Source organism: Oreochromis niloticus, linkage group LG6 (genome assembly GCF_001858045.2).
Source record: "Oreochromis niloticus isolate F11D_XX linkage group LG6, O_niloticus_UMD_NMBU, whole genome shotgun sequence".
NCBI classification, from domain to species: Eukaryota; Metazoa; Chordata; class Actinopteri; order Cichliformes; family Cichlidae; genus Oreochromis; species Oreochromis niloticus.
In genome coordinates this window covers 13,355,889-13,639,306 of record NC_031971.2, presented here as the reverse complement: position 1 = coordinate 13,639,306, position 283,418 = coordinate 13,355,889, and the positions used below count along the sequence as shown (strand labels likewise).

At 42.3% G+C, this 283,418-nt stretch overlaps 15 protein-coding genes, 3 long non-coding RNA genes and 5 other non-coding genes across 40 annotated transcripts; 13 read left to right on the top strand and 10 right to left on the bottom strand.

Annotated features, from left to right (window-relative positions):
* Positions 1-9,274: 9,274 nt before the first annotated feature.
* Positions 9,275-22,127, bottom strand: LOC100703750 (E3 ubiquitin-protein ligase RBBP6). Of its 2 annotated transcripts, none has more exons than XM_005460746.4 (20): positions 20,935-22,127; positions 20,400-20,499; positions 20,217-20,256; positions 17,725-17,766; positions 17,518-17,606; positions 17,312-17,408; positions 17,019-17,161; positions 16,728-16,900; positions 16,524-16,627; positions 16,037-16,431; positions 15,890-15,953; positions 15,678-15,735; positions 15,496-15,583; positions 15,084-15,410; positions 14,813-14,908; positions 13,056-14,676; positions 12,298-12,965; positions 12,110-12,180; positions 11,907-11,994; positions 9,275-11,306 (listed from the first exon to the last, which is right to left on the bottom strand). In XM_005460746.4, exons 1-20 carry the CDS (start codon positions 21,098-21,100, stop codon positions 10,328-10,330), a joined length of 5,409 nt encoding a protein of 1,802 aa, XP_005460803.2. In that variant the 5' UTR covers positions 21,101-22,127; the 3' UTR covers positions 9,275-10,327. The 2 variants fall into 2 exon arrangements, with proteins under 2 accessions (XP_005460803.2, XP_013120019.1); XM_013264565.3 differs by having other exon boundaries at positions 17,019-17,155.
* Positions 22,128-25,133: 3,006 nt separating this feature from the next.
* Positions 25,134-31,518, bottom strand: cacng3a (calcium channel, voltage-dependent, gamma subunit 3a). The gene is made up of 4 exons (XM_003455979.5): positions 30,069-31,518; positions 27,526-27,609; positions 27,285-27,425; positions 25,134-26,630 (listed from the first exon to the last, which is right to left on the bottom strand). Exons 1-4 carry the CDS (start codon positions 30,277-30,279, stop codon positions 26,071-26,073), a joined length of 996 nt encoding a protein of 331 aa, XP_003456027.1. The 5' UTR covers positions 30,280-31,518; the 3' UTR covers positions 25,134-26,070.
* A 4,394-nt stretch (positions 31,519-35,912) lies between these two features.
* LOC100703205 (protein kinase C beta type) lies at positions 35,913-72,724 on the bottom strand. 2 transcript variants are annotated; one of them, XM_005460745.4, is made up of 17 exons: positions 72,021-72,724; positions 71,498-71,529; positions 54,009-54,091; positions 52,868-52,979; positions 49,666-49,794; positions 49,134-49,290; positions 48,684-48,818; positions 48,445-48,541; positions 48,194-48,337; positions 47,922-48,095; positions 47,632-47,723; positions 46,078-46,140; positions 45,836-45,974; positions 45,663-45,743; positions 45,450-45,557; positions 44,842-44,982; positions 35,913-37,556 (listed from the first exon to the last, which is right to left on the bottom strand). In XM_005460745.4, exons 1-17 carry the CDS (start codon positions 72,707-72,709, stop codon positions 37,404-37,406), a joined length of 2,529 nt encoding a protein of 842 aa, XP_005460802.3. In that variant the 5' UTR covers positions 72,710-72,724; the 3' UTR covers positions 35,913-37,403. The 2 variants fall into 2 exon arrangements, with proteins under 2 accessions (XP_005460802.3, XP_005460801.3); XM_005460744.4 differs by lacking the exon at positions 35,913-37,556 and adding an exon at positions 41,136-44,393.
* Positions 72,725-79,666: 6,942 nt separating this feature from the next.
* On the top strand, positions 79,667-92,960 carry LOC100702935 (suppressor of cytokine signaling 1). 6 transcript variants are annotated; one of them, XM_025908193.1, is made up of 7 exons: positions 79,667-79,795; positions 79,870-79,940; positions 86,565-86,657; positions 86,768-86,914; positions 89,265-89,584; positions 91,490-91,677; positions 91,829-92,960. In XM_025908193.1, exons 5-7 carry the CDS (start codon positions 89,393-89,395, stop codon positions 92,151-92,153), a joined length of 705 nt encoding a protein of 234 aa, XP_025763978.1. In that variant the 5' UTR covers positions 79,667-79,795; positions 79,870-79,940; positions 86,565-86,657; positions 86,768-86,914; positions 89,265-89,392; the 3' UTR covers positions 92,154-92,960. The 6 variants fall into 6 exon arrangements, with proteins under 6 accessions (XP_025763978.1, XP_025763974.1, XP_025763975.1 ...); XM_025908189.1 differs by having other exon boundaries at positions 86,768-87,929; XM_025908190.1 differs by having other exon boundaries at positions 79,870-79,972; positions 86,768-87,929.
* Positions 92,961-96,223: 3,263 nt separating this feature from the next.
* On the top strand, positions 96,224-142,244 carry si:dkeyp-9d4.3 (caskin-1). Of its 4 annotated transcripts, none has more exons than XM_025907898.1 (21): positions 96,224-96,946; positions 113,131-113,182; positions 114,857-114,954; positions 118,786-118,931; positions 119,129-119,224; positions 120,483-120,604; positions 123,388-123,496; positions 123,938-124,046; positions 124,392-124,486; positions 125,559-125,673; positions 126,210-126,491; positions 128,552-128,650; positions 128,757-128,941; positions 131,550-131,631; positions 133,912-133,979; positions 136,106-136,210; positions 136,740-136,841; positions 136,969-137,107; positions 138,993-139,795; positions 139,871-140,527; positions 142,016-142,244. In XM_025907898.1, the coding sequence occupies exons 1-21, from the start codon at positions 96,853-96,855 to the stop codon at positions 142,091-142,093; spliced, it is 3,636 nt and encodes a 1,211-aa protein (XP_025763683.1). In that variant the 5' UTR covers positions 96,224-96,852; the 3' UTR covers positions 142,094-142,244. The 4 variants fall into 4 exon arrangements, with proteins under 4 accessions (XP_025763683.1, XP_025763682.1, XP_025763684.1 ...); XM_025907897.1 differs by having other exon boundaries at positions 96,225-96,946; positions 136,103-136,210; XM_025907899.1 differs by lacking the exon at positions 136,106-136,210 and having other exon boundaries at positions 96,225-96,946.
* trnap-cgg (transfer RNA proline (anticodon CGG)) lies at positions 134,878-134,949 on the top strand. Its single transcript has one exon. It is a non-coding gene; the product is annotated as a tRNA-Pro (tRNA).
* Positions 142,245-149,059: 6,815 nt separating the features above from the next.
* LOC102082391 (uncharacterized) lies at positions 149,060-151,784 on the top strand. Its single transcript, XR_267313.4, has 5 exons — positions 149,060-149,238; positions 150,809-150,946; positions 151,165-151,245; positions 151,450-151,489; positions 151,631-151,784. It is a non-coding gene; the product is annotated as an uncharacterized LOC102082391 (long non-coding RNA).
* On the top strand, positions 150,996-151,084 carry LOC112847242 (small nucleolar RNA SNORD60). Its single transcript, XR_003220676.1, has one exon. It is a non-coding gene; the product is annotated as a small nucleolar RNA SNORD60 (small nucleolar RNA).
* Positions 151,284-151,372, top strand: LOC112847241 (small nucleolar RNA SNORD60). Its single transcript, XR_003220675.1, has one exon. It is a non-coding gene; the product is annotated as a small nucleolar RNA SNORD60 (small nucleolar RNA).
* A 583-nt stretch (positions 151,785-152,367) lies between the features above and the next one.
* On the top strand, positions 152,368-155,099 carry gng13a (guanine nucleotide binding protein (G protein), gamma 13a). 2 transcript variants are annotated; one of them, XM_025907896.1, is made up of 3 exons: positions 152,368-152,694; positions 154,494-154,595; positions 154,701-155,099. In XM_025907896.1, exons 2-3 carry the CDS (start codon positions 154,498-154,500, stop codon positions 154,804-154,806), a joined length of 204 nt encoding a protein of 67 aa, XP_025763681.1. In that variant the 5' UTR covers positions 152,368-152,694; positions 154,494-154,497; the 3' UTR covers positions 154,807-155,099. The 2 variants fall into 2 exon arrangements, with proteins under 2 accessions (XP_025763681.1, XP_005460795.1); XM_005460738.4 differs by having other exon boundaries at positions 152,390-152,694; positions 154,491-154,595.
* chtf18 (CTF18, chromosome transmission fidelity factor 18 homolog (S. cerevisiae)) lies at positions 155,026-169,243 on the bottom strand. 2 transcript variants are annotated; one of them, XM_019360116.2, is made up of 23 exons: positions 169,006-169,243; positions 166,536-166,625; positions 166,308-166,458; positions 165,496-165,685; positions 165,277-165,369; positions 164,462-164,514; positions 163,277-163,418; positions 162,949-163,173; positions 162,764-162,861; positions 162,552-162,675; positions 162,333-162,469; positions 162,121-162,214; positions 161,944-162,042; positions 161,723-161,853; positions 160,984-161,098; positions 160,379-160,603; positions 160,114-160,263; positions 159,690-159,820; positions 158,133-158,277; positions 157,951-158,046; positions 157,002-157,071; positions 155,239-155,366; positions 155,026-155,182 (listed from the first exon to the last, which is right to left on the bottom strand). In XM_019360116.2, the coding sequence occupies exons 1-22, from the start codon at positions 169,091-169,093 to the stop codon at positions 155,245-155,247; spliced, it is 2,769 nt and encodes a 922-aa protein (XP_019215661.1). In that variant the 5' UTR covers positions 169,094-169,243; the 3' UTR covers positions 155,026-155,182; positions 155,239-155,244. The 2 variants fall into 2 exon arrangements, with proteins under 2 accessions (XP_019215661.1, XP_025763680.1); XM_025907895.1 differs by having other exon boundaries at positions 155,026-155,366.
* Positions 169,244-172,678: 3,435 nt separating this feature from the next.
* slc5a10 (solute carrier family 5 member 10) lies at positions 172,679-195,066 on the top strand. Its single transcript, XM_003455975.5, has 15 exons — positions 172,679-173,067; positions 173,155-173,226; positions 173,832-173,936; positions 174,403-174,462; positions 175,525-175,629; positions 175,745-175,850; positions 176,001-176,081; positions 176,169-176,374; positions 179,534-179,669; positions 189,643-189,750; positions 189,841-189,991; positions 190,073-190,241; positions 193,194-193,409; positions 193,917-194,010; positions 194,138-195,066. The coding sequence occupies exons 1-15, from the start codon at positions 172,960-172,962 to the stop codon at positions 194,332-194,334; spliced, it is 1,914 nt and encodes a 637-aa protein (XP_003456023.1). The 5' UTR covers positions 172,679-172,959; the 3' UTR covers positions 194,335-195,066.
* Positions 178,053-187,805, bottom strand: fam83gb (family with sequence similarity 83 member Gb). Its single transcript, XM_005460736.3, has 5 exons — positions 186,355-187,805; positions 184,685-184,852; positions 183,650-183,774; positions 181,027-182,413; positions 178,053-178,942 (listed from the first exon to the last, which is right to left on the bottom strand). The coding sequence occupies exons 1-5, from the start codon at positions 186,844-186,846 to the stop codon at positions 178,571-178,573; spliced, it is 2,544 nt and encodes an 847-aa protein (XP_005460793.1). The 5' UTR covers positions 186,847-187,805; the 3' UTR covers positions 178,053-178,570.
* Positions 183,094-183,643, bottom strand: LOC112847116 (uncharacterized). Its single transcript, XR_003220461.1, has 2 exons — positions 183,338-183,643; positions 183,094-183,291 (listed from the first exon to the last, which is right to left on the bottom strand). It is a non-coding gene; the product is annotated as an uncharacterized LOC112847116 (long non-coding RNA).
* Positions 190,662-194,233, bottom strand: LOC112847115 (uncharacterized). Its single transcript, XR_003220460.1, has 2 exons — positions 194,109-194,233; positions 190,662-191,007 (listed from the first exon to the last, which is right to left on the bottom strand). It is a non-coding gene; the product is annotated as an uncharacterized LOC112847115 (long non-coding RNA).
* LOC100696217 (GRB2-related adapter protein) lies at positions 194,765-201,479 on the bottom strand. The gene is made up of 5 exons (XM_005460737.4): positions 201,146-201,479; positions 200,964-201,061; positions 200,557-200,676; positions 196,545-196,854; positions 194,765-196,435 (listed from the first exon to the last, which is right to left on the bottom strand). The coding sequence occupies exons 1-5, from the start codon at positions 201,221-201,223 to the stop codon at positions 196,256-196,258; spliced, it is 786 nt and encodes a 261-aa protein (XP_005460794.1). The 5' UTR covers positions 201,224-201,479; the 3' UTR covers positions 194,765-196,255.
* Positions 201,480-202,538: 1,059 nt separating this feature from the next.
* On the bottom strand, positions 202,539-209,964 carry brat1 (BRCA1-associated ATM activator 1). Its single transcript, XM_005460735.4, has 12 exons — positions 209,579-209,964; positions 208,758-208,906; positions 208,515-208,662; positions 207,829-208,285; positions 207,399-207,506; positions 207,164-207,255; positions 206,974-207,077; positions 206,406-206,592; positions 206,096-206,169; positions 205,297-205,381; positions 204,922-205,208; positions 202,539-203,670 (listed from the first exon to the last, which is right to left on the bottom strand). Exons 1-12 carry the CDS (start codon positions 209,703-209,705, stop codon positions 202,750-202,752), a joined length of 2,739 nt encoding a protein of 912 aa, XP_005460792.1. The 5' UTR covers positions 209,706-209,964; the 3' UTR covers positions 202,539-202,749.
* A 243-nt stretch (positions 209,965-210,207) lies between these two features.
* Positions 210,208-216,469, top strand: eif3ba (eukaryotic translation initiation factor 3, subunit Ba). Its single transcript, XM_003455974.5, has 19 exons — positions 210,208-210,346; positions 211,354-211,546; positions 211,672-211,791; positions 211,882-211,939; positions 212,120-212,248; positions 212,364-212,521; positions 212,777-212,908; positions 213,010-213,076; positions 213,171-213,217; positions 213,296-213,506; positions 213,596-213,668; positions 213,771-213,893; positions 213,986-214,064; positions 214,263-214,401; positions 214,515-214,640; positions 214,894-214,971; positions 215,300-215,408; positions 215,495-215,607; positions 215,899-216,469. Exons 1-18 carry the CDS (start codon positions 210,247-210,249, stop codon positions 215,593-215,595), a joined length of 2,043 nt encoding a protein of 680 aa, XP_003456022.2. The 5' UTR covers positions 210,208-210,246; the 3' UTR covers positions 215,596-215,607; positions 215,899-216,469.
* Positions 214,111-214,192, top strand: LOC112847240 (small nucleolar RNA SNORD60). Its single transcript, XR_003220674.1, has one exon. It is a non-coding gene; the product is annotated as a small nucleolar RNA SNORD60 (small nucleolar RNA).
* LOC112847239 (small nucleolar RNA SNORD60) lies at positions 214,694-214,778 on the top strand. The gene has a single exon (XR_003220673.1). It is a non-coding gene; the product is annotated as a small nucleolar RNA SNORD60 (small nucleolar RNA).
* A 5,014-nt stretch (positions 216,470-221,483) lies between the features above and the next one.
* Positions 221,484-232,902, top strand: LOC100701585 (carbohydrate sulfotransferase 12). 3 transcript variants are annotated; one of them, XM_019360118.2, is made up of 6 exons: positions 221,484-221,604; positions 223,363-224,001; positions 224,211-224,353; positions 227,353-227,481; positions 227,583-227,775; positions 232,265-232,902. In XM_019360118.2, exons 2-6 carry the CDS (start codon positions 223,474-223,476, stop codon positions 232,535-232,537), a joined length of 1,266 nt encoding a protein of 421 aa, XP_019215663.1. In that variant the 5' UTR covers positions 221,484-221,604; positions 223,363-223,473; the 3' UTR covers positions 232,538-232,902. The 3 variants fall into 3 exon arrangements, with proteins under 3 accessions (XP_019215663.1, XP_019215664.1, XP_013119997.1); XM_019360119.2 differs by having other exon boundaries at positions 221,499-221,983; positions 223,380-224,001; XM_013264543.3 differs by having other exon boundaries at positions 221,499-221,983.
* Positions 232,903-234,774: 1,872 nt separating this feature from the next.
* ern2 (endoplasmic reticulum to nucleus signaling 2) lies at positions 234,775-249,969 on the top strand. Of its 3 annotated transcripts, none has more exons than XM_005460734.4 (24): positions 234,775-235,131; positions 235,965-236,082; positions 236,179-236,212; positions 236,747-236,819; positions 236,909-236,981; positions 237,087-237,209; positions 237,294-237,395; positions 237,604-237,663; positions 237,784-238,000; positions 238,538-238,616; positions 238,777-238,927; positions 239,885-240,036; positions 240,142-240,330; positions 245,198-245,339; positions 245,516-245,608; positions 245,801-245,891; positions 246,635-246,824; positions 246,917-247,013; positions 247,160-247,359; positions 247,484-247,631; positions 247,896-248,023; positions 248,269-248,392; positions 248,506-248,573; positions 248,676-249,969. In XM_005460734.4, the coding sequence occupies exons 1-24, from the start codon at positions 235,042-235,044 to the stop codon at positions 248,856-248,858; spliced, it is 2,925 nt and encodes a 974-aa protein (XP_005460791.1). In that variant the 5' UTR covers positions 234,775-235,041; the 3' UTR covers positions 248,859-249,969. The 3 variants fall into 3 exon arrangements, with proteins under 3 accessions (XP_005460791.1, XP_013120022.1, XP_013120024.1); XM_013264568.3 differs by having other exon boundaries at positions 245,516-245,635; XM_013264570.3 differs by lacking the exons at positions 234,775-235,131; positions 235,965-236,082; positions 236,179-236,212; positions 236,747-236,819 and having other exon boundaries at positions 236,963-236,981; positions 237,294-237,414; positions 245,516-245,635.
* Positions 249,970-254,185: 4,216 nt separating this feature from the next.
* gna12a (guanine nucleotide binding protein (G protein) alpha 12a) lies at positions 254,186-282,750 on the bottom strand. 2 transcript variants are annotated; one of them, XM_003455953.5, is made up of 6 exons: positions 281,946-282,749; positions 276,203-276,421; positions 260,928-260,978; positions 260,645-260,845; positions 260,122-260,328; positions 254,186-257,293 (listed from the first exon to the last, which is right to left on the bottom strand). In XM_003455953.5, the coding sequence occupies exons 1-6, from the start codon at positions 282,261-282,263 to the stop codon at positions 257,132-257,134; spliced, it is 1,158 nt and encodes a 385-aa protein (XP_003456001.1). In that variant the 5' UTR covers positions 282,264-282,749; the 3' UTR covers positions 254,186-257,131. The 2 variants fall into 2 exon arrangements, with proteins under 2 accessions (XP_003456001.1, XP_005460790.1); XM_005460733.4 differs by lacking the exon at positions 276,203-276,421 and having other exon boundaries at positions 281,946-282,750.
* Positions 282,751-283,418: the final 668 nt, after the last annotated feature.

The following is a 283,418-nucleotide window of genomic DNA, read 5'->3' as shown; positions in this document are numbered from 1 at the left end:
CATCTCTGATTCTTTCAAATGAGCTGATCACCTTTCTGCTTCCAAATAGGGAGACCGACTCCTTGTCACCAGTCGGCTGGTAACTTCTCTCAAACCCAGATGCTGTTGATTATGTTTTTCTGTTTTCCTTCTCTATTATTCTATTTTTCTTAAAGAACGCTCTGGTGTCAAGATGTCAGTTTTGATGACGACAGCTCTGTAAACGAAGGCGTGCCTAAAGCTAGCGATGAGCTGATCTTTTGATTTTGATTTTGATTTGCTTTAGAATGTTTTCATGAAGTGAATGAATGAGGAGAATCATAACAAATGCAGACGCTTTCACAGATTTCCATCAGAGTCATCCAGACACAAGTGGAGGAAATGTCTCGAAGGAGGGCTCATCGAAACCAGTTCCTCAGTCTGAAAATCAAAGGTATCTAGTGGCTTGGTGTTTTCTCTTTAATTTGTAACCTGCTTCATGTCATAAGTTGAAGTGAAAATCGTTATCTGTTGAGGGGTGGGGGGTAGTGGGGCCACTTGACATGAAGAAACCGTAAGAAATGAGTCATCATTCGGGGTTGCGCGGGTCTACACCAAAATGCTGAGATATTTTGCTCAGGACTTAAATACAGAAGCAGATGATTTACCTCTGGGAATACAAACTAAGATTAGGTTTTCACTCAGCGCAGGAAAACACTGCGCGGTACACAATCTTCACTCACAGCAGTCAGACTCTACAGAGCTATTGTAACTCTTACACCTACATCATACATCAAAGATTTAGTGCATCTCAACAACACGGTTTAAGATATCTAGGACACGTTGAACCGCGCAAACACTCACGCCGACCTCTGCAGCTAATATCCTACTCTCCCGGAGGAACAGACTGATGAGCATTGTTTGAAGCCGCTGCGTGAGTGTTTGTGCGTGCGCGCGCTGGTTGTAATCCGCTGTTATTGGGTCTCCCTGGCTGTGTGTTCCCACTCCCACTCCCATTCGTTTTCCCTCTCCTGCAGCTCATCTCATCTCTCTCACACTTACTGTCTTGTGTAACTCATGCAAGACTTTCTGCTCCACAGAATCATTTCATGCATTTTTTACTCCAGCCTTGTCATCGTGGTGTGTTCAAATGCTGGTTTACATTATTACTGAAATGCACACACACACACACACACACACACACACACACACACACACACATATAGAAATACATTCCCTCTGTTATCAGTTGAGGATGGGTATCTAGGCCAAACATTATTATCAGTGTGTGGTAGGCGCCCCTTGGGTGTGTTTCCATGGTGACCATCACATAACATTATATATGGGGACATGCTTTATTTCATGCCATTGTCACAGATACGCACACACACTCAAAAACACACACACACACATACACACTGTGGGAATTCGATTACAGATCAATGATCCCGATCAATCGTTGAAATAGTCATGACAACCCCCCGAGGGAACATCCTCACACAAAGAACACACAGACACACACACTCACACACGTACTGTGAATGCACATTCGTGAACAGTGTGAGACTAAATGTTCCCACTCCTTTACCTGATCTGTGTATGAAGACACACACACACACACACACACACACACACACATACACACACACAGCACGGTCAGCTGTCTCAGTGTCAGCTTGTTAAAGTTCAGAGCAGGAGGACAAAGGAAGCAACAGTAATTAATTGGCTTTTATGCCTCTGAGTCTTTTCCTTCACGTCTGTTTAAACCATCTGAGGCAATTCTGACAGACAACACACTCCTCAGAAAAACCAAGAGCTGTGTGTAAACTCATTAATTAATTAACGTCAACATGAAACAGGTAGAGAGCAAATTCTAATGCGAGAAATATAAAGATTGCAGAGGAATACAAGGTCGCACTGTGGGAGAAACTGAGTGACATCCTGAGGAAGTTATGAAATATTTCTAGCACGTTAAGTCTAAAAGGGTATAATAGAAAATTATAGTTCACTGTAAAAAGCTTTTTTTATTTGGTTATGATAAAATTACATAATAATACCAGAGGGGGAAAAGCCTAGAAAGTGCATATTGTGACAGTGTTTATGTCATATAGAGTGCTACAGCAGCTATACGTAGCACTCCCAGAAACTGGAGGAACATTTTTGATTTTAGATGTCGTTATAAATCCAGCCCTCAGACTGCTGTTACATCATTTTGCATTGATGAATTACACAGTGATAAATCGAGCAGTACTTATAGAGCTTTCCTGGTCTAACTAAGACTTGAGCACGCTTCTTTAAAGCGACACACACATTAATGCTGCTCTTTATTTTATGCCTTAAACACTTTCTAGCTGTCACACACACACGCTGACCGATGCCTCAGGAGCATATCTTGCCCAAAGACACTGTGGCACATGACCGTTTTTTAACATGTAATTACACTGTAAAAAACATCAAGATCAATTAAAGTGTTCCAGCGGTTAAAAGAGCCATTGTGAGCAATTTTTACTAAACAAAAACAAACAAAAAACTCTGTAAGGAAACAAAACACATTTTTAGTGAAGGTGACACAGCCTGCATAATATAAATAAGATACAAATAAGCATATTAATATTACTAAGAGGTAATTCTCATTTTTAACCAAGTATGACTACTATGCAGCAGGCTACTTATGATTGTTTGGTGTTGTAACTTTTCATAACTTATTTTCCCATCCAGTTTCTACTACTCATCCAAATCAGGATCATTGGGGGGGTTAACCCATGCATGTCTGTGGACAGCAGGAGGACCCAGAGAGGCTCCACGCAGGCACAGACACATGCAGAAAAGCCCAACCCTGGATATAAAACCCAGGCTCTCCACCACATCGTCTGCATTTAAGATCTTATAAAACAATTCAAATACAATTTGTTTACTTTTTTCCTATGTTCAATTACAGCTACTAGTGGTAACTAGTTATTTTCAAATTTGGTATATAAGTTTAACATTTTTATAATTGGAGAATCAAAGTATCACTAACACCACTGATAAATAAAAATTAAAATATAAAAAACAATGATAAAAATGAGGTTTATTTATATTCATGTATTTTGTTTTATATTCATGTATTATGTACATGTTATTAATAATATGTTTGATTTCTAGGCACCTTCAAGCAATTAAATATCAAAATCACAGTATGGATAAAGGTCGGCTTTGAAGAAAGGGAGAGAATCGATGCTGTGAATGTAGTGAGCCGAGATGGTTAACGTGAGCCTAAAGCCTGGACTTGAAGACCTACAAGCACTGCAGTAGTCTTGTTAAAAAGGCCTTGCAGCTCCTGCTTTATTAGGTGCATCTGTTGAAAACTAACGTGGCTCAACAAAGCAGTCACTGAATGCACCGACCTGATGTTGAAAACGCTCAACTGTTGCTTAAACCATCATGAAGAAGTGCTGATTAATTTTGCTCTGAAGGCTGAAAATTGCGCTTTTTGAATTGCACAACTTTACGTGTAAGTCTTTGTAATCTTTACTCAGCCCTCGCTGACATCGTTCCTAATAATATATCCCAACTGTTTGTCTTCTTTCTCACATTCGTCCCCAACGTACAGCACCGCGCGCGTTTCAATTGCACTGCAATTTCTGGGTTGTAATGTAAACCATCACCTCGCACGCATGCAGCTTAATGAAGGCGTTTTATTTGGAGTCACACATCAAAGTTTTGGGTGTCTGTGTCTCCATAATAACAACTTGAGCCCCGATGTTTTGCTGCGTTACAGCTGGATTTATCCCATCAGGCGGGAACATTACTGACTCATCCTTTTTATTAGTTCAGGGAAACATATCTATCAGAAAATACATTCCCCCTCCCTCTCTTTCTCTCCCTCTCTCTGTCTCTCTCTTGCCTTTTTTCCTGCGCTCTGTTGGTAAGCATAAATGCACACTCGTCCACACAAACGCACGGCCGATCATGCACACATAAGCAGCATCTTTCCCTTAGACGTTATATTTATGACGGAAGATAAGACGAGACTTAAGGCTGTAAGCCCGGCACTGGAGAAGCATCTTTTCCGACAATCAGCTGAAGTGAAGTTGCTTAGCAACCTTTGGCCTTGATGACAGGAAATGATGTCAGGCTTACAAGACAAAACATAAGCAGACACACACATACACACACACAAATGCAGAGGCAGATAACAGGTGCACACATGTGGAGTTACCCTGCAGTGATGGCAGAGGAGAGGAATAATGAGTTGTGATGATAATCTGTGCACAAGTTAAAACAATATATTAATCTTCTCTAATGCTCTCACTGAGCTCCGAGTCCATTAAGGATGACCTTATATATACATTTATGCACATACACACACACACACACACACACACAGATAATCCGCAGACTAATTGAGAACGTCCTTTCATGCGCTGCTGTTTGAGGGAAAATACATCTGCTGCTCTCTTGTTTCTCGGTGTTCCTTCAACCTGTCTGTGAACCCATCTCCAGCCTCCAGCCTGTTCTCTCTGTGATCCTGCGGTCACGCCATCACTGAGACCGGGCGCACGCACCACAGCGAAACCTGCTGTGTGCCGTGTGCTCCAGGAGGGAGGGAAGGGTGGGAACATGCGGGGTTGTATTTTTGAAGCTGAGGCAGCATGTGAGAAGATTTTTCATTGTTAATTTGTTTCCCTCCCAAATTTGTAAAAGTTACAGGACTTAGAGCACCACACAGTGTTCGCTGCATCTCACTGCAACTTCTTTCTGGGACGTTTCACTTTAATTATTCATGTTTGCAAAAAAAAAAAAGGGATGAGCTGCCAAAGCCAAAGACTCACTGCTGAATCCAGAAGACTGCTTTCGAGGATACAAACCACCATCTAATATTCATTCAAATATACAGCAGTACTCCACAAAGTGTTTGTACTGCATGTGCGTCCCATGTAAAACAAAAGCAAGGATAAAGTTCAGATTCAACTTTGGGATTTGGCTTGAATTTTAAATGTTAAAGTGGTCGTGTGTGAGTGAATATACTTGTATAAGTTCAAAGTCACTTTTGAAGTTTCATCTTAATTGTTGGGAATATACAGTTTTTAAATGGTGCACGTTCAATTTTTCATGCTCTGTTAACTGTTGGCATTGCAGAGAAACATAATTCATGCACACATTAAGGTAGTGCATGATCTGCATATAAATGGCAGTCCAAGAAATTCATTTTACACGAAGAATCCAAACATAAATGTTTTAAACAGTCTGACACTCACCGGCCATTTCATTAGGTACACCCATTTAATTGCTCATTGACGCAAATGTCAAACTGTCTTTAAACATTGGTGCTAGGCGGGCTGATCTGAGTATTTTCCCACAAACCATTTCTTGGGTTTACAGAGAATGATCCAAAAAGGAGAAAATATCCAGTCAGCGGCATTTCTCTCTTGTTTATGTCAAAGGTCAGAGGAGAACGGCCAGCTGACAAGCTGGCAGGAAGGCAGCAGTAACTCAGATAACCACTTACAACCAAGGTGTGCAAAAGAGCATCTCTTGAAGCAGATGGGCTAGTGGTAGGGTCAAAAGGTGGTGTAAATAACATGAAAAGAACGATTTCATTCTGCCCTGTATGAATGGTTCAGGCAGGTGCTGATGTGAATGTGTGAGAGATATGTTCTTGGCACACTTTGGCCCCCTTGATACTAACTGAGCATCACTGAAACGCCTACATGAGCATTATTGCTAACCATGTCCATCCCTTTATGGTCAGAGTGGACACAGTGTAGTTGATTGATGGCAAACACACTCTTAAAGAGTGAATTACCATAAAATCTGACAGACATTCATGTTACTTATATGATGAATCGATATCACTGCTGTGCTCTTATTACTGGTTTAAGATCATCTATCAGAAAAAATACACTGTACCCTTTGTGTAAACTGAATGTAAAGTTACACTCAGCCACAGTAAGTATGTAATACCTCTGTGTGTTAACTTGTGTTTACACAGCTGATTGATCTTTTCTTGACATGTTTCCTCACTAAAGTCTTCACCAGCTCACACGTCAATAGCTGCAGGAAATTACTATTTTGAAACACAGCCACAGTTTTTGTCATTTTAGCTGTTCGTAAAAATGCCCCGTTTACAATTAAATGATAAAAACGAGCTCCAAGTGGAAACTGACTTTTAATTTGAAAGACTGAAAGAGAAGCACTGCCCCCACTGTCAAAGAGTGACATTTTTATACACCGTCTCCCGTTTTTAAAGACTCAGAAGTAATTCAACAAATTAATTTAATCACGAATGAAATGATCATTTTTAATGCTTAGTAGAGAAACATTTGCAGGCAGTGACTATCTAGAGTCTAGAACCCATGGACATCGTTAAACAGTGGGTTTACTTCTTTAGGATTTTTTGGCTGGGCCTTTACTGCAGCTTGACTTATGTACACAGTGTACACTGACCACTTTGTTAGGTACACCTGGGCACACTCTGGGTCATTTAAAAACCACCATCTACACACTGCTCCCTGGGCGGTGGATTGGTAGCTACCCACTGCTTCACTGAGTGAATGGGTTAAATGCAGAGGACTAAGCAATTAATAAAGTACACATTATTATCTTAAACAAGTTCACTGTACTCAAATCACACATCCACAGTCACCAGATCTCAGTCCAATAGAGCACCTTTGGGATCTGGTGCAACAGGAGATTTACATCATGGATATCCAGCTGACAAATTTGCAGCATCTGATTGATGCTGTGCCATGGAGAATTAAGGTAGCTCTGAAAGAAAAAGCAGAACCAACCCGACATTAATGGGGTGTGCCTAATCAAATGGCCTCTGTTTTTCTCCAGAACAAAAGGCTCAAATGCATAACCTTCTTACTGTGAGCCAACAGTGCTAACCACTGCACCACCCTGCAGAAATTCTAGAAATGATCTCTATGGACTTTTAAACTAGTGCGTACTTTTTAAACTGAATGTTGCACTTAAAACTTGCGTATAACCCTCATTTGTGAAGTTGTGTGTGGCGCAAGATGACTAAAAAACAAAAAAAGAGGTGGCACACCACTGCTGAAAGCCCACTCACCACAACAAGTGTGGGTCATGGGGTGGGTATCTTAGGCCCATGAATGGGAACGTAGGACAAGGCATACTTGACAAACAAGACAAACTCAGAAAAATTATGCTAACACAATATATGCATTTTAAAAAAAATTTTATTTCGTACTATTTTTAAGAATAGACAACAGCAATAAAACAAAAAGTACAACTTAAAATTCGATTACATCATTAACATTGTATATAAGCATTGTTAATTTCTAATATTGAAATGGACTTTTTGTCATTTACATTCTTAAACATTCATATACAATTATAATAAAAATGCATGCACTGTAAACAGATTGTGACTGCTGGAGAAAGGGTTACACCAATGAAAACCTATCTTACTTAGCCATATTCAAGTCTCCAATAGACTCATAAAAAATCTCCAGTCATACCCTTTATTAACTGTACAGACATAAGCCATGTTTTCATAGATTATTTAGAAGCCTTCTAATTAAATTACTCAGTTTGCATTGTCAAAGAAAACACGAGATCAAGATAATAAGAGAAACTACATGAACTGATGTTGCTGGTAGTATGTGCATGCCAGAGCAGGGTATTCTATAAAGATGCTAAGTAAACTAAGTTACTAATGTTGGTGGGAAAAAAGTCAAGAGTGCTGCAGCCCACTTGTATGTGTGATCTTGTTCTTTCAGTCACTACCCAAAGCTCGTGACCATAGGTGAGGGTAGGGACGTAGATCAACCCGGAAATCAAGAGCATCACTTTTTCACTCAGCTTTCCCTTCATCATGACGGACTGGTACAGCATCCGCATCACTCAACCTGCAGCACGAATCCATAAGTCGATCTCCTGCTCCATCCTCCTCTCACTGATGAGCAAGACCCCAAGATACTTAAACTCCTCCACTTGGGGCAGGAACTCATCCCTGACCTGAAGTGGGTACTCCATCCTTTTCCGGCTGAGGACCATGGCCTCAGACTTTGAGGTGCTGATTCTCATTCCTGCCGCTTCACAGAGAGCTTTCAGGAACAGGGTGAACCCCATCCACCCCAGGGGCCCTGCCACTGTTTAACTGCCTCAGTGACCTCACCCCTGGTGATGGTGGAGTCGTACCCCTCGTCCCCAGTATCTGCTTCCTCTACAGAAGACACATCAGTGGGATTAAGGAAGTCCTCAAAGTATTCCTTCCACCGCCAGACAATATCGTCAGTCAAAATCAGCAGCATTCCACCTGTACTATACACACTGCAGGTAGAGCTCTTTGTCTGGTCCCTCATCCAGGACCAATTTCCCATGGGAGACGATAACAGGGGGCAAAAACTCCCCAACGACATAGCCCCTATTGCTGGGACACACAAACCTCTCCGCCATGATAAGGAGCGATTCACAGATGGGAACCACCTCCTATTAACAATTTTATGTAACTTTTGTTACATATACATATATATATATATATATGTATATATATGTAAATATACATACTTGTAATTTCAAACAGTAATAACTGTGGCCCACCTTCAGTACCTTTGTAATCCACACTTCAGAAATTAATGCATTAGTTATTTTTGAAAACAAGCTCGCATGTTTTAATATATGGTTACTACAGCCAGTGCTGCAAAGTATGACTATGGTGTGTAGATGACAGCTCACTCGACTATAACCTATTAACACAAATTCAAGCACAGTGTAACAATTTAATTAAAAAACAAACTTGTGTTATTTAATAGAAATATTAAAGAGCTGCTAGCTAACATTTAGTGCTTTGTAGACAGATTTTATGTAACATCTTTGCTGCCTAATGATACCATCCATTAGTTTAGGAAACAGTCTTAACTTTGTGAAACGGAAAAACTGCAACTATCCATCAGGGCCCTGGTGATGGTCAGTACAGTTTACTGAACAGGTTTCAAACAATCACAATTTTGGAGTTGGTGCCTTCTCTCACTGCGAGTGGGCCTACTCAGCTGTCAATCATGACATTGCTACCCAATTAAAAACATGACTCTTTCAACCCAAATAAGCTATAAGAACTACGAATATTGACAGAAAGCATTCTTGGGCAAAGTTATCTGAGGAGCACTTCCTTTATAGGAAGTTAGTCCCATCAACTAACATGGAGAGGGCAGTATTAATGAAACTATACTGCAGCCAGACAGCACGTAGCGATAGAGACGCTTTGGCTTCATTTTTCTGGAGCCGTCAGGTCGTCCATGTTTTCTACAGTCATTAGAAGCGCATAAAGCAACTGAGATTTCAAACGCCAAGAAACAAACCAAAACACAACTTGGGCATTTTAATGAGGTCAAAACATTTTAATAAAAAAAAATCATTTGTAAGAAGAAGTCTTGTCCTCTAATTTGTTCAACTTCCATCACATTTCACTTTCGCAACAGCGCACACACATTCGCTCACTGACAATGTGCTAGCTACTAAACCTTTGGAACAGAAACATGCTGACTGATCTGTCAGTTTTATAAACATCTTATACAATCCAGTGTAACACGAATGCATAAAAGTCTGCTTCAACTTCAAGGACCACATTAGTCATTTCTCATTTTAGCCCATTAATCACAAATTTCCAGAGTTTCATAATTTACCACGTAGCGATCAAATTTTATGTCACGTTCAATAAGAAAAATCAACCGGTATAACGTTAACCTTACTTGGTATGCCTGTTCAGAAATTTTTCGTTGCCTTTGTTATAAGTTATTCATCACAAAAAAAGAAGAAAAAAAATATACTGGCATGAATTGAACCAACAGTTGCAAAAGGAAAAAAAAAAAAAATGATAATAGCGTATACGATTTCATGGTTAATGAGCTAAAATGTGCTGGCAGCGTTCTTCAGAAAGACAGCCCTCAAAGCAGTGAAGAGTTTCACATTTAAGTCCTGAACAGCACACAGGGATGTGAGCAAAACAAACTGAGGAGAATTTATTACATAAAGCAAGAGTTAATCTATATTTACAAATGAATCAGAGGCAGAATCTGCAGTTCCTCCTCTGCCAAAAAGAAATCACATCCCTGAGCAGTTTGTGTTATTCATAGCATAGCAGTTCTTGTCACCGAGTCCTGCAGCTCTAGTTTGACCACAACAGCACAGCGTCGCTGCCCAGTTGTTCCACAGCCCAGAGTCTGCAAAGACGTTCACATTGAATATTGAAGAGACCTCAGCAGCAGTTTTTCTGCAATACAGGAACAAAGGTACCATGTGTGTTTGGAGAGCTGCAGCGACAGGAAGCATCAGAACAGCTGACATTTATCAGTTTCCTTGTAGCAGGATGCCAGCGTTAGCAGTTATTTTTAAGTCCTAATCTCCTTGCAGCTTTGAGTTACGCCTCCGTTAATGCAGAGCCTTTCTCTCTGCCCTCTTCATCATCCTCCCCATCTTTGTCTTTGTTCTTTTTGCGTTTCTTTTTCTTGTGCTTGTGCTTTTTGTGTTCTGCCTCTTTGTCCTGGCTGCTGTGTTTCTTGTGCTTTTTGTGCCTTTTAAGTTTCTTGTGTTTCTTCTTCTTCTTGTCCGTCGTGGTGGTGGCTGAGCCGCTGTGGTTACTTGGGGTGGGGCTGTGGGAGCGCTGGCTGAGGGACGCACTGGCGCTGCCGCTTCGCCCTCTCTCCGGCTCCGAACCTTCGCCTTCGCTGTAGTCGGGGACGAAAGCTGCCTCGTCCGTCTCACGGCCGAGGTCTGAACACAAACGCTGTCTCCTGGGCTCTGGGGCGCGACTTTCCTCTCGCCCTCCTCCACCTCTGACTTCTGCTGCTCTCTCCTCCTTCCCTGGAGCTACTCGCCCTTCCTCTCTTCCTCCACCTCGCCGCTCCTCTTCTCTTGCAGCAGCTCTTCCTTCGTCTCTCACTCCTCTCCCCTCTTCCCTCACGATTTTTATTTTGGTTGATTTTTCCAAGTTTGTCTGGCCCGTCCTACCACCTTTACCCTCTTCCCTTGTGGCTCTTCCCTTCTTCTCCTCCTTCACTGCTCCTTTCCTCTCTTCTCTTGTAGCATCCCGGGTTTCAGTCCTAATAGGCTTAGGTGCTTCCTGCTGCAGCTCTCTGCCTCGAGGCCTCTGCAGCACCGGGGAGGGCTCCTTGGTTACACTAAGCTCATTTTCCTGGCCTTCTTCGTCATCTTCCCTCTCCCACTTGGAGCGGGGAGGAGGCTGAATGAGCGGTTCCTCCCTGGCCGGGCTGAGCACCGGGCTCAAGCTTGGGCTGCGTGCACGGGTTTTTACGGGGCTCGGTGGAGGCTGTTCTGCAGGTTTTGAAGGCAAGCTCTTCTGGTCTTTCTCAGAGTCCTGCTTTGTTTCATGAGACGACCTTTTGTGAGGAAAAACAGGTTTTTAGAAAAGCTTGAACATTTCAACACGAGCAGATACGACACCAGTTTAGACAATAGTACCATTTTCTTTGGGAAACACTTTTCTATCAAACTTGAGCTGCAACAACGTTTATAGTTGCTTCACCTTAACCAATTTATTTTTATGTCCACAAAATTTAAAAAAAAATATTGAAAAACTATCAATAATTAGGCACAAATCCTAAGATACTTTGTGTCTAATGTATTTTTACAAAGAACAAAAATTACACAAGTACACAAGTCATTTAATTCACTGTGCCACTGAACTCATTATTTTGCTTTGGCAACACTAAAAATAATGAGTTTTCCTAGCCATCCCAAATAAACAGCTTTAGACTGATTACGTTTTTCAAACTCATCTTCTTTTGCTAATGAAGCGCTGACAGAAACAGCTAGAAACAATTTAAATTCTCGTGCCATCCTAACGGAAACACTGCTTAAAGCAAGATCCAAATATCAGACGCATAAAATCCAGAGTGGAATATAAAGTAAATAAACTACATACCATTTTGAAGTGAAAATTAAAAGCTGTATAAGGAGAAAAAAGAAAAGGCACTCACTTAGTGGAGCTTGTAATGTGGCCTGTCAGAGCCTTTCGGCTGATCCTGGGTTTGCTCTTCACAGCAGCCTCCTGACCATCTTTGACCGCTTCCACGGAGGTGGGAGGAAAGAGAAAAGGTTCAATGAATGTGTAATTAGATAGCAAGACACAAAATCAAAGTTATCATTTCCTGCCATACACTCGACTCGTGCTTCAAATTACCTTCTCTGCGAGCAGCAGCTGGTTTCTCTCCAGAGGGAACGCTCCTCTCTGTTCTGTCCTTGGACGCACTCCTGGGTAATTAGAGAATATAATTACAACTATTAACAACTGTGTTTACAGACAGAACAACTGTATCATCCCGTCTTTCAGTCACGGATAAGGAGAAGCAGAAAAGCAAATGTAGTGACCTGTCAGGTTTAGCGGCTCTTTCTGAGCCCTCGCCCTTCTCCTTAGAGGATGCTCTTGGTTTCTCCTGATGATCTGTCTGTCTCCTCGTGATGGCAGACTTCTCTCCGATCGTCATTTTATCCAGACTGACAGATCTTCCTCCCCCGCTCGCGCCGCCTGAGTTTTTTCGTTCTGCCTTCGACGCCCTCTCACCCTCCGTGTCTCTCTCCGCTGTGACTGCAACCTTTTGCGAGCCCGACCCCGAAACTCTGTCCTTGTCTCGGTCTCTGTCAGACCCCTGACCTCTGTCTCTGTCTAAACCAGACCTCTCTCGCTCTCTGTCCGAACCAGACCTCTCTCGCTCTCTGTCCGAACCAGACCTCTCTCGCTCTCTGTCCACTCCAGAGCTTCTGTCCTGCTCTCTGTCTGAGATGTGCTGCCCCTCTCCGCCACTGCCAGGTCTCTCTCTGGAGACTCCCCTCTCCGCAGATGCAGAGCGCTCTTTTCTTCTAGCTCCTTCTGCTGCACTACTGTGCCGGTCTGCTTCGGAAATGCTTGTGCCAGCTGATCGCTCCGAGATGGAGGCATTCTTTTCGTGACCAGACGAAGTTTCGTCCAAGGCTGCTGCCTCAGTGCTGCCTCTTCTCCCCATTTCTCTGTTCAACTTGATTATTCTTACTGGCTTAACCTGCAGATGCAAAAACAAAATGTTCAAATAGAGTTAAATTAGGGGAAATCAGTAAGAAAAATAAGTTTAACAAAGTTTCTGAGGACCTACCTGAAGGTCCATTAGAGGTCTGATGGCTGCTCGATCGGTTTCACACCGGCCAAGCTCACGGCTCCCTGGATGTGGAAGGATACCAGGCCTGTCAGAGGAAGGTGGGAGTCTGTGGAGTGGGGGCTGATGAGGCAAATGCGAGTGGGACATGACATCCCCTCCACCTCCTAGGCCATCTAGTCTCCTCAGCTTTCCCGGAGGAGGTCCAAGTAAAGAGCGACCCTCCTCTCCCATCCTCCTCCGGCTGTCCACTGGGGACGAAGGTCGGGGGAGGAGTGGGAGTCCATGTTGATGGGGGTGAGGAAGGAGACCACTGCCCTGTGGAAGATTTTTTCTTCCCCGCATGTCATGGCTGGATCGGGGGCCGTCATGAAGCGGGGGATGAGGCAGAGGTTGGTTATGGGAGGACAGTGGAGGGGTCTTCACAAGTGAAGGCCTCACAACGGAGCTCTTACCCTTTTCTTTTTTAGAGGTAGTCGAGTTGTGGGTGTCTTCTGGTTTGGCTTTAACACTCTTTAAAGGTTTAGCAGCTGAGGAGGAAGAGGAAGATGATGAGGGGTCTTTCTTTTTTGCCAAAACTCCTTCTCCGGTCTTTTTCTTCACTTTGTCCGGCTTCACCTTTACCGCCTCCGTCTTTACTTTGGGCTTTACTTTCTGAACTTTGTCTTTCTTCGTTTTTTCAGACGGAGTCTTTGATGCCGACTTGGTTGAAGATTTAACAGATGAAGCAGTGCTCTTCGAGGGTGGGGCTTTAGAGGATGCAGCATTAACTGCAGGCCTTGAAGAGATGGGAGGTGTTTTTGTGTGTGACGGTACATCGTCCATGGGTTCGTCTCTGACGGGAGTGGCATCTCCTCTGTCCACCGGCTGCTGCGACGCCTCTGGTTCTTCTCCAGCTTTCTTCTTTTTTATCTTCTTTGTTTTCAGGACTTTAGTGCTGGACTTGGTCCCTGACGAGGAAGAGGATGGGGGATGGTGAGGTGGACCAGCTCTCTCCTCTCTCCCTCTTCTCCCTCTCCCCTGGGGTGAGTAATCTCTGGATAAAGGGGACAATCTGTCCCTCTCTCTGTCTCTGCTGCCATGACCTCTGTGATGCAGTGAAGGGTGTTGGCTATCGTATTCTTTGTAGTATTTGTTGTACCAGTCTACATACTCCTTTTCCCACTGGCGTCTTTCCCTTTCAAAGCGCTCGGGACCTGCGGGACTCGGACCCTTCAGTTCATATGGTGGTAGCTCGCGTGGAGGTAGCTTTCGTCCGCCAGGGCTGCGGCTCCGGTATGCCCCAGGGGAGCGAGATCGTGACCTAGACCTGTAAGGCCCTTCTGGCCCCTCCCAGCCTCCTCCCCGGTAGGAGGGAGGAGATCGCGGTGAGCCAGAGCGACGGTACCCATAAGACCTCGAACGAGATCGGGACCTTGACCGTGAGCGTCCATAACTGCGTCCGTTACGTCTAGAATAAGGCGAGCGGGGATAGGACCGGCCATGGGATCGTGAACGGGAGCGGGAGCGGCTCGGTGAATAAGAGTAAGACCTGGATCTGGATCTGGATCTAGATCTCGATCTGGACCGAGAGCGTGAGTAAGGAGAGCGGCTAAATGGAGATCGACTGTATGACCGGGACCTGGAAGAAGAAAGAGTTGGGAAGAAAAATAAGGAATGAACAGAGTGAATTAAGGGTTGAAAGAAACATTATGCAAAAATGCAACAAGGCCTTTAAAAGCTTTGTACACAAACAAGTTTTGTTATGTAATAAATACCTGGAATAAGATCGCCTTCTTCTCTTTGGTGCATTTCGATATTTCATAAGCTCTTTGTGGAAGTCTTTAGTAAACTCATCCAGTTTGGAGGTAACCCTGTGTAAACAAAAATAAACATACAGAAACATTTGAAGTCGTCTCTAATGGAGAAACTCCAAAATAAAATAACTGTTCACAACTGCAACCGCGAGTTGTGCCTGGTTCTATGTGGTTTTCACATGTGCCACCACAGTCTGTCGTTAGAACCCTAGAACAAAAAGAACCCACTCACTTGTCCTGTCTGTGATGCCTTGGCCTGTAGAAGTCTTCCTTACAGAGGGGTGGCTGTGGGAGGGTGGGTGGAAGAGGGACTAGAGGGGGCTGGGTACCAGGGGGAACCCAGGGGGGGTTGAGAACTGTTGGTCCAGGGGGATAAACAGCCTGGGGCTGGTAACTCATAGCAGGAGGAGGAATAAGGCCAGGACCAGCACTGTATGGAGGAGGGTACGCCTGTGGTGGAGGTGGATACAGGGCTGGAGATGGGTACACCTGAGGAGTAGGTGCAGGAGGTGGAGCTGTCTGCAGGCGACTGGAGGGGTGCTCTCCTCTACTTCTGTACCTGTAAAGATGTACACAAAAGACTTTACAGAACTGATGTTACATCACAAACACTTCACAGTTCATAGTACATAAGCAAGCTTTACCAGTGTCTGCCACCTCCTCCTGCTGCTGCTGCTGCTGGTGGTGCTACTGCTCCTACTCTGTGAGAGTGGTTTGTCCGGGAATGGTGACCTAAAAGAGCAGAGAGCAGGCAGGCTGTTAGTTGCCAAATGTCTTCCCTTTAAGCTCATTAGAGCTGCTTAAATGAATAAATTGATCTTCTGACCTGACTGATGAGATGGTCTTATAGGTGGCAGTTGGCCAATCACTGGTAAACTGTAGCTCTGTGGGAGAAATTGTGGTTTAAAAAAAAAAAAAAAAAAGAGAGAGAGAAAGAGAGAGAGAGAAAAAGAAAAGGTTAACATCATGAAAAACCTATGTTTTGGTGCTCTAACTAACATAACCTCACCAACAAGTCACTATTCAGGAAGGACCCACCTGTGAGCCACTTTCTGAGGGTCCTGATGAATCAGTTGTCCCTTTAGGCTCCGGACGAGTTTCCCTGAAACACAAATGGAGACAGTGTCTGGTAAGCAAGGCTACTTTGAACTGAAATTTTCATGGAATATCTCAGCGTGAACTTACCCTGGTGGGGGTGGTTCACCCTGGTTGGTGGAGTTGGTCGAGTGCATAGGAGAACGGCGATCAACAGCCGGTGCAGGGACTGGCGAAGCTTCTTTTTCCTCGACAATAGAAGCAGCAGCAGGGGAAGGAGAAGCAGGGGGTGGAGTAGACGCAGCAGGTGGTGCAGGAGAAGAAACAGAAGGAGCAGGTGCAGTAGGTGGGGCCTGTGTTTGAGGGGCCGTGGTGGTTGGTACACTTGTAGGAGGTGGTTGAGTGACATTGGCAAGCAGCGGGTCCTGCTGTCTTGAGTGCAGAGGCCTGACCAGCTGTGGCCGCGGTGGAGGTGGAGCTGTGTGTTGGGCCTGCTTGCGCCCGTGTTTGGTGTATCCTGTCTCATTCTTAAAGTTGTTTACAGCCTACATAAAAAGGCAAACACATAATCCAGCACTTACAAAACAGTCAAATTAAGCTAATACCACATCAGACTGCAAACGTTTGAAAGCACTACCTGTCGAAGAAACTTGTTGGCAATGAGATTATCAGGTGACACATCTGACTGTTTGCACGTGTAGCAGATGTGCTCCTCTGAGTCCAACAGGGCAGTCCTAATACCTGAAAACAGATGGATCTTATTTAGACAAAAGCTCTCTCACACACACACACACACCCCCTTAAAACTTCTTTTTTTATCGTCTACATTTTGAGAACTCACAGTCATCGCAGTAGCTGTTTCCACAGCAAGGTATGACTACGGCATCTGTCATCAGGTCATTGCAGATCGGACACAGGAGCTCGTCAGGGATTGGATCGTTGTCATCCTCAGATGACGATTGTTCTTGTGGAACAAATGGAGGGCGCTCCTTCTTTCCCAGTGCGTATGCTTCCCTGTTAACAAAACAAATGCACGAGCAATATGGATAATTACCAACTAAGACATCAAAACTTTATGTGCTATAAAGTGTATATGAAACGGCATAGGTGTATGTCAGTGATTGACACGTACGCATCTATAGCAGGTATGGCGTATTCTCCTGTGCTGGTTAACATGGCTCCCTTGGCACCTGGCTCTGCTTTCACCATAAAGCTCTGTGGTATTCCCTTACTAATTCGTACTGGCTTGGGACCGTCCACGCTTTTATCCTGAACCTCAAAATGTAAAAAGGCAAAAAAAGAAAACCCAAAACAACAACAAAAATTAACATTAACCAAAACATGACTGTTACTTTTTTAGAAGTTGCACAACAATGTTGTAAAATATAGCAACACGGACAAAGACCAAACAATACTGTTACTTACCATTAGCATGGGGCACTGCCGAATGTAGTGACCGGCCTTTCCACAACGAAAGCAGGTGTAGTGAGCAGGTGGAGGTCCGACTGCCTTCTTGGAGTAACTGGAGACACAAGTTACAGAGTTAAACACACGCTCAGCTAGACAATGAATTGAAATACACATTACATGCTTCAATGTGACTTTAATCAGATGCTTGAGTGTATACTAACTGTATTGGATCATATTCATGATTCGACTGAGTTATCATGGCTTTAATCTTGTCCTCCTCGGATGCATTTGCGTCAACCAGGTTGGCAGTCTAAAACATTGATTTAGAAAAGAAATAAGAATCAGAGAACAATGTCAACCCCTCAAGAAACCCCCCCCCATCTTTTTAGCTTTTTTGGCGTTACAGCAAGCATAGACAGAAACAGTACCTTTGCAAGTTGGGCGAACGACAACGAAGGAGAAGAGTCCGTCTGCAGGAGAATCAGAGTACATATATTAAAAGGTATTAACATAATAGATTTTAGACACACTGGAAGACAAGAGCCCCGACAGTTCCCCACCACATCTGTGACCAGTCCCTTAGAGCCTCCGTTTGTTTCTTCAAACAAAATTAGCACCTCTGTTTAGCGTTCAAAGTGCCTGACATAATGGAAGGTAATACAAGAGTAGCAATTAACAAAAGAAATAGAAAATCAACACGTGGATTACAAGTGGTGCATGCCGTTTTAACTCCGACTCCTCTAAGAATTCAGCAAATCTAGAAGAAAAAACACAAACTAATACTGTGAAAGCCTCTTCTAAGCTTGTGTCTTTTCAGAGCTTTTTACATGGATGAGATCTTTGGGGGAAGAGAGTAAAATACCCAAATACCCAAAAACAGAGCGATGTGATGCAAACTCCATTCTGAATGTATTATCTACTGCCTTTGCAAAGCAACAAAAGTATTACAGTGCCAACAAAAAATGAGATTGTGCGTTTTAGTCGCATGTTTAAGAACTCATGACAAGTCCGAAAATTATAAAAACATCTACTTTTGCTGTTCTTTAGCATATGCAAGTCTTCCGAGCCTTTAACTATGGTAATGTCCAAGAGCTTCTGCTTAAACACATCACGCCTCCTTAAGTATTTGGGGCTTATCAGCAAATACTACCAAGACATCCCTCTAAATCCTATATCCCAAAGCTTCCTCTGCAGTGGGTAGCAGAGGGCAATTTTCTCAAAGGAATACTTGACATTTAATTTAAGTATGCAGTTTCCCCTCACTAGGGCACAGCGATTTAAGTTTTTGCACCAGCTTGTCAAACGAAGTTGTCACGAATGTTCAAAACTCATCAAAAAGTTCAAGAATGCTTTCTGTAAACTAATGAGCTAGCAAGGAGCAGAACCAACCTATTTAAAAAAAAAAAAAAAAAAAAAAAAATGCAGACACAGGAAGCTGTCAAGTATGTAGAGCTGATAAGACACAAGTGTAGAGATCTTTCTTTTTAGGGGGAGGGTGAGGAAAAAGTGCCTGGTGGAAAGAAAATGAAGTAACCACTGCTGTCACTTATTCTCTTAACCTGTTCCCTTTAACAGCCCTACAACACCACCAACGTCAAGACAGAAAGCGGAGGAGGGATGGTTCTGTCAAGAGTGGACAAAGTGTCACATTTTACACCCACATAAAAAAAAATTGATCTCTCTCTTCTTTTTTTGTAAGTAATAAAGACTAAATGTTAGTAAACAAAAAAAGCCAGCAGGGTGGGATATCCATCATGATAAGCAGGCTCAGAGGAAACACTGGGTATTGCAGAAAGCTGTGGAGGGAACACACAGGGATCTGGTGCAAGCGGTTCTGACACTGAACCACTCAACAACTTTATTGACAGGGTCTGCAGCTTACAGCTTACAGGACACACTACACCAGCATACTTTGCACTGCAGCAACCATGGAAGGATATTTACTAATACTGTGTCTTAGCACTTTGTGGTCTAGCTTCGTAATGATCCCCCCCAAAAACCACAGTTTTGTAAAAAGCAAACAAAAACAAAAAAACAAAAACACACTTTGAACTGGTTTCCTTGCACAAGAGGCACTGAGGAATCTGGCTAGATTCAGTGTATCTCAGCACAGCAATGTAAATGCGAGCCTTCAGAGTTTAAGGGTTATGTGCAGTCCATATTCAGTGCAGAACAGAACATCTTCATGATGAAATTGTACAAGACAAAATAAATGACAGAAGTTTTGACTTAACAAAATATCTGAGATGTGTACGTTTAGCAGGTTAAGCTCATAAAATAAGAGTCAGTGGCAAATCTATTCCACTCATTATGTAAGATAAGTTAATATAAATTAATCACACTTTACTTCTTTGGGTTTATAAACCACAGAAAATATTTTCACAGAAAATAAATGACAATTATGAATACAAAAATACCATACTTCCTTTTACAGACCCCTTCAAAACATTTGCCTGGCATAAATCAGGCTACATAACCATTTCAGTATGAAATACAGTCATTAACAGTTTAAATTGCTTGCCATGTTAATTATCAACAGTTTCAGTTCAGAGCATTACATGAACATGGTAGCTAGTCTGTTGTTTCTCTTAGCGGCCTCATCTCATTCACACAGTGTACTTTTAATTTGTTCATTTCAAAATAAAAAAGGCAGACAACCCGGGTTTTTAGAGAGAAACAACAAACTACTTTAACCTTAGTGTCTCCAGGAAACCCTCCTCAAAAAAAGACATCAAATAACACATAGAGGTCGAGAGCTCAACACAAATGTAGCCAACACACAGTGAACAGAAGATACAACTCGATCATTGTTGACAGGATGTTCTTGAGAAAGGTGACTAAAGCCAGAAAGAAGGGGGCGAGAGAGAGACAGAGGGGTGAGGAAGGAGAGTGTGTTGTTTTTGGGTTTTGTATTACATACGGGTCTAGAAGGTCCCACCACAGCTGTGTCAGAACGATCTCTGCGGAAAACGGAAAAAAGTAGTGAGCTACTGACACAAAAGGAACAAACATAACCTAGAGATTTCTCTATCATTTAAAACCCACTGGTGACTATACTGTAATCATGACTCAGGCTGCAACGGTAGATTTTATGTATACATACACAATGAACGTCCTGCCAGCAGGTTTTACTCCACCAATCGGGGTGCGGCGGACGATCACAGATGAGTGTTTTGGGATGTGGGCTTCATCGTCTGTGTATTCTGTGAAACACCACACAGAACAGAAATCCAGTAAGTATACAAAATATTTATGAAATACAGAAAATTCCCATTATTTACAGCTCATTTACAGGGCTTCAACTACGGCTGAATAGCTGTGATAGTAAAAATAAACACTAAATAAAGATAAAGCCTTTTTAATAATGCACATCTAAAAGCTCATTCTCAAATATTAGATTGGAGGTCCATTATGTTCATTTAGGACTGTACATGAAACTGCTTGGGACAGATCAAGTAAATCCTAGAATGTCAAATTGTTTTAAATAAATTATTAAATTCCAATGGATTTGTACATATTCTAGCCCTATTTGTGTTTTCCCAGCAAAAGCCTCACACGTAGAGATCATGCGCTGCCTCTTCCCAAAATATCTGATTATGCTTCTCTCCCACAATATAAAGAGTCAGCTCATGGCGTACCTTCTCGAGTCTGCGCATTGGTGATCTGCAGGTCGCAGTCTGTGGCCTTGAGCCGTTCCCGGGCCATAATCTGCCTTTTAAGCTCGCTGAGAGTGATATGCAGCCCATCGAAAGTGACTGTATTATAGTCCAGTTTGGAAGAAAACTTATAGTGAACACACGACATTTTTTTTGTTTTGATTTTTTTCCTCCTTTTTTTTTTTTTTTTTAAACAAGTCTAAGCACTTATCAAGTTAAGAACAAAGAAAAAAACCACAGGCCTGATATAACAAAATGAAAGCGTCAACACTGAACACAGGAGGCTAAATCTGGTGACTTTAATTGGTAAACCTTCTGTATATTGGCTGAAACACTGGACAAAGAAAGGACTAATATGGGGGAAAGGTTGAGCTCGCAGATGACGACACAGTCATTATTACTGGAAATGAAAAATAATCGAGTAGTGAGGCCAAAGCGCCATGGAGCGGCGCCGTGTGCCTCTTCAGTTCTTTAAAGTCCAAGAAAATACAACAAGGTGCCACCAAATCCAAGAGAGTCCATGCAGCACAGTGTAAATATGTTACATGGGTAAATGAGGTTAAGTCCGTCGTGAATTGTCCTTGATGGAAAACCCGGTCCGCCGCACTGCAGCTAGCAGCGGGCCTGGGGCTTCCTCAGTCCTCGCGGTAGTGTTTTGCCTTATCGGTACAGTTTGTAATTTATCGAAACAAAACACCACCGAGCTCCACAAAAAGTCCACAAAATTGCGTGAAATGCTCCACGGCCAGTCCACAGGAGTCACACTACTGTTTAGACCCCTCCGAAAAGGTTAATTTTATATCGAAATGTTCCGTGTAAATGTTAAGCTAATGTCAAGGCTAACATGCGACACCTCGAGATTAGCTAACACAACATGAAAGCAGGCCTAACAAAAGCTAATGGCTAACGCTGCTATTGCTGACAATGGTGTCACAGCTGAACTTTGGGGCAAAAATCCACCGTCTGCAGCCAGGACGAAAAGGTTCCTCTTCACTCCACCGTTATGTCCCACCACAGAAAATGAAGTTTTGAATCCGGATGATTCTTCAGTGTAAATCCATTAAATCCATGTCGCTGATCCCAGACGATCGTCTCCTCGCTGTTTCATCAAAATGGCGCTGGACGGAACCGGATGTTGCCAGTGTCTACTGCTTCTTTGAGGCAACGAAAAGTGGCAGCTGCGGCGTTGCATTTTACTGCCACCCTCAGCTTTTATTGCTCAAAAAAGTTAACTGAGTGAAACTCCACAATATCTGTGGACTGATAATTTAATTTTCTTAATATTGCGCTATATCACAACAGCCTGTCGCCTCAAGACACTTTATATTTTAAGGTAAAGACACCATAAATAATATATAAAACCCCAACACAACAACAATCACACTACCCACTATGAGCAAGCACTTGGCGACAGTGGAAAGGAAAAAGTCCATTTAACAGGAAGAAACCTCTGGCCGAATCAGCCATCTGAGTTAGGAGTGAGGGGAGGAAGACGGGACAATAAAGATGTTTAAGTTGACTGGATTGTTAGTTGATGTCAATTATACATTAGTGCACTAAAGTTTTATTGATAATTAATATACATTTTGGTTAAATTACATGTATTTCAATTAATTTTAAAGCAATGTCCTTTAAAATGAAATATCTATTTGTCTATGGAAACCTTTTTCAGTCACTGAAAAAAAGTTACATCCTTAAAGTGTACAATTAATTAATTAGAAAAAATATTAAATAATATAATGTAGACTTGAAAATCACTTTCAGCACAAATGTGTGATCCCATTTACCATCCATCCTCTTGAGAATCAGTTGTTTTTGTCTTTATTGTATAAAACTGCAAAGTATTGTTTTATACAATACATTCTATGCAGCAAGGAGACGTTTCAGAGATTTCTTTTTTTAATTTTGTACCTCTAATTTTAAGATACCTAGCTTGACATTTTGCAAAAATAACCTTTTAATTTTGATTTACCTCTGCCTGGGATTTTTTTTTTTTAAATTTATTCATTGTATTTGTTTTGTTTCTTCAGTGGTGGAAAAATATCTTATCAGATCCTGATGACTTTAAGCAGTACGTTTATTTTGCTGATTCATCTCCATTTCCTGTAAAACACAGTAGAGATGTTTTCTTCATAAATAACCAATGATGTCCGGCTACGAATGCTAGTGTTAAAGAGGAAAGGCAAGTGGTGACATTTTTGAGATGTTGCTGTAAAGTCTGAAAGAAACTGAAACATATTACACATACCTTACAGCAAGTCGTGATCTTAATATAGTAGTGACTGGAAGCTCCCATTTCAATGAGAGAAAAGCAGCGGCTTCACAAAGCTTGCTGCTCTATTTATAACCCATTCTTTAATTAAGAGCCTCAACTGTGCCTCCTCGGAGAAAAGCCATCATGGAATAGGTGGGGGTCAGAATTGGGCCTCCATGCGGGTCTCCATACAGACAATCAAAACTCTGAATAACTGAGTAGTAAAATAAAAGGTTGGCTCATTAGTGCTTTTGATATGCCAAACTTTTTACTGTCTTTTAGCTCACTCTTTTGGTTTTACAGATTGTGATCAAACTTCTTGTTACATTTAACTTTGATTTAATCAGCAGACAAAACCAACCAATCCAGCTACAATGTTAAGCCTACTCAGTTCTCATTTCCACAGTTATATATAAATTTATCCACTAGGAGTCTTTATCTGAGATTGATTTGCTCTATTTCAGGTGAACTCATAAAGATGCTGGATTAGGTCTCATCAGGGACCTGTTTTTCACGCCACCACTGCCAGGAGGCTGTCAAAAAAATTGGTCTGCTGAAATTTTCAATAGATTCTTGTTCATTCTGACTTTTTTACCATGTGTGAAAGTTTTCTGTAGAGTATTGCACAAGAAATGTAAATCCTGATGTTAGCTGGCCTGATCTGTCTCTTTGGCTTCACCATTCTCCTTTCACACACAGCAGGCTGGTCTCTGCTGGTAATTTATTCATTAACTTAACTTTTGTTTGCTTAGTAACTAAATCATATTGAAGCTTTCTGATTAGAGGCTCCAGTCTGTTTGAGGCATTAGTTTGAATCCTTTGTCTGCAAATATTTTTTTTTTCCTTTTAGTAAAAATATTTGAAATACTACTTAAATACTTCCATGTGGATCCTTGGACAGTAGACTCTGTGCACTATAGTAGCGATAAATAGCTTGTGGAGCTGAAACAGTAGCCAAAGTAGTCAGTTGTGCTTTCAGGTAATTTCTTGTGTGAGCGTATTCATAACCTACCTTGAATCCCGTTGCTGCCATGGTAACACCTGAGGTTTCTCAGCCTGTTTGGGCGTCCGCTGATGTGTGTCTGTTTGTGCTGCCCTGCCATCAGATGTAACAGAGCTAATTCATGCATGTTCAGGCATAATAAAGCCCTGATATTACTCAGCACAGGAGAGGTCACTTCTTTTTGATAAACTGTTTTTGTTTATCAGTATTGTTCAAACCTTTGCTTCTGTGCTGGGTTGTGTTTGAATATTCTCTTTCTTAGTTTCTCTTGCAAATAGAGATGCCAGAAACTGAGATGTCCTGTACAATTAAAAAAAAGCAACAAGGCTCAGCCTTGAACCAGCTCATTTCTCTTTGAAACACCTTTTGTGATGTGAACTTCGAAGCTTTCTTTAAGGCATACAGAAAGTGGCATAACCATGAGGGCAGACCCTTTCAGTGCGCTTATGCACGCTCACACGCTACAAAAACTCACTCAGCCACACAATTAGACACATGGAGAGACAGAGAGAGTTCGAATGCACTTAATGGGGCTTCGATTTTCTGCAATAGGTCCACAAAAAATGAGGCTACAGAAACAGGACATAGTCATTCATTCTCAGTTGCTTTCATGCTTTTTGTATTTTCTGTAAATGTTTCTATTTCCTCACGGGCACCTCTCCCTTTCTCTCTCTCTCTCTGACCGACTATTACTACACACACACTCACAAAAACTGAGACAAATCTATTTTTTAAAAATTCAGTTTTTGTTTGCTTTGATTTTTCCTCCGAGTGTCAAAGATACAGATTAGCTGGTTGCTTGAACTGAAACGACAAGCGAATTTACTGCACAACAGTCTGCAACTATTTAAATAATCGATTGACCATTTTTAAAAATTGTTCCAGTAAAAAACAACAAGCTCTCTCTGATTTTAACATCTCAAACAGCTTTATTTTCTTGCATTGTTTCATCAGGAGATGCAATCATTAAGTTCTGCGGTGCCAGTTTGTGAACCATAACCTGATTTAAATGTGACACATCTTCCCTATTAGGGCATGTCTTTGGGCAGTGCTGCAAGCTTACAGCTCATCAGCTCCTATTTTAAACCCTTCCCTGCATGCCCTGTTCTGACCACTCCAACCTTTCTTTCAACAGTGCATGTTGGATCTCCTCCACCATGTCAAAATGCTGACCCCTTAGCTTATATATAATTATGTGAAAGATGAAAAAGTTGCAGCTAGTTGCAGATTGAAGACTCGAAGCAACCAGTTCAGGTTGATTCCACCAGATATACTCTATTCGACGCTTCAGGTTTTACAGTAGAGCTTCGCAGTGAAGTTCTCATCCCGGATTTCATTCTGAATTAGTGCAAGGCCCTGCAAATGACTTAAGAAATAACTATCATCATAACCTGATGCATTGCCTTCATGCTTGGACACAGTGAGTCACAGGGACAACATGCAAACTCCACAGAGAAAGGCCCCAGCCAGTGGTTTCAAACCCAGGATCTTTTTCTGTGCAAACCTCTGAACCACCGCCCATTCAATTCCAGAGCTGCAGAAGGAGCAGACTTTGAAGGGGAGATTGGCCAAATTTAAACCAGAAATGGTTTCTGGTTTTAATGGTTGGAGTAACTGGACTTTCTGATTGTACCCCAAGTTATATCCTGGTGTTGGACTGTTGGACGGACTCTGGGAGATTGTAATGGCAGTTTTTCACTATTTCTTGACATATGAGTGACTGAAGAGTTCATAGAAAAAAATATTTGGCAGGCTAATGCAGCCCTGCACTTGTCTACAATGCCTTTCTTCTGTCCATAGCAAGAATGTGAGAAAGCTTACTCTCCTCCCACTAAAGTTCAACCTTACAGGGACTATCTTCTTAGACAGGTGTGGTCCTCCTGTTGGAAGCGCAGTTCCCAGGCAGCATCTCTGTGTTGTTGTGAGCAGCTGTTAAATGATCCACAGCCATGTCTATCTTACTGTTTTTGAGAGGTGAGGTTAAAGCGTAGAGCATGAACTCTGAGCCCACTGACACTGGTGTTGGCAAACCTGCCATGGTGGTGACTTTAGATTCAGCGGAGATGGACGGCTCCCGGTCACGGCTGAGCGATGCTCGGAAGGAGTGCGGGTCCCCTGCGCTGTGGTTGCTCCTGTAACTGTATCGGCGGCTGCGGTTCTGGTAGTAACGGTTGCGGTAATACGATGAGCTTCGAGAGATGGGCGGCTTCATGAGCGAAGGCCGGCCTTTGGTGCGCAGCTGTCTGTGTTTTTCTATGAACACATGCACTGCCAGGACGCCCACCATCTCAGCCAGCACAAAGGACAGAGCTCCGAAATAAAAGGACCAGCCGTAGGAGTAGCTCTTCTTGTTGTCGCTCTGGCTGGGGTCACCTGAGTTGGCTGATATGTACACAATGATGCCAATGATGTTACTGAGACCTGCAGTAGTGTTAACAGAGATGAAGAGGGTCACTCAGATGTTTATTTGTGGAGGAATTTTTGCAGTTGACTGACATGCTACAAACTGTGGAGGACTAAAAGTGCGAAAACATAAATTTAATAAGTTAAATTGAAAAAATTAAAAACATCAGTTAAATGCACCAGAAATAACAACAATGGTTAAAAAAATGCTGAATGAATACAATAATTAATTAAATATGATATCAATTCTTGTTCCTATTTGATTTTCTTATTATTTTTTATATTTTTGTTACCTTTAAATGAATTTTCAGTTATTTCCATTATTTTATTTTATTGTTTTTTTTTTTTTATTTGTTTTATTTCCTTTTGGTGTTAATGTTACTTTTGATGAATTTAATTATAGAATTAATGAGTTATTCAATTGTTATTTATTTTCGGCCCTTTTGATCCTCCATACAATGAGAAAGTACAACCATTAAAACACCTGAAGAAAAGAAATTAAAAAAGACTAATGTAGAAAAACATAATAAATACCAGTCTTTAAAAAGGGGGTATACATAAAATCTAACATCACCGACCAAAGCTTTTAATTCTGTGTTTCAGAATTAATAAGGGACTGAATGAAGAGTCACAATAATAATCATGCTGCTGAAACGACTCTGTGTGTCTGACCTGCAGAGACAAAGAGTATACCCGCAGTGAGAATGACATTATAGCGTGACTTGTAGAACTCGCTGGCAGCTACGCAGACACCCCCAAGAAATAATAATCCCACACTGAGGATGGGGAAGAGGCTGGAGGCTCGTACCGCTCCTGTGCAGAGGACAGGAGAACGAGGGTATCAAGACACCACGCAAATACCTCAAACTGTCATCACAGCTGTTAAGAGTTCATGCAATTATTTGATACCCACGCAGTAAGTATTCAGCAGCGTCCTGCTCGTAGTCTGCATCGTCAGGAAAGTGATCAATGTCCTTGCAAACACCCCGAAATGTCCCTGAAAACAGAAAATCAGACAATTACATCATTCTGTAACAAAAGTGGCACTGCTTTGTCATTTTCCCCTGTCTCCCTCTTCTTCTGTACTTGATGCAAATGTAAAAGAAGCACAGGTATCTTCTCAGGTTGGTTTTTACTCATCCTGTCCACCTTCTAACTGTTTAACATGAATCAGTGCCCTCTTGTGGCCTTTTACTGTGTTTTTATTGTTGCTGTGAGTTATGAGCATGCCCAAAGAGTCACTTTAGGTCTTCACTTGTTCAGCCTATCAGATTTTAAACCTGGAAGAGACAGTGTTGCAGTAGCTGTCCACACTCTTCCTCCCACCTCATGTCATGTGATCACATCATGTCATGTGATCACTCATATATAATGAGCTTGTCTCATTATATATCATTACCGTGTGTTTTTCTGCTTTTGTGTTTCTTCATACCTGCAGAGGGATCACAGATGTAAAGTCTTGCATGTCAGCATTGTTATATTACATTTTTAGACTGATGTACAATAGATTTTTGTATTAATGTCATCTTAACGCTAACAAGCATTATTTTGCACAAAACTGTCTCCACAGAAAAAAAAGAAGGGGGCATTTTTAATGACACTGCTGCCTCAGGAAAAGCATAAACCTTAAAATGACCTGGGGTCTGAATTAGCTGCTGATCCAAGCTTCTTCTGTGCTTTTCTTGAACAGTAAGGGCCTCAAGTTGTGCTCATATTTATATCAAATCATCTCTCTCATATTTCTACGCTGGCTGTTTTCACTGGATGTAGGTGTCATACGCTCAAGTGAAAAGACAAATATTCCACTATCACTCAACGCTACTGTATATGGCACAGAAAGATAATAACCCTCGTAAGCCGTGAAGGCTCTGATGCATTATAATGATGTCTGGAAATACAAACATCAGCCTTTGTAACCTTTGGCCGTGCGGTGCCTTTTAGTATTTGCGCACACAGGATCATATTGACAAATGTGTCCCTGTGGGCCCGCCCTGATTGACCAGTATTGATGATGTGGCTCAGTCCCCATGGTTACCAAAACAAAACTCATTCATTAACAACAGCTCAGCTGCAGCAAACAGGGCTGAGAGAAAAGATGTGAGGTGTAAAGTTATTCAAATTATTGTCACATTAGAAACAAGAGATCAGATCATCTGTCCCCATCTGGCTCAACAACAAATTTGCCTCCGAGCGCTTCTTTCGTGCATCACGATTATCTTCATCTATCTCCCCGTTTATGGCTTTTTTTTTGCAATGCAGGCTAACTGACCAACATGCAATCACACCAGACTGTTAAAGCACTGATGACCTCTGCATGCTCTGTTTCCTCTCCATTAAACCTTTTTGGGTTGGCTTGGTTTTACAGGCGGCAGGGGCAGCAGCAGAGGGAGGGAATGAAAGGGAAGTGAGGAGGAAATCGAAAAGCCAAGCATTTTCTCTTCATCAGAAACTTAGCAAAGCAAAACAGAACCAAGGATATGGGGTAATAGAAGTATTGGTGGTGCTATTAAAGAGAAGTTAATAATTGAAAATGTCATTTCTATCCATCATATAGCCAGGGCTAAACCTTCTCTATAGTCTTCTTTAAGATGTGTCCTCATGACTCCAGCAAACAATCAAAATCTAATCACAGAGGCATCAAAGTGCAAATATGAGATGTCTGTAACAACAAGCCCTTTTCCTCTGAATGATTTCTGTGTTTGAGAGTTTAATAAAGCTATAAAAAGGAGAGATGGCCTCAGGTGTATTTTAAATGGCTTATTTTGTCTGCAAAGAGTTCTTAATGAAATCTTGGTGAAGTCTAGTCAAGATCAAATATTTTAAAAAGCCTGAAACAATATTTGTTATCACGTATGAGGAAATCTAACATTTTTACTTTCTTATTTACCAACTAACTACAAATTAAAATTTATGTACCAAACATTTGCTTCATGTATAGTGGTATCATCTGCACAGTGCAAGTAAAAAATATTTTTCAAATAATAGTCACATATTTATAGTTGCAATCACTATAACAGGGTATTTTTATGTCGGATTTCTACTTTTCCTGATACAGAATATAAATACTCCACTGAACTGTTGAGTGCAGAACATTTTCAGGTCTGTAATACTATTACTATGTTGTAATACTTTGTAATACTATTACTATGTAGCTGCTGTTGTATGATTTATCGATGTAGCAATTATCACCCGATAGAGAAACATGATGCACATCTTTGTTTATATAATCAGCCCATTATAGGCCTGCTTGTAAGAACCGACAGTGTTATTGCTACTTAATATCGAGTTGCCCATTTATATCCCATTTAACTTATTAGATTAACAAGTCATAGTCACATAAACACACCATAGTGCATATTTACTATGTTTAGATTGACCATTTTTGTTGTGTTTCACTCTGGGCTGTTTTATAAGCTTCTAATGTGAAACCACATGCAGATGTAGTGTGACTCCCACCCTCCGTGCAGCAGGTCCTCCACAGACCAGAGTGGGTCAGGACTTCTTCGTTCTTGCGGACCGTCTCGTTGTCGCTCAGGGTCTTGGAGCGGCACACCCCTCGGGAGTACAGCCAATAGTCCGTTCCCACGGCGATGGTCATGAGGCTGAAGGCACAGAAAGCCCCTGCTGTGGTCAGAAGCATCATCACACCCCGGTTAAACACCCTCATGTCTCCTCCTCCTCCTCCCTCTGAGGACCGAGTCTGGCAGAGTTTAGAGGCTGTTCAAAACTTTCCCTCTGTGTCTGATCTTTGAGTTGATCCAGGAAGGAAACTCAGGTTCCGAGCACATCTTCTGCCGCCCCATTTTCCTCTAAACTATTAAACTTTGCTCACAAAGTTGAGATGTTTCCATGTTAAAGGCACAGAAGCTTGATGTGAGCTTGTTGGCTGTGCAGAACAAGTGAAGAAACGGCGCTGAAAGTTGGAGGAAATGGTAGAGGAAAGTGGTCTGGAGAAAATGGCATCAGCGGCACGTTTCTCGACTCGTTCTAGTTTGTTGTAGCCCCACTCTGCACGGCTCAGTCTGCAGAATGACCCCGCCTGTCTGATTGTATGTGTGTGTGCGTTTGTCTGTGTGTGTGTGTGTGTGTGTGTGTGTGTGTGTGTGTGTGTGTGTCCCCGTCACTAAGAATAGCACAGGCCTCATGCAAACCAGTTCATAGTCCACCAGTTCAGCACCATGGAGAGCAGCAAGAGAGCAGAAAGTAGTGCGCATTATTTTCTGGTGAAGACACAATAAAACCTTTAGCTCAGCCTAAAGACATTTCATTAAGAGCTGCAGGTGTTTATTACCAAAAAGACAGCTTTACATTTTAAATTCAGTCTTAAAGTGGTGATTAGTGCCCGTGAACACTACAGCAGAGCTTCTTTGGTCTCTCTCCTCTTTAGCCTATAGGATGCAGCATCCATGTTTTGGAAAAAGTACAAAAGTTAACAAATCAATTTTTGATTAATCTCACCAGAGAACGGTTTTCCACTTTGCTTCAGTGCATTTTAAATGAGTATTGGTCCAGAAAAGATGGAGACCTTTCTGGATCATGTTCACATGTGGCTTCTTCTTTGTATGATAGAGCTTTAAGCAGCATTACTGGATTATAAAATGAACTGTGTTCACAGATGTCGCTTTCAGGAAGTGTTCCTGAGCCCATGCAGTGATTTTAATGTCATTCCTGTTTTGATTTCAGTGCTGCTTGAGGGCTCAAAGATCACAGGCATCCAATATCGATTTTCTGCCTTGTCTCCTGCACACAGCAAGATTTCCTCCAGATTCTCGGATGATATTTTGATGACAATGAGAGGAGTCACCTCCTCCTTTCAAATTTAGAACCTAAATTCACCTCTTATATAAAGTCTTGGTCATTATTACAGTCGTGGTAAAAAGAAGAGCACAAACTGTCAATTCTCACGTTTTACATGAGAAGGAAAAGAATATAAAAATATTTAATACAACCTCAAACAAACAAGAATACATGACATATATATATATATATATATATATATATATATATATATATATATATACACACATATATATACATACAAAAAAAACAACAACAAAAAAACACCCAGCACGCCCCTGTGGGCGGTTTATCCTTCAAGCTCGGGTCCTCTACCAGAGGCCTGGGAGCTTGAGGGTCCTGCGCAGTATCTTAGCTGTTCCCAGGACTGCGCTCTTCTGGACAGAGATGTCCGATGTTGTTCCCGGGATCTGCTGGAGCCACTCGCCTAGCTTGGGAGTCACCGCACCTAGTGCTCTGATTACCACGGGGACCACCGTTACCTTCACCCTCCACATCCTCTCGAGCTCTTCTCTGAGCCCTTGGTATTTCTCCAGCTTCTCGTGTTCCTTCTTCCTGATATTGCTGTCATTCGGAACCGCTACATCGATCACTATGGCCGTCTTCTTCTGTTTGTCCACCACCACTATGTCCGGTTGGTTAGCCACCACCATTTTGTCCGTCTGTATCTGGAAGTCCCACAGGATCTTAGCTCGGTCATTCTCCACCACCCTTGGGGGCATCTCCCATTTTGACCTCGGGACTTCCAGGTTATACTCGGCACAGATGTTCCTGTACACTATGCCGGCCACTTGGTTATGGCGTTCCATGTATGCCTTGCCTGCTAGCATCTTGCACCCTGCTGTTGTGTGCTGGATTGTCTCTGGGGCATCTTTACACAGCCTGCACCTGGGGTCTTGCCTGGTGTGATAGACCCCAGCCTCTATGGATCTTGTACTCAGAGCTTGTTCTTGTGCTACCATGATTAGTGCCTCTGTGCTGTCTTTCAGTCCAGCTTTGTCCAGCCACTGGTAGGATTTCTGGATATCAGCCACCTCCTCTATCTGCCGGTGGTACATACCGTGCAGGGGCCTGTCCTTCCATGATGGTTCCTCGTCTCCCTCCTCTTTCTTGGGTTTCTGCTGCCTGAGGTATTCACTGAGCACTCGGTCAGTTGGGGCCATCTTCCCAATGTATTCTTGGATGTTCGTTGTCTCATCCTGGACTGTGGTGCTGACACTCACCAGTCCCCGGCCTCCTTCCTTCCGCTTAGCGTACAGCCTCAGGGTGCTGGACTTGGGGTGAAACCCTCCATGCGCATATATATATATATATATGTATGTATGTGTATATATATATATCCAAATTGCCACTAGGTGTAAATGTGTGAGTGAATGTGAGTGCGAATGGTTGTCTGTCCCTGTGTGTTAGCCCTGCGACAGACTGGCGACCTGTCCAGGGCGTACCCTGCCTCTCGCCCTATGACAGCTGGGATAGGCTCCAGCGCCCCCCGCGACCCTGAAAAGGATAAGCGGAAGCGAATGGATGGATGGATGGATATATATATATATATGAAAGCTCCTGACCATGCATGGAGGGTTTCACCCCAAGTCCAGCACCCTGAGGCTGTACGCTAAGCGGAAGGAAGGGGGCCGGGGACTGGTGAGTGTCAGCACCACAGTCCAGGATGGGACAACGAACATCCAAGAATACATTGGGAAGATGGCCCCAACTGACCGAGTGCTCAGTGAATACCTCAGGCAGCAGAAACCCAAGAAAGAGGAGGGAGACGAGGAACCATCATGGAAGGACAGGCCACTGCACGGTATGTACCACCGGCAGATAGAGGAGGTGGCTGATATCCAGAAATCCTACCAGTGGCTGGACAAAGCTGGACTGAAAGACAGCACAGAGGCACTAATCATGGCAGCACAGGAACAAGCTCTGAGTACAAGATCCATAGAGGCTGGGGTCTATCACACCAGGCAAGACCCCAGGTGCAGGCTGTGTAAAGATGCCCCAGAGACAATCCAGCACATAACAGCAGGGTGCAAGATGCTAGCAGGCAGGGCATACATGGAACGCCATAACCAAGTGGCCGGCATAGTGTACAGGAACATCTGTGCCGAGTATAACCTGGAAGTCCCGAGGTCAAAATGGGAGATGCCCCCAAGGGTGATGGAGAATGACCGAGCTAAGATCCTGTGGGACTTCCAGATACAGACGGACAAAATGGTGGTGGCTAACCAACCGGACATAGTGGTGGTGGACAAACAGGAGAAGACGGCCATAGTGATCGATGTAGCGGTTCCGAATGACAGCAATATCAGGAAGAAGGAACACGAGAAGCTGGAGAAATACCAAGGGCTCAGAGAAGAGCTCGAGAGGATGTGGAGGGTGAAGGTAACGGTGGTCCCCGTGGTAATCAGAGCACTAGGTGCGGTGACTCCCAAGCTAGGCGAGTGGCTCCAGCAGATCCCGGGAACAACATCGGACATCTCTGTCCAGAAGAGCGCAGTCCTGGGAACAGCTAAGATACTGCGCAGGACCCTCAAGCTCCCAGGCCTCTGGTAGAGGACCCGAGCTTGAAGGATAAACCGCCCGTAGGGGCGTGCTGGGTGTTTTTTTTTTTATATATATATATACACATATACACATATACACATATATATACACATATACACATATATATATATACACATATATATGTATATAGCACTCTGTGGGAAGAAAACTTATTAGAGTAAGGAGCGACCAAGTGCTGCTAATCAAATGCACTTGATTAAACGATCATCAACAAGTGCGAACACTTCTACCAAAGCAGACGTTTGGCAGTCTGCTGCTCTGGAGCATTCAGGTATGTGTTCACAGATTGCAGAGGAAGAAAGACATCAGCAATGATGTTAGACAAGCATCTGTGGCTGTCTATCAATCTGGGAAGGGTCATAAGGAAGAGGTTAGCAAAGAAAAAGTTGGATAATCAGGGAGATGAAGAAAGTACACAGGAGTTCTGGGAAGAGAGAGGTGACAAAGGCAAAGGAAAAGGCTTGTAGTGAGTTGTGAGGCTGGACACTAAGGAAGGGAGAGGCAGAGAAAGGATGTGATAGAGATGGAAATGTACTAAGAAGTGAAGAGAGTGTGTTGAGAAGGTGGAAGGTGTGCGTTGAGGGTTTCATGAATAAAGTAAAAGATAGAGAAGGATAAATGTAGGATAGCGAAAAGTGCAGGCAAAATGGAGAGGAGTGTCAGGGGAGTATTCTGACAGAAGGATAAAGAGTAAAAGGGAAGTTCAGGTTGAGCTGTTTGGAGACAAAGTTAAAGAGGGAAGATTGGACCTGTGAAGAGGAGGGATGGTGGATGTAGTGTATAAAGAATGTTTAATATGGATGTTTAAGAATCAGGATGGATGTAACGAAGGAGGACGGGCAGAGGATTGGTGTGACAGAGGACCCCTAAAGGGAACAACTGAAAGATGTAGCAGCCACATTTGGTGAAAACCAATCAGCACAAACACCTCATATCACCTGTCAAGCACGGTGGTGGAGGAGTGAGGATTCGGGCTTGTTTTGCAGCATCAGGACCCAGGCACCTTTCTAGTTATTGAATCGACCATGAACTCCTCCGTGTACTAAACTATTCTAGACTCAAATGCGAGGCTATCTGTCTGATAGCTAAAGCTCGACTGAAATCAACCCTGCAACAGGACAATGATCCAATGAAAATGAAAAAGTATACTTTCTTTGTGCCATGACTGTATGTATGCTGTATATATAACCAATAATGCATAATCAGGTAGAAAGGAAAACAGTCTGAACATTTTGAAAACACTTTTATATACACAGAACTCTCATGGGGCTTTTTCTTTGGCCAGGTTTACTCATTACATGTCCTTTAATATTAATATTGCCATCAGTATTCACTCCACAAGCATATCACACAAGCGATTAAAAGAATAAATGAGGATGTGAATATTTAAGGCTTTGCAAAGTGAGTGGCCATGTGTGTGAAGAAGCAAAAGCAATCAACCCCAACCAACGAGCTTCCTCACGGTAAAATGTTTTGTTATGATCAATCGTCACCGTTTCAGCTTCTCGACTAAACTGCACATTATTATATATGTGTGTCATTGGTGAACTTGCACAGCAGGCCTTTGAACACAGTGTTTCTGTTGAGAAGTTAAATGTGCACATTGTGATCCCTTTAATAAGCGTTAATAATAGTTTCCAAGGAGCTGTAAGCAGAATCGGGCTGCAGATTCATCAGTCCAAGCGACTTATTTCATGTTCTCACAGAGCCGCTTGATACTTACTATCACTACAACTATAAAACTGCTCATTATAGCTGCTTTAATTTCAAGAATTTTTCAATCTGTATTGCTTTCAAGAACAATCCCTCCTCTCCATCGCAGACATAATATACATCTCGGTAAGAAATGAAGCACGATCGCTAGATTGTCTTTGATATTTTTTGTGTAAAATGGAGTTAAAAGAGGCAAAAAAGGAGAAAAACACAAGAGAGCCAGAGTTTCTGGAATGTTTTATGATAATTCATTTTAATGCATCTTTCTGCAGGTGTCTCTCACGCGCAGGTAAAGACAGCGCATGCAACACATGTACACTGTCCATTTACACAATTCCTTGGTTGCTTAATAAAAGTTGCCCACTTCCTCCTCCTCCTGCCTTTTTGCATAGTTAACACATTACTCCCCCCATCTTTCGCCCTCCCTCTGTCTTTCTCGTCTTATCTCATTTCCTTAAAATGATATGAACGTTAGCTGGGGGGAGGGAACGGGGGGGAAGAAAAGAGGGAGAACGGAGATCAAAAGAAGATTTAAGGGGAGGAGGAGGAGGAGGAGGGAAGAGAGAAAATGGGAAAAACAAATTTGGAAAAGTGGCAGCTGAGTGGGGGGGTGGGGAATAGTAGAGAAGTGCACGATAACATGAAAAACACTTCTAGCTCTACATCCCATTCCTATTTACACATACACACAAACACAGGTCATACAGCACCGTTACATCGATACGTTCATTTACAGACAGCCAGACAGTCTTTGCTCCGTGCTTTGTAAAGCAAACTGTAGCCACGCATATTCAAAACACTATTAAGAGATACAGCATTCAGAGTGGGAACTAAAACTTTGATTTTGGATATTTCAAAACGGACTCTGGACACCTGTCGAGGTTTTTTTTTTTCCTCCCCCCCCTCTGTCGTCCGAGAGGTCGAAAGCAAGTCTTTAAACTACTGGACCAACAAACATGGCATGCATAGAGGAGCTGCACCACAAAGACTGTATAGGCCTACAGCACTAACCCACCGCATACGTACACAGTGCCATAGAGAAAGAGATTAAGCTAGAGAAAGACGTTTTTAAATATCTCTGCCGAAACAGGCATTTGGGGTGGGGGGGTCTTTTTTTTTTTTCCTTTTTTCTTTTTTCTTTTTGCATCAATTTGGAAGACGAAACGTGCTTAAGACTAAGTTCAGGACTAACTTAGACATGAGGTTATAAATCAGAGCTTTTTGAATTCAAAACCAACCTTCCTCCGAACCGCAGCCTGCACGGACACACGTGTGTGTTTGCGAGCGTGCATGTACATATTGATCATTGTAGGCTCATGATGCAACTTCCACAGGCTGAAGAGAAGAAAATCAAGTAAACAAACACTCTTGTCGGTGATCAATAGAGCACATACACACTATTAGCACATTCATTGTGACTCTTGATCACCGCTCTTCGTACTGACCGGCTCACTGTGAGGTACTGGGAATGCTAACCACCTGGAGTTTTCTGGAAACTGGCCACCAGCGGGCTTTGTTTCACACTGCTGTCTGTGTTTGTGGAGCTAATGTGACGGTTTATGATTGCCCAGTTTAGATGCTGGTGTGGGTCGAGACTGAAGACGGCGCGGCTCTGAGTCCTGATCGGATGCTGGATGGGTCTTTGATGAAATGTGGCTGGGCTGTACAAGCTGGAGTAAAGTCTGGCCCAGGCTGCCTCTAACCAGCCGGAAGTCCTCAGACTTGTATGATGAATTCTGGGTTGGTGTAGGAGAAGCCTTGAAACTCGTTCTGGTCAAGGTTCATGATGAAGAGCTTGTCTGTTGGCGTCAGCTCCACCACCATCTTTGTAAACTCCTTGTCGAAGTTGCAGACGTCTCTGCGTGTTTTCTGACACACACACAAAAACAACAGAAAGAAGGAAGAAAGGGAATAAAGTTAGAGCGTATTTGTAAAAGAGGTTTTTTTTTTAAAAGGCGGTTCAGACAGAGGGTTGACAACAAGCAATTAGAACATCTATGTCAGAAAAAGCACAAAGATGAAGCTTAGAGGAGGAGGCAAATACTTGTGACACAAGCAAAGACACAGTTTGATCAGTTGCAGAGGTGGGACAAAGTCAGTGTCTAGTGCCTGAACTTCCAAAATCATGCGATAAATTCAAAATCAGTCCATAAAACATTAAAATATCCTGAAAACCTGCTTCAATGAGCTAGTGATGAGTGCTGCGGTCTTGTGTTTTTGGCTTAAAGTTTACAGGCCTCAGCTCCACTTGCTACTCTTTTTCTGCAGTGTAAATGACCAATGATGGACTGATTATGCATGTCCACAGTCATGACACTTTAATTGATTAATGCTCAATTATCCAGGTAAGTAAATCCCAAAGATTGATTCTGTTCATCTGGATGAGGATGTACACATCCTGGACAGGGAGGAACGCTGGTTTGAGCACGAAGTCAAGAAGGCCATTTACATGAAAAGGGAGAGACCATCCCTGAATCAAGGAGGGGGCCTAAGGGTACATCTTTCGTCATCTTAAAATGCTGTGATTGCAGCCATTCCCCAACTCTCTGTAAATGGTACTCATGGTCTTTGATCAATGGGTTTTAATCAGTAGCCGTTGATCAGTGGTCATGACAATTTGCGTATTAATGATCAAGGAACTGACCTCACAGCCCATTGTTCCTTCACTGGGCTGGTTTCAGTCATTATGCAAATGTACTGTTTATAAGGTTGGGGAAACCTGCAGTCAGCTGAGACTGAAGAAGTCAATTGGATGAGTGACTCCCGCTGAAAACGCTACGTCCAGATGAACAGAATCAACCTTTTGGGATTTAACTGATCCAGTTTTTCATGCTTTCGAGTTTGTCGTCAGCAGCATGTAACAGCAAAGCTTTTAAATCCAAACTGATGACCTGAAATCTGCAAAAACGCTTCGTAGAGCTGAGGGCAAATGAAGAATCTCGACCCCTTGAGTTTGTCTTAATAGGGAAAATCTATGAAATGGTCATAATGTGATTATATTGATCAGGTCAGCTTTAGTCTTTGGCTTGAGGTGATATAAAGTCATTTCAGGTCAAAGGACTTAAAGTTGGTCCTAAAACAATAATCTAACATTTATATGAACACTCAAACTGATTTGGTATCCTGATATCCTCACTTTTTCTTACTGGTCTGTTTCAGTGTCCATATGAGCATCTGGCTATTTTTTTATGAATCAGTCGTGTGGGCTGCATGTGCGTTTTGATGTCAGAGTCCAGTGTAGTCCACACCTCTGATCACTAGTAAAAGGTGGCACCACCAAAACTGTTAGACTGAGCACAACAGATTAGATTCCAAATAGACTGAGAAAGCAAGTCGACAACAAACAAAACACACCCTGCGGACGAACCCAGAAACACAGTCAAAGAGACCACCCTGAACAACTTCAACAGCACAGATGCAGAAAGATCCAAGACAAACTTCCAGAGCCAGAGAGAGAGAGGAAATGTTCCAGTACAGAGCAGACGAGGATCGATAAAACAGACCTGCTGAGGACCAAACCACAACCGGAAAGGATTTCACACAGGGAGGTGAAGCAGTGAGCCCAAGACACACGAGTCACTCACACACACACACACACACACACACACACACAGAGTTTTAGTTTCCTACCTCCTCGTTTCATCACAGGGCTTCCAGCTGAAATGACTTTCCCCATCTCTACCACTGGTCCACGTGTTCACCATTAGTGCATGAAGCAAGTGTATGTTTGTGGCTTCAGAGTGTTTCATTGATTCATAGATTAAAACTTTGAGTAACAATAATCACACAGTATATTTGGATTTATGTTTTTGATAACCCTAAGGTCTTCAAATTATAAATCGGACTGATGGTTTACATGTCACAAGCTTTAAAGACGGTAATAAATCAGTTTTAACCTGTGACTGATTAAATTTTGTAGGTGCACAGTTAAACCATTCAAGTTTTATACATTTTTATTAAATTTTTCATATTTACATGACACCATTAGAATTATTTTGGCCGTGCGGTGGGTTCAATCTTCATAAAGCTGGTGCAGGTGTTTTCACAAAATAGTCGAGCATGCAGATGTAAGAAGACTCCGTCAAATACAGGAGTAGTAATTTTACTATTGACCAAGTATCACAGCAGAGCTATTTTAAATGATTTAATGCGTCAACAAATATAAAATCTGCAGCTAGAACACTGCTCGGCAGTCCAACCTCAACTCAGACGACAGTAACAGCGATGTGACGCAAACGAAATCCAGATACAAAAATTTCCTACACTGACCTTTTAAAGTGCTCACTAGTGTCCTACTACGTCTCGACCACAGAGTGTAAAACAAGGATGTAGCTTAAAACTGTGCCGTAAATCCGCGTTCTTTTTAACAGCCAGCAGGGGGCGATAGCTGGAATTGAAAAAAAGGACTTCCAGTCCTCTAGAAATTTAAGGGCAAAGAGCCTGACTTTACCTCTGTAAACATTTTCCTGCTCCAGTTTATCTGCTCAGTCACACCTTTCATATCATACTGAATTAAAAAGATGATAACTTTTTAAAATGTTGGTCCGCGGTTCATCGTGATTGATTAGTCGTTAGCCAATGAGCATGTAGTTTCATAGTCTTTTTCTTTTTTCCTAAAATGTAGTTTCAATCATTTAGGCATCCAAATTCTTTTAGTTTTTGTCGACTAAATAAAAGATTATCACAGACTAAAACCAAAGTTGATTCATTCGACTAAATTATAAAGTGTAAATGTTGTGGGGGGGGGGTTTAACGGGTGAGAGCTGCTCCACATGGTTTACAAAGCGTCTTATTTCCCTTGACATCAACTGTGAAATGTTTCCATATGTTTGCTTTTTCCTTCATCTCAAGTGTTAAAATCTTTTCACGTTTTCATGAGAAACCAGAAGCATGGGAGATTACTTCTGATTGGCTCACTTCCAAACTCGTCCTGCCTTTCTACACAGCCTAATTAGTTTGGATCTGAACATTTTCATCTTGTTTTTATTCACTAACAAAAGTGCCAAAGTGGCATTTTGATTGTAGTTTTTTGTCCTCTGCTTTTGTTTTTATTTAGTTATCTCGTTTGTCAGAAAAAAGGGGTTTATTGTTGGTGTTGGAAGCTCTGAACTGGGGGATTCAAAACAGGACTTCATTAACTAGTGCATGTCATCACTGTAGCTACATCCATCCGTCTCTGGTCTTTGGGAAAGCTTTAAAAATTGTGCTAAAGCTTTCATAACTATTGTGAATGAGGGCAGCCTAGCAGATATTAGCTGTTGGCACAACAATTCTGCACCACATGTGTGTTAAATGACAGTATTTCCAAACCAAGTCTGAATTTATGTGATGAGTTAGGGGATTGTTCACAGACCACCGAGAATTTGTGGTCCCTATGCTCGGATGGGGGTATGCGATGCACTGTGATTGGGTGCAACAACATTAACAAAGCAGACACAGCAGAAGTAGTCTGGTAGGCATCAGTGAGTATATTATCAGTTTCCAGTCATACAGGACAATTACACAATCCACTGAAGCATCTCTCTCATCCAGAAACAATGTATCCAAATACAGTCTCTGATATATATAACTCAATATATATATATATATATGTATAATTTTCTCTGCACTCTCTCTTGTTATTTCAACATGTATTCCTCACCATTGCCATCATCACAATAAGCGCTTTTTCACCTGGAAGAATAGTTTTTCAAGAAGCATCGTTGTAAAACAAACCCTTTGATATCGCCTTCCTGTCTCTTTTTTTTTTTTTTTTCTTTTTGATACGAGCTCAAAGAACATTATTTGACACACTGTTACTACCCTGCATCGTTACACAGTTACAAAAGTTTAATACAACTCAGACAGTTCATTTGATATATGAAAATTATGGGGTATTGTATTACTTGTGAACAAAAACTATAATGCATATCATAATTATACATGTACTGCAAAATGGCACAAAATGGCTGCCTTCATCACAGTTGTTGAGTTGTTTCACATCCTTGTGAATTCTGGACTTTATTTTGGCACTTTTGGACATCCTGTTTCTGTAAGCTAACAGACTACCGACTTCACAAAACTCTAAACACCTTCATCATATGTGAAATTCTCCAAAGATGGTTGTACACAAGCAAAGAGATATGATCTCGTTCATTAAAAACAGTAACTGTGGAGATTGTTTTCGGAAATTGATCATGAGAAGAGCTTTAAAAAAAAAGAAAGAAAACAAAAAAAAACAAACAAACAATGAAATTTAAAAAAAAAAAAAAAAAAATCACTAAGTTGACGCAGATTTTTGCTGAGTGCATGTATAAAGATTTCTATCCTCTGAGTGGTTAAAATTTAAAATCAGCAAAAATTGCAGATAGGCTCACCACAACACTGACATAACAGAAATTATTTGGTCCTATAGACAAAAGTAAAGTAAACATTCGGAAAAATGATTAGTAGTCAAACAATCATAGCAAAGCAATTGGTCAGTTTTCACTTACACTGCATGAATTACCAACATGTGATCATAGTACACTCATCAATATCACCGATAGGTTGTCATACTCAATATGCAATTACAAAGGAGGGCAACATAGAGATGGAGCAGGCTAAAGTCGGCCCTGAGGTCTGACTCCGACATCAGCCTGCCGGTGTGAGCAGCCGTGTGGCATTTAGGAGCGAGCAACATGTCTGTACTAAAGATAAAAATACAGCCGGTAGAGCTGCTACAAGAGCAGCAGTGTAATGTGACGCGCTAAACTACAATAAACTCAGAACAGTGTCGCTGCTGCAAACAAGACTAGCCGCCTACTGGCACCTTGACACTTGATTATTTTAGTCGCATTTCAGTGGAGCACCTGTCTGCATTTCATGTGTGAACATTATTTAGGAAATACAAGAAATACATCTGATTCAATTTTTTTCTGAAAGTCAGATGAGATGATAAATATCACCCGTGTTTATGCAGAGGTGTTAGCCTGGCTTACTGTGAAAAATGGAAGCGGGGGACAAGCTAGCCTGGTTCTCCTCACTAATGTGGCAACAATAACTACCATTAACTACACAAAAATCTTTTATTTAATCTTTTAATCTTTGAAGCAAATGTGGCAACCTGCAAGGCAAAGGTTATTCAACTGAGAGGGTTAGCAGAGCTAGATTAATGAGCTAGTGGCTAATTGCTAACCAAGTCTTTCATTTTTTTCTTTGCGCAAAGTGCATTTAAAAAAACCTGGCAGCTAGACTACTGGTTGACTACTGTTTTACTGTTTGACGCTAACAATCTTCAAAATATAAATTGTTACTCAATGTTTAGCATTGTTAACCGTTTGTGCTCGCTAGCAGTTTAATTGTGCAAATTAATGCTAATTTGCACAAAAAGTATGACACACTGGAATATTTATTTTTAATATTAACATATTAACTAAAAAGACATCACCCTGCTTTGTAATATTTAAAAGTTAGTAATCAAGTTGTTTAGGAGTTATACTTTTTAATGGGTCGCTGTTTATGTGCTACCTATCAAACTTTACAGCAGTGCCAGAAGGTAAACCAACCAGGTTGCTCAAGAACAGCTAAATGCTACCTTTCAGTGTCATCGTCTGTCAAGTGGCTCTTTCCTTACAGGCCACTGATGTACTTTAAGCATCTTAGGGAGGTTTTATATAGTGTAACACTATTTTACCAACCAGGATATCTGTGCTAATGCGCTTGCTAGCTTCCCCATAAAGCGAGACAGTTGTACTGCTTTGTTTAGGAGTTTAAGCCACAACTCACAGCTTTGTTGTATTGCATATCTGTAAAACCACAGAGACATGTTAATCTGCTTTACTTCTGGTTATCTTATTGTTGAGATTAGAAAGAGCCAGGCTAGCTGTTTCTAGGTGCTTCCAAACTTAATGCTAACTGCTGGTCAGCAACCCCTGGTAACCACCTGTTGCTAGGGAAAAGCGTGTAATCTGTGACCAGTTGGTAAGAGGTTGCTGGCTGTTGCTAGGTGAAATTGGTCACAAAGAGGGCTGTGGGCTGAAAACCTCCATGCAGTTAGCTTATATGGAACACGCAGATTTGTCTGAAAAGACTCACAGTACTTGCAAAATGTTCGCCTTCAAAGTAAAAGTTGTGCCTTACTGTTGCAACCAAAATATTTCAAAAAGCACGACTTTTACTAAAAGTTTGACTAGAATTTGGAGAGTAACTATAGAAAATATTTGGCATCTTCCATGCAGAAATGGCATGCAGGTTTTGGGTGCAACAACCTCTGCAACGCTTTTACCTAGCAAAAGCCAGCAACCAGTCTCCAACCAGTCAGAGAACACACATTTTACATTGCCAGGGGGTTGTGAAGTGTGTGACTGAAGCTTAATCCCTACCTAGCTACAACGCCACGTACATGAACACTAGAGTGATATTATTTAACTCATCACAATTTGATAGCAAAAGGAAAAGACACATTTCCCAAAATGTTGAGTGATTTCTTTCACCCTGCCAAATACAGCCCAGATATGAAATTGTGATTATTATTGTTTTTGTACAGTATGTGTGGTGCAAGATACTAATGCAGACCAGTAATCTGCGGCATGGTCAGTGATCTGTGTAAGAGTACTCAGGGTTAACAAATGAGAAGCCTTGGAATTCTTGCTGGTCCAGGTTGACTATAACGTCCTGATCTGGGGGGGTCAGCTCTGGGGGATGGCGTGTGAAAAAGCGGTCAAAGTTCTCCGCATCACGCCCACACTGCCATGGAGAGGAGAGGAGAGAGATGGGGGGATGCAGTGAGTTTGATGAAGGATGACAGGAAAAAAAGGACAACAAACAACAAAGAGAAAAAAGAGAAATACAACTAAAATATGGCATCAACCAATCAAATCATTCACAGCCGAAACTGTGGATGTCCATTGGTCCATACGTGAGCCAGGTGACATCTTGCCTTCATCATTGGTGACTACACTCACAAAAAATAAATAAATAAATAAATAAATAAATCAGCTCTGCATTGGTGAGTGTAGTGACCAACAGCAGGTGATGGTTGGGTTTGAGAGATGAGCAAACTTATCCTGATAACTTACCTTAAAGGTTTGAGCAAACTGTGGCATTTTCTTCACTACTGTGCAAGATTTCTAAGGCATTTAGTGAAGGCTGACAAAATGAACAGCTGAAGTGAGTCAGCGTGTCATATACTCACAGCTTTCGGTTTGAAAGGCGGCTGGACTTCCTTATTCTCCAGTTTTTCCCAGTCTATGTAGCGGAAGAAGGCGTGCTCCTTGATGTCTCTCTCACCTTCTGGGCCGCAGCCCAGACGCTTAGCCGGGTGTTTGGTCATCAGCTACAGATTACACACAGACATACAATGCAAGATGAGTCGTATTGGTTTAGTCTTTTTAAAATGGACCCATAATCAACCCGTAACATGTATGTATTACATAAAGGCAGTATTTTTAAATTAAAACACAGCAATGCAGAGTCATTATGTCATGCAAAATATTATTAATGAGATGAAAAACAGTGATCTTTATTAATGTGTACTGTAACTATTTAACGCATTAGTAAACAAATAAAAAGATATCACAGATGAGGAGGTGTGGAGGGCAAATAAACAAGTACAATCATCGTTTCCTGCCACGAGCTGTTAAGAGGCAGTTCAGCCTCACTGCTGGAGGGTGCGCACTAACACACAGCAGCCCTTATAATATGACGAACCCTCCAGTGCTCAGAGTGAAAAACAAGCAGAGGTTTCAGGGTCCACATTAGGAGTTATCCTGTATGTACGCGCATACAAGCATGTTTTCTTACCCCCTTGCAGATAGCAACTGCTTCTTTGGACATGGATTTAGGGTATGAGACATGATGCTCCATGATGGACTGGAAAAGCTCATCTTCATCTTCACCATCGAAAGGCGGCTAGAGAGGCACAAATGCAGACCCTTTTTTTAGTTGTTGTTTTGGTAAAAAAATAATAATAATAATAATAATAATTAATAGGGTAAGCAGTAGATGAATACAAACCTGTCCAGCAAGCATTTCATAAAGCAGGACTCCAAAAGCCCACCAGTCCACAGACTTCCCATAAGGCTGATAGGCTATGATCTGCAGGAGAAAGAATAGGGTTGCAATCAATGTCTGAAAGTAAACCAATAAACCAATCACCAGTTAGCCAGTGGCTAACCCGTAAAACACACCTCTGGAGCAATGTAGTCTGGCGTCCCACAAAAAGTCTTTGTGGTAACGCCATCAAGCATGTTTTCTTTACACATTCCAAAGTCTGCGATCTTTATATGGCCCTCAGAGTCCAGCATCACATTGTCCAGCTTCAGATCCCTGCAAAAACACATCCAAACGCACAGATGTTACTCACATCTGTAAACTAAAAGTGACCGGGAACTACACGCGAGGAGCCGAGCTGATTCAAAAACCGTCTCACCGATACACAATGCCCTTGGAGTGAAGGAAGAACAGGCCGATGGCAATCTCAGCAGCATAGAACCTAAAACAGAGGCAAACATCTGTCTTTAACTGTAAGGTACGTTTGGTGATGCTCTGATCTCTCCTATTGAAGCCCTTCAGAGAGGTTAAAGTGTGCCTCGTGCATTTTCATTTTTTAAGCACCACGAATGACAAAAACATCAACATTTGTAAGTAGTCACTAGGATATTTAATAATGTAGAAAATGCATAAAAAGTTCATTTTATAACATTTTATAACAAATTTTCTGAGCTGCAGGGCTTTTACTGAGAAGCAACTCGTCTCTCTTCATACACGGATCTGCGCAAGTGTTAAACCAGGAAGTACTTGTTAATCTGTCATCAGGTAAAGGTTTATCTAGACCTTAAGTTTGCACAGTCTTCAACAAAGATGTCAGCATTATGTGAAGACCAGCTGCTAAGTGCATGAATGTAAATACAGACAGTGAAGGATTATGTGACAACAGTGGCAGAAAAAGGTAGGTGCTGCTTCATCCCTGCAGCTAACACCGGAGCTATGTTAGCAAAGCTTTGAGGTGGAATACACAGTTTAACTCGCCATCTGTTGAAACATTTCCTATTAAGGGCATGTTTTGATTGTGCTTGTGTAAACACCATGTGTGTAGATACAGGTTGAGAAATAGCTCTGTTAACTTGCATTATGTAATGTCATGCTAATTAGCCACGTGCACATGTTGCTTATGTTAATGAGCCAAGTGGAGCGGCGGTAGTTTGTCCCTAAGATTCCCTGAGCTGTTATGTTTATTGGGCACATATTACACTTTTATTTTTTTCCTGTCATGCAGTACGGGAAATAAAATGAAACTACCATAAAAATAGAGACTGTTCATTTCTTTTATAAGTGAACAAGGGGGGGTGAAGTTTCTTTTTTCTCCAGCTATATATGAAGATAAAATGGCAATTTTTATCTCACTCAATGTAAGTCAAAAGCTCTTCTTTCAGACTAAACATTGAGTCAATGAGAACAGATATGAGGTCATCACAGGAACACAGCTGTTCAAACCTTCTGTTTGCAAGATGGAGCCAATCAAAAAGTGGCCGACTTAATGGAAGGAAGAGGAGAGCTAAAACTGCTCGTTTGAGACTGTGGATTAACTGACGAGCTGCACCGAGATCCAGTATTATATTAAAAAGGATTATTGGAACTGTGAATATGCAAAGTTATCTTTAGTCCTGAAGTGCGATTTGGAGATCTGGAGTATAGTTGCATCGCTAATAAGTAAGAAAGCAAGAACAGACGAGGAGAAGCAAAAACAAGAAAATAATGGTGGCACATGAACTTTGATGTAAAACTAAACTTATTAGTTAAGGAAAGGCAATGTCTGGATGCCAAATTCTGTTTTGTTAATCACCATTGAGTTGCTTAAGTGGGAGATTGTTTACGCGCATGAAAATGCTTGATTCTCGCCCAGATTTGATCAAACTCACTGTGTGTGTGTGTGTGTGTGTGTGTGTGTGTGCGCGCGCGCGCACGTGCATGTGTGTGCACTCACACAGCATGAGGCTCCTTAAACTTGCCGACCTGTTGGATATGGTACATAAGGTCTCCTCCATTAATATACTCCATGACAAAATACAATCGGTCCTAGGAGCAATAAAGAAGAAGCAGGAGAACAGAAGAGGAGGAATAAATTATTCAGAATCACAGTTTACCGATAGGCTGATAATTACACAGTTCAAATTTACACAGTAATCTCAGACCAAAGCAAACAAGTCATGAAAAGCGCTCTGATAACAATATAAAAGATAAGTAAGAAGCTGGTCTCGCTTCAAGCTGTCTCACCATGGTTTGGAAGCATGAGTGCAGCTGAGTGAGGAAAGGTGGTTTTCCTGACAGGGCGAGGACTCTCTTCTCCACCATGGTGCACTCCACGTCATCGTCTTGGATCACCACGTCTTTTTTCAGGATTTTGATGGCGTACAACTCATCTGTACCTTTCCTCTCAGCCAGCATCACCTTTGAGGGAGTCAACCAAAGGAAATCAGTGAGTTTTAAAGAGATTTAAATCTGCCCATCGGCTGTCATGTTTACTTAAAAAATGACGCGTGCCCCACCTTGCCGAAGCTGCCTTTGCCCAAAACCATGATGAAGTTGAAATCTGAGAGCTTGACGCGGTCCTGATTGCCGTTGCTGTCGTACTTGCACACCGAGGAGGAAGAAGAGGAGTCAGTGGGCTTCCCTGGACCCACTTTCGCTCTCTGGAGAGAGAATTAAAATGGGGAAGGGGGAAGAAGTAGTTTATGAGAGAACAAGAAATAGGCAAATTAAACCAGTCGTCATTCTCCTCGATTTCTGTGTGTCTTACCTCAAACCTTTGCCGTAGCTCCTCATTACCGTCCTCTCCATCTGGCTGGACGGGAACATTAAAGTATTCTCCTTCCTCCTGGGACAGCAGCTTAAACCTAAACCCCAGAATGAAAGCAGAGCATTGCCAGACAAAATCCAGGATTATCACCAGACTATGACAACAAAGCCTCCTAAACATTCACACCCCTGCACCTCCTGCCTGTGTCATTTCTAGTTACACCTGTGTAATTTTCTCACCATCCATCTATCCCTTGTTTCTGTAGCTCTGAGATCCCGAAGGACAGTGATCCCATGAAGTCATTCCTGCTGGTCAAATCCCAGTCCCAGACCTCTACTGACAGACGGCGGTCCTTGTCAGCTTCTTTGAGGTTGCTAAAAGGAAAAAAATGGAGGACAGTCAAACGGAAGATAAAGCGTGTTCCTAATATAGCAAAAAATGAAAACCTGAGATCACAGTCCTCTCATCTCTCTCTGTACACACGTGAAAACAATGCAGCAAATCACACTTTTTCATACCTTTCCTACCCGAGAATAGCTCGAAAAACAACGAGCACAAACAGGAGAAGGAGAGAGGACTGGGTCACTTGCACGAGCTCCAGTTAGCTTTGCACGTATGAGACTGAAAACGAGGCCAAGTGAGCAACTTTAATCAAAAGGAAAGTTATGTTCGACAAAAAGGTGTCTCACAAGGTGAAGGTCTCGTTCCACGTGGGGTTGAGGGAGCATTTGATGGTCTTTGTCTTCTGCTTGCTCTCACTCTTGGGATCGGGAATCAGCTTGAGCTTGACGTAGGGGTCTGACAGGCCATTGGGATCCATGGGCACCAGGTTCTTAGCCTCTTTGACTGTTTGGGGGGGGGGGTTAAGGACATGAATACAAATAAGTGCCAGAAGAAGATCCCAAGATAAAACACACTTTTAGACTGTCCGCAATTTGTCCTTTCCCAAAGTGTTAGCGCAACCCATCCATGTCTAAAGCTTCGGCCTGCCCTAAATAACTCTGGCCACATTAGACAACACTTAACAACAGTTTAGTTTCTGTTCCATAATCAATCCACAGCTGTCTGAAAGGGAGCGCTGGCACGTGGCTGCATGTCCAAGTGGCAATGTGGGTCAATCGTTGGATCATTGATCGACTAATGGACTTTCCGGTTTTAGTCTTAGGCTGGCAGAGAGCTTTGAGAGGCACTCAGTGCGCTCGTGTGTGTGGGAGCACTCACTGGTGACGGTGAGAGTGTCGTCAGTGATCTGCGCAGAGATTTGGATGCGTCCTCGCCTTTCCGTGTGATCCGTCCCGCACAGACTCGGGACGTTGGCGACACATCGCTTGTGGATGTTCATCATACAGTCTGAGCAGAGAGAGAGAGGAAAATTGCGCAGGTTGGTTGATTTTATGAATCACAATCATCACAATCTGTCTAACATGTGACAGTCTGTGTCTCTAAACCCCCCAAAGTAATTACCGGAAGGCTTTCAGTGCCTTATTGCCAGATTAAAAGAGATTTAGGGCTGCACCCTAACAGACACGGGGGGCTTAAAAAATTAATCAAAAAACAAAGAGGTAAATTTGGAGACAGTTAGATAATAAGTAAAAACATGCCGGGTACTTAATATAATGAAAACTATTGAACTCTCAGATCCCGGACCTCAGACCAAATATCACCCATACTCGTTAAGTCAGAGCAACCAGAGATGTGACCTCACCCACTCCCAAAGCCATCCTATAGTCCCTGACATGTAAATAAAAACAGATCCATCCATCAAATCCATAAACCCGTACTTTATTCATAGCAGAACACAGAAAAAACATCAAATGTACCATTTTAAGAAAAATATACTGGCTCATCATGAATTTGATAGGAGCAACACTTCTCAATACAGGGTCTACCACTGTAGCATCACCTCTTGTTTTAACAGCAGTCTGCAAACATCTGAGATCCGAGGATGCTCCAAATCCTCTCAGTTGGTGAACTGAACTGCAGGGAGGCCAGTTCAGCACCTGGGCTCTTCTGCTATGGAGCCAATGATGTTGTAATAGCTGTAACATGAGGTTTAGCATTGTCTTAGTGAAATATGCAGGGCCTCCCCTATAGAAGATGTCATATGATGTTGCCTTTCCAGTTGTGCAAACTGCCAAATTCCATAAACACTAATGCACTCCCATGCAATTAGAGATGCAGGCTTTTTGAACTGAGCACTCATGACAAGCCGGATGGTCTGCAGGATGTGGCATCCACGTTTTCCAAAATAAATTTCAGACTTCGATTCGTCTGACCACAGAACAGGTTTCCACTTTGCCTCAGTCCATTTTAAATGAACCTTGGCCAAGAGAAAATGCATGAGGGCCAAAGAGCACCAACACTAAAGTCATGTGTTGTATAAACAGGTTGGTCAGAACAGTTTAAACATTAAATCTGGACAGTGTGAGTAGAATACAGTTTAAACAAGACTCATATTATTTTCCAGACTAGTAAGTGGGAAACGATTTGATCAATGCAAGGATTCAGACAAGTCTAATAACCCTTGGTCATTGCTCAGTACATCCACTAGATGGCAGACATTTCTGATGTACCACATTTTGCTCCACTCTGTTGAATCAGTGGGTGGTGTTGAGGTTCTGAAGGTGGAGAGTGAGAAGTTAATCTCTTGCTCTCTGTAGGTTTTCTTTTCCAGTAACAATAATGTTTCTGTGACCGTGAATTTCAATGTATATCTCCAACAGGCACTAAACACACCCATGAGAACCATTAATCCATTAAAGACTATAAACCTTGAAGACTACTTGTGCTTGTCTGCCAACATTTACAGAAATAAGTCTTATCTTCTGTGTGATAATTATACATTTACAATTTATCGAACAACTCGAGTGTTTCTATGGATTAATAAATAACCAAACCTGCTTGTAAATTATGTTAAATAAGGTACTCTAGTATTTTCATGATGCAAAGTCAAAGCACAATGAGGAAACATCTGCCCACTAAATAATGCTGGCCTGGGTATAGCATTGCAGAGAGGTAACCTACTTCCTCTTCGTGCCAACACAAACGGTTTGTGACACAGCTAAAGAAATGGAGGGGGGAAAATATTATGAGCAGCTTGATTATTGTGAAGTATGCATGCAAACTGCAGTCAGTGTTCAACAGTGGAAGCTTTAACTTTACTTTAGCTGGAGCGGAAGCAATGTGTGTGTCATTAATACTGTAAAGGAATAATGACAGAGTGAAGCTTCTGTAGTAGAAAAACTGATCAGGACAGGAAAAGAAGTCATAAATGGGCTGATTTGGTTAAATCTGATATCAGATCAGATATAATCTAACGAACGTCAGTTTCAGCATAAACCTTTATTGTCAAATGAAAAGCTTCTAGGTGACAGAAATGCTGACCTTTGCCTGAGTATCCTGTGCTGCACTGTATGCTGCAACAGTTTTTTCGCCTGAACTGGTCCACATTGTGAAAAACTGAACACACTGAATTTGCCATTTTTTTACCGCAGAAGTGAAGAAATCTTAAAAACCTGAAACTTGTGGCCAATTCCTCAAGTCTTCCTCTTTCTTTTTTTACACCATCTTGTAAATGTGAGAAACAACCAGATTTCATTTTCTAAACGTAGTCTACTTCCATACAAGTATCGAATCACCCAATCACATGGCAGCAACTCAGTGCAGACATGGTCTACACGGTCTGCTTAAGTTCAAGCCAAGAATGAGGAAGAAATGAAATTTAAATGTTTCTCAATGAGGCAGGGTTGTTGGTGCAAAACTGACTGGTGTGAGTATTTTAGAAACTGCTGATATGCTGGGATTTTCCCACATAACCATCTGAAAGGTTTACAGAAAACAGTCCAAAAAAAAAAAAAAAAAAAAAATAGAAAAAATATCCAGTAAGTGGGAGTTGTCTGGTGAAAACGGCTTGTTGAGCTCAGAGGAGAATGGCCACACTGCTTTGAGCAGAGAGGAAGGCAACAGTTACTCAAATCCCCACTTGTTACATTCAAGGTATACAGAAGAGCATCTCTGCAGAAGAGCCTTACATTGAAGCAGACTGGCTGCAGCAGCAGAAGACCACACCAGAGGACATTTCTTTTAGTTAAGTACAGGAAACCAAGGCTATAGTTAAGACGGGTTCACCAAAATAAGACAAGAGAAAATCAGAAAATAAATGTTGCCTGTTCAGATGAGTCCTGATTTCTGCTGCGTTATTCAGATGCTCGGTAGATGAGCATCAATACTCTCATGTCATTATTGACCAGCATCTCTGAGGAATGTTTCCAGCACCTGTGCCACAAAGAATTAAGGCACCTATAAAGGGAAATGGGGGTCCATCTCAATACTAGCAAGGTTTAAATCTGGTGAGCGTAAAATGCAAGCTTCTAAAGCACAAGGCTTCCTTTCTGAAACACAGAGCAGATATTCGTGTACTTACGGTCACATTTCATTCCCTGGTGTATCAGCCCGTACAGGAGGGAGCCACAGTGGTCACAGAAGGTGGGGCTTGAGTAAGTGTGGACCCTAAACTTGTGTTTACTACGAGGATCCTGTAAAGAGGAGACAGAAGATGCTTGAGTACAATTATATTCAAGTAACTCAGACTGTTTCAGGTTGTTAAAAGAGTTAAAGCTGCAAGGTTAGGAGTTCTCAGCTGTCCTGTTAGTCGGCATTTAAAGCGTGTTTAATTTGAAAACGCACACGGATGCAAAAATAAAGTATATGGACAGCAGAACATTTCAGTCAGTGACTGATGATGAATCATTTTAAACCATGCGATATATCACCGCGCCAAAAATCATATGATGTCCACCCCCCATGGCAGGGATTAGCCATAAGTAGATGACTTACAGTACTGATTTTCTCCAGAGTAAAGCCTTTAAATGTTTAAATATTTTAACAAAAAAAACTAATGTGAGCATGAGAGAGCAAGAGATAGAGATGGAAAACTGAGTGACTTTGGAGGATGCACAAAAATAGGTAACAACAGCACTGGTGATATAACAAAAACAAAGAGCGGAGTTTGTGATTAATAAACATCAGTGACATGAATTTAAAATTAATTCAAACCCACAAATGGTGTGTGTGTGCGTGAGTGAAAGAGAGTGAGAGATTGGGTCATTAACCTGATGCAGCCAGCCAGCACATTCTCCTTTACTGACGTGTCTGAATGTGATTTGTGGCTGACATGTCAGCAGGAGTAAGGCTAGGAGGTTAGGCCTGTGTGTGTGTGTGTGTGTGTGTGTGTGTGTGTGTGTGTGTGTGTGTGTGTGTGTGTGTGTGTGTTCAACAAACAGCACATTAGCAAAACAAAACCCAATGCTGACCATGCTCATTTTATTAATAACCATTATTCAACAGCAGAACAGCTTCATGCATTAAAAAATATTTAACCTGAACACACACACACACACACACACACACACACATACACACCTGTGCACGAACAAACAGAGGTGTGTGTGTGTGATCTTTACTTTCAGGTCTGACTAAAAATGAGGAGTAAAGGCTCGAATAATCAAGCTGTGTGGATGTTTTATGCGTGTACAAGTGTGGGTGTTTACTTTCTTTATACTTACATCGGAGGCAGGTCCTTTGTCGGCCCCCGGACAGGAGAAGGTGACAAATTCATGACAGCGCTTATGGACCACAAAACAGCACACTGGGGAGAGGGAGGGGAAAAAAGTGAAAATCAGCCTGGGCTTCTTTGCGGTGCCAAATAAGGCGACACAATAACAACACTGAGATAAATCAATATGTCAATTATGTGGCATTAGTCACTGCAAAATAAGCTCCTCGTATTTCAGCAGTTCACATGCATTTCTTCCTTGCTCCCAACATCTATATTTAGTTTTTACTTCAGTTTAGATGATTTTAAATTTAACCACAGCATGGTGGGAAGTCTAATAATCACGCCCAGGAACATTAAAGCTGCCACAGGAAACTTCCCACGTTAGAAGCTTCAAATGGCAGCAGGCAGTATACCTGGTGATTCGACTGCTTGTTCCTGCTTGCTGCTTGAAATTATTCAGTGTAGCGACTGAAATAAACAGTTCATACTTGCATCCTTATACAGCACATGGCAGCTAGTAGGAAATAAATCCTGTTAGAAGGAAACTAGAAAGACAAAAACTGCTCAAGATCTTCTGATCTTCACTCATTGTCGGGTAAAGCAATAAAAAATTAGTGTCTTATTTAAAAATAATCATACAACAAAATGTGAATTTGTAACAAAGCTGGTTATTTTCTCAGTCATTAAAATATCAGAAAGTACCCATCACAAACTTATAGTCAAACAAACAGTCCAACCCGACGAGGTTTAGTTCATCATTTGAATCTTGTTGGCGGGAAAAGCAGAAATACTTTGTTACTGTACAGTACGCTCATTTAAATGAACACACCAACATAATACTATTTAAGACTGTGGCTCAGTTGAACACCCTATTAGTCTTATATAGACCCAAAAAAAGAGAGCTATCAATTAAATCCAGAAGCTGGTTGCGTTGGGAGCAAATGAGGAGAAACGAAGACAAAAACGTAATTTTAAACATCGGTTTACAAGAACAAATCTCTCCTTCAGTTTATGTTATAAAATTATGGATAGGGATGTCACCAGAACTGGGACTGATGGTAGCTTTTGATATCAAAGCACTGAAAGCATTTTAAAATTAAAGCTGGTGTATGCACCGAGTAGGATTGTCCACAAAATCTGCACTTACATCTTATAATAGAAATTACCATCAGATTAAATATTCACTTGCAGCAGAATTGATACCAAGAGTACTGTCATCACCTCAGCCAGCTGACACACAAACCTCACACAGCCCCTCCCCTCACTAGCAGCTGAACGTGTGAACAGCAGCAAACTTGCTGAAGCATCTTCAGACATCCGAGTCTGTGAGGAAATCTGTGAGGTCAATAAAGCTAAAGTATTAAACAGCTATTAATATTAACTGCTAGTATTAATAGCTGCATTAGCCGTCTGTTATCATTTTGTTACAGATAACACAATTATTTGTGTCCAAAGTGAGTTGCATTTCTTTTAAGGTACCAGACTGAAGCAACAAGAAGTCTGTCAGCAGCTAGACAGAAACGGTGGCAGCCTAACTTAATAAATCTATCTGATCAGCAACGAAATATGGTGTCAAGTTACCAGAAGCACAGGAAATAAACAGGGCTGGAAGTCAATACATTTAATCCAACTAATATTGTTTTATCTTTATTTATCCTTTGCCATTCTTTCCATGTGTTATGGTATCTGTAAAATGGTATTGAGTTTGAAATTCTAGCATTGTGACGACCTTCATTATTATTCATTCTTCATCCTGCTTGTCTTGGTGGTTGGAGTGGGATGGGAATTTTTGTTGGGTGGATTTGGAAGTGGAGGTGAGTAATTTTGAGCTATCTGAATATTTACTTTTCTGACCGCTTTTGACTTTAACACAAATATCTCTGCTTTCCACTACTTGGACTTTCAAAATAAGATTGTTCATTTATAATGTGTTTGTGGGAAGTTTTTTCATGTCACTGCACATCTTCCCTAAAGCAGGCCAATTTGAACCTAAAGGTAAGGAATAATAGCACAATGTGCTTATTGCTGACGTAAAAGTCGTCAAGTTGAAGAGGCAAAAAAAAACCCAACAGAGTAAAGAAGCTAAAGCTAAAGGACTAGCTAGAAAAAATATCCCTAAAAGAGCTGCTTTTCATTTTTATACTTTAAGTTTTTTAAGTTCGTTTCAGCACCTGTGCCTTTTCACTTTTATTCAGTTAAAGAAGTTCAGTCAGTACTTAAAACTCTATCAATATCTTTTTAAATAAGTATTAGTATATCTACTCGGGAGAAAAATGTCTGCCAATTTGCCAACTCTGTAGCGCTGGATATATCTACATTTGCTCTGGACCTAGCTGCTCAAATTTGTTTCGTTTTGTTTTTTCAGTTTGAATTTAGTTATTTGCTTATTAAAAAAAATTATTCTCAATTTTTGTGTTTTGATATTTGGCATCCCTGTTGGTACAATATCGCCACAAATATCAGTGACAGTCAACACACGCTCATATCCATTCAGTTCAGTTCTATGTTGTTTCGTTTACTTCGTCACTTGACAGCAGAAGCTAGCAGCAGAGCTAACGAAACGGAGGAGGCTATAAGGAGAGGGAGGTACTGCACGTTGCCACATCAGTAGCTCGTGTTAGTGCACTTGTGCTCAAAGTCATTCTAAAGATTTCTCTCCGTTTTTGACTTGCGCTCGCTCTCAAAATGTTCAGGGAGAGAAACATTACATAAGAGAGAAGCTAGAAAGACGTTGGTTAGGTTCAACGCTTGCTGTTGGGAAGCTTTTATTATACTTATTTTAACATAATATGTCGTCCTCCGCTCGATTCAATTTCATTTCACACGTCACTTCAGATCATTGTCAACTTTACACACGCGATGCGTGTTAGGAGGAAAAGGGAGAAAGAAAAACTTCTCTATCTGTATTTCAGGCTGTGACTTGAATTAAACTAGTCCAAATAAAATGACGAGTAACATTAGTACGCTTCAATTGCACACTAATACCAACAACTGGGTGTTCATATTTATCCATTCACCTCTTACATTTTCATTTACAAAGTTAGAAAAGTTGTTTACATAAAGCCTGATGTTGCCTTATGTATAAAAGAAAGATTCCCAGTCTCTTCCTCACAGTGGAGATTGTTTGTTTATTATATACTCTAATGAGATCAGCACTGGCAGATACCCACAGTTAAGGTATGGGTACTGGATTGCAACTGGGAAAAAAACAAAACAAAACAAAACAAAAAAAACTATATTGGTGCATCCCTAACAGAAACCCGACACTGTAAGTCTCCCTGGGTCTCACAAATTTCCATCTCCATGACCAAAAACTGGGTAAGCTAGCTGCACGTTGACTGCAAATTTAGAACATAGTGTTTGTTTAAAAGCACAAAAAACAAACAAACAAACACAACAAACGTGCTGATAATTTGACTACAAAAATAAAAGAAGATTCTACATTGTTATTTATGGTAATGGTGAACGCAAAAAAGTCACCATAGAGAGCTTAGAGAGTAGATCGCTAATTCAAGTCCGCTTTGAAGAAAAAAAAAGAACTCTTATCTTACATTTATCATAATTTACTTGATAGATTCTGGGTTTTTAAGTTGTATTAGGACAGAAATAGCAATTGACAGGTGTCAAGTGGCAAACCACACATACACAGGTGCTGGGTGTAGGTCTGTGTGGACCAGAAGGTTTTTGAATGCCAGCACAGATCTAATTAATCTCAGGTCAGTAGGCTTTTTAATCAAGCACTGATTCAAAAAAGATTAAAAAAAAATCAAAAAAAAAATCAGTAGAGCCAGACTAAAGCTCACAAAAGAAACATCCACGTTTTTGTCTCATTCTCAGACGCAAGTAAAGAGCAATCACTTTCCACGGATGAAGTAAACAACCGACAGAGAGAGTGGAACAGTTTAGTCTCATCATCAGCAGGGTATTTTAAACAAAAACAAAAAATCTTGCACATTGCTGATTCAAACCACTTCCACTCTGAAATGGCTTGCAGTGTTATCTAAAAACAGAAATCGGGCATGACAATGGCTCTAACGATCATGACTATGAAAATATTACCTCACTGCAACAAGAGCCAGTTCCTAAAACAGACACACACACAGACACACAAATGCAGTGTGACATTACGCTGTGCTTTAATCTTAATTATTCACCTTCTCATTACATTTGAATGAGGCACAGCGGCAACTGGAGGCACTTTCCACGGGTTTCTAGCAGTTAAGCAACAGAGCGCTCAAGGCCGTGTGTCCGTGTGAGCGTTTCATTAGAGCAGGAGTGAGGCTGGGTCACATCAGTCCGATTTTAAATCAAACAGACACCACAGACACAACAGCAATAGGGATGGGATGAAGACGGCCCTTCTGTTGCCCTGCACAATGCAAATGAGACCACGAGAGGGGAAAAAATAGAAGGCGGCGAGACAGGATAGACAAAAAAAAAAGAAAAACGAGTGAAAAAGCGGAAGATGTGGGGTTGTACGTCTGTCTCTGTGAGGACCAATTTGAGTTGTAGATCTCTGGAGTGAGGACACTTTTTCGGAAACCTAGCCCACTCTGATCGAACAGCTGTTTGACAGTTTAGAGGTCGTTTCAGGGTCCGCGTTAAAATTAGGTTTACCTTTGGGGTTTGAGAGCCGGGGTTAGGCATTCGGCTGTGACAGTTGGGGTTAGAGTAAAGGGGTCGGGGAATGCGTTATGCCAACGAGGGTCCTCGCAACGATAGGAGCACAAATGTGTGCGTGTGGGCAGGAAGGGATGGGGGCACAGCTGGGTTTGAGGCAATGTGAGGGGGTGGAAATTCATTTGTGTGTTTGCAGCATGTCAGAAAGACAGAAACAGAGAACTAGAGCGGCAGAAAACAGCGAAGAATGCAGCTGCACTTTAGAGCCTTTTGTTCATAAATCTGCACCGTCACTCACACACATCTGCACACACACACACAAAAAAGGTACACACTACTGAAAGACAGGCTTAGTGACCTGGCGAAGAGGTCTTTGCTCTGTTGCTTAGCAACCAGGCTGAGCCCTAGAGTCGAGTCTACACACGCCGCCCCATTTTATCTGACTGACGGCATCGGCAGCGAACCAGAGCCGATCCAAAAAAGATTCCTGCGAAGGACTGCCAGTTTGACAGCGGGCCGGCAGTTTCTCATCAACAGGAGGAGCGCCGGGAAATTCCTCCATCTTGGATGATTACCAGTACACAAAGCACAGACGGAGACACTCATAATCATCGTTCAGGCCTCAACTTGCATGAATAAAATGAAGCATAAAGATAATGCTGTGCTCCTCGATGGCTCTCTAAAGACTCGGGCTGAAGCTGCGTCCAGAAATAAAGTTGTGATCTCCTTAATTTGTGGTCGGGACTTGGAAATATTTGGATTTTTTATTTGCGTGTGGGGCCATGACTTAATACCATTTCACCTGTTCCACTAATATCCGTCTACACATACTTCATTGATTAGAGTAGGATAAAATCATTCATCGGTGTATATGAATGAGATTAACTGTGCTCCACCTGTTCCATTAGCGCCACACAATTTTCATTATTGTGGGTTTAAGGCGCCAACTTTTATGGAGTTTAATCCATGTATGAGACTGATGACGCCGATGACCTGTCCAGGGTGTATCCAGCCTCTTGATCACCGTTAGCTGGGACAGGCTACACTCCTCCCCCATCGCCCTGAATTGGATAAGCAGTAAAGAGCATGGGAGGATGGATGATTACATGACACGCCATCTTTCTGTTTCAGTTCAGTGTTATACATCACATCGTACCCCCGACTCTCACCCCATCTGTCCTGTCTTCATAGGTAACCTTGCAGTAAAGATCAAAATGCCAGTATGATTTGCATGTGGTGTTATTTTCTAGTAGATAGCAGCAGTCATCAAAGTTATGGGTCCACTGGGTTCTAAGAAACTGAGAGCGACCCTGCACAGAGACACTCTGGTCCAAACACTTCTCGGTTTAATCAGGTCGGGCAGTGTCTTGTTTTACAGCCGCAGCACTAAGGTTATCTCAGACATCGCAGGAACTGCAGGAGATAATGGCGTATTTTGAGGTGAGAACAAAAAAGAAGAAAAAAAATTAGGTGTTTCTTTTGTGGACAAGTTGAAGAAGTAAGAGGAAACTGAGTGCAAGCTGTTATGATGCTCTCTGTTAGGCCCTGCTCAGGTCGGACATATTTTGCATGAGAGTAAGTACTCTGGTTTATTTGGGTCATTACCGAGTCCGCTTGCATCACCTTGGGATCAGCACAGGACCGTTTGTTTTCACAGCCACAGTATCACCAATGCAGCTTTCAATCAGCGTCTTAAGACTAGCAGGGCTGCGTCGTTTGTCCACGATAATACCGGTATACATTTTCACATTAAAAATAAATACATAAACTGTCATCTTTATAGTTTAAAGTTTCATTTCATATTATGATATCATTGCTATAGCAACATTTATGTTGTGTACCACAACAAGACAAGCCCAGACACTTCTGACAGCCAGACCCGCACCCGCCTCCGATGATCATTTTCCAGTAAAAGTGACAACAAGTAACTTGTTTCACTACTTAAAGCAGGAAACAAAACCGCACAATGAAGTACAACCAGGCTACAATGGAGGAGACACTAGCAGCTGGAGATATACAGCCCAAAAGTAAACAAATGATTCAAATGAACTCGTTATACTCCGCATGATGGGAAGAGCAAACAGTAGATGGAAATTATGGACTGGTTGACCAAGGATATGATGCCAGTTCAGTGGATTTCTGTGGAAAAGGATCCCCTTAGGCAGCTCGTTAAACAGCTCGACTCAATTTACAGCTTCCCAGGTAGAAAATATTTTTCCCTTTCATTTTTATTATGTGACCTATTGTGCAGCTACAGAAGACTTGCAAGGTTAAGTTGGCTTAGTTCTTGCCAAACTGCTTTTACCTGCTCTTGCTTTCACTAGTTTTCCCTGATTATGTAACAACTTTTACTTAGAATTTCCACTACCTACCACTTCCTTTGCTACCTTTGTGCTTCATGCTGTGTCACTGCTACTGCACTGTGCTCCTGCTGCTGCTGGCACCTTGTTTTAATAGATTCATACTCTGAATCAGGGAGTCTGTTATCAATTAATTTAATTAATTTGTAATTTTTTGTGAATATAAGTCTTTCATTTTGAACCATTAAGACAATGGAGGATGTCGGTGAAGTTCAGAGGACCTCCTCACCTTCAACATTACTTTAGAATTTATTTTAAACTGCTTAAACTGTTTAATAATTAGTAAAACAATTGTCTAGACTGAAATAAAACCCTTTACACTTAAATTTATTCCCTAAAAAAACCCGCCAACTCAAATTTCAAAGGCAGAAAACATCACATATTGCTCATTAGTTTCTTTACATCCTAAACTCCTCACCTACCACTAAACACTGACCAATAATAATCTTCAAACTGAAGGACACTCTGTGAACTTTCTTTAGTCAAGCCATTTATAGAAATCAATTCCTCAATCAGTTTCAAAAGTTAACTGTGTCCCAGTCGCTGGCAGTGATTCAACTACAGGCACGTACAGCAGCCCAAAACAAGGCGATGCCTATCAAACTCCGATAAGGAGACCGGTACCCGATATAATCTTCTTTTCAAAGTGCAGAGGCCAGCGGCGCGTGAAGTGACCAGATCAGTGAAAATCACAGCCCTCCTTAAAAGATAAAACTGTTTACTTTTTGGTGGAGCAAACAGCACTAACGCTCCATCTGCACACGGACCATACAAGCACCCCACACAGTGCAGTTCATGGTGTGCATGTTTGAACGTGAATTGGGATTTAAGAGGAATTAAGAGACGTACTTCCGTGCCAGCCACATCACGTACATCATCACTTACATGCAGATTCGTTTACCCGAGCTACAAACAAATCAGGCCCTCCCGGAGTCTAGGAGGAGGTGATAATCGTGCTGAAGAGGTTTTTCACGAGGAAAATAACTGCTGCACTTTCCTCTGTTTAGATATACACACACAACAAGGTCTAATGTGTCTAAGATGCATTTGTGCCATCATATTGCGGCAGGGTTCAGCTCAAAATCGGCAACAGGGAGTAACCTGCAGCCTTCTGATGCACTGCATATAGTTTTTGTAAACGACGTGCATCAGAAATGCCTGACCAAAAGCTTTTGGAAATTGGACATACTGTAACATAAATACAGAATAAATATACATTTTTAAATTACAGAAATAAATATTCATAGAAAATAATAACGCAGGATATGTGCAAATTAAAGGTGCAGCAGGCAAATGCAATAAAAAAAGAATATATCTAAAAGCCTTCTGCAGTTCTTCCCTGCCATCAGAGGAGAACAAGCATGTGTACGTGCCTCAAATGCCTAAAAATATCAGTGTCAGCGCTGACATGTGGCTTCAAATCCTGCTCTCCCAGGAGGAAGTCCTCCACTGAGCCCATTGCGCCACTGTGTCTTACTTCCTACATTGACTTTTTCACTTTTTCACAGTATACTGTTCACTTCATCTGGCCCAAGGAAACCTGCGACAGCCGCCAATCACTGACTAGATTCTCTTAAGCCTGAATATGGAGCCTGGAGGAAGTATGAAGGCTAGCCCTTTCACATCAGTTGTGTCACAATATGCTGAATGGATTACACTTGATATGATTTGTTTGTTTTATTTTCTTTTTTGGCAACAACCTTATTAGTTCCTGGGACCGACGACATACAAGAACCTACTCATGTTCATGTCATTATTATTTCACAGACAAGTTTGAATGTATTAAATCAGAACAAGGACAGGCATCAACAACACTGCAGCCCCGTTGTCGGCAAATACGTTACTGCATTCTTCAAAATCAGTCATGCAGACAAATACAAAAACATGAAGGAAAGAAATATCTTATTGAAGTAAGAAAACTTGTTTGTGTATTTGCTGTGTGAGTACTTTAAAGTGTGATTACTCTAGCATTAACTTTGGTAGGGTTTTCCGGATGAGACCTCAAGGCTAACTTCCATGACAAAATGGCATCACTTTAATGGGGAAGCTACCAGTAGACCTCACAGCAGGCCTGCTTTCATTAAGAGCTCAGTCACACAGCACTAGACTGCCTCGTAACCACAGGTTGGTATTCTACTACTTCCTGTAAAAATGTCTGCCATGAGATTAATCTGAAAGTGAACTAATGTCACTGTCTACAGAGGATAAAGTATTAAAAATATTAATTTAAAAAGTATAAGTCTATAATTGGTTATTTATGACAAATTTCAAATTCAGCAAGTTGTGTTTATTTGAATTGGGGACAATCTTCCTCTGCTACATATACAGTTGTTAAGTGATGACATATGAACCCTGCTTCCGGGTCTAAACTATTCTGCGTTTATTAAGGCTGTTGTGTTTTTAACATGTTTTAATGCTTTGTACCTTGTTCATTTTACTCTGAAAAGGCCCCTAAAGAGGTCAGTGATGACTGTCAGCCTCTCTTGGTTTTTATTACCACTGTTCATTTTAAAGCTGAGTTTTTAAAACCTTACATGTAACTGCAGCCCGGCCCATGCAGCAGTAGATTAATGACTAACCTCGTATTGTGGATGGATTATCTCAATTGTTCTCCTGACTGATGTTTGGTCCGTTTACAGCATCCTGCCATGCGATTGCATTTGTCCCTAACTATCGGGAGCCCTCATGTTAACTTTTATCGAGTGGAAAAAAGTTAGCATTCATCCTCCAGCTTCACTGTGTTTATATTATGCTAACCATATATTATGCTAGCTCTGTCGCTAGCCACCACGTAGCACATCATTATATACCAGCTAGGCCAACTTTAGTAACACGACAAACGTCACTGCTGTTTAGTTTTCTGTCTTCATGTTGGAAGTGATGGCAGAGCTGTAAGTTTTAATTTTTCAGAAATCCCTCAGTCACAACATGTGATATCATCTGGATGTTAAACTTATTTGTTACACCTGGTAGAGCAGCCACACTGATCATTTTATTAAAGATGAAAGAATTTAGACAGTTTTTAACTCTCAGTGATGCCGTCTTTGGGACCTGCAGCGGAGTTTGGACCCGGAAACGGGTAATGACGTCAGACTTAAAGACCGGATACTGTATCTACATGAGGAGTGCAACATGGTAGCCAGGCTGACTCATTGTTGTGATGAACAGCAACAGTTCAGCTAGCGTAAGTTAACGGCTATCCAAATGTAACATAATTATGAACCGCTACGACTAGATTTTTAGATATTTTTTAAAATAGTTCCCTGTATTATACCCATTGTTTAAATATCAATAAAATGTCTATTTTTACGTTACTTCCATACATGCTCTTCTTTAAAAAACACAGATCTGCTTTTACTTCTAAAGACATCTCTGCATTTGCAAAAAAAAAAAAAAAAAAAGCAACATGTAGCAATACAACCATAACTGTATGGAAATGTTAGGCAACTGGAGCCCTGCAAACACAAACATAGCGTGCAGTCTGACGCAAAAAAAAAAAAAAAAAAAAAAAAAGTAGAGGAGAGCCATCGCAAACTGCCAACACTTGATATTTGCTGTTTCCAAAGTCATACAAAAAAAACAGCCAACTCAACATTTGAGCAAAAGGCTACAAATAAATGTCCTAAAATTGTTGTCAGGCATTCTTTTTATTTATTGATTTATTTAAAAATCTCTCCACAAACTCTGAAATTATGTGGAATAACTCACAAGCTTTTGGACCTATGCCCTTTGGGTGTTATGCAGATGCTGTTTAAACAGAATTTTAATATTTTTTCCCTCTTTATTCTACAAACTGTCAAAATAGACTAACAGGCCACTTTGTTAAGTACACCTGTTCAACTGCTTATTAATGCCAACATCAGTTCTCAATCTTGTCAGAACAGGAAACTGAGGCTGCAACATGCCAAGACTCATTAAACTGTGTAATACATTGGAAAATAGCTGCCTGGTCTGATGAGGCTCAACTTTTGCTGCAACATTTAGATGGCAGGGTCAGAAGTTGGCATAAACATCACAAAGCAACAGATCCATGCTGCTCTGTAGCAACGGAGAAGGCTGCTGAAGGAGGTGTAATTGTGGGGGGTAGGTACTTATTGGCACACTTTGCCACGTTATTTAAAATGCCACAGCCCACCCAAATATTGTTGCTGACCATGTCAATACCTTTATGACCACGGTGTATCTTCTTATGGCTGCTTCCAGCAGGATAACACGTCATGTCACAAAGCTCTAATCATCTCAAACTGGTTTCTTGAACATGACAGTGAGCTCATGACGGCCTCCACAGTCAGCATGTTGCTGAATCAATAAGGTGAAGAATTAACACAGCTCTGAAGGAAAAAGCTGGGTCCAAGCTGGCACTAGGAAGGTGTACCTAATGAGATGGCCAGTGAGTGCAAGCCTGATTGTTTCTGGTAATGATTCGATTATTTGCTTAGCACCCAAACGTCAACATGCAGGAAGGAAAGTTGCAAGTCTAAATAAACACCTTCCATGGAAATTGCTTCAGGGCTGCATCTCAGAAGTAAAACCACTTAAAGGGAACCAGCCTGTCACTTGAGACAATTTGACCTGCCACAGCAAGAAAGAATAGGTATAAATAATGACACGAGTGATCATGTCATAGATCGTACCACTATCTGGCCCACCATCTCCTGCCAGGGCTTGCTGGGAATGCTTCGACAGATACTAGGAGCCATTAAAATTGCGATTTAAAAGAGGCCTTTTATCATTAAACCAACTACTTGCTTCTCCCTTACCATCTCAGCGACTCATAAATCCCAGCCATAATTTATAACCACTTTGCGGCATTTTTAAATTTGTCTAATGTGGTTTTCACTTGTGAAACGTTCCCTCAAATCATGACACGTTAGCTGAACTGAAAACTGTCCTTAACACAGCCGGTCCAACCTCATTTCAGACACCTGCATCTGACTGCAGCAGGAAACAACAACAGTAACTTCCTCTTTTTTGCCCTCGGTGCACTCAGGTGTGCACACATATACAAACGAGGACCAGTAAAAGAAAAATGAAAAGCTGGGAAAAGAAAGAAAGAATAGGGATCTTTGAATACCTGCAGAACAGGAATCCAACACGCCCACAATGGACACAAGATACCTATATCACATGTACGAAACATAGTGTGTCTCCTGGTGGACACCCCCCTCCCCCCCACACTCACACGCACATACAATCCACCCTGCACGTCAGAACAAGTCCTTACTACATGTATGAAATTCCTTCGAACCAAGACGACTACAGTGTTGTTGACTTGCTGCTGTGTGTGTGTGTGTGTGTGTGTGTGTGGGGGGGGGGGGGGGGGTTTGTGCACCTCCCATTCGCAATAACCTAATCTACACCCTTCTTCTTTCTCTCTCAGGACTCTTAAAGCACCAGCGTTCACTCTTAATGTCAGTCTGACACTTTTCTCTCACCTCAGGTAAAACAAAGCAGAGGAAAAAGCCCTTTTCTTTTACACAACTTATATGTAGATTATCTGACTTAATGCCATAACATTCAAATATGATTAAAATTGCTATTTTTACTTTGAAGTGGGTCCCTTTTAAAGTTTCTTTTTTTTTTTTTTTTAAACACTTTTATACATTTTAAGTTATTTAACCTATAAATTCAACGCAGCTACTAAAGGGCATAACGGTGTAACCATTTTGTCAGTGGCTGTTTCCAAAGTCATGAATAAGGTTCAGCTGATTATTTACAGAAGTTATAGGACCAATCCTCAAAAAAGCAGAAGCTTGTGGTGAGAAATCTTTACAAAACTTTATTTAGAAATTTCTCCACCAGCTCTCACATCTGGTTAAATTCACAGAAAAAACTTGCAAACTTTTTTTCCCTTCTTAATGGCAGGAAATCGTTTTAACACCTTTAATTTTTTTCCTTTGCCCTCCATTCATTTTCTAAAGCCCCATTCACTCATACCTTGACACCGGTGGATGATCCCCCTAGGGAAAAATGTGCATTCCCCAACAGGATGGCAAGTGGTTCCTAGCAGCTGCTAGGTTTAACTGGCTGCAAAGAGGTCTACAGTACAGTGCACTTGCAATTACTTTGGTTGTTAGCAGGTTGCTACGGTCGCATTCAGTTAGCGTGGATAAAAGCGATTTGTCTGGAAACACTCGACAACCGCTTGCCCAGAGGCAGTGAAACTGTGAAAAGTGCAACGCAAACTAGAAACAGATAGTCACCTTCAAAAGTAAAAGCTGCTCCTTTTGAAATACACAGCTTTTACTTTGAAGGTGAATGGTCTCCAAACAACAGGAGGCCACGGCAATCTGCTGATGACCAAAGCAATCACAGGGAGGTTTTTAATGCAAATAATTTTACAGTAGGCCAGCAACTATTCACCAACCAGTCGAGTAATACGCATTTTCACCAGTGCCGGAGGTTCCTAAGAGATTTCCAGGCATGTTTAACTAAGCCCATAACAGCTTATCCAACTAAGAGTGGTGACAGTTAGTCAGTCTATCACAGAGCAAAGGATAACCACACACTCTCACATCCACATCTATAGCCAATTTACACGTATCGGTTACACCTCACAGCAGGTAGGTTCCTGGGTTCAAACCTCTGGGTCTGCTGTGATATGCTTAAAGTTTCCTTGTGCCTACAGGGGTTTCCTCCCACAGCCCAAAGACACGCACCTTAGATTAGGTTGTTCAGTGTAGTTACTTAAATATGAAGAAGGGTTGCAACTGATTACTGTATCAGTTATTTTACTCATGAATCATTCAGTTGGATTAGATGAATTTGTTTAGTGAAATATCAAAGCATGACTGAGTGACTGACTGAGGGACTGGTGCGTCACACCAACCATCAAAACACAGCGTAAAAACTTAATCACAACATTATTAATGGATAAACACAACTTCAAGTAGCATTTCAGTTTCTAACAAACTGTGCACTGAAAATCAGGAGGAAGACTCTCTTTTTCTTTGTATATGAACTGCAAACAAAGCTTTAGCTGCTGAACTGTGCATCTGATTAATATAAAAGCAATACAAAGTTGTAGTACGGCACAGTTTCCAGCAACGAAGCATCAACTATGATTGCATCTCACATCATACAAGCTTGCTTCACATCTTTCAGGCTATCGCATTAGAATCTAAACTCGTGCTCACTTCTCAAACTAATTTAGCAACGTTAAGTTATCTTTTAACCAGTAAATAAGCAACCCAGCACTTCCTGAGAATTCAAGATAATTGTTTGCTTGTTTCTAAAACTGTCAAACTCTAGAAAGCACCAGCAAAGTGTATATGCAGGCCTAGACACTTGAAACAAGAACAGGATGCCAACTAGCGTTCAGCGTTCACTGGATACTCGAGGTGAATATTTGTTTGATCCACATTTAAATTTTATTTACATACTCCATATTTATAGAAGTTTCAGTGTGCGGAACAAGCGCAGGTCGACTTTTGACCGTGCTTGTTCTTCTGCGTTGTAATTCATACCAACATTTTGATCTGTTCACGTGATCACTTTTACCGAGAACCACCCTTAAAAGGAAGAACAGGGTCCCCAAAGACCACGCGGCGGGGCTGAAGATGTGCTGCTGCTCTGCATGGCAGCGGGCTTTCTGAGCACGAGTAAAATTAAAGATGGGAGGGGCTGATACACAAGCTGCTCTTCAGCCTTTTTGAATGGCAACAGTGTATTTGGCTAGATAAGGATCACATGATATTGACAGGATGCGTTCTTTCTGTGGTGTTTGAGCTTACTTTAACCTTTTCGGTTACGTTTAAGATCACTGTCATATCACACGGGCTAATTCATTCAGAAACACCGTCTCATACTGCTGTGCTCCTCAGACACATGCAGCATTATATTTATTAGATTACAGCTGATTATATGCTGCACAGACACATTTGTCATGTTCGTGCACCGCAGGACACCTCAGGCATTTGAAAGCTGTCCTTCCTTCCCGTCATCTTTATCAAACAGCTCTTATGCCTGAGCTGAATTCCTGAGACTAACAGTGCTCTGATATGATGTCTTTTTATCCCAATAATGCAGTGGTTACATAAAATTGAAAATTACTTATAAGTTTTATAAATTAGAAACTAACCACATCCATTTTTAGTCCATAATTAATTTGGCTATGACCAAGGTGATTTTAGCAAAAGTGGGTCTTAACCTGTTGAGCTGAAGGCAGCTGGACTTGATTTTAGGTTCATGAATACCCTTCAGCTTTCATCCAAGACCCTTCTTTGATTCTGAAGGCCATTACGAACCTAAAAAGAAGTCCAGCTGGCTTCAACTCAAGCGCTTAAGACTACCCTGACCTGGATTAATGAGAACCTGCAAAGTCAAATTTATCAAATGACTTCTTTTTCTTTCACTCATAAATAAAGACATCTCGGTATGTGTGTTAATGTGTCTGCTCTTTACCTCCCTCTAGAAATGAACTTTTTAAACCATCATGCACACACTCACACTCCAATGGATGCATCAGATGAAACTTTGGGGGTTCAGTACCTTAAATAGCATCCGCAGAACCACCGACCTTTTAATTGGTGGATGCTCTACCTTCTGAGGCACAGCTACTTCCAAACTTACAACACCTAGTCCTGTCCAAATATCAACCGAGCTCAACCCCCACTTAGCTTCTGAGATCAGACACGATCCATTCGGTACTCATTGGTTGTATTTCTGAGGTCAGCGCATTGTCAAATTTGAGCTCATCTCAGTGAGAATGCGTCACATTTTGGCTAAAATCTGATGAGCTGGGATGACCACATGAATGTTTACATTGTCATTTCTGTGAGTAGATTTATTGCCGTAATGCATCGCCATTACCGGCCTAAACCTTATTCTAACCTCACCGCTAAACCAATCCTCTGACGATGAGTTAAAAGGTGTAAACAGACCTCTAAAACCTCCTCACTAGAGTAGTCTGAATTAAATTCAAACAAAACAGTAATGCAGTACTTGGTTATGGTTTATGTTTATTGTGCTCTTCCGGTTTCTTGGAGGGCGCCGGGTTAAGCGACGCCAAATTCAGTCACTCTCTTGTTGTGTGGCAACCCACAAATGACACGTTCAGCGAGCGCATTCTTACATCTGTCCTCGTTTCAAAGAGCATCACTCTGTGCACGTCTTCGTGTGAGGACATCTGACAGCTGCAGTTAGAGAAATAACCCGGACCTCATTCTTTGTAACCCAGCGGGGTTTTCTCGTTTTATTTATGAACACCAGTAAAAGCTGTTTGGTTTGACATTAGAGAAGCTGGACAGATCAACTGTCCTGATTTTTTGTTTGTTTTTTTAAGTAGTTTAAGTACATTTTATTTTACAGCCCAAGTAACAGCTGAGGAATAAATAACACTTACTCGAGTTATTGCTGTTAAATCTGGCATTAACTTACAGAGCACAGCTCTGGTCTGCATGCACACGAGTGCTGACTGGATAGTTTGTTTGACTGGTTAGCTACTTTTCATATCTTTGATGTTTACTTTCCTCTCAGTCAGAGGCATAAAAGGCTTTCTATATGATTAAGAGTGCTCTGTTTTTTTACTAAGCTGATTGAAACTTGCAATAAAACCTCATCTGACAGCAGCTCTACCTGAGCAAGGCAGCAGACAGTCTGTGCTCTCCACATTTTGTGTGTTATCAGCTCAGGCTAATTAACTGCACACTAGTCCGCAGTCCAGGCGGCCGTGTGCGCTCACTCACCCACGTAAAGCGTTAATTTTTTCTACCTCCAGTGCATTTCCTGTATCAGCAGCAGAGCGGTTGAGGAGGGGACTTCAACTTTTTCACTGCTAATGCAATTACACAAGAGGTTAACGTGGAAACTTTGGCTGCCTTCGTCCTGAGCCGCACATGGATGATCACATGACTGAGGCTAAATGACTTGAGGTGGATGTCTGAGAAGGATGGTGAAGAAGAGGAAGTGATACAGAGCGACAACAATCGCCACAGCTGAGCAGCATGCATGTGATTGAGGGGTGTCACTGTGCTGCTGCAAGGGCCCGTTTGTGAAACTGCTTTGTGCAGAGGTCCATGTCTAGACACCCACCCACCCGCACCTTGAGTGGCCGCCCACCCGCAGCCAAACATCACCATCCACCCCCACACGCACAGACACACGCCCACCACCATTTTACAGCTCCAATCAGATGTAAACAGCATGATAAATCTAACTTCCTGGTCTGTCTCCTTGCCATCTCTCCTCGGTCAAAACCAGACATCTCAGCTTTCAGCGCTCCGCCGACTCTTCTACTCTTACATCTCACACTGTCTCCTCAGCTCGAGCCTCTTCGGGGAGCGTTCCCACTCTCATTTATCACTGCTGGCAAGCACCTGCTTTGACACCTGCCTGCCAACACCAACCCGCCATCAACAAAAGAGCCAACAGGTCACCGTTAACAGTGTGCAGACCTGAGGCCCCTGAATATAAGAAACAAACACACACAGCAACACTCCTTCAGACAGTGAACATCCGTCCACACACCCACAGCCATATGCAGCAGAGGGATTTGTGAATGAGCCGCTGCTCTTACCTTGGCACTGGAATCCCTGCTTCCCAAAGCCCCTGTGGACAGAAAGACAGGGCTGTGAGATTTGGGGAATTCACAAGATATGCATTGGCAGTGACGCGCACACACATATCCAATCACACATGATCTCACACGCACGCACACACACATCAGCGGGGCCCTGTGTCTTCAGCAGCATTCCTCCAGTGTCAGAGATGGGTATCCGGGTCGATGCGGTAAAAACACCGAGCAGCAGCGACTGCTCTGCGGCTGCCGACACGCCATCTCTCCCCGACAGGCCCGCGGTGTTGTCGCATTGTGGAGAACTGAGAAGGTGGAGGGGGTTGGATGGAGAGGGGGGGTGAGGGGTGTATGGCGCACCGCGGTGTTTTTCATGACAATGACAATGACAATGAATGAAACACTGCGGTGTCAGTGTGGACGAAGGCCGATTGAGCCGCAGCAGCAAGTGAATCACCTGTGTCCTTTCCCCTCACACACACACACACACACACACACACACACACACGCCCGCGCGCACACTCACCAGATGAAGTCCGTGCAGTGGCTGCAGAAGGTTGGCTGCTTGAAGAAGCGCGCGATGAACTTGTGGTTCTTCACCTCGTGCACATTCTTCTGACGGAGGGCTCCCTGACGGGCAAAGCCGCGCGCGCTCTCCGGCACCTCTCCTTCGCTGTTGGGGTCAGCCATCTTAACGAGGAAGCGGCGGCGGTCCGAGAGGAGGAACGAGGGGTGAGGAGAGCGGAGAGAGAGACGCGACGGAGGCGGCGGGGAGGACGAGTCGCGGTACAGGTGCCGCCTCCTTCTCCTCTTCGCCCCGCTGGCCGCCGCGGTGTCGCTCGTGCTGCCGGTGTTTTTGTCGGTCTGCGTCCAGCTCGCGCTCAAGCTGCTGCAGCTGCTTCTTCCGGCGGTCCCCGTGCCGCGCGCCTGCTTCCCTCTTCTCACCGATGTGCCGCTGCTTACAACTCTCTCTCTCTCTTCCTCTCTCTCTGTATTTGTGTGTGTGCGTGTTGACGTGTTGTTTGTGTGGCACACCTCTGAAGCAATCTCTCTCCGTCTATAGCGGCACGAGCCCTGCGTTCTTTCACTGTGATGTGACTTCTGGAGACACATACATCCAAACCAGTCTGAGACACCAATTAACACAAACCAGTGATTGCCCACAAGCCCGTGAGTCAGAGGCCCCTGAAGCTCCGGTTTCAGAGAGTCCCTCATTATTAGCCAATCTGGTGACCCCGTCTCCTAAAAAAATCTACCTTTAGTCATAGACTCTTATTTTAGTATAAACATATAGAGAGCATCAGAATTTTGAGTTGAACTTGTGCCTCTGTGTCTGAATGAAAACTTACATTTTTTAATATTTTATTGATTATATACTTCTGACTTATTCTGTAAAGTGTAATTCGATGTGTCCATTGTCATCAGTGTTTTCAGCATTATTGATGTAGCTTTTTTAGAGTCAGTGTGGACTTTGATAATCAGCACCTATTTGTCAATATATATTTAGAGAGAGAGTATGGATTCTGGAAGTGAAAAATGTGCTGTAAGGACTGAAAATGAACATAGTGACCAGCTGGTGCTGGTCAGCTGTTCCTTTAATCATGTAAAGACTCCTACAGGGCAAAGTGGAAACCAGGCTGAGGTACAGTGCAGACAGGTAGAAGGTAGAAGCATGAACATTACAAATTGAGTACACAGGACTTGGTGCATTTCTGTGGAGACACTAAGTAAATCAGCAGCTTGTAGAACCACCCCTAGCCTTTACCGTGTTGCTTCAGATCACTGAGGATTTGCAGGAATTTGTTTATGCACAGCTCTCTTTACCACAAAATTTCAATTAGGTTGAGGTCTGGACTTTGACTGGACCGTTACAACACCTTCATTCTTTTCTTTTTCAGCCATTCTGGTGTAGATTTGCTGTTCTGCTTTGGGTCATTGCCCTGTTCAGTGATCCAGTGTGGACCAAGCCTTAGCTGATAAACAGAGCTGTTGGTCTCACATTTGACTCTAGAGGAGTTCATGGCCACCTTAATGACTTCAAGCTGCCCAGGTCCTGTGGTTGCAAAACAAACCCAAATCATCACCACTCCTCCACTGTGCTCGACAGTTATGATATCAGCCTGTGCTGATATGCCGTGTTTTGCTTTTACCAAACATGGCTTTGTGCATTATGGTCAACATCTCCACTTTAGTCTCATATGCTCAAAGGACATTGTTCCACAAGTCTTGTAGTTTGCTCAAGTACAAATTTCCAACCCTACACCACGCTGCCATGTTCTTTTTAGAGAGAAGAGGCTTTCTCCTGGCAACCCTTTCAAACAAGTCATACCTGTTTAGTGTAAATTTAAATGTGCTGTCATGAACTTCATCATTTAACACACTAACTGAGGCCTGAGTTTGATATGTAGCTCTTTGTGCAACGTTCAGTGAAACTGCAAAAACTCAATTTGAACTCTGAGATTGTTGCATCTTGATAACACACACCCAAATGCTCTGGACCAGCAAACTTCCAAAATGTGTGCTTGTAGAGATGCTCACACTTTCAAATCAGATTTTTTTTCATAACTGTAGTTAATATGTATATAAACTACTTTAGTTTATATATATCTGGCAACAACTCTAAAGTCTTATAGAGGAAGCCAGTGAAAATTTATTTTTCAGACATTTTTAGTTTGTGTTTTGTTTGTTTTTAGTTAGTGAAGCTTTAACAAAATTGTCAATTTACATTTTTTATATGGCTCTACTATTAATAACAATAATAATGTTGTTATTAAATTTGCTATTGTTGTTAATTATAATTATTATTAATTACAACCCATTTGATTATCAAGAAGGAAACAATGCAAACCATCGCATCTGTAAAACTGCTGTTGATTGTTTCAGTATTTTTACATTCAAAATACCTTAAAAGAATTAATCAGTTGTTATAATTATAACATATTAGTTTTCTGTCAAATAATAATTTCATTGTTAGAGTGCTCATTGGTTCCTCAAGAAATGAACACACTGGCAAGTACAGAGGAGGTCAAGTATGTATAGTATATATTTAATCTGACGTTTCAGCAGGTTGAACCAGCCAAGGCAAACACAGCATGTTGTTTCAGTCATCTGTTTTTAAAACTGACAGGCTGTGATAAAGTCTTGCTTAAGCTTCCTGTGCAGGCTACTGATATGAGTTTGGGATCACGAAAGAAGATAAGTGTATTAATACACCCAAATCCTTTTTTAGTACGTTAATCTCACAAGACTGCATGTTTTTCTGTCCCTGGGAGTTTGCAAGTCAGTTATTTTTGTTAGAGACTTTTAATTGCTTGAATTGAACATCAGCTAAGACACGTCAGCTTAGCTCTACAATAATGTCGTCCTGTTATGTTTTTAAAAATGGCAGTAGGGAGGTGATAGTGTAAAACCAGGATAATTCAGAGCTGTATTGGGAGGATTGACCAAAAAAGTTTTGTTTTTCCTCATTGTCTTGTTAAACACTAATCAAACCTCTTCAAACCTTTATCGGATCGGGCTTTCCGGTTATCTGACCAAATACAGAAGTGTCGCCTTCGTGTCTGAATGAGCACCTTGATCACTTTTACGGTAAAGCTACCATGGGTGGGGCCTTTGCAATATTTGAATATAACTTTCCACTTAGAACAAGTCAGGATGCATTCCATCAGGTTAATAAAAACTAACACATGAAATTACAGCATGCAGACCTGCCTCTTGTAAATCTTGAGTCACTAAAAGACTGTTTGGGAGAACAGCCTCACTGGGGTTAATCAAAAACTGACTGTTACACTGTGATCTCAGACACAGTTATATATGTTAAACAAGCTTTTTTTCTGCACACACAACGACCTGAATATGACTAAACATCATAGGAACAGTTGGTTGCTGGAGGTGCACATAGCACTCTCCACCATTCATATTTTCCTTTGTTCACTTTATAATAATAATAATAATAATAATAATACATTTTATTTATAGGCGCCTTTCAGACCCTCAAGGTCACCTTAGAATAACACGAGAACAATAGCAGCAATAAAATATAATAAACATGGCAAAATAAAATTTAGACATGAGGTAAAATTTAAAAAAAACTAAAAAAACTTTGACTTCTAATTTTACTTCTATTCAAGACATAAAATGTTACTAGAATACAATGTTTTGTGTTGAAGACAGAGCCTTTAATAGATCAGATTAATAACGCTCGTCAGCAATGCTCATAATATTAGTAGTGATAACTGTATGTTAAAATGACCCAAAGTTATTTAGTTGCTTCCAGCTGATCATAGAAGTCTTTCTTCTGGGATTATTACATATCTACAGCACCAGAATCCATACACTAACATTTCCAAAGAGACAGAGATGATCTTGCTTCAAATGTGGCTCCTGCAACATAAACATTTAAAAATAAATAAAAAGAAACTGTCCTCAACACAAAAGCAGGATCAATCAGGCTCTAAAAGCCAGATCATGTTCTATACTTCACTCTGTGCAGCTGTTAGAGTGACAAAGGTTATCTGATCGGTTCATTAAAATGTACTAAAATGTGTATGGGTGTTCTTCTATATAACTACAAATGGCCACTTCATTAGGTACATCTGTTCATCTGCTCATTAACACAAATATCTAGTCAGCCAATCACGTGGTTGCAAATGTGCTTTTAAGTATGTATACATGGTGAAGATGACCTGCTTGAAATACAAACTGAGCATCTGATTGGGGAACAAAGGGGATTTAAGTGACTTTGAATGCGGCGTGGTTGTTGGTGCCAGACAGGCTGGTCTGAATATTTCAGAAAGCGTTGATCTACTGAGTTTTTCAGCCACATAACCATCTCTAGGGTTTACAGATAATGGTCTGAAAAAGAGAAAATATCCAGTGAGCTGCAGCTCTCTGGGTGAAAATGCCTTGTGGCAATCAGAGGTCAGAAGAGAATTCCAGACTGCTGAAAGGTGACAGGAAGGCAACAGTAACTGTTATAGCCAAGGTATGCATAAGAGCACCACTGAATGTACAACATGCCCATCCCTGACGCAGATGGGCTATAGCAGCAGAAGACCACACTGGGTCCCACTTTGCCCTCATCAGTCTTGATTTCTGCTGCAACACTGAGATGATAGCATAAACAACACAAAAGCATGGATGCGTCCTGCCTTGCATCAGTGTTTCAGGTGGTGTGAGGGATACTTAATTGGTACACTCAGTACCAACTGAGCATTATTTAACACCACAGCCCACCTGAGTGTTGTTACTGACCATGTTGATGCCTTCACGATCATAACATAACCTTCTTATACACCATGTCACAAAACTCAAATCATCTCAAACTGGCTTCTTGAACATGACAATGAGTTCATTGTACTCCAAAGTCAGCCAATCGAGCACCTTTGGAATGTGGTCTAATGAATTATGAATGTACATCCGACAAATCTGCAGCAACTGAGTGATGCTATCATGTCAATATGGATCAAAATCTCTAAGGAATGTTTCCAGCAACCGCTGAGGTAGATCAGAAGGCAAAAAGGGGGCCAACCCAGTGCTAGCATGTGTAACTAATAAAGTGGTCAGTGAGTGTACATCTAAAAGACAGAAAGCTATTGCCACAATGAGAAAATCAACAATGTTGCATTACTGAAAGGTGTTTTTATAGTGATTAAAGTCACACACTGAATTAATATTCTGATATTTGCTACTCAATTGCACAATCCACATGTGATCCATAAAACAAAGTCTACAAGTCTATTTAAAGTGTAGGTGGTGGGGAGTTCCCTTTGATTCCCATTTATATTAAACGCTGTTCCTTCAGTCTCTCTGGAATGGCAGCGTTATGTGTAGGAGGTTATGTGTGAATGACGGAAACCTCTGCCTTTTCTGAATATTTGAACCTGTCATGTTACAGGTTTCATGTGAGAAAATGGGCTAAAAGGTGTTAATCTGTCACCTTCCCACAACTCCGAGCAGCCATTCCAGCAATCAGTTTTAGCTGCACTGATGGCTTTAACGACTGAATGAAAATAAGAGTCTCAGTTGGCATGACTAAGATGATTGTGTAGGAATTCACATGCAAAACATTTTTGATAGCACACTAAAAAAAGATCAAAAGATCAAGTCACACTTATCAGTGGCAGATAACCTCGCTGGCTGCCTTTCACCTATATACTCCCCGTCTGCATGTAGTGTGTCTCGCTGTTAAAGAAAACAGAAACACAGTAAAACTGCTTTTTATTTAACCATGCCTTTTTTAGGGTCAACGTAATCTAGAGATCTAATTTTAATTACATTTTACTTTTAAAAAAAAACTTTTAGAAATGTTTGTGTGTGGAAAATATGTGAATGTTATGTTTCTAGAGAGAAGTCTGATGGGAAAAAAATCATAAAAGTAGGCAAGAACAAAGCTCGCTGACAAGTTACAGCAGTGTTTACCTTCAAATGCATCATACACAAAAGATCACACTAACCACTGATAAACAGTGAATTTAACAAGAATATGCTTGTGTAAAAGCCGGCATATCTGGAAAAACAGGTGTGTTGCTGGAGCTTGTAGAACCCTTTGAGGCAAATTTCTTTTTTTGGGGGGGGGGCTTTAGGGAAAATGGATCTGGTAAGTCGCACAGGTAGTATTGGAACTGCTGTCCTGTACAAACTTGTTCAAGCTCTGAACTTGATCCAAATTTCACTCACACTCCCATTTTTCCTTTGAACACCACTTCTGCCAAAACAGAGGTGACAGAGCAGTCAGCAGTTCAGCACTGAACATGGTCGACGGTGGCAGAAGTACAAACAGAAACTGAGATGCACCTGGCGCGTTGCCTGTTTTCATGCCCGTGCACAAATAATTGAACTCTTTGGAAAGTGGGTGTGAGAGTTTGGGAAACTCAGCCAGGTAGTGAAGTACTTTCACACCATTCAAAACTGAACAACTTGGCAGAAGAGTTCCTCTGCTTTTAAATGATTTTTAAAGAACGGAGTGCTGTTTATCTTCACTGATTTTGCTTTTGTGTTTGTTTTGATCATTCCTAAATCAATAAATTGTGTCAAATTAAAGCCTTGCTTTGTTTCAAAGGTTGATTCATTTCCTGCCAACTCTAGAAATGTTCCAGGAATTTTGCTCACTCTCTACAGAGTGAGAGGCAGATCTCACTGGACACTTTCACCATTTCACATAAAATATACACTCACACGCCATTTCATTAGGCGCACCTGTTCAAGTGCCCATTAATACAAATATCTAATCAGTCAATCACATGGGAGCAACTCTCTGCATTTAGAGATGTAGAGACAGTCAAGACAAGCTTGGAGTTCAAACTGAGTATCGAGGTATGCAAAAGAGCACGTCAATGCACTCACCAGTTGAACTCAACTGATTTGATGGGCTACAGCAGCAGAGGACAATACTGGATGCTACAGCTTTCAGCTAAGAGCAGGAAACTGAGATTAAAGCCAGGGTGAGGTTAGATTTAGGCATAAACAGCATGAAAGCAATTATCCATCCGGTCTAGTATCAACACGTCATCCTGCTGGTGTTGGTGTAAGGATGACGGCACACTTTGGGCCTCTTACCATCAACTGAGCATCATTTCAGCACCGCAGCATTGCTGTTAACCATGTCCACACCATGACCACACTGTACCAATCAAAGTTTACAGTAAGATAATGCACCACGTAACAAGGTCCAGATCATCTTAATCTGGTTTCTTGAATGTGACAATGGGTTCGCTGTACTCAAATGAGCTCCAGAGTTTCTCAGTTCAACAGAGCCCCTTTGGGATGTGATGGAACACGAGATTCACATTATAAATGTGTAGTTTGATGCTGTCGTGTCTGTATATACCAAAATAAGTAAAGCCCACTTGTTTTGCCTGATATTCTCTCTTTTTTATCAGAATACGATTATTTGATCTCGGTTAAACTGCAGATTATAGTTTGGTCTATAATATATTAGTAAATAGAGAGATTTTATAGGCAAATAATAGGGTGGCATTTCCAGCATAAAGGTTCATTTAAAAATAACTTAAATAAATAAATAAAAATAATATTTTATAGCTTCATTGGCTGGGCATGTCTGCAGGACCACATAAACTGTAGTCTCCCGCCCTCTAGTGGCTCAGTCAAAGAAAAGCAAATTCCACCGTTTTTTGTTTGCGTAACTGTTGCCGAGCTCCTCCCACCAGGCCACAAGCTATTGGTTAATGCTCTAAGCAAAACCACGTGGTTGGTCAGCGGGTGCTGTCCGTTAAACCTGTGCGGAACAGTTTCCACACGCCCGATCATTGTGTAAGCGTCTCTCCCACCCTTGAACCTGCGGTAAGTATCACCAAGATGAAGCACAGGCTGTAGTGAAAGTGTGAAGAGGAAAAATAACTTTGTGATTTCCTCAGTCATGCCGACGTCACCTGTTAAAACGAGGATCCCCCTCACCAGCTTTGGACACTTGGTAACAGAGGTGAAGGTAGGAAGGGGAATGGATCCGGGGATTTCCAGGTGAAATGAAACGGTGCATGTGGTGGAGGGAGATTTAGCTGATACAGAATGGATATGAAAGGGTTTAAAAGACAAACAGGGGGGTCTATAATAAACATTAAGGGGGATCTTAATGTTTAGGTTATCATTTATGTGTCATAGTGTCATCAATAAGCAGCAATACCAGTTACCTTTGTCCTGCTTTGTCTTCTCTGATGGATCTGCCCAGTGAATGAAGGAATTTCCACAAGCAGCACAACGTCTTTATTACTTTTGACTTTATTATGTAAGATTGTATTTGGCTGCTATTCTGTACAAGTGAAATTCAACTGAAAGAGGCAGGAAACAGACCAGCAATTAAAAGAATATACGGAGGGCAACAAAAAAGACGGATCCTTAAAACTTGGGCTAAAAACAGTCTGTGGAAACTAAAATCATCCAAAAATCCCACTAAAACCTACATCATACATGCCTGTAACTGACAGACAGAGTAAACAATGGAGTTCTGGGGAATTTCCTTAAAGATCAGGATCTGCACCAGGAGGACCCGGGGCCCCCCTGTCCAAGTGTTAGGTCTGGAATCGGGTTTGAAGATTTCATCCTGGAACCTAAAAGCAGTCAGGGCACCGCCGGCTAACACGTGGAGGTCTTCTCAGACACACTGCTAAAAAACGGTCATGCAGGAAGATGTTGCATAATGCGGCTGCATCTGCAGGCTCTTTCACATCTGTCGTATGTGCTCAGTGAGTAAAGAGAATGCGGCACCAGAGGCGCACCTGCCAGCTGTAAAACAAGTGCTAGGTGAGCTGCACAGAGCAGGTCCCACCGAGTCACGATGGTTTGTGCTTCCTGACTGGACTGATCGATATGCCTGAAGTGTTGCTGTGATGATGGATCAGCGGTCCCCAACCTTTTTTGCCTCACGGACCGGTTTATGCCCGACAATATTTTCACGGACAGGCCTTTAAGGTGTCGCGGATAAATACAACAAAATAAAACTAGTACCGGTACCGAAAAAAAGAAGATTTATTCATAACACACGTGAAAAGACCCAGGAAAACCGAGTTAACGATAAAAACGATAACAAAATAAGGCTGAAAACCGATAAAAACCCTGAAAACCATACATTTCACACCTGAGCCTCAACTCTCGCGGCCTGGTACCAAACGACTCACGGACCGGTACCGGTCCGAGGCCCGGGGTTGGGGTTCGCTGGACTAGAGCGTTTTTTTTGGGGGGGGGGGGTTAAATTATAAAATAAAGACCTGTTTATTAGCCTCTTAATTATCAAATCAAATTGTTTATTTATTTATTTGTTTGGTCACGTTTATAATTTCTTAGTATCTTCTAGATGCTTTAAACATCTTTTAAATAACAAGGTGCCATTTCCAGCATAGATGTGTATCTAAAAATAAAATATAAATAGACTAATATATTAAAAATGGTTGCTTTATTTGACTCAGCATGTATGCAGGATGGGATGTAAATGACAAACATATTATTTAGATGCTAAAATGTTAACTATAAACTTATTTATTCCTTCATTCATTTGATCAATATTTGCAATCCTTTTGTTTGACCACTTGGGGGCAGCAGTCAATCTGATCTGAACACTTGTGGATCTGCTTTTTAGTCCTACACGTATGCATGAAATACTCTTTGTCACAAGGGAGCAGCCACCCGTATATTTTTATTATATACATGAAGTACACAAGTAAGAATAATATATGCCTTTAACTGTTGGTTTGTGCTGGTGAAAAGTATCAGTGAGATTGGGTTAAGGCAGGGATGTCCAACTCCAGGCCTCAAGGGCCGGTGTCCTGCAGGTTTTAGATCTCACGCTGGGTCAACACACTTGAATCAAATGATAAGTTCATTACCAGGCCTCTGGAGGACTTCAAGATATGTGAAGAGGTAATTTATCCATTTCAATCAACTGTGTTGGATCAAGGACACATCTAAAACCTGCAGGACACCGGCCCTTGAGGCCTGGAGTTGGACACCCCAGGGTTAAGGCTTGCTTCTGCACTGGAGCTGTAATGTGCTCAGTGCTGCCCCCTGCGCTGTCAGTGGAGAAGACACCATTGTGAGGTGGCCGGGCTACTTTTAAACTGTGTAAAAGGGAACCACAGATTCCCGTTATCATATGATGCGTTATTATTAGTAATAGTAAAACATAAAATGCTGACTGTAAGCAGTTTTAAAGTTACTAAGCGATTGATTCAAGAGAAAATAAACAGAAGAGAGGATGTTATTCATTTCAGTCTCAGTGATATTGTAGTTCATTCCTTTATGAAAGAACTACAATTTAAAAACAATATAGACAAGGAAGTGTTTGAGTTAGTTTTTTTTAACTTGTTTGTATATAGATCTAGCTATATATTCTCTCTTATTGTATGCCATCTGTAATGTTTGACTCCAATACCCCACAGAACTGGACATCATAGTGAGCTCCCTGTGTCAAGCTGTCACCCTTAACCTATGAAGTTCACGAACTGTGGGACATGATGTTTGTTTAATTGTCATGTAAATGTTAGGCAAGACTCATATGCTGTTACATTTTTTTATTTTTCATTAATAGTAGTACTATATTTGTACATATCAACAGGAGTTTGACTTCAGTTTTCATAGACCGGCTCCTTCCAGCTGTAGAGCTGCTGTTGGTTTCAGCTGTTGTTGTTTCAGCCTCAGTTTGTCTGCTTGAAGGGGAAGGTGGATATAAGACTGCTGTTGTAACCACAAGAAGAAGAAAAACAAAACAAAACAAGCTCACCGCTGATTTTCAAAAATTATTTCAGTTGCACTTTTTCAGCTTTTATTGACGTGGTTTCACGTATAAGGTTTCAGGGGGAACAAGCGTTTCCTCTCTGCTACGTTAATAATATCAACCGTAGCGGCAGGAGGAATCAGCAAGATGAAGAGGAGCACTGTGTCCCTCCTCGACCCTGGCTCACTTTATCTAATGTTCGTAATGGGAAACTATTTCCCTCTTCACAAGAATTCTTTCATTTCCTCGTAGTTTACTGTAAACCTGATATTCTAGATGAATGGTTCCCTTCATGGAAATCAGTGCATGTGACAAACGCGTAATTGTTGTCCAAGTCTGTGTAATCAGACAGACAACAATAACCATTCTGACATTCATCAGGCAAAGGATTAGTTTGGATATAAATGACAATTGCGTAAAGCTCACGGGCTTAAAGTGCTAGTAAAGTGTATATATATGTTTTTTTTGTTTTGTTTTTTCCTCTCATGCTAGCTGAGTATGAAACACAAACCATGAGATAAAGTAAGCTTTGTTTAGCACAAAGTGCTGCCTGGCTGAAGTCCACTCACCGCCGGCTGTAAAACCACAGCTTAGTCGGTTTCACACCTTGGTTTTTGTATGCATGATGCAAATGAGATGTGGTATGGCAGTTTGCGAGTTTTACAAATGCTGGTTCTCACATTTGTTAGCTTTTTACAGAGCCAAGCTAGCAGTTTCCCTCTGTTTGCGCTAGGCTAGCTAACAGCGGCCTGTCTGTAGCTTAGCATTTGGTGTTTATATGAGTTGTTTATATGGATTCTAATTAATCGTTTTAGGCATAAAAGTGATCGATAAAATATACTTCTTAAATTCTTTAATTTTTTTTGAGTCTGTTGACTCCAAAGGTTTAATATTTAATAACTATTGCTTTTAATGTTTTTGCGTTGAATTGGTGTAACGAAATCTAACTGTTCAGGCCCTACAGGTGTTGGAGTGGTGTTCAGGTTGGGCCAGTTGACTGCAAAGTGAAAATAAGGCACTTTAGGGTCATTTTGGTTTGACAACCGAGTAACAACTCCATTAAACCATTCAAGTATGTGGGAGTTTCCATCCTCTCCTCTGCCTACTGATTGTAGTTTTTTGGCCCCTCTCTTGCAGACATCCTTTCTGTCTCCTCTCTGAGCCTCTTCAATCCTCTCTGTTCCTTTGTTTTCACACTCATCTTCTTCTTTCAGCTGCTCCCTTCAGGGGTTGCCACAGTGGATAATCTGCCTTCTGCTCTGTCTGTAGCATCGTCCTCTGTCACACCAAGGCTCTGCATGTCCTCCTTCACTACATCCATGAACCTCCTCTGTGGTCTTTCGTTTTTTCCTCCTGCCTGACAGCTTCATATTCAACATTCTTTGTCCATTACATATATATATATATATGTGTATATATATATATATATATATATATATATATATATATATATATATATATATATATATATATATGTATGTCCAGGGGCATGTCTAGAACAGAGGCATGGGGTGGCACCAGCCCCCCTGAAATATGAATAGTTTGCTCCTTTGCTGTTAAATCTTAAAATCCCCAACACCATTGGATGGGGCCAGTAGGAGTACTTTTTACTGAAATACTTGTAAAAATACTTGTACTAGTACTATGTTGCTTTCCTTTTTTTTTCTTTTTTCTCTATTCTGAATGTGATTGTTGCACTTTGTACAATACAATTTATTTTAAAGCTTTCTTTACTTAATATTTTTGCAGATTACTTAAATTATAATTGATCAAAGTACAATATTTAAGCAATTAAAATCTTCAACGGCTTTAACAATAAAGAGATATATACACATCAAAAAATCAATAATTATAATCCAGTAACATCATGTATATGACTCAAGTGTCATTACATATGTGGATGATTATAACTTTTACTTAAGTAAAACGTCTAATTACTTTTTTACCCTCAAAATTTATGTTTAAATTGTTATTCAGGTCTGCTTTTCACATAATAACTCTGCATTAGGACTCAGGGTTGCATATGAGCATGGACTTGCCCCCCTCCCCCATTTGCCATCCAATTTTTAAAAATCATTTAAACACCCCTGATATCTTCTTTGCTTCCTCTGCAAATGTCTAAACCATCTCAACCTTGCCTCTCTAGCTTTGTCTCCAAACCGCTCGACCTGAGCTGTCCCTCTGATATGCTGATTTATAAGGTCCAATGTCCATATAATGTCTATATAATGTCCATTCTTGTTGATCCCAGTGAAAATCTTATCGTCAGCTTGGCTTCCTGTTTTTTTGTGGGTGTTACCGTCTCCAAACCATAGTTCGCAGTAGATCTCACATCCCGTCTTGTAAACCTTCCTTTCCCTTTCTTGCTTTCCCTTTCACTCTTGCCATTGTTTTCAACCTGCTGTGTGAAACGAATGTTTTAACTTTACCTCACTTCTACATCTATCTCGTCTTCATCAGCATGCCTCTTTCACCCTCTTCTTTTCATTTCTTATTTAGTGAGCCTGAGCTCCTGTGTATTTGTGCCCACTAGCATACACAGACACAATTAGTCAAAAAAAACACAGTAGGGAAAAAAAGGCATGTGAAACATGAGGCAATCAAATATATTAACAATATAAACCATTTTAATAAAAGGAATAATCAGAATAACTTTCAAAAATCAGTTCAAATGGTGTCCCACTTTAACTGAAATGAATGACCCATTTTATCTAACACATTACGGTAAACTGGGCCAAGAGCTAAAGAGACTTTTCTTCATTTTACAAAATTTTATCTGAGAGAGGTCATCATAACAAGGATTATGAATTTGTAGATGTCTCTTTGCTTGTTATTGATTTATTAACCTTATTATTAACAAGTGAGATTTCATATGTTCAGTCGCTTGTCATCTGACAGTTTCAAAACGAGGTGTTCCCCTTAGCAACCTCAGACCAAATAAGATCAAATGCTAAATATCAGGTAATGTTTTAGCACCTGTTTGAAATGCCTTGCAGTCAGTCACCAGCTGTTAACCTTTAAAGAGATGAGATGCTAAGATCCTAAAATAACCCACTTTACCTACAGGCCCAATTTTCACCCAGAGCAACCACCTTTTTTTTTTTCCACTGCTCAGCAGACAAAAAAATAGCAGTTAAAAAAAAAGACTGACTATGATCCTTTAATGTGAAATTAGACTTGAGTAATGTTACTAGCTTGTTTATTAAAGGAAAACGCTTAGGATGTTGCTACAGAGTTTAATGCTAATGTCTGTGGAAGCTGAGCTAGGGTCACATAGTACAGGTTCACGACCAAATCAGCTTAATCAAATTCAGACGGTATGCTGGATGTGATCTCAATTACTGGTAACAAGTATGCAGTCCCACTGTTGCTTTATCACGCTACTCACAGAAAAACATGCCTCTACTTGCAAAGGTATGCACGTTCCAGACCATCTATTTCTAAAATAAATTGCTTAATTTCTTCATAAAGTTTTCATATTGCAGCATTTATTAGATTCCATGAAAAAAGACAATAATAATTCCTTAATTAAAAAACGCAGAGTGCGCTTAATCAAGCTTTGTTATTGTTTTTTTTTCCTTTTGTTCATTTTCTGTAAGTCTTCTCATCATTTAATGTGGTGCTTTCACATTCATTCTGACTGGGTTTGCGTAAGCCTGAGGGCATTCATCATGTGCCTCTATTGTATGTGTTTGTTTGCTGGCTTTTATTTTCTGTTTTCTTCATCTTTTATCTTATATCTTTCAATGCACTTTTTTTTTAACGTCTTGAACATGTGTCAAAAAAAATATCACAGATCTGATATCAGCGCTTCCTCTTACTGTTTCTGTGTGCTCTGTGTTTTAGAGACAGCTGTTTGGCATTGAGGCCCCTTCTTCTGTGGAACTGACGGGCTGGAGGAAATACTTTAATAGCTACACTCTGCAGGGTCGCAGAAATGTACTTAACCAGCACGCACTTTTATACACACGCGCACGTCTTTATAGAGATATTACACACAGGCGTGCGGACTCCTCACAATCCTAAATGTTTCCTTCTCTTCTCTGCAGTGTGTCTTGGCTACTTATGGGATCTTGGCAGTAACGGCAGCTGCCTACTTGATGCTTAGACAAAAGAAAAAAGAAAACCAGACATCCACCTCCACGGCCTGAGAGGCTGACATCTTGCAGTCATGCGTTTTCTCTGTGATGTGAGGGGTACTGCACCTTCAAATGTCTCATCTAAAAGTTACAGAATGTTAATAAATTCTTTGTCCGTGCTTGTCTGATCAGTATTCATTGATATAATGAACAATCCGTCTGCTGCTGCAGAAACTGCAACAAAATCCGCAATTTTCTTATCCGTTTATTACCCTTAAAGCAGCGTGTGTTTTCTCTATAAGAAATATAAAATAATAAGAATGGCATTTTTTACGGTTTGATTCATGAATGCATTCACGTTCATGACTTTTCTTGTAATCCTTTTTGAATTCTTGGCCGCAGGTTGATTGACGAGGTAGTCGGTTAATATGCGGTCTATTGCCATGCTTGACATGACATGGAAATAATTGCAGCCCTTTGACTATGCGCTTATGCAATAATTGTTACGCTAAGCTGACAGAACAAAAAGGAAACAAGATTCTTACCTGAGATCTCACACGCAGGCACCTGTGCTGCTGCTGCTGCTGCTGCATCACTGAGGTTTACACTTACTTTACACCACTGGGCTTTGTATAGCATGATGTGTGAGCCTTTCTTTCATTTTGTTATAAATATAAACTAAACTTGTATATAAACTGAAATATATCCACAAAAAACTATTTTGAAAACAAACAGCGCTGTAGTAGTAAAACCATCAACCCATCCGTGATGCGGATGTATGTTTTATAGTCTGTATTTGTGTATTTTTCATGCAGCTGTAACATTTTTAAATAAATATAGTTAACTGCATTCAAACCAATCTAAAATTCATTGTGCGTACTCGCTACACACACACACACACACACACACACACACGCTCTGCTGTGAGATCACATGATTTCAAGGAATCTGCAAGCTGAAGTGAAAGCGAAAGTGCGGTCGCGAACACCTGAATCAACGGTTTAAAGTGCGCATGCGCGTTTGAGCGAAAGAAGGAGCGCGTACGGTCTCTGAAAACGAAAGCATCTTTTTTATCAAACGAGCTGCGACTTTCTGGGGGCGAGAAGCCGACTGTAGCTCACTGCTGCGACACGTAAGTAGGCTTAATTATTCCTTTAGCTCACATTGTCGCTGAAGCTTGAAGCGGACTGCTGTTGAAGGAATCCAAGAAAGCTGAAAAAGAAAAGTGTCATTTTCTCATTAAGTGTGGGAACTTGTGACAAGCTTTTCCAATTTCTTTAAAACACATCAGCTCCAGCGTCACGGCGATAGCTGAACTCCACCTTCAAAAATCCCCCCACCTTAAGTAAATCTGTTGTATAGCACAGAATTTTGCAGATGAATCTGTGGAGGATGTTTGGCCACATTTGAGCTTTTTCTAAACACTTTTGCAGCTCTTTGCAGTTTTAATTCGTCCTGCTGGTTTTACTGTTATTTCCGAGCTCCAGCACTCTCCGTTTGAAATTCCACAGTGTCTCTGATTTAAGGTGTGGGTCATAAATGCTCCCCCCTTGGCCTAAAGTAACGCTGTGTCATTGCCCTGCTGCACTGCTCAATATCTGTGGGTGTGTGAACCTCTGAAACAAATCTTAAAAATCGTTGTCGCTGGTTCTTTTAAATATATATATAATCTGTCTGTGTGTGTGTGTGAGTGTGTGTGAGAGATAATAACAGAAGTTTACGTCATTGTGAGACAAAACTGTTATATTAGCTGATAAAATGCAGCTGTAAGCTCATTGCGAACAGTGAAATTAGAAAAAATGAAGTTATTATAACTCAGTGTAATATTTATAAACATTGACAATAAAAAAGGGAAAATAAAAATTAATTTGAACTGTTAAAATATATAAATTCTCTACTCACTGCTTGGTACACACTGTACTCCTTATAAAGTATTGATCGGCATCAAGTATTTGCATTTTATTCTTTATTGTAATGTAATTTTTTTATTTGCTGATTTTAAATTTGAAACAAAAAAATCTGTACAGGGCGGCTAAAATGTTTTCGTTGCTTTTGTTTTAAATGAAAAGCAGAAAATGGCCACGCTAACTGGAATCTGCTTACCTCACACTTCAGAGGAAATTAAGTCTTTTTATACACCTTTTTAGTCTCGCTTGATTGAGAAAGTGAAAGCGCTCTTCTGTCATCAGTTGTGTAGTAGCCGCCCTTACTGGTGGTTTGTAACACACAAACATGTGGTTTACTGTCAGCCGCACGCCCTTTAAGTCTGGATTGGGCACCCATGCAGTGAGCGTGTGCCATGACAGTGTGTGTTACGCTATATAAAGCCAGGGACGTGTTTCAAACATCAGCTGTGCGCTCATAAGGAGGCATAAAACATGTAAACCAGAAATGTCAATGTGATTAATGCGATGTTAAGTGTTTGTGAAACGCTGAGGATTAAAGTTACAATATAAACTCTCTGCAGCATGGCGTCTCAAAGTGGACTGAGCAACAGATGACCAGCCGGGAAGGAGTGAATGATGGAGGATCTGCCAGTGAAAAACGGAGTAACTGGTGCAACAGGTGGTCAAGAGGAGGATTGTTCTTTGTAGGATGGTCAGAGACAATTGCAATAAAGTGGTAGTACAAAGCCCAAAACAGAGCCACGCAGCCGAACCACAGAGCCCGAGCGAGCCCTCTGAAGAACACCGGGAACAGAGCCCAAGCAGAGCGGAGTCGAGAGAGCGGCGGCTGGATTTACTGCACTGGGTCAAAAACAACTATGAGGAAGACGCTGAGCTCTGGGTTAGTGTTCACGATCACTCACTGCTGATTTTACTCATGTTGTTTTTGGTGATAGATTGTTTAAATATTAAAAGCACTCAGCAGGCAGAAGACCACATTTTATGTCTTTATTGATTAATCGATCATAATCATATGTGCACTAATGCATGGGCACAACTTTAATGTTGCAGCTTTTTAACTACTTTACATACTGCTGGGAACTGTACTAAATGTCCATCACAGCTCATTTATCAATTATACATTTATATAGATCATAACTAGCAGCTACTGTTATCAAACAGATACAGTGGTGGAAAATATTCAGCAGTTTCCCTCAAAGTGAGTAAAATTGAATGCATTTATAAAGACGTTCAGATGTACAGAACAAGTACTTGAGCAATGTACTTTCAGGCACTGTCGTCTAAAAATATATTTTTAAATCAATTTCTTTTTCATTTAAGTTTGGCTAAAAGTGAAACTAAATAATAATGCGATTGAAAAATTCAACGATGCTTGTTTTACATTATCAAACAGTATGATGGATACTAATATAATATGACAACATTTGTAAAAGTGAAACTACAAGTGACCCACAAATGTTTTTTTTAAAAACTGCTGTCAAAATAAAACCTGATTAATTTATTGAGGAAAATAAACCTTGTGGCTGGAGCGTGGCGGTAATAAACTGGGACACTCAGACTAGCTCGGTAAACAAAGTGACACTCACCAACAGAAAATCATTGTTGTTACAAGGAAAGTATTTGGAAGCCTGCCTGGCTTTGTTATTGGACTTTGAACCTGAGCATGCTTCCCCCTTATGCCAAGGATTTACAGCTCCATTATGGTGTTGGTAGTGGTCTTACAATGTTATCGCCCACAGAGTACATCTTGTGTCAGAGCAAAACGTTACAAGTGGCGCTCATGGAAATTAACACGTGAAGTGAACTAATAAAGTTTCTAGTAAATGACCCAAGTATCGAGTTCACGCTGAGAAAGTGAAAGAACCCTTTGTGGTATGGCGGTTTCAGCCATTCGGAAAGTTTCCAGCAACATTCCTTACTGTACATTTTTTGTTTATTACATAAGACGCAGAGTCACAAGTTCACGTGATGAGCAAGCTTAACGAAAAAGAAAAAAAGCACTCTAATTTTAAAAAAGACGTTTTTCCTCTAAGTGGCTGTATAGTTCCGCCACAAACCTTACAAATCTAATTTTTGTAAGTTTCTGTTTCTTTGTGATACCTTGTTTGTGACCGATGTGCAATAATTTGTTCTAAAAATACTTTATAGCCGTCATTTAAGTTTGATTTAAAGAGATTTAAAGTAAACTATTAGGCTTATTTTATTTTTATTCATTTTATTATGCTTATTTTCAATGTTTTATTTTATTAGTGGACTATAGTGTTTTTTCCTTTTTTCACAGTTAAGCCTTTCGGTTCATCACTGATCTGAAACAAGCTGCTGTGACTCCTCCCCCTTTAAGGCCACCCCCTCTTTAAGCCAGCTTTCTTCTAATTGGCTGCTCCTCACAAACAAAAGAGTAGTGGGTGGGTGGGGCTTGATGTCGTCAGGCAAAAGCAAGAATCAAACAAACTGTGAGAGCGAGTGTTTGTAGCAGCGTGAAGCCTGATCTTCTGGCTAGTGGGGAGTGCTTGTGCATACACTGACCTCAACACTTAAAACTTTGCCTCAGGTTTTTAAAGAAGAGCAACACAGGCAACATATATTTAGCCTTAGAGGCAAAGCCGAGGGCAAGAAAAAGCACAGCCTTCATTTTTGTTTAATCAGATTAGGAGCTGTTTGCTGTAGGCAGTGAAATTTCTGGTGTACCATCAGCAGTAAAGAGCCTGCAGCCACCAAAGAACACTTTGATTTATGTGCGTTTTTCATCATATTGACTGGACACGTCTGATCTTCTCCACTGTAGGAAGTGACTGGAGCTGATTCCGATGGCTTGCCCACACACCTCCGTCCGTTCACCAGCGAAGAGGAGTATAGACTAGTAAAAAGTACTTACCAGCAGCTTCTGCAGAGTGATTACTACTGGGGACCCCTGACCATGGAAGAAGCCCACGGAAAACTCAAAAATGCTCCTGCTGGAACTTTCCTCATCAGGTAGTCAGCGCTGTTTCGCTTTATTTCTCTCTTTAACTGTTGTGTTTTTTTTCCTGCTTTTTTTTCTTCATGCCATTAAAGCTAAACCAATGCAGTCCATCTCATTTACCAAGCTCATGTGTAGTGACTGTACGCCGCTGTGCTGTTGTAGGGACAGCGGGCAGCCGGATGTTTTCTTCACTCTGAGTTACCAAAGCGACGATGGCCCGACGAGTGTTCGCATCCAGCTGAACAAGCTGCACTTCAGTCTGTTCGGCAGCCAGAGGACTTTTCCTTCACTCTTTGCTCTGCTGACTTACTACACCAGCTCCTGCTGTAAACTGACGGTGCCCTTTCGCATTCACCGCCCAGAGGGCCTGAAACAGATGTGCAGGAGGGCCTTTGTAGGCGTGTTTGGAGCAGATAGGATAAGCACATTACCTGGTCTCAACAAGCAAGTGAGAAGCTACCTTTGGGCATACCCTCACCCTATATAGACGCATGTGCTCCAAGTTTCTGTGTCAGGATGTTGTGCTATCACAAGGATAAAGAATGTTATTTCTTACTTTTTAAAGAAGTTATCCTTTGTATTATAAATGAGAGATAATAGAAGATCACTGCAGGTGACTGCTATGAATGATATTATTGGAGACACAAGCGAGTAGAAGGACATAACCATCAGAGGTAGAAATGGCTACATGAGGTAATTCAGGCGACCTGCGGCACAGATGGACAACCTGAAGGTTTCTGGTTGTTGAGAGGTTATTTGCACACCTTCTGAAAATGTATTGTTTTACAGATTTGACAAACGTGTTATCGTTGTTTTGGGGTTTTTTGTTTGTTTTTTTTTGTTTGTTTTATATGCACTGTCAGAAGTCAACAATTATTATTTATATAACTAAAGTTTCTAGCAATTTTCCCTGTAAAGGCTGCACCACTGCCTGTATGATGACATTTCAGTTTGTCGTGCATATGAAAAATGTCATAACTGCTGCTGTTTAAAGCTGCACTAACTGATATCTGAACTCATGAACGCATGAGCAAGCAGCCATGTCAACAGCTCATGAACGTGAGGGTAAATCAGCTGTAAAAATCCACTTGGAGTGATGGTTTCTGGCTCGTTCCTTCTTCTCTTTCTCTTTCTTTTTTGTGTTGCTTGTTTGGTAACATTAGGGTAATTATCTCAATATCTTGGTACAAGGGTTCATTTGCTCTGGATGATGGGGGGGAAACAGAGTAACGGATTCTAACTGCTACATTGATGTTTATAATTCACAGAATTTGCAGTTAATACGATTCCGATATCGGATAACTTTGCCGCGGTTCTTTATGAAGTTGCAGATGTAATCTTCCCATTATGGGAGGAATCCTCTTTTTCTCTTATCTCACAGAAAGAGGATTCCTCCAGCTGTAGCTGACCTTAGATTCTGTAGTTTTGCTCTCACCTGTATTAAAAAAAAGCATCGACTTTGTGTTTTTTGTCTTTCTGTTGGTGTTTCGTGTTGGCCTTCTCCTGCCTGGCTGTCAAGGGGGTCGGCTAGAGCAGCTAAACTGAGCAGCAGAGTTGACTGAATGTTTGTTTTCGTCACTTATAGGCATTCCATGTAGATTCCAGAATAATTCTTTTTTGTATGTAAAAGTATTGATTATTGCAGCTGATCAACACTTGAAATGATTCTAGTTACTGTCTTTGGTCTTCTGGTACAATATGCATGTAATATTGTCTTGTTCATATTGAATAAATAATTTTTTATACTAAATAAAATATATGTAAATCTAAGACTTGATTACTGTCCACTCAAAGACAGGAAGAGGAATACAAATCACTTCCTTTTTAGTAAGTATGTAAACTTTGAAGATAAACATGACAAAAACCTAGAGATTTTTTTTTTAAAAAGAGTAAACAAACACAAGTCTAAATATATTAATTTTAGCTGTTTTTTGGCTTTTATTTTGGGGTTTTTTTTAGCCATTGAGGGTTTTGGTCCTGTCAGTTCACCAACATCTCAACAGCTACACTGTGCAGAGCTTTACGAGACAGTAATGTAAAAAAAATCACACTTTGCTTGCTGTGCTCTGCTCAACTTTATGACAGTGGGACATGACTCTATTTTTAGTAGTTGTTAATAACAAGGAAACAGATACTTCTCAAGAGCAGCAGTCATCAGGGGTGTACAGTAAGGGTCATAATCAAAATGCGATTGAGGTGCAGGTTTTAATAACTTTTCATGCATTTTCAGAGGCTCATTAGTAATCGGACAGCTGACTGACGAGCACTTTCTTTATTGCACGTCACACAGCTATGACCTTTAGAACCTTTTAAAGTTAGCTGACGTTTGTTTTTTTTTATCTAAACAATTAATCAAAACAAACATAATTAGCAAGTGAAAGCAAAACTTAAAAAAAACAAGTCTTACACGCCAGTCTCCTGGCAAAAGTCCCGCCACCTACCTTACTTTATCTGTAAACTTGACCTTCTTTTTGCAGTTTTAAAGTGAAAGTGACACATATTTCAGAAACAATAGTTTCAGATTGTTAAAGGATCAGTGCGATGGTTTCAGTGGAAGCCTGGTTTGCGTTCCTTCTCTGAAGTGTTTTGTATGAATCAGCCACAAAGATCACCTCTGTGAGCATGACTAACTACATGTCCGCGATTTCATTTTAACCAGACTGACTCTGTGTGGGTGGGTGAATTAAGGCCCACGGCTTATTTGGGCTCTGTGCGGCGTTTAGCGGTGTTAGTCCGGCCTGGCATAAAGCTGACGCTCAGCTGAAAAGCCTTTTGATCGTTCGTTCAGATAAGCGGTATGCACACAATGCAGTGCAAAAGTGTGCACATACGCACATTATAGATTTTTTGAGGTTTTCCGTCATCTGTTCCACTTCCTGTCCTAAATCTGACTGGCAGTGTCCCCTTTAGTCTAAATTAGCCCTGCACCAGGGACACACACACACACATACACATATCCACACTTTTCTGATCCTCAAATTATCCTTGTCTCATTAACCTTAAACAGACTGATGTAAAAAAAAAAAACCCCACTACTGCTGTGACACACATAAAGGCAAGGAGAGCTTATTTGTTGAACCCCTTCCAACAACAATGCAAAGGTAAAGAGCTTTTTATAAAAGGGTCGTTAAGCATAAACAGCTCATATCAGTAGCATTAAAATGGACATGCTCAAAGGTCTGTATAGATTTTAAAAGTGCTATAACTGTGAGTTACATCAGTGTAACTGGTTTAAAATAGACCCATCTGTCTATATTGCTTATATATAGATACCATATTGGAGATATGCCCATGTCTGTGGGCAGGCACATCATCAGCCTGGGCTTTCACGGCTGGAGCCTCGGGATCTTATTAATGAATAATATTAATCAATAATATGGTAAAGACATAATCATCACATCAAAACTTTGATATTTGGATCATTGAATTGGCACGTGATGATTGCATTGCTTTTACAACCAGTACACGAGAGGGAACAGGAGGAATATGCAGAGGAGAAGAAGAGTGCAGCAGGTTGATGACACAGTAAAAGAGCAGGAAAGGTGATGAAGAGGTGAGCACAGAAAAGACCAGACAGAGGCAGCACGGTTTCGAGGGGCTCAATATGACACAACAGAAGCAGAAACAACAAGAAAAACTGAACTAACATTATCAATGTGTCAACATACAGCCTTATACATGAGTGCTTCATCAGCGTCGTGGTTTTACTACTGATGCTCAAAGTCAGCCTAAAGCAGGGATTACACTTTCTGCTAGGGGTTAGATGGCTAGCGCGGGGGACCACGTGGACGTCCACATGCCTGCCTGATTTACATTACAGTACACCAGCCGTGCATCATAATGTGGTGTTCTTATAGAGAGTCAACGAGTCCATGTCAGTGTCCACAAAGGAGTATAATCTAGGTTTAGCACCCCTGACTTTAACCATTAGGTCTGATATTTGATAATAATTTTACTTTATGATCTAACTTCAAAAAGGTGCTGTTGCTGAGCAAAAATCCAAAAAGATTTCAGGGATGGGTCGAGGCGCCACTGTTTTAAGGTCTTGGCAACGCTCCTGTTTGTGGCCCACAAAGCTGGGAGAGACCACTTCCCTCTTCTTGGTGTCCTACTTCCCCTGTCCTCAGTATTCAGGGGTGGGCTCATGTTTGAGCAGGACCTTCAGTTTGATCCCAGCTGGACACCTGAAATCTCTGTATAAGGAAGACATGGTACATAGCTTAGTCATAGTTTCTGCTATTAGGTGTTTTCCAGGTCACATTTTACTGTGATGACACACACACACACACGCACACACACACACACACACACACACAGTAGAGTTGTAAATAGAGTCAAGCAATGAAAGGAATTGTGTTAATGAATGAATGAAACAGTTTCCGAATTGTGACTGATACTGGGTTTAGTTATTATTATTATTAAAAAACTGCTGGGTCTGGGTTAATTTAGTGTCCCCTGTGGTCGCGCGAGCCCGGTCATAGCTGTGAGCACGCCTCTTGCACGCGACTGCGGGGCTTTCATGTTTATATGACCTTTCTAACCGGTGACCCTCAGGAGGGGACCTTATCGCTCAGGGGTTACAACAACTGGAGTGGCACGCGTGCGTGTGTAGTGCTTGTTTATGTAATGCCATATGTAACTGTGACCGCTCGCGTGTGCGCGCGCGCGCTGGATCTGGCGCGAGCTGGTCCAGCACCGCGGCGGCGACAGCGGTCGCACGTTAAACATCAGCCACCCGTGCGTGTTATTCTGCGGACTGGGGACTCGTGAGATTTCAGCTGTGCGGGCTTGACCCGACAGACGGGAGGGCGCTCGAGCTCCACCGTTTTCACGCACGGCACGCACGTCGACCCGGTGAAATCGTCACGCTGATAGAATCTGTGGAATCTGTCGCGAGTGTTCCTGCGCGCGCGGTCGGAGAGCATCCCGACAGAGAGCGAGGTCCGGTCGGTCGGTCTGTAGTCGGTGTGGGTCCACGGAAGGCTTTGGCGTGCAGGGGAGCTGCAGAGGGACTTGCGCTGGACTCCTTGGCCGAATCGGAGCATCCCATTCCCGGCAGCATCCATCCCTCCGCGCCTCAGCTCCAGCGGGAGGCCGGGAGCGGCGGCAGGATGTAGCAGCGGATTAACGGAGGAGAGAGGGGCGCTCAGAGGAAGAGAGCGGGACCGAGGCGGGACGGAGGGGACATGGGGAAGGACCAGGAGCTGCTCCAGGCCGTGAAGACCGAGGACCTGCTGACAGCTCAGCGGCTTCTACAGAGACCACGGCCAGGGAAAGCCAGTCAGTATCCATCCATCCTCCTATCTCTGTGTCACACACACACACACACACACACACACTGCCCGTCATTATCAGGTCAGGACAGTGCAGGCTAAATCTGATGTGATGCCATTTAGCCTAAATGGTGCACTGTGCGTGTTTGTGTGTTGGCGTGCGTTTCTCTTGCACGCATGTGTGTGTGTGTGTGTGTGTGTGTGCTATGACGTTGAGTTTGTGATAGTGATGACGTTGCACATGTGTGAGAACAGTCATCAGGATGTAATCTGAAATTAGGAGCGCTTGTCATCCCATTCCCCACAACTGATCTTTTCTGTGTGTGTGCGTGTGTGTGTGTGTGTGTATATACGTGCGTGCGCGTGTCAGACAGAAAGGTGGAAAGTGGGTACGCACATAGGCCGTGCACCGCTCTCGGGACAGGGGGATTATTGGTGTGTGAAGACGCCAGATGTTAGTGGTAATAATGTGATGATCGTACACGTGCAGACATTTGCGTGCGCGCGCACAAATGTGACGCTAAAGCATGCATGTGCGCGAGTGCCTAACATGGAGTCAGCTGGGACTTGAGGTGATAATTAGATTTCAATTACAGCGCTGAAACATCTCTCCTCCTCTGCAGTTTCACCATAAGACCCCTCTCAGCGCCTCTGCTTCTCTTCCTTCTCTCACCTCATTTCCTCTGCTCCCTTCTTCTCTCCTCTCCTCTCCCCGTGTTTCATCTTGTCCTCTCTCATATTATCTCTTGCCTTCTACTCCTGCCCTTTCCCTGTCTCTACCCGACCCCTTCTCATCTACCCTTCCGTGTCATTTTCTTTCTTCACTCATATCCTTTCACGTCCTGTCTCCTTCCTGCCTATTCACCTCTTTTCCCCTTTTTTTCATTTCCTCCTTCCTCCCTCACTCGTACCTCCTCTCCACTCCTCCTAACCGTGCCGCTCATGTTTCTACCTCTGTCATCTCTCTCGTCTCCTGCCCCCCACCACACACACACACACGCACGCAACCACACGCAGCCACACACAGCCGGTGTTTCCTCCATGTTCCTCTCCTGCTCCGTCCTTTTCCTCTCTTCTCGTGCGTTGTTTGTCTCTGAACATTCCAGCAGTGCCGTGGAAAAGAAAAAAAAATGCTTCTCCTCAAATGCCAGAACAGATCAGGCCTGAGTGCCCAGTCCACTGCACACTGACAAAGAGAGAGGGGTGGGGTTGGGGGGTTGTGGGTGAGGGAAATGAGGGTGAGGAGGAGGAGGTTTAGCGTGTGAGCATGCAGGACAGGAGAAGTGAAATGTTGAGATATGTATGCAGAGAGGTCAAGAGACAGGACGTGTTGGAGGGAGGTTAAAGAGTGTGTGTGTGTGTGTGTGTGTGTGTGTGTGTGTGTGTGTGTGTTTGAAATCCAGGTTTATGTTTGAATAATTAAACAGGATGCCAGGTTTCTCTGCTGGAGAATTGTTGCTTTCACAAACACACACACTGACACACCCCAGACACACAGTTACAGGCAGGTACACACACACACACACACACACACACAGGGACACACACACACCCACACAGGGACACACTTGACACATCGGGTGTTAGTCATGTGCCTGACTGTGTTTGTATTATTAATAGTATGCTAATGAGGTTCAGAGCGGCACTGTGGCGGGTTAAAGGGAGGTTTTGCTGTGGTGGTTATTTGCTGTGTTGAAATGTCACACATTGATGCTGTGGATGAAAGGAACAGAAGCTTTCCTGGCATGCCCACCTTCAGAGGCCAGAAAACCACAAATTTCTATCAGTCGTTATCAGTAGCTGTTTACACGTATGGACTGCAGCCCTGAACTTTTCCAGACTTTACCCAACTGAGGTGGCAGTGAGAGCTCCTATCTCCAGATCAGCTGGAACGAACTTTACAGCGGTTGCTGACCTGGCATGTGATGCCTCATTGTGCCAGGGCGAGCACCGGACACACCATTTCCTGCTGTGTGATGCATGTGAGAAACTCGGGAAAATACCCAGAGGTGATGTGAACAGGTAAAAAAGTGGTGTGACTAATAAAAAAGCCTTCCTCGGTCACTGTGGTCACTGTCTAACTTTTAGATTTCCAGTCATTAGTCAACATTTTGGGAGTAATCCACCCGTGATGCCCCAGGAGTGCGTGGAGACGCTTGTGTTTGCTCCTTCAGCCAGCAGCAGAACATTTGGTGTGCTTTGCTGAGACACTTCAGAGTTAGAGGTAACAGAAGCAGCTCTAGTGAGTAAATAGAAATGAGGGACCGCGAGGCAGCTGCTTATTCTCTATTTGAGGGCATGCCAAACGAAAGGCTAGGCGAGCTCTGTGTCAGTGTGTTACATACAGCAGTGACATAGATAAGAAACGGGATCTCCAAAAGTTGAATCTGTTCATCTGGACGTAGCGTTTTGTGGGAGAAACGTTTCGTTACTCATCCAAGTGACTTCTTCAGTCTCAGCTGACTGCAGGTTTCCCCAAACCTTATAAACAGGTTTCTTAAAAATAAGAAACGGGAGAAACGGCCAGACTGCTAACAAGTGTTTCTGTAGGAGACAGTAGCTCCCTCTGGAGTGGGCTTTGTTACTTTTTAAACCTTTTATTTTCACAAAAAGCTCAGTAACTAATGGAAAGAAAGAAAACCCCAAAAAAGAGCATAATACGAACTTTGACTGGAAGAAGACCCAGAAAAAAAGCACCACTGTAAACATGAATGATTTAAAGTGATGTAGCAGAGACCTACCACCCTGTTGGACATTGTGCATTAGCTTTGCAACAGAGGATGAGAGAACCGCGACACAAGGCCGTGGAGATTCATTTCATAAATTTCATCTCAGTGTCAGAGCTCAACTGGAAATCGCTTTTGCCACCTTTGGGATGAATATTGGAAATATTTTAACATAGAAGGGATGCACAACGATAGACATGTAATCACTGGTACCAGTACACAATTCTCGATAACCAGTAGATAGCACTTGTGTACTTTATATAACATGCCTCATTCATCCATTCACACTCAAATGGATGCATCAGAGAGCAACGTGGGGTGAGTATCTTCCCTAAGAGACTGAAGGAGCCAGGGATCAAACCAACAACCTTCTGATTAATAGATGAGCTGCTCTGCCTCCTGAGCTACAGCTACCCCAATAAGAGACCAACACAAAATGATGCAGTTAAAGTCAATTGACATCACTGACATGCTGGTGACAGTCCATTTGTTTAAAATGGTAACGTCACACTTTGTTAATAGACTTAGATGTTAGGATGGCTGCTGAGTAGCCTACAAACGTTACTACGAGGTATAAAGTAAGCCACACGGGTTTCATTCTCCCTGGCATTTATATAACGGTCTCAAACCCAAACACATTTTGGTGTATGGAAACGTAACCGCTGCCTCAAAAGACAAATGTTTATTTCAAGATAAAAACGCAAGATTTCTTATCAGGTAGTCGGGGCGGAGCCTTTGCGGCAGCTGCGCTAGTCCACGTGTACTTTCTGCTGTGCTTGTGGGCTACTTTCTGCTTCTGCAGCACATTAGGATAGATAACACAGGAAGAGAGAACCACAACAGCAAACCATGGAGGTTCATATCGCAGTTCTGGTTTCAGTTCAGAGCTGTTAGACCGCTACCTGACACAGATACAGGACCCGTTAGACCTGCCAGTTTATTGGTTAATAAACCCATATTTAACCCATATTTAAGCTAAATGTGTGTATGTATTGTAAAAAAAATCAACTTGATCTTGCTGGGTTTCATATAGCATAACTAAGATTACTGCATTAAATTGAATAAACGATAACGTTGGTGTGATTCTCACAAAAATTCTGTGAGGAAACCCAAAGTTTGTCCGCCCATTTTTTTCCCTATGAAGACACACATCTGTGAAAAACTCCTCATAACACAACTCGGACGGGAGGAAATGATGTATCTGTCGGTGAATATCCGTTGAGATTAATAAACATTTGGTCTCCCAGTCAGCATTTTCAGGAACAACAGAGATGTATGTGGCGTTGACGCCAGTAAACTATAAGGTAAGATGTCATCTAGTGGAGCGGTGTGTTGGGCTGATGGGTTTTCAATCATTCTGAGGCAAAGCTGGAGTTGTGTGGCACAGAGGAATACTGAGCTGCAGCTGCACGGAGAATAGCAGACTCATTGTTGGTTGTTGTTGTAGCTGTAGATAATGAGAAAACTCGACAACACCACCTTGTCTTTTAAGCTTGTAGCCTTGCTGCAATCACAGCACTCTCGGTTTTCTTGTTACAGATCAATCAAAAGTTTGTTCTGAATCTTTCGAGTCTGAATGAATCACTTCAGATGAAAGAGACGTTCAGATTCACTTTAAAGGAGAAGACATTAAAACTACTCCATGCTCACACAAAGTGAGGCACAGTCCTAAACGATTTGGTAATGGTTTTATTATCTCTGGCTCAGCTGAAGTAAAGCTCTTTATCTTAGAGATATGAGAGCATTCTTATCATAAATGTATCTCTTTTATGTTGTAGTGATTCACTGAAATGGACTTTACTGATGATCAGGAAACACTGACCTTTTTTTTCTCTTCTTTTTTGGCGTAGCTTAGAGCACTTTGTAAGATCTGGCATTCCCAATTCATCAAGTGAACACCTGTAACAGATCTGCACTGAGAGCGCTTCTTTTTGTTAGCTTGTTGACTCTAGAATAACAGGTGTGATTACACTCGAAACACCGTCTCCTCATCCTAGCCCTTAGAAAAGGTGTGGACTGAAAAAAGAGTCTAATATTGTAATCTCTGTCAGGCTATGTTCTTGGTACTGAGATCAAACAGCCTTAGTTAGGCAGACTCTGGGAACTGTGATTGTTCAGTATTATATCATCAACAGGATTAATCCATTAAATAATTATACTATCAGCAGTGGAAATTATCAGCAGTCACAGCACATGTTCAGAGTCTGAATCATCTTTATTTGGCCAAGTTTGTGCACATGCATAAGGAATTTGACTCCAATGGTCTCTGCATACAGAAAAAAAACATTTTTTTAATTGGCTATTAAATAGGCAATAGATAATTAGATGTATATACACAAGGAGAACATTGAGATTGGGATCATTTTGCTGGGATGGTTTGGATCCCAGTTCATGGTATGGTCAATGCAAATCTTGAGTAGTCATGAGGGGGACCAGTAAATATGAAAATTGTGTGAACTATGTTGTATAGTGAAACTAGAAGCTGAATGCTTTCAGAATGATGGCATTTTTACAATTTATTAAAATTAGTTTACAACACTATGTGATGCACAAATCCTTTGCCTTCTTGTAGAGCTCACAACAGGATTTAGATCATCTCAGTGCCCTCCATCTCTACCTGTAATCCCAGACTCCATGATGTTTGGATCTCTGTGGGGTCTGTACTGTTACTGTTTTGGTTGCTACATATAGTTTTTTATGATTATGGTTATATTATTGTGCAGTGTTGGGAAGGTTACTTTTAAAATGTATTCCACTACAGATTACACAATACATGGTCCAAAATGTAGTTTGTAATATATTCCGTTAAGTTACTCAGTGTGAGTAATGTATTCTGAATACTTTGGATTACTTGATATATTGTCATGCGTTTTAGATCTACATGAATGTACTATTGCTGTGTGATTTATTATTATTACTGAAGGCTACGCGCCACCAAGCTAACATTGTTAGCTAGCATTAGCTGAGGTTAGCTCATAGACTGCAAACTGTTAGACTTGATGGACAGCATTAACAACCTGCTAGCTGCAAATAATCACGTGCAGTTCTGAAAACAACACCAACTAGATTTTTAAATCTTAATATAAAATGAGTAACAGTATGGTGGACATTAGGTAAGGCTGCGCATTTTGCAGTGATCTCGTATAGAAAACTATTTTTGTATCAGTAATATGTTTCCTTTCTGTCTGCTCTCAGAACTGCACACAATTATTTGCAGCTAGCAGGTTGTAATGCAGCCTTCATTAATAGTAATAAATCACAGAGTAATAGTACATCGAAGATACCGAAGTGGCACATAACCCAGGAAGCTACCACAACTAAAACAAGGTAGCTGCAGTAGGCTAACGTTAGTTTTTAAAAAAAGAACTTACTTCCAGATGTTTCTTTAGGTCGGAGGTGAAGTCTTTTGACGCTGAGAGCAGCTTGGTTGCTAGCAAACAGAGTTTGCATTGCATGGTCAGATTTTGCCCATTCTTTAAATGTGAGGTGGTGTCAGAATTTCCAAGTAAAAAATTCATTCCTGCCCGTGCACTGCTGGCTCTCTTGTGCTGGCTTCGGGTCCATTGTGTAACTGATGCCACCAACATTAGCACGATGCTCACATTAAAACCTCTTATTGCGTGTTTTGTTTGGGTTTCCGGTAATGCATGGAATTACCAAAATTAGAGAGGGGATAGCCTAACATATGAAACAGAAAAAGACTGCTGTGTAATCCATTAATTTCAACAAAGTAACTGTATTCTAATTATCACCTATTTAAGCAGTAACTGTAACGGAATACAGTTACTCATATTTTGTATTTTAAATACGTAACGCAGGTACATATATTCCGTTACTCCCCAACACTGTATATTTGGAGTTGGTCTGAAGTTATGGAATAAGTTTACTGATCATTCCTGTTGCATTGTAACAATCCTCCCAGTTTATCACAGGAGTACTAGGCTTACTTTGGAAGACAGTTGACTGACATGGGGGTGTCGTCAGTTTGTCAGCACCTCACTTCATCCTTGCGTTCTACAGAATTGTGCAAAAATAAATTTATAACAGGACTCTATGCACATAATAGTGGTGGAATTTTGGTCCAGTCTTGTTTACAAAGTTGCTTCAGTTCATTGAGGTTTGCAAGCACTTGTTCATACACACTCTCTGAAGTTCCTGCCACAGCTTTTCAATCAGGTTGAGGTCTGGACTTTGACAACATTTGTTCTTCTTCAGTCATTCTGTTAGATTTGCTGCTGTGTTTGGGATGATTGTCCTGGTGTTGCATGACCCAATTTCACCCAAGCTGTAGCTGTCAGACAGATGGTCTCACATAGGGCTGTGCGATATGACCAAAATCTCATATCCCGATAAAAGACATTTATCGTCCCGACAACGATATCAAAATTTTTTTACATTTTCTGTAAATTCTGTGAATCTCGGGCAACTCGACTTGCGTGAAGTGTTTTCAGCTGGGCGTCATGTACCTGGAGTCGAGTGTTACATAAGTTGAAACGGCCGTAGTTTTCTTTGTGAGTATTTATTACACGGCATGCTGCGGGGAAAGAACTTGTTCTAAGGGTTATTTTTTATTACCTGACGGCTCTTTTTAGCTTCTCGTCCGTAAACACTGCATACTATTTCACGTGATTCAGTTTATTTTGAAAAATCTCAACAGGATCTTCAGCTTTAATGTGAAAGGTTTATGTGGAAAATAAACAAGCAGACGGTGGAGGCACACGATGGTTTTACCGTCGTTGTCGCTAATGACAACGCATAAAAACAGTCGCTTGTCCGTCCGTAGTGTGGTTATATTAAATATAAGAGGAAGAGAGAACTTTAAGAAGTTCTACAGTGACCATCAAAACGATGAAAAAATATTGCCATAAACAGTTTATTTTGCGACACCATGAAACAAACAATGGCGTAATATGAAACGGTAGACGTTTTCATATCGTCATCCGATATATGTCGTTATATCGAACAGCCCTAGTCGCACGTTTGACTCTAGTCAGTACTTTAGTATTCAGAGTTTATGATCGACTCAATGACTGCAAGCTGCCCAGGTCCTGTAGATGCTAAACAAACTCAAATCATCACCCCTCCTCCACCATGCTTGACAGTTGGTATGAGGTGTTTGTGATGATATGCTGTGCCTGGTTTTTATTAAATAGGCTACTATGCATAATGGTGAACATCTCCACTTTGGTCTCATCTGTCCAAAGGACATTGTTCCAGAAGTCTTGTGGTTTGTTCAGATGCAAACCTAAGCTGTGCAACCTTTCCAAAGAAGCCACACTTTAACATTTAACACACTAACTGAGACCTGTAGAGTCTAAGCTATAGCTTTTATATTTTTTGCAGTTTCTCTGAGCATTGCAAGGATTTGCTGGGACGTCCAATCCTTGGAAGATTGTGGCATTGTGTTAACACACAACTCCAGACCAGCAAACCTCTGCTTTTATAGAGGTGCTTATACTTAGTATGTGCATTTGATTAGCCGATACTGGCTGCTACTTACCCTCTTAATTCCAATGCAAAGGGAAAACTTATTAGAGGACTGCACAGAGTCCTGAAAAAACTTTCTTTTTCGGATGACTGCATGTTCTGTGATAGGCTGGTGACCCATCCTAGGATGGGCTCGAGCCCCGTCCCGTCCCTGAATTAGAAAGGTGGAAGAGAATAGATGGACAGATGTATATGTGCTTGTTGAAGTGTTCACTATCTTCCATCAGTATACTTTTCTTTGTTAGCTTATTTGATAAGCTAACAAATAGCTTTGTTAGCTTATCAACAAAGCTAACAGATAGCTTTGTTAGCTTATCAACAAAGCACACAAGTGCTTTTATTTAATTAAAGCACTTGTGTAGACTTTTCACTGCCACTTACCATTAGTCAGTTTATGACAGCATGATGCGTCATGATCCTACAGCACTAGCATGCTTGTTGTCTGTGTCTGTCATTTAGATGTTTTGAGGATAATTTTATACATTTTGAGGCTGGTAGCATATTGTGACCCTGACTCGAGTCACTTTTAACATATGTGTGCAACTGTCTGAAATCTGTGCTGGCATTTGTTTTAGGCTACGTGTTACGCTGAAAGTCTAAATGCATGATGACAGGCAAGGTCGGAGGTGATGGAAACAGGACTTCAGAACATCTCTGATAATGAGAACCCCTGAGAAACCCCTTCGTTTCACCTCTCCTGAGGTTTGGGAGTCTGCTGTGTTACATTCAAGGTTGCTTTTCAGTCCTGCTTGGTTGTTTTGGCTCTCAGTTAACAATGAAGACTTTCAAAGTGAAAATGAATGAGCCACAGTTACAATTTTCAGGGAGATGTTTCACAATAATATCATAGTCTTGTCATTGTAATCCCTGCCAGATGACTGACAGTCTCTGAGAATGGCACGTTGAGGAGTTACCATGGTAACCCGGGGCTCAGTTGCGATGTTATGACAAAATAAATGATCGTAAAAATATGAACCCTGGTCCAAGGACTGTATCAGAGAAAGATTATGGCAGCGCTCTCAAACAAGCAGTTCATGTGAGGGCAGGAAAAGCCTTTCGTTCAAAATTTAATTTAACAAATCAAGTCACTGATACAGTCAGGCAGCGGGTTAGCGCTGACATAAGTGAGTTTGAAGATGAAAGTCTGTTTTGAGAGCAGTTCTTAAAACAAAAGAGAGGCTTTTATACGTGCAGAGTGATACTCTGTCTTTGTCAGCTGAATTAGATTAAATACAAATCCTGGTTCTGAGTTTGAGAGGGAAGCGCCTCATGTGGATGTTTCTGTGTTGTGAGATTGTGGTCTGTATCGGGGTTCATGTGGCTTTGTGGTAGTCTGATGGTGACACAGTTATCTGCACTCATTGATTCATCAGCTGGGGGGGAAGGGATGCTTCTTATTTTTAATCCAAGAGAGATATGGAGGAACCAGCACTTCCATAAACACACACAGACACATAAACACATGCATGCAGGAAAATGATGTCAGCTGCACTGTAAACAGAAATAACAGAACAACCAATCAGCACGCGCTCTTTAGCAAATTACAGGGAAAATTAGAGTGTGAGAGCAGGATGAAGGGATGAAGTGCAGATAGAGCTGCAGAGAGAAGGAAGAGCTTTTCCCCAGATTACAGCACAGCTACAGATTATGGCCCGTGGATTATGAGGGTTTGACCAAACCCAAAAAAAAAAAAAAGTGGAGGCAGAAAGACAAACAAGTTGTTTTTTCCTGTGTCCTTTCAGGCTGTTTGGTGGTGGCTTTGTGAACGTTTTCTTCCTGCTATCTGGTGCCTGCATCTCTCTAATGCTCACGTGTGTGTCACATTTACACAGTGAAGCACATGCTCTACACCCAAACATGCTATAAATATATGCAGACACACTCATGTACGTATGACAGCGATAGTGTCACTCTAAAGATGCAAAGACTGATCCATAAGTCAGTGTAGGAAAAATGAATCAAGGTTTTTTTTTTTGTTGTTGTTGTTTTTTTATAAGCACCTAATTTTATTTTATTTTTTGGGGGGGGGAGGCTTTTAAACCATTGTTTAAAATGGAGGTCACCTTGTATTCTGATGAATTATGATGGGAAACTACTTGTGCAGAGACTACTCAGAGTTTTTTTATAGACACAATTTATGGATGTCACCTAAACATGTCACATGGAGAGAATTATTAAGTTACAGTTTAAAAACGGCACATCTATAAGGACACACTGAGTGTGTGTGTGTGTGTGTGAGTGGGTGGGTGGGTGATTGTGGCAGTTGAAAACATAGCTGTGCAGAGTGAACAGATTGTGGATTGCAGCTTTCCTGAGAACTGCTCATTCAAACCTCATGAACGACTGAAGTAATGACAGAAAACACACTCTCTCTCTCTCTCTCTCTCTCTCTCTCTCACACACACACACACACACACACACATATATATATACAGTGTTGGTAAGGTTAAATGTATTCCACTACAGATTACAGAAAACATGCCCCTAATGTATTTTGTAACGTATTCCGTTACGTTACTCAATGAGAGTAACGTATTCTCAATACTTTGGATTACTTAGAATAGAATAGAATAGCTTTTTATTGTCACTGTTACAAGAACAGTGAAAGGCAGTGAAAGGCACTTAATATATTATCATGCTTTTTACTACATGAATGTAATATTGCTCTGTGATTTATTACTATTACTGAAGGATACTCGCCATACCAATACCAACTAGATTTATAAATATTAATATAAAATGAGTAACAGTAGGGTGGACATTAGGTAAGGCTGCACTTTTTGCAGCGATCTCATATAGAAAACTATTCCGCGCGTATATACAGTGGCTTGCAAAAGTATTCGGCCCCGTTGAACTTTTCCACATTTTCTCACATTACAGCCACAAACATGAATCAATTTTATTGGAATTCCAGGTGAAAGACCAATACAAAGTGGTGTACACGTGAGAAGTGGAACGGAAATCATACATGATTCCAAACATTTTTTTACAAATAAATAACTGCAAAGTGGGGTGTGCGTAATTATTCAGCCCCCTGAGTCAATACTTTGTAGAACCACCTTTTGCTGCAATTACAGCTGCCAGTCTTTTAGGGTATGTCTCTACCAGCTTTGCACATCTACAGACTGAAATTCTTGCCCATTCTTCTTTGCAAAACAGCTCCACAACTGCCCTGTGACGGCCTCAGAGGTTGTCTAAGAGAATATTGGGAGCAACAACACCAGGATAAAGTTATTGAGAAATTTAAAGCAGGCTTAGGCTACAAAAAGATTTCCCAAGCCTTGAACATCCCACGGAGCACTGTTCAAGCCATCATTCAGAAATGGAAGGAGTATGGCACAACTGTAAACCTACCAAGACAAGGCCGTCCACCTAAACTCACAGGCCGAACAAGGAGAGCACTGATCAGAAATGCAGCCAAGAGGCCCATGGTGACTCTGGACGAGCTGCAGAGATCTACAGCTCAGGTGGGGGAATCTGTCCATAGGACAACTATTAGTCGTGCACTGCACAAAGTTGGCCTTTATGGAAGAGTGGCAAGAAGAAAGCCATTGTTAACAGAAAACCATAAGAAGTCCCGTTTGCGGTTTGCCACAAGCCATGTGGGGGACACAGCAAACATGTGGAAGAAGGTGCTCTGGTCAGATGAGACCAAAATGGAACTTTTTGGCCAAAATGCAAAACGCTATGTGTGGCGGAAAACTAACACTGCACATCACTCTGAACACACCATCCCCACTGTCAAATATGGTGGTGGCAGCATCATGCTCGGGGGGTGCTTCTCTTCAGCAGGGACAGGGAAGCTGGTCAGAGTTGATGGGAAGATGGATGGAGCCAAATACAGGGCAATCTTGGAAGAAAACCTCTTGGAGTCTGCAAAAGACTTGAGACTGGGGCGGAGGTTCACCTTCCAGCAGGACAACGACCCTAAACATAAAGCCAGGGCAACAATGGAATGGTTTAAAACAAAACATATCCATGTGTTAGACTGGCCCAGTCAAAGTCCAGATCTAAATCCAATCGAGAATCTGTGGCAAGATCTGAAGACTGCTGTTCACAAACGCTGTCCATCTAATCTGACTGAGCTGGAGCTGCTTTGCAAAGAAGAATGGGCAAGGATTTCAGTCTGTAGATGTGCAAAGCTGGTAGAGACATACCCTAAAAGACTGGAAGCTGTAATTGCAGCAAAAGGTGGTTCTACAAAGTATTGACTCAGGGGGCTGAATAATTACGCACACCCCACTTTGCAGTTATTTATTTGTAAAAAAATGTTTGGAATCATGTATGATTTTCGTTCCACTTCTCACATGTACACCACTTTGTATTGGTCTTTCACCTGGTATTCCAATAAAATTGATTCATGTTTGTGGCTGTAATGTGACAAAATGTGGAAAAGTTCAAGGGGGCCGAATACTTTTGCAAGCCACTGTAAAACAGGTCCGCGGCTCCGAACTGTAGTAAAGGGACCTCTGGCTAATACGTCGGGTTCGTGTCGGGCTCGTAGCCGAAAACTAGCTTTACTTTGTTGTCTGGGTCAACTTTGCTAGCGAGAGACAGAGAGAGGCGTTGAAAGGCTGCTCCAACGGAACTTATTGTTTCTGAGGAAAACACAAACACACTGTACAGTCGAGTCTTAATAGCTTACTTACAACTGGACTCGTCAGGCACTGTTTTTGGCTGCAGTGGTTATTATTATATTTACATTCTTCCATCTCCCGTTTCTGCTTGGTGAAACCTCGTACTATTCGACTCTCCTTTTTCTCCCTCCCTCGCGCTCACAGACACATAACGGGTACGGCAGTCCATTCTCCCTGCAGCACGGACTACACTGCCCGTGAGGCTACATTCTTTAGGGCTATGCCCATAACACTCTGCCTATTGCCTTCATATTAAATAATTTTTGTGAATAATTTTTTTAAATATTTCTTCGCGTCATTATGCAGCCGCAAGTAGAGGTGACATGGGCCGCGAGATTGAGACGGAATACAGTTACTCATATTTTGTATTTTAAATACGTAAAGGCCGTACATGTATTACGTTACTCCCCAACACTGTGTATATATATATATATATATATATATGTATGTATAAATTTGTACAAGTTAAAAACTTTGGGCCATTATTCCTTTTGTTCAGACCACTTAATAATAAAAATGAGGCTATACAAAAGAGTAAATGAACAAAAAATACTTTGTCTCAGGAAGGTTTTATAAGTTATGGCCACATTGAGGCCTTGCCCCACTTTATTATTAGCCATAGCCGCTAGCTGCTACCGAAATGATGCTTAACAGACGGCTAGTGTGGCTATCAGCTAATTGCTAATAGTTAAACAGCTAACATTAACGTGTGTGCCTGCCAGGCAGGGGCGTAATTTCCAGGGGGGTTATTGGGTGGGGGTTATGACCCCCCCAATAATCAGACCCAACCAATATAACCCCTCCCAATAAAATTATGAATTATCTTGCATAAATAGGCTGTTGATTTTCTTTACTCATTTCAGGTATTACTAGCAAAATAGTTGCATGTTTAATCATCTGGGAATTTACCCAGAGCTGGGCGATATAAGATTTTTTCATATCACGATATGTTTTTTTCATTTCAGGCGATAACGATATATATCACGATATAAGCCAAATAACTATATTTGTAAGATTTAAATGTGCCGTTGCTCACAAGTAAAATGTGAAATAATCTGCAGCTTGTTTTGATTTAAATATTTATTTTCCATAATAAGTTCAACAGGGTAGATGTACTTAAGGAACATGAGACTTCAGTTTCAGATAAATAAAGGCAAATATTGCAAACTACACAAAAGGCAGCCGCTAAAGCGTTTAAGTTTCAAAATAGAACAAACAAAACAGACCACTAAATTGTCAATTCCACTTAGAAACAAAATATTAATTCTAAAAATAAATCTTAGTTTGTTTTACAGAAGAACAGACAAAATTGACTAACTTCTGTCAATATCAAATAAACTGAGAACTAAAAGGAAATTCTCAGGCTACGTCCACACGTACACGGGTATTTTTGAAAACGGAGATTTTCCGTTTTCGTTTTAAAAAATAATCCCGTCCACACGTAAACGCAGAAATGAAGGAAAATGCTGCTAGGAACATGCCAAAGCAACAGGTGGCGATATATTCCTAACCGTGTAGAAATGTTGGCCAATCAGAAGTCTAGAAGCCTCGGTAGGAAATAGTAAACAAAGATGGGGCATAGAAACAGAACCGAGTCGTATGTGTGGAGGGACAGTAACTATGTGTGTATATGTAAGCATTTAAACACTGCAGAGAGTACAATTAACAGTAACAGTATTGTAGAAATTCATTTCACCGAAACAATAACGTGGCGCACAGTGTGACGTCAAAAAAGGCGCACACCTTTGACGCTGCGTTTTCTCCGTTTTCCTCCTCCACACGTAAATGCAAAAACGGAGTTTTCGAAAATATCCACCCTGGCAGGCGTTTTTAGAAATCTCCGTTTTCAGTGACTGAAAACGCCGTTTACGTGTGGACGAAAGGTGCAAACGCATAGAAAAATCTGCGTTTTCAAAAATACCCGGGTACGTGTGGACGTAGCATCAATCTCTCCTTGTTGTATAGCTTAGCTTTTCAAACAGTTTTAACAGTTACTTTAGTCTGACAAAAGCCGAATGACGAATTAGCGCTTTCAGTCAGAGATTGAGCATGCACCGCTTTATTGTATATCCAGACTTGCTTTCGGCACAATTTACAGTGCGCGCTACTCTGTTTTTTGTCAGACTTGAAATAGCCGAAATACCTTCACACTACGGAACTTCTGTGGCCCTTCCGTTCGACAAGCTCTCCGGCATTGGAACCATCATCGGTTTTTTCTTCGGTAACCTTCGCTCACGCTCTCGGTTGATTTTTCTCTAGTCGGCAAACTCCTTTCCTTCATTACCCGGGCTGCACGGCTGCAAAAACAAATACACATGTGCGCCTTGGCGCTTGTGCTGTACGTAACAAGTCACGTGACGTGACGCTGCGGCTGTGATTGGTTCGGGTCTGCGCTACTTAATTTGGATTGGCTGTTCTTTTTTTTTTTTTTTTAAGAGGACAAGAGAGATGAGGCCTATCGCAATAGTTTAATTTTTCTATCGAGAAAAAGTTATTTCGCAATACATATCGTTATCGTTCTATTGCCCAGCTCTAAATTTACCCAGATTTATTTATTTATTTAGACAGAGATCTTGACCCCCCAGTGTTCAGCACAAAGTTACGCCAATGCTGCCAGGCTAACATTTATGATAACTGTTTATTATTAAAGTGCTGTTGAGAGCTTTACTGACCCCGCAAAAGTCCTCACAAAGTGTTGTTCAGTGCCGTGTGCCTATCTGGCTGCAGCGCTGCTGTGTGAAGTCGTGCGTCAACTGGAGCAGTCAAAGATGGCACCTATGGTAAAGATACTGTTAGATAGAGACTATCTAATCTGAGCTTAATTTTTAGTAGTGTTATTACTATTTTAGTATTTGAGCATTTATTTTTTTGCTACCCTAGCAGGTTATGAGCTTTACTAGTTATCAGCTAGGCCCCCACTTATCTCCACTTCAGGTTCTTATGACACACCATCATAAGGTCCCTTTTGTTTTCACCTGCTCTCCTAAATATACTTATATATTTTTGCATATAGATCAAGTTTATGTGAGAGAACACATTACAATCTGAGCTTTTGTTTTTTTTATGAGAGTCTTATAATTTCTTTACCTTCATTACGTGGTCGATTCTCTTTAACACGCTGAAGTTATACAGTAGGAGTGTGTCTGGAAACACTCACAGATGTGAACATGTTGCTTCAACTTTACCGGCTCTCAATTAAATATTGAATGAACAGGACAGAAGAATAGATTTGTCCCTGGATTAAAGTTTAAATTTGAACTTTTAAAAAAATAAAAAATAAATAAAAAAATAAATTTGAACTTTTTTTGAAATGCTTTTCTTACTCTTTGTTTCCCCTTCAGAGCTTCTCGGAGCAGCAAAGCGGGTGAACGTCAACATCCAGGATGCAGATGGGTGAGAGATCACAGATGTTTCACTTCACCTCCTCCTGTTCCAGCTGTTTGCGCTATCATTACACCTCTTTCTTCATCACTCCATTTTCATTCCATCTTTCATATTAACCTATTTCTTTCTTCATGGCCCTGAAAACACTCACAACACTATCAACACAACTGAATCCTGAGATCTTTTCTTGTTTTCTCAGATTTTGAGGTAGTTGTTACTCAGCCATCGAGCCCTTCATTAAAATTCATAGATCTAATACATCTAAATTTGCTCTTTAGTTGTATGAGCCTCACCTGTAAAGATCCTGCATAATAACATGTAAAAAACATCTTCAGATTTTTCCCACTTGTTTTTACCATCCTGACTGTAGCATATGTACCCCATCTCCCTAACAGGTGGGTCAATCTGAAGGAAACTTAAAAGAAAAGACTTTTATTATAGATCCACGTTTAGCAAAGACTGAAAATCTCCACAGGCTTGGTTGAAAATGAATTGAACGTGTACATGAACCATTCATATACATAAATAATGAGATGCTCATCTTTTCCACACTCAGTCATAAATTAAAGACTGCTCTGATTCGTTCGGGCTCCTTCATAAACCCCCGTTTTGTCGTCCGTGCTTAAACACAAGGCTTCCTGGTGCACAATACAATTGACAGTCCATGATTATTTCCTTTTCTATTTTTATACCTTACAAAAGCTTCCAGTGGGTCAGTCTGGATCATGTGGTGGGCGACTTCTGGCCAGGAGATCTGTGCTGTAATTGAAATAATCATATGAATTAAATGAAACTGAAAAGCACTTTCTGTAAACTGATTTTGACTCACATCCAAACTAATGCAGAACCTGTGAGCTGGGGTCACAAATAGATCATTTTAAGAGCTCAGTTATAAAATGTCTCATACCTCGCTGATATTAAACATGAGACAGTTATCATGAGAAAAACAAACAACAAAGCCCGATGCTTGTGGGCTGTAGCTGATCCATGTTGTGAACATCTAATTAACTGTAGCAAACAAATAGGAAGAAAAATCTTTAAATAATCAATAGGCTAGCAAGCCGTTATTACTGTTCACATTATCTCCTGTTTAAATCAGTCTTTGGCTCATAGGAGTGTAGCCAGCTGAAGACCTCAGATCTGAAGACTGTAATTATCACCTTAAAGCAAAGCCAACATTTCCCAGCTCCTAATTTGCTCAGAAATATTCCCTTATCAGCTCTGAATGTTCAACTATGGATTTTGGCTATATTTAGCTTCATGATTGGTTAAGCTTTTTGTGTGCACATGCTTGGTTTACGGCTGCGTTCCGTTTGACTCCATCAGATAACAGAGATCTTTTTATGATGTTGATTGGATTCAGATAATTGGACTCAGCTTCTTGTGTAATGACTGATGAGTCGTTGATTTGACTCCAGGGCCCGGCTCTTATGTTCGCCACAGATCCATTAGACCCACACACAGATGCCCTGCGCGTACGCTCGACTCCGGGTGGAGAGAGATTGCTTATTAATGGAAGTAGGTCATTTCCACCCGCCCTCCCCGCACACGCTCCCATCGTCGCACAGAGCTGTGGGGCGGAGCAGCTGTACGCCGAAGATTACTTCAGCAAAGTTGTGCTCAGGTTTTACACTATGCATTTGAATGTGTGTATTTTTATACATAATCTGTGTCTGTGTGAAGGCTGTCGCCGCTGCATCATGCTGCTCTGAGTGGCAACAAGGAGATGATCTCTCTGCTGTTGGAGGCCCAGGCAGCAGTGGATATCAAAGACCATAAAGGTAAAAAAAAAAAAAATGCACACAGGCTTTCACAGTGTCACTGGGATACGCTGTGCTGCCACAAAATAAGGCACAAAACACACACACGCATACACACGGCTGTGCAGAAAAAGCCCAAAAACAAATACTTTCCGGCTTTCCCTGTGTGACAAATAATACCGGCTTATGTAATAAAAGGTGAGCTTGTTGGAAATGCAGTTTTTGTCTGTGGCGTGCATTTATGAGGAGCGACAGATTTGTTTGCACAGTCAACAATAGAAAACAGAAGAAGGAAAGCTCCACGGCTGCAGGAGTGAGAGCCAAGTGGGAAGCAGAGCAGAGAATATCTCGATCCCACGTTGGCAGATTCAAGAAGAAGAAGGAGGAGAAGAAGAAATCTCAGGGCAGATGGGAGTTATAATCCCTCCAGGATGTAGGCCTACTGTGTCTGCACTTTCAGTCATGCCCAGTGTGGCTCTAAATAGACTTGCCAGGCCTCTTTTGGTGACCCTACTGCTTTAATGGGTGTGATTTTGCAGAGGCGCCAGGAAACAGCACATCTTCACCTTCTACAAATAGGTGTTTGACTGTGTGCTTTATTAACAAGACATAAGAGGTGATTGCAGTCAGGGCAGTGGTCCAAAAAAATACTAATATTGTTTCTGAGATTTAAGATTTGTCCAACCAGTTGGAACCAGCCAACTTTGTCTTGAAGAGAACTGTTTCCTGTGTTAGGAAAACATACTTCTGCAAGATGCCAGCTTAAGTTGCCTGACCTCAACATCCTGAGGGCCTTTGCTTTGGAGCTTTATATCCTCCAGACAAACATTACAAAAAGGAAATGTGGAAAAGGCTATGTGTTCGGCATTTCTGCCAGAATAATCACAGGAACACAAATGAAGGGTATTTCCAAAGACAGAAAGTTGGAACATGTCCATCCCTTCATGCATCCATCCCTTTTCTTAAGTGCTTATCCGATTCAGGGTCACGGAGAGTGCTGGAGCGTATATAGCTATTGGGCAAGAGGTGAGGTACACGGTCTATCTGATATTGTCGTGTTGATGTTGTTCCTGGATCAACATAATAATGTTTGTCTGCGATCAACATTGCATTTGACTAATTACATATCATAGCTTTGCGGCTTGGAAATCCCCCCACCAATGTCTGCTCAGGAAAAAATCCAAATCCAAAAATGTTGGTGGGAGTTAGAGTTGGGGTTATGGGGTTAGGGTTACAGTTTGCTGTGTGGTGTGATGGGTTCTTTATTCTGATGTTTGTTCTGCAAAACTATGACATCACTGCAATATGATTGATCATTTCCAGTGTTGAACCTGGACCAACATTAGTTTTGTTGGTCCATGAACAACACCAACACAACAATATCAGATCGTGTGAAGTACAGATACCAGTCCTGTTGATGAATTAAGGACTTTCCAACTGTCCCGCTCTCCAAGAGTAACTGCCTCCCATGGTTTTGAGACTGCACTGGAAGACACTGCAAACCTTCTGGGACAACTACTGATGTCCCATGTTGGAGGGTCCAGGTATCGCCTCGTGCTACCAGTAGTTACACTGACACTAACCAAATGCAAAACTAGTGAACAAAACAGTCAGAAAAGATGAGGATGTCAGTGACCCCCACCTATTAATCCTTTCCTGTTTTGGGGGGATTGTCACATTGTTGCCCTTCGAGTGCACCTGTTGTTAATTTAATTAACACCAAAGCAGCTGAAACTGATTAGCAACCCCCTCTGCTACTTAACTGACCACATCAATATACCAGATGCTTTATTGATGTGACGCTACAGTATACTCTGACTGAAAAATGTTCCTTTAATTATCTTAAACAGTATGTGATGTTTTCAGTGGGTGACATGTCTGGATTGCAGACCAGCCAGCTAAGCACCCAGGTTCTGTTACTTTGGAGGCATCTTGCTCCAAAACGTGCATATATTGTTCAGCATTGGTGGTTCTCTCAGAAATTAAGACTTTAAAGAACATAACCAGTGCTGGCTTTTAAGCTGGTCACTCTTCTGTTTAGCTCAGAGGACACACCATCCAAGATTTACAAAAAAATGTAATGTAACCACACAGCGACAGAAGCATTTAAGAATCTTTGTTCATTTTTTTTCCTTGAATACTCAGATTTTACCTTAACTGTGTGTTTCTGAGCCCATGCAGTCATTTCCTCTACACAATCAGAATCTGTTATTAATGCATTGCTGCGTGAGGCCCAAAGATCACGGCCATTTAAGATTGGCTTTCAACCTTTTCAACCTTACCCTCTGAGTAAAGACATTCTTTAATATCGTTTAATGGTATTGTGTGCTGTCACCGATTCACTTCTTTTTTGGTGCATGTGATTAACCTAAAAAAAATAAATAAATATGAGCCACATCCCTCCTACTTAATGTTTTTAGATTAGTCTTATCAAAACATTATTAACGGTTAAAATGAGAAAACACTGCCGCCTTCCAAATACAACGCTATTAATAAAATACACGCGATGCTCCACGTCAGTCACAGTTTCTCAACATTTAAGGCAGGATTATACTGATTTCTTTTAGGACTTTTGAAAAAATAACCTCTGAACTGATCCGTGTACGTCGAGCATTTCCTCTGATTTCTCAGTGTTGCTCTTCTCGTGCTCAATCACACTTTCGAGAAGATCTTTGAGGCTGCGTGATAGTAATTTGGCCTGAAATCTCTTCAGATAGCCAAGCTTTAGATTCTGTAACTCCTGCAGCTGCTGTGCCTCTTTATCCTGCCAGCACCTATCCTCTGACTCAGGCGTCTCTCATGCCAGCTGAGGCTGGAGGGGCCTTTTTATTCAGCTCAATGGTGTGGCTCATCTCTAGTGTCAAGACTGGAGGTCTTGGTTTGCTGCCATGAGAAACATGCTCACTGCTTCTCGAGGCCACTGCTGCAAAGTGGCATTTGATGTCTTCTGGTTAAAGGCAGCGATAATGACTCCGCACTGATGTTTTGCACGGCAAAACTTGGCATCACCTTGTATGCTGTGCATGGCTCCGGGAGTCGCTGTGCAGTTCCCTCCAAGGGTTTCTTGGGGCCATAGAAAGAAAGGGGTTGGGCTTCTCTCGCCCTTTGTATTCAACGTGTTTGTCTCAAACATCCCATGAGAATACTGCTTGGACAAACAGTTACTCCGGGGTTAAAAAGGGTCATAAGGATGTCAGCCACAATAAGATTGCATTTCCACAGAGGATATTGAAAGTCTGTGTCTAAAACTGTTGCTACAATAAGACAAATAGGTAGAAATATGTTTTCTGTGGACTATTCAGTTTAAAGCTGTAGCTATTCGGGCTGTTGCCTTGTGACTTTGTCCACCAATAGTTTTTTCAATTGCTTTAGTGAATACACTCTCTGTCGAGTCTCATAGCATGCAGGCCCAACACGTTTTGTTAAAGAGAAACTGGAACCAATGTATTTTCCTTTAAACATAACATTTGTTTTAATTAGTTTCAATTAATTACTGTTTTAGTACATCTGGTTAATTTTCTCTCAATCCAATAATTGTTTAAGCTCTCCTAATATCTCAGACTAAGAGGCCGCATCAGAGGGAATTATCCATGAGAACATTTCCTAACAAGTAAATTTAGTGATTTTTCTGTAAAATCAACACCAGATAGATTTCTGTCTGCTTGGTATCTAATGCCAAACTAACCTGCCTGCAAAAAATTTGTATTTGCTTGCACTCATGTGTCTTTACATTCTCATTTTTTTGTACGTGCCTGTGTGCATGTGGTTGTGGGTTGTGTTGTGTGTCTGTTTTATTGTGCCGTCATGTTGGCTGTGTATGTTTGTGTCCTTGTTTGTGTGTGTTTTGTGTAGGAATGCGTCCCCTGCATTATGCTGCATGGCAGGGGAAGACTGAGCCTATGAAAATGCTGCTGAAGGCAGGCTCGTCAGTCAACGGACAGTCAGACGAAGGACAGATCCCGCTCCACCTGTCAGCTCAGCATGGACACTATGATGGGGTAACTGTGTGTGTGTGTGTGTGTGTGTGTGTGCACTGTAGGTGCTTTACTGTGCACAGAGCCAGTGTTTGTGTTTTGTGAGATCTGTGTAGTTGTTATGTGGGCTTGATGCTGTGTGCCTGATACGTGGTTGTTGCAAGCTCAGCTTTAAATGTGTTTGTAACATTTGTTTGTTTGTGTGTGTCTGTGTGTTACAGTCGGAGATGTTGCTGCAGCACCAGTCCAACCCGTGCATCTCAGACGCAGCTGGGAAAACTCCACTGGACCTCGCTTGCGAATTTGGACGTGTTGGAGTGAGTAAAACAATAACTACAACAGGATTCAAAACAGAAGATTTTTTTTACCCTACCAACAATAGATTTGACCTAAAAATGATAATTGATAAAGATAGACGTAGCATCACTATCACCCATTGGTTTTGGACTCCACATTTTAAAGCTTCACGTTAAATTTTTGCTGCCACCATCTTGTTTTTTCTTTAAGCCAGAAGTTATCTTGGCCACTAACCAGGTGACATTAACTTGCCCATTATTTTGGATGTGTGAAACCAACTGAAAACCAGTGATTGTGAGGGAAAAATGAGTATTGCCCAACTGGGTTTGACTGGGTTGGAGGTTGATAGCAGCTGCTTGGAAAATGATTTCTAAAGCCACAGTTACGCAGGCCTACAGACCATTTAGTGAGCCCCAATAGCTACCACCTATTGGTAAGAAAAAAGCATGTCTTCACCAACTGGTGTACAAAAACCTATTTGTGATTGCTTCGGTCGCTAAAATGTTGTTGCGTTGGTAATTTGAATGGAAGTGACGAGCTTGTCTATAAACACCAGCCAGCTGCTCTCCGAGCTGTAAGGAATCTGTGAAAATTGTCACACAGACCGAAATTCAGACGTTTCCTTTCAACATTGCACCCTTTGAAATGTTGGCTGTATTCCTCAGGCACAACTTTTACTTTGAAGGCAAATCTTCCTCCCACCCATGCACACACATGTTAACATTTGCTTAGCAATACTAAATACTTAAGTAGAGCTAAAGATAATGGAAATGCCATTAGCTTAGCTTTTAGCTTATTAGCATTAGCAATAATTTTTTGTCATTAATCAAAGTATGATGGGGTAAGAAGAAAAGTTAGGAATGATCAAAAATACCTAATTTGTGAAGTCTTGACTGAGAGACTCTGTACTTAAATGTTTATTTTATAGTTTCCTGGTAAAGACAAGCAATGGTGACATCCATTTAATTTTTAAAATTATAGGCAAAATGTTCACTTAAAAGGTTCATTATTCCAGAAACAGATTAATTATACAATAACACAGCCTAAAAATGTCTAAAATCCTAAAAATGAACAAAAACAATGGTCTTACTGAGACTGCCACATGTGGACGCAAAGGTAATTCAAGGCACTAGCAGCCAAAGTGTGCACCTGTGTTGCAGCTAGTCCACAGAGAAACCAGATTTTAGGTTTAAATTCACTTTTACACAGAAGGAATTATAGAGATAATATAAATCATGAAATGACTTTATAAGTTACACTGTGTGTCTTTCTGTTTAGGTGGTCCAGCTCCTGCTCAGCAGTAACATGTGTGCAGCCATGCTGGAACCAAAACCCTCCGACCCCAACGGAGTGTCACCTTTGCATCTGGCTGCCAAGAACGGACACATCGAAGTGATACGGTCCAAATAACTACTCCTTTCTGTCTGCTCTGTGTTTGTTATACCTCCTTCATCAGACACTTAGTCATTCTGTCTCTCCACCGACTGATCTAATTTAACATTAAAGGATAATGCCAGTTCATTTCAGCCTGGCATGTTTCCCATTAACAAGGCTAATGTGTCTCTATGGGTCATGCAGGGTTTCCACTATCCACCTTGATTGTAGAGATTTGTAGAATTGAGGTGTGAACAACATAGTAGAGAAACTGGGGCAAGTCCTCTGCAGCTTCCTAACAGCGATGAATTTTATTAAACAGTTCTTTCAAGTCTTTATTTCTATTTTATTTTATTATTTTTTAACAGGTAAAAAATGACATGCATAGGCCCTGTTCAGGTCACATAAAACTATATAATATACAAGTGAAAGATTACAGATATACAGCAAAACACAAGTTTAAAAAAAGACAAATATGGTGAATTCATGAGCTGGGGTCTTTACTATAAAGTCAACTAAACATACCCAAGGTTTCTTCTTCTATGTGGCTTCACTTCAGGCTAGGCAGTCACCAAAGATAATTATCATCTCGATAATTGAAACCAGGATTTACAAATCTAGCACATTCACATAAAGGATACAGTTTAGGCAGCATATGACACATCACAAACTAAAGCATCTTTTAAAAATGAAGAAAAGTTACAGTATTTGAAAAATAAAAAGTGGTTTTATATATACAGCACAATGAGCCTTTACATGACACAAAAGCCTACCACTAAAGAATGGCCCACTTGAGCTTTCTTGCCAAAGTCCACTTCCTGTTTAACTTACATATATAGTCACATATTTTTCTATGCCTTAATAAATGGCCAACTAGTCGAACATTTACAGGAAAAAGTGATGCCTATGTCCGATAACCATGTAGTAGCAAAGGGTTGTACAAAAGGTGTGGCTGTTTTCCTGTATGAGTGGATACAGCCCTATGGTATGGAGGGTAGGGGTAAAAATGGGTCAGAATGTTTTTTTATGAGGTCAGCAAGTACGAAGCTTAGCTGACGTGTTTAAGGATCTTATAGTATCACTACATCAAGGCTTCTTTTGATGTAGATTCTGCCTGCAAGACGTGAACCTTCATAACTGAAAAAAACCCCAGGTTTAAACCTGAAGTTACCTAGAAAGGCCCCAGTCTTGCTTTGTAGCACAGGCCACTGTAACAGCCATTTCTCAAACCGTAATCTCCTGCCATTTCCCCTCATCCTTATCTGGGGCAAATAGCCCTAGGTGGGTTTCGAAAGACATTATTGGTCCTAGGTAAGAGAGTGTAAAGGTCTGGTGCTATGTGGATTAGGCAACTGGAACAGAGATCCGATCCAATCCCTGGTTGCTAAAACTGGTTCTTGGGTAATAGGACTACTCTTCTTTAGACTGTTAGACTGAGGTGAGATACAGTCAGGCTCACCTTCATGTATGACTCCGATTCTGCAGCCAGTCTCCTGTGCAGGAGTTGGATGTTGTTCCCCTCTGGAGTTGCTCTCAGTGAGATACCCTGTATGTTTGGTGGATGACAGGATATCTGACTGTTGTTTGCATGTATACGTCAAATATTAGGCCCAGTTGCCTTTTAGTCTTTGAGTCTTCATTCTCTTACTGAGAGACTTTAACATTCACTGGGACATAAGCATATTAATAAGTGGGCTTTGCACCAAAACACCCTAGCCTGTCAACGGCCAATATGGCTTGGACATCTGATAAAGTCCCAGAACACCCAGGAAAGGACTTTACCAAACCCTAGAGCTTGGTGAAAGATCGTCAAATCCCACCTGTGGCAGAATTTGGACACCATTCAGAAGGAGGCAGAGGACACCGACTCTGACTTAATCATGTTCTCCACCTACACGGAGCTGCAGACGTAAGGTGGCTGCTGCCTGTCGTTGGGGCCATGTAGGAGATTTTCATTCAGACTCATGTCATCTGCAGTATTGGGGACACTGTAGCACTCTGTTCTGATAGAGAGCTGGCTGGTTGGAGCGAGGTCTGGACATCTCTGTCTAGATTGCTGCTCATGTGACCTGGACATATATAAACAGCAGAAAATAGACAGATGGATCAATAGATGGTTCTGGTGAACTGCATAGTGGCAAGTTGCTGGCTGACCTAATCGTGAGCATTTTTGAAAGTTTTCCTCCTCAATTGGCAGTAGAGGACAGAACATGGCAACACCATCAGTTTCCCAACGCTATAGCAGGCCAGTGATTTTTTCTCTCTATGCCTTTGCTTCAATCTTCAGTTTCTTGTCTTAACTACTACACATTGAGCGTGTGTTTATGGCACAAAAGAATAACAGATATTAGCTTTCTTGCCAAAGTCCACTTCCTCTTTAACCCCCTATAAACAAATCTTTTCCTGCAATTTGTTGAATAACCAAACAAACATTTACAGGGTGAAATACAACTGCCTTTGTCAGATAACCGCGCAAAGGGTTGGCCTGTGCAAAAGGTGCTTTCCTTTTCCATTGTGGGTTTTGGTTACACTAGAAACGTATTTTCTTTGTTTCATTCTTCCTCTGGAAGCCTGGCAACACCTGTCAGTCAAACCCAGAGACCCCATTCAATCAAACTGGCATCTCTTAACAAAAACACAATGAAAAATACATCTGAGGAAAAGAAAAATTGTGGTTAATCCAAATGTCATTTTGGGGAATTTATTTCCGCTTTTATTGAGTTGCATGAATGTAGATGCTTTTCTTTCATTTCTTTCGTAGAGCAGTCATAAAAAGTTATCTTGAAATATTTATTATTTTTCGCTGCAGGTTGCTGATTCAGGCTGGAATAGATATCAACAGACAGTCCGAGTCTGGCACAGCACTACATCAGGCTGCCCTCTGTGGGAAGACGGAGGTAGTACGCCTGCTGCTGGATGTAAGTCTAACTGTCTGTTTAATGTGTTTACATAAGCAGCTGTTGTTAATGCTGACCTCCCTCCCATGAGCTGTGCAAATTCACACCCCAGCAATTGTCATTCATCTGACTGTGAGGAAACTGTGGGATATGTTATCTTGTTATTGTTTATTACATAAAACAGTAGCAGGCTGACCAGCCTCCTGCCTGTCATCCAATTTTCAAACCTGTTGTTTGGTTTTTAACCTTTTTTGTGACCTTCAGATGAACATGGATATAAATGCCTAACCCTGCCTTTGTAAAGGGCCCACTTTAAGCATCCCCTCTCATCCTGCTGCGCTTCACTTTTGATGTTAATGCTGAGGCAGCGCGCACAACAAACATCCCTACTGTGGAATGTTCTTTGTGACACACAATTTGATTTTGCAGCTTTAATCATTTTCCTCCTCCGCTTCACTCCAGAGCGGCATCAGCGCAGGAGTGAGAAACACTCTGAGTCAGACTGCCCTGGACATCGTTAACCAGTTCACCACCACGCAGGCCAGCCGGGAGATCAAACAGTTACTGAGAGGTGAGGCCACGAGTGCACGAGCTCGCACACAAACTCACAAATCCTTGTGTGACACATTTGGTGGCAACACCAAAAATCTGCTTTTCAAGCCATGCCCACTTTGTGAGTGTTAAAACTATTAGGAACCTGGTTTTTGTTATTAAATAACAACATACTGTAAAAAGAAGTTTTTAAAATCAATTTATTGCTATTAGCATTTAAAACAATGGCATAATATCCATTCTTATTTTGGGATTTTCTTGTATTGATTAGGCTGGCGATATTTATTATGCTAATAATACTACCCACCAATATCACCTTCCCCTCCGTTCTCTTCTGTCTGCACTTTATACTCTTGTGTTGTAGATGCCTCAGCTGCAATGCAGGTGCGAGCACTAAAGGATTACTGCAACAACTATGACCTTACCAGCCTCAACATCAAAGCTGGCGACATCATCACGGTATAGCTTTATAATTAAGGTTCTGCAATAAAAATATGTTTCAACCTGTGCTGCATGTTTGCCAGTCATAATAACCTGTGTCGGTAATATAAATCTGTCTACACAGTTTAATAGTTGGGTGTTACAATTTAAGCATCACTGAACTAAAAAGAGGTTGTGCCACACAAACTGTTATTAAAAACAAATTATTATTTTTGCCAGAGCTATAGCGCTTCTTCGCTTCACTCATATATGAAAACAAAGACATGTATGTCAATTTATTATGTTATTTCTTTATTCTTCTATATTTACTGATCTTTTTTGCAAGCTACGTTGTATATGAAAAAGTAATCACTTACAGGCGCTGTTAGCGTACACTTATTTACAGATGTGCATGAAATACATTACGTAAAGCAGATGCAATGTTGGCTTTTGTTTTGAGGTCATCTACTATGTATAATATCTATAATTTAAAAGGATTTGAATATTATAAAAATATTTCACAAAAACCAAATACATGTTAAGGTAGTTTATATAGTATGTTTTATGTTTTAAACAAGTTTTGTAGCCAACTGGCGAAAATGACAACGCTAAAGCCAGCCTGCTAATGTAAAAAGAGTTGTGTAATGTATTATGACTGAAGAATTCAGAGTTTAGTAAGGTGGACACTACATAAAACACAGTTTATCTATGATATAAATATGGAAAATTTTAAATTATATTTCGCAAAAATGCCTCAAACTACTAACTATGCTAATGCTAGCTAAATGACTAAATAGCATAGTGAGTTATTTCCTGCTCATTTTTTTTAACTACTGCCTTTTTTAAATGGAAATTTAAACAGATATTTTCTGCTAATTTCAGCTGCTAAGTCTGAAAAAGTTTAAGCAAAACAAAGATAGAAGTATTTTTATAAAGAATTAACAGCCATCTTAGCAGTAGCAACTACTGCCATAAATAACTAGCTTGAAGTTAGCTGGTAGTATGAGCTTCAGAGCTAAAGATTTAAACTTGATAAAGGCATGGTTTTAGTTTGGCTTTGCAGTCTTTGTTATGGAAATGAAAAGTGGCTGTAATCTTTGTACGTGCACAGGTTTTAGAGCAGCACTCTGACGGCCGATGGAAAGGCTGTATTCATGACAACCGGACAGGAAATGACCGTGTGGGCTACTTCCCCTCCAACATGGTGGAAGTCATCAAGAGGGCAGGTGACCACCCACATCACAGCTGTGTGTGTGCATGGGTGGGTGGGTGGATGTGCGTGTGAGCTTAGCAGCTGTTTCGCAGCTATAGCTGGTCATTAGTTGTAGCTAGCCGTGGCATCATCGGCCTGTTTGGGGCAGCCCATCTGTTTTCCCCACCCTGCCAGTCTCATTGATTGCATCGATCAAACATAGTCCTCTATCCGCAGTCAGCCCTGAATCACCCCTCTATATTTCTGCTCCTTCTGTCACCCTCCCTAATTAATAAACAAGTCCGACCCTGCTAGATTGTAATGTTTTTGTTCATATTGTTTGTTTGCCTTATTGCTGTAGTGATATTATATTTTGTTTTATAATGGTATATTCCCTGTGGATATATGGATGTATTCTTTTCTCATGTTTTAAGTTTAATCAGTTATTATTTTGTGCATTTTCTGATTTTTTCTGATTAGACTTTTGTTTTGTTTCAAGTTGACTGATCAGTTGTTGTTGTTGTGTTGTTGTTGTTGTTTTGCCCCTCCCTCCTCCTGGATTGTTGCCAGGTCACTCCCCCTCCCAGCAGTGCCACACCCTCCTCCTCCGCAGGCCCAACCCTTGCCCCATTGCCTCGGTCAACGGAAACTCATACCCCCCCTCCAAAGTCCTTCCCCTGCATCTGCCTCCCCCTCCTCCCCTTAACCCCAACACACAGTCCCTTCCTCGGTTCTCCTCATTTGGGTACGTTCCTCTCCCTATCTCTCCTCCTTCTCTGTGTACTCCTCCTCTGTCCACTGCTCCTCCTCCTCCTCCTCTCTCCACTTCTCAGGAGCAGCAAAGTCAGACAGGTACATACTGTAGTGTCACTTTAAGTCACAGATAAGAATCCTTTCTCTGCTTTCTATCTGTCTATCTTTCTTGTGGCAACGCTTCATCAAAGGAGCAGTTCAGCCAAATTAAAAAAAAACACAAAAAAGGCCTAAAAGAAATGGTAGAAAACCATCAACAGAAGCAGTCCTGTGAAAAACTAAGTACACCTCATGACTCACTTGCGTGCAGAACCATGTTTAGCAGCGATAAGTTTAATAATTGTTTTCTGTGTCACTCTAACGGCCTCGCAATCAATAAAGTGTTACATCATTTTATCGAGGTTTGAGGTCCTACCACCACAGTGTTTCATTAGTCTGGAATTTGACTGGGTTACTGCAACACACTGACAGATTTGTTAGTGCGCTTGGGATCATTGTCCTGTTCCATGACCCAGTTTCAGCCAAGCTCTAGCTGTCAGACAGATGGCCTCACATTTGACTCTAGAATACTTTGGTGTAGAGAGGAGTTCATGGTTGACTTGACGATGCAGAGTGTCCAGGTCCTGTGGCTGCAAGCTAAGCCCAAACCATCACCCCTCCACCACCGTGCACAACACCTCATACCAACTGCACAGCACCATGTTTTTCTCCAAACATGGTGCTGTGCATTTTGACAAACATCTCCACCTTGGTCTCACCTTTTCAGAGGACATTGTTCCAGAAGTGTTGTGGTTTGTTCATATGAACTTTCCATATGTATGAAAGCCTGTTTCCGCCACAAAAAAAAAAAAAAAATAGTATCCATAACTCGAAATTTCGAGTTATCTTTCTCGATAATCTTTTTTTTTACTTATTAACTCGAAATTTCACTTCACTTCAGAAAGAAGAGACTTACTCCTGGCAAGCTTTCCAAAGAAGCCTTGTTCAGACTTTGCTTAATTGTACTGTGATGAACTTTAATATTTAACATGCTAACTGAGGCCTGTAGAGTCTGAGCTGTTGCTCTTCAGTTTCTCTGAACATTGCACAGTCTGACCTTGGGATGAATTTGCTGGGCACACCCGAGTGCTCCAGACCAGCAAACTGCTCCTTCGTATTTCATTAGTGGTGTTTGGCTGTTATTGATTTCATGTGAATAGACTGATTTTATATAGCCCTTTCTACTCTCCTGGAGTACTCAAAGCGCTCTATACAACATTCACTTTCATTCTAAGCTTTTTAGTGCTTCCTAATGAACATTCATACTCCGATGGATGCATCAGAGAGCCACTTGGGGTTAGTATCTTGGTTAGTACTTGGCATGCAAACTGGAGGAGCCAGGGATCGAACCACTAACATTCTAATCAGTAGATGACCTGCTCTACCTCCTGAGCTACAGTCACCTGTGGAAGCAGTAATGGTGTACTTAGTTTTAAACAACACTGCATATTGTCCCTTGAAGACTTTCTTTTTTGCACAGCCATACATGCTTGAGGTAGTTCTTCATTAAAGGATCAGTTCAATCAAATAATTATTTACAAAAAAAGGCTAACAAAATTAGTAATTCATCCACATATACATTTATATAACCCATGTGGGTCCTAACTGACTCAAACCTTTGTTTTGTTTCTTTAGATGTTTTTTTTTTGACAACTAATGCCAAAAAAGTAACGCCTCCTTTGTAGATTTCTTATCATTTGAGTGAAATGACCCTTTCATTTTTCTTACTCGACATGCTGTGTTTGTTATAGATAACTTGAGAGGCCTTATCCGGCTTTTTAAATCAGCGTTACAGTGATTAAGTAGAAACACCACATGTCACTGGATGTGTCATTCACAACAGCTTCATGGTGTTTTGACCAAAAGGGTCTGTGGGTTTCTACAAGCCTCAGAACTCCCACTATGAGTAGCATGTTTATGCACGTGAGCTGAGTGAGTGTATCTCTGCGTGTGAGTCTGTGCCTTTTACAGTGTTTAATCACAAGCTCAACACATTTACTGTATGTAGGGAACAGCATCACTCAGATATTGTTTCTGTTTCTGCATTTTTGTTGAAAATACTAAGACCAAAGGAGTAACAGATGTGGGGTTCTGTGTGTGTCTGTGTGTGTGTGAGACAGGTTCACGAACTGCAGAGCTGAGTCCTCAGGGCTCTCCCACTTTGGGACAGCAGAGCAGCACCAGTGAGGACATCTGGGTGCTGCGCAAACCGCTGGCAGGTAAACTGAAAGCGTGCTTTTGTGGGGGAAAAAAAGGAAATGATGTGTGTCAGACACGTTGCGTGTGTGTAATGCTGCGCTCTACAACGTGTGTTTATGTGTGGAGGTGGCGAGCGCAGCGGCAGCGTCGGCAGCCTCGGCAGTGTTCGGTCATCGAGCAGCTTGCAGGGCTCTGGAAACACGCATGTTTTGACCACTCCCGCACCCAGTCCCCACCCTGCGCCCACGCCAGGGGTCAACACCCACGGCCTTAATGCTCCAGGCCTGCATGCACAAGCAGAAGGAGTCAAGGTAAAAGACTCCTTGCATTCAGTTGTGTTTGCACACATTTCATGACGTCGCTGCTGTTTCCTTACAAAACAACACACACACACACCGTTTCTGGGAAACGGCAAAACATTTCTAGGAAACAAACACAACTTTAGTTAATGTGATAACCACACTTCTGTTTCCTGCTCAGTTTGTTCTTCCGTTGGCGACAGGTTGTTTTTTCCTAGCAGCACACAAAGTGCATTGTGTTTGTTTGGATACAGCGTAGCAGCTAAATTCAAGTCAAGCAACTAAACTTTGTCTTATTTATCGTGTTTTTGCACCTCACCTCCACAGTGAGCTGTTGTCATAGGTGTACCGCTGAAACACCTCCACAGTTTGTTTGTTTTCTCCAAGTGAGAGAGTAGAATATTTGCAGTTTGCATAATGTGATTCTATTAAATAGATCTTCTTAAGCATCCGAACACACAGTCATCGCTAAAGCATATGGCATGTAGCCATAACAAATACAATTAGCTGCTATATTTAAGGTCCGCTGACTGAGTCACAATACAAACAGAACTAATATTCAAGAAAATATTCCACCTTAAATGTGGCTGATAAGCGCGTTGAGATCAAAGGCGGCAAAAACTTCCTTTCATTTTGCTGATGAAACACCTGTGATGATGGAAGCTAACCAAAACAACTGAAAACACAATTTTTGGTCTGTGTGAACCAGAGTTAATATATTTTTGTGTTTTCAGTTCATTTTTATTTCTATTTCATCATGACTTTTTGTTTTTTTTATTCCGTTTTAGTTTCAGTTATTTTCCAGAGTGGATTTTCTTATTATAGTTTTGTTTTTACCACCTGCCAGGCAGGCGGGCGACGTGGACACTGAGGTTTGTGAATGCGATAACTCGAGAACGAAGCGACGTAGGAGCTTCAAATTGATACCATAGGAGTATCTACTAAAAATCTTAGACAGGTTTGATCTCAGTGACTTTGACCTCAAGTTTAGAGGTCAGACATCAAGTTTTCCAAAAATCTTCTAAATGTGATAGCGTATAAGTACTGCAAGGACTTAACGAGTATGAACGTTTGGACGGGGTTGCAGGAGAAAACCTGTTCTCTCTAAGAAGAACATGGCAGCACAGGTTAGGATTGCAAAGTTCATCATCTGAACAAAGCACAAGACTTTTGGAACAATGCATTTTGGATAGATGAGACTAAAAGTGACCAAACACAGCAAATCAGACACCTCATACCAACTGGCAGCACGGTGGTGGACGGGCAATGATTTGGGCTTTGCTCGCAGCCACAGGTTCTGGGAACCTAACAGTCACTGAGTAATCATGAACTCCTCTTTATACCAAAGTCTTCTAGAATCAAATGTGAGACCATCTGTCTGACAGCTAATGCTGGGCTGATAGTGGGTCATTCAACGGGACAGTGATCCCAGGCACACAGGATACCTTAAAAAGAAAAAACACAAGGTGCAGCGGTCCAGTCGAAGTCTAGACTTCAGCCTCATTGAAATGCTGAGGTGGGACCTTAAGAGAGCTTTGCATAAATAAATGCTCACAAACCTCAAAGAAATGAAGCAACGCTATAAGAAGAGTGGGACATAATTCCTCCACAATGAAACGAGGGAGCGATAAAATCCTACAGAAAGCGATTACTTCAAATTAATGCTGCTAAATGTGGTTGTGCAAGCCACTGAGTCATTGGGTGTACTTGTTTTTCTACGGGACTGTATGACATTCACCCTTTGACAGCTCATTATTAATTCATGTGTTATTTTACCACACTGGAGAGTAAGTGAAGGGGAGAGAGAGAAAGGGACAAATCCAGGGAGCATGATGTGAGGGAAAGGAAGAGACGGAGACGAAGCTGCAGGCACAGATGAACTGTTAACATAACGTCAGTCTAACATTTGATTGTAAATGCTAAATGCACTGGTTCTTGCCTCATTCACTCATTAGGACAAGATTTTTTTTAAGAAAGTGCTTTCTATCTAACTTGCACCCACATTCATATTGATGAACGCATCAGAGAACATGACTGGGGGGATCGAACCACCAACTACCACCTGAGCTACAGCTAATCAGGATGCTCAGTTATAGAGTGCTACTTGTATGTCAGCCTGCCACTATAGCAGCAGCTTTAGCAAGCAGCACTGCACCACTATCTTTTATCTGCACAGTTAAAGGTAACCGGCCATGCCACACTGAATTTAATTGTGATTTTGAGTCTGATTTCAAGCTAGTTTCCCTTAAAGTTGCACTTAAATGTATTATATTACATCGACCACATGTGGACAAGATGTAGGAAACTAATTCTTAGCATAAACATCTGTTGTGCTTTTCCTTTCTGTACATCCTGCTGTTCAGCACATACTAAATGATATTTTAACAGTCGGTATAAAATGTGTATTTCCTTTTTCTTAGTGTCTTGCATTTAAGAAATGTCTTGCTGGTGTTTCTGCTGTACCAGAAAATTGTAGGACATACAGGAGGCAGAGTGCTGAGTACTGAGCTGAGTCACGGACCACCTCTGGGATTTGAACGATTATGCTTGAGTAAATGTTTCTCAATGTGAGCGTGTGTGTGTACATATGAGCATATTTGTGTGTGTTTTTGTCTTTCAGCTCCTGGCCACTGTGCTGTCTCAGTCGGTAAAAGCCAAGGAGCATCTCTTGGAGCAGTCGCAGTCTGTGGAGCAGTCAGCAAGTAAGCACACACACTCATACAAACACAGCATAGCGCGATATCGCCGTCTGTATTTGAAGTGTTCATTCGTGTCAGCTTTAATTTAAGTGTGCTGCTGAAGTGATTTAAGCACAGACGACAAAGTTTGTCTCTGCCTGCTTGAAAGGAAACGCGTGCGATCAGTTAATTTGGAACAAAAAACTGCTTTTGTCTGTAAGTGATGACAATTAAAAATGATCAAGGCAGTGTTCACAAGTACAACAAGCGCCTCGGGGCTTGTTTGGATTGCTTATGTGAATCACTTTTTATTCTTCAGCCTGGCCCTCTAAAGACCACATGTCTGTTCATATCAAACACAAGCAGCATTTCCAGTCTTGGTCCTTTTAGAAGAGTATTTCAAGTTATTCTTTATTTCTAAAAAGCTGCTTTAAACAGCCGGGGACATGGCTTCTTGGGATGTCATGGATTCTTTCTTGTTCTCATGAGTCAGAGCTCTAGCTGTAGCTGCAGAGGTTTGCTTGCAATAAGCAGAATAAAAAAACTGCTCAAAGAAATTCAACAGATTACGTTAAACTACCAGCTTAAACTATTAATTTACATATCTAACATTCCTGTGAGCGTGAAATACATTTATTTTGCAGAGTAACTACTTAGTTTGTTAGTTTTGATTGATTAGTATTGCAGAGTGTGAAGCTAAAATGTTACGCTCTTTATGTCTCATAGTGTAGTTAATTTGCGATACCGACACCGAGACTAATGCTGATATTTGTTGATTTAAAAATGCGATATCTTTTCTTTCAGACACACAATCATAAACAGACGTCCCTGACATTTGTTATATGTAGTTATTTGTTTACACATTCCCGCTCTGCTTAGATCAGCTGCAGAGCGCCCTCTGGTGGACAAACTATACCTTTCTCTTATTGCTTCTTTTTTAATTTTAATTTCTCGAACGTGATTACTGCTGGTTAATGCCAGCACATGGCCAATATCAATCAATAATATTGATCCTTGTGTTTGTTGGTAAGTTGATTTGGCTACCCTGTGATCCCTGATATCATCTCTCTGATCAAAACTAGCTGCGATACAGCACTAAAAACTGAACCATAGACAGATGTTGACGTTCTCATGTAGAATAGAAATCTCATCAGACCATCTCCTACAAAGTGAGTAATACAGATTTTAAAGAAGGAGTTAAATTCACTTGGCTTTGGGGGGGTTTTTTAATCAGTAACGTCTATCTTTTTATTGGAGCCTCAGATTTTTACATAAAAGCAACATGCATAAAAAATGAGTTCTGCAAACTCCACGAACCATGAAATAGTTGCCAGAAACGTGAAAGTTGGGGGATTTTTTGTACATATTAATTTTAATTTGTATCCTTTTCATTTCTGCTACATCAGTATTTTTGCTCACAGTAGCACTGCATGTGTCTGATTGGATACATTCAAATAACACTGATGATGTAGCGGTCTTGTATGAAAGAAGATGGACTTACAGGCCTTACAGGGTTCATATATTTGGGAAGTTTTAAAAACTTTAATGATTTTAATGGATCTGGATCAGCTTATAAACCTTATTTGTCACAAGCTGTTTACAGGTCTGCATTACAGCAGGTGAGTGTTCACTTGGGGCTACAAAGACTAGCGTAGCATTGAAGCAAATGTTCTGTATTAATGTGCACGTACAGTTCGTGGTGTAGACACTTTCACAGTGTCTCAAGCCTCCCACTTAAATTTGGGCACTTTGTAGCTGTAGCTGTTTTACTAATCTCACTTTAAAAGAAGCCCATAAATTAGCATGTTTAATCCGCTGTCATTCTACTGGTTTAAGTGTTATGTGGGAAGTGTAGTGCTAAAACAGCGCTGCCGAGCCAGCCAAGTATGAAAGCTGTTAAGAAGGGCTCCATAGGCAGTGGGAATCTGGCTTGGTTTCCCTTCTCCTGTGCTTCTCCCACATAAGAATCCTTTAGATCACCACATAATACCATTTCTTGGCTTTGCAGTGTTTTGAAAAGCAAACAATTAGGAGATAAGTTACTGTTTCTGATTTTTTTTAGGTTTCTTTGAAGTACAGTTAATTTCCTAGAACAGCTGTTTAGTGATGGTAGATTTCAAAGGACCACGATTTCACAGGAAGCCGTTAATTTCTTAAAAAACTCACTAGAAATAATAAATAGGCGGGTGTTTTGTAAACAACTAGCTGTAAGGTGTAATTAACAGAAAAATGAAAATTGTTGAGAGTAATGTGATTTATTCTTTGTCTTTCCTCTTTGCCTTTGTTTATCACTTCAACCTTAAGGCTCTTCCAGCAGCACGGTTCACGAGCAGCGCTCGTTTGAACGGAAGGCCGAAGAGGATGATGGGAAAGTGAGTTGTGTCTTATTTTTTTATTTTATTTTTTCTCGGTGGATTGATTCATTCCGGTGCTTCCATTTTTCCGTTTGCTTCTGGTTCTTCTCAAGTAGCAGAAAGAACGTCTGCAATGGTGGGGTTTCAGTGGGAAACACGGTGGTTGTGTTGCACCTGAAAAGATGGCACGCTGAGGCTGGGCATGCGAGTGTGTCACCATGGAGACAGGCAGAGTGACAGACACATCGAGGAGTCAGTTGCTGTCTTGCCTTCTGTCCCTCCCCCCTCTCCCTCTCCCTTCTCCCTCCCTCCCCTGCCCTCACACCGCACTGAGACACCCACATGCTGCTGGCAGTGCTGCGTGTTCTGTGGAGCTCAGGGCTGATCTGCGTGCTGCGTCTTAGCGTTTCCTCACTGACCTCACGCAGCGCTCTATAACATGAACACTGCTGAAAATATAACACATGTTTACCGGTGATTTAAAGAAGATTATTTTGTTAGACCCCTAAAGGTGTATTTAACCCAAATTCCCCTGGAAGGGTGTAGTGTCACAACATTAGGTGCTTAGAGTTTTGAGGTCTCTCCCACGAAGACTTCCGTCATCACTAAATACAAGGAAGGGGAATGAAAATATATTTATGTTGTGAACAGTTTGCTCAGCTCTAATTAACCAGCAGCAGAGCACGTAGTAATGCTCGTGGGGCTTTCTTTTTAGGGCCAGTCGATCTGTTTTGTTGTGTTTGTGTGTTTTTTTAAATGCCCGAGGGCTAGAATCAGCAGGCAAAGACTCCAATCTGGCCCACTGGAAAATGGAAATGGGTTATGAAAAGATTTATATTATATAAACATAGTATTGCCTTGAAACTGCTAATGTTCAATACAGTTATTCTGAAACTGATGGACTGTGACTGTAACTGGCTCATTGGTCTAGGGGTATGATTCTCGCTTCGGGTGCGAGAGGTCCCGGGTTCAACTCCCGGATGAGCCCTCATTTAATCCACACACAAACTAGGTGCTGGTACCTAAGTCCAAATCAATAGGGAGGGCTATGTGAAACATTTGCCAGGTTAAACATTAGATTTTCATACTACATAGAGGTCTGGTTTAACGATGGTCACTGAAGATGAAAAAAAGAAAGGAAAGCTTGTAAAGATCCTTTTGGCAAAAGGCTAGAAGAGTAAAACTGAAGGCTTACAGGGCAGTAGTGAGACGTGCTGTGACAAATAATGTGGATAACAAAAAGACAGGTGCCGGACTTCAAGGTTTTTAACCAGAATGGAGGGGGTCGGCTCAGGTTGAACATCTTGGAGACAAAGACAGAGAGGCAAGGCTGAGATAGTGGATATGTTGGACAAAGGATGTCGAAGATGGAGCTGCCAGGCAGGAGGAAAGGAGAAGGAACACAGAGTAAGTTCATGGATGTAATGAAGAAGGACATGAGGAGGGTTGGTGTGACACAGAAGGATGCTAAGGATAGGGTGAGATGATTCAGTGTGGCCACCCCTAAAGGGAACCACATATTTGTATGAGTATAATTTGCTTACTTAAGATGTGCTTTTATGTATTTCTATTTGTTAATTGACCTGCCCGGGGACAGTGTTTTGCCCTGTAGTGCTCTGCAACAGTCATGTGACTAAAAAGTTTGAATTGAGATGATGGTGGGATGTAGCTCAGTGGCAGAGATCTCAAAACGTAAGAGGCTAATTAACACTAGGAGCAAGCAGGCATCTTATATTTGCACTTACTTTGTAATCTGTTATCCAGAATGTGTCTTACTGTTTGTACAAACCCTAGAGAATAACCACGAGTGCTGTGTGGGAGTAAAACATTTATATTTGGAAAAACTATTATTATTATTATTATTCCTGACAATCTTGAAGTCATTTTAGGCAGAGTCTGAATAATTGGAGGGATTATTCTTCTTATGTTTTATTTCCTTTTTAGTTAGAACAGCTCCCCTTCATGTGTTCCAGAGTAGGTTCCCTTTCCTTGCTGGCTAGGGCTCCATTTGGGAATTTCCTTAGATGTGTCTGTGCTGTCTTCTAGAACAGTCCTCTCTCCTGTGTTGTAGAGCGGGCTCTAGAAGAGGCCTGTGGACTCTTCTAGAAGCAGGCAGTAGCGCTCTGTGTTCTGTGTTCTAGAAGCAGGCAGTAGTGGCGTGGCTGGGTGAGTTTCAGCTGCAGTTCTACACCACCCACTTCCTCACCGCGGGATATGATCTAGACACCATTAGCCGCATGACCCCTGAGGTAAGGTCATGACCCCTGACCCCCTCACGTCCCGCCCCTTGTCTGTCAAGGCTCCGCCCAGCACAGCTCTCAAAAATCAGCTCCCCACTGACCTGGATGATGTCATCATGACCCTCCTGTCTCTGTCACCTGACCCCCCCGGTGTGAGTCCTGAGCCTCAACCAGTCACTTCTCATGCTCCATCTGCTTCATTTACATACCTGTGTTCACACATGGCGGCGTGTTCCAGTCTGTGCTGTAAACACTACTCTGTGTTTGTCCTTGAATGTGTTTTTTAATGTGGTTGTGTGTGTGTGTGTATGTGTGTGTGCGCTGAAGCAAACACAGTGCTATGTTGTAAACGTCCCCAAAGGACAGGCGACACTCATCAGAGATTATCCAAAGCCAAAATATTCCTGAAGGCATATCACGTGTGCAAATGTCAGAGTTGCCTGTAAAAACTGCTCACATTTGAATAGAAATAAAAATAAAAACACCTCCAGTAGAAGTGGTGAGTTCATGAAGTGACTGAGTGTGCTTTGCGTTGAAGGATCTGACGGCAATTGGGGTCATGAAGCCCGGACATCGAAAGAAGTTAATATCAGAGATCAGCAAGCTGCCCTCCACAGACTGGCTGCCCGACCACAAGCCTGTAAGGACGTTAGCTGCTGCATACAATCTAGAATAAGGAGGTCGGACGAACACAAGAGCACAGACGCATCCAGCTCACGCAGCATCATAACTGTGCCTGTGTCTGTCTGTCTTTGTGTTTAATCAAGGCTAATCTGGCAGACTGGCTGTCTCACCTGGGCCTTAGTCAGTACTACCAGGTACTCGTGCAGAATGGTTATGAGAACATTGACTTTGTCTCGGACATCAGCCTTGAAGATCTGCGAGAGATTGGCATCACTAAGCTCGGTAAGATAAAACGTCATTATTAAGATTATAGGCAACATATTATAACTTAGCAACACAAGTTCTATAGAAAAGTGCAAGCCTTCATTAGGAAGCGGGGTTCCTGTTAGTCGCGCTTAATGTCTTTGTTCTGTGCTTGTTGTTTAAAAATTGCGTAGATTTGAACAGACAGATGGATCAATTGCTTTAAATTGGCTGAAATGTGTCGCATTTCAAGCTGTTCTCTATAATCATGTGTAACCATTTGTGTGGGAGAGATACAAGAATTTAATGTGAACAAACGTATAAATGCGTCACAGAGGGAACGTTGAGATTCAAATGAACCAATAAAACGATAATAGACGATTATGCGCCCCATCATCTTCAGCCTGTTAAGCGTCTATTGTTTGCACCTGGTGAAGATGCTCTGTGTGACTCATTGTAACCAGCTGTCAAAACAAATGTAAAAATCGGCTCGGCACTGCCCTCGCTGAAGAAAGCCAATCTGTAAATGGTATCTACCTGCTTTAAAAAATGTGACAGTCCCAAGAAGTAGCTCCACAAAATTTGTGTTTCTAGTGTGAAAAATGTGGTCAATGAAGAAAGATAAAACAGAGGTTGCTTCTGCTTGTCTCCAAAAATCCTTTATCAAATTATAATGGAAGTCTATTGAACAGTTAAATGCCACTCCTCTCACTCAAATGCCTACAGATCAAAAAGTCTATATCTGCTGGCTTTCAGGAAGACACTGTTGGAAAGAAGATTGATTTTCCTGTTTGAGCTCACAGGCAGGTTGAAGAGAAATCCTTCAGATAGAATTTTTTTCCATCTTCCACTCTGTCGGTTAATTAGCCCAGTCTGGCCCCCCCAATCACTCAAAGGGGGCCTTTGTTTTGACAGATTATTAAATAAATGGCACAGTTGAGCCAGTTGATTTGTGGTTTTTGAATGACATTTCTTTTCTTGACCGATTCAAATTTCCAGTTATTTTCTATGATTTTACGCCAATACAGACTTTTGCCAGTTTTCTTGCTGTAATCTATAACTTTCAGCATATACAAGCAAAAAAAACAACTTTTCTACAATGCAAGATATTATTTTATAATAAAATAAATTATTAAACAAAAGTTTGAGGGGTGGCTCAAGACTTTTACATATAACAAAACAAGATAACGGGACTTCAACCTCTTCTCTGTAATTTGCCTCTTAACTGCAGTGATCCTTTGCTCATGCCGAGGCCGCTGGCTTGTGGCTGGCTCTGAGCTCTGTGTGAGGTTGATTTAAATGTCTGATCGAGTTTGATGTTACAAATGTTTTTGTGGTTTAGTTTGTCAAAAACCGCGAAGAGCTTCCGCACTAGCGCCATGTTTGTGTGTGGCTGTCAGTGTGCAAGTGAGCCAGTCATTTTAATGTTTTCAAACGGTGCAGGACAGGATATGAACACTGAGCGCTGCTTAGCAACGGTCCCACCAATAAGACAACAGGAGAATAACTAAAACATTATGGGCATTTACACATTCCACATATATATGCTCTGGGTTTTACTTTCCAACTTCAAAAGTACAGATAGATACCTCAGAGAACTCTGGTTGGATAATACTGTTAAAAAACAAGCAAAACCTACACAGAGATATAATTATTATTCAACTTTTTGGTGGGGAGAATTGTTCCAAAGCCCTCCAGCAGTCCAACGTCTGGCAACTGTGAACCTATGGGTTAGTTTTAATCTGCATGACTAGCGCAGAATGAGGTTGCCATTAAAGATTTGCAGTTTTCAAGAGAATGTAAATTTGTATTTCATGGTGGCTTATATGCAGAAATGCCACTCTCTCCTAGCTTTGCAGTGTAAATATAGCTTATTCTCTTCTCACAATCCTCTGTTTTCCCCCACACTCCCCCCCACCCTCAGGTCATCAAAAGAAGATAATGTTGGGAGTAAAGCGACTGAAGGAGCTTCAGAGAGGAGAAAGTGGCTCTGAGCCTCCTCAGAGCCCCTCTACACCTCCATCCAGCCCGGGCGGCAGCACCACATCAGAGCTGCGGAAAGAGGCGAGGAAGCAGAGGGACGGGGTGCCCAGCCCTCTGGCCAAACCTCGCCCAGGTCTCACACAGACACAGACCCCTCCCCACACACCGACTCAAACCCCACCGCAAACGCCCCCGCACACTCGGACCCAGCAGGCTTCCCCCAGGGCTCGGCCGCGGCCATCCACCCAGCAGTCGACAGCAGACTCGGCAGTACCTCTGCTGCGGCTGCCCAACGAGGAGGAAGAGCGACGGAGAACTCACAGTCTAATTGGCTCGGAATCAGACTCTAGATATGCCACCGTGTGCCGCAGCAGCTCTTCACATACCGCTGCCACTAATGATGTCACTGTTAACCGCAGCCAGTCATCTGTCACCCTCCGCCCCCGTAGGAAAGGTCGGCCCCCAACACCTCCTAAACGATCCTGTTCTTCCATTACCGGGGGTGACGGGGAGGGCGAGGGGCAGGTGGAGGGGCTGCTCGGGCTGCCAACCTATCGAGAGCGGCGAGCTAGTGACTGCGGCAGCTTGGGAGCTGCTTTAAGGGCTCAGGAGTCAGCAGGCTTGGAGAGGTCAGATGGGGCTTCTGGGAGTGTTCGCAGCCTCGCGGCCATGCTGGAAACATCCATCGTGAGTGGAACCAAAACCCTCCCGAAGAATCTGGGAAGCAGCACCAACTACCTGCAGGTGGGTGACAGTGACTGTGAGAGTTAAATGTATGAGTTTTTTGGGCTGCATGTCTAACAGTGATGTGATCTGCAGGTGAGTCCGCCGCTTCTTCGTCGCCAGGCAGGCGCAGGAGGTCTCGGATCTGAAGAAGATGATGTTTTAAATCGCCGCAGGACCATCAGTGGACCCGAAGGCCTACCCGGAGATCAGTCTGACCAATTACCTCAGCAACCGGTCCCGCGACGCCCCGAGCCTCGGCCCCGCTCCACGGTGCTCACCTCAGCATCAGAGATCACAGACGGCACAGCGACGCTCCGGAGGAAGCCGCGTCCTGTGGCTGCGGACTCTGAAGCTCCTGCATCTGTGTCTACCACTGTCGTTACCATGACTACTGGCTCTGACACCATACGCAGGAGGCCACGCACGGCTGAGCACACGGAGCATCTCATTCAAAGCAATAACCAATCAGATTCTCCTATCAGTCAAATAGATAGCTGCCGTAAAATTGAAAGCGAGCTGCAGCAGAACGGTGGCGTGATCCTGAGGCGGAGGCCGGTGTCTGAGGTCTCCGAGAGGATGGAGACCAACAAAGAGAGCTGTGAGTGGCTGGAAGCTAGGAAGTCTCTGAAGCCACCAGTTTCACCCAAACCATCCACTGTCACCCTGAAGAAGCCGCAAGCTGACCCCCGACCCCGACTCGTAGGGTCCCCATACCCGGGCCTGACACTGCTGAGCTGGCCCAGAGCCCCGGTGAGATGCACACACAAAACACGGTCACTGAATTTAACTTCTGTGTCAAAAATCAAAATCCTATACTTAATTATTTATTAATTTCTACATATGACATTAATTTCTGCCTTTATTTGATGGAGAAAGTAGAAACAGAGACAGAAAAGAAGAACACACAACTTCCCCCATAAAACCTTTGATGTTTTATGATGTTTTTATTACAACATGCTGATATCAGCCTGTTATGGCGTCATCTTATGTTGATGACGCCGTGTCGTATTGAAAAAACAGAAAGTGCGTTGTATAGCTCCCTTAATGGCCTTTCATATTATATAATACTGGATATGGTTTCTTAAAACTTTTTTATGAAAGTCAAGGTCAAATCACAACAACAGTCGCCTCAAGGAGCTTTATATTATATGTTAAAGACTCTACAATCAAACAGAGAAATCCCAACAATCAGACGACCCCCTATGAGCAAGCATTTGGCGAGAGTAGGGAAGAAAAACTCCCATTTCACAGGAAGAACCAAAAAAAAGGATGGGACAATTTTTCTTCTGTTCTAAACTCAGACACATACAGCTCACTACCCACATGTTTAAAAAAATATAGTTAATATTAATTAACTTGGCTTATAACACACATTGCATAGTTGAGTACAGCAAGTATAAAAGGTCCTCCAATATTTTCTGTGTTACCTTAATTTAAAGATCATTATAAGTGTCATTAACATCTGTTCATATTCATGACAAACATTGTTTTTAAATTGATGTCATTTAATGCAAAGACATCCTGCCTTATGTGTAACCTTTTATTCTGCATGAAATCAGTGATTGGTAAAAGAGTTAGAATTCATCACATGCGGTGGCTACATAAGCGTTTACAGTTGTGATCCCGCGCTGTGTTCAGAGGTGCTCTTTTACACTCGAGTGGTTATTTGAGTTACTGTTGACTTCCTGTTAACTCAAAGCACTCTGACCTGTGACATCAACAAAGCTTTTTCTCCCAGAGAACTGCAGCTGGCTAGATATTTTCCCTTTTCAGACCATTCTCTGTAAACCATAGAGATGGTTGTGTGGGGAAAATCCCAGCAGCTACTGAAGTCATCACACCGAGCGCCAACAAACAAACATCCCACATCAAAAGCCACCGAAATCTTCTTTCTTTCTCTTTCCTGCTCAGTTTGAAGTTGAGCAGGTCGTGCTGATCATTTCAGGACATGTTGGATTTGCTGCCACTCGATTAGCTGACACTTTGTGTTAGCACATAGGTCAAAACCTCATAAAGTGGCCATTTAGTATTAAAAACTGAAATTTTTCTGTTGCTCTGTAAGTTAAAAACCAGGCAAGTAAACTATGCCAGGAAACAAAGGTGCTCAAAGACTAAAACATTTTTAAAAAATGAATAATCGATAACAGCAAAGCTCTCATTGTTTTGATTCTTCAGAGAAATAGATATCATCTATACGTGAGAAAAATGACGTCGTTCTTTGTGATTCTCTCTGAGCAGAGTCGAAGCGTGTCCCTCCCCCCGTGTCGCCGAAGCCGCGTGGGCCTCCGACAGCACCTAAACCCGGCAAAGCAATAGTAGCTTCAGCAACCATGAGCCCCAGCCCCGCCGCTACCAGCCCGGCTGCAGCCAGCCCCACCCCGGCCCCCAAACCCTCCTCTCCACTCTCTGCCGCCCCTCTTCCAGCTCCTGACACCCCCTCCGCTCCCTGCCTCTCACCCGGGCTCCCTCTCACTTCCCCTTCTCCAGCCCAGAGTCCGTCCACTCCCTCACCGCACCCCGTCAAACCTCCACGCTCCTCGATCACCGGTCTCTCCATCGACCTGTTGGGCTTGCGGGAAGTGGAGGAGGAAGAGGATAGGAGGCGGGATGAAGAGGAAAGGAGGAGAGAGCGAGAGCACAGGAGGCACAAAGAGCAGGAAGAGGAGAGAAGCAGAGCCGAGGACGGGGCTTTGAAGGAGCTGGAGAAGAAGTCCTCAAAGAGCGAAAAGGTGGAGAGTCGAGCAGGGGAAGGAGAGCAGGAGGGAGAGGTTCAGCATCGGCTGGAGGAGACCAGCGCCTCTTTGGCTGCAGCTCTGGAGGCTGTGGAGCATCAGATCAAAGAGGAGGACACACAAAATGAGTGAGTACTGGAAGCAAATCTCATTTTGCCACTGAAAGGAGATTTATATTCATCGGGACTGCATGTTGGCACCCAACCTAATGACAAAGGGATTAGATCATAAATAACTTTACGCGGTGTAGAGCTGCAAATTATGACAGCTTATTACAGGCTTCAGTGTAATGGAAGTGCTAGTGCTGTACAGAAAGGACTCCCGAGGCTCGTGTTGACATCAAGCTCTTTTGTTTCGAGCAAATAGCTCAAGATTGTGAGAAATATACACACACTCCTGGTTTGAGTATAGACAGTACAAAACATGGATGTAGCCATTGATCTTAAGTGGGCCCAACCAGTGAAACTCCCCTTTCCGCCAGGTTACAGATATTTAATCCCTGACATATCTTGATACAAGATATGAACAGGAAGGAAAACTAAACAGGAAGGGGATATATATTTTATATATATCCCCTTCCTGTTTAAAAAAAAAAATATATATATATATATTTTTCCCCATTAGCTATCAGCAGCTATTCCAGTGCAGCTGAAAAAGGCAAAGAAGGAGAAGGATATAAAGCAGCACTTTTATTCTAATCCAATGAGTTGCTTTAAAACAGCGATCCAAATTTGTTTTCGTTTAATATCATCAACTCATTCCCCCTCAGTTGATCAAGTGGAGGAATTCAAAAATCTGGACCCAGCCAGGGTTTGCTTGTGCGTTTGGGTATGTTTGTCGCGCACGCTAACGGACAATGAAATTGCATTTCCTGCGGCTGCTTCACAAACAAAGCCGCGCCGCGTTTTGATCGTAATGATTTAAATGTGAAGCAGCGGCCGTGGTAAACACTCCCTTTGTTTTAAAAACAGCTCTGTGATTCACTGTAAGGAAAGTGAACAGCAAAGCAGTGAGGCTGTCAGGAAGAAGACCAAAAACAGTGCAGGGGATTAAACGCTGCGAGTCCACTCAGGGAGGCGTTGTGAATCCAAGAATGGCCGACTGCACCACTATCATTAATGACAGGACAACAAAGCTAGAAGGTTGCTGTTAGATATAACAGAGCATCGAATAGCTATGTAGCCAAATGGGTTTTGGAATTCATGGAGACCAAAATTAGAAGGAAAACTTAAACTTGCTAGGTGGAAAAAAATCAGATATTACCAGCTGAAACTATCCAAATGACTCCTCTGGCATCTTTAGCTGCTTCAACTAGAGGTGGGCGGATCGATGCAAATATTATCAATAGTATCGATCCGACACTGGTATTGGTATTGGATCAATACTATCAGGGTAAGAGTTATACTTTGCTTCTATCCTCTAAGTTAAGTATGTAGCTCAATGAACTGTGTTAAATAAATTATTTTGGGGAAATGAAAAATATTCCTCAGACATGCATTTTGAAAAATGTCTCAACTTTTTTGTGTTGACTGTCACGTCTATTTTATTTATAGCCTATAGCTTATTTAAATCTTTAAATTAGTAGTCAGCAAAGTGTGTTCAGAATTTGCAAACTGAAGATGACTCACCTCATAAATCATGACACACTACTCTAAGTTAAAAGTATTATGTATAATTGAAAGCATTAGTGTTGATGCTGGTATCGGTAATACTGGCCCTGTATTTACTTGGTATCGATCTGATACCAAGTGAATAAGCACAACACAGAACAAGCTTAAACACATGAACTTATGACAGTTTTGGGAGAATTAGGTCAGGACTGTCTGACATGCAGCATGCAACAGGAAGTAATCTGCTTCACACACATTCACACCTCTGGATATAACTCCATGTGGTTTTATGTGAGGGCGCGTGCAAGAAGCAGCACTCGTAAATGCTGCAGACAGTTTGCACAACCACTTAATCCAACATCGCACGGAATTTAAACTTAGGAGCTGGAATGTTAGCTGTCTGAGGTCTGAGTCCTTATATGTGGAAATGAGACCTTAACCCTGTATTTTGAAAGAAATGTGAAAAACTTTTGCTATGATTACTTTCTTTGTTCCCTGACTGCCAAAACTTTATCTTGAACTTAAAAATTTAATAAAACCAAACAAACAAAAATCACATATTCTTATTGCCTGGGGTTAGAGGTCATCACCGGTGACAACTTAGGTCACAGAGGGTCGAAGAGCAGCTAATGTGCGATCAGTGTTAGATATTTGCATCCTCTCAAATCCCTCCACTTTCCATCTCTGATTCTTTGCTGCATGCCTCAGCACTAACCGAACCCTTCTTTTATTCTCGCCCAACTTCCAGCTCTCTCTCCGGAAAAAAAGCAACAGTCTCCATCTTGGACGACATTGGCAGCATGTTTGACGACTTGGCAGACCAACTGGATGCGATGCTGGACTGATCTGCTGCACGCATCTCATTTTCCTACAAGCCCTTTCCCTCGCCCCCCCCTCATCATGCGTAGGTGTAAGAAAACTCTCCCAAGGCTCAGTGCCGGCGCGGAGAGCGTGTGTTCGAGCGTGCGCCCCCTCGTGCGTGCGTGAGCGCTTTCTCATGTAGCCTTGTACAGTACTGACGAGGGGAGAGGGGGGAGGGAGTCCTCTTTGTCTGGTGCAGTAGCTCTAGTACGCCTCCTGGTGCAAGGAGGCCGCTCCGACACAACCTCTGACCTCTGCAGCTCAGCATGTCGCCGCCACCGCCGCCGCCTCCGCTGCCACTCGGCCTCAGATGGCTGTGTGGACCATGAGAAGCACAATCATTTTCCTCATCCTTTGATCTCTACAGACTTGGACCGACATGCTGACTCAGTCAGACAGGGAGACAGCAGATAAGCATATTGCTTGCGAAATAAGCACACTATCCGTCTGACAGGGAGATAGATAGATAGCTAGATACATAGATAGACGAGGTAGATACTGATGAGACGTCTGAGAAGATTTATAAAAGCACACGGGGAGAGAGGCGGGCCGCTTTCTGAGCCCGACTCGCTCCTGCAGCGTCAAAAGGATGCATTTTTCCAGTCAACTCGTAGCCTCTATTTCTCTTCTGTTCCAGTGGAGGATTGTGGTTAGCCGGACTTCCTGACTCCCTGTGTGTCGTCTCTGTTCATGTTGTTGTTGTTGTTGCTGCCGTTGCCGTTGTCGTCGTCGTCGTCGTGTGTAGTCCCTGCTGATGCTCACGTCAGTGTCCCCCCTCTCGTACAGTAGTTGTTGTAATGATCAGAAAGATGATATAGATGTGTGTCCATGAGTTTTGAGACACTCACACGCACACACACACACACACACACACTTATTACATCTTGCTAGTCTTCAGCTTTGTTGGCGGTTAACTCCAGCTGCGGAGGTTTGCTTGAAAATAAATCTGCACACACACACACACACGCATACACACACCACACACATGAACATATATATATATAAATATTTACAAGCACACTCATGCGGTATATCCCTTTGTCCTGCTGCAGTGAACAGTGTTTATAAAAGATAAACCTATATTTCAATGCTTTATATAGTACATCCAGTATACATACATAGAGTTTATAGTATACCTGGGTATTTGAGCTGTTATGGCTCCCTCTAGTGTTGGTTAGTGAAACTGCCTCTAATTGGCCCACCTTGAATCTCGTCTCCCCCACTTTTTGTTTTTTTACAATCTCCCTCTGTGTCTGGTTTGTTAACTCTACATCTCTCTGTGCCTTCGTAGTGTTCTTCATATATTCATTTTTTGGTTTGTTTGTTTTTTGTTCCATACTTTAACATATTTATTGTTTTTTTTCGGGTTCCTTACAAGCCCTTTTGTATCTGTGATGTCTGAATAGAATCTATATACGACCTCTAAAATTAGTCAGCTTGTCTACCCCATTTAAACCAGCCCATGTAAGCCCCCCCGTAAGCTGTAATAAGTTGGCTCCGCTCCTCCTTGAATCCCTGGTTTTTAGTGGCCCACTCAGAGCCCCCCCTCCCAAACCCCCCAGTGTTAGCCAGACAGTGGATCAACCACCAGTGTTCATCCCCCAATGAAGAGTCCACTTGTATTTTTATGCTCTTTGAAAACAAAGATGATATATTTGAGAGACAGATGGATCTATGTGAATACTATTAATAATAACAATAACGATAATGGCTGTAGGCATTGAGGTGAGCTTCTGGTTGAGTTCTGGATGTGTTGTGACGGCTGTTGTGCCATGTTGGTTGGGTTTAGGTTGTGTTTCTGCTGTGACGATGCATTCCTGTACAGCTGTGATGAGAATAAATGTAAAAAAAAAAAAAAAATTAAACCGGATGCTACTCTTTCGCAGTTGTTCTTTTGCATCTCGCCTTCTACAGCAGGCCTGATTACGCCCGAGTCACTTCACCCGCACACAATGGCAGAACACGTCAGTGGAAAATCCTCTGTCAATAATTTTGCTGCTTTGACAGCCTCTGCTCCCCCGGGGGAATCCTCTCCAAAAGAATAAGAAACCTGACTAAGTGAATCTGTCTCCATTTTTAAGACCGAATGCATTGAATTTTCAGGCAAAATATTGTTATAAATTGCAGAACAAGATTTATTACCTACCCAAACCAGAGCGTACAGCGATAAAATATAACTGAACAGGTAATGTGTATTTTGGCTATTTCTACTCACGGAAGTGTGATACAGAAATTTAAGCAATGTGGAAAGAAACTGAAAAAAAGAAGAAAATGTCCTTGGCATATGTGGGGATTTCAGTGGGGACACAGGGGTCATTACCCCCGTTAGAAATGTTGCTGATTGTTTGCCAACTAATCTTAAGGAAATGTTGTCCTGGCCTTTGTTTTTCAGTCAGACTCTATAACTTAAGTGAGCTTTACAGTGCTTGAAATTACCGGAGATGTGTGTGACAGGTTTTGAATATGCAGAAACTGCAAAAAAAAACCCCAAAAAACAAAAGAAACCCCCCCCCCAAAACAAACCACAACCTGCAGCAGAAGAAAACACCAGGATGAAGGAAATGAAGTGTCTAATGGAGGACTCATGGACCCATCCTGCATAATGTTCCTGATCAGTTTCAGTGAATTGCAGCCTCGGTTTCCTTTCCTTAGCTGACAGAAGTGACAGCCGGTGTGGTCTTCTGCTGCTGCTGCCCATCTGCTTCCAGGTTCGAGGTGTTGTGCATTCAGAGATGCTCTTCTTCATAGCATTCATCACACACTCTGACATCAAAAAGGTATTTTTACCCAGAGATCTGCTTCTCACTGAATATTTTTTCTTTTTCAGAACATTTTCTGTAACCTCTAGAAATGGCTGTATGGGAAAATCCCAGTAGATAAGCAGTTACTGAAATATCTGCTGTCTGTCTGGCACCAACAACCATGCTTTGTCACTTTAATCAGCTTTTTTCTCTGTTCCAATGCTCAGTTTGAACTTCAGCAGGTCATCTTAACCATGTCTAAATGCCTAATGCACTGAGTTGCTGCACTGTGATTGATTAGATGTCAGCATTAATAAGCAGTTAAACAGGTGCACCTAACAAAGTGAGTCTGCAGTCAACATTATATTATATATCCAGTCTTATTACTATATTGTTTCAATATTCCGCAGATCTCGCTAGTTACCTACAATTACATATGGTATATTACAGATATTGCTGTTGACAGGTAAAACTACAAATAAAGTGACAGGCCAGTTTTTATAACCTTCAAATCGTGTAAAAAAAAAAAATAAAAAAAAATTGCAGGCACATTCCTGTGCAGCACTGATTTTTCACTGCACCACAGGAGCCTTTTTGTTCACCCAATGAAAATTCCAGTACATGATTAATGGTATTATTCTCAGTGAGATTTTACACTTTCAGACAGGTGTTTGTTGTTAACATGGCTTTCTACATGTGACATGTGCACACAGGTGACCCAGCTGATTAAAAGATGCTGACTTGCCTCAGTCACATGCAGGCTGGGTTTATCCGTGGTTGCACTTTTTGAGTTTATCTACATTGTTCTGTTATGTTATCATGCCTGCTGGGAGTTAAAGGTCTAAATATATATTTTTTACAAACTATTAACAAGTGATACTTGAATTTTCTTAATTTCCTGGCTAAAAGTCAAGTCCTAATAAATTGCCAAAAAAAGAAAAATGCCAGATGTAGCAAATGATTAAAAAAAAAGTCAGAAGTTTCAATAAACACTCAATTTAAAAAAAAAGAAAGAAAGTAAGACGGAAAGAAAAAAAGAAAGAAAAGGATTTTACGGCAGTTGTAATGGTTCAAGCTTGACAGGGTTCGTTGACCACGAGGAACTACAAGTCCCATGATGCCTTGGACCTTGCGGATCTGAAATATGCCCACAGCGTTAACTTTGTTTCTACTTACAGTTTAAAATAACTCGTTGTTCCTATACCAACATATCAATGAAGACCCAGTGAACAAAAACAGGGACAAAAAAATGACCCCCCTAAGCAGAAACAATGAAGCTAGCTCTGCAGCTAACAGTTAGCCCGGAAATGATAGGACACGGGGGAGGGGCTTTAACCCTGAGAGGGTATGTGAGGGACTTCAGGCAGACACGCGGGTCTTTTCGCTCTCAGCCCGAGCAGATGGTGGACCTGTGAAGACTTTATACTATAAACACACAACATGGAAGCAAAAAAGGCCGAAACGATCTGGTCTGCTTCGCTAAATACTTCAAAGGACTGCGATGAAGAGTGAACGAGGTGAGTACTGGGTCTGCACGTGGAGGGGGTGCACAGCGACTTACATCGCAAGCACGTGCAACCATGTGGTGATGAAGTAAAACTTGTGCTCCGATTTTTAAAGTGCATTCACAGGATTAAGCAACACTTTAGCTAAATGTAGGATACATTTAGCTATTCTTTAAAATTACTTTTAAGATTCATGGTTTTCACATCTTTGTGGAACCAGTTGTTGCTCAATTCTCAATTTTACGCAATTCTTCGCAAAGTAAAAGATTCCCCGATTCACTCATTAAGCATTTAATTAATGCATTTTTTCTGATTATGAAAGTTCAGCTGTGTGCATTTAGCCTGATACATGTCATAGACTGTATATAAAAGAGGGACATAACATTGGTGCCTGAAAAGTTATTAAATGCCTTAGAGCTGCACTTTTGCCTAATTGTCAGCAGGGGGACATCTATGCAAAAATGACCACATTACTGAGGTCAGAGGAAAGAAGCAAACATTTTCCTGATGAGTTTGTTTTATTGCTAATAAACCTGATGAAGCAGGATATGCTTTACAGTGGACCTGCTTAGGGCCCCTTTATACTTGCTGGAATGGTTATGTGGTGCTCAAATGGTGATGTCGCCACAGCTCTGTAGCATTTATACCAACAGCAAGGGTTTGAGTACACACTGCGATGTTGCCACTGCTACACCATGGTTGTAGACATAAACACTGGAACCAGAGAAGGGTTTTATTTCATTATTGAAGGTGACGCAATCGTACACTTGGATTTTCAACACGGCGGCGGTAGCTCTCATGCAAGGCTTAAAAAAACTGAGATGTGCCAACCAGCCCACACGATGCCAAAGTGTGGCATGCGACAGTGGATGTGACGACACTTCAGCAAATGAGGGCGAGTATAATAGGCCCATGAGTCTCGCAGTCAGATGTGCTCTTTACAAACGGTGTCTGGTTTAAAAATAAATTATTATTATTAATAATAATGGTAATGCCAGAAATCTTTGCCTTTATGACACCTCAAGCTAAAGTGTCACTGACTGTGTCCTTCTTTTATATACAGTTTATGCTACATGTTGCAGACACTGCTGGACAAACTCATGACACAATTTCTAAATTACTACAGACATCGTCTTCTGCAGTGTGTTGTTGATTTTGTTTTTGAATCAAGGATGCATGCTGGTATGTATATCGTGACAGGCCAGTATCATCAGTATAAATGATCTGGAAGTGTAGAACTCTGTACATTTTACTAATTGAAGATAAGAGAGAGAATTTTGCTCTAAAACACACATTTTGGAGAATGTTTTATATATATCTGAAGGTTGAAGCCACACATTGTGTTGAATACTGACTCGTAGCGGTTGGTTAAAAGGTTTTGGGGGGCGTTTGGATTTGTCTCTGTTAAAATAAAAAGCTCCTTCTGCCATGCGGCCTTTACAAATGTGCCTTTCAGCCTGTTTTACTACAACAAAGCAAGATTTGCAAGTCATTTGAGGCTCCAGTAATCAATTTCCAAAGTGCATGAAGTGCCTTTTGCTCATGATTAAGATCATTGTGTTTGTGTCTAATTGTTTTTCAGCCTTCACGGTGGGATTGGATGACAGTGCAGAGGCTGGAGAATGCACAGGGCTGTTTAGCAGACTGAAGGCTGGCTGAATGCAGTCGGAGAACAATGTGATCACCTGGAGATGAAAGCAGAGCAAGAAGAAAACAGCTGGTGAGCCTTTTTACTTCTTTCTTCTTCACTTAACAAACGAACCGGTTCCAGCCTGTGACGACAGACTAAATAAACTTTTCTGACACCTACTATGAGAGCTGAACTCCAGCTCCTGATTCTAGCTTTTCTCTGAGGCTCAGTTATTTATGATAAATGTTTTTATGATAAATTACCACGTTGCCTCCATCTTTAAAAAAAAAAAATACTGTTTTCTCCAGGTGAGAGGACGGTGACTGGAAGAAGGCTGTATTTTGCCACATGGTCCTGAGAAAGAGGTTTTCATGCTGGTCTGAGATCAGGTGAGTCTGTATAAGATGCTGGTACTCGAACATTTTTCAGCCTGTGATGACAGACTAAATAAACTTTTCTGACACCTACTATGAGAGCTGAGCTTCAGCTCCTGATTCCAGCTTTTCTCTGAGGCTTTTGGAGTAATCCTGTAAAACCATGTGATGCTACGAATGTCTTTATGTGAATAATAACTGAGCTCCTCTTGTTTACAGCCCGACTCAGGATGGCAGATGGTGATCTAGTTTCTTTACGGTAAGTCTTTGTTTATATGCGATGCATTTGGGAGAGCCAGTGACGAGAAACACTCAACACCTCGTGTATGAGAACTTGCAGCTCATGACTTGTTTTGCTTTTCTCCTGTCACTCACATGAATGCGTATTTGTGTCTTTCAGGTGTTGTATTCAAATGTCGTCACCAGATGGGGAAGCTGCTCACAGGACAAACCCAACACAGATGATTTTATGGGACAGGAGGATGTTGTTTTATTAAGTTATTTAAAAATACTTTTTCAAATTTGCCAAATAAAAGTTTAACTCGTTTTCTGAATGGTCTGTGTGGTGATGTCATTGTATTGAAATTCTGATGCCTGATTAAAGCCAAAAAATGTAGATTTATGCCAAAAATAATCCACCATGGGTGGATGGTGTGGATACCGGAGTTTGTGAATTCAAGAATGAGGTGACGCAGGATTTAGAAATTGATACCACAGGTGCACCACCCCAAGAGTAAAGAACAAAGCGGGTACAGCTGCAGTCTAGTCATACTAGACCATCTTCTGGATATTTAAAATCACAGCTGTGCACTGGGAGGTACAGCAGGGTGACTAATTAAGAATCTGCTGTTCAATCCATGCAGATGTCAAAGTGTCCTTGGGAAAGATGAAGCATCCATCAGTGTGATGAAGGTTAAAATAAGTTTAAAGCGGTCAAAACGTGTTTAGATTAGAGGTCAGGTGTTTTTTGATGGGCTGTACTAGAGCTGAGAGAGTACTGGTACTTTCTGTGGGGGCCTCGGAGGAGAAACGGACACAGCCTCCGGTCATATGAATAGAAAATGACCTCCCTGCGTGTTTTCCCTTCGGAGTGACTCATTTGCGTTTTCCCTGCCTGCGCTGAGGCTCATTGCGTGCTCGGATTTCCATACAGGTGCGTCTGCTCCGGCTCTCGTTTGACTGTCAAAGCAGGCGCTGGTGCTTTTTTTTTTTTTCTCTCTCCGCCCCCGCAGGCATCCAGCTTTACCGGGGAGGAGCGCAGAGGAGTGCCTTTACGCCGCGGAGAGCCGACACACACACACGCATATACTCACACAGCCTCCTCCCCCCACCGACTCCGTACTCCTCTACCGGTGAAACGCCACCGATTCCCGGCCCTGAACGGTCCTCGCCGCCGCTGAAGCCCGGTCTGCACCCGGCAGCGCACGCACTCGAACAGCGGTCCTCTCCCCGGTAGGCCTGACGGTAAGAGCGGCTTTGTCATTCACTCGCTGTCACCACACGTTCATGATGAGGTAAATTTCTGTCCTTCCTTTATGAGAGGGAGGACAGAAGCTGCTGTAAAATGGGAGGAAGACAGTGATGGGGCTGTAGCATCGCCTGTAATTAAATGATGAAGGCCTTTTCATGGACCAGTTGGCTGGTGGAGACGCGCAGCAGGATGGATGCTGGTGGAGGAAACCGGCACCGGCAGCCGACCTACTTAGATCCATTAAAAAGATGAAGCGCAGGAGGGAGACAGCTTCCAGTAGAGAGGGCTTAACCGATCCATGATTGAACTCTCTGGCTGTGTCTTCCTGCTGTAATGTGGCCTGGGGCAGGGTGGGGCAGGGCACAATTTACAAGTAATACAAATAAGATAAGAACACGAGACCTGTTTTCTAACTTCAAAAAAATATCCTGAGGTGTCTTAAGAAAGAGACAAAACGCGTTTTACCCTGATTATTTACATTTTCTGGGAACAAGAGACAGAAAAATGGCAAACAGTTCATGACCTGCTCTTCTTTTAAGGGATCTGCTCTGTAACTGTTTTTCTTTGTGCTTTCCGTCTCCACTAAATAAATCAGTTTATTCTTGCTCTAGTATAAACATTTTACATGTTAATTGGATTCAAATACAATGGATAAACCTAACAAAATGAGGAAAACACCATTTTAATGTGGCGTCATGTTTTCCCACTAGCGCTGTCCCATACTGCAAATTTTGGTATGATCCAATACCAAGTAAATACAGGGCCAGTATTGCCGATACCATTACCGATACTTTTAACCAATAAAGGAAGCTTATGTAGGGAAGAGCAGTCTGGCATAATTTAAGAGCTGAATCACAGATTTGCCAAATTCTCCACACCTTTTAATGATCACCAAATCACTGATTTTAAACTTTCCACAATAATACGTTAACACAACAATAACACACCTTTAAGCTTTTTATGTATTTTGAAGACCTGGAATGTAAACGTGCCCGTCTCTAAAGCACTTTGGGTCAGCTATTGTTGTTGAAATTTGCTCTAGGCTATAAATAAAATAGATGCGACAGTCTACAGACATTTTTCATAGCGCATGTTTGAAGCATATATTTTCATTAAAAAAACAAACCTAAGAGAATAGAAACAAAATATCGATTCCTGTTGTGCCAGTATCAATCTGATACCAATATCAGTGGTTGGTATTGATACTATGAATATTTGGATCAATCCTCCCGCCTCATTAATTAACTCAAGCCCTTTTACATATTTTACTTCTGATCATTTTACTGCTCAGTCTCTCTGAAACCTGCTCCTCCATTATGTACATGGACACTGCAGCATGCCTACACCCACACAAACCATCCTGCTGGAGTCAGAGGTCAACAGCCAATAAAATCGCATTCATCCACAGCTGAAAATAGTCCACAACCCGAGCGCAATTTACACCTGTTAAAGTAATGTTTGCAAAAAATTGCTTGTTTCTTTTTATATGTGAGTTTTATTTTGAAAAATTAGAAAATAACACAACAGTGGTTCTCTCTGTGTAGAGCTTATCCACGCAGTGAATTATGACTCAGAGCAGAAGTTACATGAGGTGTGGTGAGGCGACAACAAAAATACTCCCGCTTCAAAAAGGAGCTGGAGCAGGATCAGTCGGCTGCTTTTACTTCTTTAGCACTCTGAAATTGGCTCAGTTGCAAAAGAAAAACAAGCTTTAATCATCTGTGTAGTAGAGCTGTGTTTTTTCAGTCTCTGATCTGTGTGTGTGTGTGTTTGTGTGTATACACAACAGTAGCATCATGGAGGAGTGGGACATCCCACAGATGAAGCGCGAAGTAGAAAGCCTTCAGTATCAGCTGGCAATCAACAGAGAGAAATCTTCCATCACTGTCACTGAGTGAGTCCACCTGCTGCACACACACTCGTTCCCCCTCTGTTCAGTACAGCGTGTGACCCGTTGCTGACCGTACGACTCTCTCTTTTCTTTTATCTTTTTTTGTAGGCTGGTGAAATGGATCGAGGGATGTGTTTGTGAAGATCCATTTTTGAACCCGGAGCTCATGAGAGCCAATCCCTGGGTGGAGAAGGGCAAGTGTGTGATCCTCTAGCGGTCACACACACACATACACACTCACATATATATATAAATATATACGCACACGCACACACACACAATCACGGATGCATACAAACTGAAGGATGACGCACTGCACTAACTCACATGCTCGCTCACACACACGATCAGTGCTATCACCGCTTTTCTCTGAATGCTTTCTGTGGAGACTAGCGTATGTGTGAGTGTGCAGCACCGAGTAGCTTTCTAGAGGTTTGTTTTGATGAACAGCACCTTTTTATTGGCTCTTTACACTGTCAATCCAAATAAAGACTGTTTTGAATTTAACACGCATTGATTAAGATTCTTTCATATGATACAACAACAACAAGTACAGCTGAGAATGAGACAGTAGCGTGTGTGTGTGTGTGTGTGTGTGTGTGTGTGTGTGTGTGTGTGTGTGTGTGTGTGTGTGTGTGTGTGTGCGCACAAGCTACAGCAGATCTCTGATGTAAACATTTCGTCTGACAGCGTTGGACATGCCCTCATTAAACCGGAACCACACGTCACTGTTGCCCACTGCTGTCCCCATAGATAGATCTGCTCTCTTCTCACCTGCGGAGACACAAACAGGCTTTGAATGCACTCATTCGGGTCCAAGTATTTTCATATTTGATGAAGCTGGTGGCTTTTTTCACAATGAAATAAATAGTTCATACTTTAATTGGGGAAATATAAATTTTCCGGTCATGTCTACGAACTGCTGCTTATGTCTGAACAACAGATACATTTTTTTCACGGTTCAAATTTCTTAAACCAGTGTTTTTCTGTCATTTCAGCTCAAAACAATCACTTTTACATCAATTAATCCCCCAGCAGAGCTGATCTGTTTAACTAGTTCAGCTCCAGTTTCACAGTAAAGGTGAATGCTTTTTTCCTTAGATGGAGGACATGAGGACAGTGGAAACAAGTTATGGACATCATCAGCCTTCAACTTCGGCAGCAACACTGTGACACTGTTCATTTGCAGTTTATTTTTAACTTGTTCTATTAGCTCTACTTTTGGTCTCCTCCTTATCCTGAGGAGCTAAATGCTAATGACTTGCTAACAGTGGTGTCCTCCAGTGAAAACAGCCGCCTGTTGTAGTATAAAAACAACACGATGAGAGCAGTGACGCTGAAGCTGCAAGCAAAATAAAAATCTGAGCCGTCGGCGTAAATATCTGTGTATCTGTGACTCAACATAAAGCTCTGTAAAGACGATGAAAGCTGCAGACTGATAATCATTTAATCCATACCATCCTTTCACTCTCACACTGTTTTCACATTATTGCATAATTCAACTATGCACGTATCTAAAGTACTGATACATGCGTGGACGCCACCAGATCCAAATTAGTGCTTCTCAGTCCTCTCCACAAACCGATCCAATCAAAATAAAAGTCTGGGAAGCATTACAGAGGATGTGGAGCTGTGCCTGTTTTAGTAAATAAATCCTGCTTTGACCTACAAATGGCCACAGGTCTGCGTTTCCACCCTGATTACACTGCTCATCAATGCCCCTGATGGTGTGGTTTCAGGAGGGTTAGTGCTTTTAATGGGTCCACTTTTAATTGCCACAGAATCTGGAACAATCACACCAATTTAACTTCCACACAATATCTGCGAAATGCACTTTTTGGTCATACGGTAAATAAGACATGCACAGAGACATGTTACGGGTCCTGAGCTAAGGACGATGCACTTTTCCAGAACTGCAGGAGGTGTGGAGATTTAATGTATTCAAACAGCAGTCACAGTTGCCTCCACTGACTCAAAAGCACCAGCAGGCTCAGAAATTACCCTGAAGAGTTTTATTAGCATCCAAGGACTACAACTGCTACATCTCAGGAAAATGCAGTAAACTGATTTTAAGAAATATATTGGACATTATTATTAATGTACATTTTAGGAAATAAATAATAAGTATGTTTGTTCTGCTGGCTGATTCACAAATATAAGGATCGTGCTTTGCAAAGTAGTTTATTTGGCTAAGAGAGATCTGATAATAAATGCAAGTGGTAACAGTACTGGCAGTCCGGCAGCTCTGCCTGCAGGCTGCAACAAAAACGCTTAATTACCAAAGTTACATAACACACATTAGTTGTTACCTCTGGTGCGTGTGGACCTGATGTGCTTCGAGGCATTAAGTATAAATAAAAATCAGAACAGCCTGTGTTTTCCACATTTGAGATAAATGAAGTCAGGTACCTGTGTCTGAGGACGGCTGTGGTCTCTGGGGTTTAGGGGCAACAGCTCGACCAAAGAAATCCACCTCAGGCTGCAGGGCACAAACACAACAACAAAGTGATGAGAAGGATGAAGTTAAACAGGAAGTTTCAAACGCTTTGTCCTCAATAACGAGGTCAATATCAGCGAACAATCACACACACTCTCTCTCTCTCTCATTAGCCTAATTTCCCAGTTTCTCCATCAGGGACTGTGACCCAGTGGCTTCTCATTAGCCTCATTCCTGCCCTCTAGAGGGAACTATTATAACTTATCTAGGCTCAGTGCAGACAGGCTGCTCCACTCTGGCTCCACCAGCAGGCACCAACTACCACCCACATGTGTGAGGAGCGCAGTGCCCACACCCTGAACATACAGTAGAGTCTATAACAGTAAACATGTTACCGTCAGTAGAAACCTGAGCTTTGTGTTTTTTTTCTTTTGTGCAGTCCTGCAAAAAACTAAGCACACCTCATGACTCAGTAACCTTAGCAGCAATAGTGAGGTTGAAGGCATTCAGAGGAGTTTGTGTATGACTCCATGACTACAAGGTGCCCATTTCCCCAAATCATCACCCCTCCACCACCGTGCTTAACAGTTGGTATGAGGTATTTGTGCCAATATATTGCATTTGGTTTCAGCCAGAAATACGTTGTTCTTCTTAATAGACAACGTTTCACCATGAAAGTGTTCCAAATGTTAATCTGAGGAATTAAAGAATAATCCCAGCAGATTACTTCAGATTTTCTATGGCAACATCACTAAAACAATAACAAATAAATCATATAAATAAAAGAACAAAATAAGTGTTTTCTCTGGTTTCAGGCCAAAAATAACAACTACAAATCAGACTATATTATCAAGCAGTGTTGATCCAGAGCAGCAGTGATTTTCCAGCAGCTAACAGCATGTCAGTGTTTGTGCGCCTCACCCTGCTCTCCACTGTGGTCTGCTTGACGATGTTCTCCAGCCTCTGCTGGTGGTTCTTGCTTGCTTTAGGACCGGCGCTCTTTTTGTCCTCCTCTTTCTGCGTCACACAGACACGGCGCATTACAAACACGTCACGTTAATTAGCACGCACGGGGCCGGGTGCTACGTGTGCCCGAGTCTCACCGGTGCTGGGTTTCGCAGCAGCATCAGTTGCTCGGCCCTCCTCATCTTCTCCTGCTCCATCTCTCTGCTGATGGTTTGTTTGGCCTGGTACGTCAGCTGGCGGCGCGGGGGCAGGCCTGGAAACCTCACCACCTCCTCGACGCGCCTGCAAACCCGCAGTAAACACAAACAAACGAGACGCTCGTTGTTTACACGTAGTAAACACAAATGCACTTGTGACGCAACTGACACTCGGCTGAACCCTGTTAGATGACGAACAATAACAAAACGCTTCCACTTCTGGTGCCGTGGTTGTTGTTTTGGTTTTTTTCCCCCGCAGAATAAAACCCAGAATCTCTCATTCTCTAAAACTTTAATCCTCTTACTGCTGATCTCTAACTCAATCCACACACACACAAACACTCTCGCTCACAGCCCTGTCGACCAATAAATACAATAAAAGCAGTCATACGGTGCAGTCGGCTATTTATTGTGGAATAGCGTTATATTAGCCGTGTTATCATTAGCATCTACATCTGCAGATATCATCTTTAACATCTGAATCCATACAATTTAATAGCAGCTCTGTAATATTTATAAAGGTTTTACAACACTGGTTAAACTTTATATTACTAAAATGTAGCAGCTTTTAAATTCATTTTTAACCGCATTAGGACATATTAAGGATTTATTAGGATACACAGTCTTCTGCATGAACACAGACATCAGTTCTAGGGTTTATTTTAAATGACCTCTCCTCATCTTTCCCCCTCTTCTTCCCAGCACATCTCCTCCTGCTCACAGCCTCTGACATGACCAATCACCAACTGCGGCCAAAAAGAGAGCAGTCCAATCAAATAATCCTGTCCTGCCTGAGCGCATCCGCTGTTTGTGATGTTAAATGTTTAGATCCACGGCTGTACTCTGTGCCTTTTATGCGTGAGATATCAGAGAGTGGAGTTGTGGTGCGCTAGAGAGGGCAGGTACAGAAAGGTGTAGATCAGCAGCAGCAGCAGCAGAGCCAGCACTAGAGGCAGGCCCCAGTCGTTGGTGACCAGCACTTCGTCACAGCGAGCCTGCAGAAAGGAGCCGTCCTGGGCGTCCCGCTGCTCCTCCACACGGGCCGGCATGGCTGAGGTAACAAGCCGGTTATCCCATTCTGACTGCAGCAGGCGCCGGCATCCTCAGAATCACGAAAATGAGGGTGAACATTAAGTAAAAGTCTCCCAAGTTAAAAATGCTCTTTTTCTTCTTTTATCCTTTCATTCCTCGACCTTTCAAAAGGCCATCTTGCCTACTAATCTATCTAACTTAAACCCGCCCCTCCTTCCATCCTCTCCTCCATTCACCTGCATCCAACGGTGAGGCTTTACTGCTTGCTACCCTGCTTCAACCACGACCATCACACACACACGCCCACCAGGTGTTAAGGGGATTAATCTCTTAAGCCTCCATGCAGAGAACCACAGTGTGGACAAGAGCAGTGACCTTCAACACCCCTCAAACACACATCAGCTCTGCGTGAGTCCAGTGTACAGTGGAGTCCAGCCAGGTGTGCGTACGTGTGCGTGTACTCACGGCTCCAGCACGTAGGTGTACTGTCCCTCTGGAGTGCGGTCCTGCCTGTAAGAGAGGTTGTATGCCAGCATGGTGTCGATCAGCTCACGCATCTGCTCCTTCTCTCTGCTGCTGAACAGCTGTGGATTCACCTGAAGAAGAATATGAAACTTTGATATCATGACCCACCCACCTATATCTGTTTAATCAGACACAGAGGCTAAAAGCTGGCATTTCAGGTTCTACATTTACAATGCTTTTTGTCAAATTTGATGTTTGATGTGCAAAAATCCTGGTTTATAAGATCTGCATCATAAAACCATAGATTTGTTAAAAAAAAGGCATCATCATCATTGCATTCTGCACATTTTGCACAGAGTGTTTTTTGGAGTTTGGGCTGAACATACAGGCATGTACCAAGGTTACAATGTAAGCTTTTACATACGGGCCGTAGTTTGGGACAGATGATGTCGAGGAGCAAGGTGAGGATATCGAGGGTCAGGCTGAGCTGGCTGATCCTCGCTCTGATGCTTGCTGGGGTGTCGGCCAACATGGTGGACAGAGCGTTCTTGCAGCTGAGGAGCCGGGAGGAGGCCTGGACGGGACACAATAGTGACTGATCAGCAATGATGCCTTAAAAAAAAAAACAAAAAAACGTGTTTTATCACTTTTCCTTCACACTACTGCACAGGTGTGTGTAGGAGTCGTACCTCGTGCTGGCTGTGGGGATAGCTGATGCGGGGCACGTTCGTGTGGGCAAACAGGAAGTGAAATGTGATGGAAAGGAAGGGCAGGTATTTCATCAGAGAGAAGTTCTGCCCGTGCAGAATCACATGGTTCAGCTTGTCTGAGAAGGCCAGCCAATCCAGCGCCTCGCACACGCTCTGGAGGTTTGGGTCCCTCACACGCATGGACAGATAATTATCATACAGACCCTGAGGAAAAGAGATGTAACGCAACATTACGCAGTGAACCATGAACTTCTTTATATTCTGGAAACTTCCACATGAGGCAGTGCTCCTCCTCAGCTTTTCTGTACTGGCTGCTCGTATTAAGTAGGGTTAAAGTTTCAAACATTGAGGTCAGCTTGAGTTTAGAAGCTGTGAGCCAAAAACTCAGAAGCCCCACCCACCTGCTTTTCAAACCTTCTGTTTATGACAAGCAACCAATCAGAAGAGAGTCAGCTTAAAGGTGCAAGAGTTAAAGACGCTCATTTCAGACAGTCGATGAGCTGAGGAGCTGTGTGAGGGCCCGATTTAAGATAACAAGCAACTTGAAATGAGCAGAGCAGGTCCCATAGAGTTTCCTGTATTACCTGAGAAACCTTTTCATATTCTCCACTAGACAAAGCCAGATGTAAGATGTGCTGGAACCTGTGAGCTCCACTTCCTGAACCCGGTCCATCCTCAAACCCCTCACTGACACGTTTCCTGAAAATAATGAATAAGAAGGTTTTGTGAATACTCAGCTAGGTCAGAACAAGTGAGGGTTTAGATCATTTATCAGTAATTTGCCACATATTGCCCTCTACACACCTCATACACCTGCTGTACCTTTTATGTGTGCCAAAGATTCGACATTATCTTATGACTGTTTACGATGGTCTGGCGGTCGCTTGTTTTTTTAGGCAATTCAGTTTTATTTATATAACACCAGCCACCTCAAGGCACTTTATATTGTAAGGTAGAGACCCTGCAATAATACAGAGAAAACCCCAACAATCAAATGACTGCCTGTGAATAAGCACTTGGCAAGAGTGGGAAGGAAAAACTCCCTTTTAGCAGGAAGAAACCTCTGGCCGAATCAGGCTCAGGGAGGGAAAAGAAAAGACACAGTGACTCGTTTCAAGGCTTCCTACGACTTTCACCTGCTTCAACTTTAAAAGACATTTTAACACTAAGCTCAGTTCATATGCGCTGTGATTATCTTCAAGGTTTATCTGTTTATTTAGTGATATTTGCATAATTTTCACACCCATAGGCGTGAATTGTCGTCTCTCTCTCTGTGTTACCCCTGTGACAGACTGCTGACCCGTCTCGGGGAACTCGCCGTACCGTTTTGTACGTGGTAACTGGAAGATTTCCTGCCACAGATGGAACAAGCCTTTGTTCTGGTCCTTCTGCCCCACAGAGACGCTCTGAATCGTCTTGCTGTCCAGCTGCTTGACGCCACGACTATGAAGGAACTGGACAGAAGCACAAACACATATTTACACCGAATTCTTCTCACTGGCTGTGCATCTGGCGGGCTTTTCCTTCTCAGCCGCGCCACCCACCTGCAGCGTGTTGATGCAGGATCGGATGTCGTTGTCGGTCTTCTCGCACAGTGACATCAGGGTGCCCGTGTCTGCCTTCAGCCCCTGGCGGAGTGAGATCTGCAAACAGCGATTTTGTTTAAACAAGGATCAGCAGCGCGTGTCGAGATGTGTGCGTGCATCTGTGAGCGTGCTGACCTCTGCCAGTCTCTGTGCCAGGCGGGAAGGCTGAGTCTGTGGGAAAGCCAGGAGGAAAGCCTGCTGCCTGAGAGGTCGGAGAGCTGGGACATAACTTAAAAAGAAACAGATGAATTTAAAACAATAAAGAAGTAAAAATGAAGTAAAAACAAGTAACAGATAACAGGTATTCACAGTTCCCACTCTGCTGTTAACGCCACAGCGTCTCTTACAGGTCGTTACAGATGCAGATGATTGGTCGCAGTAGGATCGACTCCCTCTTCTTCTTCTTCTTCGCCGTCTCCGTGCCAGCTTCCCCCCCGTGTCCGTCTTTCCTGTTCAGAACTGCCAGCAGTATGTTGATGGCGGCCTGCAGAGCACGTCAGAGGGCAAAGCATTAAGCAGGCTGCGGTCATTTAGCTGCTCTTTACCAATTTAAAGCAGGAGCGTACCGCAGGTGCTCCGTCGATCTCGTCGATAATGAGGCAGTTCGGCCTCTCATTGGCTCCCAAAACGGACTTCATCTGTGTTGCTGTGTCGATGCGTTTCTGGAACACCTCGGCGCTGCGATCGTCACTGCACAAACATCAACAACGCCAAGTGAGGTTGTAAATCTCCATGATTTACTGCCACTATCTGCTCACTTATTATTACTGTGCCTAACCTGGCATTGATTTCAACCACGTTGTACCCAGCATGCTTTGCTATGACATGAGCCAGGGTGGTCTTTCCCAAACCTGGAGGACCGGATAACAACGCCACCTGGAGAGAGGCCAAAATAAATCACACAGTGTGTAAAAGCCAGGTAATCAAATGCAAACAGATGTGACAGATGTGCAGCTTTTAGACCTTAAATTTGGGTCGTTTGTACTGATCCAGTTCTGCCTCCAGCAGCTCCTCGGTCACCTCAATCTTGCTCTTGAAGCGATTTTGATTCTGATTTCCTTGATTGGGTTTAAATGCGTTCTGATTGGCAGCCTGTCTGTCGGATCGGGCAGGGCGGGACTTCCTCTCTCTTCCAAACACTACGGTGTCCCACAGCTTCAGCCACTTGAGCAGACAGCGGTTGGTGAACTGAACGACACAAGACGCGCCACATCAACGAGCCGCCTCGAACAAGGACTTTAAGGAGGAAGGCTTATTCTAAAGTCACACAGAAACACCGCACATCACTTACATCGTCGCTGAGCAGCTCTGTGTAGTGACGCGGTGAAAATCTGTCCACCCACAGCCGAGATGCTCGGCCCTCTGTGTCCTCTGGATCCTCGTTTTCTTCATCTTCTGTGTTTTCAGACTCAACTAACGCGTCGTTTACACTGCTGGAATGTGACATAAACACAAAAACACAGTTAAAACTCCTGCTCGTGTATGTAATCTCAGCCTTGATGTGTCTCACTGTGTCATAGTCTCCAGTGTCCTGAGCCTTTCTTAGTGTCAGTTTGTGTTTTGTACCTTTTTCCAGTTTCCTGAAAAAGTTATCTGCTTTACTTTTTTCCCTGCTTTTCTGAATTTTCTGTTTTGATGGTCCCTGCCCTTCGAAAATTATGTGGTTCTCTTGGCCTCATTGGGTGGTGACCTCCAGCTTGCACTAGGGTGGTTTGAAAATGAGTGTGAAGCGGCCGGGGTGAAAATCAGCACCTGCACGTCAGAAAGCTGGTGATTTAGTGGTTGCTCTCTGTTGCTCCCTCACCCACAGGCTTTGAGTAGTGACCAAAAGAATGAGATTGTGGATATTAGAGGGGAAATGAGCTTCTTCCAACAGGTGGCTAGATGCTCCCTTAGAGATGGGGTGAGGAGTTCAGTTATACAGGTCAAAGCAGAGTGGTTACTCCTCCGCATCAAAAGGAGCCAGTTGATGTGGTTTGGGTATATCAGACTGAGAGAAGACCTCGGGCCAGAGCCAGGACAGGCTGGAGAAATTATGTCTCTTGACTGGCTTGGTTTCCCCCCAGGCGAGCTGTAAGAGGTGGCTGGGGAGAGGGAGGTCTAATTGTCCCCGCTTAGACTGATACCCCCGGACCCGGATAAGTGGCAGATAATGGATGGATAGACCAAACAGCACTTATTCTGTGCACTTCAACCACTCCATCTACCTCATATCACACAAACCATTTAGAATCACAAACTACATAACGTGCTTGTGTTTGGACTGTGGGAGAAAGCCTGAGGAAGCCCACTCAGGGACATACACCAGCTGGGATGTAAACAAAGAACTTGCTGTGAGGCGACACCGCTAACCACTCCACCACTCACGCCATCTTATCAGTTATCAGCTGTTGTGTTGTTTTCTGTTTTTGTTATTTCACAACCAGCCCAGTCTGGAGTGTGTTGATGTCTATGAGTGAAACAGGAAGTGAGTTACCTCGCTAACAGCTCTGTAAGACGCTGCGATTCCTCCACAACCTGTTGGTGGCGCTGCAAGATTTCAAAGGAACACAAGACATTGATGTGACTTTACAATCATTTTATGTTCTGCTATTAATGTAAGGGCTACAGTGCCTACATTATATCACACATTTTCAAATGAATTATATTTATAGGCTTTTGTCACACTGGAAATCTAAACACTCTTATTCTTAGATCTTCCAAAATGAGACGAGCAGATGAAATGTCCCACTATTACGTGCTATAGCTATGAGAGCTGTACATGTAGAAAAACTGCTAAGTAAGCTACTCATCTTCTTCTCCCAGTCCTTCAACTTAGCCCCTGCTGTGCAGAATAAAACAGTTAACGATGACAAAGTGAAGCGGAGCGTTAAAAAGGATGAAAGCTGTCCACTGGAGCTACGCTTTGTGTTCTTCATTCATGCTTCTTTGAGCTTTGTGGAAAACTGATGCTGCGACAACTGAATATGTGAAGATTACTTCTTGAGTTTCTTTATCTTCTTATGAGCATTTAGCCATTAGATTAACACAGAACACTAGCCAATCAGAGTTAGGGTCGGGACTTCATGGTCTCTGTAGAGGTAAGTAGCGTGATGATGAGATTTCTTAATTTGCTTTTAAGTTTATACTTTAAGCACATCTAAGGTCACCTTTGAGGTCAATATTAATTCTATTAATAGATTTCAATTTAAATCCACATTTTTTAAATGAACACAATTTTTGTGGATAAAAAGTATTCTTGCTAGATGCATTTTTTATCACTGGGTGCAGGGAAGGTGATGAGTCACTCACCCTGTCTGCTTCTTGCTCTCTCAGCAGTCCAATCGGCACTGCCAGCAGCCCCAGTCCACCCTGGGAGTTTGGTACTATTCTGGAGTCCGCTATCTGAAGAGACACATGGAAATGTAGAGAGAAATAGAAATATTAACCAAACTCTGGAAGCTGCAGCTGCTGCACATGCTGCCTGTGCGACATTCAGCCTCACGGATAAATAACTGCAGGGCGTTTAACCTTTGTCTCTGCGTTCTCTTTCTGTCGGAGGTAGACCCGATTCCCAGACGAGTCCGTCACGCTGATGTAGTCTCCCTCTAAAGGAGGTCGCTTCAGCACACGCAGGGATGTTGGCGCCGCTGTGGGAGGTCGCTGTGGAGTCAGTGGAATCTCAGCAAAGCCGCTGATATCCAGCACAGCAGGGGTAGAGCTAGAACAACAAGAAACATGTTCAGAAGTCTTTTAGATTTATATTAAAGGCTGAAAATCACATGTTTGTACAATTATGATTTTAAAATAACAACTGTATCGTGCAGGTTATTGTTATGCCCATCTCCACGTACAACAATCCCACCAAGGACAAAAACAGAAACTGCTTAAATATGATGGAAAAAAGATGACTGCATTCAGCACCAGCTACATCTGCTCCTCAGGCACCTGTGTGCCGCGGTGCCTCCAGCAGTACACGCCACTTTGTTTCAAATGACTGTAATGTATTGTTTTTAAGTGCATCTTACTTGTGTGTGAGTTTCTGCAGTTTCCCCTAGATGAAATGTTTGAGATTTTTAGGAACATCTTTTTGCTCCGGTATCAATTGAAAAAGATGCAGACGAATGTTAATATATGTCCATTATTGATCTAAAAAAATACAATAGTTCAATAAAATCGCCACAATATAACAAAGCAAATGAGCTCAATAAGTGAAAATCAAGGTAAAAATAAAACATAAATAAATAAAACACATTGAAGGTGTCTCTGAAAGGGTAAAAACAGGTCAATAAATTCAATGATGCTAAACAAATCATTAAAAAAAAAAAAAAAAAAAAACCTACCTGATGGCGTGAGAGGGCTCATAGTGCTCTGGAGAGGATGGTGGTGTGATGTCATCACTCAGTGAAGGGACTTTGCTCTCTTGAACTTGTGATGCGTTGAACAGTCGCTTGACCACACCGGTGTCCTGCTTCTGTCGCTTTGCCTTTGGAGCTGAAAGAGGCAGGCTTAGATTAAAGCTGTAAATTAGACAGGTGTAAAATACAGGTGCACCCTGAGGGTGAACTCACTGATGGGCTGATCGTCCAGCAGGTGCTCTATATCCGAGATGTCGTCTCCTGGACCCTGACTGTGGCGTTTCCCCGGCTTGCAAGTTTCCTCTATGATGTTAAAGCACACATAAAATCATACATTAATTACTTCAGATGAAATTTCCTGGAGACTTTACACCAACTTTATCTATCCTAACGTTATTACCACCATCCTACAGAGCCTGACCAATTTACCGTCAAGCCAGTATGGCTATTTGCTGATCAGCTGACAAACGAAGAGGATGAAGAACTGGGAGAAACACCCTTCAATCATGTTATAGGTGTTAAAGTTGCAAAGTCTGAACTGCAGAGGGTGCTCTGCAACTTCCCTGTTCCCAGCATGTTTGTAATGCCACAACCAGCCAGCTGAGGAGTCCATCCTCTTTGAGGGAATAATAAACCAAATAGAGACAAAAGTCTGCATTTGCTTGGATGTATAGTCCTGAACAGAACAGCACCATCAGTGAGGTGTCAGAGGGGTCCAAATTAGTTTTGCTGGATGATGATAACTTTAACTTCACTTGATTTATCTGGTGTTGCTAGTCCAGTTTCCTTTGCAGTTATCTGCTGGTGTAGGAGCATCTGAAACTGTGACACCAAGAAACTGAATAGGCTGACTGGGAGGGCCAAGGCTGTGCTGGGGAGTCACTGGTCTGGTTGAAATGACCAAAATGCATAAGAAAAAGAGCATTCAGACCCCTTTTTTCCATCAGAGCTTCCTTCATTTTTCATGGCATAGCTTCAACGAGGTGATGGAAACATTCTTCAGAGATTTTGGTCCATATTGACATGAAAGCATCACAGAGTTGCTGCAGATTTGTCAGCTGTAGATCGATGATGAGAATCTCGTGTTCCACCACTAGCCATTGGATTGAGATCTAGTGACTGTGGAAGCCATTCGAATGCAGAGAACTCGCTGTCGTGTTCAAGAAACCAGTTTGAGAGCATCTGTGCTTTGTGGTAAGTTGTGTTATCTTGCCAGGAGCAGACATCAGATTATGGTAAATGGCTTGTATTTACACAAGCGTCCACCCATTCATGCACACATTCACACACTGGTGATGGCAAGCTACATTGTAGCCACAGCCACCCTGGGGCGCACTGACAGAGGCAAGGCTGCCGGACACTGGCGCCACCGGGCCCTCTGACCACCACCAGTAGGCAACGGGTGAAGTGTCTTGCCCAAGGACACAACGACCGAGACTGTCCAAGCCAGGGCTCGAACCGGCAACCTTCCGATTGCAAGGCGAACTCCCAACTCTTGAGCCACGATCGCCCCAATTATGTGCATACCATAGTCATAAAGGGATGGACATGGTCAGCAACAACACTCAGATTTGCTGTGGTGTTTAAATTATACTCAGAAGTATGCCAAGAAAATATACCTAACTATATTTCACATTCACCAGCCTTAATCATGGATGGATCTATGTTTGTCTATGTTTATGAGTAAATTCTGGCCCTATAATTTGAACACAGCAACAGAAGTCACAGCAGAGAACATTTTTCCAGGCTTCTACTCTCCAGATTTGGTGAGCCCATGTGAAGTGCAGCCTCATTTTCCCGTTATTAGTTCACAGAAGTGACACCTGGTGTAGTCTGCTGTAGCACATTTCCATCAAGGTTTGATGCAGATTTGCGGAGATTCTCTTCAGCATACCTTGTTGTAATAAGTTGTTATTTGTATTATTGTTATCTCCCTATCAGCTCAGAGCAGTCTGCCCCTTCTCCTCTGACCTCTGGCATCAAAAATGCACAGAGAGAACTGCCACTGGGTATTTTCTCTTTTTTGGGCCATTCTCTGTAAACCCTAAATATGGCTGTGCAGGAAATCCCCAGTAGATCAGCAGTTTCTGAAATACATGACCGCGTTTACATGCCTAAATGCATTCAATTGCTACGACGTGACTAGCTGGTTAGATATGTGTGTTCACATATCTACAAATATACTGTCTATTAATAACCTATTTTTTACTTTTATAAAGTCATAGCTACACATATCTAGATGTGTGCGTTCACATATCTACATATACGGGTGAGTGTATAATCACTGCCTCTAAATCTTATTTGCAAACTCTACTTTTTATTGCACCTGTACAGATATCTCAAACTCTATTTTCATTATATTTATTATTATTTTTCTTTATCTTGTGCTATTAGCTTGTAGCTTGAATGTATGCACTTCTATTTCTTTTTATTCTAGCCGGAGTCTGTTTTTGTTGCGTTTTGCTCTATCCGAACACACTGACACAGCTTTCCCAAAGATCCTGAAAGCCATTTAAACGCACCTCAAGAGCCGTACTGTTCAAAAGCAAAGCAGCCCTGAATTAAGTCTACTCCTAAACAAAAACTCCACTTTTCTACGACGTTTTCCGAGAAGCAGCTCGGTGATTTAACAGTTGAATCACAGGCTAGCTACCCTTTGGTAACTTGAGTGTTTTGGACTCACCCTCCATCTCAGCCAGCACCTCCAGCTCGTCAGCAAACTGCTCCTCGAAGTCGTCCTGTACCTCGAACAGTTCATCGTATTCGTCCATTTTGCCTGGTCCGATAAAACCCGAGACACGGCGGCTAAATAATCAGGAAAAATATATTTCCCCCGATAACCCCTTGCTCAGCTTCGACAGCAGCTTTGGCACAGTCGAGTTCCCGGCAAATTTTTTGTTGTGAAGTATTACATCCGGGTAACTCCGTTGCTCTCACTCCTGATTGGTTATCGCAGTTCTTTCCTATTTCCCGTCATGCACCACTTGGCTAAATGTTCTGAATAACTGAAAAAATGCAGACATTTCCCTCTAACAGTACGACTAAATGTGTGCCAAGCTGTTTCCCTTAAAGCAGAATTGTTTCACTTTCAAATAGATAAACTTTGTTTCTGCTAGTTTGACCAGAGGGTGGCGCTGTCACTTCTCTTTAGTGACATAGCTCGGATGTGTTCATTTGCTGCCGGATTCAAATAATATTTTTTTTTGCGCGTATCCCTTTGAAGTTGCTTCTTTGACATTTTAATTTGGATCTCATAAAGTTTTCTCTTGAGATAACATCAACTAAATCTGCACATATTTAGTTAAAGTGCCGTCAAACTTGCAAATATTCCACCAGTGCTGTCATCAAAGTCTATCTCCCAGCCCTAGAGAAGATGTTTTTATTCATTACTATATTATTGATGTTGTTGACACAGACCTCTATGCACACCAGTTATTCTTACCGCTTTTACCAATACCACATATGATGTTGCACATGGTAATATTGTATATTAATAACTTGTTTTTTATTTTCATAAGGTCATATTTCCCTGCAATGATCTTATTGCGCAGCCAATGCACTGTAAACAATGCACTGTACTGTTAAAACTCATGAAACACAAGTTATAACATCCACATATGTGAATATTACAAATTATAGACCTTCTGATATCTTCTTATATATATTTTTCTATACGTTTTCTCAGTTTGCTGCTTTTTACCAGCAAAAGCTTGAAACAAACTGCAAACAAATTTACATGAAGTGGAAACTTAATTAAGTGATATTTTCTTAAAACGTGACTGGCGGGCTTTCTGTTACCTGTTGCTGTGTGTTTTGCGAGTGTGAGAGTGGGGTTTTGTGTGGCTCTGTGTGAGAGAGAGATTAATGATGATGGTGTGCGTGACGTCAGGGCGTCTCCATCATCGCCATCTGCTCCTTATAGCGGACAAACACCGGCCAGCAGCTTGTGTGTGACACTGAGTTAATTTCACATCAGGGAGCACAAAAGCAAGACCGATAAACTCTCCCTGACACCCACCCTTGGACTTCTCCATCCTTTCATGCTGTCACCAATGAAAAATGTACAGGTGTGCTCAGAGACAAGGTACGCTTTTTCACTGTGAGGCCAACAAAAGCAAACATGTCAGAAAACATAGCCTCAAACAAGTGTGTGAAACCGTAAAGGTCAGAACTCTTCATACAGCGCTGGCTTTATATGGATGAAATATCCAAACTGATGATGACTGATGAAACAAAGGTAGAGAAAAATAAACACTAAAACTGAAAAATATATGTATTTGAGAAAAAATAGAGCTTTTAAAAACTGCAGTCAGGTCCATATGATTTTTGAAAATGAAACACTTTTTTCTCTAAACCACCTCAGTAGAGTTTATGTAGTTAATCGAAGTTGGACAGACTAACACAGTTTGACTGATAATTTGTTGTTTTTCATTCTTGGATGCCTGAAGTCTCACCATAAACTGTTTCCTTCACTAAAATGCTCCGCAGGCCTTTACTGCAGCCGCCTTAAGCTGCTGCTCATTTGTGGTTTTCTCAGCATTCAGTTTTCTGTTTAATAACTGAGAAGTATTTTCTATTTATATGACTCATAATTTATGGCCACTTATCATACCTCCAGATCTATTTTATTTCACACGCTCTTTGTCTTTCCACATCATTCATCATAATTTAGTTGTCTTCTGTGGTCTTTCGGGCGTTCTTGGTGTTGCAGAGCTGACCGCTGCATTCCTTCTTTTTGAAAATGAACCAGATAGTTTACTTGGTCACTTGTAAAGTTTTTTTCATCTCTTTTCCTTTTGGTTCATTTTGGATTTTAAACCTAATGATGGCCTGCTTTGCTTGCATCAACGTCTCTCTGGACCTCACATCAAGAATTCCAGTAAACAGCTACCAAATGCAAGTTCAGCTTTTTGTATCAACTCTTTCTATATGCTTAATGTATCATGAAATAGCAAAAGAGCAGATTTCACCTGGCCATTAAGCTGTTTCTCAGTCAGGTGTCCCATTAAGTTTCAGCCTCTGAAAATGGGGGACTGTGAATTAAAAACGCCTGTAATTCCTAAACTTCAGGCACATCTCGATCGACTAATCTAAAATGCACTGTGGTGGTGTACAGAGGCAAGATTATAAAATATGGGCTACTGTTCAGATATCAATGCAAATGATTCTCATGTAGTGCTTTTATACTCTACCTGAAAAATCTACCTAAGCAATCAAAGCACTTTATACAACTTTCCTGGTTCATACAAGCACTTCGTTGTCTACCTAAGGGTTTTCTCACACGTTCACATTCTCATGTGTGATGACCTATTTCAGCATCTTGCCCCCGGATATTTGGCGTGCAGACTCGACCTGCTCTACCTCCTGAGCTATAACCACCCGATGTCTGCATTTATGTACCCAGTATAAATAAATAAATGACAGCGCAGTGGAGAGCAGACAGGAAGAGACAGAATGGCGAGGACTTGCAGCAGAGGGCTGCAGGTCAAAGTCAAACCCGGGCCGCTGCATTCAGCCTTTAGTGACATATGGTTTCCTGCTCACGCTGTTAGCTAAACTGGTGCCACTTAAAATTTAAGCCTAAATACATTTTTACAATCTCATGACCGGCATAGTAAGGTAAATCCTTTTTTTTTTTTTCATTTTATCAATTTGTTAAGATCTCATACTCAAAATAATTTATGTAAAAAGGAAAATACAAATTTTACACACATTAAAAATGTTTGTGTGAATGAGTTTTTACAGACTGTAGCACAGGCAGATTTTACAGCAGCAATTTTGCCATGAAGTAACAGGTAAGCATTAATTAGGGGTCTGATAGGAAAGCATCCAGGTGTGTGTTCTATACTATAGACAGTATAAACTAAACTACTACTATTTCATCAGAATAGCTGCTGTAAGAAGGATACTTTATATTTATTATCCTGATCTGTGTTCTCCATTTGTGGCACTATTTCCAGCATCTTCTTTTGTAAAGAAAGGCCTTTATGGTGTCTTATTTACTGTATCGCCTCCTAAAGATATCAGGATGAAACCATAAACAGCTCAGACACGTTCTCACACACTTCCACTGACCCTGCTTAGCACTTCCCAGAACAGATTTTTGTGTGTTTAGACGCTAATGATTATAAACTTGTCATCGGCAATGATTGACCATCTGTGTGTGTGTGTGTGTGTGTGTGTGTGCATGTGTGTGTGTGTGTGTGTGTGTGTCACCGTGGACTCTGATTTACATCAGTACTTCCCCGCTCGCACACACTGTGCACTCCATTATCCCCTAGCAGAGTGTGTGTGTCAGCACTTCAGGTGCCACATTAAGGTGATGTGTTTAATCATCAGTTCAGCCACTGGCCTGCCCTCTTCACACGCAGATGTAACAGTGTGCCTCGAGATGTTTTGGTAGCAGACCAGTCAGCTCGCAGGCGAGGGCCAGGTGTGTGTGTTTGACGCCGTGAGTGCGTTGGATGGGAAGTGAGCATTTAAAGGCAAGGGTTTGCAGATTTTTAGGGTGTGTATCATCTTCTTCTCGAGTTTATGGTGTTTGCAAAGTTCCAGTGTCAGATGAGAATCTAACCGCAGAGGCGGACAGGTGTGTGTGGCCGCAGGGAACCTTTCGACAGTGCCGCGAACGCTCAGGATGTCTAACTCCACCAGCAGCTTCTACGCCCTGTCGCAGTCTTTCAGCTTCTCAGACATCATTGTCATTGCGACCTACTTTCTTCTCAACCTCGCTGTTGGCATCTGGGTAAGAATCGAGAGGGGTGAATGAATTTGTGCCGTTCTACTAATTCAGCTCGTTTTGGATGTTTGTGCAAACCAGTTTGTGTGTCAGTCCTCATGCAGGGTGAGCAGAAACACACTGAGTGGATATTTCTTGGCTGGGCGGGACATGGCCTGGTGGCCGGTGAGTCCATCTGACATTAACTGTGGAAATAAAGGGTGATCTAACAGTGAAGGCTCTGTGATCCTGCAATAAGTTGATTTTAGTTTTCACAGATGGTAAAAGTGATAGATGTAGGCTACACTGACATTAGGAGATACACAACTTACTGGGTAAATTTGTTCTCTGAATCAAGCATCGGTAAACAATTGTATGATTCTTACAGGCACTTAAAAGGGTGAAGAAAAATGTAGAAATCAATTCTGCTTGTTTTACTAAAATTCAGCCACCCCTTACTTATGCCAAATATAGTCAGTAACAGCTAAAACTGTAAGGCCAAGCTGGGTTCTAAACTTAAGAGAGACTTGCTAGACTTATGCTTAACTGAAACTGTAACTCATTAAGTAAATAACAATGTGATGATAAACACTGACGTTAATTAGGCTACATGAGAAATGAAAGAAGACAAATGCTACAGTTGCAGAAGTTTTGAACCCTCTGAGAAGATTTTCCATCATTATGAGCAAAAGCATCAAATCCACAAACTGCATGCAGGTCAGGTGCTTGCAGCAGAGTATTTCTGCAGAATTCCAGTAAAACCTCCAAACCTTTTCTTCTGTCTTGCACAGATTGGATCGTCTCTCTTTGCCAGTTCAGAGGGCTCGGGTCTGTTCATCGGTCTGGCGGGGACGGGAGCTGCCGGAGGCATCGCTGTCACCGGCTTTGAATGGAATGTGAGAAACACAAAACCGCAGTCAGTGAAACATGCGTGCTCATCAAAACAATACGAGATGCTGTTTTGAAGTATCTGCTAATGGTGATTAAATGCATTGTGGCATGGAATGAAGCAGAACAAGCCTGCTAATCCTTCAACAACTTGTCTCTTTTGTGGTGTGCTGACTAGACAAAAGGGGGGGGGGGCATATGACATTTGCAGCTAAATAAAAATAACATCACTTGCAATTACCTGCTTTACAATAGAAAGTTTACCTAATATGAATATGGCTGTCTAGACCACAAACGTCATTTCAATGTCTTCCTTTCTTCAGCTGTAACAGGCAGCTTACAGCAGGGGGCAGCAGCAGCATAGCTGTCCTATGTGGACGCAGAGCATGCATCTTAAATAAAGAGACCTGTGAGCTGACTCTGGTGGATTTCTCATTGAATCCCTCTGTTTTTTATCTGACCCCTTCTCCCCAGGCCACCTATGTGTTGCTGGCTCTAGCCTGGGTATTTGTGCCTGTCTACATCTCCTCAGGGGTTGGTCTGCACACACAAACACACACATGCACACACACTCACACAGGTACCCATCTGCTTGTTCAGGCTGGTTCTGCAGGTACGTTTTGGTGCCAGGAGGCTTTTCCCCAACAAGGATTCCCCCGCCTTGTAAATTCCCCAACAGGGTGTTACTGCACAGCACTCACACACACACACATCTTAGTACTCACTTTATTGTTTGTTGGCACGTATATTAAAAAAGATAAAGTCATAAATACAGTTGTGAACATACTAAACTTCTTCATAGTCGGTATCTTGAATCCATCCAGAGTTTTCTTAACGAAATAGGTCACTGCACATAACTGGCATTTTTTTCCTCCCCTTTGGGCTATTTATCCAGCTACATCAGGGGTGTCAAACATAAGGTACGAGGACCAGAATTGACTGGGAAAGACGGCCCACTGGACAGTTTTGGAAAATGTTATGGAGTGCATAGATTTTGACCTGTGAGCTGTGTTCCCATAAGTTTTACAGCTTTTCCTACTGATCCCACAACCTTCCACAGAAATGTCTGTTTCTACAGTAGTTAAAAATAAGACAGTATATGCATTTTTACAATTACAGGACAGTCTGGCCAATGAACTACCAGCACCTTTTCTGTAATTTGCACATTTATCACATAGTTTCACTGGTCAAACCCACTGTAGATCAAAGTGAGCTGTGTATGGTCAGTGGTATAAATAGACTTTGACCTTATTGATCTACCGGTACTTTTTTTGTATAAGTCATCCGGGGTTTTTTTCCCCGCACATCTTGTGATGCAATTTCACAGAAAAGGGAAGCTTGCAGCTGAGGGCAAACATCAGTAGTGTTTACTTCCTGTCACATGCACAAATGTTTTCTCCCAGACAGCTCAAACTTTCTTCTACAGACTGATATAATAAAATATAAATATAATATAATCAAAATGGCAATATGAGACAATCAGGCCATGAGGAAAATTATATACATTTTGTAGATTTTGGGGTGAACTGTCTCTTTAAGTTTGCCTCCTCTGTGTAGCTGTGGCACATTGAAGATGTTGAAATGTCTTGTGTCCAGATCGTGACCATGCCAGAGTATCTGGGACGCCGTTTTGGAGGAGAGAGGATCAGAACCTACCTGGCTGTCCTCTCGCTGATGTTGTCCGTCTTCACAAAGATTTCAGTATGACTATGTGGCACAAACACACCCACATAGAACCCCGTCTGACTACACAAGTGTCTCAGATGTGAGATCATTTGTTTGCCAACATCGCTGACTGGCATGTTTCTCTCACCAGACTGACCTGTACTCTGGAGCCTTGTTTGTTCAGGTGTGTCTGGGATGGAACCTGTACCTGTCTACTGTCCTCATGCTGGTGGTCACTGCGCTCTACACCATTGCAGGTAGATTTCAACAATTCAGATTTACGTTAATTCTAATATTTTATTATGCAAACAGAAACCCCTGACACAAACGTGTTGCATATTTTGGAATGTAAGACTCGGCAATTGTTTGTTTCTTTGCACAAATAAAAAGCCATCTCTGTCTTTCAGGTGGTCTCGCTGCTGTCATTTACACAGACACCCTCCAGACGTTTATCATGCTCGTTGGTGCAATTATCCTGACAGTTACTGGTATATGCTATTTCATAAACACAAAGTATTGCAGGCCAATTTGCAGATAATAATCATTCAACAGCAGCAATAAATGTGCATCCACAGCTTTCAATGAGATTGGTGGCTACAGCAAGCTGGCCGAGCGGTACAGCAGAGCGATACCCAGTAAAATTATTCCCAACAGTACCTGCCACCTGCCACGGCAGGACGCCATGCACCTGTTCAGAGACGCCGTCACCGGAGACCTTCCCTGGCCCGGGATGACTCTGGGGCTCACCATACTGGCCACATGGTACTGGTGCACTGACCAGGTAAGTCTGGAGGACAAAACTCAAACACTCAAGGTGTGAGGATCAATCTATATACTGGTATTGGTATCAGATCGATACTTTATTTGTATCATCTGAGTACAGAATTGTTGTTTTATTAAGAATTTTTTTTTCACCTCAAACACACATGAAAAATGTCCGAGCCTTTTTGTGTTGACTGACATTTAAACAACAGAAGTCGACCTTTAGAGAACAGCACATTTACATTATAGGTCTCCAAAAAACCCAGTTTCAACATACACGAAAAGCTGACAAGTGTGTTTTGTTGTGTTTTGTTATTGTTCTCGTGGAGAGCAAAACTCACAGTGATTTAGCGGTCATTAAAATGTTTTCAGAATTTGCAAATTAATGATTATTCGTCTCATAAGTCAGGGCCCACAGCTCTCCCCTCTGCTGACCCCATTAATTTGCCCTCCACTATTCATAATGACAAATTCATGTTGTGCTTTAAAAAGCTTTTGTATTTTTCTATTAAAATCACAAACTAAAATCTCTCAGTAGATACCAAATACAGCTTTACACTTTTTCTGCCATGCAAGCTTTACTCACTTTTATTCAGGCAGGTGTTTTTGTTGCTCATAGATCCTTTGTGAGTTCCACAAAGAAGCATTTGTGAAATGCCATCTTCGTGTTTGCCGAGGAATTTTACATGTCTTTTTGTTGTTTTGTTGTCTTGGCTGGGCTGTCAAAGACTTGTCATGAAGTCACTTCATGCCGTTTCCCAGTTGTGCTGAAAGATCATCAGGTCTCTGCATTCTAAAGCACATTTCTTTTACAAACCTCAGTGTGTTTGGCTCTATTTATCCTTTCTAGCACGCTGACTAATCTCAAGATTGAGGCACTGAAAAGCATGTCTATACTAGGATGCGGCTGTCATGCTTCACTGTTCCTGTGCTTCACCATAAGAAAAGCATTAGACAGGCGCTGAGCAGTGCAGACTGCAAGTTTTGTTTCAACGCACTGCCATGACCTCCACGTTTTTGTTGAGTTACTAAATTATCAAGGTCTAGACACATTGCAAAGGATGTTTCAGATGACAGTTTGGTCTGCCATAGCACAGGGTCTGAATACTTATAATCCTAAATCTGAGAACGTGTTTGTCTGTTTTAACTATGGGTTATAGAGGACTTTGAAGCTGGACTATGTTTGGAGAGCTGCTCCAAGAAGCTGAATTCCATTCTGTTTGATATTAATGTTATCTCTTTATGAGCCACAACAGTCCCAGTTTCTTATGCAGCACTTTGGAAAAAAGTTAGGCAAACTAGACTCTGTTGCGCTAGTGTCACTGCATCCTCAAACCTCTGCAAAAAGAATAAAGGCTGGGCTCTGCCATGTTGCCCAGATGCTGATTGTGAGCCAAACCTCAGCTCCAGGCTACAAAAATCCCTCCAGAAAGCAAGAAGCTACAATTATATTTTTCTGCAAACCAGGAAGCAAAAGCAAACATACCTAAAAATACTTTGGAGTGTTCGTTCACAGTCATTTACCGTGGAATATTTCCTGATCAGCTGTCTGGGTTGTCAGGCGCTGTATGCTTGAGATATTCTCTTTCATTTTTAGTAATGATGTGCTTCCTTCAAATATTAAGATGTTTGTACAATACAGTGGTATGTTTAAATGAACTAATGATTTATGTGAGCCGATTGAAGCAAAACAATGGTGCAAATTGAACTGTCTTTTTATTTACAACATTAGAACTTCTGGTTCCATGTTTTTCACACATGTTCATACATCTGCAAAGGTAAAGGCAACACCCTCTCACCATCAGCAACCATGATATCAACACTAGAGCCTAGAGCCTGCATGTCACAGATACATTGCACGGTGTGTGACATGGGTTGGCAGAAGAGAATCACAGCTGACCAAACACAGTACCATAGCTTTAAAACAATGGATCGCTCATAAATCAGTTGCAAGATTGCATGCTATCTTGTTTTGCATGTTGTAAACACAAATACCTGATATGTTATTATCAGAGTTTATTTCCGCACAAACACGTCAGCAAAGTTCCTTTTTGGTCAGGCACTCATTTGAAACCACCCAGAGATATCTGAGTAAAGCAGATCTTGTAAGCCTTGTGTTGCAGTTTCCAAACAAAAAGAAGATTAAAAAAAAAAAACCCAACACATCCCACAATGAAGCATTAATGTCCTCGCGTTCCCCGACCAGCCCACAGATCTACCTGACAGGCTTATTATTCTGAGGTGCTTTCTTCTGCGGTGCTCCTCCTCGTGTTCTTAAGTGTTTAAAAGTGTTAATTTTGGAGAAAGAAACTCCAAGTAATCCCGTCTGGTTGGCTGGTGGCTGTGGTGACGTGTGGGCTGCCTTCTTGTAGCTGGGACTGTGTCGTCTCGGTGACCGCCCGGAGCGGGTCTCTACGCGCAGCTGGGCCGAGTCAGGCTGGAGCATTTGGCCCTGCCAGTAGCGGTAACCTCCTATCACTGGGCCTGCTGCTCGGGTAGGCCGATGATAACTTCCTGGTTTGGCGATAACTACTTTTGGTCCTCTTGCTCTTGCATCACGACCTGGAGATCTAGAGGTCTGAAACAACTGAAGAGCACAGAGAGGGGATTAAAACTCTAAATCCTCTATTATTCTCTAAGGAGTACCTCAGGGGTCAATCCTGGAGCCACTGCTATTCATTATCCATGTTTTATCACAAAAATTATCAGATCTACTTTTCTTATTTACAGATGGTTATGTCAGGAACTTACTTCAGTTAAAATCTAACAGATCAAAATGTAATTACATTTTAATCACACTTTAGCTTTAAGGAGCCCTCACTTAAGTCATAGCTGGTTTATGTTTGATTGAAATAACACGAAAAAAACATGTCTGTGTCTCTACAGCTATAGTTAGCCTGCTCATCTTCTACAATGTAAATAGACGGTTCACCAAATGGAACATTATCTGAATGAAAAGAAGGAGATGAGGGAGGTTAGGCTATTGGTTATGCAAGAATTTAACTGGTCCTAACAAACGAAAATCAAATCAATTGAACTGTATGTGGTTCTAATTTGTTTTTTTCTACTGTTAACAGGAAATGTTACTATTTATTATATCCATTTATATCTTATTGAACCATATATTACCTGGTTATGTCTTTTGGAAATATTTTTAAGCGCATTTCTGTGTGTGTAGGTTATCGTACAAAGGTCCCTATCTGCTAAGAACATGAGTCATGTGAAAGGAGCCTCCATCTTTGCCGCCTATCTAAAGATGCTGCCCTTTATCTTCATCGTCCTCCCTGGCATGATCAGTCGAGCTCTCTACCCCGGTGAGTGTACACGAGCGTGGGTGCTCAGTCGCTCATGCGCACAGACACGCAAATACCTTTTAAATTGGAGGGGAAAAATATGTCATGTAAGCATGTACCGCAAGCAGGTAGGGACTTGCTTCTGGTACCACTGATGAGACACACCTATTTTGACGTGGGTTACATAAATGTGTGCTTTTCCAGTAAGTGCTGCATACTTTTGGGCAGCAATCACAATTTGTGGGAATTTGAGCAGTGGTTTTGTCAGTGATTACTCATTACACTTTAAAAAACGTTTAAAAGATTTAGCATTGTGTCATCTAGGGCAGAAACTTCCCTAATGGATTAAGCTGTTTTACCTTTTTTATTTTTTTAATTAAATGAATACGCAACTCATCAATATAGCCTGACACTGACATCTTTGTTAGAAAATGAAAAGATAATAATTCGTGTTTACTAATGTTTATTGTAAAGTGGTAAATTTTGTTATATTGGGACTTGAAGCTATAAACATTATATGGATATCTGTCACAAAGCAGTTTGTATTGCTTGCTTTAAACCGTGCCTAAACAGGCGTGCGGGTTGGCAACAGTGTAAATCACAAGACCGGAGAGGAGAGAAGTGCACGTCCTGTTTCACTCACGGCTTAGTTTTGTTTTCATTGGCTGTTTGGTTTTCTTTTGGCACTAAGATCTACTTAAAAAATGAGATTAAAAAAAAAAAAAGTTTGAGTTAAAATACACTCCTCTCTGAAAGACTACACCACAGGGTAACTGAGGTTTTAAACTGTAACTTCGAGGGGTCGAATGTGAAGTGAGTCCAGCAACAACACCTTGTGTGTACATCTGACAAAATGTGATTTGACGCTGTGGGAATGAGTAATGAAACTTCTGTTACAAACTCACTAAACCTTTATACTACTTGGTAATCATGAATAAATATAACTTTTTTATATACTGATGCCATCAGAATAAGATGTAGGCGATGTAATATTGCATTATTATTGTAAAAGTAGTCTTTTTTTTAACATCAATTAATTACATAAATACAAAAACTCCAGTTAAAAGGTTACAATCTCTTTTATTTTTAATCTTCATAATTGGAGAGAAAACAATGTCCGTCATGGTTTTTTCGTCCCAGCTAACTCAAAATTTGCATTATAAACCAGGAAAGCATCTGAAATATGTGTTAAAAACTTTTAAGATAAATTATTCTCTATTGATTTCATCAATACCTCTAATACATCCATCTGTGTGTGTGTGTGTGTGTGTGTGTATATATGCATTGATAAAGTGTTGTATGGATGTGTGTGTGTGTGTGTGATTTCCCATTTTTAGATTATTTTAGCATCACTCGAGCAGTGATACCGAGTGCTCACCTGTCCTATGTGCCTGTGTGGGGAGAGGTGCTCCTGTCTGCGCAGCTGCTGTGATTGGCGGATGAGAGCAGCGCTGTCCTCTGATTGGTTGGGCTCTCGCAAGTCCAGCATACTCTGTGAGAAGCGGGCCATCATGTTGAAACCGTCTCCTTGGCGTTGTCCTCGGCCGGACCCTGTCGTCACTCCATTGGTTAGCTGGTTACTGGGCTCTGGCTGTGTACAATCGTAAAACTCCTCATCCGATGCTGTGGAGTTACTCGAGGGTTCGTCATTGACCGCTCGGTCACAGTTGACCTTGGTGCTGTCTTGGCTGCCATTATCGTTGCTCCCAGAGTCCTGGTCATTGTCCTTTGACATTAAGCGGCCACGTGTCAGGGTCACCTCTTTCTGGGATCTCTTTTTCTTAAGTGAGCCTTCTAGACTCTCCAGCTGGTCCATTTTTACTAAAGTGACCTGAGGTTCACCAGGTTTCTCTGAGGAGGCAGGTTCTATGAGCAGCTGTAGGGTGCGGCGTTTCGGAACAGGAGGTGCTACAGGTTGTGTCTGTGGAGGTTCTGCAGCATTTTCTGTTGGCTGTGAATCAGCAGTAACACTAGATGGTGAAGTGGAAGTCTGTGCAGCTGGTGTGTGTGCATCTTGTGCTGGGGGTGTGTTGGCCTGTTTAGGGGAATCAGTTTGGTCTGTGTTGGGAGCTGCGGGGGATGGGAGCTGTTTGTTAGTTGGACTCACAGGAGTTGAAGGCTTGAGGCTTGTATTTGCAGATTGGGTGTCAGCTGATCCTGCAGCTTTTGCAGGATGTGAAGCAGGCTGCTCAGTCTGTGCTGGCTGTGAAAGTGGTGAGCTGAAGCGTATAGCCTGACTAACCTCAAACCTCTCCGACCTCTGCAAGTGAACCTGATTGGCCCGCTTATCATCCCTGATGTTGATGAAGCCAATCACGTCACTTGGTGGGTCTGGCTCAGGCCAGGTGGGCAGGTACGGAATCAGGTATGCTTTCTCCAGATTGGCTAATCCTGGATGTATGGGTGGCTCTTCAATAACGTCCTTCAGCCGTGCTTTCATCATCTTTAGCCCAGTGGGATTCTGGGAGTTTGAGTTCTTGTTGCTGGAGTTCTGGTCAGATGAGGTGGGACTTGTGTGGGTCCCTGTGGCAACAAGAGCATATTTGGGGTTGATGAGCTTCCTGGCAACAGAAGCCGGCACAGGAGCAGGAGCCGCCTGGGGGAGAGGGTCAGGTACCGGCTCGTCTGTCATAGGAACCTTGTTGAGTGACACGCCTCTGGATGTGAGGTAAAGCTCCCGAAACTGGAGGTCAAAGGTCTCCACTGCCTGTCCTGTGATCACAGTGATGAGGTTACGGTCCAAACGAGATGAGGACCAGGTAAAACTGGAAAAACACAGAAACAGAGGGAGGTCTCAGAAGGGACTTCAGTGTTTTCTTTGCACATTTTTTTCCTACCGAATCTATTCCGGTCCTGTTTATCACATCTAAACTCCTTCTTCCAAGTCACAGCTCCCACTGAGAAAACAGAAATCTGAGATTATAATAGTTTAATCATTATAGCACACTTTTGTACTCTGATGTAATGTACCACATTTTGGTCTTTGATCACATTGCATAAGTACTCCTCCTCAAATTCCTTCTAACAGATCCAGTCTCACATTACATCGAAATTTCAGTAAATAAGCAACTATAAGTGACACTAAACTGTAAGGATAACACACCTAATTTTCAAAATTAGCTTTGGCCGCTAACAGAACTGCGTTGAGACTGTTGTGACTGCTGGCTCCAAAGCAAAACAAGCAGAGCAGTGGACTTTAATACACTTCCCTTAAACTCCCTCTACATCTTTAGCCTGACACTGAGTCTGCACTTACTCTGTAATTTCAGCAGGGGAGGGGAATCAATTTTCCCCAACTGATCATTAGAGACCAACAAATCAGTCTGAATCAAACTATTTTAAGCCAACACTGATCCGCGTGTTTCTCAAAACACCATTCACTATTCATGCCTCACAATGCATAACAACAAGCTGACAATAAAAAAACATTTGACTCGTGTAACACTTCCGGAGGAATCAGGCACCTGGATCAAGTGGATTCAGAGGTCAGGACCCAGACAGGTTGAGAAACCACGATAACCATCAACCCTTAAGAAAAGCTGGGGTACAGTGGCGTTAAGCAGTTGTCCACATTGATGCTACGGTTTTTGTGTAATGTTAGCAAACACAGAACAGCAATCACTCTCCGTGTAGCTCTGTTTAGCTCTCCACCACAGATGGTGGAGAGCTAAACAGAGCTACATGTTCACCATGTTCACCAGTTAGTTGCTAGCTCCGTGTGTCTTGTATGGAATGCATGTGTATGACTGATTTATTAAGGCCATTTCCTGCAAGCAGCTGCATGCTGAAGCAGGGGGGACTGAGTAAGACTAAACCAGACCAGTAAACCTGCAGGTCAGAAAACCAAAACAGCGAGCTGAAAGGCTCTAAAGCCCTCCACAGAGGTCACGGGAAATGCACGGATGCCTGTTTAATTTTGAGTGGAAAAATTCATGCAATTAATGGTTAATTTAAAAATATGTAATTGTGCAGATTTAGAGACACAAATGAACACTGCTCACCTGTAGGAGCCAGAGATGGCTCTGTCTCCATCTACCAGAAGAAACTTCTGGCTCAGAGATCCACGCACCTTCTGCGCTGATCGCGTAAAGAACTCCACGCCTCCACAACAGCGTACGCGCAGGTTCTGCACATGCACACATACATAAAGGGTTAGTGCTCGGTAACCAAAGGCTCTAGAGGGTTTAGTGCTGATGGATGGAAGGGTTTCAGTGAACAAAGGGGAAAATAAAGGAAGCAAGAGAATGGAGAGGCAGAAAAGAATGAGTTTCCTTGTTACTCAAGAGCCGGTGCTCAGCTTTAATACCTCCATAGTCTCCCACTGGGTGCCTCTACAGGTTAGAGCATGGACTTTCTATCTATGTACGTGCATGCCTGTTTGACACACCCTGTGGTGTTTGTGTTCGGCTCTGTGATAAGGGTGTGGTTGACAGGCTGAGCGTTACCTCGTAAGTAAACGCTGTGTGTGAAATCTCACAGGGGACATTAACAACGGGACTGATGGCGCTCACAATAACGGCAGAGATGTCAGATAAAAAAGAGACTGGCATGGTGGTAAATGCCGTGAGGAAGGAATAAGGAGAAGTGAAAGAAAAACATGTTACAGAAAGTAAAAAGTGTGTGTGGTTTTATTGCCTGCAGCATAGACAGGAATGTAACTGGCGTCATTCTGGCCTCCAGTCCAAAAAAATCCCCCGTGAAACTCGTAAGTATTTTCTGTTACTGCCTAGACCAGTTCAACTCAACTTAAGAGAGCCAGAGAATAACAAAGAAAACCAAGCTATTGCAAACTAGCTGCAGCATGCACCTCACAAATACCCGCAGGCACAAACCTGGCAACCTACATCAATCATGGGCCGCCCAAAAATTTCCTTTGTATAGTGACAATATAATTTCAAAAAGGTGTCTTTAATAACAGATGTTATTTCCATTCCTCCCCCTCCCCATTACTGTATACTTATTGGGCGTACCCTTCTTTCTAACTAGCTCAGCAAAACATCATCCATGCATGCATGCATGTGACTGGCAATACAAACCTTTAGGTGTCCACGGTGCATATCAGCTCTGCCACACATGGAAAGAAAGCAGGGCACCGCAGCCATGTCGATGATTATGTACACAGGAATCTTGCGTTTGTAGGCCGCATCCATCAGGTCTCGAAAGATATCCACATCTGTAAACACATCCATCACCACAGCTATCACCTAAAAAAAAACAGCACACATACACACAGAGGAAAACCACAAATGTTAGTGTTAGTGCTTCCTGGTCTCTGAGGGTGGGTTCTATTTCAGCTGCTTTTATCAGCGATATTCAATCCCCAAAGGAAGCTGGGAACACAAGAAATTTGAGCATAATATTCCTGTAGTTTAGAGCCTGTTAGGAACAGAGACTGTTTTTTGGCAGAGAGGTGATAAAATGTGAAGTGAGTGGACAGTATGTGCTGCGCAACGCTGCAAAAGTAGAGACAGGCGGCTCTTTTTATGTGATCCAGCTTAAAGATTACGTTTAAAACAGCAGCATTAGGTAGACTTTGGAAAATGATGATAAGTCTTGAAATTTTTCATGTTTTTTTGTATTAAGTTTATTGTGAAAATACATGTGCATAGAAAACCAGCCTTTCACTAAGCCTGATTCATTTAAGCCTCAGTGTTTCTTTTGTCGCTCTGGTGCAAAGCTGGACTACTGCATGAACATGTACCAGCATTTATGTATATGAGAGGAAGCCTGCTGGCATGTGACAAATTCAGTGATGTCAGGGCATTTTTTTCCCCCTTTTCTATTCTCGTGTCAAGACAGGACTTGTTTTATTTAAACTATAATGAAGGGAAGCGGGTTTCTGAGACATGTCTGCGGCAAATTATGAAAGGAGGACAGAAAAGTGAACTGAACTTGGAATATGTCCAAAAAAGTCAGACTAACATAGTGTGCACTGCATCATAGATGGCAGCAGACAAATATTAATAACAACATAAAACTATCATGCAAACAATGATCTTAAGCAACAGCCAACAAATAAATAGATTGATTTACTGTCATTAAGAATTAATCTGCTGATTATGATCTGTTGTCATTTCAGTCACTTGATTTTGTCTAATAAGTCAAAGTGTTTTTCAGATGAGTCACAACAGTAATTTCCTGTCAGACCACTAACTGATTACTTGCCTAATCATTTTAACGCCAAGCAAAATCATATTTATTAAGTGCACAAAGTGATTTTTCTTCTTTGCTTTAATGTGATGGTGAAACATTGTTTTGAAACTTGCGGGTTTGTTGCAGTGAACTTCTTTATACATGCACTGACTGGAGAAATATTGAAAACAATTATTCACTATGGTGCATTCACTGACAGCACAGAAAATACACTCCAGTTTTTGATGAGTTGTTAATGCGGTTTCCTGTTGCTGCATTGACTCAGTGCTGTGGTGCGTTTCAGGACTCTGTATTATGCTGCTCGTCGTGAATTTGGACTCAGCTAAGATGTGTTTTGCCCCCCACATTTTGGCTACATGAATGGAGGAGTAAAATAATAATTAATGATAAATAATAAAACACCTTGCGATAAAATCCAAGCTTTAAATCGCGAATATTAACATAATTCAAAATAAAGAGGTGAAAAAGACAATAAGCTAACTGGTTAATTCTCGTCAGTGTGAAGCGTTTCTGTTTTGGTGAAGAACCTCTGAACTCCATCTTCTCTGCCTACCTTCTGGGCTGATGCAATGCTCTTCCGCACCACTTCCTTGATGTGCGTGTGCCCCTCGGTTGGAGGCTGTGTGTGCACGGCCACGCGCGTGACCCCTCGGTATGAGATGGCCTCGGGCCAGCCCAGGTCCAGCTCCGCCACTGAGCCCTCAGACCGGTCCGGCCAGTACTCGAGAGACACCTCGCCGTCTCCGGTCTCTTCCCAGGGCCCCGGAGTTGTGTTTCCTGGCCCTGGCGTCCCGGGTTTCTGGAGATGCTCGTACCCGGGCCTGTATGCTTCCGCCGTGTGTACAATCCGCTCCAGCTCCGGTTCCGAGAGGAACTCCCGGACGCCATTCTTGCTGATGTATTCCGTGAACGCGTCGCGGCCCTCGACGATGAGTGCCTCGAGGGCCAGCCGCTGGTCCTCGCTGTAGAAAAACTCTGGTTTGCTCTCGCTCACGCGCCAGTTGACGTGGTGATCGTCTAGACACTGGACCTGAGATAGCGCCATGACCCCCCCAGTAAACCCGCCGGTCAGTAAATAGTTCAACACTGAAACCACTCTGACCCACTTTCCACTCGTCCGTCCGGGGGTTCAAACATGGAAGAAGTGCGATCTGTCATTACGGTCCATTCCGGGTCCGCGTGACCGGGGACAAACCAGACCAGTGGCAGATATTTTCATCTGAGGCAAATAAACCGCTATCAGTTCCTCAACCCGGGCAGGCTCCAGCTCAGCCCTGCTCTCGGGTTACAGCTATCTCTCTCAGGTGTGGTTGGAACAAAGCCCCCCTTCTCCACGCCCAGCGCCACGCCTTACACCTGACAGGAGCCGGAAAACAGCGGCTGCGGCCCGGCTCGGCTGCTCCTCCAGCCTCGGGGCCCGGCAGACACGGAGGGAGACGAGCAGCTGTCTGGGTGGATGAGTGTGTGTCTGCCAGTGAGTCAGTGTAAAGCGGAACACTCACTCGACACAAAGAAAGAAGTCATTAGTCCTCCGGTAAAACTTTTAAACTGTGTGTGACTCAGTCTGACTGAGGCGCTGACGACTCACTTTTCCACTTTTTCTTCTTTTTTTTTTTTTAATTGTGTCGGAGCGCGAGCCTGAAGCCAGAGGTGTACAGATGTTCAAAGAAAGGAAACTTCCCCGAAAGAACACAAAGCAGTCTTCGCTAACGTGGCGCTACCGAACCTCTTTACTTTAAAGTGTCGCTGCAGTCACACGAAGTTCGTCCAGGTCCAGCAGACTGTGTGGCGGAGCCGTCGGCGAGTGTCTGATCCTGGAATCCGGCAACGGAAGCTCGGTGTCCGGGGGCAGAGAGGCGGAGTGTCCGGTAGTTGGTTAGGAAAGAGGCACTAAACTCCACCCTCCTGCCAGCACACAGGGGGAAATCTTGTTCTTCACCCCAAATTAGAACCCTTACGAAAGCCCGTGGAGCTAACCCAAGAGGCTATAACAAGTTATACAATATGTGATTTTATTATTTGTTTATACATATATATATATGTATATATATATATATATATATATATATATATATATATATATATATATATATGTATATATATATATATATATATATGTATATATGTATATATATATATATATATATATGTATATATGTATATATATATATATATATGTGACTACTCTGTTTAAGCTTATGCTTTCACTATTCATTCATTTAAATGAACCTAAAAGAGAATAGTTATTCTACTGTTATATCAGTGCAGGCTTTTTTCCCTGTTTCCTGTGATTGCTGCTTATCCACGCATCTCTGAAAGGTAACACTGAAAAACAATAGCTTTATCAGGGTTAATATATAACATTAGCCAGATAGAGAATCAAATAGGTCACCCTTTCTGCGCTTTTTAACATGTAGCAGACTTGTGAAAATGAAATGTGTCTCAGGTCCCCTGGATGTTTCAGCTGAGCTGTGGGTGGTGATTTGGGACAAATTATTGAGTAGCTTTGATGAAAGATTCCAGTGTTACTGGAGCCAAGGAAGTTGGAGCGTGTGTAGCTATGTAGTGTGCGATTATGCATATACATGTTAAAGTTTGTGGCTTTAATATATTCCTTTCCTCATTCTCGTCTCACAAGGCTACACAACAAGTATCCAACATTTGGTCATGATGCCTCTGAGCCAACTCAGCTGATTGTGCAAACACCTTTCCCACAGATAGTGTTTCCTAGTTAAGCTGCACAGTGTAGGGATGGTAACACAAAAACAACATTTTTTTTTTACCGAACAGGCAACACATTTGAACCCATCTAGCTCAGACTGACCCTATGAAGTACCTGGAAAGAGTCATTCCAGGAAAACTCAATCAATGCGGTCGACCTGACCCAGAATCAGTTGTTTGTTAGATTTTTTTAACAATAACAAATTGTCCATATTTAATAAAGCCATGCCAAGTGTAACCTTCTGTTTAACTTTATAAACGGCTCATAAATACAGGAGCTAGACACATGAAACTTTCACGGCTGAAAGCTACCTTTAAATTCTGTTTTAAAAAAATCTATTTTACATTGACCTCAAATGTCACAGTCTGAAGCCATAATCTAATTTTTTTATAAACAGGTTTGAGCGTGAACATCATGGGACACAGTTTCAATAGAGAAACTCCACCAGTTTAACATCAGTGACATAAGTTGACAGAAACCTTATTTGTGCATGGATGTTGTATCTGTTTTCTGATAATTCACTGGAGAAAACTTTAAAAAAGTCCAAGGGTCATATCAACATATGGTATAGATTGGTTTTATTTACAGTTTGACCCCAGCCACATTTTCTACTCATGATTCCTCCTAAATAACTTTGTCATTTATTAAGTTAAATTGGTTTATGGCTATGAAATGAAGAAACAACATTCACATGCTCCATGTACAGCAGCTTGGACACATTACACTGATCAAACAGCTTTAGACCCAGATTTTGACCATGTCCTGGATCACAGAGGGTCTCAGGATCAGTGCATGCTCTGAGTATGAGACAGCTGGATGGGCAATGCATCAACCACAAGAGTCACAGCAATTAGATGGATCCGCTCTAAACTTCGGTAAGGTGAGTAAAGGGACATGCCATCTTATGTCACAAAGAAATTTGTCACCAGCTAAACAGGTAACAAAGCAGCAAATTACAAAGCAAACCAGTGGTGTTCAGGCCCCCCAGTGTTCAGCACAAAGTTACGCTGATGCTTTAGTAGGACTTAAAGGGAACCAACTTGAATTCTAGATGAGAGGAAATGTCAACTTCACCTTCCATTCCTGCAAACAACTTTTGACTGCGCCTCCATGTTTCAGACTCTGTAGGCTGTGTGGATCCAGAGGAGTGTGTGCGAGTGTGTGGAGCTGAGGTTGGATGCTCCAACATCGCTTTCCCCAAACTGGTCATTGAACTCATGCCAAGCGGTGAGAATATGGATCTCTTTCCAAGCAGCCACACAACACTTTTCAGGTGTTTTCACATGCATCTGAGTGTCTGCGTATGCGTTTTTGCAGGCCTGCGGGGACTCATGATAGCTGTGATGATGGCCGCTCTGATGTCTTCGCTGACCTCCATCTTCAACAGCAGCTCCACGCTCTTTACCATGGACATTTGGAAGAAGCACCGGCCACGAGCCTCTGAGAGGGAGCTGCTGCTGGTTGGCAGGTGTGGCGTTCACATGTAATTGAGCTGGAGGTTGATTCATAAAGAAAAGAGACGCACTGACACAGTTTACCTTTGCCCCAGGATTGTGACCGTGATTTTGGTGGTGGTGAGCGTGGTCTGGATCCCCATCCTCCAGTCAGCCAACAGCGGGCAGCTGTACGTTTACATCCAGTCGGTGACGAGCTACCTCGCTCCACCCGTCACTGCCGTCTTCACTCTGGCCATCTTCTGGAAGAGGACCAATGAGCAGGTACCACACTGACAATTAATATAATAAAGTTACAGCTGCAACTCGAAGTTACTTTAGTTTCTGTCATTCATAAATAGATTTTTCTGTGACATGATGAAAATAGCAAAAATCACAGAGGTTCAATGACATCATGATGTAGTTTTTAAAAAGCTATTTTATTCCAAACACACTTACAACACAGACAGAAAACACATCTGCACGTTTTTGTTACACACTGAAGGAAACTTAACCCAAAGACGACTCCATCCTGGATACCTGCCCTCAGAACATTCTGGACTTTTGAGGTTTTCCCCTGTTTGCTCTATTTGTCCTTTCACTTACACCGTACTGCTGCATAGTTTTATTAGCCTCAAATGGGATCAAGCTGTGTGCAGCTCACACACACACACACAGAGTGCTTGGTGTGGTGTCCCTTGTGTGTGAGCTCAAAGCTGTGTGTATCAGTAATTCACTTCATGAAGTGTATTGTTTATTGCTTCCTCTATAGAAGCCGGAGTTCTCACTTTAAACAATAAAAGTCATTGCTGATCTTTGATAACAGACTGTGAGCGACAGAGGCCTGCTGTGACTGTCACAATTAAAACCTTCAGAATAAAGCGCAGAGGAGATGAGAAGGAAAGCGATATTGGGTTAAATCTGATATCACACGTGTTCAAGCGTCGATCGCCAGCAAGTAAAGGCCAGTCCTCTGGATATTCACGATCCCTGTTTTAATAGAGCACATCCTGGGTGTGTCTGCTCTTGCTGCTGGCACGTTGTCCACAAACTGAAAGAAAGAAAGAGCATTTTCTCAGGTTTTTCTGAATGAACAGGATTTCCCTTCCCTCTTACTGTGAATACTACTTCCCCTCCAGCTCAGTTAAGCTGCACAGAATCTACTTTAGAGGATTTTTATTATTTTGCGTTGGCAGTGAAATCGCCTGAGGTTACAACATGAGCTGGCAATCACCAAGCAAACACACATTTGGTGATTTGCAGGTCAAAGGACATCTCTGTTACATAAAAGAAAATCTTAGCCGCGTCGGCTCGCTTCGTTGGCCAAGGCTGAAATATCTAAGTAGCTTCTTTAAGTTTTCCTCTGTTTTCCTCTAATCGGGCAAATCATGGATTACTCTAGCACTTTTCTTTAAGGCAGAAAACAGTGAAAAAACTGAGAGCAACATTCCAGTTAGCCCAGACTCACATGTTAAACTAAACTGTTGAACAGTAACTTTAAACCTACCGAATACAGACATGTCAGAAATGATATTATGTGCATGATAGAGTTCATTAGCCTTTACCTCAAAGCACCGTGTGCTTAGAACAGCTTCAATCAGCCACCAGCATTGATTTAGGCTATTCAGTTTTATTTGCTACTAACATTAAACCACAGTGATAATAAATTCTGGTGGTCATCAGTGCTACCCCTCAAACTAATAGTAGGTGTGCCAATTTGAAAATCCTAGGTGAAAATCCTTCTTGAAATATCCCATTCACAAGATTTCCAGTAAACTTGACCTCTGATCTTGACCTTGAGGTCGAGGTCACTGAGATTCAAACTCATCCATCATTTTATTAGATGCACCTATGGTATAAATTTCAAAATCCTAACTTGTGTGTCCACACCACCTGCCTGCCAACACTCCCGGCTGGGTGATGACAATACCAGATCGGCCTTTTTCAGCTAAAGGGTAAAAATGCAGCAGAAAAAGTTTGTTAAATGACCTCAGTCTCTGAAACATTTAATCCCAAAAGTGAGTCTTTAAATATACTATATAGATAAAAGTACTGAGCTACCTGCTGGAGCTGCTCAGACATGGAAGCCCATACCATGAAGCTCACAGTGCACAGTTTTTGTGCTGATGTTAATGTCGGAGGAGGTTTGGAGCTCTGCAGTTAGATTTTTTACACACTATGTACCTCAGGACTCTCTTAACTTTAACTCTTACTTTGTGGTCTGCCGCTTCATGGCTGAGTTACTGCGGTTACTAAATGCTTCCACTTTGCCATAATACCACTTAAGATTGTGGAATATCTAGGAATTTCACAAACTCATGAGTTGCAGTGTTGGCAACTATTACAGCACCATACATGAATCCAGTGAGTGTTTGTAAAGGCAGAGTGCATGGCAAGGTGCTTGGTTTTATACATCCCTGGCAATGGGACTCAAAACACCTGAATTCAAGGATTAAGAGGCATGTCCCAATACTTTTGTCCATATAGTGTCTCACATAGTGTCTCTGTTTCTTTTATATGTTACCATTTCACTTTAGACCTATTAAAAAGTTGTTGTGAAAGGTGAACTGGTTACACAAAAGCTGTGAGCTTTGTATGTTTGGATAAACACAATAAAAATATAAATGATATTGAATCACGGGTTCAAAGGACACACATTACAGCACGGGATGAGTCACACGCTGAGCAGCATGACACTGTAGATTGCAAACAATCGAAAGTGTTTGCACAGGAACACAATGTGTGTCGTGTTCAAAGCTGGGCAGTGAATTAAGCTCATAAAAATGTCAGCTAACCTTGTAGTTACTAACACAATATCTGGGTCCTAGTTAGTATATGTGCATGTTGCATTATAGGAACTGTACGTGTGAGGTATGTCTAAAAAAATAAGAACAGGTGGAATGAAAATAAAGGAAAAATAAGATCAGATATGTACTCTGTGTGTGGCTACAAGGCGGTTATTTTCAAACTGCACAGATCACATTCTTCACTGAAGGCTGAAGGAGGCGGAGAGTGATCTGTGCCTCTCTGCGTGTTTGTGTGTATTAACTGTAAGTGAGAAGTGAGTGATGTGATGGTGACAAATTATATCTCTGGGAAAGTGATGACATTAGCTGAACGCGCCCATGTGTGGTTCAGAGCTGCCTCAGGAATGAGACACATGCTTCCTGTCCAATTAAATTCAGCTACTCTGCTCAGAAAGGCAATCCAATCTAGGTGTATTTGTGTGATTTTTAGGGCGCCTTCTGGGGGCTGATGGTGGGTTTGGTGGTCGGCGTGTGCAGGATGGTGCTGGAGTTTGCCTTCCCTCCTCCCAGATGTGGCGTTGAGGATTCGGCACCTGCGGTGCTACGTGGTGTCCACTACCTCCACTTCGCCATTCTGCTCTGCGGGCTCACGGCAATTGTGGTTGCCGTTGTATCGCTGCTTACACCACCGCCCACCCACGAACAGGTGTGCACACATGGATACAATAAATAGCACGACTATGAGGGAAGTAAGCTTATGCAAGTATGGTCTGTGTCTGGTGAAGAAAACACTGTCACTACAGGGAATTAGACAGACTCACACTCATCTATAACATAGAGTCTGCACTGGGGTTGCTTTAGGAAGGGCATCCGCTGTTATACTCAGCCAAAACAAACATGCAGAGCATGCTGTGATGATCTCTCGTGAAAAGGGGGGAACTGAAAGCAGCTTTTATCTCTAGCATCAGATAATCGCACTTATCTGCATCGTCCCTTATTTACAGCTTGTGACAGCACGTTATACGCACTATAAATGCACATGCAATAAAGATCTTATACATTTTTGCAAAAATTAGCAAGTGGGGGTAACTTTTGAAATGTTAAAGTCAGAGTGTTGTCAGGGTCACGTCATGTCAAAATGACAGTAGAGTTTTACCCGTTTCATAGTGAATAAATGAAACTTTCTTGGGTTCGCTTCTTCGATTTTTCCCAGGTGTGTAACCTGACCTGGTGGACAATAACTGAAGAGCCAAAAAGAGACATTCCTCTGCAAAAAGTGTCCTCCATCAGCCACCGTAGCTCCCAGGGTAAGTTTGTCAGCAGTCACAGGGAATAAAAACCAGCTATCATGTGAAAAACAGTCATTTTCACACACACACACTGCTCTTGTTTTTGAGTAACTTACTGTGTCCGCTGTGTGTGTGTGTGTCGCAGACTCTGAGCCAACACGGCGGGTGACGACATGTGGTCAGAGGGCGGGATTGTGTATCTCAGCAGTACGGCGATCAGAGGAGACTCCAGCTCCCAGAGTCCCCAGCATTCGAGAGAGCGTTTTGTGGTCGAGGTTCTGCTGTTTCAACGCTCTCCTGCTGGTCAGCATTAACATTTTTCTCTATGCATACTTTGCCTGAGGTGAGGTCAGATTTAACATCTGGCCTCAGCTGAACTGTAGTCCCTCCAACACGAGCTGGAAAGTGATTCCTCTAGATCCAAGAATGTGAAGAAACAAACAGATTTTTGCTCAGATTTCACTCGAATCATTAAGAAATCGACTCACAGTGTAAAGCCGGTAGATGCCAGTGGACAGCACAGCACACATCTCCATTAAAACAGATAAATTTAGATAATAATCATTATAACAATAATGGGCAAATGCCAGAAAAAAATCTGCCGTGGAAATAAAACGTTGAAGTGTGTGGATTATAACAAACCAACATAAATAAAAGGGCATCAAACATCACCTTTAATTTAAAGCTTCACAATATGCAGTGAGAGCACATCAGTGTGGTTTAGGCTCTGCATGTGACATAATATCGTTGCCTAGAAACGACATGCTCAGTGTTGATTATTTAGTTATGTTTAGAGCTTTGTGTGAATGTTTGCACTAAATGTTCTTTTGATTTATCATTTTATTTACATGATTTATGAATTTTAATCAGAATTTCTCACACATGACCTAAAGCTGTTATATTGAAGTCTTTACCAATGGAAGCGATAGAACAGTGAGTGTAGCTCCAAATGTATCCCAATGAAAAATAATGAGAAATTTTATGTTCATTTTATCAGTACTAATATTTCCATGTGGTCCTGTAATCTTTTTTCCAGGTGATATCATGATGTGTGCATAAAAAGATAAAAACGGATGTTTGTGTCTAGACTCTTTATTCGGCTTCTGTGTAGTTTATGTACAATAAGCACTGGTGTGGTGGTGGGGGGGGGTACAAGCAAAGATAAGAAGGCTACAAAAAGCAAACATGAAGTTAAATTTCACTTTCACTTCATATTTTCAGTATAAGCCGTTCAGAATGACTCAGATTAGACGGCACAGGTTCCTCCTATGGTCTAAACAGTTCGGCTTATGATGAAATTATCTGCAAATTGTTATTAGTTTTACTGATGAGTCTGTAAAATTACCCCACAAATATGAAGCACAGCCAAGCTTTGCAATGTAAATAACTTCCAGAGTTATTTAGGAAATAAGGATAATGGTGTCAGACACAGAAAGCGGGAAATCCTCAGATCTGTGAAGAGGGAACCAGAAGCATTGTTTGCTATTTGTCTTTATTACTTAAAATGGCATTAAGTATTTTTTTTAAGACAACAAAAACCTGAAAAGTGCTACACTGATTTTGCAGTGAAGTCCTCCAACCTGCCTGCAAAAGGCCGTCGTTTCATTTCTTTATAACTAAATAGACGTGAATCCACTAACACTCGCAGGTATTAGGTAGAGTTTAACAGTCAAAGGGTAATCCGGAGCGTAAGGGTGTGTTTTTGTTGTGATTTTGTGTAAGTGTGTGTGTGACATATCTACCTTTCCAACTGTATTCAACCACAGACTGTATATAAAAGATTGAAACAGCCTTGGGGTGTGAAAAATGAAGCCACTGGTGAGGTGAATTAAACCTGGATTCTTTCTAATGGTCAGCAGCATTGCCGGGTAGCAGCCGTGTATGAGAAAATGATTGCAGTGCTCGTGGATGTATGACCTCAGGATCTGAACTGGTTCATGGTCTCAGTTGCCGTTTTCAGGTCTTGCTGACTACAGCGTGGTGTTCATTTGATAAATGATGGTCCCGTTTGTAGTAAAATAGGCGATATGATTTAGGGCAGGCAAACCTTGCGATTGACAAGTCGCTATCGTACAGACAGGACCCATCATTTAAAGGTCATAGTGAGAAGATGACAGGAAATAGGTCTTTAATCAGTAATGAAATCTGCTCAGTCAGTCTCATTTGACTAATCGTTTCAGCGATTGGTCACTGGATATGAAAGGTGAGTCACTGCAGGCTGACTGATAAGTGTCAGCAATGCAGCCCCGACCCTGATATGGCGTCAGTGGTACAGCGGCTGCACGTATTCCGGTGGAAAGACCCCCACCCGGCCTCGGCAGCGACCCCTCCAGCTCAAGGAGCTCGAGCAGTCCAGCAGGTCGATGATGTCGCCGCGCAGGAAGTGGAGGTGGGCGGTGTGAGGGGGCGTGTAGTCGCAGAGGGCGTGAGCCAGCCGAGGCTTCTGCACAAAGACGGAGCCAAAACGGGGAAGTCAGACAGACAGGTGCGTGTTTAACAGAAGCACGAGTCGTTTATGAGAAACAGAGACGCATCGAGGCGGTGTGTCATACCTCCACAACTGGTTTCAGCAGACGCGATGATGTATTTCCCTCCAGGTGAGAGGGGTTAGAGTAGAGACGGCCTGAGGGGATGGACTCCTGAGAGGTGCTTTTGTAAGGGTTAGGATAGGGGTTACGCGCCAAGTGCGACAACAGCTGAGGAGATGAGGGAGGATCTTTGAGGCAGACCATTTTCTCCACAGCAATGCTGTGAGTTCTGTAGAAATCCACCAACTGGTTGAGGGAACAGAACGACTCCTCCCAGATGCAGTACTGACCGCCGCCCTCCAGGACGCGGAAATGCTCCACCCTGTCGCCATAGCTGCAAGATAAGAGTGGTGTACAAGGAGAACGAGAGAGCTGATGGGAAGGAAGGCAAGCATGTGCGTCCTCATTCTTTGTTCGGGAACTCCCTCAGTCACACCACAAACCTCCCTAAAATCACATGCAATCATTTTCAAATGTCTTTGTGTGAGCAAACACATTAACCTGCACAGAGAGGGCACAGAAGCAACCGTGAAAGATGAGGCCATGAAATGACTAGTCAAGCTGTTATTAACATGGTCAACCTTGCACTATTTCATCAGGAAGATTCAAATATAGACCCCATAATTTAGTCAAAAACAACTGCGGTCACTCGGGTACTTTTATCTAGACTTAAAAGACGCACAACACTCGGATCTATTGCCTGCTGACTGCCCAATAAGAGTTTTGATGGACGTCATGCACTGGGTTAAACTCCAACTGTGATTCAAACAGCACAGCAATGCAACCATGGCAACTTTCAAACCCAGGAAACCCTCGATTAAAAACATGGCTCAGCATAATTCCTACCATATATAAACACATGACCTTTACACTTATAATAAAGATGATGATGATGAGTTTGTGTTGAAAGCGGTAGTGATGATGATCATGATGATGATGAACATGAGGAGAAAGATGATGATACTGTTTCATAATGGTTCTTATCATGACTGTTGTTCATTAACTTTCTTTCTTCCCGCTTTCTCTTTCTCTCAAAGTCTGTTTAAGAAAATTGGCATACACACATGCAGCACCTCTTGTCACACACTACACGTCATAGTCATTCACCTTTCCCAGTATCTACCTGTCCTAATATCTTAACCAACCTCTCCCTCTCTTTCTCTTTTTCTTTGGTCTGTGCTGTTTGTCTGTCTTTTCCTAATATGTCCTGTTCTAGTCTTAGTTTAGTATTAACAACAGAACTTGTTAAAGGGAAAGAGACTTGTGTAAAAATGTTTTTTTAGCTGCTTATTTTTGCAGCTGGACATTAATATATAAGGAAAAAAAAATATAATAAATATTTTAACCCTCCTTCTTTATCTTGCTGGGAAACACACTGTGTTTGCTCAGGTCGACTTCACGGATTACAATGAAGGGTAAGCACTTTATTTAGGGAATACATTTCCATCTCCACTATGAAACCTCATTACATTTGAGCTGTAGCTTTGACCAACACCCTCTCACTTCACATAATCTCTTTTGTTGTGTTATCTGTTTTGTGGGGAGTAACTGCCTTTGTGACGTTTTAGCTGTGTAATCATTGACAGACTGAGATATTTTTTCAATTTCAACCATGCACCTTATACTACGTATACTACTGCATTTCTGTTGTGTGTAACTTATTAGATGTCAGACACCCCCCCAACACACACACACATGCAGATAACAAAGTCTTAATTAGGCCGAGACTATGCAATGAAAACATTGGATTTACTGTTGTGATGATCTTACACAGGCATAACTGATAAATTTAGGGACCTGTCAGCAAAATATTTTGCTAAAAGAAAAAAAAAAAAGGAAATCTATTATTTTTAGTTTTATGAGATGTTCCTGGAACTGTTTAACCAGCAACAACAAATAGTTTCAAAAGTTTTTGCTAGGAGGAGTTTTTCACTGACAAGAGCAAGAGGCCCATTTTGACATGATGTTGCAGGATAGGCACAGGTGTGATTTATATAATATTGATTATGGCACTTTTGTACATGGATAGTACAGTACCAAGATCCTGGTACTGGAACAGCTCTCACACACAAAACACGATGGGACCGTCCATTCTCTTCCGCTTAGCCAAGTCAGGGTCGCAGTCGTGGCTGGAGCCTATCCCAACGTTCGTGGGGCGAGAGGAAGGGTACAGTCTGGACAGGTCGCTAACACATATTGAGACAGGCAACCATTCACACGTACAGCTGATTAACCCGACGACTGTGGGAGGAAGCCACACCTGCAGAGAACCCACTCAGACACTGAGCATGCAAAATCCACACAGAAGGTCCCGGACTAGAGTTAAACCCAGGACCTGCTTGCTGTGAGGAAATGGTGCTAACCTCCACACCGCTGTCCCACTCCCAAATATTATTATCATATTTATGAATAGTGTTTATCAGAAACATGCCCAAGCTGAAACGTTGTTGAACATGTGTCTCTGCAGTGCAGATAACGGATTTCCCTGTTAACAGCTCCATCTGCTGGGAATTCGAACTCTCACTCAGTGTGTGTTACAGAATCTAAACAAGCCTACAGACAGTTCTGTAAGGGTCAGAGGTCAGGGGTGTCAAACATAGGGCTCCACGGCAAACATTTTGGAAAATGTGGACATTTCAAAGGTAATAAATTCTGAACCTTCAACTATATTTTCATTTGTTTTAGCTTCCTTACTGTCAAAGACACAACCAATGGGCTGTTATCCACCAGACTAAAGTAACAGATAAACCATTAACAGTGAGAAAATTTCCTTTTTTATTGTTAATATTTAATTTAATAACAGAAAAGTCCCTTCATATTCCCTATTTACAATATGCATTTCTTTTTACAAATTAATAATGCTACACTTTCTGTGAATTCACAGATGATTTCTGTCACAGCAAAGAAACAAAGTCCTTCATTTCTTTATTTCCTTTACAGTCTGAGCCCAATGAGCCAGCTGACAAGTTTCTTTTTTTAATTTATTACAGCAGTATTTCTTTGTAAAGATAAAAAACAGAAGAAGAAGTAGAAGTATTGTTTTCTGAAGACATCTCTGGGGATCGAACTGTAGTTTACCTTCTTTACATTGAAAATCTTTTAAATGGGTTATTATGCGTTAGCTTTACCGCTCCAACCCACTTAAGATGAAACTGAGCCGTATGTGGCCCATGATGTAAAACGCCTGGTTTATCCTGGATGATATTGTAGTGTTTCCCATGATGATAGAAACAAGACTGGGCACAGACTACACAGCCATTCCTCCTGAATCTTTATCGCCCTCTGCTGATCAACTTTAGCATCACATTGTTTTCTTCCTGTACACCTCTCATCTCTCGTAAACCTCGCAGGTAGACAGATGTTACGCTTTAAAATGTTAACATGAGCACATTGTGTACGTGCCCGTCTGTGTCATGTGTCCATTACATAATGTACCTGTGTTTAATTAAAGACTGTCTGTTGTTACGCAATGGCCCGATTATTGAACACATTCAATTTACCCTCAGTGATTAAATGTGTCCCACGTCACTTTGGTGACCCAGATTGCACCCCCTCCTCCTCCTCCTCTCCCACTCACTCTCTGTGCTCTGTCTGTGCTGCTGTGATATTTTTAGTTCAACCGGTTCTCATAAAGCAATTTAAATAGTCTGGCTCTCCTATGTGCCGACCCTGACACACGCTCAGAGACACGTGGACGCTTTAATGTGCTCATTTAGTCAGTGGGATGGAAAACAAACATCCAACAGCACACTTAATACCGCAGGGACACGCTGCAGGGATGTGTGTGTGGGTGAGTGTGTGTGTTTCACGCGGCATGTGTGGTTTGAGTTCAGCCCCAGCTTTGAACAGTCGTTGATCATAAAGATGGAGTTTGGTATAACAGGTGGATGAATGGGTTACTTTAGCAGGACAGCAGAGTGAGCCCATGAAAAATGAACATGGAAACAGACCATGCTTAGAGTCAGATTTAAGCGCATTCTTTCATCCTGACTGAAGCTGACGTTCTTGTTTTTGTGTTTGTGGTGCATTCACTGACCTAACAGAGAGGGAAAACTCTCCCGGAGCTGATTCACTCTCCCTCACCAGGAACACTCCAGTGTCCTGCCAACGCAGACGCTGTTCAGCCTCAAGTCTTGACACCGGTCCTGCAAACCACCTACCAGAGCACACAACAGCACACACTTCTCACACACTTCTCTTGGCATTTAAAAGACAATTAAAGCAGTATTCAAATCAGGTATGTAAATCAGTGTTTCCCCCATTTTAGGTCGCAAAAGGAATAAAGCACAAATGATGACATCCTAAATTGTTGCTTTTTTATCTTTAGGCCTCTAAAACTCCTTAAAATGATACAATCCAATCACAGGAAAACAGTGTGACTGCACACTGAAGCCTGATAAGGGTTACTCATGCAGCACAAGTGGACAAAACATTTCTTTTTACAGGTGTGGAAGGAGGGAAATGTAGTTCCCGGGCACGTAGCCACGCTTCCCCTGGATCTCTGCTGTCACCCAGCAAGAATCCTCCTCCATTTCTGTCACCTATAACACACATGCACACGCACAATTACTCTGCATCGACATACAAAACAAAACATCTCTCAACGCATTAAAAGACCTACTTACCTTGATGATATCACCTTTCTGAAAACTGATCTCGTCTGCTTCTGACGCTGCGAAAGAGAAAAGAGCCACAGCCTCCATCCCAGACAGAAAGAGTGCAGCGGAGGAGCCTCGACAACAGTTTCACTTCATGAATGGAGAGATACTACAGCTGAGTAGAGGACAGCATGGGGTGATGACATAATCACTGTGTGTGTGTGTGTGTGTCTGTGTGTGTGTGCGCAGTGGCTGATATTCTGCTCTTAAGTTAATGAGCAGAGTTTTTCTGCGTCCCTTTCTGCATACATGTGACAGAGTTAGAGCGCGAACACGTGGAGATGGCGACCGCCTCTTTCCATTCCCAGTTTCTCTGCCTACACACTTTAAACTCTGGGGCTTTATTAAAGCACATCCACCAGGGAAACCAACGACAGTGGGAGGCTCACACTTTGAAGCAATGGAAAAGGACCTGAATTAGACTGCAATGCTAACAGATCAAGACAGGAGGTAACAAAGTGGCTCCAGCTGATTTTGGTTACATGCGCTTTTGACAGTTAAATGCCTGTTTTGAAACCTGAGCTGAAAGATTGCCTGTGTGCGTTTATGCACATCAAAATAACATCTACACAGTCAGAGGATGCAGCGGAGGACGCCTTCACAGATTCCCTTAGTGACTGATAAAAAAAAAGCAATAAAATAACACGCTTTTTCACAAAATATGCATTTATTTAGAGGATTTTGATGTAAATAAACTTCAGTTGAGCTTTTACATCCCACTAATGTGAGTGGTCACCGTGACATCACTCAGTGGCAGGTTGGCAACTCTTTTGCTTCACATCAACTCTGGGATTTTCTATATTTAGCTCACATTCTCATTTAAAATGGTGCACTAACAGCAAACAAATGCTAAAAATTTACTGCAACACATTACTATTGCTATATGTTTTAAATGTGGCTGGGGTCCTTATAGGATGACGGGTTTTTTTTATTAATTACATGAAATATGATCAAAAAGGTTTGTAATACAGGTGTAAAAATGCTGTCACTGTGCCTTTATGGTTCTCTCCTCATGAGGGCTGGATCTCCTCCACTGCGAGCTTTCAACTTGAATTTTGTTGCGGAAGAGAGGACAAAGTCGCAGGGAGCCAAATCTGCCTTTTCAGTGAGCTGTGCGTAATTTGGAGTGAACGTTCTCCCTTTGACGCTTCAGGGTGCTGCGGGAGAACTTGGCACTGAGGGGGTGATCCCCGGGGACAAATTCAGAAGTAGGTCAGAAAAATCAACAACCACTCTCCTGGTCTCACCTACAGCGCCACCTTTGGGGCTTTAGACTACACTGGACATCCTGGACATCCAAGCTGGGAGCGATGCATAGCAGCGGCACTGTGAGTGGTGTAGAGGTGCAGGTGACAGTGGGCACATTTAAATCAGGTTTTTATTGAGTGGAGTCACAAAACATTTTGATTACAACTCAACTGCTGCATTACAATTACCCAGGTGAAAGAAGTAAACAAACAAACAAATAAAAAAACACAATTAGCGTGCTCCTCTTGGATTCAACGAATTTGAATATTACAACAACATAAAGAGAAATGTGCCTTGATTTATTCGCATTGCGTGTGTGTGCGTTAGTAGCAGTCCACTATGACCTCTTGCCCTGGTTGTGTGTTTGCATGAGTGTGAGAGGTGCTCGCAGTTAGTATGTCCTGCAGCAGTGAGAGGGGCGAGTTATGCACGTGGTCACTGCTTCTACTGAGGATCTCCAGCCTCTCGTCCAAACCCAGAGAGCCCAACGCTTCACACACGCTTACGTGCTCGCAATGACTCACAGCGCTCGCTCCTTCCTCGCTGTGGTCTTCAAAGCTGGTGGCATTGAGTGCATTTAAATCTCTCTCAGCATTAGCCTCAGTCCTTACACCCAGTATCTTTCTGATCTCTTGTGCCCAACCTGCTCTGGGCAGCTCACAGGACACTCTGGCAACTGTCGCCGTGGCAGCACATACATCTGGGTCCCCTTGCGATGCTGGACAAACTGTCACTCTGAGTGTTATCAGCAGTCTACAGGCCTTTAAAGCTACAGGCCTATCGCAGTCAACCAGACCGCTCAGCAATGCAGAGATGACTCCCTGCTCAACCAGACTGTTCAACACTTCGACTAAATCTGACTCCGCCTCCTGCGTGCGCGACTCTCCATGTGTGTGAAGTGTGTAGGCTCGGTCAGTCATCACAGCGTACGCGTGTGGTTGGGCCGGACGTGCGTCCGAGCCCTTCGTGTAACTCCTGTGGCCCAAAAAGGCTTTGTCCAGCAGCAACTCCGCCAGCTCCAGCGTGTGAACTTTGACCTCCCAGTCCAGATCGGCACTGCCTCGTGAGAGGACGGAGCGTACAGACTGCATGAGGAGAGAGCAGGAGGGGGAGGCAGGCGACGACGGGGGCGTGTGTGACGAATGCGAAGAGAACCAGGCGATGAAGAACTTTACAACAGCCCTCCTGGCAAACCCTTCTGTGTCCTGGGAGAGAATCTCAAGCAGCCGGGTCACGATTTCAGTCTGGAGATAGACGGGACATCGAGTTAGCAAAAACAGGCAAGTTCAAATCAAACTACAGATGAACTATTACCATTTAAATCTGATATCTGTTCTGAGCCCCACTATCTCTATCTTGAGTGTTCCTGTTATTCCACAGATCAAAACAAAAAGTGGAAAAATTCTTCCCTAATGCAACTGATGCTTTGAACAGAAGCTGAAGGTGTTTTCAGCTCAGGCTGTCTACTATTAGGAAGGTCCACAGTTTGACGCCCAGCTCATCTAATGTCACAGTGTCTTGAGGCACAATAATAAACGCCAAATCCCACTGCATCTCTGCTCTGTGGCCATCTCAGACTAAGCCTTTTACTTCTACTAAAACACAGCGCGTTATTGCCTTTACCACAAAAATACCTCCTTCCAGCTGAACAGTTGACTCAAACAAGTGCAGGTTCACATGTGGCAGGTGTGAAAGAGTCTGGACAGACCACAGCAAAAATTATATAATTATTGTGGATGCAAGATCATCTGTGAAAACAACGGGGCACCACTGTGCCAATCTGTGACCACAGGCTCCACTGAAGGATGCTGGGTCTTCTTCTGACAGCTTGGTCATAAAGCCTGCTGGAGGACATTTTGCAGGGCTCTTACTAAAAGGAACAGATGCTGATAATGCCCTTGGGCGTTATCAGTATCTGTTCCAGTGGTGACAAGAACACCAACCAAGAAGCAAAACTAGAAAAAAATCAGTTGGAGGGATGAGGAGAGAAGAATGATCTGTGGCCACACTGTGTGATCTGTGAGCGACGTCTTCTTGTTGCCTCTTCAATGCACATGTTGTCACTTTTATTTGCACCAAAGCAGGTGAAATAAACCAGTTTGTTATATGAATACATGATACATTTATAATATTGGTGTTAAGTTTCTAATATTTACTGTTCTTGAGTATTCACATGTGTCTTTATCCTTCTGTCACGCACGCACGTTCATCTACACCAGGGGTGTCGAACTCCAGGCCTCGAGGGCCGGTGTCCTGCAGGTTTTAGATATCACCCTAGGTCAACACACCTGAATCAAGTGATCAGTTCATTACCAGGCCTCTGGAGAACTTCAAGACATATTGAGGAGGTAATTTAGCCATTTAAATCAGCTGTGTTGGATCAAGGAAACATCTAAAACCTGCAGGACACCGGCCCTCGAGGCCTGGAGTTCGACAACTGTGATCTACACATTCCTCGGTCCTATTTCAACAGGTTTGCCTTTACTTCTTCTCACCTGCTCCTGTGTGGGTGCTGCCCCCTCCTGCCAGCTGTGCATCACTGTCTGTGCCAGTGCTTTGATAGCGCTGGCTCTCACATAACTTTCTGGATCCTGCAGAGCCTCCCTGAGGAGAGGAGTGGTACAGCAGCAGCCACCCAGCAGGGCCTCAGAGGCATCGCACGCCTGCTCAGCTGACGCCTGGCAGACATGCATCGCTCCCAGGTGCCCCAGAAACTCCATCGTTGAGTCTCTTACCTCCCAGCGCATGTCACACGCACGCTTCTTCACCACCTGGATGAGATCTAGCAGACACAAACAATGTGATTTGTTGTGTAGATCGATTGCACAGGCTCTATGAGCTGCATGAAAGATGCTAATGCTCTGATTTACCTTGTCTGAGCTGGTCTGTTATAAAGGAGATGTCTGTGCAAACACTCATCCACTTTACCAAGGCTTGGTAGGACTTATGTAGCACCTGAAAAACAATGACACAGTCATCTTATCACGATGTTCAGTCCAAAAAGACATTTTTGTTCCCCTCCGCCTGTCTTTTAAAATCTTGAACCTTTCCCTATCTCATTAGTTCTTGTCCATTCAAAAATAAAAGTCAGAAACTTGTGCTTTTTACATTAATCTATGACAATTACAGAAAATTGTGTAAAGAAGATTTTTGGATGCTTGAAAGTGAGCAAAAGAAATTTAACTTTGACCAGTGTAAAAACAGGTTGAGATATTCAGGTTACTGACGCCATCTGCTGGATGGTTTGGGATTCTTAGTTCCAAATAATGAAAGCAGTGACAGTCCTTCAACATACAGTGATACTTTAAGACAACAGTGTGTTACGACCACAGTCTGGGGAGAGATATTCCCTGCTATAGCAGGCGACAGGACCTGGCTTTGTGCGCTATGGAAAAACTTGACTAACTCCAACTTTAACCACATCCATCACCTTTACAACGAACTAGAAATGTAACTCTAAGCTAGATCTTACACACGTCAGGATATTGACCCAACCCAGTGTAATGGGATGAGAGCCAGGGCGCATCCATATTAGAGCAAACACAGAGAAACAGACACACATTTTAATTCACACCTACAGCCAGTTTAGGTGTGAATCAAAGCAGCTGTACAAATCTCTGATAGTTGTGATCATCTTACATCTGTGAACAAAAACACACACAAACTTACAGTGGGATCAGAATCAGGATTGTCCAGATACTGTATCAGGAGTGTGAACACGTCAGTCAGCTTGCCATTCGCTCCTGAAACACAAACAGAAACATAAATTAACTCAGCGTGTTCCTTTAACATTTGGTTTTCCTACATATGCCATATACTACTTTTGTAGAAGTATCTTACAGATGAAAAACTCATCACTTTACTTTTAATACATGCACTGAAGGTCTTTATATCCTCCATAAAGAAACTTGTTTGTTTTCAGTATTCCCTTTTAGTTTCATTCATGTAATATGGATTCTAACTCTAATGACAGCTTTACCTGGGCTGTTACTGACAGCTGTCAGAGCCTCTAGAGCACATTTCTGAACTTTCCCACTGCCAATGACATTCCTGAAAACTTCACTACAGCCAGCGGACGAGGAGAACGAGTCGCCACTGCAGATCCTCAGTAACGACAGAATTCCAGACACGATTAAATCCGGAGCGCAGGGGAGGCAGTCAGGATCCTGTGGGAGAGAGGGAGATTATAAGCCTTTCCATGTGTTAGAAAAAAAAGCTAACACCTTATAACACGGCCTGCGACTGAGGGCTTGTTACTTCTATCATTCAGATTTTATCAGAAATTACAATGTAATTATGTTTACATACAGCTACTTAATGCTAGGTACACAAGTGTACAGTACAGGAAAGAATTATTATTATACATGTTATCCCCTTATTCTAGTGTGCCTGGCTTTAATTGTGTGTATGTAAATATAATTACATTGTAATTACAAATAAAATACCCTAAAAAGTCTATTTTATTACAGAGGAATTAAAAATTATAAAGTGTTAACTGAAAAAGATCCAATATTTACTTAGCCACTCTCTCCTGTCCTTACACTCACCATGTGTGCGATCTGAGGTGTGTTTGTTAGACACACACTGATCATGGAGATGCAGGAGGTTTTGCTCTTCAGCTGCTCAGTCATGGCAAACCGATGCATGTCTCCTACAGGCCCAGATCTCATGTTACTCCATAGCATAAATGCAAGATAACACAGATTTTTCTCAAGAGTGTACGTCTTTGTGGGTCACCTGCAGTGTTTGTGCCTAGTAGGTTCTGGCCAGATATGATGTCGAGGGGTAGCAGCAGTAATCTCACAGACTGAGCTGTGTGGACACGGTCACTGCACATAAAACCAGAAGAAAAGGAACAATATTTTGTAGACAGATACTATAATGACAAATCCCCATGGGTTTTTAACAGAAAACCCAACCTCTACAGACGTTCGTGTACAGAGTTTGTGTTGGCTGAAGAAGCTGTGCTTACTGATGGCCGCCGCGGAGAAAAGCAGCTGCAGCATGGACGAGGTCAGCAGGTTTCCTGGCGTTCAACATGAAAGTTAAAAGACGGGTGATGCGTTGGTCTGGGAGGCGGCTGCAGAAGCAAGCACAGCAAGAGTCTATAAACTAAACCTGAACAGCAGCACAGTCACTAATGTATACTTAAAAACAACCACTAGGTAAATGCTGTGGATGATGGCTGACCATTACACTGTCCTGTGGTATTGCATAGATCAATAGAACAAAGCCATCGATGCTATATCTATTAGCAGATTTGCATATTCAGCCAGGAAGCTCCACTGTCCTCACCTTCCTCTTAAAGTCACTACTTAAAATCCAAATAATCTCTAGTAGAGACAAAAAAGGACAGACAACTCTATAAAGCGACACTCTCCTGTGTTTTATGAGGGGTTTACCTGCATGCAGCTAGAATGACATCCATCAGAGGCAGTGTGAGTTCACAACAATCTGCTGCCACCATTTCTTCCAGAGAAGCTGTGACTGTCTGCAGCAGCTTGTCCCGCAGAGGAGGCTTGGTCTGGCCCAGGAGCAGAGCCAGCAGTCTGAGAGTCTGCTGACACTGATGAAGCTGTGTGCTTCCCTTGGGAACCCCCAGCGCCCTCTTGAGGTACTCTGAGATTGCATCGACAACAGCGGTGCAATCTTGGTTTATTTCCATGGGCTCGGCTGGGTTTTCTACAACTGCTTTGGACGCACGTGTGTTCTGCTCATCTTCCTTCTTATCGGTGCCATTACATCCTACAGATGAGACAGGCTGACAGAAGAGCAGGACGTGGGCGAGCATTTGATTGGCAGCTGAGGCAACAAATAGGCTTGTGTCTGTCTGGAGTTGCAGAAGTGGCTCAATGAAATCTAAAAAAACCAAACAAATATAATACATATATATGAGGATGCATCAGAATTACAACAATATAATACCTATAGCACAGTGCCTCTCGCCCTATGGCAGCTGGGAATGATCCAGCCCCCAGTGACCCTGAATTTGATATGCAGGAGCAAACAAATGAAAGGACGAATAGAAATAGCATATTATCCTTAATACTAATGATCCCCCCCTCATGAATCGATGCAAAAAACTCACCTGCTTGTATAAAGAAACTAAGACCATTTGGATGCTGCAGTGTGGTCCTTAAGCCCTGGATCCAGCCAATCCGTATGCAGGGATCCTCCCAGAGCCCTAACTCCTGCCAGTGCTTACAGCTAAAGACAAGATCCAGAACTAAGGACTCCTGCAAGAGAGAGAGGGAGGCACAATGATAGGGCAGATAAGCATTGGAATATTTTGTAACAGTTTACTAAATACACCAGGCGTCAGAAGCTCTACCTTAAGAATTCTGAAGGCGTCCTCAGCAGCAGCCAATAAGCCGATGAGTCTGAGAGTGAAGGAGAGGACACCTGGGGCTGAAGCCGTGTCATGAATCACAGCAGATATGAACTCAAGCAGACACGGACAGGCCTCCAGCAGAGACTCCCCTTCAAAGAGTGAAAGAAAAGAAAAACAAGGATACAGATTTACACGGGATCACTTTTTTATGTGCACCATAAAGAGAAATGATAAAGGTACAAAAGACATGAAAAAGGAACATTTTAAATTTAAATTTATCTTTATTAATGCAATATAACATATATATAAGTATCTTTGAGTTTTGGGATCTTTTACAAAATGTAAATGTTATCTGCAAATATCGGTGATATAATCTGAGTAATAATCACCTACAAATACAGTGATTCGCTGCATGGTATTAAGTTTAGATCAGTTCTCTGGAGAATGAGGGCTCTTTAAAACACACCTTTCAGCTTTTCATGTATTTTGAAGCTGGTTTTTTTTCGGAGAACTGGAATGTAAATGTGCTTGTCTCTGTCTCAGCTTGTGTCGTTCAAATATGCTATAGGCTTTAAATCAAGCAGAAGTGACAGTCAACACAAAAAAGACAGTCATCACATGTTTGTTTCATTTACAAAATATTTGTTATTCAACCCAGGTCAGAGGGTTACACACTGAACTTAGAATATAGAAATAAAGTATCGATTAGATGGTATCGATACTTTTAACAATATAATATTTGAATTGATCCTCCTATTAGAAAGATAGTGGGAGAGGAGGAAGAATAAAGACACGATCCTGTTAGGGTCAGTACTACTAACCAGCCTCGGTGAGCGCTGTGAACCAGTCCAGCAGTTTCTCCAGAATGGTGTCATCGGGCAGCGAGCTCCCTGAGGCCGCCAGCACCTCACAGACCCGGGGCAGCAGTGACACACACTCTCTGTCCATGGGGCTAAGGTGTGCGTGTTAATAACCGCCGTTGCTAGCTTAGGTTTTTACAGCTAGGAGTTATATAAAGTCTACACATTATCTAACCACTCATGTGGATGTAAATGTGACCTCTAGCTAAATTATGCAGTACAGACCAAACTGAAGCAGCCACTTTAAACACACAAAGTCGTTGTTTTTTGTACTTTACTAAACGAACGTCTCGCGGGAAACAGTTTCGGATCTACCGGTGCGTCGTTTCCTTTTCCGTGCTTCTGGGCGGGTCTCACGCCGCTGCGCTCTTCGCTGATCTCTAAACATCACTGTGGGGGAAAATTACCACCAGTAGCTGTTGTACTTCCGGTCCCTATGCTTTACAGCTTTACTGCTTCTGCGCAGCCTTTTCACGCGCCTTTGAGGAGGTTCCGGTGTCGCGTTTCCGTCACGTCGTCCATTTTCACGGATCCGCACATGGTGCTGCACCGGCTGAGGATCGCCAGCCTTTTCGTTTTCGGGATTTTTGCTCCGCTGTAGACAAAAGTCCGTGTTGTAGTTCTGTTAAATGAAAGAAACGGTGGATATGGTGGACGACCCCGAGTATGAAGAGGAGGAGCCTTCCTTCAGCGACCCGGAGGACTACGTGGACGATGTGGATGACGACGGTAAGTAGTCACAGGAAAAACGCCGGCTTTCCGGCCTGCTGTTAGCAGTTAGCTAAGAGCTCAATGGTGGGGATGTTTTAGATGCTACAAAGCTAGTTAGCTAGCCTCTCTGGTCACCGGCACGTAGTAATAGTAAATAGTGAACAGTGACCATGAGCTGGATGCATAAGCGTAATTACCAGGAATACAACAGCGACACCACCCTTTTTCTCCAAAAAACTCCCAACATAACGTTATCACAGTGTACTTAACGCCCGTTAAAGCCTCACCCAGACCCCACACAGCCACTCACTGGGGCCTGTGCGATACGATCTGAAAAACCGAAACAGGATTTTAGCTAGTAAAGCCGTTAGGGCACATTATTTTCTCTGTGCTGTTTGCTTATATAAAGTAGTTTAAATGGGGCAGCTGGTTGTAGCTCAATGGTAATCCTAACCCAGGTCTGAGGGGCGTTTGCTCATTAGAGCTTTTCAATTGTGCAAGTTTTGCAGTTGTGGTAAAATGACTCATCAGATACACGTGTTTTGTACTTAGTAGTCACAATATAATTATTTATGTATAGTAGAAACCTTGGGGTAAATTTACAACAAAATTGGTACCATTTAATATTAATTTGCTGAAGTTAAACAAGGACACAAATGAAATAGCTTCTGTGAAGCTAAACACGCCAGCATAGCGGTTCTTTATCCTTATCAAAATGATGTGTATTAAGCAGTGAGTGTAAAGGAGATGTACTATTGAATTAACTTTATTATGATGTAATTATATTTTGTCTACTTATAAATCATGAAGCTTAAACCTGCACATCTCTAAAGAAAATTTAAACAAAAGAATTGTTTGTTTCAACGATGCAGTCTTCCCTTCCAGTAACTGAAGTGGTGGCTATAAAGTTTAGATTGGTTCATGTATATGAAAAGAAGGTCGACATTAAAATGAGATGAGAACCCCAACCCCACACAGTCCTATCAGCTTGTTCATCACCCTGACCCTCCTCCTTCACTTTTCAGAGCTTCTTGATGACATCCTGAGGGAGAAACCCCAGGAGGCAGACGGCATAGACTCGGTGGTGGTGGTGGACAACGTCCCTCAGGTCGGCCCGGAGCGTTTGGAAAAGCTCAAGAACGTCATACACAAGATCTTCTCCAAGTTTGGCAAGATCACGACTGAGTTTTACCCAGAGGCGGATGGTATGACCAAAGGGTATGACCGCAGTTGTTTTCTTCTATGTTCTTTTGTGCATCTATTTTGATTCAAGGTGGATTTCCGGATTTGAAGCAGAGTTTTTGTTTTGTTTTTTAGTAATTGTTTTTTCTCCTCGTTTACAGTTACATCTTCCTGGAGTATGCTTCTCCTACTCAAGCCCTCGAAGCAGTCAAGAACGCAGATGGATATAAACTCGACAAGCAGCACACGTTTAGGGTCAACCTCTTCACTGACTTTGACAAGTGAGTATGCAGTACCACTCAATGCATTGTCCAGGTATTGCTTGCCAGACTTGGAATACAAGTAAATAATCGTACCTTTGTTTTTCTCAGATACATGAACATCAGCGATGAATGGGAAGCTCCAGCAAAGCAGCCTTTCAAAGACTTTGTAAGTGTTACCTTAACTTTTCAGTCATAATATAATGAATCAGTTTATAACACTTAGAATTAGTTTGGCAAAAATAGCTTCATGTCAGCACTTTCATTATTAAGTTGACCTTCATAAATCGACAGGACAGTCTCTATCCTGAAACCGTGCAAGCGACAATAACTCTGTTTGTGTTTTCAGGGGAATATGCGCCATTGGATCGAGGACCCAGATTGCCGTGACCAGTACAGTGTGATTTATGAAGCTGGAGAGAGGACTGCCATTTTCTCCAACGACGCTAAAGAGCCAATCACAGTTGAAGAGAGAGCGGTGAGTTTTTAATTACTCACGCAGAGTTGGTGGGAAATGCAGGGCTCGTATCAAACATGACTGGTCAGTAGTCACTGGTTTGGAGAGTTCTGATGTTTTTCCTGCTTTGATGCAGCGCTGGACAGAGACGTACGTCCGATGGTCTCCTAAAGGTACCTACCTGGCTACGTTCCACCAGCGGGGAATTGCACTGTGGGGCGGCGAGAAGTTCAAACAGATTCAGAGGTTCAGCCATCAGGGTGTGTCCCTCATCGACTTCTCACCATGTGAAAGGTAATCAAAAGTCGACTTTAATCCAAAGAAGCACATTATAGTTATATTATAGAGTATCCCGTTCAAGTGTTTATTCATTAGTGATTTATTTATTTCCTGTAAATAAGGCAACGTCACCTAAATCCTATGGGTTGTTGCACCATGACATGGGGACAGCAAAGGATGATTAATGTGCAGATAAAGCACTCTAAAGAGGTGCCGAGTTGGCCTGTGAGCCACAGTCTGAGCTTAATGTGTGGTTGTGCTGGCTTCCAGGTATGTGGTGACCTTCAGTCCACTGATGGACACCAAGGAGGACCCACAGGCCATCATCATCTGGGACATTCTGACCGGACAGAAGAAGAGAGGGTTCCACTGCGAGAGTTCTGCACATTGGCCTATTTTTAAGTCCGTATTATGCTTTCTCTCTTTTAAATCTAATTTAAATCAAATTTGCTGCTTCTTGCAGAGTTTGGATGTGTCTTCTAATTTTACATGTTTGTTATCAGATGGAGCCATGATGGGAAGTTCTTTGCAAGGATGACACCAGACACACTGAGTATCTATGAAACTCCGGTAAGTAGGCCTGAAAACAGTCTAGATGCGTTTAAATGAAATGTTCAAATGATATTAAAGGTTTATATTTTGTTTTGTTTTTTTCTTCTTGTAGTCTATGGGCTTGCTGGACAAGAAGAGTCTCAAGATTACTGGGATAAAGTAAGAGTCCTTCATGCGCTCATGCTTTAAATTGTGACCGCATTTTGTGTAGAGATATTAATTTTTGTGCATCTTCAGGGACTTCTCGTGGTCTCCTGGTGACAACATCATAGCATTCTGGGTACCCGAGGACAAAGACATCCCAGCCAGGGTGACTCTGATGCAGATGCCCTCCCGTCAGGAGATCCGCGTTCGCAATCTCTTCAATGTCGTTGACTGCAAGCTGCACTGGCAGAGAAACGGGGATTATCTGTGTGTGAAAGTTGACAGGACTCCCAAAGGAACACAGGTACTCATAGAAGGAGGGCAAACGGCTTATATGTCACAGAATTTTAAAAAACAAGAAATAATAAGTTGACTATTTTTTTGCCTTCTTAGGGTGTCGTTACCAACTTTGAAATCTTCCGCATGAGAGAGAAGCAGGTTCCTGTCGATGTGGTGGAGATGAAGGGTAAGACATGTATTTGTACAAACACAGAAATGAGCTGCAAGTAATTCTAATTTCCACAGAAAGGAAGTTAATCTGTTTCCCTTCGTGTTGTTTTCCTTCTAGAAAGCATCATAGCGTTTGCATGGGAGCCCAATGGCAGTAAGTTTGCTGTCCTTCACGGCGAGTCGCCAAGAATCAACGCCTCCTTCTATCATGTCAAAAACAACGGCAAGATCGAGCTCATAAGTGAGTAGAAGGACAGCCATGCAATGTTATGGCAGAGCGTTGTTGTTTCTAATGTGTCCACTAAACTGAATGTGACACTTTTCCTTTCACAGAGATGTTTGACAAGCAGCAGGCCAACAGCATCTTCTGGAGCCCCCAGGGACAGTTTATGGTGCTGGCTGGGCTCAGGAGGTAGGTTTTATCTGAGTGTGTGTGTGTGTGTGAGATGAATATAAGAAGCCACTGATGACAAAGTAAACATTTTTTCTGACACCTCGTATGAGAGCTAAGCTCCTGATTCTAACGCGAATCTGAGGCTTGTGTTTGTTTAATATCTGTAGAGATGAGTGTATTTGTACGTGGATATAACCGCTTTGCCTCTCCTTTCAGTATGAACGGAGCTCTCGCCTTTGTAGACACGTCAGACTGCACCATGATGAACATAGCGGAGCATTACATGGCCTCTGACGTGGAGTGGGATCCAACGGGTCGCTACGTTGTCACCTCTGTCTCGTGGTGGAGCCACAAGGTGCGTAGCGCTCCACAGGCCTCGTCAGTCCTTTGCAGATGAGAGGAAATGCAATCTGATCTTTTTCTGTCATCCATTCACTTCATTTTTCTCCACCTTTACGTGCGTGCTAGGTGGACAATGCGTACTGGCTGTGGACGTTCCAGGGCCGACTCCTCCAGAAGAACAACAAGGATCGATTCTGTCAGCTGCTCTGGAGACCCAGACCTCCAACCCTGCTCAGCGCAGAACAGATAAAGGTACAGTTTCTTCTCTGTATTGTGTGTGTGTGCGTGTGTTCTTGAGTGTGTAAAGCCAGTGACGACAAACATAATTTTTCTGACACCTCGTATGAGAGCTGCACCGTGGCTCCTGATTCTAGCTCTAATCTGAGGCTCCCAGCTACACCACCCTATAGAATTGTCCACCACGTACTGTGATGATGGGTTTGTGATTGTGAAGCCATCTGTCACGTTAACATGCTGTCATATACACTCATCTGTTCTCTTGCAGATGATCAAAAAGGATCTGAAGAAATACTCAAAGATCTTTGAGCAGAAGGATCGTCTGAGCCAGTCCAAGGCTTCTAAGGTTTGACCTGTTTATATTTATATTTTAACTTATCTTTGGGAGAGTTTGTTTGAAATGCTTTTCCCAATTTTTCCATGTGCTGTCCCCCACCTCTTCCATCAGCATTGGATAGGCTCCTTTTTTTTGTCCTGTGAATTTGAGAGAGTTAATCATCTCCTGTGTCTCTTTAAAGAAATTTAAAGCTTTTTGCTAACCTTTATATTGACTCTAGTATAATTTACTGAGCCTGCTAACACTTTACATGCTTTAATGGTAATACAAGCTATGTGTTCACACTGAAATGTAAGCTTTGTGGGTTATGATGCTGAACTCTCCTCTGTGTGAGTAGGAGCTGGTGGACAAGCGCAGGGCAATGATGGAGGACTACCGACGGTACCGGGAGGAGGCGCTGAAGATTTATCAAGAACAAAAGAGCATTCGCCTCGAGCTCAGAGGAGGTGGGGCCTCTCACTGTTATCTCACTCACTGTTAACTTGCCTTTGAGGCTTTTTCTTAAGAGTGCTGACATTTTTGTGTCACGTAGGAGTGGACACAGATGAGCTGGACAGCAATGTGGACGACTGGGAGGAAGAGACCATTGAGTTTTTTATCAACGAAGAAATCATTCCCATTGGAGATCTGTAGTCCCCTACGCAGGTAACATACTGCACAGGTTGTTGTGGAGTCTGTCAGCTATTTGTCTTGCAGCCTTTGATTTCACTGTGGAGATGTGTTAATATTTTAAACATCCAGCTATAAAACTTTACATTAGTCCACATAATGTGGCTGCATATAAATTAGGGAATGCATGTTGTGTTCAGTTTTAATCCGAAGTGGCGAACAGAAAAATTAATGCCATTCCCGCATCCTCATGCAGTCAGCAGCATCATCATCACCCCTCCTTTTCCTCACAGTCTCACTCTGCATTTCTGTTGTCTTCCCCTTCAGTCCATCCGTTTTTGTGTGGAAGGAGGAGAGAGGAGCTACGTCATTGATTGGAGAAGGACGACGACCACGCTGTGAATCTTGGGGCTTCGTCTCGGGCCGCAACGTTCAACTCATCATCAAAGTGCGCCTTACGGATCAGCAGCTTCACCGAGAGACAAAGGAGAATACTTTGTATTGCCTATTTTCTCTTTGTCTCTCAGCATCATCTTCCCCATTTTTTTTCTTCTGTGGACTTTGATATTTAGCAAAACTGCCTCCTACTCTGTTCATTAGTTGGAGTCTCAGTGTCTAATCTCAAACTCCATCCTGTGTTGGACCTTCCTCAACCTCCCCCCTGGGGATTTTTTTTTTTGAACTAGCCTCACCATGCTAGTCTGTTGTTACAGGGCAGCACAGAGTGCCATACCATTCAGGGGTGGAGGTGTTGTGAATAAACAAGTAGCCTTGTTAATAAATGTGCTGATGTGGCGCTATAGTGGCCTGTATCCTCCTCCTTTCAGACTAGGCTTTCACACAGGGAGGGGGTGCGCAGTGGGAAAACCTTTAAATAAACAAACAGAATACCACCTGACTCTGTCTCACGGTTTGGTTATTATTGGAGTGAGTCCATTGAAATACGGATTGGTCACATGATCACATGTGATATCAGAAAATTAACCTGCATCAGTCTGGAGCATTGTTTACACAGTAAATATGATAAAGCTGCTGCTGACTTGATAAAATAATTCAAAGATGTAAATAGCGGTTGTCATTCACTGATGTCTGATAAAATACTACTGTGTACCTTGATCATACTGATTAGGGTATGTGGATTATTGATAATCCGGATTATTGGTAAAGATGCTAAGATTAAAATTGTAATTGTTGATTATATTTCTGTATCTGATTCTTTGTCGTTTCACCTTATGATTCCTGAGGGGAGGGGGCGGGGTATAGCCCAACTCAGTTCTTGTCATCAAATCACATCAGGATATGAAAGCTGTTCTTACTGTGGTTTAGATGAAGGCGCTTCCTGAGTAATTAAGGCAGAAAAGGGCACAATCACCCACTAGCTGTGAATATTCCACACAATTAGACATGCTAATTGACGTCCAAACCTGCTGCATTGGTCATTTAAACTGTGACATGCACCTCCAAGGAGTCTTGTCTAAAATAAATGATGTTTGGGTGTGCATGTGAAATCCACTGTAAGGAAAACGCACCAGTCCTGATCACAGACAGTGCTGGTTCTCAGCTGGAACAAGTTTCTTAAACTGGACCAAATGTGACAGCTACAGATGTAGAAAAGTGTCAAGACAAAAGCACCAATCATCATTGGAGGCAGTGCTTACATCTGTTCAGTATTAACAGCATCACAGTAACCTGTACCTTTTCTCCATAGACATGAGTTTGTTTACATCCAGTCAGGTGAGGGGTTTCCTATGTGTTTTGTCTTTAGCTCACTAAGAATATAAAACGACTGCAAATCTTTGTTGTTTGTAGGGGGAAAAAATCCATCTCATAAACAGATGACTTCAACCTCAAGCGTGGTAGCTAAATGCAGAGCTGTGTTTGAGCCTAAACACAGACATGTCATCTAGCTGCCACTGAATTTGCCTTTCAAAGCCATAAATTGCAGTGAAATTGTGCCTCTTTCTGCTCAAATGATTTTAATATTCCCACATTTTGCTGTACTTCAAATATTTGTAAGCTAAGGTCACTTGCTCTTTTGTATCTGCTGTTTGAGTTTTGTGGCCTTAAAGTATTTGCATTGACCAAAATCATGGGTTTTCCTTTCTCTCTGTTCCTGTAGATAGCTGGTCTGTCATTAAGGTGAAATTCTAGCTTTGGCTTTTTCCACAGATTTGAAAGCCATCCTTACCTTCACCCCAAGGCCATATGATTTGCTTGCAAAAAGTAAAACAAAGTAAGCCATAATTTCTACAATAAAACATCAAATAGTCCAAATGTGCTTGTTAGCAAGCCCATAAATACAGTAGTGTTGTTTTCTCATGTTCAACACTTGCGTCATTGTTATTGTGAAAAACCCTTTCAGACCTCAACGTACAGCTGATGTCCTAGCATCATTTAGGTTCATTAGTCTTGCATGGCTAATTCCCAATGGGAGTGGGAGGCCACTGTTCATCCACAATATAGACTCTATGCTGCACAGATCTCATTAACCTCCCAAATATCTGCACGTCCTTATAAACACTTTCACTGTAGTGCTTTCCACTGTGAATGAGTCGTATTATCAAAGACATTATCTACCAGTTAGCCACGTCGCCAAATGTTCCACAAACCACCTGAAGAAATGTAGATTAACCACAGTCATAAATCAGTTTTGTAACTGCAAATTAAACACTTAAAGTGTGCATATTTTAACTGGATAATTGTGGGTGAACTCTTTCAAATAACTAAATAACAAATACATGAATAAATAAAATTTACAGACAATGTGCTCTTTATTATGAAGGAGGTCCTGTTTAAACAACACTTGTAAAAAAAAGAGAGAGAGAGAAATTTCACTGAGAAAAATCAAGGTTTTTTTTGTCTGTGAAGGTTCTCAGTCATCCAGGTCATCGTAGTCAAAGGAGTTTGCAAAGAAAAGCGTCTGGACTTCTTTAAGTTGCTTGAAGACGTTTCACCTCTCATCCGAGAAGCTTCTTCAGTTCTAAGGTCAAATGGCCGAGAGTCCCAGATTTAAACCCAGTGGGAGTATCCCCCCAAGGAGGGACAAAGGACCCCCTGGTGATCCTCTAATCACATGCGCCAAGGTGTGAAAGCGGGTGTGGTACCTAATCAGCCAGGGTTTCGGGTGAGCTCATTGTGAAACCTGGCCCCACCTTGTCATGTGAATTCCTGAGGTCAGATGGCCCAGGATGTGAGTGGGCGTTAAGGCGTCTGGGGAGGGAACTCAAAACTGACACAGACTTAACAACATGGTGTATGCTGTACAATGCAGCGAGGAATGCCCAGACCTCTACATTGGAGAGACCAAACAGCCACTTCACAAGCGCATGGCACAACATAGAAGAGCCACCTCCACAGGACAAGACTCAGCAGTCCATCTGCATCTTAAGGATAAAGGTCACTCTTTCGAGGATGCCAATGTTCACATTTTGGACAGAGAGGACAGATGGTTTGAAAGAGGAGTGAAAGAGGCCATCTATGTCCACTGTGAGCGACCATCTTTGAACAGAGGCGGTGGTTTACGACACCAACTGTCTGCCATCTATAATCCAGTTTTGAGTTCCCTCCCCAGATGCCTTAACGCCCACTCACATCCTGGGCCATCTGACCTCAGGAATTCACATGACAAGGTGCGGCCAGGTTTCACAATGAGCTCACCCGAAACCCTGGCTGATTAGGTACCACAAACGCTTTCACACCTTGGCGCATGTGATTAGAGGATCACCAGGGGGTCCTTTGTCCCTCTTTGGGGGGATACTCCCACTGGGTTTAAATCTGGGACTCTCGGCCATTTGACCTTAGAACTGAAGAAGCTTCTCGGATGAGAGGTGAAACATCTTCAAGCAACTTAAAGAAGTCCAGACGCTTTTCTTTGCAAGGTTTTTTTTATTTTTTTTATTTTTGAAACTTTTTGACTGTACAGAAATTACCAGATTATTATAAAATAAGATCAAATTCAGACTCACTGAGAAAAAAACATCATAGTTTAACATATGAAAGTTGGCTTTTTATTCAAACAACAAAGTATTAGCTACTGCATGTTCAATAGAAGTCAGATTTTATGACATACTGAATAAAAACTTGATACTAAGTCCCAAATATGGTTTCCTGAAATTAAAAAATGTTAAATTATAAGATAGAATGTCGACTTCCTGTCTCATAGTTCTTCTTATTTTATGAATGGTGAAGACTGTGTTATATGACATTTTTATGTCTAATAGTTTGAAAAATGTCTGTCTCTCCTGTCTCTCAGCGGCTGCTCATCTGATCCACTGCAGACTTGGTGGGTCTGTGGCTTGGGACCTTATTATCAGCAGTGTCAAATCTGAGGTCCTTTCAATGAACGCTTGTTACATTTTAGCTCAACGTTGTTCTCTGTTAACCAGAGGACACTCACTGACATCTCATTAGTAAGTTTAGTTCACACAAGTAAGTGCCCAGCCTGGACCTCAAACCTAACCTCGTTCAAACTTTCAAACTAAAACCAAGTCTCCAAGAAGCAATTTTTACATACTTGTTACATTTAAATATATCAGATTAATAAATACATTTTTATCTTAGGCAAATAAAGTCTGAGTAAATACCAAATGCACTTTTTAAATCACAACTTTATGGAAAAAAAAAGTCATACAAAGCTTCCTGGCCCTGTGTGAAAAAGTAATTGCCACCTAAACCTAATAACTGGTTTTGCCATCTTTGGCAGCAAGAACTGCAATCAAGTGTTTGCAGTAGCTGACGATGAGTCTTTCACATCACTGTGGAGACATTTAGGCCCACAGAACTGTTTTAATTCAGCCACATAGGAGGGCTTTCCAGCATGAACAGCCAGTCATACTAGAACACCCCAATTGGATTAAAGTCCAGATTAGACCACTCCAAAACCTTCATTTTGGTTTTCCCAGCCATTCAGAGGGGGACTTGCTGTAGTGTTCTGGATCACTGTCCTGCTGTATAACCTAAGGGTGCTTCAGCTTCAAAGTATGAGACATTCTCCTTCATGATTTTCTGGTTGACAGCAGAATTCATGTTTCCATCAGTTACAACAAATTTTCCATGTCCTGAAGCAGCAAAGCAGCCCCAGACCACCACCACCAACTTGTCTGACTGTTGCAATGATGTTCTTTTTATGAAATGCTGTGTTAGTTTCAGCATTTGTCTCATCAGTCCACAGAACATTTTCCCAAAAGTCCCAAAAGCCTTTGTGTTCTTTTTTTTTTCAGCAGTGGTTTTTACCTTGATCTCTCCCATGGATGCCATTTTTTGCACAGTGTCTTTCTGTCTCTTACTGATAGATGTCATTGACTTTGTTTCTCAGTTATGTCTTTAGATTGTGACATGAAGTGTTGCTTTTTGAGCTCTCTGAGCTCTACTTTACCTTGTCAGACAGGTTCTATTTAAGGAGGATGTCTTGATTCAACAGGCCTGGCAATTATCAGGTGTGGTGTGGCTAGTGAAACTGAAATTGGGGGTATGAGTTTGCTGGAATGGCAATTACTTTTCACATACAGACCAGGCAGATTTATTTTTTTCCATAATAAAACTAAATAATACATCAAATATAAATACTTAATTCACAGCACTGTAGCTGAATAAGAAAACACCAAATCTTTATGGTTTTCAAGTGTAATTTATCTGCCAGTGAATTTATTATTGTCAACATGTGAAGTACTTAGAGGATAAGAGTAAACTGTAGCTACAAAAACACGGGTTATGCTCTCCCGGGCTCTGCACCAGCAGAGATTTATAATTATTTTAGTTTTTCCCTGGAAGTCCCAAGGCCTCAGTGTGGGAAAAGAAAAATGTGTGTGTTGGGGGGGCCTTTGGAACATGTGGAATAGTGCGTGGCTGGATTCTGAAAACCAAAATCTCTTTTCAAAATCTCGCGAGACTTTCCTAATTATAGCGCTCATTCCGTCGTCGCTGCTGCTCTGTCTCGCCCTACCTCCCGCCCGCCCGCTCGGTCACATCACCTCCGAGAGACAGACAGAGAGAGAGAGAGAGAGAAGCGGGCTGACTATGGAGCTCCTCTGCATGGTGAGATGAAGGATTCAGGTCATGAGCCGTCTTTTTTTATTTATTTTTCTCTCACAGACAGATTAATGTTCAGACCGGCTTAAATTGCTGCCGTGATGCTCCCTGAGTGAGAGAGAGGCGTAAAAGAAACAAAAGGAGGCTTTCCTGCACCTCAGAGCCTGGGTATGATGAGCGGAGTGTGAGCGAATGAAAGTGTGGAGAGAAAGAGGTGCAGTCCTTCTGTGGTCGGCTGCTGCAGGGAAGGAGAAGCTGGAAGAGTCCCGTTTGGGTGAGAGAGGAGGGACTGTCCGGTGCGGCCGCAGAAAGGGCGCATTGTAACCTCTGTAGGTTACTCTGTAAACTGAGATTGTTTCCGTCCGACGGCCGGGAGGAGGTCACGGTGAGTCTGCTGCTAAACGAGGAAAATATTTGATTTGATTTGATATACCTTTATTAGTCCCACAAGGGGAAATTTCATGAGATAATAAAGCCTGGTAAGCTGCTTTCAGTGAGAAATGGTTAAGATATTCTAAGGGAAGTAGGGCGAAGGGCCTGCAGCTTGTCACTGAACATTTGAAGTTTTCTCCGGGATCTTTTCTTTTGATCTCTGCGCGTGCCTTTGCGCGCGCGTGCGCTTGTGTGTAGCGCGTGGCAAGACCGAAGAGACTGTGTAGATGTTTGATTTTCCAGACAGGCTCGTGGAGTTTAAATTTAAACCCATGAGAGGAAAAACACTGCGGAAAAAAACAACGTTCGCTGGAGGATGCTTCTTGCCCTGTCTGAATTTTCTTTCTTCCGGTTTTAAAAGGCACCATCATTTTTTTCCACTATAGCAGATGTGTTTTATGGGACAAACAATCAGGGATGTGAACCCTTAAGCAGCCTCTGGTCTGAAGCTGCTTCATCCACATAACCATTTGTTCACATCTCCCTGTGACAGCTGGGCGCCCCAGGGTGGAGCCTGAGGTTCCCACGGCCTCTGGTTGACATGGCACAGATCAGGAACACAGCCTGGCCTATCATAAAGCCCAGCATCAAGTTAGTAAAATACTCTGGCAGCTGTTCTCTTTAAAATGGAAACAAATGCCATAGATTACAGTGTACCACTGTGCACCATCCACCCAGCCATTTTCTTCCCTTATCCAGTTTAGTGTCATTGGGTTAGGGTCGAGCCTCATCTGTTCACTACCACAGTGAATTTTAAATCAAACAGTCAGATAAAAGCACAATACATGCTTTGCAAATCAGTCAAACTCTATATTTAAATGAAAATAATCTCAGGAAAACCACCACAGGGGCACGTTTACCACTGCGCTGCTTCACATGCCTCTTTTTAACAGTGCTCTGTAAGCATTTGAGAGCTGAGGAGTACTTTTGAAACCACCCTAACCTGAATTCCAGCACGTCTCTCTGAAATCTGCGTTAGTGGGGTCTTCGCAGATGTTCAGGTTACCCAGACTCCACATCTGCTCTATTATGACTAAAATCATAATTGCTAAGGGACTTTTGTTACTGTGTTTCTTTGCTACTAATGGTTTTACTCTTTGGTGTGTGTAAATGGGATGGGATAGATGTAAAATGATTTTAATGGATTTTAAAAAAAAGCTGCAGTATTTCAGTTTTTTAAATCTGGTGGTTTCATTGCTTGGGTTTTTTTAAAAATTTTTTTACAAACTTGAACATTTTTAACCACAGTCTAAATGTGCCTAGTAAGGCTGTAAATGAGAAGCCGAGGTTTAGTAATGTTTCCTGTTTTTTTTGTCTTTCTTTTTTTTTAAGTTGAATCTTTCAAACAGGAAGTCTGTCCTTCCGTGAAAGGCGGCCACAATGGAGCTGAGATAAACTCTTCCTCTTTTATTCACCAATTACGGCTCTTCCTGCACTATAAACATGGGAACATGGCGTGGTCTCCGAGTGGCTTTCATCATGGGATCTTTGTTTATGATCCTGCTTATCATTGTCTACTGGGATGATGTCGGGGGCTTTAGTCTCTACCCGCTGAAAGACCCCAAACACGAGGTGCTTCAGTCCGGATGCTGTGCCCCGACGACTATGAGCCCGCCTCAGACTACGCCCGCCAGCAGAGCCCACACGACTTCTTCCTCCATTGTTTCCGCCACCACTTCTAGTACTTCATTTATCCCAAAGGAAGCGGCTCAGGAACATACGGAGGAAGGGGAGGGGAAGCAAAAACATGCACAGAGGAAGGAGGAAACAAGGGAGGATGCAGAGATGGAGATCGCTGCTTCTGATAGGGAACAGGAGGCGCGAAAGAAGAGGATCGACGATGTGTGTTCAGGGAAGGAAGACGTGGAAGTCCCCGAAAGGACTCGGCCTTTTTCACAGATTCCCAACAGGGAACTGGATCACCTGATAGTGGACGATACACACCAGATTATCTACTGCTACGTTCCCAAGGTACTGCTGCCTCAGTGAGTGATCATGTGGGGTGTGGTGTGCATATGGGTGGCGAGTCAGTTCACTGTGTGGGGAAAGTAACAAGAGGAGAAGCAGATGTTTAAATCACATTGCTTCATTGTTGTTCTTCTCCTTTAAAGTCCCTGTTGTCTTCTAAATGGTTTCCCTTTTCTTCCCTCTTCTCTGCCTTGCTGCTGATCTCTGTTTAGGTGGCGTGCACCAACTGGAAGAGAGTGATGGTGGTTCTGTCTCAGTCTCTGATCTCAAGCTCCTCAGGGAAACCCTACACTGACCCAGAGGCTGTACCTGCTGACCTTGTACACAACTCCACGTTGCATCTAACATTTGCCAAGTATGACACACAAATATTGAACCTATAACACGGTCAAATATTAGATCAGTTTTGGTGATGTGCCTTTTTTCACCATGCACGGTGGATATTGTGATTTGGGTTTATTCTAATCCAAACTATAAACTGGTTTGTTGCTTTAGCTTCATCCTAGCTTGCCATTTATACCACCACCAGCTCATTTCTCTAAAAAGTATTATACATATCAGTTTCAGCTTTATAATAACTATCCAAGTACTGTTGATGTGCTAAATGTTCATTTAGTAGTGATCAGACTTGTGAAAAAGAAAGTACTCCTTCTTTCAAATCTAAGATTTTACTTATCGGGACATAAAAAAATATCTAGTCACTATCAGGCTCTAAAATTAATTAAACGGGATCTCAGCTGAACAACAACAGACAACTTATAACCCAGTATCATTATTTATTTGACAAAAACTTGGTCAAAATTCAGATGCAGCATGGGAAAACCTAGCTGCACCCCATGATTCAGTAGGGTGTAAAACCAGTTTCACCGGCAATAACTTGAAGTAATTATTTTCTATTTGACTTTATCAGTCTCGCATATCGATATGGAGGAATTTTGACTTCTTTACAGAGTTGCTAAAGTTCATTGAGGTATGTGGGAATTCATTTATGCACAGCCAGGGTACAAAAGCCGATGCTCTGGATTGGTTCCCCTCCCCCTTTCCAACAAGCCAAAAAGTGAGTGAAAATGACATTAACTAAATAAAAGAGAAATTAACTGGATTCATCGCGTCAGGAGACTCCAAACTGTCCTAGAAATACTTCTTTCCAGCCACTCGCCTGATCATTGACATCAGAATTTCTTCTTTCAAGTTGAAGTAATGCAGCTGGATACTGGGCTGCTGTCTGCCGCATTTTGCAGAAACTTGCTGTGATGAAAAGTTACATGCAGAAGAAATCACACCCACAGTTTCCTGGCTTTGCAGTGATGGGCTGATAGAGAGGAGCGGACAACCACGCATGGAAAACATTCAGTCCTAATCTGAGCATCATTCACTGTATCATTCACAAGTTAGAACCTGTGGATTGTGATGCTGTAAAAGATGTTACAGAGCCAAGTCATTTATTTATCAATAGCATCTCAAAAGTATGCTGCAGGTCGGAGTACATGAGCAGAGGTCCCCATCCTGAGATAAGCAGACGTGAGTAAAAGACGTGCTGAAGGAAAAAAATTGTAATTGTAAATTGCTAGCATTTTGTGTTGCTGTAATTTGGGCTTATTTCTTATTAATGTTGAAGTTAAATGGCACAGCTAGCCAAGCTTAAGTCTTTTGACTGGATCACCTGTGTCTGAAGAGCGAAACACTAGACTGTTAATCATAGTGTTTCTCATTTAAAAATATCTTACAATATTATTGTAAAAGCTGTGGATATATGTTTAAGTTCTGAACTTTTCGTTGTTTAATTACATAATTCATGAATGAGAGCAGTAATAAATACCCTAACAGGTTTTAGAGGACCTGGAACTATTAAATTATTTTCTTGGTTCTATCTTGGCTCAGCCCCAGCTGTTGTTTTCACAAATCCCACTTTATGCACAGCTCTCTTAAAGTTCTGTCACAGCATTTCAGTCAGGTTGAAGTCTGGGCTTTGACTGGGCTTTTGCAATGCTTGGATTATTTTCTTTTTCAACTGTTCTGTTATAGATTCACTGCGGTGCGTGGGATCATTGACCTGTTGCATGATCCAATTTCAGATCCAATGTCAGGCAGCTGGCCTCACATTTGACGCTATAATTCTTTGGTATACAGAGTTTTCATATTCAGCCCAGTGACTGCAGAGTGTCCAGATTGTGGTTTGTTCAGATGCAAACCTAAACTGTGCTGCCAGGTTCTTTTTAGTGAGAAGACGCCTTTTCCTGGTAACCCTTCCAAACTTACGAGACATACTTGTTCAGTCTTTTGCTAATTGCGCTGTCATATTTACATATTTATACATTTAAAATTATATTTTCTTTCTAATTCTTGCTTCCTGAATTATATTTCAGAATCCACACTGCACAAACAGAGCTACGCCATTAGCATTCCTGAGCTGATCTGAGCCTGTTTCTTGTGATTTATTACCATAATAGCAGAATGACCTTGGTGTCCTCAACAGTACCACTTTTTTCCTACTCTGAAATTGAGTTACTCATTCTAATAATTTTTGCACTCTAATGGTCTCGGCCTTAATCCTACCTCCGGGGAAGAGTCAATGATTTGAGAATAATTGAGATATTGGCATTTACTTTTTAATTAGTGAGCACCAGAAAGAGGAACGCCAAATGCTAAACAGGTGATGCTTACTATAAATACATCACTGTAGCTCTTCAGAACACACTGCCTGCTTAGTTTCTTGGGAAAAATGTCGATAAGTCATGAATAAAATTGTCTTCTTAAGCCACACAAGGAAATCAAGACCACCATAGTTTTAAATAACCAAGTCCTCATGCAAAATGTTCTGGAACAGGAAGGCTGCACAGCCAAGCAAAACACATACTCCAAGATGAACGTCTGCCAAACAGCTTTCTGAAATGTGAACTGGACTGAATTGAAAGTATGTTAAGCATTAATAAAAAGGAAGATTCCCCAAAACCTGGAAGCAATTATATTCTCACTTTAAGTTATTTAAAAATGTGTCTCACAAACAAAATGTGTGAGTTGAACGAGTCGTTTATAAATTGACGCTTGGAAAGCCGAGCGGAAAGGACAGGCGGAGCTTGGTGCTGCAGCACAGGCAGACCGCTCTGTAGCCCATTGAAGTCGAACATGTGTTTTCCTGTCTGCGTCGTCACACAAGACATATCCCTTTCCCCTTTGGATGTGATCTGGCTTTGTTCTTCATTCATCTTGTGACTCAGCCACAAATTATCACTCACAGATGAGAATTCAGACATGCAGAGTTTGTGTATCCAACTCATATCTAACTATCACAACTTGAAAAGGAGGTAACCCCAGAACAAGATCTTTAACAGTGCTTTTTATGTGCGTTTCCAGATTTTGGCGCCGTTATGGTTCCCTGTCCCGCCACTTGATGGCACTGAAGCTCCAGCACTACACCAAGTTTCTGTTTGTACGCGATCCTTTTGTGCGTCTCATCTCTGCCTTCAGGAACAAGTTTGGAAGGTGTGTGTTTGCTGTTCAAGGAATGTGCTTCACTTTGCATTAAACAGTAGCCCATGTCATTGACGAATCACTGAAGTGTGCGTATTTGTGTGTGTTTTAAGGCCCAACCAGGACTTCTACAGGCAGTTTGGTTCAGTTATGCTGCGTCGTTATGGCAATGTGTCTGGGGATTTGCCAGAGACCGCGACCGAGGCATTTGAGGCAGGAATCAAACCGACATTTCAGCAGTTTATCACATACCTGCTAGATCCAGAGACTGAGAAAGAGAGCATCTTCAACGAACACTGGCGGCAGGTGATTGCCTCACACACACAGATGCATGCATTTTAACACGTGCAGGTTAAGGACAGCTTTTGATTCAAGTGGGAGCTTCAGAAAGAGCTTACCTCTTTCTCCTTGCATGGTTTACTAAAATCATGGGGGTTATTACTGTCTCTGTTAATTCTGTGCTACACATTGCACTTGTAAATTTATGTGTTCAGCATCCTTTGACTCTAATATTTATTTAGAGATATGCATAAAAGCAGTGCCTTTTGGATATTTGTATATCTACCATTGGCCCTGATAATTTAACAGATCTGCACCAGATTTTAATGGTCACACAGACAGCAGCTTTGTAGTTTGTATTTAACAAATTTATTAGACCATCACCCACTGTAAGGCTTATTCCACAGCTTCCATAAATTAACAGTACTGGTAATTACTTAAAAACCCCTCTTATAATAGGTAATCCACCCAATTATATTTTAATACTAAACTATAATTATTGTGTCATCCAATTTTTCAAACTTTCTTTTTAAAAAAACAGAGGAGAAAAAACTGTAAAACACATTATTATTTTTTGATTAAGATGTCAAATAATTTATTTGAATTCCTGAACAGGAAAATCTGTTTAGTGGTCGAATTTTGATTAATTTCTGACTTTTCAGAGAAGTCCAGGTTGGCAGTTAAAATTTGAGTATAAAAAATGAATTCAGCTTGTTATTTGACCACAAATAATATAATTTTTTAGTTTTAAACAAGTTTTTGGCAGTTTTCTAAAATATTTGTTTCTTTCTGCTGGCAGACAAAATCTCTAACATACTGGGTATTGTTTCACTACCTGGTTATTAACAGGTGTAGCATTATTCACATTTTATCAAATTTAACATTTTCAAGTTTCTGAGTTTTGATGATTTTAAACATTTCAAGTATGAATGTTTCGTGTTTAAGGGTTTACGTGGACTTGCTTCACATCCTTTGAATGAATTTAGTCGTCAAAAGACGGACCATAGAGTTTGTACTAATGCAGTGTGATTGGTACAAACGTATTTGGACAAACTGTGCTGTCAGTAAGGTGAAACTACACACTGGAACAGCTTAACAATGGCAATAAAGGAGCACTCCACATACCCCACTTCTCTTAAGGTGGACCACGCCTGTTACCGGTTTTAACTAATTTCTCTCTGATGTGTTATTTGTCTTTGTTTCTTTGTTTTGTAATGTTTTATGTGACCTGCTCAGGGACAAGCACTAGGATTGGCATATTGCCATCTTATATTTCTGGTATTCTGATATCCATTAAAAATTCATTCTCTCTATAGAAGGGAAGAAAGAAAGAACGAGTCTGCTTTTAAGAAGCTTTTTCAAGCTATTTTAACCTGTTTCCCTATAATAGGTGATTTCTAGGCTTTACCTTGAGCTTTTTAGCATAATACCTGCATCGCAGTTATATGGCAGCCATATAAGATATTCAGAAAGAGAGATGAGATGAACCCAGGTGATATATTCAGAATGAGGGGACAATACTTAAAAATAAAGGACAGTAGTTAGCTGGAGAGCTATGTTTTGAAATAGAGATCAAATAAAATATTACATAACTGGTATTATCAAAGCACCTCACAGTGAAGTGCTGCATGTCTGATGGAATACATAAATATACACTAAAGCAGAGGTTCCCAAAGTGTGGGGCGCCCATTGCAGGGGGGGCGCGGTATGAAAAGAAAAAAAAAAAAAAAGAGCGCTTGGACACTGTGGACAGGTTTTTAACGGGGCTCCCACATAAACGCAAAGCAGGAGATGAAGCATCGCCAAATATGTTTCCAAACCAACTTCATTCCAAGCCAAAGACTAGAAAATATGGTGAAGCATATCTTCCCTTTGGCTTCACCTGCACAAGTGCCGAGGTAGGTCTCCCCTGCAAAATTAGTTTCCCTGCGTCGGGAGCAGCGCTGGGCTCTCCAAATCAGGGACAAACAGTATCCCACATTCTTGATTTTTAGTTCACAAACACTTCTTGTAATAACTAACTACTCCTGACATTTTGGACGTGTTAGCTCTTTATGCAGTAAAGTTACAGCGGGATACAAATAATATCAGGCTGATCCTGCCGTAATTTGTTCCCCCGGTTCAAATCACGGACAAACAGCATCCCACAGCTGTTTATGTGTTTAAACCCATTTTGCACAGAGAGGCATTTTTTGAAAAATGTATTGACAGCAATGTTGAAAATTATTACACAGGAAAAAAAACAACTACACGTAAAATAATTACACCATGACGCCTCTGCCTTTCTAAATGCAGGGACAGTAACTGCGTGTGTGTATGTAAGCGTGTAAAACCTGAAGATAGTCAGATTAACAGTAACAGTATTTTGTCTCTATCTGCCATTCTGCAATTCATCTCATGTAAACAATAACGTGCCGCACAGCGTGACGTGAAAAGAGGCACATACCTTTGACGTTGCGTGACGAACTCTGTATTCCTCGTCCACACGTAAACGCAAAAAAGGAGTTTTAAATAACCTCCGTTTTCGGTGAATTGCAACGCCGTTTACGTGTGGACGAAAAGCCCAAACGCATAGAAACAGCTGAGTTTTCAAAAATACCCGTGTAGGTGTGGACGTAGCGTAAAAGAGTAGTATATTTTATTACTGCCTGTGTGGTTGGAGGATGTGTTTGGGGGGGGGGGGGTTAGGTGGTGGGGGGGCGCGAACATTTTTCTTGTAAAAAAGGGGGGCCTGGCAATAAAAGTTTGGGAACCACTGCACTAAAGGAACGTTGTGAAAACACATCAGATCTCAATGGGGAGAAATTCATGCTGGATATCTCTACTATTATGGACTAGGTAATATGTTAGGAACCAAAGGATGTCACATTGTTGATGGAAATGAAAATTCAGCAACTCATAATGTTGTTCGAGTTGTTGTTTAGCCCCCCGTGTGCTTGTATGTATGCCTGTCAAAGTTGGGGCATTCTCCTAATGAGATGATGTCTAGATCTGGACCAGGGCATTGCTGAGCTCCTGGACAGTCTGAGGTGCAACTGGCAGCACTGGATGGAGTGAAACATAATGTCACGGGTTGCTTAGAGGATCCACTCGCAGGACTCCTGGGTAGCGTTCAAACAGAGATCGTTTATTACAGATCTTCACCAAGTGTATGTACAGACAGTGCGGGGTTAGTGCTATATACAAGACGTGAGGGGCAGGGGTCCAGGGCTCCAGGGAAAACGGGGAAATCACACACGCGCTCAAAACAGCCTCTCTCCTCTCCGCTAGCGACCTGTCACTCCTTCCACACTCCACACGGGGAAACACGGGAACGGGTCTGGGGAATAGAAGCCTTCACAACAATCCAGTGTTGAACAGCTGATCTCCTCCTCCTGATATACCAGCTGGTCTGATGAGGCCCAGGTGTGCACAATCCGGGAAGGCGTGGACCGAGGGCGTGAACCCGCCATGAGTTCCGCCCCGGCAAAACAGGGGAGAGAGAGAGGAAATAGAGGAGAGAAGGGGGGGCTAGGAGTGGAGAGATGCTGATCAGCGCCTTGCCAATCCCGCAGGTCGTGACACATAATGTCCCAGAGGTGTTTAGTTGGATCTAAGTCAGGTGAGCGTGGGGGTCAGTCAATGGTATCAGTTGCTTCATCATCTAGGAACTGCCAGCATACTCCCAACACATGAGGCTGGGGATTATCGTGCACCAGGAGGACTCCAGGACCCACTGCACCAGTGAAGGCTCTGACAGTTGGTCCAAGGATTTCATCCTGATACCTAATGACAGTCACTGTGCTGTTAGCCTAGCATACAGAATTCTGTGCATCTCTCCATGGCTATGCCTCTCCAAACTATCACTGACCCACCATTTACCACAGTCATGCTAAACTATGTTAAAGGCTGCATAACGTTCTCCACAACTTCTCTGGACTCTTTCACGTCTGTCACATGTGCTCAAGGTGAACCTGCTCTCATTTGTGAAAAGCACAGGGTGCCAGTGGTGGACCTGACAATTCTGGTATTCTATGGCAAACCGCAGTCAGGCTCCACAGTGCCAGGTAGTGAGTACAGGGCTGACTAGAAGATGTTGGGCTGTCAGGCCCAACATCATCAGAGACATTCCCACCAGTGGCCTGGCTCTGGCAGTGCTCATCCTGTTCCTCCTTGCACAAAGCAGAAGATACCACTCCCACTTATGGGTTAAGGACCTTCTACGGCCCTGTCCAACTGTCAGAGAGTAACTCCAGAAGGCAGGCAATCTCCTCCATGCCTTGATGCTATACTCTGATTAAATAGCGTTCCTTTATTTTTTTGTGTATTTTGGATGCATTAACGAGGAAGCCTGTGTATTCAAATCCATTTTAGTAATAAACACAAGAGTAGAGTTGTGTGTCCCCTTTTTTCACGAATGCCAGTATATGTGCACCTAGTACAAACAGTCAATTATTAGAGGCAGATAGACAAAGTCACAAACACACACAAACCAATGCAGTTTTTAAATGATACTCCTGCTTTTGCTGTGTTTCAGGTCTACCGTCTGTGCCACCCATGCCAGGTGAAGTACGACTTTATCGGAAAGCTAGAAACCCTGGAAACAGATGCAGAGCACCTGTTGAAGCTTCTGAAGGTGGATCATCTGATACGGTTCCCCTCAGGGGCTCAAAACAAGACTGCAGCCAGCTGGGAAAGAGACTGGTTTGCACAGATTCCCATTTCGACACAGAAACAGTTGTACAAGCTGTATGAGCTGGACTTTGAGCTGTTTGGATACCCCAAACCTGACAGCGTGCTTCACCAGTAGACCATACCAAGCCAAAGGCCTGGGCGCTGCACTGTGTGTAGAGCCTACACCTTCCCTGCCTGCGCACAACGAGCACATGCCTTTAAAAACCAGTCTGTGATGCTGTGTGTTTAATTTGTTTTGTGCATACCTCAAATGACAAAAGTGCCTGTCTGTATTATTTTATTTTTGACATTATATCATATCCAAAGTGCACCAGCTTACAAGTTACTTTATCCCAGTCTGTGTTTCCTCATGCAATGGCACTTTAAAGAGTATTTTGTGAATACTGTATTTTGGTAAGTCATGAATGAAGGTCTTGGACTGCATGTTAGCTCACATTTCTGAGGGGGAAGTATGCAGAAAATAAAGAGTTTTTAAATTACTGTGTGATCCTCTGTAGGTAATTTGTGTTTAAACTTTCTCAATTCAAAATTTGACTTTAATCTCTAATTACTTATCACTGGAAGTGCTACTAAGCTCGAGAAAACATCTGTCTGCTTTGGTTCTGGAGGCATTTTGTCAAGTCTTCAGATCTCAGGTTGAGGAATAAGTGCTTTGCAAACTAGGAGGAACTACCACTCATTTTTAAAAGATCCATTAAAGCCATTTTTTTTTATCTGTATGTGAGTGCTTCATGAAAGTGGAGTAATTATTCCCTCGTCTATTTACCTTTAAGTATACTATAGAGGCAGAATTTTGAATAAAATACAACACATTAGTCCATCCATACTGCACAAAAGTCTCGACACAAGCCACTTCACACTGATCTGTGAATCATTTGAGCATAAAGAATTCACCTAACTCAAGCGATGAGCCTGTCTTGTGTCTACACAAAATAGACAACTTTGTAAAGAACCTGTTTTAAATTGTAACTCTAGGCACATTGTTACTACCAAAAACACATACAATGTGTAGCAAAAATAAAATTTTTCCCATTTTCTTAGTTGATTGTACAAAAATTCCAAAGTTCTATTTTTGACAGGCATAAAATAGAACTTTTGTACCAACAAGGTGATACCATTTCCCCCCTTCAAAAGAAGAAAAACTATAAAGAGGAGATAAACCATATCTGAAAGTCCTGTTGTCCCTTGTGTTGTCCATTCACCTGGGGTCAAGACCCATGTGTATGGACAACAACAGTATGGGAATCCCAAGGACATTACAAGGGTTAATTCCAACTGGAAAGGATCTGATCAGCGTGACAGTGACCACAAACACACCTGACACAGCAGTAAAGCATACCTGAATAAAAAAACACAGTGGAACACTATCAGTCATTGATTGACCTCCCTGGAGCCCAGACCACAACATTACTGAAGCAGTGTGGGATCATCTTACCAGAGGACAGAAGGTAGCCAACACCCAAAGAAGAGTTTTGAATATCCTTCAAGAAGCCCAGAGAACTATTCCTGAAGACTACTTAAAGAAATTAAAAGAAAGCTGCCTAAGAGAGTTCAAGCTGTGTTGAAGAATACCAAATACTGACCTACAGGCTACACAGAATTATATAAACTGCCTTATATACTGTATTTCCATCTATTTTTGGATATTTCAGAAAATCACTGCATCTCTTTCCCATTTTCCAGTAATGAGACTAAAGATGATTTCATGGTAATGTATGATTCAAAGCCAAGCTGAAATTAGATACTTAAAAAAACAAACAAACAATGTCTTTTTATTAAGAGTTTTTCGTTTATACATATAAACAAAAAGAGAGGAAAAGGATTACAGGATTACAGATGATCTGTACATACTAGGTAATTAACACTTAAGGTTGTGAGATAAAAAAGAAAAAAGAAAAGAAAAAGAAAAAAGTGAAATAAAGAAAAGAGAGAAATATAAACATAAGTATAATATTTCCCCAGATAACGCAATCCCTGCAAAATAATCCGATTCATTCCCTCTGAGGTAAGATACTTACTTTAAAACTAAAAAATAACACAGTATTTCTTTCCCTGTATTAAAGTGAAGTGCAAGTATAATTCGTTATATTACCTAACTAAACGCACTGATAGGTGTGTATAGGCTTTTTGGGCGGGGTGCTGAGAGAGAACAAAAAAAATAATGCCTCCACTACTTTCGATTGCACAAAGACCCCCTCTTGTTGCATTTACACCTGCCCTGTTGTCTTTTTCCACGTGTTCCAGCCATTTCCACAGTTCCTCCCCTTCTGCTCCAAATATCTCTTCTCATTGGTGTAGCTTCCTGTCACTCAGCTGGGGTAGGTCTTTGAAAAGGGCCCGCCCACCTGTCCGCTTGGCAGTTCGTTGCTGACGTCACCGAATCCGTCCCATCACGGAAATATGGAGTAGTGACAGGAGATGTTACGCTGCGTTTGTTATGGGTTTAAAGCGGCACTTCGAGCTTTGAATATTCGTTTTTAGTGGCTGTCCGCATGGATTTAGCGATGTTAAACGCCCGGGGTTAACTTACGAACAGTGGCTGGCAGGCGCTGGAAATGGAAAGAGACTTCGACCTCTTTTTTTAGTTGAGTACCGTTAGTTGTTCGTTTATTAAGAGCCATGAAACAAAGTGTTTTAGGGGTCATGGGGGCTGTGGGGCGCCTGCTCCTGTCTCTTCTCCTGCTGTCGTTGGAAGGCAAGCTGGTTCAGGTAAACTTTGTAACTTTGAGTTGTGTGGCGCTTTCTGCTTCTGCTGTTGTGAACACTGTTTTTGTGTTTCTATTTATGCCCAACGGAACTCCCAAATGGCATGTGTATCTATTTCAGGCTCCAGCAAAGTTGCGGTGATATGATGGGACGTTTAATGTCTTTAGCTAGCTAGCTCACTCGTCAGAAGAAAGTTAATACTGTGTGTGTGTGTGTGTGTGTGTGTGTGTGAGAGAGAGAGTCAGCTTAGTTTGCCTGCTTCACTTGTACCTCTGCTTCAGGTTTACTCTCCTGCTAATGTATAAATATGGGAGAGGTGGACTCTCAGACACAGTCGAGGGGACCTTATCTCGACTTAAAGTGATTTAACTTTAATCTTAACATAAACTAAACTTAAAGGCAGTCAAGTCCCCACTTTTGTTAAACAACTGTATCTGCCCACAGCGTAAGTAATACAAATACACTTAGGTTAACATACACACCCCTCGGCATATGGTGTCGAGTTTTGGAGGGCAGGGCAAATAAGGATATCCTGCTAAATGAGGAACACAGTGCACTTATTAGAGCAGAAACTCACTGCAGGGCATTACAATCAACCCCCCACCCCCCTGTGGTGGACCTGACACACCCACTGTCTCTCTCTCTCACACACACACACACACACACACACACACACACACACACACACACACACACACACACAAGCTATGTTGAAATCTTGGACACATGACACGACTGACCTCAATGTCAGACAGCTGTTCTAAAATTTCAGTCTGTTTCTATGTGTGTCTGTGTTTGTGTGTTCATCTATCTCATTTCTTCTGGCGACCCTTCAGGTTGGTGGGGTCAGATCAGTCACCCTTCCAGAGTCCCTCCTGTTTGTCTCCACTCTGGACGGTAGTCTGCATGCTGTCTCCAAACAGACAGGAGATATTAAGTGGACCTTAAGAGAAGGTCTGTACACAAAGAAGTCAGTACTGTTTACTCTGTTGTATTTATTTATTTATTTTTAAAACATGCATCATGAAATTCCTCTTCTAATTCTTTCAGACCCCATTATTCAAGTTCCTGTCTACCTCACAGAGTAAGTAACGCAGAGACACACAGACATGGGGCTCTGAGTGCCACTACTCGGAAATAACAATTTAACTTTCCTTAAAGCGTCACTGCTTTGCTGTGTTGTGCTTTTAGACTTATCTCAGGAAGAGTGAGCCACAACACTTATCATCTAAATGCATAAACAGTTTGCATAACTGTGGAAATTCTTCATCAAGTCTTGTGATTGCCTTTAAGCAAAGCATGGATCACACCAGAAAATCCTGCGTTAATAACAAACTCCAAATCTTAATTTAAGACAAAGGTGATATAATTAAGTTTGAATCATATATTGATAGGGCAGCACGGTGGTGTGATGGTGCTCTTTCTGTGTGGAGTTTGCATGTTCTCCCCGTGTCTGCGTGGGTTCCTCCCACAGTCCAAAGACGTGCAGTTAGGGGGGTTAGGTTAACTGGTGATTCTATATTGCCCATTTCTATAAGGAAATTGTGTTATTAGTTAAAATAGATGTTCTCTTTTTTTGATAGTGAGTCATTTCTAAATTTATGTGTATTTCATTTAGACCAGGTTTCCTCCCAGACCCCAATGATGGCAGTTTATATGTACTCGGTGGAAAGCACAAGGAAGGTTTGATGGTAAGGAGTGCTGTGCTTGTTTGTGTTATATTTCTTATATTTTTTTAAAAGAAGAACTTGTTTGATGTATTGTATTGATAAATCTGCAGAAGCTGCCTTTTACCATCCCTGAGCTGGTGCAGGCAGCTCCCTGCAGGAGCTCTGATGGGATACTCTATACAGGTCAGATTAACACTTTTTTTTTTTTATCACCATGTGTGAAACAGACAACTGTCATAAAAGGAGACGCTGACCTACATCGCTGCTGTTTGTTAATAATCTTCGCAGGTAAAAAGCAGGATGTGTGGTTTGTGGTGGATCCTGAAACCGGTGAAAAGCAAACCAGTTTAACAACCTCCACCTCCGACTCCATCTGTCCCAACAGTCCTTTGCTCTACATTGGACGCACAGGTACGTCTGCACAGGTGGCTGCACCCGCTCACGTGGCTGAGGGTTGAAGGTTGATGTTGATGGGTGTCGCTGTTTTTTTCCCAGAATATGTTGTTACCATGTTTGATACGAAGACGCAAGAGCTGCGATGGAACGCCACGTACAACGATTACTCTGCTCCGCCTTACGACGAGAAGCAAGACTACAGTACGTCCCTGCACGCACAGTCAGTTGCTGAGTGTGAATACAGTTGTTTTGGCAAGATTATTGTGACATTGTACAAATGTAACTCATAATTATCCATTATTGTGTATTTTGATACAGACTCTAGTTCATTTTTTTTACATATAAACAGCTGGTTAAAATGGTCTCAGACACTTCCAACGCTAACCTGTTGCCTCTGGTTTCCTTATAGAAATGGCCCATCTTGTTTCCAGTGGTGATGGTCTTGTTGTGACAGTTGACAGAGAGTCAGGTAGGGGGAGGTGTGTGGTTTTATCCCTTTGTGAATATTTTAACATCTCATATGATTGGTGTGTTCCTTAACAGTCATATTGAGGGTTGTAAGTCCAGTGTTGTTGTTCTTGTTTTCCAGGTGACGTCCTATGGAGTCAGAACTATGGGTCACCAGTGATCGGCGTCTACCTGTACTCTGGAGACTCGCTGAGACACGCCCCCCACCTGTCCCTTGCAATGGAAACACTGCGTTTTCTCACATTCTCATCTGTTGGGAACCAGGCAGATGCACACTCCACTTTGAAGTGGAGCTATCAGTTTGTGAAGGAGCAAGCCACTGCACAGACTCAGCTTGTGTAAGAAGAATTGTGTTCACTGAAGGATAGATTGTTTTGTTCAGTCTCTGAGTTCCTTATTGATTGTTATTCATGATGATCTAACCAGGACTCTGCGAAAATACAAAGCATGTGCTTCAAATGCAGATGATGACAGATGACAGGGACTCCTCATAACTGGAGTTAACATGCAGCACAGATACCAAGACCTGCTGAGTGTTTCTCTCCATCAGAATACCACCAGTTATATTATCACGTATTAAAACCCAATTGCTGCAGGCAAGAAGATGAGCTGAGGGGGAAAAAAAGATGCAACAAAAGTCTCAGAAAAAGCTGTGAAACCGGTTCCTGGTCTATCTTAACTCCTGAAACCAGAGGAGACCCTTATTTTCAAGTCTTCATTTCATCTTTATTGGATAGAGACAGACAGGAAACATGGGGACGGAGCGTATGATGTTTTACAATGCTACACAGTAATGGGTCATTTGATGCACAGTTAGGTTCATGAATATTTGGACAATGACTGAATTAAATTAACTTTGCTTTTATTTCCTTAAGGCCCACTCTCTATGTGGGAAAGCTGGACTCCCACCTCTACGCCTCGACTTCTCTTGTCCACCACGGAGTCTCATTAGTGGTGAGTTCAAAAATATAATCAGTTTCAATATCCAAACATCAGCACCCATTTTCCTCTAATATCATCATCTGTAAACACTAAACAGTGTATCCAGTCAGCTGATGATTGAGGTGATAATGGTCCACTCCTGACTCATCTGTGCTCTTTGTTGCCACGGCAGCCTCGGGGACTGACCCTGGCACGGCTCGACGGTCCACTGACGGCTGAGGTGACGGTCAGAGAGAGAGGGGAGTGTGAGATCACACCATCCACCGATGTGCGCTATCCTCCGGGGAGCATAAACAGCCAGAAAAACCACTGGCTACTTATAGGTAAACGTGTTCAAACACACAGCTTTCTTTATTAAAAATAAATAAGTTCTTCAGACACTAACCAACACAAATGACAACATTTGTATTAATGAAGTTATTGTCCAGAACTAGACAAATGGCTGCTGGTTTGTATTTCTGTGTTTTTAAAATAAAAAAAAAATAAAAATAAAATGCTGACCTGAACATAACAATTACACCTCTCAGCAGAGAAAATCGCAGTGAAGAAAAACGAGTTGTGAGCTGCAGGCTAACGTCACAGGCACAAACTCAGAAATAAAAGTGTTGACATAAATGACGTTTAAATCAATTAAAAAAGTAATAATAATAATAAAATGAAGCGTTAATCGATTCACAGAACACAACATGAATTTGTGTGTTAATTTGCTTCTGTATTTATTTACCTTTCTGCTAATTCACCTATCCTTTACTCAAATAATTTGCATACTGCTTCAGTATGCAAATGAGTGGGCTGCTATCCAAAGAGTGCAATGGGGTCAGTTTTATGCATATTGTTTGGCTCACAAACGTAATGGCTGCCTCCACTCGTTAGATCGCTGGAGACCTAATTAATCTAGCCGAAAACAATACTGTCAGTAAGGAATGATTAATGAGGAAAATAACTAATTCAGTACAAATGTAAACAAATACAGACCCATGTCAAAATGGAGATATTAATTTAGTGTATCACTTTATAAGTTAGTGCATATATATACTCTTGCTACATTAAATAATTATCTATTTAAGTATTTAAAAATGATATTCCCATAAGCAGCGGAGCATTAAGATTCCACCAAGACTTAATGTCCTTTTTATTTATTTTTCATGGTAAGAGTTCTGGTGTAGGAGCAAAGTCTTTGATTTATGGATCAAACCAACCCCCCCCCCAAGAAAAAAAACCAAAAAAAAAAACCTTGTGCAGATGTAAATGTATGTGATCTGTGTGTTTTGCTGTTTCAGGTCACCATGAGCTCCCTCCAGTAGCCCACACGACCATGTTGAGAGATTTTCCCACCACCCTGCAGCATTCTGGTGAGGCGGTCATCCCCCCTCGATCTTCTCCCTCCCCTGCCTCCCCGTTGTCCCCTGCCTCCCACTACCATCAGCGCTATGTGAGTCACAGCTGTTTCACAAGAAAAATGATAAAAAAAAAAAAAAAGTATCCACATCATCTTATTCTTGTTTTTTTTTCTCTTTTTCTTTCTTGTGTTTCTCAGTTTCAAACATTAGCTGGCAGACATAGTGACGCTAAGGCTACCCAAGGAGGAGCTGATGGGAAGACATCAGGACAGGGTCAGAGGTCAGCCACCGTGCTGCCTCTCTATGTGACTCAGGACCGTCTGACTCTGGCTGTCATGACTCTGCTGCTGGGAGGATGGCTCGCCTTCATGTTCACATATCCCATCGTGAGTTTCTGCTCGTTTTATGCTTCTTCTTTTTTTCAGAAGCTTTAACAAAAACTCGTTTCCTTTTTTAAAGAATTAAATGAGGTGATCAGTAGCACTCCTTTCCATCAATAATATGCAGTATCACCCATATATAAGCTTATGAGCATACCTTAGTATGAACATGAGAAATGGGAGTAAACCGCTGCTGCATAGCTCATTAATAAACTCACTACATGTTTTAGAAAGAAAAGCAAACTACAAAGGCGAGAATTTATGGTTTTGTCTGGGTGTCCGAGGTATATCAATGATCTCATCTCACTGCACAAACGGCAAGTTTCTTCAAAGGTGCTCTGATTTAATGGTGGCAGGTGGGATGCCCCTGTAAGTGAAATGTCCTAAACAGTCATTTACCTTTTGACCTGTGATCGTCATTAAATCCAAAACAGTGTGATGGAAAATTCCTGCTGCTCCCAGTTTTCCTCCACCCACCTTGTTCCTCTACTTAAGTTAGAAAGCTGTGTTCCTATTCCAGCATGTCATTCATTGACCCTTAGAGAACAGAGATCATTGTTTCATCTTCAGCTGTTGTTTACTCATGCGGGCTTGGTAATGAATGGTGACAGTACAAGCGAGAGATGAAGAGCGTTTCCACTCTGTTTGAAAAACCGAGGGCTGTAATGCTTTTTAAAATGCAGCCTCTTTTGTGTCTGCGTCTCATTTTTTTGGGCTGATGAAGCTCCCCTCAGCAGCACTTGGAATAGAAACAAATGTGTTTTCTGGACGGGTTTCAGCCAGATACAGTAACTAAGCCTCAGGCTGTTATCATGTCACGCCACATTCATGAACAGGACATTCAGTTATTGGAGTAGGTTATTTGCTCAATGCCACTGTGTGATAGACACATCATATTTACAGCAAAGCTTATCCTCACAGCTTCTGTAGCACCTTCCTGCATGAGTATGCATTTCCTAAGTATTGTTTTTGCAGAGTTTAATAGGCTACTGAGTGTATGTGATTGATTTTAAAAATAAATAAATAAATAAATAAATAAATTAAAAAAAAAAAAAAAAAAAAAAAAAAAATATATATATATATATATATATATATATATATATATATATATATATATATATATATATATATATATATATATATATATATATATATATATATAAAAAACACCCAGCACGCCCCTGCGGGCGGTTTATCCTTCAAGCTCGGGTCCTCTACCAGAGGCCTGGGAGCTTGAGGGTCCTGCGCAGTATCTTAGCTGTTCCCAGGACTGCGCTCTTCTGGACAGAGATCTCCGATGTTGTTCCCGGGATCTGCTGGAGCCACTCGCCTAGCTTGGGAGTCACCGCACCTAGTGCTCCGATTACCACGGGGACCACCGTTACCTTCACCCTCCACATCCTCTCGAGCTCTTCTCTGAGCCCTTGGTATTTCTCCAGCTTCTCGTGTTCCTTCTTCCTGATATTGCTGTCATTCGGAACCGCTACATCGATCACTACAGCCGTCTTCTTCTGTTTGTCTACCACCACTATGTCCGGTTGGTTAGCCACCACCATTTTGTCCGTCTGCATCTGGAAGTCCCACAGGATCTTAGCTCGGTCATTCTCCATCACCCTTGGGGGCATCTCCCATTTTGACCTTGGGACTTCCAGGTTATACTCGGCACAGATGTTCCTGTACACTATGCCGGCCACTTGGTTATGGCGCTCCATGTATGCCTTGCCTGCTAGCATCTTGCACCCTGCTGTTATGTGCTGGATTGTCTCAGGGGCATCTTTACACAGCCTGCACCTGGGGTCTTGCCTGGTGTGATAGACCCCGGCCTCTATGGATCTTGTACTCAGAGCTTGTTCTTGTGCTGCCATGATTAGTGCCTCTGTGCTGTCTTTCAGTCCAGCTTTGTCCAGCCACTGGTAGGATTTCTGTATATCAGCCACCTCCTCTATCTGCCGGTGGTACATACCGTGCAGGGGCCTGTCCTTCCATGATGGTTCCTCGCCTTCCTCCTCTTTCTTGGGTTTCTGCTGCCTGAGGTATTCACTGAGCACACTGTCAGTTGGGGCCATCTTCGTGATGTATTCGTGGATGTTTCTTGTCTCATCCTGGACTGTGGTGCTGACACTCACCAGTCCCCGGCCCCCTTCCTTCCGCTTAGCGTATAACCTCAGGGTGCTAGACTTGGGGTGAAACCCTCCATGCATGGTAAGGAGCTTTCTTGTCTTGATGTCAGTGGCTTCTATCTCCTCCTTTGGCCAGCCTATTACCCCAGCAGGGTACCTGATCACGGGCAGGGCGTAGGTGTTGATGGCCCGGATCTTGTTCTTACCGTTCAGCTGACTCCTCAGGACTTGCCTGACCCTCTGCAGGTACTTGGTGGTTGCAGCTTTCCTAGCGGCCTCTTCATCGTTCCCATTCGCCTGTGGGATCCCCAGGTACTTGTAACTGTCCTCTATGTCTGCAATGTTGCCTTCTGGTAGTTCAATCCCCTCAGTTCTGACTACCTTCCCTCTCTTTGTTACCATCCGACTACACTTTTCCAGCCCGAATGACATTCCAATGTCATTGCTGTATAGCCTGGTAGTGTGTATCAGTGAATCGATGTCTCGTTCACTCTTGGCATACAGCTTGATGTCATCCATGTACAGGAGGTGGCTGACAACCGCTCCGTTCCGTAGTCGGTATCCGTAGCCAGTCTTGTTAATGATCTCACTGAGGGGGTTCAGGCCTATGCAGAACAGCAGTGGGGACAGAGCATCTCCTTGGTAGATCCCGCACTTGATGGTGACTTGTGCTATGGGCTTGGAGTTGGCCTCTAGTGTTGTGTGCCACATTCCCATTGAGTTCCTGATGAAGGCTCTTAGGGTCCTGTTGATCTTGTACAATTCTAGGCATTCCAGTATCCAGCTGTGGGGCATTGAGTCATAGGCCTTCTTGTAATCAATCCAGGCTGTGCACAGGTTGGTCAGTCTGGTCTTGCAGTCTCGGCTGACTGTTCTGTCTACCAGTAGCTGGTGTTTTGCGCCTCTGGTATTCTTGCCAATCCCTTTCTGTGCCCCGCTCATGTATTGACCCATGTGCCTGTTCATCTTAGCCGATATGATGCCTGACAGGAGCTTCCATGTAGTACTGAGGCAGGTTATTGGTCGGTAGTTGGATGGGACCGGTCCCTTCTTGGGGTCCTTGGGGATCAGGACCGTCCGACCTTCGGTTAGCCATTCCGGGTGTCTCTCGTTAACTAGCAGCTGGTTCATTTGTGCTGCCAGACGCTCGTGGAGTGCAGTCAGCTTCTTCAGCCAGTAGGCGTGAACCATGTCGGGCCCTGGTGCTGTCCAACTCTTCATACTGGAGACCCTTTCTTGGATGTCTGCCACTGTGATAGTTACTGGACCCTGTTCAGGGAGGTCGCTATGGTCTGCCTTCAAATCCACTAGCCACTGAGCATTGCCGTTATGGGTTGCGTCCTTCTCCCATATGCTCTTCCAGTATTGCTCCGTCTCCAGCCTTGGTGGTGCTGTTCTCTTATTGTTCCCTTGCCACTGAGAGTACACCTTTCTCTCTGGTGTACCTCCTCAAGCGGCTGGCCAAGGCTGTGAGTCTTTGCTTGGCAGTTTCCAAGGCCTCAGGTATGGACAGCTTGCTGTATTTCTTATGCACCTTCTTTGTCGCGCCTTTCTGCAACTCCGTTAGTTGGCTAACCTCCCTTCGTGCTACTTTGATCTTGCCCTCTAGCCTCCTTCTCCATGGAGGGTACTGCCCCTTGTGGCTGTTCAACTTGTAGCCAAGCATCTCACTGATCACTGCTGCCGTAGTGTAGATCAGCTTGTTAGTGTCGGTAATCGTGGTTGTAGGTATCATCCGTAGTGCTGCATTAACATCATCTAGCAGACCTTTTGAGGGTACTTCACGTAATCTTGGTAACCGGCTAGGGGGGGTCCAGGTTTCAAGCTTGGCCATGATCCTATCTTTCAGGTCAGTTCCTCTCGCACTCAACGATCCTTCTCCTATCGCACTTGGGGCTATGTACCCAATCTCGGGTGGGGGTGATGATATCTCCCCCCTGACCTGGCGTCCTGACTCCTCCTTGCCGTAGCATTTATGTTGTACCTCGTCAATCTCTAGCTGTGAGAGCAGTCCCTTCTTTCGAATGTTGGAACACTGAGCTACTAGTTGTTTCGCCGTCATTGTGGATGTTGGGTATCGAAGAATCCATAGGTCCCTCATCCTATTCATGTAACCCCTTCCGGCAGGGTTACTTGCGTAGTAGCATTCCAACAACGCCCTGTTTTCGTCTCTTGCCCACCGATGCCTTCTTGTTCCAGTAGCCCACTTGTCGTCAGGGTGCCCTGGTTCCTCAACACCTGACGCGGACCTTGTTGATCCGGGCGACGTCCGAGCCGGCATGCCTTCATATTTATCTGTCTCGCTCATGTCTGCGGTAGGCTCACTTTAGCATAGGGGGTCTAGCCTTAGGACCCTTACTGGATACAGACGCCCCAGGCAGGAATCGAACTTGCGATCTTCTGCTCCAAAGGCGTGTAGTCTAACCACTACGCTATCCAGCTGCTATATATATATATATATATATATATATATATATATATAAATATATATATAAATAAATAAATAAATAAATCATAGTTTGAAACATCGATTATGGAACAAGCTGCAGATAAAGTGCACATTTATTTGTCTTGTTTTTGTTTTTAAGCTTCTTTTAATTGGCTTGGGTGGAGTTTTCACACCACTGAGACTGAATCGCAGTTGCCGTGTTTTTGAGTGTGTGGACAGTTTACTAATCTTATATTTTCAGTCCTGACCTTTTGAACTCAACCTTCTTGTTTGATGTGTTGTATATCGATATGTCTCTCTCCAGCGTGCAGCTCAGCAGTTGAAAGCTCAAAGACAGCTGGAGGAGGCCTTTGAGTCTCGTCTCCAGCGCATGCAGACAAATACGCAGGCACAAACCTTGGTTTCTTCGGACCCACCTCCTTCTACTGATGCAAACATCTCAAGCGGTGTGTGACTTAAAAACAAGTTCTCTATCGCTCTGCGCTTGTGAGTGCTGTGATGATGATGAGAAATGAAGAATCTGTTAATAAAATCTGGAATTATTGAGGCCCAGATTAACCTGGGCTCAGTATAAGTTTTAATACCTGCAAGAGTCTTATTCAGACTGTATATCTACACCTAGACCCGTTACCTGCATCTACAGAACCTCCACCTAGTCCTCACAGTCGCAGCAACAGCAGCAGCATCAGCAACACCTCACATGGAGATAAAAAAGGCAAGAATGGACACAAACCCACAGCAGGTAAAACACTGCATACTTGGCAAATTTGCCTCAAGATGCTTTTGGATATAAAAAACTCAACAGAAAGCATTACTGGGGGGAAAAAAAATCACTGTTGCTCCTTCACCTTAAAGATGAGCTTCATTTAGTTTTGCTTTCTTTATTTTTATTTTTTCTGTTTCTCAGAAGGAAACAGTGAGGAGGTGCACGTGGGTAAAATCTCCTTCAGTCCCTCTGAGGTGCTCGGACACGGCTCTGCAGGAACTTTTGTCTTCAGGTACGATATGTTTGTAAGCAGAAAACCGTATCAGTGGATTTTCATGTTTTTGAACAAAAGAAAACTTGTATCATATTTTTGTCACGAATTCTTCGTAAGCATATAAAAAGTAGCACGCTGTTTTCAGTGCCCATCACAAACAGCACTAATCCTCTGTATGTTTTCCTCATGATTATTAAGGATATTAATCATTATCCTTAATAAGGATGAGGACGACACCTTATCTGTACCCAAAATGATGAGTTTTGACATTTCAGTGTATGTCAATAAAGACATGGTTTGATGACCATTAGGATAGTTTGCTTATTTTATTTTTCTGAGGTCCGCTGCTTAGGCAGAGACCATCCTCACTAACCTCTGATGCATAGATACAGAAATGCTCCAATCAGGAAACGAAGGTTACTCCTGGTAGGCTGTGAACGGGTAAAGAGTTAAAAACTAGAGAGGGAAGAAATGGATTCTAATGGATGTTTATCTGATTGTGTTTTTGAGTTTACAAAGGGATATACGATAGCTAGCAGTGTGACTGGATGTGAATAGGAGCTCATTCAAAGCTAAAGTAACCACAGGTTGAAAAACTTGACTCATGACTTTGAAAATATGACAAGCACCAAAATACAGAGCACACAGCTGTCAGTATTTCTCACTCCTGTGCTCTGTAACAACAACACATGGAAATCCTGACACAAACTTTATCTTTTTGAACCACACACATGCACATAATTATGTTGTGGGGATTTTAGGGGTAAATTTGACGACCGCCTCGTTGCTGTGAAGCGAATTCTGCCAGAGTGTTTCGAGGTGGCAGAGCGAGAGGTGCAGCTCCTCCGAGAGTCCGACACTCACCCCAACGTCATCCGATACTTCTGCACAGAGCGAGACCGCCTCTTCACCTACATCGCCATCGAGTTGTGCACCGCAACTCTGCAACAGGTTGGAGCTACAGTGGACTGTCCCTGAGATCTCAGCTTTGACGGTTAAATGAATTATCTCGAAAACATTTGTTTTGTCTGTATTCACTGCAGTATGTGGAAGATCCGTCCTCCTTTCCTGAGCTGAGTCCTATAACTCTGCTGGAACAGACCATGTGTGGCCTCTCACATCTCCACTCACTCAACATAGGTCTGAGACACACACACACACACACACACACACACACACACACACACACACACACACACACACACACACACACGTATATTTACATACACTATAAATAATTATCTGTTCTTTAAAACTTACATTTCTTCCATCCTTTATCCGTCTAGTCCATCGTGACCTGAAGCCTAGAAACATCCTGCTTTCTGGGCCGAGCGCACTGGGTCGGGTCCGAGCTCTCATCTCGGATTTTGGGCTGTGTAAGAAGATTCCCGATGGTCGGAGCAGCTTCTCTTTGCGGTCTGGAATACCAGGAACTGAAGGGTGGATAGCTCCTGAAGTGCTGCGAGATAACCCTGAAAATAAACCGGTAGGTTGCAAACATCTTTATAAAAACTGCTACATTGTTCTCAGTAATAAATCAGGTTGGTCTTTAGAGTGAGAAGTACTTCATTGGCCTGTTGGTAAAGGTGTTTCTTTTCTCATCTTTCCAGACAACAGCCGTGGATGTGTTTTCAGCAGGCTGCGTGTTTTACTATGTAATCAGCAGGGGGCAGCACCCCTTTGGCGATGCACTGAGAAGACAGGTCAACATCCTGTCAGGAGAGTATTCGCTCTCACACTTTATGGAGGATTTACATGGTGAGTGTGGTCTTTCACTCGTGCCTCTCTCCTTAGTAGGTCCTATGATGTGAAAATGTGGAAAACCATCCATGCTTTCATACATGAGCACTGTTTAGCCACCAGACTTTGAACCGGTGCATCAGTTCAAAGATGCTTTTGGCTGCAGTTTTTCCAGTTACCTGCGTGAAATTGATGCTTTGATAGGGCCCCTTTTGTAAACCGTGATCAGATCGCATCACATGTGACTAACTGGAAAACATTTATATTTGCCGGTCTTATCAGATGATGTCATAGCACAGGATCTGATAGAGCAGATGATCAGTGCTGAGGTGGAGTCACGCCCTTCCACCGCCTGCGTGCTCAAACATCCGTTCTTCTGGAGCCCCGAGAAGCAGCTGCTATTTTTCCAGGTGTGTTGCCTCAGTTGCTCTGTGATCACTCGTTTATAGCTGCATGTAGACACTGAACACTAATAATAAAATGATGATTACTTTTATTGTTTCTGCTTTAAACGTTCTACTTTATAGATATAGAGATTTAGAGATGGGCTATGAAAAGATGTAGTGGTGAATTTTTTTTGTTTTGTTTGCTTTGTGTTTGCAGATTCTGTGAGCAGAGTTATTTATTTATTTTTTATGTCTATGTTTGTATAAAGGATGTGAGTGACCGCATAGAGAAGGAGCCTGCAGACAGTCCAATTGTAGTCAGATTAGAAACTGCAGGAAGATTAGTCGTCCGAACCAACTGGAGGATGCACATCTCCGTGCCTCTGCAGACAGGTTCGCACACACAGACACACCCTCGTAGCTCTACATGCACGCTTAACATCTGTGCAGGACAGTAAACCTGTAATGCTTATTTTTTTCCACCTCCTCCTCCATGGGCGCTCCAGACTTGAGGCGGTTCAGGACCTATAAAGGAAACTCTGTGAGAGACCTGCTGAGAGCCATGAGGAATAAGGTCAGCCTACATTAGAATCATTAGATTGAAGCAGAATCATCTTCGACCCACTTTTTATGTTTTTGACTTTTTCTTGTTTTGTTTTTTGCATTTATGTTACAGAAGCATCACTACCACGAGCTCCCACCAGAGGTGCAGGAGACTCTTGGTGAGCTGCCCGAAGGCTTCGTCGGGTACTTCACATCACGGTTTCCACGGTTACTGATGCACACACACGCTGCTCTGCAAATCTGTGCCCATGAAAGACTGTTTCACCCTTACTACCTACCCCCCAATGCCAAATAGCTTTCACATGGCTATGCACTCCACATTTCATGTGCAGGGCCAAGTAAAAGAAATCCCTGACTGTACCCTGTTATTGCTTTTGTAAAGCCCGTGCTGTTCTTCAGGGGAAGTTACAGCTGCTCTGAAAATATTTTTTTATAGAACTTGGGGTTGTTTTATAGATTAATTTTATTGTATTTTTATTTCTTCCCTACTTAAAGAATGTATATATTTGTATTAATAATAGGATATGTTTTTAAACTAGATCTCAGTCAAATTACTTTTTTTTTTTTTTTTTTTTTTTTTTTTTTTTCCTTTTTCTTTTTGGGCTTCACTAAACCTAAAAAACAACAGTGGTTATTAACTCTGTGAGCCAGCTTCGGTTTTTTCCAACAAGAGCTATGAGCATGTTAATGACACCAGATATCCAAACATGGACAGGTCTGATTCAGCACATTTCTGACCAAAGGAACAAACTATAACTATAAACAACTGGATAAGAAATGTTAATACAGGCTAAATACAGCAGCCAAGCCCAGGAAGGTAATCTTAAGTAATAAGCCTGTTAATAAGGCTTGTTATTTACTACCCCATCATGAAAGTAAATTTGATCACAGTGACGGTGTTGCTTACATGGTGTGTAAGTGTATTTTTGCCTTCTTACAGCAAAAAAACCCCAACAGAATTTAAAGTAAATTATTTTCAAATCTCCATAGCTACCTGAGCGCAAAACCTTTGGCTTTTCTGATTGGAAGGAAAAGCCAAAGGTTGTAGGTGATCGTTTAAAAACTGTAGACACTCTTGTTACCTGAGCATCAATGATCTTTCAGCAATGATAAAAAAGTATATATATATTGTTTTTAAAGAGAATTAACTGGTCAGAAGATGCTGGGTTTATTTGTGTAGAAAATAACCTGCCCTTGAGCAAGTACATTGATTTTTAACTTGTGCTACACAAAGTGATGGCCGCTTTTATTGAACTGAAACGAAATGAAGTAAAATTATGATGAACTTATATTAACTACTGAAAATAGCCTCTCTGAAAGTGGGGATAGTTTTACAGGTTGACAGAATCATGTAGACTGATGCATAATAACTCTGAAATGATTAAAGAGTGTGCTGAAGAACTGCAGCAGATCTCGTCTTCATGTTGTCAGTGTAGAGGTTTATAACTGCGTGTACAAATGTTGTTGCAGCTGTAGGTAAAGCACACACCGCAGATACTGAGGTACACAGTTACACAAGGCTACACACTGCTACACACTAATGTTCATGCTGTGCTTCCTTTAACTGTTCTGGAGACAGTGCTGTACCTGCATAACTGAAGGTAGTTATACAGCTCCACCCGGGCATGTTATCCACTAAAGTGAATACACTGAATATCACAGTCAGACATCACTGACACACTGCATACGTGGGTAAAGCTGTGAAAACTTGGAAGTTTGTTTCTGGTAGAAGACTTGAGGCCACACAACTCGGCGTCAACCGCACGCTCATCCCAGCAGGAGAAGAGGGGAGGCCCACATTGGGTGCCCACGGCCAAAGGTTGAGAGTCCCAGTGGACCTGAAGTGTCGGGTACTTGAGCCTGGTAGAAGCTGGCTAGCCTGGTATGAGTCAAGAACTGGTGCCCAAGAACCACACGGCAGCCCTCTGCCTCTCGATAAGAGGGAGGTCCAAGCCACCAAGGGAGTAGGGAACAGACCGGAACGATCCCAAAGTACACCAAAAGCTGCCTGTAGACCCCCGTCCCAGGCAAGGTATGTGGGGGGGAAAAAAGATGTAGGAAGATGAATGAATGAGCGAACTAAACTGACGCTTTGGGTGTACCTGGCATAAAACCATTTTTGTCTTCACTTTGAAGCAAAGTAAATTTGTTCAAATCTTAAGTTATTAAATCCTAACAGGAGGACTTGCAGCATCAAACTGTATACAGCACAGAGTGAGACATGGTGAAAAGCAAGACTTAAAGATGAAGAAGGTAAAAGGCAAAGATTTTTTTTTTTTTTTTTTTACACTTTGTTGAATAAGCAAAGACTCATTTCAGACATTTCCTTTTCTGATGTCAGTTGTTTATCCTGGTGAGAAAATGTCATTCCTGTGCAGACGAATGTGCCAGAGAGGTACTTGCATTTGGAAATGTCAGTGGGTATAAAAAAAGACGACAACAAAAAAACCACTACTAAACTGATTTTACTTCATTTTTATGTATTATTTTTTTTATTATTAATTCAGAGTTACACAGTAAAACAGAATCATTGAATCACAGTAAAAATGCTGCATTGCCTGTTTTACTCCAGCAGAGGGAGACATGTGCCAAGCCCAGCTCTGATCATTTAAATGACCTTTCTTGGTAAAGGCTAGAAGTAAAGAGGAAGTCGGCGGCTTCTAAATTGCTTTCATGCATTAAATAGGATTGTGCTTAAAGTTATTAAGTAACAGATTAAAGCTGTGTACTTTTTGTGCATATGCGGTCACCGTCCAAACATGTGAAAGTGTTCTCTTGCGTTCATCTTGGCCTGATTAACAATCTGCCCTCGAAAACACATCCTGCAGAGCAGATAAGATGTCAGACATCAGTTAATTCCACTGTCAGTGTGAACTTAAACAGAAGTGGTTTAATGATCTGAAAACCTGGGGTGCAGCTATCTGTCATGGCCAAATCATCAGCTAATGAACCACTCGTTCATACTTTATGCTCGTTTATCTCCGATTCAGCCTTGTGTGTGTGTGTGTGTGTGTGTGTGTGTGTGTGTGTGTGTGTGTGTGTGGAGAAAAACAGAGGGAGTACCCGGCTCATTATTAAATATCAGAGTTCAGCTGTAGGTCCAATCAAAACAGCCTTAGGGAAACATCAGCTTAACCAAAGTCATGAGACCAAATTCACTGTGCTGCACACATGCAGCTGTATACACACTCGAACCCACAGTCACACACACTCGCACACAGATAACAGATAAATGTGTGTGATGGCTCTCAGGTCTGTGGATATTGGGGTAGGCAACAATTACGTTACGTTACGTTACATTACAGAAATTTGCTGTAACAACAAACAGAGAAGTCCTCTTTAGAGTTCTGTGAGGTGGTTTGTGGCTAAAGATGGTGTTTCTACGTTATTCTTTATTTACTTTGGTTGCAGACACAGACCCTGTAATTTATTGTTACAAGTCAACTTGTAACAATAAAGGCAAAATAATAAAAATGGCTACAATCATCTTTTATCCATTGCATTAAAAAGCTTTGCATTATTTCCTGCCATTTTTTTTTTTTCTTGTGTTTGTTTTGGTTTGTTTTTGGCAGAGAGGTGAGTTGTTATTAGCAAGCTGCACATAAAGACTGTACGGCTGCAGTGCACAGATATAAACACCTATCTTAATTAGTGCTAATAACCATATAAATAATATATAAGTATATACAATATTCACAGTCCAAAACTATAATTTAAAGTGGCCACAACTTTTAATAGTGCAGAACACCCTGTAAACATGTTTGTTTATGCTGCAAACTTGGACTTTTTAACATGGAATTGATTCACATTCACAACCTCGAGTGGCCATTAACAGAACTGCACCGTGTGCTCTTTCTTCAGCCCCACACACTGTATACTGAACCCCCCCCCCCCCCCCCAAAAAAAAAAAAAAATGGATGCAGCTACTGTAAGATCACTGTAAGGTTTTGGACTTGTTACCATGTTTAGAGAGGGTGCAGTACCTTCTTGCAAAGACGCTAAGAAGGGCAAAGACACCAAAAACATTATCTTTTATTTTTAAATCTAAACCTAATTTTGAAGAGTTAAACTAAAAGTAAATCATGCCTTTGCTTTTCCTACTATGACAAGCCAAATGTTGATTATGCTGGAAGTATAATATCTGAGTAGTATTAGTACATCACTTATAAATACAGATATATTATTATGATTATTACAAGCACATGGTGTAACAGTAACAGATGGATAAACATATCTGTATTTATAAAAGACATACTAGGAGGAGTAATGATATATAAATGATGAATTAGGCACCTTACTAATACCTTTCTACTGCTTAACAGTGTGACATTACTATAAAGTGCCACCCAAATTTCATATTTTCACTTCGAAATAAACTCCTCCTTGGGCTGAATTGACTTCAACTATAAGAATATCCTGCACAGGCCTGCTAGTGTTGACTATGGTGTTGAATTTAGCATTGATACACAGGCTACACATCAGACACAAACGCTGAAGTGCAGCGCGGGGACGAAATGTCCTGTGCCTCTCAGCTTCTATAAACGAATGCTTCCTTACGTTTCAGAGACCACTGGGGATATATTTTTCTGCTCCCTGCTTTTTCCTCTCATCTCCTTTGTACGATACCGCAGGAGGCTGGTTAGGTTTTCTCTGATGTGTGCTAGCCTGTGTGTGTTTGTGGGAGTTTGTGCTGTGGGGTGAGGAGGGGGAGGCGATCGAAACAGCCTGAGCGATGTCGTTCTTAGTCTCTCCATTTTGGGATCAGGACAGGAAGTGGGCTCAACAGAGGAAACATGACCTCCTCCCCCTTCTCTTCTCCTCTCTCCCTCCCTCCCTCTATCCTCTTACTTTTCCCTGTATTCCCTCTTCCTCCCTTTGTCCGTCCCTCCCTCCCCCCTAGTCTGTGTCTACCCATTCACAAGGTCACTTCAGTGTTCTTTTGGAGCCGGGAGCTCTCGTATGGCTGTCACATTCATTTCTGCGGCGTGCCTGAGCGGACCTTAAATTACACTCTGCTTACTTCCTGTGTAAATAAATCTATGTTAACCAGTGATTTCTAAAACAACACTAAAACTCTGGTCTAGTTGTTTCTGGGCTCCCTCCCTCTCTCCTGAGACTTGGAGTCTGTTATGCAGCAGAGCTCCTCTGATTAAAAGCCAAAGCAAAGGTCAGACTCTGCTGGGTAACAGAGATATTGCCCGACTTCAGCTTTACTCTCATGCCCAGTGATCTGGCTGATGAGCTTCATGTTACATTATGTGGGATGAGGGCCTATGGTTAGCCTAGGTTGTAGATCAGTGTGACATTACTTATCAGGAGCTTCAACTCTCTGGCTTCGCAAGAGAGCTTCCCGTGTTCATAAATACTGATTAAACGGCCCCAGGACATTAGAAAAACATATTTGAATTTATTTTCCCCCGCGTTTCTCCTTCAGAGCTCAAAAGCATTTCTTAAAAATCCTCACATCTATCTGCCCCCCACCCCTCCTCCCTCAACCCCTCTCCGCTAATCTTTCTACCACTCTTCACTTTCCAGCTCAGAGGGTCTCGACCTCTTGCTTTACCGCATACACACTCAAGCACACAAAAGACGGCCACACTGAGAAAATAAAGAAACAGCGTGTCAGCAAACGGCAGTGTATTTCACCACAGAGCACAGAGCCAAGGCACTGGAAAACAAAAAAACAAAGGCAGAAGACCTCCCTCTTTTCATCCCCCCACCAACCCTCCCGACCTCCATCCTGTTCGCCTTTCAGCGTCTGCATCTGTTTGTTTGTTTCATTGCCTTTTTCTTCCCCAGGCGTTTTCCTTTATGCTCATTTTCTCTCGGACACATCCAGTGCAATGACGACAATTACAAAATTAAACAAAACGACAAAAAAAAGTTAAGCGTGAGAGGAAAACAAGGTAGGTTAGCTAACAACACCAACAGAGCAGTTATAGTTACAGTGATACCGTCAGACAGAGTGCCGTTTGTATTTTAAGATGTGCACACAGTGTCAGTCACATACTTACAGTAATTAATGTACAGGATTTATCAACACAAACACAAATGACACAGTTTTAATACAGTATCAGAACGAGGCGAGAGTGGAAACGTTCCCGGTTTGACTCGTTCGCCCTCGAGGCAATGCAGACTTATTACTCGGGGTGGGAAGAGCAGCCCGGCTGTGTCCGACTGCTGCATACTGAAATGCAAATCAGGGGTTTTCATTTAACCTCACTTGATTGGAGGAAAAAAAAAGTAGATTTTAAAAATGTCCAAAGTATGAGGGATGCTCCCGTGAGCAGTTTAACCACCATTAGAAATCAGTGCATAATAATAAGCATTACATTCAAATCAATCAAATCAAGACATCTTGATGGACCGGGTAATATAAACTCTCTTGTGGCTTTTTCGGTTTTTGCTCTGCACCTCCTGAACAAATATCTGACATTTCAGCTGCTAAATAGTCCACTATGTTCACAGGCTGGCTGCTATTTTTGTCCAGCTGCAGTTTAGCGTTTGGAAAGAAGTGCAGTGTGGTCGGTTTTTAGGACTTTTTTGGGATGGAAACAAGGCCATGAGTGGTGAGAGTGAACCAAACAAGTAATGTTGGAGACTCTAAAACCAAAACAATGAGCTCAAGGACACTATGAAACTTCATATAAAGCTGCAGGGAACTTTAGAGGAGCGTGACGATACACATATCTGTATATATATATGCATGGAAATTGTCTGAAGGTCAATAGGCACCAAAAATGCTCTGGTTTCCATTTGCAGTCAAGAACGTCTGACTGATGAACCAGGGGAACACATTTTCCGATGCGCAATTTGAAATAAACATCTGCTATCACCTGATTTTTAAAAAAACTGCATTCATAAACAATTGGCAATCAATGGAACAGGAAGTCTTAGATGAGATGATGACCGCTGATCTGTGGATTTGTTACCTCGAGCCTTTCCCTTTCATATACACAGCATTTACCAAAGCTTTTTTTATTTTAAATATTGGAACATCTTCAGTGAAATTACTTTAATTCCAAAATTTAAGCGGATTGTATTTTCAAAAATTTATATCTGTTTTTTTTCTTGTTTTTTTTTTTTAATGCAGCGGACATTTAAATAAATGATCTCGAGCCATCGTTTATCACTGAACTTGCATTTCTGACAGTAATCAAATATTTTGATTTGAAGGCAGCACTTCTTTCTGGCAGTTTCCTGTTTTCCTTACACGGCCAACTACTTCGTTCAGGACACTTTCTAGGAACTCATTAGGAAATCACAGACTAGCCAGTCACCAGAACGTGTTTAAACTCGCTTCCCTGTGGTGATTTTTTTTTTGTTTCTTTTTTAAAAAAAAGTCTGGCTTGTGTAGCTCACTTGTTATTGTCTCAGTGTTTTTGCTAGGAAGGCTTCCCACCCCGACTGCTACAAGTCCAAAATGGCTACAAGAAACACGGGGATAAGGTCATCTGCAGTTCAATCTCTTCATTTTCTGGCACGTTTACAGGACAAAGGGAACAGGAACAAGCAGTGTAACCAGAACCCAAAGCTTTTTTGTAGATTTTTTTTAAATACTTTTTACTATATTTCTTTTTATACTGCCTCAGGTCAAGTCTAGGCTATTGTGGTGGATCTACTGGGATGCTATGGGAATCACAGAAGAGAGAGAAAAGCTCGGGAAAGGCGTATGGATTCATACAAAACCAGGAGCTGCGTGCACTTTTCAGAGCTTAGATGAGACTCTAATTTGACCGTCTACTTCTGAGGAGAAGAACAATGTGTCTATTGTGCCGAGGAGGAGTGGGATTAGAAGAATAAGACTTGTTATCTGCAGCTGTTGATCTCTCGAACAATGGCGGGAACAAGAGAATTAACACAAGACGAGGAAAGAAAAGACGGGGCAGGAGAGGACGAGCGGTGTAGCGCAGCTCGGTCTCACTCCTCTGCTGAAGTTCATTGACAGGAACACTTGTGCAACCTTTTCACATAACACAGCATATGACCAGTATGGACCCCAAATCCCCTTCCCTCTGTCACGCGTACTTTAAGACACAGTATGTTTCAGCTCCAAACCTCATGTTTTTCCTCCTCGTATTCTTTCTCTGCGCTTCTTTCCCCTCCCGCGGCGTGTTCACACAGCTCGGGCTACATTTCAACAGGCAGCAGTCTGACTGGGTTTAGTGACATGTTGTCATGAGTCTTATATACATAAGAGAAAAACAACGTTCAGTGCTCATGTCATGTAGTTGGTGCTTTCCTCTACATTTTTTACACATCTTGGAACCTGTGCAAGGAAAAGCCCACTGTCTTTTTCTTTCTTTCTTTTTTTTTTTTTTTTTTTTACAGCATTCACACATTTATACAGGTTAAACATAGAGATTCCACAGGGGCCAAAATGTCCAGAGTTGCTTCAGGGCTCCACAGGTTCAGAGGTCACTAAGATCCACTCTGCGTGGGTCAAGTGATGGTTCCACAGGTCAGTGTTGCGTCGGATCAAAGGAGACCTTCTCAGTCCTCCAGGCCTGGATTCACGGCTGGTTTCACAGTTAACAGTCAGAGAGGCCTTCGTCTGTCACGTGAAGGTCACTGCAGCATTATATCTTTGAGGTTTTCCTGCAGGATGGTGTCCTTCACGGCGTGGAAGACAAAGCGGATATTTTCTGTGTCTACTGCAGTGGTGAAGTGATGGAAAAGCGGTTTCCCTCGGTTTCTCCTCTTACGACTAAACAACTGCACCAGGAACGCCTGGAAGAAGCAGAGGAGGAAGAGTCTTTATGTGCGTGTGTTCACATATACTATACTGATGTAAATGCACATCAGTTACACACGGCCTAAGCTTCAGATAATGAGGTCAATGTACAGTGGAGAAAAAAACTATTTGATCCCCTGCTTAATTTATACATTTATTCACTTACAAAGATTTGAATAGTCTCTAATTTTTATGGTAGTTTAATTTTAATAGAGAGATATTGCCCCAAGAACAAAAAACACACACACATTTACATAAAAGTTATAAATTGATTTGCATGTCTCCCACAGATTGACTATGTTCCACTGTGGCACACAGATTACAATCAATAAATCAATCAGTCAGTTACAGATACTCCTGACATCAGCTTGTCCACTGGACACCGGTCCACACAATCAATTTCTCCCATTCCAACCTCTCCAGCACCACGAGCGAACTGCTGAAGGACATCAGGGACAAGATGCAGACATACACAACTGTTGTAGTGATTGTAAAAGATCAGTCACCCTCGCGATCTGGAGCTCCATGCAAGATCTGTCCTCACAGGGTGAGGTTGATCATGAGAAAGGTGGTGGATTGGGATAAATTGCTGTGGTCAAACTGAGCTCTTTGGCATCAACTTGACCCGCTGTGTTTGGAGGAAGAGAAATGTTCAGTATGACCCAAAGAACACCACCCCCACAGTCAAGCATGGAGGTGGAAACATTATGCTTTTGTTTTTCTGGACGGGGCCACCTACTGCAAAATCATGCACAAGGACCTTAATCAGCCAAAACACTGAAGATGAGTCATGGATGGGCCATCCAGCATGACAATACCCTAAAACATACTGCCAGTGCAACAAAGGAGTGGCTAAAGAAGAAGCACAATCAGATCATGAGTGGCCTAGCCAGCCTCCAGACTTAAACATATAGAGAATCTGTGGCTGGAGCTAAAGCTTCGAGTTGCTAAGCGGCAGCCAAGAAACCTAATTTATAGACATTTCTGAGAGTTTCTGTAAAGATGAGTGAGAATCCCTTCAAACCTGCTGATCAGCTACAAGAAACATCTTACCACTATGCTTGCCAAAAAGGGTTTCTCCATCAAGTACTAAGTGATGTTTTGCTGGCACCTCAAATGCTTATTCCACTCAATGACATGCAAATCAATTTCAAACTTTTATGTAATGTGTTTTTTCTGGATTTCTGGTTGATGCACTGTCTCTGTCTGTTAATATGAAACTTTCATAAAGACGAGAGAGACTGTTCATTTCTCTGTGAGTGAGCAAACTTATAAATTCAGCAGAAGATCAAGTGATTATTTCTCCCACAGTATGTGTAAGCACTGCTCTAAACACTGTTTAAATATTTCTACTCTTGATGCTGCAATGACAGCAGATATCCTTAATATGGTCAACTAAGGCTCTGGCTGCGAGCACAGAAGCCCCACCCACCTGCCGTTTGAACCTTCTGTTTGCATAGGAGAACCAATCTGAAGGAAGGAGCTAAAACAGCTTGCTTCAAACAGTGGATAAACTGAGGGGCCTGATCAGAACAGTGCAAGATAAATAAATCATGCAAAATTAATCCAGTAGAGTCCAAGAATAAACATCTAGAGCTACAGTGAGCATAATAAGTCTTTTCAGGAAGGTTTCTCAGTAACCAGATAGCATGGAGGTGGAAGCCCTGCAAACAGCTCTCAGTGCTAAGCAAATGTGTTTCAGTGACTCCTTTTCATCCTTCATGAAAGGAAAGGAGCTAATGCTGCTGCTGAGTTTGAAGCGATGCTCTATCTGACGGTTAAAAACAAAACAGTGATCAACACAGCTTGCAGGCTGTGAGAAAAATACTGGTGTACTTCCTCTTTTATAACTAGTTAAGATGCTCACATGTTTTAAACCCTTAAAAATATGCTGAAACCTCTAATCTTATGCTTCTGCTGTAAAATCTGCTCGTCACAAAGCTGGCATCCACAGTGGTAACTGTGGCTAAGGAGAAAGAGCGAGTCAGCTAAAAATGGTAAAGGTCAGCGGTTCAATACCCGACTGCATCAATCTGCATTTTGAACCCTGGGTTTGGATATTAGGTTTAAAGGCATACATGGGTGGATGAGATTTGTAGTAAGAAACCAGTACCAGTACTTTAAAACACTTAGAAAGCTGCACTGTAACACACAGGTTGCAGAGAAATCCAGGTAGTATTAGTAATGCGCTCATTTTGAGTGTTGCTCTATAATCCAGCTTTTAGGATTATCATTAATTATCTTGACTTCAGTCACGGATGCTAAAAGCCTTATTAGGCAAGAAGCAACCTGGATTATCTCTTCAGAAACGAGGGAAAATATGAGTTGGCAGAAAAACAAGCCTTTAATTAGCAGTATTAACTGTATTTCTTTTTTAAAATAAAGCCTTGGTAATAAATTGATGTCTTTATAAACGCTCCTTTACATCTTTCATTGTTGCCCATAACAACCTACGTGTGTGATGATAGAAATTTCGGTCCTTATAAGCTTACATGTATGGTAAACGGATAGAGCCTTTCTACGCTACTGAGCACCCAAAGCCTCAGCTACCCATTCTCTCCCATTTATGCAACCCCTTTTTTAAGTAAGTTCTTTTTATCTAACATTCACACACTTGGGATTACTATCTTGCCCGAGGATATTTGGCATGCAGACTTCCGATTAGCAGATGACCTGCTACAGCGACCCATGTATGGGCAGCTTCTTCTGGAATGCATGAAAGTTACCACTGTTGCAAAGTTGCATTGAGAAAGATAATGGAGCACTTTAGGAAGACGCTCAAAATCTGCAACTGCGTTCAGAGTTTTGTGAAACCTCGGGTTACCTGTACGTCCTCTAGCCTGCGAGGGTCTCCTCTGAACTCAGGAAAGTTCTTGCGAATGTCGGCCGTGCGAATCTTTTCCACCAGCAGGTCCGTCTTGTTGAGGAAGAGGATGATGGACACGTTCAGGAAGAGCTTGTTGTTGACGATGGTCTCGAAGATGTTCATACTCTCGACCAGACGGTTTGTCCTGCGGTCCTCCATCAAGACCTGGAATCACATCGGCTCAACGTTATTCTTTGTCTAGTTATTTATTTTTTTCTAGGTCTTATCTGCGTGCCAATTAAGGGTTCAGTCGTCATCATATGACCGCTGACTTGAACTCGAGCCACGACTGTGGGAACAATGAAGTTTCCTCAGCGCACCACAAAGAGGGCTTTGTGTTAACCGCAAATGTTGTGTGTCTCTCTGATGTTTCTTGTGCATTTCGCAATCCCAACAGTCAAGAGACTCGTCTGACAAACGTTCCCACTGCATCAGCGTTTCATAATTGGGCTGATATGTGGTTTTTTTTGTGTGCATGTACCTGGTCGTACTCCGACGACGAGGCCATGAAGAGTATCGAGGTTATCCCGTCGAAGCACTGAAACCACTTCTGCCTCTGGGACCGCTGCCCTCCAACATCCACCATCTTAAAGGGAATCTTTTTGATGACAAAGTCGTGCTCGACAATCCCTTTAGTCGCCTTCCTCGCAAACAAAATGTCTTGCTTGCTGGGAATATAGTTCTGAAAAAGGATATGAGAACATTGTCTTGCAAGGTAAAAAGTACAGAGTGTGCTTCAGATTTAACTAGTCACTATGACTCACCAGTTGTCCAATACGATCCAAGTTATCCAGGAAGTATTTGACCGACTCACTCTGCAGACAAGAAGGAAAGAATCCATTACAGCTGTGACACAGACCCGAGTCATCTTATACGCATTAAGCAAACTTAAAAGACTCAAAATAATCAAATTACAGCTCTTGATCACATTATCGGAACGATTTCATTTCTTGTATTTCTTCCTTCTTTAATTCTCATTTCCATAGAGGCTGTCGTACTGTGGTTATTAATTTAACAAGACATCAATCGTTGCAACAAAGGACAGAAACCATGTGAACGACCACAATCATATTAGTCCCATTACATCTGCTCGCAGCTTGATCACATCTAGTTATCGTGTCACACAAAACCTGCCACCAGTCCGCAGCTCTTTAAAGCTCAAGATGACATTAAAGCAGCACTGATCCACATTTTCCAATCAACAAAGGATCAAGCAGTGACTTTTAATTTGAAAAATCGCGGTTACAAACCCGCAGAGAATATAAACCTGAGGTGCGGCTCACCTCAGGTTTATTTAGCGTTTTGGCTTCTTTCGGCTCATTGTGCTGGTGTGACAGCCTCATGTTGTGGTCTAAAGATCAGCCATTAGAGAGCAGAGAAAATCAGTTTTCTATAGAGGCCCACAATCACACCCCCACAGCTTTAACGCTGTTCAGACATCACGTTTACCGAGTTTGTAGCAGAAACAACTCGGATTTGCCCCAATGATCATTTTAGAGTAAACATTAGCATGCCAGATACATTTAACTAGACATATGTGAACGTGGGAAATAATAAGGTTGTCGTTATATTCCCATCATGACTTATCTGTGCATGCTTCATATCGTGACCCCTATGCAAAGATGCGTTTTAAATATCTCTTTGTTTTCCTCTTTCTAGCTCTCTGTAGAGCACTCTGAACGACCTTGTTTCTGAACAGAGCTGTTTGATTTGACTGCACCAATTTTCCAGCTGGAGCAGAGAGCTATTTTCACATTTAATAAACTTACAGTAAATAATCTGCCTAAAGGCAAACAGCAGCCAGACAAAGTTAAACACAGAGATATTTCACTTTGTGTTTCAGGACACAATAAAAATAATCTGCACCCTACCAGGTCTTAAAATTCAACAACATCCTAAAGGATAGTTACACTTTGTTACTTTATATTCATAAAAAGAGCAAAAGCAGTGTGAAAAGCCAAGTACATCCTTACTGCTTATAATGGTAATTAGCAACCAGGTGCACTTGATTAACTGATCATCAGCAAGTGTAAACACGCCAAGGAGGAAAGCCTTTACCGATGATCTTAAAGAAGTTAATTGTTTCAACGTGGGAGGGACTATAAAGCCATTTTAAAGTAACTTTAATTCCATCACTCTGCAGGGAGAAAGATTATTGACAAATGGAAAACAGTCAAGACAGATGCCAATCTTTGCAGGGGTGGAAGGTCCAAAAAAACAAAAAGCCACATCTCAGGCTCTGCAGGCCTCAGTTAGCATGTTAAATGTTAAAGTTCATGATAGTACAATCAGAAAAACACTGAACAGGCATGGCTTGTTTGGAATGGCTGCCAGGAGAAAGACACTGAAAAGAACATGGCAGTGCAGCTTTGCAAAACTGCATTTGAAGAAACTAAGAGATCTGGAACGCTGTCCTTGACAGATGACACCAAAGCAGATGATGTTTAGAAATAATGCACAATGCCACTAAAGACAGGATATCAACACAAACACCTCACACCAGCTGTCAGCACGGTGATGGAGGGGTGATGATTTGGGCTTGTTTTGCAGCCACATAACCTGGGCACTCACATAGTCCCTGAGTGGATCATGAACTCCTCTGTGTACCAAAGTATTCTAGAGTCTAATGTGAGGCCATCTGTCTGACAAGATAAAGCTTTGTCCTTTTGCCCTGTCTGAGGCTGTATTTACATAATTTTAAGACTTGTAGTGGCTATGGTACACAGATGGTGTCCTTTCTTTTTACCATGACTGTATACAGACCGGAGATACTCGCACAAATGAGAGAATATAACAGACAACACACTGCACAAAAGGTAGGCTGTGGCGTCACAAGGCGACCCTGTGATGAATTAATCTGGTCTCACGTGGGCACGTATCAAAACCTGACTTCCACATACAGCCGATTTACACGGAGAAGAGAAATGAAACCGAGGATAAAAAAATGTGATGAACATGACTTAATTTACAGGAATAAGGAAACACAATAAGATGGATCACGTGTCACGCTGTACAGTTGCACCATGTTCCAGTCTATAGAAAGAACATGATTCGAATCATTTCATATCCTCTGCAAACATCCACCGAATCAGTCATCAGGGAAGTACCTAAAAATTACCACAGTCTCTGCGCTGAACACACAAAACTTAATTTAGTGGAATATCCCAGTGTGCTATCAACTCTTTCACTTTAGATCACACAAGATTACATCCAAGATCTTTGCCGACTCTTTCTGAATGCATATAGCACAGCTGAAGTTTTTGGATGTAGCTTTCCTGATACTTCAGACAGCGGTTGGGTTTCGTTCATTTTTGCTAGCTTTGAAACTCAATTAGACAACTGTTGAAACTTGAGATGTGTAGTCCATTACTATGAGCACCATGTGTGCTTTTTTGTCACTGCTCCACCATCCACTGTTGGATAGTAATGTGGTTTAAGTGCACGCCGATCTTCACTGCAATGGATCGCGCAGCTCACTCAGGTTTTAAGAGGCTGCTAATTGATTTTCATGCTGCTTGGAAATGAATGGAAACCAGCGGGAAGGAAAAAAGTTTATTTGGTTTCTCTACAGCACGGGAGCTTGATCTTCAGGGTGTCGTGCTATATTCATGTCATGTGCTGTAAATGGGCTGAAAGCAAGCAGAAATAATAGGTATATGCATTTCAAACTGGAATCAGGCTGATTCCCAACAGAAGTTTAAAAATGAACCTTTCTCTTCCTCCCTCTTTCTCTTAAATACACTCAGATTCAACAGGAAACAGCTGTGTGTGTGAAAACAGGAGAGGAGAGGGGGAGGGAGGGATTAGCGAGTCAGACAGAATTCAAAGTTTGAAAGTCATTTTAGCACTTCCATCACACGCACACACTACAATATAACATTATTCCTCTTTAATGTCGTGCTGACAGCAGCTTTTTCCAGATGTTTCAGTGTCTTTCAAACTGATCAACAAGCAACAGTTAAAAAAAAACAAAAAACAACTCTTACTCTTCATGTTGGCCCTGACATGCCCCATAACAACCAGGAAATGTGACCTCTGTGTGGGTGAGATGTGAACCGGTGACCCCGCCGATGACCTACGGTGTCACTGGCAATAGGAAACACAAAGCCGGGGGGCTCTGATTGGTTCAGCCGGACACGAACGGCAGGGGAGGGAAAAGCAGGGAGAGGGGAATTCCCAGAGATGAAGGGATACGCAGACACACCAGACAGACACGGACACGCACGTGAGTGTGCGCCCGCAGACGCGCTGACACGCACGCACGCACGCGCGCTCAAGCACAGATCGTTTCCACAGACGCTTCAACTGCCATCAGCACAAATGAAACAGTCTGATCATTCATGCGGTCGAAGCTTCAGACTGAATTTATTTTATTAGATCAAGGATGGATTTTAGTGCCCGGTAATGCAGAGCTGTAAATGAATAAAATACAGCTCTGGGCGTGCATGTGGGCGTGAGCACGCATGTGTGTGAGTGTGCACGTATGTGAGCCCGTGTGTGTGTGTGCATTTGTGTGTGTGTTGAGTAAGGCAGGAGGAATGTCTCCATTCATGGTGTGAATGGGCAGATTAGAGGCTTTATTCCAGCAAAGACCTGAATAAGCTCCTGTTCTGTGTGTGTGTGTGTGTGTGTGTGTGTGTGTGTGTGTGTATGGGCACAGGTATATGTGTCACTGAGTGTGGAACTAAGTGCAGTGCTACTGTGGGTCAGTCCTTTCAATTCAAATAATAATAAATATTATTTTTTTATTAACTAATGAAGAATTTTAAAATTTAAAATGTCCACTGACCTTTCCAGAGTGTAATTTTATGACACCGCATAAGTACATTTTTATTTATTTATTAACAAAGAATGAATCAACACTGTTACACTTTATGCCCAAAAGCTTTGAATGACACACGATGAATCCATTTCTTGAGCGCAGGCAGACTGGCACAGTCATCGATGTGCTTGGTGAGTCAGGTGGAGAAGTTGCTGTTTGCCTCATGCAGCAATGATACAGGATTTTTAATATCTGATTTTTAGTCCTTTAAAAATCAGATATTTTGATACATTGGCCGATATTTTTTTCTTTTAGAGACACATAACATAAAAAGACCTCCCCTTCATTTATATGTCCATTTGTTCACACTCTTCCGACTCAGCTCAGTCTCTCTATTACTATTTTCTCTATTATTGTAGGGTCTTCACCGTACATGTATAAGGCGACTCATGTTATGATTTGATGCTAAATAAACAAAACTGAATTGAATAGATCAGCTGGTTGTTTGTTGCAAACTGCCCTCTAGTGGTGAATCTATGCAACATCACCACTGGTATCACGATTGTAGGGTGTTTCTCCCCTGTCTTCGTTACTTTTTAATTGTCATTTTTCGAAAATTTAAATGTCAGTACAGATTGATCGACAAGTGGCTAATACTGGCTAGCCGGGCTTTAACCTCCAGAGCTGGAAATAAATCAATCAATAAATAAAGCTGAGTGCCAAAAACTGCAGTTCCTTGAGTGGCCACTTGAGGCTGACTCCAAAAATGAGCTGTTGCCCAAAGACCAACGACACATCTGAAACAAGCATTTTTACGGGTGAGAATTTTTATGTACGTGACCTGTTAAACTGAATTACACCTTAAAGTTTTGTTATGGGGCAGTGCCGCTGAACTAGACCTGTTGACTATGTTCGTGGTATAGGGTGTCTAAATAATATGCTCAACCACCCAAGAAGTCTGCACTCTGGGTTACTTAGCATTAATTAGGTTACTCTGTGTTATGTATGCCTGCACAGTCTGAGGATGTTTTGCTGCTGTTAGCTAAAATTGTGCCTGCTGTCGACGTGAAAACTGCAGCTTCAAAACTGGAGTTGACCATCTTTTCTTTTCAGTCTATGCTTATTGCAGACAAAGAACTGTTCACAAATTGTTATCTATTAAATTTACAGTATGGCACACAGCAAACAGCTACATTTAAAAAGTGCAAAATTTTGCTCGTCGACCTGTGCATGATAAACATGCAGGCTGGGTTTGATAGAAGTCAAATGCAGCATCATCAGTTTTAATAGGGTGAGAAGTAGGAATCAAAAATCAACGATTAAAAAAAAATCATCGATTTTTGAATCCTACTTCTCTAACACTGAAGGGGAAGCAGTTTCAGTTTGGATCTAAATTAAATCCAGAAAACGTTACAAAACCTCATCAATGTGACAAATCAACGAATCTAAACCAAGTGTTCCAGCTGTAATGCTCAATGTGATCTATATTTCTGAGCGGAGTTCAAGAAATTTATAGAAAAAAAGCTTCAGTTCACTTTTCTCCAGTTTTGTCTGGAATAGAAACTGGAGGGGGGGGATTTGTTGCCGATACTCTTCAACACAGCTGTGCTCAGCTTCAGCTCGCAGCTCAGGTTTCCTGTTCAGGGAGGGATTATGTTTGAAATCTATCAGTCTAAAACATGCACTCACTAGCTGGTGCAGATCCACCACTATCTTATTTGCAATTCCTGCTCTGGGGATATTTTATGTTTCTTCCTATCAAGGCAGGGATATGCATTATAGATAAAATGGGGTACCACAGACACACTATACACAATGTTAAACCTCAGCAAGGCCCAAGTCATCGATGAAGTGTGCGTGTGTGCAGCGTCGCACGCATTTGTGCATTTATAGCCTCTTTACACCTTTGTGAGACTTCAAAGTCCCCTGAACGGTACAAAGTCTAAACCTACGCTGAAGACAGCAGCCACCACTTACTGTCACTCCTTGATCTACAGCCTTGTTTTCCTCGAGCAGGGGAGGTTCGATGTTTATGTCCTGCATCAAACTGCGTGTTATCTGGGTGTGGTGGGAAAACAGAAAAGCCTCCAAGTAAACAAACTCCTTGCCTGTGCTCGCTTTGGGTTTGTTTTTCCCCTCACTATCTCCCCTTTTCCTTCGCTCCATTTTCACTGTGGGAGACTCCCCATCTCCACGCTCATCTCCGCTTTCCACTCCCTTTCTCTCTTCCTCTCATCGGACTCTCCTCCCTCTCCCCTGTCTGCTCGCGGCCCAGCTCGGGCCCAGTTGTGCCTGGGAAAAGCTGATTGCGGTGTCCCCGGAAAACCTCTCCAAGAGCGGCAAGAAAGTGGAGGCGGAGAGTATCTAACTCAGCACATTTACTCCACAGCAGACATTTTAGTTTTTTGCTGTCGAGAATAAGGCTGCTGTTGCTCCATGTTTTGTCCGAAAAGTGAACAGAAAAAGAAGACCAGCACTTTTTTGGTAGCGTTTAACTTCCTTTATCCTCGATTGGGCCCCAAGCACATGCACATAAATCATTTAAAAACAAAGGGGACAAATATAAAGTTAAGTTTGACATCCCCGACTTAAACTATTTTACATCGTGGGCCACTTTGATGTTAAGTGGGTCGGATCGGTGAAAATCCCCTTTCTGCCGGTGTTTAACCACACATTTAATCCCTGAGAAAACGTGTGCAGTTTAACAGTATGTCTCAGTTTATCTACATGATAAAGAAACGCTGCTGTAGTTAACTGAAGGAGTCTATCAGCATGTCTTTTTGGCTAAAATTAAGAGAAATAAATGAGTAAAATGACATAAAACCTTCTTTTAGCTCATTGAGGAGACTTTCCTGTAATTATAAAATTGTAAAAACTGTAAAAATAATACATTTCTATAACAGACAGGGAAAAAACAGGAGCCTACTGTCATTCACTTGTTTTACTATTAATTGAATTAATTGTATGAATGGCCATGGGAGAGGTCTTTCTGTATGAAGCTGTATGACTGTATGAATTTTTGCCGTCCTTCATATTTTCCAAAGCCTTCCAGTGGGCCATACTTGAGTCTTTGGTGGGCTTATTCAGGCCCCTGGGCCTTATATTTGACACTCTTGGTCTAAGTAATCTCAAAAACAACTGGGCACTGTAGTACATGTTAGATATGTTGGGAACTAACTGCTTGAATTTGGTGCATTGGTAATAACTGCATGCAGCAGGACAGTGAATGAGGGATTGCCCAATATTAAATAGAAATACAGTGTTCATAGGCTCACTGGTTAAAATGTTTTAGCTCCACTAGCAGCATGGATGAGATCTGCAGTGTTGCTCAATTCCAATAGTCCCAACTAGATGTTTTCAAACAGTGAATTGCTGGAGAGATGAAAGGAATCAAAAAATAGAGAGGTTAAGTTGTAGGTTGGCCTGTTGGCCAGCTCATCAGCACAGTAGCTCTGATATGCAGTTGACATTCATTCATGCTTTAATACCAGTAGCAATTGACAGAAAATAGTGTCATATTATGGGTCACTGCTGAGTCATCCACTGAAATTGAACATCTAGAAAGCCACAAATGACTATTATTTTTATTTATTATTACTTTTTTTTACCACAGCACTTCACTTTGCAAGGCTGGATGTACCTCATCACACCACACACGCCACAGATTGCCACGTATAATACCTGTAATACACGATTTTTACACTCCATTTATACTTTGCAGTAAGAAAATGCTGTGATTTTAGTCGCGAGTCTGCAGAAGCTTGTTATCAGAAGCGTCGGCTCTTTGAAGAAGCTCTGGAATGAGCTGACAGCTATTTTTGGTTTCAGCTTGTAGCTCCTCACTAAACTCACAGCATTTCCTGTTTACCTGTGACCTCTGGAGTATGATGAGGGCCCTGTGAAGTGAAGCAATCTAATTTCATCAGGAAAGAAAAACACATTTTTTCCCCCCTTTAACCCCTTAATGCCTCGAGTATCATATTTCATACATTCAGTTTTTGTGAATTTTTGACACTTCTGCATCATCAGTGTGATTTTTTATCCACCGAAAAACCTAAATTAATGAATTTTTAAGTCATACATTGCAAAAAAAGCCAGATGTAGCAAATATGATACAAATTAAAACTCATATATGCAAATTAAAGGTTTTTTTTAACTACAAGCGTTGTTCACCCAGTCTCACACACATTCAGCCTCTGTTTCTATACCAAAACAATCACGCACACGGTCATCCTCCGATTGGGGGAAACTCTGGGCATCGAGCCACCAGACAACCCGCTGTATCTCCCGAGCCACAATAATGATGTCAGTGGGACAGAATTTAAACATGGAGGCTAAACTAGTGTTTTACATCATAACCTGCACTTAACTACGCAAGCGTTCCCTTTACGCCTGCGGTACACAGCTGCTAAAATTGCTTCAGATTCAGTCTGGACCCATGCAGAAAAAAAGGAAAGAGAGTTGTACAGCGCATTCGCTACACAGCCAGCAGGTGTTTAATGCATTGCTGGTTTTGGTTTCTTTACGGAATTTGCTGACAATCAGCAAAACACTGACTTTCACCAGCTTTACTCCACTTTAAAGCAAATCGAGAGCTGAACCGAAGCACTCAGTCCACTTAGTCCACACAGACTGCACATCATTCACAACACTGGAACCGCAGCTATTTAAATAGCTGTCTTGAGGTGACAAGCAGATCGCGCGTGTTTCAGAGTCAGTATAGATTGATACGTTTGAAAAAGTCTGCTGATAGAGTGGCAGCAGGCCATGAGCATCAAAAACGCCTCTAAATGCGTTTCCTATGCGTGCTGGCCTTTAGAGAGAACGATGCCTGCAGGCCTGTGTGCGGCTGTAACACACTAACTTTATCACACAGCAACTCCAGATAAGACAAAGCGGTCTGACCCAGAGCTGTACATCTCAAACACGCACACACAGTTTGGTGAGTGCGAGACAGCGGAGACAGAGACGTAAGCACCTTCTATGTGACTCCAGCTCGTTTTGTCACCGATAAAAGTGTAACGAGGTAAAAGGTCGTCCTCACAGCCCCGAGCAGACAGTAAAGCTGCTGTGTCACTTTCAATAAAGCCCAAACAGAACTAGCGGTTACAGCCAATGCACGGAGCGCAGACAGCGAGCCCAGCTGGTGATGCCGATGCCGTGAGACATTCCCTCTGTTGACAATATGGTTAGCGATCATTCATGACATTCTGCTGAACCATTGAACGTCATTGACAAGCTGTCTGGCCCTTCACGGCATATCTGTAGACGTTTATTGGACAAATGGTTTCTCTAGCCGGTCTGTTTCTCACAAAATGTTCTTTAAAATATAGCAAGTGGCTGTTGAAAGGAGTCTATTTGTTTTTGTTCCTGCGAGACGGGAGAATAAAAGATGAACTTGGAAAAAAAAGCAAAGGCTGCTCCGGCTAAAGACAGCAGAAAAAAAATATCTGCCAGACATGATTCATCTCGGGAAGTTTCATATGAAACTTTTGAGCGTTTCACTTATTTTTAAAAGCTTATCTGGTTCACTGGTTTGTAAAATGCTTGTCTTTTAAGCCTTTTAAGACATAACGTAATGTTATGATGCCTTCTGATGATGATTTTGTGGATGTAAAACGTTAGGAAGAGAGACAAAGACGATGATAAAAATGTCCTCCATCACTTTCACTGTAATAACTTGCATATCTTCTATGCACTCGTGGTGACTGGTCGTTGCCTATAAAGAAAACATTTCTTGTGCAACCCACTGGTGTTGATCTGTGTGTGTTTAATGTACTGCATGTTGTTAAAAGGGAGAAGAACTGCTCTGCTGTCTGTGAGGAGTTTCACGTTTGTGTTTGCTGGATGTAATTCAGGAGAAGAGACTCCGCAGAGTGCACTTCAGTGGCTCCATTTACAGTCAAGAGGAAAATAATTACATCTTTGCAACGTCTCCAAAAAAAAAAAAAAAATGAAAGCGAGCGAGCGAGAGAGAGAGGGAGATAAGGAAGTTATGCAAAAAGACAATAAATACTTTGGCTTCACTCGGTGCACTACTAAACAGTTAACTCCGGCTTCTTTTTCAGCTGGCAGGTATAAACATTTCTAATGTGATCCGGTTACTCTCTCGGATGTTTTGAGCACATCAGTGACTATTAGATCAGAGAAAACAGGCTGAGGTAAATCAGTTACCATGCAAATATCTCCTGCTCTCCACAGCACGACTACAGAAGTGGAAAACAAGGCTACAGTGCAAAGTTTTTTTCTTCTTCTTTGCAATATTACTCAGTCAGACCGCTAATAGCAGAAGAAACGGAAACAGGACAACAGCATGATTAGTAATGAGTAGCAGTTATTTTGTGTTTGCTGTAAATGTTGTTTGCCATCATATCAAAATTTAAAAATGCAACACTAAATTTAAATGCGGACACGCAGTAGCAGTCATCAAATGAAATCATCAGGTCAGCCAGTGACTATACCCAAATCAGAGTGAACTGAGACGTGCTTTTTTTCCTGAATGGGAGATTTAACATTTTAGTAAGGATTTCATTTAGAAATGTAGTGGTTTACAGATCCTGGGATTTGGTCAGGAAGGGTCTCTGGCTTAAAAAAATGTAAAAAAAATCTGCCAACTCAAACACACAGAGCTACCTGCTGTTGCAACCCCTCCCAAGAAGGGGCAGATATACCAGATATATCAGGTTAATTACTCAGTGCAGCAGAAAGGCTCAGGAATGCTTCAAAGAACAGGAAAAAGAGCCCCGGGAGTTGACCATGACAACCAGCTTGACAATTTCGGAGATTTGATTCAGTTCAATTCAATTTTATTCATATAGTGCGAAATCACAACAGCAATCGCCTCGAGGTGCTTTATATTGAAAGGTAAAGACAATCAAATGACCCCGTGAGCAAGCACTTGGCGACAGTGGGGAGAAAAAACTCTCTCTTAACAGGAAGAAACCACAAGAAGGACGAGGCGCAGGGAGGGGCGGCCTATTGCGACCTATTGCAGCGTAACTAAGCGAGGATTCAAGGTCACCTGATCCAGCCCTGACTATATGTTTTATCAGAAAGGAAAGTTTTAGGCCGGATCTTAGTAGTAGACAGGGTGTCCAAACTGTGAGCTGGTGACAGCTGAAGGCTCTGCCTCCCATTCTACTTCTAAATATCCACGAACTACAAATCACACATGAGACGATAATGATCCCAGTCCCAATTATCCCAATGCAACTGAGCATCTACACAATGCAACAGGAAAAATCTGATGCAGGAAGGCCCTGGCACCCAAAGGATCCACTGCTCACATCCCGCTGCTCAGGACCACAGAGGACGTGTCCATGCTGCAGCAGGTCAGCTGTGTCAACAGTGTAAGGAAATCAACAATATTAGACCCGTGGCTTTAATGCGGTGGCTGATCGGTGTTTATAGTTTATGGAAAAGTTAAAGCCTGTTAATTAAATGCATTCTCACCCAAGAGAGCTGAAGATGATGAACTGGGCTGAAAAGCAAAAAGGGAAACTAATATATCTGAGCTGGACAATGTACTGCATTATTACGGCTTTATCGTCTTTGTATTTTATTGCATTGTTATGCAGTATATACACACACTACAAGTTTACAACAAGCTTTAGTAAAACAACAGCCCCTCTTTCCTGCATCCCACACACTTGCTCATTCTCTCTCTCGCGCTCTCTCTTAACATCTCCCTTACTCTTAGAGCCAAAATCAATATAAACAATGTGACAATATCAGCCTCAGACGCCAGCGGCACCTCGAAGAAGAAAGGCACACCATTACAACAACGTTTTAAACATGTCTCCCACCGATTCTGGGGGTTACCGCGGCTTTAATCCGAATAATCATCTTCCCGAGTTGTCTACCAGATGCAGAAATCAATGATTTTGTAAAATCATTGATTTTCAGCTCGGCTTGTTTATAAAGCCGCATGTTTTTCTCTCAGGAGAACATTCGCGCTCGAGTTTGTGCGAGTTTTCTTGCAGTTAAAAGCAGTGATTTGTTTTGCCCTCAATATAGCAAAATAAAATGTACATCCTTCAGTTGTCAAACTGAGATCTGGTGGACACAATGCATTCGAATGCCGTCTTGTAGTCTGGAGGATTATTTACAAGCCAAGTTATCATAATTTCATTGTTCAGCTCACCTCCCCTTTTTGTCACACCGCCAAGTGCAATGCAAGAACGAACGTTCCCTGTATTACGTTGCATTGAAAACATGCGTCGGACACATTACTGTTACATTCTTTCAATATGAGAGAGGGTTACATCAGTTCACATACAACCAGTTACATCAAAGTAGCTCTTAAATTAGCGGTAGCTGTTTGTATCAGAGCTGTTCCAGTTATTATTTTGAAATATCCTTTTCTTAATCTGACCCTCATGCATCAAGCTGGGATATTGAGGTTTCAGTGAAGCCAGATGAAAGCCAAGAGAACACTAATGAAATCAAACCATTAGTGTTGCAATTCCTGGTAATATTTTGTTAAGCGTCGGAGTTCAGGAACTGACGAGAACTCCAAAGCTGTAGATATTCAAAGAAATGTTCACTTTGGATGTTAGATATCAAAGACATGTCCTCAAAAGTCATTTAAGCTGCTTCTTTAACAGAAAGGTCAGACGTTATTTTACTTGACATTTTCTTTGGCCAAAGCTTAAAGCCAGTTTATCTGGTTTAATCAAACAACAAAAAAAACAAACAGACTACACTGTGTCAAAGATTTCAGCATATTCATATATTTCTTTACATAATACCACATAAATCATGTTAAGTATTATAAGGTGGGAAGTGTAGAGGAGAAACTAGAAAATAACACTAATGCAGAACTGGACATTGTAGAGTGCCGTGGGAAAGTATCTGCCCACTTCCTGATTTCTTATTTTTTTCATATTAGTCACACTTCAATGTTTCAGATCATCAAACAATTGTTAATTTTAGCCAAAGATAACCCAAGGAAATACAAAATGCTGTTTTTAAATGATGATTTCATTTATTAAGGGAAAAATCTATCCCAACCTGCACGGCCCTGTGTGAAAAAGTGATTGCCCCCTAAACCTAATAACTGGTTGCGCCACGCTTGGCAGCAAGAATTGCAAACAAGTGTTTGTGATAACTGACTTTCAAATCACTGTGGAGGAATTTTGTTTGCATAATTGTTTTAATTCAGCAACATTCGAGGGTTTTCGAGCATGAACGGTCTGTTTAAGGTCATGCCACAACATCTCAGTTTGATTTAAATCCAGGCTTTGACGAGGCCACTCCAAAACCTTCATGTTGTTTTTTTCTGAGCCATTCAGAGGTGGACTTGCTGGAGAGGTTTTAGATCATTGTCCTGCTGCATAACCCAAGGTCTCTTGAACTGATGTTCGGATATTCTTCTTCGGGATTTTCTGGTAGAGAGCAGAATTCGTGTTTCCATCAATTACAGCAAGTCGTCCTGAAGCAGCAAAGCAGCCCCAGAAACTCAAACTACCACCACCATGTTTGACTGTAGCTATGATGATCTGTTTATGACACGCTGTGTTAGTTTAACAGCAGATGTAACAGGACACAAAAGGTTCAGCTTTTGTCTCGTCAGTCCACAGAGTATTTTCCCAATAGAATCGTGAACTTTGACCTTAACTGACACATATGAAGCATGCAGTTCTTTAGACATCGTTTAGGCATTGGTTTGTGACCTCATGGATGAGTCATCTATGCACTCTTACTTCAGTTGGCTAGTGACTCCTGGGAAGGTTCACCAAGTTTTCTCGCTGTAGTCACTGGAGTCCCAAATCCTTAGACTTTGTAACCCTTTGTAGACTTTGTACTTCACTTTGACAGGCAGATTCTATTTAAGTGAGTTTTTTAATTCAACAGATCTGGCAGTTATCAGGCCTGGATGTCGTTAATGAAACTGAACTCAACTTTCAAAAACTGTGGCTGATCACTGGGGTGGTGGAGGTTACTTTTTCACACAGGGCCAAATAGGTTTGGATCGCTCCTTTCCTTTCATAAATGAAATCATCATTTAAAAATCCTGCCAGTGCTACCCCTTATCCTCCCAGTAGACACACCTATGGTATCAATTTCAAAATCCTACATTGTCTTGTTTTCAAGCTATCACACTCACAAGAATTTCAGAAAGCTTACTCTGACCTTACTCTAACCTTGAGGTCAGAAGAAAAGATTTTTAGTAGATGCACCTATAGTATCAATTTGAAGCTTCTACGTCGCCTTATTGAAGAGTTATCGCTCCTAACTTAGGCGCCCACGCCGCCTGCCTGCATTTTGTATTTGCTCAGGTCATGTTTGTCTAAAATTAAAATTTGCTTGATGATCTGAAACATATAAGTGTGACAACAATTAACGAATCTGGAAGGGGACAAATACTTTTTACAGCACTGCAAATATCACTGACATAAACACGAGCATCTTCAGTTCACACTTATAGGCCTCTGATATGTGCAGAATACAAGGTTGGAAGCTTCTGCCTTAGACTGCTGAACGAGTAGGTTAAAACATGTTGGACCTTTGTTCTTGTCTCGTCTCGTCTCTCGTCTATTGACTAGGTTTACAAAAGACAACAAACACTTTTTGAATGAAATGCCCTTTTAAACGGTTACAGAGAGTTTTCGTCTATATACATTTTTTTTCTTTAAGTCTATAAAATCCCAAAGAGGGTTATCTGCCCCCCACGGGAGATTTCTGCAGCAGCAAAAAGGTTCAGGGGAATATTTTGCAATGGTTCAGCTAATCTAAAAATCATCCACATATTTGTGTAAAGGAGGGGAAAAGAGTACAAGTAGGATAACAGTTTGTTTCGCTGGTGATTTGCTTTGGTTTAACTATAACAAACACAACAGTAGCTACATCGGTGCATGCCCTGGCATCACATGTTGCAACTGAAAGCACACGAAAAAGCGCTCGAGCAGAAAAGTCAAGCTAAATTGCTCAGATGATAATAACGCTGTTAAAAAGCTGAATATTTGAAACAACACTTTGATTTAAGTGCTCATTTTCTGCAGCACTGGCACACGAGTACCTTGCCCTCTCTTCGTGTTTTGCGCCCTCTCACCGCCTCAGAGTACTGCAGCTTGTTGCCATGAAAAGCACAGACTGACTTTACTGCATCTTGCAGAGTTTCTATAGCAATAATCACTTTCATATAATTACAAGGGTTAAACATCATCCGGTTAAAATTACCACTTTTGGGTGTCTCAGGTGGTTAGTGATGAAAGTTCGTAGGGGCGTGGGAGGATATTAAAAGGACTGAGAATAATGTGTCTCTAATCTACTCACCAGCTGGAACTCGGAGCGTCTGGTGTAGGCCTCCTGTATGCCGGCGTCTGCCCAGAGCGCGCTCAGCGCCATCACGTACAGCTGGAACTCACTGGGCTCGACCCCCGAAGCGCCTACGCGGCCCTCCCACGACATCACCAGCATGCCCTGCTTCTCATTTTCACAGCTCTGCCAGCTGATACCCAGCTTGTCGCGGGCATCCACCAGCACACGCATGCCCTGCAGACACACACAAGAAGACCAACCGCCTGTCTTAATGTCGCAGATATTTTTCTAACCACACAGATGGGAAGAAAAAAAGGAATCTAGCATTCCTCGTAAACACGGAGTAACTTTAACGCTGAAACTCATGCATTTAAGTCACACTCTAAACGCATGCATGTGTGGCTGCTGGTGGTTTTTTGAGGAGAACCATGTGGGATCTGTGTGGGAGGTCTCTTCCTGAGACTGAATATTCCTCCTTCAGTTCTACTTTTTTCTATTTCTGCCATCTATTCTCTTGAACAGCTACTCCAGATGTCAGATTGAGGTGGTCTGTAACTTTCCGGAACTGATGATGCAGCATTTACGCCCGTTTCACACAGCAACTATAAATATATACTTCTTTTTTCTCTCTCTCTCTCTTTCCAGCCAATTCTTGTGAACAACTGCGAGCATCACCAAAAATGTAAGTTAGCTGTAAAAACCTTTGATTTTTGAATCGGTGAGCTGGCGCCGATCCATTACACCCTCACCGGCTCTTAATAATTCACTGCAAATGTGAGGCGTATTTCACAGCATCTCCGAGTCCAGAGCGGCTGAATTATTAAAGAGTTGTTGCTCATCTGTTTTATGGATCGTCACAATGACTCTGCTGTGAGTAATTTAAGAGTGTCTCAGGGGTCAAAGTACGTGTGCTCTGTGTGTGTCTGTCAGTGACTCATGACCCATCTGAATCTTTTGCAATAGTCAAGTTTATTTGTATTGCTTAATCTCACACTGAAGAGGCTTTTACACACCCACAACATCAACATCTCCTGACCCGGCTCAGCGTCGTCTTTATAAATACGGGGCAGACCATGTAAAAACCAGGAAGTCAAAGAGAGAGAGTGCCCCCACCACCCACGCTTCTGAAGATGGCTATAACAAAAAAAGGCAAATGCATAGAGTGAAAAGAAGGTTTGACTAATGTATCTACGATGTATGTCTGTTTCATGTGCGTGTGTGTGTGCAGTCTGACTTGGCTGCCCTCTGTGACTCAGTGTTGTGGAGTGCTTTCAAGTCTGATCCTGTTCAGACTTTTTGTTCAGAAATGCTGTTTTTGTTTTTAGGAATGAGTGAGATGGATGTGAACCTAAACAAGTGAGGAAATCCCACAGTGGTGCTTAAAACAAAGACACACACAAACACACATGCTACATTAATGTGACGAACATGCAGACCCACTACCAGCGTGGACGCAGTGATCTCAACGCAGAATCACTGCGTGAGCTTTGAGTGAGTCACATCCAGATTGTGATCACTGTCTCCGAGACGACACGAGCCTTATCAATTTACTAATCTGCTGCATTTGTATCATAATCCTCCATATTCCTGTCTGCGTCTCTTCCTGAGTGCCCGCATGTTTACTCCACTGTCTGCTTCCATGCCGATCAGCTTGTCACTGTCTGTCTGTAACAAGTCAGTTACGTGCGGCTCAGTTTCAAAGCCTCCGAAGAATTCAGATGACTGACGTTGCCTCCGCTTTGCCCAATCTAAGAGGTCAGTACCAGAGGATTGCACACATTCTCTAACGAGAACTAGCTTGCGCGTTATCTGGACGTTCAGATGACGTCAGCTTGTGTGCTATATTTAGCACGTACTGTGCATTTCTGGTCTGCTGCTCATGGGTTAGTGTGAAGCTCAGCTAGAAAAACAGAAACAAAGCGAGCGCTAAACACTGGAAGTCAGGTTTGCTTACTGTTATGAGTCTGAACATGGTGGTAATTACACAGGAATGACAGACAGATGGCTGGCACTGCTGCCTCACAGCGAGGAGGCCCCAGGTTCAAATCCAACAGCTGGGACCTCTGTGGAGTTTTGTGGAGTTATCTCCCTGTGCTTGTGTTGGTTCTCCCTGGGTTAGGTTAATTTGCAATTCTAAATTGGCCGTAGGTGTAATTACGAGTGTGAATGGTTCCAACCACTACCTTCCCCCTAACCCCCTCTGACCCCAAACTGGATAAGTGGAAGGAAAGATGGATGGATGGAAAGGTGTTGCATGGATGTTGTAACTCCTGTTGTAAACTGATTCAGAGTAATTCTAGTTTATCACTGATTATCTGGTTATAAACATTTGAACATATGCATGCACAAAGGCCATAAACAGCATTCGCTTTACTTCCCAGGAAGTGCAGGTTGCATACTTCCCAGAACTATGACCCAGTTTTGGACCAGACAACTTCTTTATGTGACTGACATAGGATGCTTCCACACATGCACTGGCTCCCCTGAACTTTTCGAGGCTATACCTGAAAGAGGTGAAAATGCAAAATCCTCCCAGCTCGGCAGCACAAAGTCTGGGCGATCAGTTAAATAATGCCCAGGTTAAATTTATGCAGGAAGCAGTCTAGCGAATTCACAGTGCAGGAGTGGTCCTATTTTGCTGCGAGCCCTGCACGCGCTGCTCAGGCAGCCTGAAGCAAACAGATAGTCAGACTGAATGTGAAGCAGACTCCGAGTGTACAATATCCTTACTTCATTCTCCTGACATCCACGTGTAAAAACAGCTACATAGAGTAGACGGAGGAAATACCAATAAGAAAAGAAAAGGAAAAAACCTGCTTTTTTTTACATAGGATATTAGTATGTGAATCTTCTGCTTCCTGTTAACTCCAACCAAACTTCACCTCCTCTCTAGCCGTAGAGGGCAACGCCACAGGACGCACAAATTTAAATGAGTAACAGGCTTTGATTGAAAAGCTCATTTTATGTGTTACTGGCCCTCAGTATCTGACCACACGGGGCGAAAAAACATTAAAATCTGATGTCTGAGCTGATGGGCTTCTCACAGTCATGGCGTGGTCAGCAGCGTTAGTAGCAGTTGCCTCCGGCAGATGGCTGGAGCTGGCAGGGTTCTGTTTCATTTATAAATGTTGTATTAAAAAGCGGCTCTCTTTCCTGCGTTGATGCAGTCCACCCTGCGAACTGCACTGACCTCCTCCTCCTCTAAAGCGACGCCTGCCTCCTGAGCCCACAGAGCCCAAGTGAATGATGGGACTGTAAGTGACATCAACACCAGCCACAAAACACAACACATGAGCGGGCAGCCGGTGCCAAAATATCTGCTGTGAACCAAACGAGCCAAAAAAGAAGAAAAAAAGAGAGAGAAAAAAGCAGGCGAATACTTCAAAGAAAATCAAGAAAGGCAATGAGAGATAAAAGCTACCAGAGATAAGAGAAGGGAGCAGCCATCACATGCTCAGTTTAGAAAGATTTGCTCTTTTTTTATTGCTGGTATTTATCTTCTATTGTGATGAAGAAATGCAGCTCATAAACTAACAGATCAAGTCAAAAACGACTCGGTGATCATTTACTTTCTAGTTAAGGCTAACTTAGATCAGAGGGGTTTTTTTGTTTGTTTCACTTCAGTGTGTGAGGAACATATGGTTCACCTCTGACAATGGTTAAACCACAGCTCTATCCACTGCTTGATGAGATAATTACTCAGACCGCACCTGAGCTCCACCTCTCCGCTGTTTATTTCTGCAGGCCTAATTGTGCAGCACACCTGTGCATTCTCTTTCAGCTTTATCCGCCCTTCTTTCCTTCCTTTCCCACTTTGCTCTCTCGCTCCTTATCGATAGGTTCCCATAAAACAGGGGGTTCCCCACTACACCTGGTAGGTGACACTGATCTTCCACCAACAACCGCATCTAGCAAACGATTGGCTGTTTTCCCTTTGTGATGTGGGAAATCCAAACAGCGGCGTCCAAACTCAAAGAAGGCACATCATGTCAGGAGCACGACCGGGAATGTGCCGTATTCTTTTTTTAACATTCACGGGAACTGTCAGCGTGACGTCGGTGAGGTGTCTGATCATGGTGCACGCCATATTATTCACACTACATTGATTTGAAGGCCAAAAATCCAACGCGATCTTCATCCGATATTCAAACGGATCAACAGATTTGGCCTCTTGTGACTTTTTCGTCTTCTTCAAAATGAAATTTAGGTCGGAGGCTTACTGCTTCGACATGTTTGGAAAGGATCCAGTGTTGGGATGATAGCCATTTACAGCATTTGCTTTTATTTGTAAAGTGCGGTTAAGCTGGGATTGCTTCAAAATGTCCTCGTTTTCCAACACCAAATTATCCAGATATGATTTTAATGCCCATTAATGCCCATTAATTCAATAATTCACTGATGATAAATTAGTTATTATTGTTATTGTATCATCTACATAGAGGCTCAAAGGCCTGTTTCCAGCAGCCATCAGTCCTTCTTCAGTGGCACATTATGTCGCCCAGTGAACGTTTATCACGTTACAGGGCTGATTGATCATCGGTAAAACCTTTTTCCAATTATGTTAGCACAGCTTGTGCTGATTAAAGAAGCCATAAACGTCGAGTATGCGCGAGCATCACACAATTTGCCTGCATGAACCTCCAATAAACTCCAGATTTTACAACCACGTGTGCTACTCTCTTAAGCAAACAGCACACTAAAAAGGAGCGTGAATCTGCAACTGAGCAAGAGTGCATCACTTCTCAACCAGAAGCTTTTTTTTGTTCTCGCAGTGGTGAGGTCACTCCAGGATTGTGGCCTTCTGTGCAGAGTTGCAAAGAAAAAGTCACATCCAAAAAGATGGGGAAAAGAGTAGACACTGAACAGAGGAATAAAACAGAAACGATTAATCATTAATGAAAATAACTTCCACTTACTACCCTAATACTAACATTCGCTCTTTATATACTTCAGATGACGAATGACCGCAGCGCTGGTGAGGGAATTACAGATGTTTTAAGCGGGGTAATAGCTGGTAGTTTTGGCCTGGACTATCAGCTCCTACACATCGCGCATTGTGTGTGTTTTCTGGAGTTTGGCTGCTGGTAAAGTGTGGGTGTGTGGGAAGATTGTGTTCTTGATCTGGCCCGAGGCAGGACGGTCACTGTATACTTGTGTTTGGGGGAGGGTACTGAATACTGTCTTGTCTGTGCAGAAGTGCAGGCTCTTATCATCCTTGTCTGGGCTGTGTGGCACTCAGGGCGGATGTGCTCATCCCTCAGGAATAGTCTGGTATTGTTAGCTGGTGAAGGAGGCCCAGCCATGACAGCAAACAAAGGGACAGGACGCACACACACACACACACACACACACACACACACACACACACACATAGACTCACTTCAGGATAAAAATATGCACTATGTCAACAGACCTCTGTGTGTGTTTAAATAAGTGTGTGAACCTTAGTCACTAATGGCCCAGGGCTGCAGATATAAATTGTTCCCATCATCTTGATTTTCTTCAGAAAAGGTTTTGCCTGACTGTCTTAAAAAATGCAAATCAATCAGATTTATTATAAAAGCGAAGACAAAAGCAACTAATTTAAAAATCTGAATAGTTAGAGCCACAGTGACCTAAAGTGTCAATTACTTGTGAAAACTTTCAAAATGCCCCCTCACTGTTGTCCTTCTCTTATAAAACACGCTTTGGATGTTTAACAAACACGGCAAACATTAGATATGTGGAGGGTGAAGGCCCCCTCGAGCCTCGTCTTTACCTTCAGTATATTCTCATAGATTGTGTCCCGGAAATCCAGAAGTGCCTTCTGATCAAACTCCTGCCCGTTAATGATGCGCATCTGTTTGAGGAATGTGGACTTTCCGCTCTCCCCGGCCCCGAGCAGGAGGATCTTCACCAGTCGCCGAATGGCTCTCCTCTCCCGGGCGATCATCGCGTCTATCTCCCGACTCCTGCGCCTCGCCTCCCGCTCTTGCGCCGCGTCTCTCTCCCGGCTTCTCTCCTTGCTGCCGCCGGGGTCCCGGCTGGCCTCGGCCGGGAGCAGACAGCGGCTCAGGGTGCGGACCACTCCCGACATGGCGAGTCGTGGGAAAAGTTTACCGAAACTCCAGTGGGAAAATGTTCATTATAGGATTGTGACCCCCCACTCCCGGGATGGAAATGGTCCGACTACAAAGTTCACGGATAAACACGATAAAGACGCGTAAAAAAATAAAGTCTACATTTAGTTTGAGAAGCCGTTATCTAGTCTTCAACCGGCAGACAGTCCGTGTCCATCTTGGTTAGACCTCGCCATCCACAGAAATCACTCTGGATACAGAAACAAAGCCAGAAAGCAACAAAAGAAAGTTTAAACGCTTAAATGTTAGAGGCCAGAAAACAAAAACAGAAAGTTGACATGGAGTCCGTATGTCCATCCAAAGCGCAACAACTGTAACAACGCTGAGGCTGTGGTATCTGACTCCGTGGGACAGCTATCCAAACTATCCAAACACAGCCAGCGGTTTGTGAACTTGGAAGCTCCTGCGGGCGGCGCTGGGACGGCCAGACTGCTGAGGGGGGGGCGCCGCTACTGATGATGCCCGACAGGGGGCGTTAGCAGACGGAAGGAAATACATATAGAAGGAAAGCAGAAACAATTAGCGCTGCTCGTGATGTTTTCTCCTGCTGTTCGTGTGTGTGTGTGCGTCATCACTGGGAAATGTGGTCCTGCTCGGTTTGAGCACTTTTACAGCTCTGTTTGTGGATGGTTTATTGTCAGCGTCACACAGACTTTACATGTCGTCACAAAAGTTTACAGGCCAAGGTCAAAGATACCTGTGGCCCATTAGCACTGAGTAAAGTGGGGCACCCAAGGGGCTATTGGCTCGTGCACTTTATACCCCTGTTGCACACCCTGTTTAATTTTTAAGAGTGTATGAAGCAGGAGGTACAAAAGTCCACTTTACCTTCGTGGCATAGCTGATGCTGTTTGTGAGTGTCGGTCTGCAGGCATTAGTGTAGCAAAAATAGGAGACAGAGGCAGTTTGAGTACTAGATCAGGGGTGTCAAACATAAGGCATGGGGGCCAGAATCAGCCCACCAAAGGCTCCAATCTGGCTTGCTGGGCGACTTTGGCAAATTAAATTTCGGACATTTATCTTTGTTTTCATCATTTTTGCAGCTTTTCTCCTGAAGTCCTCACCAGTGGAAATTCATACTACACTGAAGTAAATAAGTAACAGGTAAAGAA

What these genes read in the sequence shown, in the direction of transcription:
- LOC100703750 (XM_005460746.4), bottom strand. Translation starts at nt 21,100, where the DNA reads ATGTCGTGTGTTCACTATAAGTTTTCTTCCAAACTGGACTATAATACA. An exon ending in AAACAGCTACTGCGATGACT is followed by an intron (nt 16,628 to 16,727) that starts GTGAGTTCTCAA and finishes ATCTGTTTTCAG; the next exon opens with GTATTAGGACTGCCCTGTTG. An exon ending in AGAGCCGCTAAACCTGACAG is followed by an intron (nt 12,181 to 12,297) that starts GTCACTACATTT and finishes CTAATTACCCAG; the next exon opens with GAGTGCGTCCAAGGACAGAA.
- cacng3a (XM_003455979.5), bottom strand. Translation starts at nt 30,279, where the DNA reads ATGAGGGTGTTTAACCGGGGTGTGATGATGCTTCTGACCACAGCAGGG. An exon ending in CGCTGCTGAATACTTACTGC is followed by an intron (nt 27,426 to 27,525) that starts GTGGGTATCAAA and finishes TCCTCTGCACAG; the next exon opens with GAGCGGTACGAGCCTCCAGC. An exon ending in TATACTCTTTGTCTCTGCAG is followed by an intron (nt 26,631 to 27,284) that starts GTCAGACACACA and finishes ACACTACTGCAG; the next exon opens with GTCTCAGTAACATCATTGGC.
- LOC100703205 (XM_005460745.4), bottom strand. Translation starts at nt 72,709, where the DNA reads ATGAGGGACTCTCTGAAACCGGAGCTTCAGGGGCCTCTGACTCACGGG. An exon ending in CACTGCACGGACTTCATCTG is followed by an intron (nt 71,530 to 72,020) that starts GTGAGTGTGCGC and finishes TTCTGTCCACAG; the next exon opens with GGGCTTTGGGAAGCAGGGAT. An exon ending in CGCCTTTCAAACCGAAAGCT is followed by an intron (nt 37,557 to 44,841) that starts GTGAGTATATGA and finishes TGTGTGTGTCAG; the next exon opens with AAAACACGCAGAGACGTCTG.
- LOC100702935 (XM_025908193.1), top strand. Translation starts at nt 89,393, where the DNA reads ATGGTCAGAGACAATTGCAATAAAGTGGTAGTACAAAGCCCAAAACAG. An exon ending in AGGAAGACGCTGAGCTCTGG is followed by an intron (nt 89,585 to 91,489) that starts GTTAGTGTTCAC and finishes TCTCCACTGTAG; the next exon opens with GAAGTGACTGGAGCTGATTC. An exon ending in GCTGGAACTTTCCTCATCAG is followed by an intron (nt 91,678 to 91,828) that starts GTAGTCAGCGCT and finishes GTGCTGTTGTAG; the next exon opens with GGACAGCGGGCAGCCGGATG.
- si:dkeyp-9d4.3 (XM_025907897.1), top strand. Translation starts at nt 96,853, where the DNA reads ATGGGGAAGGACCAGGAGCTGCTCCAGGCCGTGAAGACCGAGGACCTG. An exon ending in GGACACATCGAAGTGATACG is followed by an intron (nt 120,605 to 123,387) that starts GTCCAAATAACT and finishes TTTTCGCTGCAG; the next exon opens with GTTGCTGATTCAGGCTGGAA. An exon ending in GGAAGTCATCAAGAGGGCAG is followed by an intron (nt 125,674 to 126,209) that starts GTGACCACCCAC and finishes GATTGTTGCCAG; the next exon opens with GTCACTCCCCCTCCCAGCAG.
- gng13a (XM_025907896.1), top strand. Translation starts at nt 154,498, where the DNA reads ATGGAGGAGTGGGACATCCCACAGATGAAGCGCGAAGTAGAAAGCCTT. An exon ending in TCTTCCATCACTGTCACTGA is followed by an intron (nt 154,596 to 154,700) that starts GTGAGTCCACCT and finishes CTTTTTTTGTAG; the next exon opens with GCTGGTGAAATGGATCGAGG.
- chtf18 (XM_025907895.1), bottom strand. Translation starts at nt 169,093, where the DNA reads ATGGACGAATACGATGAACTGTTCGAGGTACAGGACGACTTCGAGGAG. An exon ending in GCTGGACGATCAGCCCATCA is followed by an intron (nt 166,459 to 166,535) that starts GTGAGTTCACCC and finishes TGCCTCTTTCAG; the next exon opens with CTCCAAAGGCAAAGCGACAG. An exon ending in CCTGCATCAACACGCTGCAG is followed by an intron (nt 161,854 to 161,943) that starts GTGGGTGGCGCG and finishes GCTTCTGTCCAG; the next exon opens with TTCCTTCATAGTCGTGGCGT.
- slc5a10 (XM_003455975.5), top strand. Translation starts at nt 172,960, where the DNA reads ATGTCTAACTCCACCAGCAGCTTCTACGCCCTGTCGCAGTCTTTCAGC. An exon ending in CTGTCTACATCTCCTCAGGG is followed by an intron (nt 174,463 to 175,524) that starts GTTGGTCTGCAC and finishes TCTTGTGTCCAG; the next exon opens with ATCGTGACCATGCCAGAGTA. An exon ending in CACCGCCCACCCACGAACAG is followed by an intron (nt 193,410 to 193,916) that starts GTGTGCACACAT and finishes GATTTTTCCCAG; the next exon opens with GTGTGTAACCTGACCTGGTG.
- fam83gb (XM_005460736.3), bottom strand. Translation starts at nt 186,846, where the DNA reads ATGGCGCTATCTCAGGTCCAGTGTCTAGACGATCACCACGTCAACTGG. An exon ending in GCATTGCATCAGCCCAGAAG is followed by an intron (nt 184,853 to 186,354) that starts GTAGGCAGAGAA and finishes GTTTTTTTTTAG; the next exon opens with GTGATAGCTGTGGTGATGGA. An exon ending in CACACAGGCACATAGGACAG is followed by an intron (nt 178,943 to 181,026) that starts GTGAGCACTCGG and finishes TGTGCTCTTCAG; the next exon opens with TTGTTTCAGACCTCTAGATC.
- LOC100696217 (XM_005460737.4), bottom strand. Translation starts at nt 201,223, where the DNA reads ATGGAGGCTGTGGCTCTTTTCTCTTTCGCAGCGTCAGAAGCAGACGAG. An exon ending in ATTTCCCTCCTTCCACACCT is followed by an intron (nt 200,677 to 200,963) that starts GTAAAAAGAAAT and finishes GTGCTCTGGTAG; the next exon opens with GTGGTTTGCAGGACCGGTGT. An exon ending in TGCTGAAACCAGTTGTGGAG is followed by an intron (nt 196,436 to 196,544) that starts GTATGACACACC and finishes GTCTTTGTGCAG; the next exon opens with AAGCCTCGGCTGGCTCACGC.
- brat1 (XM_005460735.4), bottom strand. Translation starts at nt 209,705, where the DNA reads ATGGACAGAGAGTGTGTGTCACTGCTGCCCCGGGTCTGTGAGGTGCTG. An exon ending in TAGTTTCTTTATACAAGCAG is followed by an intron (nt 208,286 to 208,514) that starts GTGAGTTTTTTG and finishes TGGTTTTTTTAG; the next exon opens with ATTTCATTGAGCCACTTCTG. An exon ending in ATCCTGATTCTGATCCCACT is followed by an intron (nt 205,382 to 206,095) that starts GTAAGTTTGTGT and finishes ATTGTTTTTCAG; the next exon opens with GTGCTACATAAGTCCTACCA.
- eif3ba (XM_003455974.5), top strand. Translation starts at nt 210,247, where the DNA reads ATGAAAGAAACGGTGGATATGGTGGACGACCCCGAGTATGAAGAGGAG. An exon ending in TGAGTATCTATGAAACTCCG is followed by an intron (nt 213,077 to 213,170) that starts GTAAGTAGGCCT and finishes TTCTTCTTGTAG; the next exon opens with TCTATGGGCTTGCTGGACAA. An exon ending in TCGCCTCGAGCTCAGAGGAG is followed by an intron (nt 215,409 to 215,494) that starts GTGGGGCCTCTC and finishes TGTGTCACGTAG; the next exon opens with GAGTGGACACAGATGAGCTG.
- LOC100701585 (XM_019360118.2), top strand. Translation starts at nt 223,474, where the DNA reads ATGGGAACATGGCGTGGTCTCCGAGTGGCTTTCATCATGGGATCTTTG. An exon ending in TCTACTGCTACGTTCCCAAG is followed by an intron (nt 224,002 to 224,210) that starts GTACTGCTGCCT and finishes ATCTCTGTTTAG; the next exon opens with GTGGCGTGCACCAACTGGAA. An exon ending in TCAACGAACACTGGCGGCAG is followed by an intron (nt 227,776 to 232,264) that starts GTGATTGCCTCA and finishes GCTGTGTTTCAG; the next exon opens with GTCTACCGTCTGTGCCACCC.
- ern2 (XM_013264568.3), top strand. Translation starts at nt 235,042, where the DNA reads ATGAAACAAAGTGTTTTAGGGGTCATGGGGGCTGTGGGGCGCCTGCTC. An exon ending in CGACGAGAAGCAAGACTACA is followed by an intron (nt 237,396 to 237,603) that starts GTACGTCCCTGC and finishes GTTTCCTTATAG; the next exon opens with AAATGGCCCATCTTGTTTCC. An exon ending in CTCCGTGCCTCTGCAGACAG is followed by an intron (nt 248,393 to 248,505) that starts GTTCGCACACAC and finishes TGGGCGCTCCAG; the next exon opens with ACTTGAGGCGGTTCAGGACC.
- gna12a (XM_003455953.5), bottom strand. Translation starts at nt 282,263, where the DNA reads ATGTCGGGAGTGGTCCGCACCCTGAGCCGCTGTCTGCTCCCGGCCGAG. An exon ending in CGTCGTCGGAGTACGACCAG is followed by an intron (nt 260,329 to 260,644) that starts GTACATGCACAC and finishes ATGTGATTCCAG; the next exon opens with GTCTTGATGGAGGACCGCAG. An exon ending in GCAGGCTAGAGGACGTACAG is followed by an intron (nt 257,294 to 260,121) that starts GTAACCCGAGGT and finishes TGCTTCTTCCAG; the next exon opens with GCGTTCCTGGTGCAGTTGTT.